Source organism: Phyllostomus hastatus, unplaced genomic scaffold (assembly GCF_019186645.2).
Source record: "Phyllostomus hastatus isolate PE091 unplaced genomic scaffold, TTU_PhHast_1.1 phas_scaffold_46, whole genome shotgun sequence".
Lineage (NCBI taxonomy): Eukaryota > Metazoa > Chordata > Mammalia > Chiroptera > Phyllostomidae > Phyllostomus > Phyllostomus hastatus.
This window is the reverse complement of record NW_025334032.1, coordinates 18,764,782-19,036,289: the sequence shown is the minus strand read 5'-3', so window position 1 is coordinate 19,036,289 and position 271,508 is coordinate 18,764,782. Positions and strand designations below refer to the sequence as shown.

Sequence of the window (271,508 nt, the reverse complement as noted above, 5' to 3'; positions counted from 1 at the left end):
CCCGAGTTCCTGTCTGAGGACACAGCTTGAGGACCAGGCGGGCCGGCCTCCTGAGACAGGAGGGGCAGGAGGGGGACAGGCCTTCAGTGCCATTGAGCAGAGGTGGTTGTCGCCCCACCCCAGGGGTGCAGAGGGAGGAGCTGGGTGCACAACAGGGGCTCTAAGGGAGAGACCCCACCTCTGAGGAGATGAATGCATCTTCTCATTTCCTTATTCCTTTCTTTTCTCCATTTGGTTTTCATTCGGTAGGTTTTTAAGTTCCAGTCTGGGTCAGCTGTTGTGAGAAGAATCAGACATTTCTGGGTTAGGGTTAGGGTTAGGGTTAGTTAGTAAAAGCACTTACTGTGGTTTGTCCCCCATGGTCTCAGATGATTGAGGGAAAACAATTGTGTGCTCAAACAGGACTATCAGGTCTTTCAAGAGGCAATGAAGGTCACATGAGGTCGTTGGTGTGACCCCCTAATGCCCTGTGGCTGCTGTCCTTATAAGAAGAGATTAGGGCACAGGCACGCACAGAGGGACGACCATGTGAGGACACTGGGGGAAGACAGCCATCTACATGCCAAAGGGAGAGGCCTCTTCGAATCTAGAAAGATGTTTAAGCCACCCAGGTGGTGGTTCTTTGTTATGACAGTGCCAGCAAACTCACACCAACTGCAGATGCCGATTTAAGTGGGTGTTTTCCTTAGTGCAGTTCAAACTGCCTGCCCCCAGGCAGAGGGTATGGAGAAAGAATGCCTTCTCACCATCGATGAGGTGCCCATGACCCCCACCGCTGCTGCCGAGTCCTGCATCCGTTTGCCCAAGTCGGGTCTGTGCCAGCTGTGTCCCCTTAGCCTGCCTGGCCCCCCTTCCTCTCTTTCTGTGGTGGATAGGCCAGTAATGGCCTGGAAGGAGGGGGGCCCAGCAAAGCCCGCTCCTCAAACCTGCAGCCTAAGTGAAGGACTGCTCTAGATGACCTCTGACCTCTGACCTTGCGGTGATGTCACAGGGGACACTTAGCAACGGAGGCCTCCTGGGCACACTCTTGGACTGCTCCCCTTGGGAGAGGTTGGAAGCCATGTTCTCTGTCTGAGGCCGTGTTGAGAGCCGGGTCCCTCTTCTTTCCCGAGACCTGAAGGGAGCAGAAGGATGGAGAAGGATGCCACCAGCATGCACAGGAGGCACCGGCCGGGCGCCGGGGCCCCTCCTTTGGGGGTGGCCAGTGGACACCTCAAGGGGACCAGCGAGGTGGCTGAGCTGCAGAGGAGCAGGAGCGTGGGCGGCTTACACCAGAAGGGGGACCCTCCGAGCCGCCTCCAGAAGCTGTGCAAGGAGCTAGGTAGGGCCTGCAGCCTGGCGCTGAGCAGCCTCCCTCCCGGCCCGCACTGCCCCTGCTGAAAACCCGAAAGGCCAAGTAGCGAGCACTGAACGTGGGTTTTCAGGCGACAGCCAGACTGGGGCTCCAGTGGGGCCAGACTGAGGGCTGAGCACCCATTGCGGGTGGCCGGCGGGAAGTTCTGAGGGGGGCAGGACGAAGGGAGTGGGGACCACTGGGACCTTGGGGAGCCCCGTGGGCCTGCAAAGCCATCAGACTCATGGAGAACACCATTGCCTAGGGTGGGCCAGCCTGGGAAGTGTCCTGGGCTTATAGTGAGACCCTGGATGACACGGTTTCTTTGAGTCCAGCCTCCATCTGATTCAGGGGACCATGGCACCTGCCAGGGCCTGGGGCCCGCTGCGAACCTGTGGGGCGTGGCACTGCCTGTCATACTTGGCGTTAATGTGGCTTTTAAATTGTAAAGCGTGTAGTTTTGTGCCTTGTGTTAGGCCATGTTTGCCACTCCAGGATATTTCTAAACATGCCGAGTGAGGCCGTGGTGTGGCTGCAGAGGGGGTGGGCCCCCACACACCCTAGTCCTTATGGGGACCCGCACCTTGAATGTTAGCTAACGTGGGCCCTCCCACCTTCAGGCATCTCGTGGCACTTCCCCCAGAGCAGCAGGGTACTGTGTTGGTTGAAGGACAGCAGTGACCAGTACAGTCATTTGCTGGGGCACTTAGCAGCCTGCTTCTCCTGGGAATTCATGCCAGCGAGTGGTCTTTTGTGAGAGTGTCAGAAGGCCACGGAAATGAAACAGTAAACGGGAGCACGGTTGCTCGTTCAAGCCCTAGTGGCACAGCCCTGGCCAGTGTGGCTCAGCTGGTTGGGACATCACCCCGTAACTGAAGGGCTGTGTGGGTTTGATTCCCGGTTGGGGCACATGCCCAGGCTGTGGGTTTAGTCCCTGGCCCAGGCACGCACGGGAGGCAACCAGTCAATCTTTTCCTCTCTCCCTTCCTCTTCCCTCTCTAAAATCATTGAAAAAAAAGTTCAAAAAGATGTCTTTGGGTGAGGATCAAAAAATAAAAGGGATAGAGGTGTAAAAATATTTGTTCTTCTGTAGTGTAATAATCCAAAAATGTGTCATTTGAGGAGGAAGAGGGCATGCCGGCCCGGCGGCAGGGCAGGGGCAGTGTGGGTGGCTCCTTCATCTCCCTCCTGTTCAGGCTGTGTGCCAGGCCATGCTCCCTGGGCTCACTCAAGAGGAACAAAATTCCCCAAAGAAGAAATCAACCTACGTTTGCCCAGGAAATACAGCAAGGAGACACAGAGGGTGTGTCTCCAATAACGACGGCCATGGGATGGGCGGCAGGAAGGCCTCCGTGTGGCGCACTGTCTGCCACTTGGCCACCAGGGCTCCCCGGCTGTGCTGCTCGGTCAAGAGCCTGAGGACGCAGAGCAGGAGGCCTCGCCAGCCACGTGCTGGGGAAGGCTTTTCCTGGGCTTGCTGCCTGCACTATGAGGGCGGGGCGGGGGGTGTGTGTGTGTGGGGAAATTGCATCGCTCTTTCCTGATGCTTCAGATACATAATAGGAAGAAGCAGGATTTGAAGACCTGCCTGGGACAGCCCTGTGTCTTAAACCAGCACAGACAGGTCAAGAGGCCAGCATAGGTGAATACAGCTCACCTCACACAACCACATCAAAATTACAACTAAGTTATAGAACAGCCATCACTCAGAACCACCAGAAATTGAGTTGAATGGAAGTCTGACAACTACAGAATTAAAGACACCACATCGATCCAGAATGGTAAGAGGGATGGAGACGTAGAACGGGCTGATCCTACACCCATGTGTGAGGGATAAAAACTTGGAAGGGATATCTCTGGAGTGAGAAGTCCCAGCCCCACACCGTGTCCTGTTCCAGTGACAGGAAGGTAAGTCCCTATAACTTCTGGTTGCAAAAACCAGTGGAGGCTCAGTGGAAGAAACTTGTGGAGTCCCAAGCAGTTCCTCTGAAAGAACCCACACACAGACTTACTCAGACTCACTCCCTCTGAGCTCTAGCACCAGGGTTGCAGCTTAAAAGATACCAGTGGCAGACAGGGAGGAACTGAACTGTCTGGCATCAAGGGGAGAGCTGGGGGACAGCTTTCTCCCACACAGAAAAGGCCATTGTCCCTTTTCTGAGCCTTCCCTCCACTGAGCCACAGAGCCAGCAGGCAGATGCCATATGTGAGACACCATCAACCTGGCTAACACTGTTTGCCTTTCCCTGGTGATCCCCTAAGACTCTGTCCCACCCAACTTATGGGGCCAGCCAAGCTGTTAACACTGGTTTTTCCATATGAATGGTTGGTCCTGCCTCATGCTTCACCACTTACTAAATCCTATCAACAAGCAACAACCAATCTCAGTGACCCCCCAGCCTCTACACTTGTTGCTAAGTGGCCCCAGGCCTGGCACTAGCAGCCACCAGCCTAGATTCACAGTTTGGTTTTGCCTGGGAATCTCCAAGCCCAGCACAAGTAGCAGCCATTTCAGATTATTTTATAGCTCAGGCAGGGCAGCCCCAGGCAAAACACATGTGGGGGCTGAACTTGGCCTGCACCACCCAGCAAACTGCAGAATGCACACCCAGTGGACAGCTACAGACCATGTCAGAGCACCACCACCCTGCCCCTGTATAGCTGACCCTCTATGGAGGTCAGAGATTGGTGGCCAGTGGTCACAGCCAGTCCTTGAAGCTGACTGGCCTGGGTACTCACTAACTGAAATAAAGAACAATTTACCAGGAAACAATGGTAGAGTGAATGAAGCCTAGAATCAAATCAATGATTTGGAACATAAGGAAGCAAAAAACAACCAATCAGAACAACAAGAAGAAAGAATTAAATACAAACAAACAGAAAAAAGTCCCTGAGGATTGTGTAAGCAGCCTTTGGGACAACTTCAAACATTCCAACATTTGTCTCATAGGAGTTCCAGAAGGAGAAGAGAAAGAGCAAGAAAATGGAAACTATTTGAAAATATAATGAAAGAAAACTTCCCTAATTTGGTGACGGAAATAGACATGCAAGTCCAGGAAGCACAGAGAGTCCCAAACAAGATGGGTGCAAAAGGTTCACTCCAAGACACATAATTAAAATGCCGAAGGTTAAAGATAAAGAGAGAATCTTAAAATCAGCAAGAGAAAAGAAGTTAGTTATCTACAGGGGAGTTCCCATAAGACTGCCAGCTGATTTCTCAAAAGAAACTTTGCAAGCTAGAAGGGGCTGGCAAGAAATACTCAAAGTCATGAAAAGCAGGGACCTCCAGCCAAGATTGCTCTACCCAGCAAAGATATTTAGAATTGGAGGGCAGATAAAGAACTTTTCCCAGACAAGAAAAAATAAAGGAGTTCATCTTCATCGAACCATTATTATAGGAAATGTTAAAGGGACTCACTTAAGAGAAAAAAGATCAAAACTATGAACAATAAAATGGCAAAAAATACATATTTATCAATAATTGAATCTAAAAAAATAAGTAAACAAGAACAGAGACAGAATCATGGATACGGAGAGGGTTTTGATGATTGGCAGACGGGAGAGGGGAGTAGGGGAATGGGTAGAGAGGTGAGGGGATTGAGAAACACAAATAGGTGGTTACAGAGCAGCCATGGGGATGCTAAGTACAGTATAGGAAACGGAGTAGCCAAAGAACCTAGACATGACCCATGGACATGAACAAGGGTGGGGGGACTGCCCAAGGGAGTGGGGAGTGTTGGGTGGAAGAGAGCGAAGGGGGAAAATTGGGACAACTGTTAAAGCATAATCAATAAAATAGAGTTAAAAATAAAACAGGCACAGACCAGCATGTGCACATGCGCACGCGTACACAGGCTAGTAGGCTCCTGAGGGTTTTCCAAAAACAGTCAGTTTTTAAATCCCTGCTTGGAAAGTTTTGATTCTGAGTCATTTTGGTCCTCTTAGCTGAGGCTGAGGCTGGAGTGCTCCTTTTCCCCCCGAGGGGTGCCTCGAGAGCCGCAGTCGGCCCCCTGCATCCTGGGAGGACATGTGCCCAGACCCCCAGAGGGTGCCTGGAACCACAGCTAGTGCTGAGCCCTGTGTATACCGTGGTGTTTCTGCATGCGTGCACCTTTGCCCTTACAGGAAACACTTCACGGCTTCTCTTTGCATGCTTGTGCTTTGGGGCTGTTGTTAAGGTAAATGTCACACACAAGCGGTGTGGTACCACGACAGTGGAACTGATAACCAGGATGGCTACCAAGTGACGAGCAGGCAGGTAGCACGCACAGTGTGGGTTATTCACGTCCTGGGCGGGACGGAGCGGGCCAGAGATTTCAGCATGCTACTCAGGATAGCACACAATGAAAAATTTATTAATTGTTTCTGGCATTTCCCATTTAATATTTTCAGACTGCATGTAAGTGGGGACTACTGTACCAAGTTTTAAAATATCCTCTGAAGACACTTGTCCCACCTGCTCCCTCACACCACCGCCCTTTGCCCTCAGGGCTTTTTGTCTCTGGTGCGGCCAGTGTCTGCCTAGGGATTAAAAATGTCCCCCGAGCCTGTGTAGGCACCATGGAAGAAGAATATGAAGAATACCTCGTCCCTATCCACAGGGAACTCGGACCAGTCAGAGACAAACACAATGCCCCAATCACACAGCCCAAGGCCACATGCACTGAGCATCAGGGAGGCCTGGCCATGATGTAAAGCTCCCCCTGAGGCGGGTTGCTGGACACTAGGCAGGGCTGCCCAGGTCCCCAGGAGGGATGGCGCTGGGAGATGGCAGGGGTTAGAGGATGTGTTCCAGGGGTGGAACAGCATGAGAGTATGTGAGGACCAGCCTGATCGGACTTCCTAGAGAAAGAACAGGAGCAGGATGCAGGGCACCTCCCGGAACCAGGCCGGCACCTCCCGGAACCAGGCCGGCACCTCCTCTGTCAGGCAGGGGCCCCAGTGCGAGGCCCGTGAGCCAAATCCACACTGAATGGAAGGCCTGGGGTAGCTGCTCTGACGACCAAGTTCTGTGAGGCAGTTCTCCAAGGTGGGGGCTGCTCAGAGGTGCCCTGGCCAGGCCTTCCATCAGAAGTATTACTTGAGCCCTGACTGGCATCACTCAGTGGGTTTGGTGTCCTCCCAGGAACTGAAAGTTTGCCGGTTCGATTCCGGGTCAGGGCACATGCCTGAGTTGTGGGCCAGGTCTCCAGGTGGGGACGTGCGAGAAGCAACCGATCAGTATTTCTCTCTCACAATGACGTTTCCCTCCTGTCTCCCCTTCCTCCCCCTCCACTCTCTCTCTCTAAAAATAAATAAATAAATCATTTTTAAAAGTTGTACTTAAAACTCTGGCATTCCCCCAGGCTGTGCTGGCATCCGGGCCCTCAGTGTGTGTGTTTGGGGCGGATGGGCCAAGCTGCTTGTGAGGAGGGGCAGCTACTGCAGGGAACCGGCATCTCAGCCATTCCAGGCTCAGATGTGACTGCACAGCAACGGAACTTTCAACGTTGGTGACCTCGGGTGCCCCCAGGGGCTGCCTCTTAGAGCCTGAAGAGGAGTTGGGGAACCCCCTCCTGCATACCTCCTGGAAGTGTCTCCTGGTTGACAGGCTCCTGGAAGTGGGAAGTCTCCGTGCTCACTGAAAATAGTTATGAGGCCCATGCTCTGATCCTGCCAAAGTCACCAGATGCACTTTTACCTCAATCATTTAATGACAGTCGCTACTTACGTGAGGCTGAGGCTGGAAGGACAGCTCGCTGGCTGCCAGGCAGGTTCCTGGGCTCCCGGGTGCACTGGCCTCTCACGCCTGGACCAGGATCCTCGCTGGCAGGACTTCAGTCAGTACTTTCCTTGGAAGCGTGGCTGCGCTGAAGCCCCCGGCAGGCCCTTCAGAGGAGGAGCCGTGAGGAGGGGAGTTTGCTGGACCATCTGTGTGTGGCTCAAGTCTCACCTCCTGGGGTGCATTGCCCTCCCCTGGGGTCAGGCCTGCCCAGTGGGTTCCCGTCCCCACCCTTTATTTCTGCTGCATCTTGTCCAGGGTGCTGGGACCAGGGCGATTTCAAGAGGTGCCCCTGGGTCTTGCACATTTATTGTAAGGGCAATGCCTCATGCTTTACCCCGAGTTCTGCCTAAAGAGGTTCTGGAGTGGCCATGTGGGGGATGGGGCCCTGTACGGAGTGGGCAGCGCCCTGGGGCAGGGAATCTGGAGACAACCTGTCAGGATGAAAACTGAAACTTTAGTTGTAAGCATTGGTCGTCAGGCTGCACCGCAGTGCGCCTGGAGCTGCAGGGAGCCCAGCACCCAGCGCCTGGGGGGTGGTCCCCTTCATCTCAGCGGGGCAGGGCTATGGGCCCGGGCCAGCAGCGGCCCAGACCACGTGATGGGAGTGTTATGACAAACTCTGCTCCTTCCTCCTCAGAGCCTGAAGATCAGGAAAAGGACCTAAAAAGCGACACCGAAGACACCGTCTGGTAGGTGGGCTGTGTCCAGCAGGGGTGGCTTTCTAGAGCCGCATGAAGGACACAGGAGACAGTGGGGGTGGGAAGTGGAGCCAGCACCAAGGTCAAGACTTGGAGGCCCTGAGGAGCCCCGGGGTGTCCTGAGAGAACCCCAGACGCTCGGATGGGAGGGTTGAGGCAGGATGAACTAAGGTAGCTCTCAGTGCTGCAAGCCCCCTCTCCTCCCCCATGCCCCCTTCCTCAGGCAGCCCCTCCAGCTGCAGCCCCGTAGGCAGGGAGGTGTCGTCATCCCAGACCGCCGGGCCTGTGGGAGGCCTCGCACTGGGGAAGGTCTGAGTGTGCAGTGGTGTGGACAGAAGCAGCCTGAGGAGCAGCACAGCCTTGTCCTCTGTACCTCTGCATGCCGCCTGCCTTGTCTGCCCGCCCAGCCCCCTGCCCTCAGGGAGGGGCCGCCCTGCACCTTCAGGCCCCCCTCTGCCTGCAGGCCAGGCCAGGCCTGCTCGCTGAGCTGCCTGATGTCCCAGAGGGAGAAAGTTGTCGTCCTGAAGCTATGACACTTACTCCAAACCCTTGTTTCTACTTCTACAGTCAGGCAAGCCTAGCGGAAGACAAGCAGAGAAAGAAACAGGACGCCCTTGGGAAGCTGGACCGTGAGAGCAGAAAGTCGGACCAGGAGGTTGAAAAGTCAGACCGTGAGAGTGAAAAGTCGGACCGTGAGAGCAGAAAGTCAGACCGTGAGAGTGAAAAGTCGGACCAGGAGAGTGAAAAGTCGGACCGGGAGGGTGGAAAGTTGGAACCAGAGACTGAGAAGAGTGACTCTGAGACCAGTGACCAGGAGCAGCATGAAGACGACGAGAGCATAGACTTACGCGCCCAGGAGGCCAAGGTCAGGCCGTGGTCCTTTAACGTCCATGCACTGCCGTGCCCTCGGGTGGGAGTCTTGCCTTTATTGACCTGTTTGGTGTCTTCTTACAGGAACAGGAGTCAGAGTCCATAAAGCTGGAAGTCCCTCTGGAAAAAAAGGCAAGAGCTTTTTAACTTGGCGACAGAAGTCGGATGGGGAGGCCTGTCGGGCATAGTCCTGCTGGGCCCCGAGCGCACTGTGGGCACATGGTCCCAAGTCGCCTTGGCAGGACCATGGTACAGAGTCTGGACCAAGTCCTACCCTGACCCCCAGAGAGCCTTCCAGGTCAAACTCTGCTCTTGGCCTCATGCTGCAGCGTCCTAACCCCAAAAAGTGCAGCTGCTAATGGCACATGGGTCCCTGACAGGAAGCACTCAGCTTGACCTTGGCCCAAGGAAACACCCCCAGTCCCAGTCCCAGACCCAGACCCAGACCCTGAAGCGCTGGCCAGAGACATGTCAGCGCTATCATGGGAATCGGCACAGGGCACTTTCTGAGGGAAGGTGGCTGTCATTCTCCTTTCCAATTCATATGGTGGGGAACGGCGGGGTAGCCGGATATGTTTTACCAGGATTTACAACAGACGGTCCTCGGTGTGGTCCCAGGGGTTCTGGGGAGTCCTTCACCCATGCCAAATACTTGTCTTGGTGTTGATTAAAGTGCTACCATTGGAAAGACATTCTAGGTTGAGCCCAGGTGCCCAATGAGAGATCTGAGCGCAGCAACACCTGAGCTGCGGGGCTTTTCACATCTCAGAGACAGTCTTTACAATCTGGCCAAGTGGGGTCCCAGGTAGATTTGTGGAGGCAAAGTTAAAAATGCTTCCCACCTGGGCAGGTCTGGGGTGGGCTTGGAGGGGCTGCCCTAGATCCTGACGTGGCCTGCCATCGGAGGCCTGGTTCTCAGAGGGCAGAGGTGAGAGAGAGCCTCTGGGATCGCAGGGACCTGATGGGAGGTGAGCAGGGACAGGTAGGAAGGCCATACTGCTCCCTGTCCTCATGTGCCAGAGCTGGCCCATAGATGCCTTGCCATCCGCACTGCCGGCAGCTCTCTGCTTAGCTCGTCAGGGGCCCCCACTGAGCATTGCCAGTGCCTGGTGGTCCCTGTGGTAACCGCTCTGACCCCGACTGCCCAGGGTCAGGAGCACATTCTACCTCCCAGGAAGTCTGCTCACCTCCGTAGCTTACCCAAGCTTGTCATCCGTGTCTCTTTGGTTTCCATTCACAGAAACCATCTATGTTTGTGGAGATTGACCTGGGAGACCATGCCGAGGAGGTAAAAAACCTTCACACAAAAAAGCCAAAGCACCCACCGGGAAATGCTTATACTCGGGGCCCACAAGGCTTTTCCAGGGAGCCAGCCCTGTGCACACGTATGCTGAGTGCTGAGGCAAAGACAGGGCCGGTGCGTAAAGAAAGCTTCAGGGTGTCAAGGATTGGCCTGAGGGGCTGGAAGACACCCTCTCCTTTTTCTCATCCTCCCTTACTCTAACCTGCACACATTTCAACAGCATCAGAGGCTCTTGGGCTGAGTCAACTCTTGGGGTGCCCCGGACCCTAAGAACTTCTTGTGGGACCATGCTGAGGTGGTAGAAGGGGCACAGGCTTAGGAATTAGGAGACTTGGCCTCCACATCCAGCTCTGCCAGTAAATGCTCAAATGCACCGTACCTCTCTGTGCCTCCGCTGTCTCATATGTAAAATGGGAGTCTTAGTAGGACCCAAACCCAAGGATTGTCTTGTAGAGCCCTCAAAGAGTGTTTGATCACCATCATCACCACCACCATCCTCATCATCACCACCATCATTATCACCATCACCATCATCACCACCTACACTAACATCACCGCCATCACCACCATCACCTTCATCACCATTGTCACCACCTACACCATTACCATCAGCACCATCATCACATCATCCCTATCATCCTCACTATCACCACCATCATCCTCACCATCAGCACCACCAGCACCACCTACACCATTACCATCAGCACCATCACCTTCATCATCATCATCACCATCATCACATCATCCCTATCATCACCATCAGCAGCAGCGTCATCACTTTTCTCCCTATTGTCACCATTGTCACATCATCATCATCATTTTCTAAAGAGAAGTGGTTGACCCAATGGCCTCTCTGATGTCTTTCTCCACTTTCCTGCTGTAGTAAGAAGTCATCTTTTAGAAGTTTTTTTGTCTTAGCAAATTTAATCTCCTGCTGGGAGTTATTTTTTCCAGATTGCACCTTTTATCTCTGCCCTCAGCACATGCTGCACAGCGAAGACAGCTGATTACTAACTCCTGACAAGGCTACATGGGGCACCACAGGTTCTAAGGACTCAAGGAGGGTTAGCCCATGGCAGAGCTGAGACTAAGGGCTCACTTCTCTGATCTATAATCCAGAGGTCATGGTGGCCATATCCGGGGCACAGTCCTTGGTCAGGGTCCCTTAATTTGAAATTTCCACTTGATGGCGCCCCGTGTTGTGGACTGATGCTTAGGGCCAGTGCAGTCTTCATGACCCCATTTGACCTTTGGGCAGGTCCAGCATGTTCAGCCTAGTGCCTGTGGTTAACTCTCTCCCCCACTCCATCCCCTAAGGGGCTTCTGCTGCTTCCCACAGGGGGTCGCATGTGCCATGAAAGAGGAGAAGCAGTCCCAGATGGACATGGGGGATTTGTCAGAAGACGAGTGAGTAATGAGTTGACACCTGGGGAGGCGGCGAGACTTCTCCTCCACCACAGTTTCTGGCGGGCCCACTGTGCCTCATGCAGAGTGGGCAGAACCAAGCCCAAGTGCCTTCCCTCTTCCTCTGGGGGCACTTGGACCTGGGCACCTACCAAGGCTGGAGGGCCTGAGAGGCTGGCAACAGGGCCTGTAGCCACCTATGGGATCTGGCACAACCTTCAATCTGAGTCCCCCCTCACTCCATAGCCAGACTCTCTCTCCCCATCCCTTCAACCAACAAAATGGCCAGGACATGGGGGATGGAAAGAAGGGAAGAAGAGGTGAGAGGAGGGTGTTGCCTTGTGGATGTACTAGCTTCTTAGTTTGGGGGTTTGGCTGCAAGGGTCACACAACTTGGTTCTACAGGCAGTGGGAGGACCCCTCGCATGTGTCCTGACTGCCTACACCCTATTGGGGTGCAGACTGTGTAGGGCCATCGAAGCCCCACCAGTTACTTCCTGAGGCCATGAAAGATGCCGGGAGAGGGCGGGGTGCTCACTTCTGCGCCAGCCAAGGGCCCAGGGGCCCGTTTTACTTTAAATAATACAGAGAAACACAAGGAAGGAAATAATAGCAATTCATTCAACTTCTCACCACTAAAAATTAATAACTACATCAATATCTTGGTTTAGTTGCTTGCATATTTTTCATTAGAAAAATTTCTCTGTTTGCTTGTAAAATGGACACCCAGTCATTTTAAATAAGTAAGGTAGAACAGCACACCAATGAGGGGAAGTTCAGAGTCACACGAGCCCCCCTCTCAGAGACAGTGACGACTGCGCAGGAGTGCGTGGTTTTGAAGCACAGACTCGGAATAAGGGCCGGCTCCGAGGACACCCAGACAGGCGCTCTGGTGACAGTGGGGTGTCTGTGGGAGCCATTTTTCTGGACCACCATCTCCGAATGCTTACGGCACTGTAGCCCTTCGCTTATTGCCCACTGTTGTTATTACCGCTTTGCCCCCAGACCTGTGTGTACTGGAGGAGAGAGTTTCTGTGAGGGAGCTTTATTCCATCTTCTCTCAGAAGACCCACCACTTTTCTGACATCAGCTTCCACAGCTGGGCACGTCAGCTTTGACGATGTGAAAGACAGCGGATAGCCTCTTCACACTCTCAAATCTGGGCTTAAAATAAGTCTTCTTTTCCTAAGCAGACCTTGATTTTTCTCTGTGTTTCTTAATGAATGTGGTGAAGGATTTGGCCACACTGGATGCAGCTCGGCGGCTTTATTTTCTGTCCCAAAGACCAGACAGTCTGGTCCCTTGGTCTCAGCCCATCACCCCTGGGACTCAGCTGCCCCAGAAAACCTGTGAGATGGTCCAGCACTCCAAAACCAAGCCTTGACTTTTGTGGTCAACACTGGATGCCTCTAGGCCAGTGGGAAGGGATCTGCCGTGGACCCACTTGGAGGGCCAGGCCTGGTCACTTGCTGGGCAAAGCCACCTGTTTGTTCTGCTGCCTTGCTCACCTGCAGTCTCAGTTTTCCTCAGAGCTAAGGCTTCTCTGTCCAGCCCTCTCCCTCGGGCCCATTCAGATGGCGGGACCAAGTACCCATGTGTAGGCAGCCCATTAGCAGTCCCTTAGGATGTATTGGCACCAAGCCATGGTGGTCCTTGCCATGTGAGGTGGCCACCACCTGCTCCCCAAGGCAGCCTAGGTCAGAAGGGGAAGCCCCAGTGACCACCCCACAGGGAGACAAGCATAGGCTGAGACTCTCTGGGAAGGTGCAGGGCCGGATGCAGGGAACCATCGCCTAGGACACCTGGCTCAGCTAGTCTTTAAGGGCTCTCATGTCAAGGGTCCTTTCTGACTCAGGCCTTCCGGGACAGAAGACAGAAGATGTGGTGGTGGGCTCGGGCCTCTGGAAGGAAGGCAAGCCTGGCTCTGTACTGGAATCTGATTTTGTGCACAGAGCCCTGTAGCTGCAGAGGCAAGCCCTGGGCTCCCCAGAACTTGAGCAGTGGGGTGCAGCAGAGGCTGGAGTAGAGACCCTGTGGCACGTACTTGGGGTTGAAGGGGCGCTGCATGGGGCCTGGGCTCCACATGCCAGGCACCTCTGACCCCATGGCCTGCCTCTCTCTCTGCCCCGCTCTCGGCCTCCAGGACCACTACCAGCTGGGTGTGCTGCATTCCATACTCCACCAGAAAGAAAGTGAAGGGCAGCGTGTAGCAGCCCTGGAGAAGGTACTTTGTGCACGGTAATGGGCTGGGGTGAGCAGGGGGGTCGTGGGGGATAGGAGGTAGAATAGAGTGGGGCTAGGTTGCCTGTCTGACTTCTCCCCAGCTTCCTCGGTCCCCCTCAAAGCCCACCCCTTATGGCCAGTAACAAAGGATCTCTACTTCTGTCTCCTGGGGTCAGCCAGAAGGCACAGAGGGACACAGACCAGCAGCATGCCACGTGGACCTGTTTCAGGGACACTGGTGACTGCACGGGAATCGCTGTCCCACTGGGTGAACCATGATGCCATCTTTCAGAAAGACACAGTAAAGAGTGAACAAAGATGCTTCCCTTCTTTGGCTGCTCTTGTCAGATCCCTGTTCCTTCCTTTTGTGCATCTCGTTCTATGAAACATAAACTGGGGAAGGGAGATGAGCTCAGAGATGATCGCAAGGTGGCTGAGCTTCCCAGGTTATGGGTATGTGACTCTGCAGGTCCTAGGAAATTCCATAAGCAAAGCCAGGCCCCCACAGGCCTGGAGTGGCCCACAGAGTTGGCCCAGATCACGTGGGGGTCCTGTCCTAACCGAGATGACTCTGGGAGCCCAGGGGCAGACCGGGCATCGTTTCCTGTGGTCCCAGGAAGCTGAGCTTTGCCAGGAGTGGAGTACCCTTGCAGGTGGGTGCGAGAGGTGTGGTGCCACATTGTTCACAGCCCCTTACTGGGAGCCCCGAGGGCCACGCAGAGCAAATCAAGGGGCAGGGAGAGGCTGCCTGCAGGGGATGGGACGGATGGGAGCAGAGGGCCACACAAAGGGAGACTTGATGGGGGCTATGCAGTCCTTTGTTCAGCCGGCTGGGTCTCAGCAGACCCATGCCACTCGGGGGAATATGTGCACTGCCCTGTGATTCAGCCTGAGACCAAGAACTGCAGGCCCAGCCTCATCCTATAAGTGGCGTCCCCCCAGGCTGCACCCAGCATGCACACTGACTCTCACAAGCAAATGTGTGTATGCACACACACTCACACACACATGCACACAGGCAACTCTCAAACACACACATGTTCATGCACATCACACAGGTGGCACATGTGTACACACGTGCATGCATCACATGCACACACAGGCACACCTCACACATGGGCACACCCACCCATACACAGTACACAAGAGTGTGCGGAAGGGCATGGGCAGGTGGCGAGCAGCATCTCTGAGAATGAGGACCATCTGGTCCCAGAGGGCAGAGGACACAGGTGAAAATCTCAAAAGCCCATCGTGGAGGTGAGATGTGTCTGCAACCTCAGTTCTCCCCCTGTCCCCATGACCACTGTCCAGATGAGACTCGGGAGGGCACAGAGACAGCCTGAAACCAGGACCTGAGACCCTGCCTCCAAAACGAGCTTTCTTGCTTGGGGTGTGAGGGCTGCAGCCAGACTGACAAAGGAGCAGATCACAGAAAGGGCCACGGTGCTGGGTGCTCATCACGCCCTAGAGGCTGGGTGCTGCAGCTCGTCCCCCTGTTCGAGGAGATGTCAAGAAAGTACCCTGCGTCACAGCCCTCACACAGAAAGGCACTGGGAAACTTCTGGAGAAACATCTTCATTGTCCCTTGGCCGGTGCAGGTGGAAGAGACCTCTGACCCCAGCCCCTTGGGCCCTCGCTGCAGAGCAGCATCGGTCTGAGCCGTTCCTCTGGTTCCTCTGCACCTGGCACTGTGCCACAGGCCAGGAAGGTGGCCGGGCCCAGGCCGCCCTTTTCTGTCTCTCTGTCGTCTATCCCTTGCCGCTGTGAGTGTCTGGCCTCATTCTGAGCCTCATGCTGTGTGTACTGGCCACAGTGGAGCCTCGGGGGCCCAGAGGCCCTACCTGTTTGCACAGTATGGCTAGTTTGGGTGTTATCTTTCACTAATTTAGCAAATAAACCCTCCAAAATAATTTTACTGTTCATTGGGCCACTGAACCTCAAGCCTTGGGGTGGTTCTGTTTGCCCATGTTGTCTGGGGGTGTCTGTGGAGAGAGCTAATCCAGGGCGACCCTGGGTGGGAGGGACCCTGGTTTGCAGGCAAGGTGGTTGTGGCTTCTGCTTGCATGCTGAGCTCTGGAGGGGTGGGCGGGGAAGCCAGGTCTCCCTGGAAGCTAAAATCCCTGGAGCGAGGAGGCGTGTGGAACAAGTTCTGAGCCTCCATCCTGGGTCCTCCTGGGCCAGCAGAGGCCCCTTCTGTCCTCGCAGAGGCTCCCACAGAGCAAGCATAGCTACTTGTGGGGTGTGTCCCCAGCCCTGCGCAGCCCACCTCTCTCGCTGCTGCCAGAGAGAGAAATGCTCCAGCCCCAGGGGTGATGAGGAGTGAGGTGAGCCCTGGAAGCAGAGAAAGAGCAAGTGACCTTGAGGAGTCTGTGACCCCCAGAGCAGTGAGGACTGTTTCCTCACTGTTGCTGCCACAATTACTTGTTTGCTTCAGCATAGGAGGGAAAGCAGGGCCTCTAGCCTGACAGCCCCTGGTGGCTCTCAGAGCTGCTTCTGCCCAGTCACAGTGGGCAGGCTCAGCCAGTGCAGGGCGGACCAGGCAGGGGCGAGGGCGGAATGGGACGCCTGCCCTGGTCAGGTCGGCCCGCAGATAGATGGCCATTTCAGTTTAGGAAGGGGTGAAGCCAAATGGTCTGGGCTGCCTGTATATCCTTCCCCCAGGCTTCCCTTTCCTTGGGCGCCCCCCCCCGCCCCACTGACTCAGCTTAAGGGGGCCGTGGATGCAGGCTCAGTCAGTGGCATTGCCTGTCTCAGACAGGCTTGCCCAGTGATCCCTGGTGGTGGCTCCCTGGAGACCCAGGCCCGATCCAGGTCCCTCCTCGATCCCTGCTGGCCCCCCACCTACTCCGACACCAGTGGGTGAGGGAGGACAACAGGATCCTCCTAGGGCGGGAAGGGCAGGCCTCAGGCAGCTCTCGGCCACTTCTGGCCACTTCCGGCCCCGACACCTCTGATGGAGCCAGCACCTGGGTGGGTGTCCCTCCCTTGGGTCCTGAACACCCTGTGGCAATACCTCGTGCCTATTCTTCCCAATATTATTCTTCTACCTTGAATCTGCATTTTCATTGTAGATAGCATGGGAAATAAAAAGTATTTAATCTGTCATTTTGTTACCTTCAGTTTATCAGAATTTTTATATAGTTCTCTGAAATTCTTTCTTTTTACATATATATGGAGAGGGCTATATATGAGGTAGATAAATACATCTTTTTACAAAATTGGTGTCATGGTACCATGTATTTTTAAATTTTTTTTGTACCATGTATTTTTAAAATAAGTTTATATTATGCCACATGAATATTCCCCAGTGTCATCCATGAATGTCTGTTAAACTCCTCCCAGTGCCAGGTCCTGCTGTAAATGCTGGGGACCCAGAGGTGATTGAAACAAATGTCTCTTGGGGCTTGCATGCCAGTGGGGGAGACGATGATGGACAGCTGGTGCATCTTCATTTACCTACTCCCAGTTCTCTACAAATAAACGACATCACTTGGAAAGCGGCCTTCAACCGCGCACCACCCCACCCCCAGGGCATCGGGCACTGCCCCTCCCGAGCAGCGCGCAGGTCAGATCCGTGATGCTGATGTTTATGGCTGGCCCAGGCAATGGAGGGGCTAGCAGAAGGAATGAGGTACGACTGCCAACAATGCCAAACACTTAGAGCAGTTCAGGTGTTTTAAGTCATGAATTCTACAACAACCTACTAAGATGAGTTCTATTATCATACCTACTTTGTAGCCCATAAAGTGCCGGGTGCCTGGCAGGTGGGCAGGTTTCGGAGCTTTGAGGGAGAAGCAACAGGGGCCGTAGCAGACGCTGATCACTAGCAGAGCACCCCCGCAGGCCGTTGCCTTCAGAGGTCGCTTTACCTAAGCGCCAGCTTAAACATGCTGTTGCTGCAACTGCTGCTTATTTCTAATGTTTCCCCGGGAAAGCGATGTAAAAGGGATGCATCTCCTGCAGCAAATCCGCCCCTTCCTAGCAAGGCCAGGCCAGGCAGCAGCGCTTGCCCAGCTGCGCCCCCTAGTGGTGAGTTGAGCTCAGCACACTCACAACCTCAGTCTGGAAGTCACCACCATCTGAAATCTTTAACCAAGAGGAGGCAGCAGGGTGATGCTTCATCACTCTCAGAGAATTTTAACTCTCATGTAGTAATTCACTAGAGGAGAGGCTAGAATGTAAATTGTTGTTGGCCGTCAGTCTGTGGGCAGAACTGGGGGATGTGGCCTGGGCCCCATGTGCACCAGGCACCTCAGCTGTACCAGTTCAAGGTTCAGAACTTACACTTGCAGCCCAGAGGTCAAGTACCCAGGAAACTGGCTCTCCCTGCACCATGACCTTGTGACCTGTGACCCCATGAATTCTGCATAACAGACAGATCTCCGTTTTTATCTAGAGAGTCCTGGGTGCCTCCCACTGCTGAATGAAGCTTAGCTTGTGTGGGAACTCACACTCCAAATAGGTCTTCTCCAGTGACTTGAGAAATTTCACTGCACAAGACAAAAAGTGAAACTCCCTCAAAGTGCTGGCATCCCAAGGCCTCTGTGTGCCCTGGTGTCACTGCTGGTCTCAGCCCCCAGTGACGCTGGGACGTGGAAGGCCTGCCCTGGAGGAGGGCGGGAGCTGAGTGACGATGGCCTGGCCAGTGCCTGAAAAGGGATTTTGTTCTGGGAATGCTGGGGCTGGTGGGCCTCCCATAGCAGCTCCGAGTCTGGGAGCCTGGGGCCAGGCCTGGTGGTAGGGAGGGCACTCTAGTGTCTCGCCTTTACTCCTCCTGCCCTATGTGCCTACCCTTCCCAGATGCAGCCTGCCTGAGAATCCCACCCACATGCCCTGGGAGAGGGGACAGGGGAGGAAGGGCAACCTAGGGGCCGGATCAGAGGGAGACCCCTGTGGTAGATTGGGGAAGCCTTCCAGGTGCTGACTTCTGCAGTATGTAACAGTCAACAGAACAGGGTGTGTGGGCTGGGTTATGGGAACTGTAGTTAGGACTGGTAGGACTCACCCAGGACCTCCCCTTGAAATGACTTGTAACAGGTTTTTTAGTGAAGTGTGGTGTACACAAAGCAGGACGTTTGCTGCCTGTCAACTCCTTTTGGGTCACACAGGATGCAGCTGGGCGCAGGACCCGGCCAGGGTGTGCTGCTGAAAGGGCAAAGTTCTCTCTGTCCTGATAAACGAAGCTGTGTAGATCAGGACCCTCCTCTGGGAGCAGGGGTGTGGCACCCCGTGGAGGGGCAGGAGGTAGGTGGATTCCATTCAGACAAAGCCTTGAGGCTTAGGCAGGAGTGGACAATCCAATTCTACTGATGAGAAAACTAAGGTGGGCAGAGGCAGAGAACACAGGTATTGAGGGTGCCTAGTCCCGGTGCTCATTCTGCCCCCAGGGGGCTGGGAGCCCTGGCCCCTGTCATAGGAACTCCCACTTAGCTGGTCCAGACCTTCCCACTGGCCTCCAGTCCCTCCTCTTTGTCAGTGGGAACCTGATCTCGGCTGGTCCTCATGACTGTCCCCATGTGCAGTCCATCAAAAACACCCTATACCCCCTTTCTGCATCTTCACTGCTCCCTCTGTTCTTTGAAGTCACCCGCAGCACATGGGCCTCTGGGAAATGAGCTGTCATTCCACAGGCTGAGTGCACTGTATGTGAGTGAAACCCAGGAGCCTGAGCACTGAAGGCCCTGCCTGCCTTCCTGCTTCATCTGGGCATGTGCAAGGCTCACCTCTGCCCCTCCTCACCAGAGCCATTCTGTCTTACAGGATGCTAGCTGCCCCTGTCCCTCACTCTCCATCTGCCAGAAACCCCATGTAAGGCAGGTCACTGTCTTGTTTACTGTGAAGCAACCTCACCGCTGTCCCTCTCTCAGGAGACAGGTCTTTATGTCCAGGAGATAGCCTTGTGGTCCTCCTGTTGCAGGATGCCTGCAGCACCCACATGTGGGGGACCTTCCACAATGATCTGTTGAAAGGAGGGAGAGAGGGGTAGGGGTGTGTGTTCTTGAAATGGGGTGCAAAGCAGGGGTTCCAGAAAATAGAGAATATTCCCCACAAACTTTGCTTGGGGGATAGGCGAAGTGAATGAAACACCACTTAAGATACTTTGCAAAACAAAAAGCTAGTTAATAGCTGTGCTACCTTCCTGGGGAAAAGGTGTTCGTGACTTTCAGAATGTACAGTGACTCGTGACATAGCCAGGGGAGGTGGCCCACTCTGGATATCCATGTATCATGGAGTACTCTTGCCCTGGCTGTAGATGGCAGCTGAAAAAAGGTAGAAGATCTGGGGGAACTGGCAAAAGTAGCACATTTTAGTATAGGCCAGATATAAGGTCGTATAGGAAGTTCCAGGTCAGCATCTAAAATAAGGGTGGACAGCCATGAAGGAGCAGCCATGCGGTTTGAGAGGGCATAGAAGGGCCATCCCACTGGCCATGCCATCAGAAGGAAGTGGCAGCCATGAGGAAGGGGCCATGAGGAAGGAGGAGAGCCATGAGGAAAGGATGTGAGGGGAGAGCTGTGTGGGGACCTGTCAAACCAAGCGTGGAGTAGTGTGGGGGCCCGGAATGCTGAACTGTGGCTGGGAATGCTGTAGACTTCCTTCTCTGAAGGACATGTAGAGACGCCACTTTCTCTTAAGAGAAGCCACTTTCTTAGGATGTGTGCTCTTCTGGACTTCACCATGATCCAGTGCAAGGTGGCCTGCATTTTCCTGGATTATTGCATGGAGGCTGAGGACAACGTGCCCCAGCTCCTGAAGGAGAGAGCTGCTGTGAGAGGATGGTGACTCTAAAACGCATGAGAGTACATTCTAGAGGGAATGTATCCTTATCTGTTCTTAAGTGCAGCTGGATAAAGAAATGGGGAACTTCAGGACATGCTTTTGGCTTATAGCCCAGTTGGGGCAAGGGAAGTGCTGGGTCTTGTGGGAGAACTGGACTCCAAGCAGGAGTGCTCCCAGCCCCCTAGAGGTCGGAATCCTGTAAATAAAAACCTGTTTCCCTCAACACTAATTGTTGGGTAGTGCATCAAGGCAACACATGCATGGGCCCTGGTTTGCTCCATTACATTCTTGCCTTGCTGTCCCTAAACACCAAACCAGTGGAGTTATGTGTTAATTTTGCCTGTGCAGCCTTGTGAAAAGGATTCCTCAGTTCACACCCCAAGAGTCTGGGGGTGGGGGCTGAGAGCAGAATTCTTCCTGAGAAGACCCCCCCACCCTGCAAATATCTGTCCTGGGGAATTGCCCAGGAAGGAACAGGCTTGCTCAGGCCAACCACACACAATGCCCAGGGGAGGAGCCATTTGGAACATCCCCAGGCCAGGCCACAAACCCCAGTGGCAAGTCAGAACACACCACGTGTGCCCGTCCGTCTGCCAAGAATGCCTGGCTCCTCTGCTCAATTTGGAGCTGCCTCCCCTGTCTGGGCCTCTGAGGACTGACCCGGGGAAATCGGCACAATGTCCTGGTGCTGTTTACTTCCCAAGGCAGTGCTGGGATTGCTGGTCCCTGAAGTCCCGGGGAAGCAGGGGAGGGAGGCCGAGGGCACATAGAGACTTCTCTGCCCACACGCAGGATCGTGACATTTCATAATACTCTGTTTTCCTCACCCCATGATCCAGTTCTGGACCACGGGACACAGGCCTCCAGCAGCGAGACCTGCCCCTTGTCACCCAATTATTCTGTTACAATCCGGCTCCAGCCTCTGTTTGGTATGGGTTTTCTAAATAAATAATTGGGAAATAAATGTGATTTCCCTGGTTTCTTAGATGCCCACATGTCTGTTTCAGCAGCTGGTTTTGTTTGTAAAATGCAAACTAACATTCAGCTCAGGGACATGTGATCGTATTGGGACGACTTAAGCTTTCTGCTGCCAAATACCTCTCTTGACCCCCTGTGAAATGCCCCAGTCAGAGGTGCCTCAGCCCCACTCCCACCCCAGGAAAGGGCTGGCTAGTGAGCAATTAGGGATGGGCATGGGGGGTTGTGGAAGTGAAGCCACAGACATGGCGGCCATCACTTGGGTGGGAGGGTGGGGGGGTGGGGATGCAGGGGGAGCAGGGTCAGCATGTGACTTGGGGATTCAGATGGATAACATCCTTACCAGGCCCAAAGTGTGTGGGCACCAGTCACCTCACTTCCAGAGCAGGAGCTGTCCTTGGGGAGAAGGCCGGGGCCCGACTCAGCGCTGTGCTCACATCTGTCCTCTCTGTGGAGGTCCGGGCTCCGGGGTCTCCAGAGGTCAGAGTGGAACATCTGCTTCCTCTGCCAAGGCCTCCTTTTCCCACACAGCCCCCATCATTCGTGTGGGAACCAAAAGAAGGCAGTTCTGACACTGCGTCTCGATGCTTCCAGCCAATCCTCGTTCCTTTAAAATTGCCGTATGGTGTTCAAGCTACAACTGTGCATTTGGGCAGGTTTTTGCGAACCTCGCGCCAGCCCTTGGGAATGATCAGAGAGGCCCCCAGGTTCCCCGGCTGGATGTTGGGAGGACGGCCTGAGCCCTGTCCCAAGGCTGCTTTGGCCCTCTGGGGCTTCCAGCATCCCAGGCAAGGCCTCCCATGGGTTCTTGGAAAGGGCAGGATGAGTGATCTGTGCTGACAGTCCAGAATTATGGAGAAGGGGGGAGCTGGGAAAGCAAAAATCATCCCGCAGACCTGGGCCCCCCAGTGTGTCTTCCAGGCATGTGGCATGATTGTAGTGCTAATGCCTGAGAGATAGTCTGCTGGGAAGGAAAAGGACCTGGGACCCCCCCCAAGGTGACACAATGGCTGACTGGAGTGGCCGTGCTTCTGGGTTTCTCATGCTCTCATTGCCTGCTCATCTGCTGGACTGTGTCCAGGGGCCAGCTCCTGTCAGCCGAAACTGTCCTCTACGGTCTCACGCAGGTGGAGGCTTGAGACTCAGACCGGGATCCCGGGGCTGCGGCTGGTGGTGGAGCAAGGGACGTCCTCTGGTCCAACGTGTGTGCGGGTGCACGGGCCAGGGAAATGCCTGGCCTTTTTAGCAAGTCCTTTTGGACTCCTGGCCCTTGGTTCCTGTACAGTACCCTTCCCTCCCCCGCCAAGTCAGCTACTTCTTGAATCTGTCTAAGCCCTTACTCGTCTGGGACTCCATTCTATTAGATGCATATATAGGCCTATCACCCACTGAGCTCCTTGTTTCCCGAGGAGCCATCTGCTGGACATTTGCTGACCACAGGAAGCAGGAATAAAATTGCCACCCCCAATTGTCCTTCATCAGATGACAGACGATGGCTGCTTCCTAGGGCAGCGGCAGCCCCTGTCGCACCTGGCTGAGTTTCTGGGACTCTCGGGGCCCCATGGGGCTGCACCACCAACTTGCCCAGGAAGGAGCCCACATTTAAGCCCTGGTGGGAGGTGGCTGCTCCAGGCTCACTGGCCCTAGCCCTACCAGCAACCCTGCCTATGCTTGCCCAGAGCTGTGGCATGAAAAACGTCCCTAATATTAAGTGACAAGGCTGACCCTCTTTCCAGTGACTAATCGAGTCTGTTGTTTACATGGGCACAAACTCACATGCACGTGTTTATTCTCGGGGCAGTATCCGGAGCCCTCACCACAGATTTTGCTGATCACAAGGTCCAGTCTGAGGCCGCTGGCAGCGCCTTTGGGCTGCGCCATGTGCCCTTCGACAAGCTCTTGGTGCTTCTAATTCATTAAATCTGGAAGCGTGTCCTGGCCTTCTGGCCCTGCAGGGTGTTCCAGGCTCACGCTGTGTTTTCCCTGCCCAGCCAAGTGCTGAATCCACCACCTCTCCAAGGACTTGGGACCCATTCAAAAGTGAAAGCTCAAAGAGGAGATCAAAATCGGAAGAGAAAATGCCGAGAGAACACTCTAAGTGGAAATTGATAAGGTGGTTAAGGCCAAGGGCAAACCCTGGGGAGCTGCTGGGAGTAGTCCAGGCCGGGGCCCCTGTGCAGCCACTCACCCACCTCGGGGAGACCTTGAGTGCACCAGGTGCCTGGGGCAGGGCCCAGGCTGAGGCCTGCAGGGAGGTGTTGGGCACTGCAGCTGCAAGGTGGGAGGAAGGAGGAGGGAGGCAAACTTCTTCATTGCAGACACCCGTGAGCCCAGCATGCAGAGGTTCTCAAGGCTGCTCTGTGAGGTGCAAGCTGGAGGAGATGGAATGGCCCCTGGCTGCTGGCTCTGCATTTTGTCTCCGTGGTAACAGCTCTGTTGGTCCTGGACTGGCTAGAGCTTCCCTCCCTCTTCTCCCCCTCCCCCCTTGCTTCTTCAGTGCCTCTGTGGGTTAACACCACCCCCCGCCCCCATCTCACACACTTCATGACCTTTTATAGTCACAACTGGAACCAGGAGGTGCTGTTGTGTGGAAAGTTGCTTTGCCTCTGAGGCTGTGGCTCCTGCTCACCCCCGGCATGGTTTTGGGAGGTATGGGCAAGACCAGCCATGGCAGGTGCATCCTGGCGGGTCTGAGCCTGCTCGACCTCCGTTGCTGTCCCCACATCCTCACTGTGTGCTTCAGATCCACGACCAGAAGACACTGACTGGTTATTGCTCCCAGCAGCATCCGCATTTCCTTCCCATTCTTCCCTGCTTGACACCTGGCTTCCTTATGACTGGGATTAATTCCTTTCACAGTAAATCACATCTAACACCTACAAGCTCTTCAGACTCTGATTCATTTGGTCCTTGTGTAAAACTTCTGGAGTAAGCATTGTCATTAGGTCTATTCTGCAGATGACAGTCTGAACCACAGAGAGGTTGCTACAGTGGCCCAGGACACACAGCACATGAAAGGTAATCCAGGTCTCCAGGCCATGCCGTCAGTGAGAACCTGACCACCGTCTCCCTGTTGAGGATGGGAATTATGTTTGTGTCTGTTTCACAGCTAAGGAAACTGAGGCAGCCTCAAGGCTTTACATCCGGGGCCTATGGAGGCATTAGACCAGCATCCCTCAGGCATGGCCTCTGAACCCTGTTCTGAAAGATCACCCCATCACCCCCATGGGCATCGCAGGGCTGGGACTCAGCCCTTCTGGGTTCAGGAAGGCTTCCCAGCTCTAACAGGGGCCGAATTTCCCAAGGGAATAGGGCTGAGTCAGGTGAAGGGTATTTAGAAGTGTGCTGGGCAGTGTGGATTTCTGAGCTAGGGCAGGAGAGCGCTTTGTGTCTCCTGAGATATCAAGTTCAAGGTGGGAAGTGCGGAAGACCAACTCATAGTGGTGGCCAGTACAATGACGGTCCTCACCCCGAGACGTTCACGTCTGAGTCCCCAGGGCCTGTGGCTATGTCACTTCACCAGAAAAAGGACTTTGCAGATGGGATTAAGGTAGGGCTGCCGAGATGAGAGGTTGTCCTGGATTATCCTGGTGGACCCACTGCAAACGCAGAGCTCTCTGTGCAGGGGAGGCAGGAGGGGGAGGTGCGGAGAGATTGGAGGGGCTGCACTACTGGATTTGAAGATGGGGCCACGAGCCAAGGGATGTGGGTGCCTCTCCGAGCTGGGAAAGGCAAGATACACGCTCTCCCCTGGGGTCTCCAGAAGGACCCATCCCTGCAGCGCCCTGATGGGAACCCAGGGAGCCCCATGCCTGACCTCTGATCTCCAGAACTGTAAGACGATGAAGCAGTGATGTCTGAAGCTGCTAAGTCTGTGGTCATTTCTTACAGCAGCCATGGGGCCCTCACACTCTCACTGCTGGAGGGAAGTCATCTCAGTCACCCCAGTGGTCCACAAGCAGAGATCGTGCCGGCCTAGGATCTGGAGCAGAGGACCTCCAGCACTGACTTGGTCACGCAGACTGGGGAACCGCAGCCTGCGCCGCAGGGCTGCCCCGCCAACACGTCCGAGACCATGTGCTGGCAGGCACTGTGGCCAGGGCGTAGCCAGGGTTCCGGCTACGACCTTGAGACATGCACAGGCACTTCCTGGGCTCACCATACCCTGCTCAAGAGTTAGTCAGCAGGGGTTCTGGCACCCAGGCCCAGTGACCCCACGCATGCACCCTGGGTGGCTCTTTCTGCTTAGAACATAGGCACGTACACCCGCACTGGTCCCTGACTGACTTGTATTTATTTATTTGGTTCTTAAATTGTGTCTTTCTCTGTTTTTTCATCCTCAGTTGAGGACATGCTTACTGATTTTAGAGAGAGGGGAAGGGTGGGGGAGAGAGGGAGAGAAATGTCAATTGGTTGCCTCATATGAGCCCTGACTGGGGACTGAACCCTTGACCTAGGCACGGACCAAACCTGCAACCTAGTCATGTGCCCCGAGTGGGAATAGAACCTGTGAACTTTTGGTTCACAGGATGACACTCCATTTAACTGAGCCACACTGGCCAGAGCTTTTGAAAAGACCTTTGAACTTGATGAAAACCTAATGTATGTGAACGGCTTTTCTGCCCAGGTCTTGGGCACCTCATGCCTGCTGGACTCCTGCATTCTTTCGCCAGCTCAGCGCTGCACAACTCTTCTGGACGTGAAGACAAGAGTCAATTTGTGCTCATTTGAAAAGGCACAAGGCTTTCTGACTGACTACAGTTGATGGCAGTGTTTGTTAGGAGCCGACCTTGGCAGAGAGCTTGGCAAGGGGGAGGCACTGAGGCTGTTCACTGTCCTCTGAAGCTCTGGGAGGCGGCCCTTATCTGTGCTGGGCACTTTGCCCGGGGCCGGTGAGCTCCGCAGGGAGAAGGAAGAAGATACAAAAATGAACACGCGTTCTCAGACTCCAGCTGCTCACAGCTCACCAGAAACTCTGGAGGGCATGGCTACGGTTTACCCCAAAACAGTGGTTGCCATGGGAACGAGAATGCTGGAGGCTGGACTGCCAGCAGCCACCAGTTTGGCTGTTGAGAGACGGATGTCAGGGGACCCAGCCTATGGGTTCCGTTCCTCATTAAAGAAGAGAAATCTTGATTTTCTGAGAGAGATTTAAGAGGACAATTTGAAATCCAACAAAAGCAAGGGCTGGGGGAGTCAGGAAGGCCGTGCAGTCCCGAAGGCCGGCCATCCCAAGGCGCTGTTTGTCCTGGCCTCGGCAGGCCCTGTTTCACAGCAGGGGGACAGCAGCCAAACTTTTATTGGTTAAATAGCACATGGGGGCCAAGTTTGCTAGGAGGAAAAACAATGGCCCGGGGCCGAAAACAGAGCTGTTTTCCCCTTTTTGTCCAAGCAGCTGAAGGTCCTTGGGGCCGAGGTGCTGCGGGAAGACTGACGCCCTGCCTGACCAGGCAGACCCCGGAGGCCAGACCCTGGGGACACAGGAGAGTCAAGAACCGGCCCCCACTCAGTGGCCAGGATCTCCCTGGCGCGGCCGAGACTGAGGCGTTTTAAGATTGCTTGTGCTGTCAGCATCATCCGCATCGAAGGAGTCAGCCTGACGGCAATGGGGAGGAATGCCAGGCTCCTCTGAGGCAGTGGGAAGGAAGAACTGAAAGCCAGCCTTGCCTCAGAGTGAGTCCCTGTGGCCCCACCGGCTTCCCAAAGGGGCATACCGTGTCCTCACTGGTGGCAGGAATAGCCCTGCCCAGGGTCACGGGAGTCTGGGTCCCACTTTCGGATGTGGGTTTTCTTCCGATTACATCTCCTTCTAGCTGGTTTCTGGAGACCTGCAGGGAGGACACCGAGCAAGTGGCCCCACATCATCAGTTACTTAGTTCTGAGTTGGCTCATGTATGAATCTGTCAGGACCCATGAGCCTGACCCGATACTCAAGGGTGGGGGGCTGTGTGGAACAGGGGAGACCCACGGCTGGGGTCTCACAGAAGGCTGGGCCCAGGCGATGTGAAGGAAGGTAGGATGCAGACCCAGGCACCACAGCCAGAGGCCCATAGGAAGGACGTGCTAGCTGTTCAGGGACCTCCCAGGGAGCAGACGGAGAGATTAGACTGAAACATCAGGTAGTGACAAGCTACCAAAGGCAGAGAATGACAGATAAGAAGGAGGAACTCCACCCAAGCCGGGAGCCTGGAAGAATTTTGGAGGAGGGCGATGCTGTGAGGAAATCTGAAGGCAGAGCCTGCTGGGCTCCAAGGACTCTGCACTGGACAGCTCCAGGAGGGACACTGGCCTTCCTGGACTGACCACAGAGAACCGGGAAAGGCTGGGAGGGTCTGACCCTGGGCTGTGTAGTCACTGTGGCGTCATGCAATAGACACGACAGGTCAATGATGGGACAGAAGAGAGATCCCAGAAACAGACCTACTCAGGTATGGCCAGTTGATTTTGGACAAGGGTGCTAAGACCATTCAATGAAAAAGAATAATCTTTCAACAAGGATCATTTGGATATTCATGTGCAATAAAACAAAACAAAGAAAAATCCTCAAAACCCTCACTTCACACCACACACCAAAATTAACTTGAAGCAAACCATAAATCTAAGTTAAGTCTAGCCCTGACTAGAGTGGCTCAGGGAGTTGGGTGTTGTCCTGCACACCAAAAGGTCGCTGGTTCTGGTCCCGGTCAGGGTGTATGCCTTGCAGGCCAGCCCCTGGCCCCTGGCTGGGGGTGTGTGAGAGGCAATCAGTGTTTCTCTTGCACATACATGTTTCTCTCCCTCTTTCTCCCTCCCTTGCCCTCTCTCTAAAAGTAAAATAAAATCTTTTAAAAAATAAATTATTAAAACTTCTAGAGGAAATATAAGATAAAACCCTAGTGACCTTTAGTTTGGGAAAGATTCATTAAATATGACACAAAAGATTAAACTATGTAAAAAAAGATCAATAAATTAAATTCCATCAATTTTAAACTTTAGCCCTTCAAAAGACACAAAAAGAAAGTGAAAAGGCAAGCAACAGAATGGGAGAAAATATTTGCAAAACGAGTATCCAACAAACGACTTTTATCTAGCATATGTAAAAAAAGTCTTACAACTCAATAAGAAGAAGACTGCCAATTTGGTTTAAAAACAGGCAAAAGATCTAAAAGGACATGTCACCAGAGAAGATATATGGACAGCAAATAAGCACACGAAAAGAAGCTGAACATCGTTAGTCATCAAGGAAATACAAATTAAAACCATAAGGAGATACCACTACAAACCCACTAGAATGGCTAAAATTAAAAAGGCTGACCAGCGTGGTATTGGCAAGGATGTGGAGCAAATGGAACTCTTGTAGACGGCTGGCGGGATTGTAAAATAATAAAACCACCTTGGAAAATAGTTTGGCAGTTTCTTAAAAGATTGAACATATGAACATATGACCCAGACATTCCATTTCTAGGTATGTCCACCAAAGACTGATACTCGAATGTTCATAACAGCTTTACTTTTTTCTTTTTCAATTGAATTTATTGGAGTGACATATGTTAATAAATTATATAGGTTTCAGGTGTACAATTCTATCTCTATATTGTATTGTATGTTCACCAACCCAAGTCAATCTCCTTCCATCGCCATTTCCCTCTGGTGACGACCATACTGTTGTCTGTGTCTATGAGTTTTTTTCTTAATTCCTTCACCTTTTTCACCAAGCCCCACAAGCCCCTCCCCTCTGACAGCTGTCAATCTGCTTTGTATCTATGAGTCTGTTTCTAATTTGCTAGTTTATTTTGTTCATTAGATTCCACATATAAGTGAAATCATATGGTAGTTGTTTTCTCTGACTTATTTCAGTGAGTATAATACTCTCCAGGTCCATCCATGATGCCACAAAAAGTAAGATCTCCTTCTTTTTAATGGCCAAGTAGTATTCCATTGTGTAAATGTATCACAACTTTTTTATCCACTCATCTTCTGATGGACACTTGGGCTGCTTTTAAATCTTGACTATTGTAAATAATGCTGCAATGAACATAGGGGTGCATATATTATTTAGAATTAGTTTTTTGAGTTTCTTCAAATATATTCCCAGAAGTGGAGTTGCTGGGTTATAAAGCAATCAGTTCCATTTTTAATTTTTTGAAGGGTCTCCATACTGCTTTCCACAGTGGCTGCACCAGTCTGCCTCCCACCTAGTGCATGAGAGTTCCCTTTCCTCCACATCCTCGCCAGCACTGGCTGTTTGTTGATGTGGTGATGATAGCCATTCTGACAGGGAGGGGGTGATGTCTCGCTGTGGTTTTAATTTGCATTTCTTTGATGGTTAGTGATGTTGAGTATCTTTTCATATGACTATTGGCCATATGAAAGAGGACTATTGTCCTCTTTGGAGAAGTGTCTATTCAGGCCCTTTGCTCATTTTTAACAGAATTGTTTGTTTGTTTTTTGGTGCTGAGTTGTATGAGGTCTTCATAAATTTTGGATATTAACCCCTTTTCAGATGTAGCATTGGTGAATATGTTCTCCCATTCAGTGTTCTTTCATTTTGTTCATGTTTTCCTTTGCTGTGCAAAAACTTTTTAGTTTGATGTAGTCTTATTTATTTTTCTTTTGTTTCCCTTACCTGAGGAGATATATCTGAAAAAATATTGCTACAAGCAATGTTTGAGATTTTGCTGCCTCTGTTTTCTTCTATGATTTTTATGGTTTTGGGTCTACCATTTAAGTTCTTAATCCATTTTGAATTTATTCTTGTGTGTGGCATAAGAAGGTGGTCTACTTTCATTTTTCTACAAATATCTGTCCAATTTTTCCAATGCCATTTATTGAATAAACTATCTTTAGCCCACTTTATGTGCTCACTTCCTCTGTCAAATATTAATTGTCTATAAAGATATGGGCTTATTTCTGGGCTCTCTATTCTGTTCCATTGAACTATGTGTCTGTTTTTATGCCAGTACCATACTGTTTTGATTACTATGGTTTTATAGTATAGTTTGATATCAGGTAGCATAACACTTCCAACTTTGTTCTTCTTAACAGCTTTACTTTTAACACCCAAAATCTGGAAGCAACCCAAAAGTCCACCAGCAGGTGAGTGGGTAAACCAATGATGACACATCCATACAATGAAATACTACTCAGCATTAAAAAAATGGATTATTAAATACATCTGAAAATAATTACACAGTGTGAACAAGGTCAGACAATAAAAGCATATATATTGTACTATTCCATTTATAAAGAATTCCAGAGCTACAAATAAATCCATAGTGACAGGTTATTGTTGCCTGGGCAAGAAAAGCAGGGCGGGGAGAGGTGGGAGCTTTGGGGATGATGGACCTATTCGTAATCATCTAGATTATGATAATGACTTAATTGTGTATCTGTCAAAACTTACTGAAATGTACATCTTAAATATATGCATTTTACTATATGCCAAATACATCTCAGTAAAGCTGAAAAAGTGGACAGAAAGCCCACAACAAATGATACCCAATTGTAATGAGAAGGACTTATGTCAGCAGGATGAAAAATTATTTAACAGAGGATGTGGGTCTTGAGGGAAAATCTCACAGGTTTAGCACAGCACTGGTTCACTGATGAAATTTAAGGACAAGGGGTGGACAGTAATTATTATGCTCGTGACCCAGAGTCATCTCAACACTGCTTCGGGGAGTGACATAAGAATAATAACAGAACAGTCACAACACCCAGCTTTGGAATGCCCTGCAGCTTAAAGGCGTGTCCACATCTACCAGCTGGGGGACCCCTAATAGCAGAGAGGGCACCCCCTCCTGAGTGGTGTTTCTCTTCATCCCAGTTGTGCCTCCCTTAATTAATCCTCGTCCTCTCTCGCCTGGACAATGCCAGGGTCTACAAACTGGAGGAGAGAGGGCCAAACTGTGTCCCACCTGCACAGTGGAATTCTACCCAGCGAGGACAGTAAGTACGAAGTGAGCCTCACAGATGTAATGTTAAAGGCAAGCAGCCAACTCCAAAAAACGCACAGTTTGACTCCATCCACATGAAGGCTCGGGACGGGTGAAAGGAGCCTTGCCCGATAAACCTGGGGTTCTGGTCTCCCCTGGGTCAGGCAAGAGGAGACCCTGGAGGTGCTGGAATGTCCTGAATCTTTATTGGCCCCACAGGTGGCCATGCAGTACCTCCCAACAGAAACGTTTGCTCAGTAAACACACAACAACCATACAAGCTGCCTCACTGGCCTCCCTCTCTAATCTACCCCCATACACTCAGATGACTTCTCAGCCTCCCCACCAGCTCTAAATCACCCCTCTGGTGTCTTTCAGTAGTGGTTACAGTTTCCAGTCTGGCCATGGAAGCTGGCTGTGACCACCCTACTCACCTCCCTCCAGGCCTGGTCAGCCTATCTGGGCATCGGCTCCTCCAGGCCACAGGCCAGTCCTCAGGGCCCATCCTGAGCATCACCTCCCTGGGATCATCTCAGGAGGGCCAGGCTGCCATGTTCATCGAGTTGGCCTTGGTGCATCTCAGGAGCGCATACCCTAGTCTGTGGCAGTTTCCAGGCCCTCCTGGTGACAAGGAGTAGAGGGGAATTTATCATAGATAAAGGCATGCAGCCACAGCACAGGGCTCTGTAGATGCCAAGAATGCTGACTGAGGAGTGGGTGGGGTCAGTGGCCCTGGATCCCAGCCCCAGGAGAACCCAGGGTCCCCAGGTCCTCTGGAACCAAAGAGACCTATCAGAGAAAAGACCATGAATAGAGGTGTGGGTGGCCTGGTGGTCACACCCAACAGGTTCATCATGGACATCAGAGAGTGACCGACTTCAGGAAAGAGATTGTGCCACCTCCATTGTATGTACCATCTGCAGTGAATGAAAGAAAAGACTATTTGTCAATAAGTATTCATCAAACAGGAGCTGTTGTTTCTTTCATGTGATGGGGCAAAGCTAAGACAGGTGCCCAGGATCATTAGGAGGAAATAAGCCAGCGCTTTCCGTGGCTCCACTCTCAGCTCCAAAGTGCAGAATTCTTCGGAGGAAGATCAGAAATCGCCTCCCGTGATGGACCCACACTGCCTGCTGGACACAGTCCCTTGAAGAATTTCCCTGCCAGCAGGGGAGGCAATGGAGGGGAAGGGGGACTTTGCTCAGGGGACCAAAGTGGCAGTATGAAGGGCGGCAGGCAGGTGGGGCAGGAGCAGAGGCTGGAACTGCTATAGTAGAAATGACAGGCCCTCTATTAAATGACAGGATTGCCTGTGTTTAATCTCCCAGGTTGCTTTGATTCAGATGCTATTATTCCCAGTTTATAGATGAGGAAACTGAGGTTCAGAGAAGGTAAGTAAGTAGCCAAGGTCAAGGTCCCAGTAGATAAATGGAGTAGCATCCAGATTCAAGCTTCTCAGGGTGGGGTTCTGAGCCAGCAGTGTCACTTGCCTCCAACCCCCGTGTTGGGGATGCAAGTTCCCAGGCCCCCTGTGGACCTGCTGAATGGGTCCCTCCAGGGATTTCAGTGCCCTGCGAAGTGTGGGAGCCCTGACTTAGAGGAGGGGGTCCCAACTGGTGCAGCACACCTGAGGCCTAGCTGGCTCTGAGTCTCCTTGCTGAGCTCTGGGTCTCAGTCTATTCCTCCACTTAATTTGATGGACTATGCATTTTTGAGCCTGTGATTTTGTTCCTTGTGTAAAGGATCTGTTGAGCCTGATGGGCAAACTGACCGATGATGGATCCATCGAAGAGCAGTGTTGTAGGCTCCAGGCCCTGTAGAGTGAGGTTCTCTCCAGGCCACTCCAGCTTTCCCAGGGAGCTTTCCTGGGAGAGAGGAGGCAGCCCAATGCTGCAGTGGCGTGGGAGGCACACAGCCCAACATGGGGCTGCTGGATGGGAAAGCTGCATAAATGAACGTGGCTGATATTCTGTCATGTGAGTCCACTGGGCTGGCACTGCCACCCTGCCTGGCAGGAAGAGCCCACCTCCATTGTGCCTGAGGTGGGACAGTCGGGCAGAACCAGCTGGCTTTCCACTGGAGGGGCACAAACTGCGTGCAGATGGCAGAGCGGTAGGTGAATGCTATGAGCCGATGACCTGCCCACTGTCAGGAGCTGTGCCAGCCTCGGGGGCATGGCAGGAAGCTGAAAGGAGGGGCAGGCACAATAACTTCTCCTGAACTGGCTGCAGACTGAGGACACACATACTCCTGGCACATTGCCTGCTGCCCTTTATCTCCTTAACTCGGTGCTGGAATCTGTGGGTCTGTGTGGGAGGAAGGGTCCAAGGGCAGAGAGTGGGCGGCGGAGAGCCAGAGGTGTGGAGGAGGAGAGGCTGCCTCTCTGAGCCTCTGTCCTGGGTCTGTGGTGTGACTTTATCTTGCATCAGGCTGTTGGAGCCCATCAATTCTGGCTGGGACGGCCAGTGCTCAGTTCCTCTGACCTTGGCCTAAACCCTAGCCTCCCTACCCGACCTCATGGACTTCTCTTGGGTGTCCCACCCTTTCCCAACCTGGACCAAAGAGTGGGGAGCATGGTGACCCAGGGAACATGACAGTCAATGTCAACATTAGAGGTTACTGAGGGAAATTCACCAAGAGCAAGGCGAGAAACAGACCTTCATGGGAAGCTGGGGCCATTAGGGCTCTTGTAGGGTGCTGCCTTCTCATTTCAGGCGAGATAACACAGATAATGAGATGTATGGACACTTTCTGTGTGCCAGGAACATGCTAAGCACATGTGCTGGTGACCATGGGTGAGGTGGGTGGGCTTCTTGTTTCCGCTTGATAGGTGAGGACACTGAGGCCGAGAGATGCTCACTAGCCTGCAGTGGCCTCTCTGCTGCTGCTGCTGCTGCAGGCACAGGGATCACCCAGTGAGTGCGGCCTCCTCGGAGCTGGCCCCCCCGGAGGCTCCTGCTGCCCTGTGTTTCCGTTTCCTTCTTCACCTCTCAGGACTCTGCTCCAGGCTGACACTTTCTCACCTCTGTCGGTCAGGCCACACAGGGTCGGTTTCCCGGGAAGCTCTGGGTCCTGCCTGGGCAAAGAGGGGAGGACTGTGCGGACAGGAGCGTGCAGGCCCGGAGCTGCTCGGCCACACCTGGCTCCACATCCCACATTCAGGCCCTGCTCCCCCTACCCACCTTCGCAGATAGACAAACGTCCCCGACCGACCGTTCACTCTATCTGCACAAACTTTCTCCTCTGCTTCAGCGCCTTTAACGAGCTCCTAAAAACAAAAATCTTCAGCCTCACATGTCAGGAATGCAATCACCTTCTCCGAGGGTTACATTCTTGGTCTCAGCTGTGGTCTCGGCCAGGAACCCCCCTGTTTCACATGTCCTGGAATCATGCTGACGGTGCTTCTGGCCGGGAAGACATGATAAATAGTCACAGCTCACAAGGATAAACACAAATTCCATTTTCCTTTTAACTGCTCTGGGCCACGCTTAGAATTATTGTTTCAAAACATCTGGAGGGACACGGAGGTTTTTCTTCCAAGAACCTCCGCAGAGTTTTTGTGGGTTACCACACAGTGTCGGGGCGCATACTTTTATCAGGAGAGTGGGTCTGACATTCACATGATTCTCGTGGACCACTCTTCCCAAGGAGTTGGGGGTCGTGTGTACATGTTTTCGGGAGACTTGCAGGAGAATTGCCCTGATATGTTGACAGAGTTGGACATGGAAAGTGGTTTGACCATCCAAGGCCGGTTGAGCCACTGCCTGCAGTGCAATAACCACCTAGAACCGGGGCGCCCACGGGGGCTGTTTGGCTGGTGTCAGTGCGTGTGAGCTGCACTTGGCCTCAGGAACTGGAAACTCTGGCAAATACAGACATGACCAAATCTTCTAACTTAGTCATCACTGCTTATTACTTTTGTTTGGTCTTACTGCAGCAAGAGCGACTGCTGGGCATGCATGCCCAGCCCTGGAGCTCTAGAGGCTCCCCACCACAGGGTGGAGGATCATCCACAGCAGGGTTGTCTGCGGGAGGTGGGGGATGGGGTGAAGGTCCTCCTCATGAACAAGCATCTCCAGGCCCTTAAGGGGCAGGAGGAGGATAGGAGGGAAAAAGGGAGAGAAGGCCCAGTCCTTGCCCTTTGAAGTTCAAGTCCTGAATTAAGAAATCCAGACCTGGAAAAAGGAAGTGGGGTTGGGGGTGGAGGATGGGGGGTCTGGAAATGGCACATGCTGGAGCAAGCCTAACTTAAGAGGCTCCCCACAGAGGACTCGTAGGTCTGGTCCAGCCACTGGAGCCGGGGAAGAGCAGCACCAGCAGCAGCATATGCCACACATAATGGTGCCCATCCCATGAGCCCTTGCCTAAGGGGTTCTGTTGGCCAGAGTTCTGCCATAGCTCCAGCCTCCACAGCAGACAGCCTGAGGCTGCATCCATGGGCTCCAGCCCAGGAACTGATGCTCTCATTGGATAAGAACCACAGGGGCAATGCTTTCCTATGTAGGTAAACGGGATGGTACTTTGACAGCAGGACCGTGCAAGCCTCAGAAAGCTGGTGGTGACTGCGGCCACAGGATCCAAGCTCTGACCTCACCCTGGGGGTTGGAGACACAGAAAAGGCAGGGTAGGAATGGTCACGTGCACTTCAGATTTCCTGCGACAGATCAGAAGGTCGTGTCTTCAACACCCCTCGGCCGCTAGGGCTGATCTGGTCCCTGAAGGCCCTGATGTGGAAGCTAAACAAGAACCAGGATGAGTGTAAAATGGTTTGCTCTATAAACAGAAGTGATCTCAATAACTTGCCATTGCAAATGTAAAGGTTCATTCATAAGCATAACTCTTTTCTTTTTTTCATATATTTTATTTAGGTAAAATTCGCACAGTAACAATTGTTAAGTATACAACTCAGTGGCATTCAGTGCACTCAGAGTGTTGTGCAACCACCACTTCTCTCTGGTTTTAAAACATTTTCAAAACACTCATCCCAGAAAAACACCCAATAATCATTAAGCAATCATTCCTTACTCCCCTCCCGCCGCCCCTGGTAACCACTGGTTTCTTTTCTGTCTCTATAGATTTGCATATCCTGGATATTTCATAAAGAAGGAAGCATACAGTATGTGAACTTCTCTAACTTCTTCTACTAAGCAGAATGTTTTTGAAGTTTGAGCAGGTTGTACCATGTATCCATACTTCATTCCTTTTAACAGATAAATAATATTCCATTGTATGGTTATAGCACAGTTGGTATATCCATTTACCTGTTGATGGACATTTGGGCTGCTTCCACCTTTTAGCTACTATGCATAATGTGGCTATGAACATTCACGTACAATTTTTGTGTGGGTATATGTCTCTGTTTCTCTTGGATATATACCTAGGAGTTGCATTGCTGGCTCCTACAATAATTCTATGTATAATTTTTTTGAGGGACCACCAAACTGTTTTCCACAGGAGCTGCACCATTTTACACTCTTACCAGTGATGTATGCCTACTCCTATTTTTCCACATTTCTACCTTTCTCAAAAAAAATTATAGCCATCCCCATGGGTGTGAACTGGTATCTCACTGTAGTTTCTGTTTACATCTCCTTAATGACCAGTGATGTTGAACATCTTTTCACGTACTTGGTGGCCATTTTATATGGCAATTTCCACTTTTTCTTTGGAGATATGTCTATTCAAGTCACTTGCCCATTTTAAAAACTGAGTTGGTTGTCTTTATGTGGTTGAGTTATAAGTTCTTCATTCATTTAAAACAAAAATTTCAAATATTTATGAAGTCCAGTGTATCTATTTTTCTTTGTTGCCTGTGCTTTTAGTGTCAAATCTAAGAATCCATTGACATCTGGGGTCATAAAAATTTACTCTTGTTTCCTTCTAATGGTTTTATACGTTTTAGCTCTTATATTTAAGTCACTAATACATTTTAATTTTTGTATATGGAGTGAGGTAGCAATGCAAATTCATTCCTTTGAAAGTGATTATCCAGTTTTTCCAGTACCATTTGTTGAAGAAAAGAAAACTTTCAGTCTTTCTGAGTATGAATTTGGTTGTAAGTTTTGTGGTTTTTTTAAATGTGCAAAAACCCTTCTCTTCGATCAACAGGCAGCAATGTTCTTGCTCAGAAGACCTGTATCATCATAGATGTCACCATGCTGTCAAAGCCCTGGGCTGAATGCGGTCCCCTGGGTTATAGAAGGGGTTGTACATCACATCTGTGTAGGAGTTGTGCAGCTTCTGGATCACACTGCGAATCTCATTGTCTCAAGCGCCATGCTGGAGGAATCCACCACCATAACAAGCTCCACCTTACTTGGTCATGTAACCACATACGTTGTAGTCCTCTGTGGGATACAGCAGGCTCAGGTAGAGCTCCCTCTGGCCCACCAGGGCCTTCCCCATTGCAGAGATCTTCTCATCCACCATGTCCAGGGATGTGTGCACTATGTAGTGGAACTTCAGATGTTCTCTGTGGGGTCACTGTGGATGTAAAGAGGGTAATTTTCCTCGGTGATCACTGCCATGCACACGGCCATCTTGAGAGGCCGGGCTGGCCACTTGGTTGTGGGTTTTTTGTAAATACCCTTTATTTTTGTAAATATGCCTTCAGTTCTTAGCCTGAGTGGTTTTATCATGGAACTTTGTCAGATGCTTTTCTATGCTGAGATGGCTGTGTTTTTCCCCTTCATGCTACTAATATTGTATATGACATTGATTGGTTTTCTTGTGTTGAAACAGTCTTGTGTTCCTGGAACGAGTTCCACCTGGTTACAAGGTATAAAATGTTTTATGTACTATTGGACCTGGTTTGCTAGTATTTTGTTGAGGATTTTTGTCTCTGTATTCATCAGGGATATTGGTCTGTAGTTTCCTTGTGGTATCTTTGTCTTTGCTGGCCTCATAGAATGTGTTGGGAAGTATTCCCTCTTCCATTTTTTTGTAAGAGTTTAAAAGAGTTGGTGTTGATTCTTTTTAAAAAATGTTTGGTAGAATTTGTCATGGAGCCACCTGGTTCTGGACTTTTCTTTGTTGGGAGGTTTTGATTACTGATCAGTCTCTTTACTTCATAAAGGTCTTCTGAGGTTCTCTATTTCTTTTTTAGTCAATTTTGGTAATTTGTGTGTTTCAAGGACTTTGTCCATTTCATCCAGATTATCAAATTTGTCGGCATACTATTGTTAATAGTAGTCTCTTTTAATCCTTTTGCTTTCTGTAAGGTTGGTAGTAATGTCTTCATTTTCATTTATGTTTTCAGTTATTTACACCTTCTCTATATTTTCTTAGTATAATTAATTTCTGATCTCCTTTTAAAGGCTTGTTAATTTTGTTGATCTTTACAAAGAACCAACTTTTAGGTTAGTTGATTCTCTTTATTATTTTGTATCCTCTATTTCATTTATCTCTGCTCTAATCTTTATTATTATTTTCTTTCTTTCTGGGTTTAGTTTGCTGTCCTTTTTCTAGTTCCTTAAGGTGTACAATTAGGTTGTTAATTTGAGATACTCAATTTTTTAACATAGGTGTTTATAAGGATCAATTTCCTTCTGAACACTGATTTTGCTGCATCCTAAAAATCTTTCTACCTTGTGTTTCCATTTTAGTCTTTTCTAAGTATTTTCTAACTTCTATAGTGATTCCTCTTTTGCTCCATTTGTTGTTTAAAAGCATATTACCAGTATTTAACTTCTACATATTTGCAAATAGTCCTGTCTTCCTTCTGTTATTGATTTTTAGTTTCATTCCATTGTGATCAGAGAAAATAGTGTGTATGATATCAATTTTTAAAAATTTACTGAAAGTTATTTTTGGCCTAATGTGTGGAGAATGTTTTATGTGCACTTGAGAAGAATGTACATTCTGCTGTTGTTGGTGAGAGTACACTTTCTATGTCAGATCTCATTGGTTTATAGTGTTATTCAAGTTTTCTATTTCCCTTCTTGATCTCTTTTGGATGTTCTGTCTATTGATGAAAGTGAGGGAATAATACTCTTTTTCATCTATCAAATATTGCTCATCAAACCAATGAATTAATTCACAAGTTACATGTATCATCAATGCAGAACACTCAGAGACCAATTATTGATTCATTTATGTAACAAGGTCTGTTGCTGCCTACAATGTATTACACATAAATAGTTCATACAAATGAATGACCTATTGCACAGGCTAGTAGGGCAGAGAAGTCCTGTCCACTAGTATCCATACAACAGAAATAGGATCCTAAGAGGTATAAGAGAGGTGCAGATAACTGATGTTGCAAATTTAAAGAAATTTCAGGTAAAGAAATTTTCTGGGCTTCATTGAAAATTTGACCTTAAACTCCAAGCTGAAGGAATAGAAACCAAGGCCAGAAGCCCAATAAGTGACACTTGACTGGAGCTCACCACGTGCTGTCCGGTGCTGCAGCAGCAGCAGCATGGAGAGGGCGGAGTGAGAGTCCTGATGTCCAGCTTGTGGGAGGCAGAGAACGGAGAGCTTTGATGGCTGGACTATGTGGTTTATTCCGAGAGTGGAGGCCCTGGGATGTGTTTTGCAGAGAAGGGCCGTGGTGAGAGTATGGCTTATCAAGAGAACATTGGTTTATTTGTAATCACTCGAGAAAGCAGGGAGGAATTAAGCCAGTGATGAGGCAGTTGCCATCTTCCAAGTCTTATGAATTTGTCAAAGTGGATGGGACTGTCATGGGGGCTCTCTTCACTAGGGTGTGGGAGGAAGAAGAGTGAGAGTGAGGAGACTTCAGGGTGGCAGGAGGAGGGCAGGGCAGAGCAGGTGAACGAGGGGATGAAACATTTCAAATGGAACAGGGGCGTCCTTTATTCAGGAGGGAATGGTATCAGGCTGAGAAATGCCCCATGTGGAGGATGATAAGCTCTGTACTCACTTCTGAGGACGGTTTATACACTGGTGTGAGGAGACCAGCATGTGAGATGTGAAGTGGACACCTTTCTGGATAATCTTTCAGTTGAAGGAATGTAGGAATGAGGACAGAAAACTTGGCCAAAGCCCTTCGCTGCTCCCATTTGCCCTTGGCTAATTAGTCAACACACAACACATTAGGTCTTTCCTAAAGCAAGAGAAAAAGAAAACCCCAGAAACATTTTAAGATGACAGTGCTGCTGGCTTCCTGGTGACAGCAGTGTCTCCTGTGGCAGAGCCACCTGCTGCAGACTCAGGGCAACGAGGGGACACTAATAGGGAGCTGGGACTGCTGTACTCAGTGTCCTCTGTGTGCGCGAGTGAAACTGGCACTGGTCTCACCTGATAAATGCTCAATAATTCTTAGTCCATTTCTGACATCCCTTGGGTACACCATCTACTCTCTTCTTCCTTTGCTCCCCAGGTCTCCTTGTTTCAGAGCTGGGTCAACGCAGTGGCACCAACTGCCTTGGTGAGCTCTTCAACGGCCCCCCAGGTGTGGGAAGGGCAGCAAGTCACATGTCCCCAGGCCCTGACCCCAGGCATGTCTCACAGTTAGAGAGTACCTATGTAGTATGAACGGCAATGTGCTCTTTGACAAAGGGAGGTTCTGACCCCAGAGGTACTTAGAAGCAGGAGTGGGTAAATCATTGCCAGCAGGATAGAACCCCCTCAACAAAGGGCTCAGTGTTTGTGAAAGAATGAGGTGAGTTAATCCTGGCAGCATCCACTTAGAAAAGCAGTCCTTTCACTGCTGAGGGAGTGGGCACCATGAAATAATTCATTTGTTTTCAAAAGATTAATAATTTGCCTTTTGGAGACCCAGTAACCCAGTTACTGATCATCAGAGCAAGTTTGATAACATGTTCTGAACTTAACTGGAGAATGTAGGCTGAAATTGTGTACTTCCTTTGTAAAGAGCCTCCAGAAAAATCTCTAAGCCCGTTGGAAGATTTTGGCTGCTAAGAGGAAATATACTGGACTTAGAGTCTCTACACAAAGGCCAGACAAGCATGGGCTGCTTCCGCGCAGGGCCTGGGGGCTGCAGAGCTTGGGTACAAACCTCACAAGTGCGGGGATTTATGTCTGTTCTTCTCATTGATTTGTGCCCAGGCCCAGGACTGTGCGGGCCCACAGTATGTGGGCAATGAATGCTTGTATGAAGGGAAGACAGGGGTCTTGGGGTGAAACCCCCACTCAGATCAGCTGTGAGTTAAGGTCCTAGTACCTTAACTAGGAGTGAATAAAAAAAACACAACCACCATTTTGGAAAGCTTGCTACTATGGACTGAATAGTGACCCTCTCCCCAATTTATGTATTGAAGCCCTAACCCACGATATGCGGGTATTAGGATGTGGGGCCTTTGGGACATAACTAGGTGAGGTCATGAGGGTGAAGCCCTGTGATAGGATTAGTGTCCTTACAAGAAAAAGACACTTAAGCTCACTCTCTCTTTACCACAGGAGGCCACAGGAAGAATGTGGCCATCTGTGAGCCAGCAAGAAGGCCCTGACCAGGGAACTAAATATGCCAGCACATGAAGCTGGGACTTCCCAGGCTCCAGAACTGTGAGAAATACATTCCTGTTGCCTAAGCTGCCCAGTGCACAGTGTTGTGTTATGACATCCAGAGCTGGCTGCGACCCTGCTGACCCGAGAGGCAGTATTCGTGGTGTCACTGCTCTGAGAGGATTGTGGTAATTTCCTTTTGCAGCACAAAAGGAATCAGATTAAGCCAAGTGCACTGAGAGACCCAGGTTGGGACCCATGCTTCAAGAACTCTGGGTGAAGGGTGCTTGGTAAAACGATCCATCATACACATTTTGCAGCCAAAATTCACTTGTAGCTTTCCAAAAATGCCAAAGAGCAAGCAAACAATTGACAGACAACCACCATTTCACAAATTTACAGCGTCATAAGAGTAAGCAATTTGTTAAGAAGGAGGAGAAGAAAGCTACTCTTGTTGTGACTCTAAGGCTACTTTCCACAGAATTTCCTACAAGATACTTGCTGATGACAATAATAATGGTGGAATTGCTTCCTCAGCCAGAAAGTACATCAAGTGAAAAAGAACCTTGGGTTTCCTTTTAAATTGTATTTTTTCCATTATCATTTTGTCCCCTTACACTTCCCATCCCCCTCACAATTACCACCCTGTTGTCCATGCCCATAAGTCCTTTTTCTTCAATCCTTCCACCCCCTAACCCTGCCCCCCTTAGCTGTCATCCTGCTCCCCATCTATGAGTCTGTCTCTGATTTGCTTGTTAGTTCAGTTTGTTCATTAGATTCCACATATGAGTGAGATCATATGGTACTTGTCTTTCTCTGACTGGCTTATTTCATTTAGCACAATGTTCTACAGGTCCATCCATACTGTTGTAAGGAGTAAAATTTTCTTTTTTACCTCTGAGTAGTATTCCATTGTATAAATGTCTCATAGTTGTTTCATCCACTCATCTACTGACGGACACTTGGACTGCTTCCAGATCTTAGCAATTGTAAATAACACTGCAATGAACATAGGGGTGCTTGTGTTCTTTTGAATTAGTGTTTTGGTGCCTTCAGATATATTCTCAGAAGTGGGGGCACTGGGTCAAAAGGCAGATCCATTTTTAATATTTTAAGGTGTCTCCATACTGCTTTCCACAGTGGCTGCACCAGTCTGCACTCCCACCAATAGTGCAAAGGGTCCCCCTTTCTCCACATCCTCACCAGCACTTGTTTGTTGATTTATTGAGGATAGCCATTCTCACAGGTTTGAGATGATATCTCATTGTGGTTTTAATTTGCCTTTCTCTGATATTAGTGATGTTGAGCATCTTTTCAAATGCCTATTGGCTATCTGTATGTCCTCTTTGGAGAACTGTCTATTTAGGTCCTTTGTCCATTTTTTAATTGTTTTTTTTTTATTTTTTGGTATTAAGTTTTGTAAGTTCTTTGTAAATTTTGAATATTAACCCTTTAGCAAATGTATCAGCAAATACGTTCTCACATTCTGTGGGTTATCTTTTTATTTTGTTGATGTTTTCCTTTGCTGTGTAAAAATATTTTAGTTTGATGTAGCCCTATTTGTTTATTTTGTTTGTTTGTTTGTTTCTCTTGCCTGGTGAGGTATATATGAAAAAATATTGCTACAAGCAATGTCTGAGATTTTGCTGCCTGTGTTTTCTTCTATGATTTTTATGGTTTTGGGACTAACATTTAAGTCTTTGAGCCATTTTGAATTTATTCTTGTGCGCGGTGTAAGAAGGTGGTCTAGTTTCATTTTTCTGCATGTATCTGTCCAATTTTCCCAGCACCATTTATTGAATAAACTATCTTTAGTCCATTGTGTGTGCTTGCTTCCTGTCAAATATTAATCGATTATAAAGGTGTGGGCTTGTTTCTGGGCTCTGTGTTCTGTTCCATTGACCTATGTGTCTGTTTTTATGCCATATGGTGTTGTTTTGATTAGTATGTTCTGAAAGTATAATTTCATATTAGGTATCATGATTCCTCCAACTTTGTTCTCCTTTCTCAGGATCAGTGTTGCTATGCAGGGTATTTTGTGGTTCCATATAAATTTTTGAAATATATGTTCTAGTTCTGTGAAATGCATCATTGGAATCTTGATAGCCATTGTGTTGAATCTATAGATTGTTTTGGGTAGTATGGACATTTTAATGATATTAATTCTTTCTATCCATGAACACAGTATATGCTTCCACTTGTTTGTGTCTTCTTCAATATCTTCCTTCAGTGTCTTATAATTTTCTGAGTACAGGTCTTTTATGTCCTTGGTTAGGTTTATTCCTAGGTATTTTATTCTTCATGAAACAATTGTGAATGTGATTGTTTTCTTAATTTCCCTTTCTGTTAGTTCATTATTAGTATATAAAAATACAACTGATTTCTGGATATTGATTTTTCTCTCCTACTATTTTGCTGAATTCATTTATTAGTTCTAGTAGTTTCTTGCTGGAATATTTGGGATTCTCTATAGATAGTATCATGTAATCTGCAAACAAAGACAGTTGTACTTCTTCCTTTCCAATTTAGATGCCTTCTATTTCTTCTTCTGGTCTGATTGCTGTGGCTAGGACTTCCAGGATTATGTTGAATGAGAGAGGTGAAATCAGACATCCCTGTCTTGTTCTTGATCTTAAGGGGAATGCTTGTAGTTTTTGTGAATTTAGTATGATGCTGGCAGTGGGTTTGTCATATATGGCCTTTATTATGTTTAGGTATGTTCCCTTTACTCCCACTTTGCTGAGAGATTTTATTATAAATGGGTATTGGATTTTATCAAGCGTTTTTCCTGCATCTAAGATATGACCATGTGGTTTTTATCCTTCATTTTTTTTAATATGTTGAATCCCATTTATTGATTTGTGAATGTTGTACCAACCTCACATTCCTGGAATAAATCCCACTTGTTCATGGTGTATGATCTTTTTGATGTAATGCTGTACTCAGTTTGCTAATGTTTTGTTGAAGATTCTAGCATATATGTTCATGAGGGATATTAGGCTGTAATTTTCTTTCTTTGTAGTGTCTTTATCTGGTTTCAGAATTATAATAATAATGGCCTTGTAAAGTGAGCTTGGGAGCTTTTCCTCCTCTTGAATTTTTTTAAATAGTTTGAGAAGGAGAGGTTGTTAGTTTTTCTTAGAATGTTTGGTAAACTTCACCTGTGATGCCATCCAGACCAAGGCTTTTGTTTGTTGGGAGTTTTTGATTATTGCTTCAATTTCACTAGTACAATCTGACTATTTAGATTCTCTGATTCTTCCTGATATAGTTTTGGTATATTACATGTTTTTGGGAATTTATCCATTTTGTCCAGGTTGTCCCATTTTTAAAAATATATGTTATTGATTATGCTATTACAGTTGTCCCATTTCCCCCCTTCATTCCCCTCCACCCTGCACACCCCCTCCCACCCACATTCCCCTCTTTAGTTCATGTCCATGTGTCGTAAGTTCTTTAGCTTCTACATTTCCCATACTATTCTTGCCCTCCCCCTACCTATTTTCTACCTACCATCTATGCTACTTATCCGCTGTACCTTTCTCCCCTCTATCCTCCTCCCACTTCCCTGTTGCTAACCCTCCATGTGATCTCCATTTCTGTGGTTCTGTTTCTGTTCTAGTTGATTGCTTAGTTTGTTTTTATTTTTGTTTTAGGTGTGGCTGTTAATAATTGTGAATTTGCTGTCATTTTATTGTACATGTTTTTTATCTTCTTTTTCTTAGACAAGTCCTTTAACATTTCATATAATAAGGGCTTGGTGATGATGAACTCCTTTAACTTGACCTTATCTGAGAAGCACTTCATCTGCCCTTCCATTCTAAATGATAGCTTTGCTGGATAGAGCAGTCTTGGATGTAGGTCCTTGCCTTTCATGACTTGGAATATTTCTTTCCAGCCCCTTCTTGCCTGCAAGGTCTCTTTTGAGAAATCAGCTGACAGTCTGATGGGAACTCCTTTGTAGGTAACTGTTTCCTTTTCTCTTGCTGTTTCTAGGATTCTCTCCTTCATTTTAATCTTGGATAATGTAATTATGATGTGCCTTGGTGTGTTCCTCTTTGGGTCCAACTTCTTTGGGACTCTCTGAGCTCCCTGGACTTCCTGAAAGTTGATTTCTTTTGCCACATTGGGGAAGTTATCCTTTATTATTTGCTCAAATAACTTTTCCACTTGTTGCCCTTTCCCTTCTCCTTCTGGTACTCCTATAATTAGGATGTTGAAGTGTTTAAAGATGTCCTGGAGGTTCCTAAGCCTCTCCTCATTTTTTTGAATTCTTGTTTCTTCATTCTTTTCTGTTTGGTTGTTTCTTTCTTTCTTCTGGTCCACACTGTTGATTTGAGACCCAGTTTCCTTTCCATCATTATTAGTTCTCTGTGCATTTTCTTTCACTTCTCTTATCATAGCCTTCATTTTTTTCATCTAATTTGAGACCAAATTCAACCAATTCTGTGAGCATCCTGATCACCATTGCTTTGAACTGTGCATCTGATAAGTTGGCTATCTCTTTGTCACTTAGTTGCATTTTTCTTCTGGGGCTTTGATCTACTCTTTTGTTTGGGCCATTTTTTTTTGTCTTGACTTGCCTTTTATGTAGTAAGGGGCGGAGCCTTAGGTGTTGCCTGAGCGAGTCAACCCAGTTGCTGGGTTGTGACGCTGTATGTTGGGGAGGGGCCTGGGAGGGAACAGTGGTGCTTGCTCTGCTCTCTGCCAGATTTCAGTCACTTCTGCCACCTCCCCCAAGCAAACTGGGCCCTTCTGGTGCTGATTCCCAGGTTGGTGGGTTTGTGTATGTTCTAGGACCCTGTGGGTCTCTCCAGTGAACTCTCCTGTGAGGCTGGGAGTTTCTTCCGGCACCTCAACCCCTACAGGTGTTTTCAATCAGTGTTTTGAGGCTTTATTTCCTGGCGCTGGGACCCTGAGTTGTACGGTCTGTCTCGCTCCCAGTTTGGCCTGGTTTATCTGCGTGGCTGTGTGGGACCACCTGGTCTGCCAGCCACCTTTTAAGCCAGTGCCCCTCCACAATCCACTGCCTTGCTGGGTCTGCCCACTGCTGCCTTGCATGCCTGGGGTCCGCCAGTCACCACTTTTTTTTGTCACATCCTCTCTCCACCTGGCACCCAATTCTGCCCCTCCTACCAGTCTGGATGAATGTGTCTATTTTAACTCCTTGGTTGTTAGACTTCCATACAGTTCAATTTTTGGTCAGTACTGGTTGTTTTTTTTTGTTTCTAAATTTTAGTTGTCCTTATTTTGGTTGTGCAAGGAGGCACAATGTGTCTACTTACACCTTCATCTTGGCCAAAAGTCTCTCCTTCAATTTTAAATGATAGCCTTGCTGGGTAAACTAGTTTTGGTTGTAGGTCCTTGCTTTTTGTTACCTTGACTATTTCACACCATTCCCTTCTAGTCTGAAATGTTTCTATTGAGAAATCAGATGACAGTCTAATTGGTGCTCCCTTGCTGGTAACTACTTGCTTTTCTCTTATAATTTTTAGGATTCTCTCTTGGTCTTTAATCCTTGCCATTTTAATTACGTCTTGGTGTAGGCATCTTTGGGTCCAACTTATTTGGGACTCTTTGAGCTTCCCAGACTTGTGTATCTTTTTCCTTTACCAGGTTAGGGAAGTTTTTGGTCATTATATCTTCAAATAGGTTCTAGACACCTTGCACACACTCTTCTCCTTCTGATATTCCCATGATGTGGATGTTGTTACACTGCACGTTGTCCCAAAAGTTTCTTAAGCTCTCCTCATTTTTTAAAATTCTTTTTTCTTTCTGTTGTTCTGCTTGGGTGTTTTTTTCTGCCTAGTCTTCCAAATTACTGTTTTGATCCTCTGCTTTCTCTAACCTCCTGTGTTATTCTTCCAGTGCATTATTTATTTCAGATATTACATTCTTTATTTCTGATTGGTTCTTTTTATGGTTTCTATGTCTTTTTTTCATGCTGTTGAGTATCCTCATGATCATTAATATAAATTCTCTATCTGATGAATTGCTTACCTTCATTACATCTAGTTCTGTAGAATTCTCTTGTTCTTTCATTTGGGGTCTGTTTTTGTTTTTTGTTTTTCTTTTGCCTTACCATTTTGGCTGCTTCTTTGTATTTGTTTCTATGTACTAGTTAGATCTCCAAAAACTCTGGTGCAAACCTATGTCAAACCTTGCCTATGACTGGCCCTGGGTAACCTATTTGGAGCTATCAGTGATCCACAGCTTGCGGCTCCCTCTGCTGAGCCTGGGTATGTGCAGAAAGAACTAGGTTGTGCACCAAGGCCAGCTTTTACCAGCACCAGGCCCATAGCAGGGAGGGTCAGCTAAAGTCTCAGAGCTCCTATATATCTGACTTAGTTGTTAAACTTAATCATTGATATAACCTCAAGCTATACTCCTCAGCAGCAGGGCTTAAACACCACAGGGTGGGACAAGAGTGATTACTGTGGGTGGGGCTATTATTTCCCCTCACGCTGATACCACTTGAAGAGGGGTGCCTCACTTGAAAAAGGTGGCTTCTGCCGAACAAGGAATGACTTAGCACAGGGATCCTGGTGGCTATTTCTTCTGTCGTCTCCGCAGAGCCACCAGCCCCAGACTCTCCTCACACATCTTTAGTTCACTCTGCCCTCCCTCTGCTGGAACCCAGGATAAGTAGCTGCAAATGGGGTTTTGTGCACTGGCCCTTTAGAGGCTCTCTGTATCTCCAGCTGTCTCTCCCTGGTGGGCAGAAACCCCATTGCCTTTCACAGCCATATGCTATTTGGGTTCGTTTCCCCATTCTGGTGCTCTAGGCTGGTGAGGTTTAGGCCAGCTTGAGGTTTAGACCCCACACTTCGCAGGGGAACCCTCACCCCCGGCTGCTGAAATATCCATCTGGAACTTCAGCTGCCACCCATGAGAGCCCAGCCAACCCTCTTGCACCTCCTCCCCACTCCCTACCAGCCTCATTGTGGTAATGTGGCTTCTTCCATCTGTACGTGGTTATAAGGCTTCTCTCTAGCTAGTGTTCAGTTAGTTATTCAGGATGATTTTTTTCTGTAATTTGTTTGTAATTCCAGTTTGGTCCCGGGAAAAGGTTAATATAGCTTTCACCTACTCCTGCACCATGTTGGATCTCTTGGAACCTTGCTTTTTGAATCAGAGAAATTGGATTCAATTTCTAGCTTCTGAAAAATTGCTTTCAACTTTGAAATTGGTTCCAGAAAAATTATGAAGATAAAGATATTTTCTGATGTTCAATATATCAGAATATTTACCTCCCCCACATTTTTTTTAGAAAGTTACCTGAGTATATTGTTTAGCCAAATGAAGGAGAAAATTTAAAAAGAAGAATATCTGGGGTCCATAAAGTAGTATGGATTCCCTTACCTCCTCCAGGAAACCCAGCCCACCCTTCTTGGATCCAACTCAGAAGAACTGTGATGGCAAGTCCTGAAATTATGCATCAGGTCTAGAGAGCAAATAGTGGATTGGAGCAGAATGATAGTTGGAGCAGAATGATAGTTGGCTCCAAGAGGGGCTTGTCCTGTGGCAGAGGGGGCAGGGCTGGAAAGGACTAGTGGGCTACCTGACCTAATGGTAAAAGAGAGTAAAAACTATATTAAGGGAATATAAAGAAATATGAAAATATTTTAAAAAGTTAAAACTATCAGAGTGGATAAAGCAGGGGAACAGTGTTTACAGAAGGAAAAATTATCATAGTGCTTTCTTGGCTCAGCAGTAAATAATATTTTCATAGTCATGAAATGTAAATACTATTTATAGACTTAACTAAAATAGTGATATAATTATAGCTGGAATATGGAAATGGGGAAGATGGAGCTCAAATATCTATCACAGCAGAAAATAAGTAGATAATGTCTAAAACTGATCAATCAAGCAATAAAAGGAGAAGCATGTGATTTAGTGATATAAAAGTAAGGACCAGAAGAAACAGCTATAAGTTAAATGTATTTGGTACTGCAAAAAGGGAATTAAGACAGGAGGGAGACATGTAATTTTCAATTCCAGGTAAGCTCTTTCATCCTATTTTATTTTATAGTGTGATTGTCTTATACCCATACAATTATTTTAATTAAAATGTACTAAGATAAGATAAACTCTAAAAATGAAATAAAAACCTTCTGGTTCTACCACCAGCAGTTTAGCTTCTTTGGGCACTAGAATCCTCAACTACACAGGGAATCCCATTCTCACCTGGCAAGAAGAGCTCCCTGAAGATGAGGGAGATGCTGAAATGCTAGTGAGCACCAGCATCGAAGACTCTTGATTAAGGCAATCCTTGTGCCATAAAGCAAGCATGACTATGTTCTCATGCCAGGAAAATCCATGTTAAATACAATATATTGTAATATGACTTGCTCATCCCCTTTCTGCCCCTATTAGCTTCAAGTAGGTAGTAATATGCTCTAGGCTATAGGCTTGCATCTTTGTTAATTGTGAAACTCAACCCTCTTGGCAGGGCCCTATCCCTGCTTCATCAGAATTCCTAATTTTCCAGGGAATTCCTTGCATCACTGCCTGCCCCTGAGCTCCAACATGGCAAAGTTACCCAGCAAGGCAGCTTAGGAAAAGGCAATGTCCGCCTAAACTTTAAAATGCAGACATGGGAGATTTCCTCTTGTAGTTTTTCTTCATTTTAAAAAAAACACTCATCATTTTCCAAAGGGAATGTGTTCCCCTCTCCTCTCACCTCCTCCAGGAAGCCAGCCAGCAACTTCCAGGGCCAACTTATAGGAAACCCCAACACATCGAGTCATGTAAAAATCACAAAGCAACTCAAAAACCAGCAGAGTAGGGGAAATATTTGCAATAGATATAACACAAAAGATTCTTATATTACAGATTTTGCATCTACTGACATACTTGTGTGCAAAATCACTGTGTAAGGAAGGAGTTTGGAACACAAAGAAATACACACCCAAACTGGGACTAACTGAGTAGGGAAGGATGAGATCCTACAAATGCATCACGTAGGAATAAATAAAGACAAATGGAAGATTTTCACTAATAACTGAGGAAATGCAAATTAAAACAGATACTGCTCAATTTCCATTCAATGTCTTAAAATGTGAACTCGGGGCCAGGAGGCTGAGGCAAATGTGTGAGCAGGAGATGACAGAAAAGTGAATAACCTCTGGGGAAGCAGTTGATAAAATGTATAGGAGAATACGAAAAAGTCATGCATGCCTTTTGACCCACTAAGCCCATAGGGAACTAATTCAGTGGATGAATGACAGTGTTATCTACATGCAGGCAAATGTAAAATAGGACTAAGGGAGACTCCTTGTTAAGACCGTGGCGCGAGTAAACACGGCTCAACTCTTGGTACAACCACATCAAAATTACAACTAAAATATAGAACAACCATCACTTAGAACCATCAGAAACTGAGTCGAATGGAAGTCTGACAACCATGGAATTAAAGAAACCACATGCATTCATACCGGTAGGAGGGGCGCAAATGCAGAATGGGGCAGGTCCCTCGCCCATGTCTGATGGATGAAAATTTAGGAGGGATATCTCAGGAGCGAGGAGTACCAGCCCAACAACAGGATCCCCCGGTCCAGTGTTCCAGTGCCAGGAAGAGAAGCCCCCACAATTTCTAGCTGCAAAACCCAGCAGGGAATAAGTTGGTGGAAGACACTGCCGAAGCCCCAACAATTCCCCTTAAAGAACTCACATCCTGACTCACCTTCACAGACTCACTTCCTCTGGGCTTCCGCTACAGGGTGGCGACTTGAGGGGCACCGGTGGCATAAAGACAGGAACTGAAGTGTCTGGCATCAAGGGGAGCATAGGCCATTATCCCTTTTTTAAACCCTCTCCCACAGAGCCAGCAAGTTGGTGCCATATCTGAGATTCCATTAACCTGGCTGACACTGTTTGACCTGCCTTGGAGATCCCCACAGACCCCATCCCACCCAACTTATGGGCTCACCCAAGCTGTTTTTCCATATGAATGGCTGGTCTTGGCCTCTAAGTTCTATCAAACAAGCCACAGCTGGCTTGAGTGAGCCCTCAGCCTGTGTACCTCTTGCTTAGTGATCTAGGCCTAGCATTAGTAGCAGGCAGCCTAGATTCACAGCTGGGCTTCACCTGGGAATCTCCAAGCCCAGCACAAGTAGCAGCCACCTCAGATTGCCTTATAGCTCAGGCAGGTGGCCCTGGGTGAAACACAGGTGTGGCTGACTGTGTCCTGCACCACCCAGGAAACTGCAGAGTGGCAGCAGAATTGCCTGAGGGAGTGGGGGCTTCTTGGTGGGGGGGGTCAAAGGGAGGAAAATCAGGACAACTGTGATAGCATTATCAATAAAATATAGTTTAAAGAGAAATAATAACCTAAAAAATAGGAATAAAGGAATTCAGTAAATCAAAATATTTTTGTTTGGTTATTATCATTGACAAATGGAATATGTAAATGTGTAAATAAAACAATATCTGAAAAAATCAGGACACTAAATAATGCATGGGCAATATTGAAATTGCATCAATGTATGTATATGTATGGTTAAACATTACAGGAAAAAGCAGGACTCAAATTACGTAAGGCAGATAAAAAAGGAACAACATTTGTGTCTTCAGTATTTTAATAATAAATGAAATGATCCTGTTTATTGAATTATACGATGTGGCAGCTGACATATGAGTTAGTTAATAGCCCCATTTTTAGAGGAGGAAACTTGTGGCTCAGACCACAAGGGAACACGCTAGAGGAAAAATTCAAAGTCGTAGCTCAGCGCCTGCCCAACTCACCAAGCGCATACACACACAGACATCTTCAGACTCCTCAGATGAGACCCAGTCTGCCCCTGGAGCTTTATGTCTCTGTTCATTAGAGCCTCACCCACCCCTAATGAGTGTCATGAATTGTCACCTGTGCAGCAAAGACTGACCTTCTAACTGCACCATCATCCGGGGGGAGAGGAGGAGAGAACAAGAAACAGAGCAGTGGCGGGGCAGGGGGCATGCTCTGCCTGTTCTGCACCTGGAGGCTCTTGCCTAACCCCTGGTGCCCGCCCCCCTGCCCTCTCTCTGCAGTGGGGTCGCACCCTGAGAACAGGGGGGTAGACAGGAGACAGACAGGGTATGGATGGGGAAGCCACCTCCAGCGTCTTTCCCTGCTCCTTCCTCTGTCTCACCAGGCCCTGCCACCTGCATTGCCCATGTCTCCCTTGCAGTAGAAATAAACCCAGCTCCTTCCTATGATCTAGTAGTCAGTTTGCAAATATCTGTTGTGTTAAATCCTACACCCACCCAAGAATAAAGACAACAACAAAATTTCAGGTAGATTTTCAACCCAAACTGGTCTTCTTTTGGTAAGCTCCATCGGCAGACCAACCAACCACTGGCCTGAGCAGTGATTGTTACACAGAGTTGGCCAAATAGAGACCTTAACACTGGTCCCTAAGTGGCCGGCTGCCCAGAGTGGGGCTGCAGAGGATGCAGGCTGATGGTGCTGCAGGAGGGGCTGGCTGGCTTCCTGGAGGAAGTGAGAGGAGAGGGGCACACATTCCCTTTGGAAAATGATGTGAGTGTGTGTTTTAAAAAGAAGAAAAACTATAGGAGGAAACCTCCCATGTCCTCATTTTAAAGTTTAGGCAGATACCGCCTTTTCCCAAGCTGTCTTGCTGAGTAACCTCCCTTTTGGAGCTCAGGAGCTTAGGGGCAGGCAGCCATGCAGGGAAATCCCTGAAGAATTGAGAATTCTGATGAAGCAGAGGGAGTCCGGGGGTTAGGAGCCCCCCAGAAGGGTCAACTTTCACAATGAACAAGAACGCAAACTTCCAACCAGCCTCCACCCAGGAGCCATAACTATCTACTTGAAGCTAATGACGGGGGTGGGCAGGGGTGCAAAAAAGAAGTAAGGCATATTGCAACATACTGTATTTAAAGTGGATTTTCCTGGCATAAGAACATAGTCATGCTTGCTTTTTGGCACAAGGAATGCCTTAATCAAAACTCTTGGATGCCGATGCTCACTAGTGGCCTCCGTCTAGAATGTAACCCACCGACTTTGGGCTGCCGGCTTCTGGGGCCCTCTGAGTTAACCCTGCGGCTGGTGGGGGCTCCTGGCCAGGCCCTGGTAGCTCTTGCCAGAAGATCCTGAAACCTCCACCTATTACTGGATGGAGAATCGATTCACACTTTGTCTTGCAGGAAAACCCTCAGTGGGTCAGCTCCTAGGACTGAGTTTAAAACCAAGGGGGATTTATTGGAGATGCTCTAAGATGAACCAGCTACATCTAAGATGAACCAGCTGCATTTTGAAATGCTTAGTCTCAACAGAGATGGAAATATTTGGGATAATCTTAGAAATTTATTGAGCAGTTGCTATATGCCAGGAATGAACTAAGCATTTTCCACGTGTTCACTGCCTTAGACCCCCTTGTTACCTGCTGAGCTGCCATTGTAATGTTCTGGAAGTCAGTTGACATGCCCAGCCCATCCAGATCACGAGAAGATGAGCTAAGAACCTAACAGCCTCTCCCTGGGGCCCCAGCCTGTAAACCACTGCCAGGCTGCTGCGTGGCGGGGCTGGAGCAGAGAGCAGTGCTGGTGGCATGCATGGGCCATGACACCTGGGAGAAATGAGGATGCTGACCAAGGTGGCCTTCTGGCTATCATGTCTTAACGTTCTTAAGTTACCCAGCAGGGCAAGAGAAGATCAGCTCAGACACAGGGATGGACATGGGGATACTCAGGTACTGGCTCCTGCGAGGAGCTCTCAAGGTTTAAGTGAGGACACTCTACTGCATAAAACCAGTGACCATCAACAGGAGCCTTGGGCACCCGGTGCCCAGGTACACACTTTGGAGAAGGTGCCTGTGCAGTTGCCCGATGGCGAGACCCAGTGCCACACCTGGGGCCTGCCACTTGTTGAGATTCCAGAGGGCATCTGCTACTTAGAATCCACACTTGTTCCACCCCCTCTGCCAAGAACCGGGCATCTGTGCATTTTTGCCAGGGTGGATTTCCACAGAGCTCCTGTCAAGCAGGACAGTTCTGTTAATCCCTGTTCTCATGAACTAGTTTGAATACCACGAGTTCTTGTTACTGTAGCTACTGAGCCTGCTTGCCTTCCCTGAAGCTGGGCCTGAAGAGTGGATCCGTTTCTCTCCACAGAGAAGCTGAGGCTGAAATAGCTGCAGCTAGAAGCCACTGTTGGGGTCCTCTGTGACCATTCCCAGGACACTGTCCCCTATGCCTCCTGCTATACCATAGTTTCATCATGTAGCTGTGTGTGTGTGCGTCTGTGGGCATGGGCATGAACTGTGCTGCAGTATCTTTACCTCACAGGCCATGCTCAATGCCAGTAAATAGATTCTACCTTCCAAGTCTTCTTGGAAATGCTAATTCACAACTGTTTCCCAGTATTGAGGTAAGATGGAGCCTAGCATGTTGCCTGGTTAGGTTCTATGTGTCATGAAAATGAATGGATGGTGGAAGATATGCATTATGCCCACAGGTAGATTAAGTGTTTCAGCAGTGCTACTTCATATGGTGTTAGTCAGGACTTTTGGGGTGGAACTGATGGAGACCCAGCCCAAGAAACCTTGAACAACACCCAGAAAAGTAATGTATTTGTGGTATAAAGTGTTACAATAGTGGATCATATTCTCTTCAGTCATGACTGCATCAAAGAAGTCTTTTTGACTACCTCTTATTCTCTCTGCTTATCTCTGGTCTCTGCCCTGTTCTGCATTGGTTTCATTCTCAGGAAAACTTCTCATGTGGTGGGAACATGGCTTAGAGCACCCTTAAACCAAGCAATGTTGATTGAAGCAGAGAGCTTCTTGCTCAGTACTCCAGCAGAAGTCCCAGAGTAGGCTCTGATAGGCCCAGCTCACTCACATGCACACTTTTCAATCAATCACTGCGGGCAGATGAGTGGGGCTCTCTGATTGGCCAGCTCTGGGTCATGTGTCCACTTCTATGGCAAAAGAGGAAAGGAGGGATGAATTTCACTTGAACCATAAACAAGGGCTTCACCTGAAAAGGACTTCTGAAACCAGAAAAAAGAGAGAAATAAACGTAGAATGCTTCACAAAAATGCCCCAAACATGAAGTCTTTCAAAGAGCATGTCTCCAGAGCCTGGGGACCCTCCACAACTGCAAAGGGATGGTATCCTGGGGCTGTTCAGCACAGCACCCCCGGGGTCTCTCCAAGGTATAGTCATGGCGCTTGGAATCAGAGAACTGGTGTGCGTCCCATCTCCGTTACTGAGAACTTTGCAGCCCAGTCTCCTAGGCACACCTTCCTTTCTGTCACATTTCCTGCCACACAGAAGGCAGCTCTGGAGCTGGGCACACCTGGATTTTAACCCTGGCTTCAGACTCATTCAGTTTAAGCTAAGGTATGCTCAACACCCAACAACCCCAACACCCTATGGGCCTCTGACACCAGACAAGTGTTTCTGCTCATGCTCCATGCATGTGGAGGGGCAGCTGGGGCTCTGCTTCACGTCTGCTGCATCCTGGGAAACGAGACCTCTGGGAAATGGAAATCCCCTGGCCAAGAAGAAGGGGATGTGGTGGGGCCACGCCATGATCCGCAAAGCATCTGCTCGCACATAACTCACATTTCATTGACTAAAGCAAGTCACGGAGCCAAACCTGACACCAGTGGGGCCGAGAAGAGGCAGCGAGTCCTTTGAACAACCAACCACCAGCCTACTGTTTGTGCGACCTGGTTCAGGAGCACTTTCAAGCTGGTGCCTCAGCTGAGATGGGCTCACCTCATGGAACTCTCGAGGTGTCCATGAGACAGCGTTTGCTGAAGGGCCCTCCTGGATGCCGGCTGCCACTGCAGGGTCTCTCACAGCGTTTCCTCCCAGTCGGACAGCACATCCCAGTGGCGCTCTCTACAGACATAAGGTCTGTTATCACCGTGACCTCGGGACCCTTCTGCTTTCACAGAGCCCACTTTGTGCTTGAGCCCCACACAGTACGCTCTGTCAAAAGGGCCTGTACTCCAACCCCCGTCCTGGCCTCAGGATGTTAAATTCCGAGTGCTTTTGAGGCGGGTCTGCAGAGAACTCTGGCAGCTGCCGCCGTGGGTCACGGTGTTTCCTCCCCAACACACCCTCCTTTGGATAGTGCTCACCCTCTGTCCAGGTGGCAGCGTGACCCCCAACCAAGCCCGGTGCCCTGGCTCCCGACTGGGTCCCTCTTGTTGCTAGTCTCCACGGTGCCTGCTTCTCTTTCCTTTTCTTCTTCATTCACACACTTCTGGTGGACTTCAGTGGCAGCAAATTAAGGATTTTTCTCCCTTTCCCTAAAGTTAAAGGATGGTAGCCTTTTTTGGTATTCCCTGTCAGAAACGACAGGTTCCTCAGGCCACTATGTAAATATGAAATGCTAGTTGAGATGGTTTTCGACTACTGGATCCAGAAAGGAGAGGAAAATGAAGACTGAATATGGGGACTCCTTTGTCTCATTCCTACCAAGCGCGGTTGACCCCAGCCGGCGTAACTGTCCTTAAGCCCTCTATTGGGTAATTGAATCCTGCTGTCAGCATGGCCTTTGCTCACTAGACACTTTTCTGAGTATTACCAAGACTTTTGTAAGCTCTACTGTGAAGTTTCCAGATTTTACAAGCACTTTCTCCGTATGGTAAATAAGATGTTGAAAGAATTGGCATTCTCCGAAGCCTTGCTGTTATTGCAGCGGCTCCAGTGAATGCGTGTCAGTGAGTTTGGCTTCACGGCATTGGCGCAGACGTGGAGGTGTGTGGCGCACCTCCTAGGCGGTGGCAGTCCACCTCGCATCAGCCCACTGACCGCCGTCCTGCTCTCCCACTGCCCCAGCGTTTATTTCCTAGGAAACAACTCTGCACTGTTTGGAACCACAAATGCAAAGAGGAAAGTCACAGAAATACAGGAGGATTATCGAACCGGCTTGCCAAGGACATGCTGCTCTCCTCAAATCCTCTGGTAGTTTTCTACGACCAAAGCAAGAGCCAAAAACTCTTCCCCCATCCAGACAGTCTGGGAAAGACAAAAAGGGTAAGGACTTCACTAATTGCCACTTTGAGCTTAGAAACTGTCACTTGCGATGCTTGGAAGAGGCACCTTGACTGAAAGTGTGACTGGGCCCCGTGTGACCCTCTGCGGGCTGAAGACAGTCTGCACTGCGCTTTCAAGGGAGCGGGGACTCCGACCAAGGAGAAAAACTGCGGCAGCTCTTTAAATGCAACCGCAATAAGGAACTGATTTATAGCCAGCCAAGAAGTAAATGCCCTCGATGCTTCTGTGTAACACAGACCAGATGCTGCTGGCACTGCCGAGTGCCAGAACCGCGGGTCTGTCCTCGGTCTCCGCTGGTGGTGCCGCTCCTCGTCCGCTCCGTCCGCCCGACCCTCCCAGTGCTCACTCTGCATTCTTATGCCGCCACAAGAGAGAACATTCTTTCCAACTTAAGGACTTGTTTGAACCAAGCAGGAGTTCTTCCATTAAACACAATTAGCACTTAAAACCTGTGTAGAAACATGGTAGAGGGATTAAGAAAATATGCTGTGTTTACTCTGTGGATCCAAAGGCAGACACCATTAACTCTTTGATGTGCCAAGAGTCCGAATAGTTGGCTGGAAGAAAAGGATAAGCCAGCTGCATCGCTCGCCAGTGGCTGGGAGAAACTGCGGGTGGAAGCCTTCCTCACAGATTGGCTTAGCCAACCTGCTGAGACGGGTGTCCTGTGCCATTCCTGCACCCGAGAGTCCTCCAGGCATTCACTGACTGGTCAGTACAGAGCACAGGGCTGCAGATCTGAGCCCAGATCCTGCACCAGCCTCTTGCCAGGACGTCACCTCAGACGAAGCACCCAGCTTCAAGGATGTGCCCAAGGACGAGTGTCCTTATCCACACAAGAGGGTGCCACTGTGTGTGTTATGACCATTCAAGGAAGATCCTTGGTCCAAAACATGGCAGAAGATATAGGGAAATGGTTACTGTGACCCTATGAAATATTTGTCACCAGTCAGAGAGCCTAACAGCAAAATGCAATGCTGGGCGGGGTGACCGGTACGCATTTGGGAAGTGGCCCAAATGGAGGAGGTGGTGAGGGACTGGAGGACTCCTCGGGCATGTCTGAAGTTTGTGTGAAAAGTCACAGCCACCATTGTTAACCAAGGGCCAGACAAAGAAAAGGCATCTGGAACCTTTCTCAAGTTCAAATTTCTCCAGTTTTATCTGAATGTGTACTTGGTTCTGGTGGTGAAGGTGGTCTGACCAGACTTTGGCCTACAGTGAGCTAGGCTGCCATCCAGTCCTGCCTTCCTGACGCCTGACTGTGCTCCCCAGTTCCTGTGACCTGTTTTGGCTGTACAAGTCCATCTCAAGGGGCTCCAGGTCTTGTCCGGACAGGTGACACCCAGAAGGCTGTGCAGACCAGCCAGGCGGGTGGCCCTCCCGGTGAGACTGGCTCAAGAGAAAAATGGAGAGCACAGAGTAAAGAATCAGCAAACTAAAAGCTAAAACGATAATAATCACCCAATATGAACAACAAAGAAAAAATTACAGACTATGAATAAGTGGGGTCTATTCCAGGAATGCAGGGCTAGGCTAATATTTGAACATCATTCACTGTAATGCACCATATTAATATACCAAAGAGGGAAAAAACCCACAATCCTATCAACTGAGCAGGAAAAAAAGACAAAAATCAACACCTATTGTGCATAAGATAACTATCAGAAGTAATACATGAATTTGATAGTGTTGCAAGATTTAAGAGTAATGTAAAAAAAATCAGTTGTATCTTTACATGTCAATAAAAATACACCTAATATGTACAGGGGTAGGCAAAAATAGGTTTACAGTTCCAAGTATGGAAAAACAGGTTTTATTTTTGTATAACGATTTATTAAGCATTGTATTATTTTCCATACAAACAATTGTAAAGCTACCTTTGCTCATCCCCGTATATGGTCATTTTCAACAAAGGTGCCAAAATAACCCAATGAAGAAAGGAATGTTTGTTCCACAAATGGAGCTAATCAGCATTGACTCTTAACCCTCACCACACACACACACACACACACACACACACACACACACACTAACTTCAAAATGGACCAGAGACCTAAATGTAAAATAAAAAATTATGGAACTTCTAGGAGAAACACTTTTGCAATTTTGGGATAGGCAAAGATTTCTTAGATAGAACACACAAGGCATGAACCATAAGAGAAAAATTTGATAAAGTAGGCTTTATAAAAATTCAAATCTTTGGTTTGGGAAAGACACCATTAAGGAAACAAAAAAGAAACAGATCAAAGAAGAAAATTTCTTTATTTTTTTTCTACCTACGCTGATAAGACATTGACATGATTTTGCAGCCTTACCTGATAAAAAACGTTGATAACTAGAAACAAAAGGAAACATCCTGAATGTGCTTTTGCCTTTTAACTTGAGGGAAACTCTCTTGAGCGTGTTCCACACGCTGGCTTTTGTTCTCCTCTCCTGGCTGTACATCTGAAGTCATAAATCCTCTCCACGAAGACAAGCCTGCCTCTACCTGGAAGCTACCCAGATGTTTTGGTCCAACACATGTCAACATCTCTTCAGATTTAGAGATAAGCAAGAAAAAAAATGGAGGAAGAGGAGGTAACTCCTACTGCATTATTGGGCCAATTGCCTGCATTGAATCCTCCTGCCGGGAAAATCCGCCCTCGGACACAGAGCACCAGCAGGGGCCACTTGCAGCTATTGAACCCCACGGGGTTCTGGGCCCTGAGCCCAGCTGGTCCTAGAGACCACCTTGGACTTCTGCCAAGCACGGTTACTGTGAGGCGTTAAACACTGAACATCCAGTACACGCGACATGGAAAGGCTCTCCGACTCTCTCCCAGTACTGTTCCTGGGCTGTGTCATTCATCGAAGCAGCTCAGGCTCTCCAAACCTGGGACAGGAGCAGCTGTGAGCTTTCTACTTAGAGGAACTCTAACAAGGAGCATGAGCCAGAGGCGGGCAAAGGCACCCTTGATGCTGGGCAGTTAGCTTCCCTGGTATTGTCAGGGCCACAGCACAAACACCCTGTGTCTCCATTGTTACTCAACATTCCACAAGTTGCAGTAAGTTCCAAAAAAGAAAGGAAGAAGCGATACAACATCAAAAAAAGAAAAGGAACTATTGCTATTTGCATGTGACATGTCTAAGAATATCTGTGTCTAAGAATACCTATAGCATATTTTTAACACCTTATCTCATTCCACTGCCACACCACCAGTGAGGTGGGTCTTTCCAAGCACAGTTTTCAGAAGAGGAGCCTGAGGCCTTCAGAAGATAATGACTGGAGTCGGGAAAACTGAGTATGCACGTGCTAAAGAATGAAATTGGACCCTCCCCATCTTACAGCACTCACAAAAATTAACTCGAGATGAATGGAAGACTTAAATGTAAAACCTGAAACCATAAGATTCCTAGAGGAAAACATAGGGAAAAATTTTCCTGACATGGGTCTTGACAATGATTCTTTGGAGATAATACCAAATGCATAAGTAACAAGAACAAAATAAACAAGTGTGGCTACATCAAACTAAAAAGCTCCTCTAAAAATCAAAAGAAACCATCAACAAAGTGAAAAGGCAGAAAATGGAACAGAATGGAAGAAAATATTTGTATACCACTTATTTGATAAGGGATTAATATGCAAAATATATAAGGAATTCATACAACTTAATAGCAAAACAGATAATCCAATTAAAAACAGAGGTGAGAGATCTAAAAAGACATTTTTCCAAAGAAGACATGTAAATGGCCAACAGGAACATGAAAAGGTGCTCAACATCACTAATCATCAGGGAAATACAAATCAAAACCACGAGGAGATGTCACTTCACACCTGTTGCAATAGCTGTCATCAACAAGACAAGAGATATGTGTCAAGGTGTGGAGAAGAGGGAACCTAGTGCACTGTCGGTGGAAATGTAAATTAGTACAACCATTATGGAAAGCAGTATTGCAGGTCCTCAAAAAATCTAAAAACAGAACTGCCACCTAATCCAGCAATCCCACTTCTGAGTATTTAGCTGAAGGAACCGAAATCGGGATCTTAAAGAGACATCCGCATTCTCATGTTCACCGCAGCGTCATTCACAATCGTCAAGACATGGAAGTAACTGAAGTGTCCTTCAGTGGGTGATTGTCACATTTAGGTACATATGTCACATTGTCTCTCTTTATTTCTCTGTAATTATATATACATGTACAATTGTTCAGCCATAAAAAAGGAATTCTGCTATTTGCAACAACATGGATGAATCTGAAAAATATTATGTTAAGCGGAAAAAAGTCAGACAGAGAAAGATAAATATTGCATGACCTCATTTACACGTGGAATCTTAAAAAGTCCAACTCATATAAACAGAGAGTAGATTGGTGTAAACTTCCACATATAAGACAAATTAATTCTGGGGATCAAATGTACAGCATGGTGACTTTGGCTGATTGTATTGCACACTTGAAATTTGCTAAGAAAGAAGATCTTAAATGTTCTTACCACACACACACACACACACACACACACAGAGTAACTATGTGTGGTAGTAGGTGTGTTAACTAACCTGAATATAGTCATCATTTCACAAAATATACTTGTATCAAATCATAAAGTTGTTCATCTTAAACTTACACAATGTCACTTTTCAATTATGTCTCAATAAAGCTCGGGAAAAGAGAGTATAATGACTTGCCTAAGAGCTAGACCTAGCAAACGGTGTATCTAGAATGCAAACACAGGTCTGGTTGATTCCAGAATCAGAGCTTTGAGCCGCAAAACTTCCTCCAACACTTAAAAGAATGGACTTAAAGTTAGTCAGGCTAAGAGAGGAAATGACAATGATGGATCATAACATTAATACACAAATCCAATAGCATTTCCAGATGCTGGCAATAACCAATGGGCAAACAATGGTGAGGATGGAGGACCCATTGAAAATAGTAACCCAATCTGTTAAAGATCTAGAATTGTTTAGATCAAGAAATGGGTGGAGATTACGTAAGGGACTACGGGAGAAACTTGACTAAATTGAGAGATGTGAGCATAAAATCAAGAGTAGAAACCAAGGATGGGGGGACTGGTAGGTCTGAGTGCATAAAAAATGTATGATGAATGGAAATATGAAAGTCTGCCTTGCAGACATTCGGAAAGCAGACGAGAACATGCACCTGCAGGGAGGGGAATGGAAAGGGTGTGACTAAATGGACAGACACACTGCGCTCTTAGGAGTTCTTGTATTTGTTGAAATATTTGGTCAGATAAGAGAAAAAAGTGGGGTAAAATGTTAATATATCACAAACTTTTAAAATGATTTTTTAGAGAGAGAGAGAGAGAGACAGGAAGGGAGGGAGAAAGAATGGGAGAACAACACTGATGTGAGAGTGCAACATCAATGGGTTGCCTCTCACTTCTTGCCTCTCATACATGCCCCAACTGGGGACCGAACCTGCAACCTGGGCATGTGCCCTGACCCGGAGTCCAATCTGCAGTCTTTCACTGTGTGGGACGACTGAGCCAACTGAGCCAGGGCTCAGGGCTCAAATGTTTCATTTGAGCTGAATGTCCACTAGAGCTTACGTGTAAGGGTGCCTGTGCTTCCTTGTTATGGAAAAGCATGAGCAGGTCCAAAAGCTCCACAGAACGCTACTCGCCCAATAAATTATGATAATTTCCAAGTATGGGATACCACGGGGATTTTAAAATGCTACTTCAGAAGACTTTTTAGTAAACTTGAAAAATGTTAGTAATATTGGTAAGAAAAAAAAGCATGTTACAGAAGCATATATACAGCAGGAACAAATTTTTGTGAAAATATTGTATACCTACATTGACATATTTATACATTTACCTATAAATATATCAAGAAAATGTGCAAAAACCTTAACAATGCTTATCTCTGGATAAATTTTACTTCCTTATTTGTGTGTTCTTGTATTTTTCAAATGGTCTGAAATATACATGGATTCTTTTTATAACTAGGACAAATTATTGTAAAAAATATTGTTTGAATTTTGGAGAGTCATCTTAGTAACTATTCAAATATTTATACTAGCGTTACATTTTTCAATCTTAATGCAAACTATGGTGCCACCTTTCCGTAGATAAATTAGGTCTGTTCTGTAAGAGGGGTCTTGCAGTAATAAGAATTTACTTGGGATAGAAATTCACCCTAGACTTTAAGTGGGATATATATATGTATATACACACACACACACACACACACACACACATACATATATATATACACACACACACACACATACATATGTGTGTGTGTGTAATTTCCTTAATAAAATGAGTAGCACAACATGACAATTTGGTCATACATCAAGTGCCTTTCAGTGGTGGGGGAGAGTAGAAAGCTGTGCTCTTCTCTCTATTCTGACCGCCCTTACCCATGTCTTTATATGATTTATTAATTGAGCTGTGTTTTCAGGGGGGAGGATGGCAGTAACTATCCATTTCCTTAAGTCCCCAAATGTGGAGGGGTTTTCCAAAAGTTTCAGGTGGCGCCTGGATGGATACGTTTTTATTTTAAAAGTTGATCATTTGTTTCAGTGTGTTGTAGGAAAAGACACAGCCATACAACAAATCTTTGATTTTACAGATATGGTTTCATGTGGCCCTAAATCCATTTGAATTTTAGTAATGAGTTTATTACAGATGCTTAAGTAAATGATACTAGTTCAGGTTATACAGATATGACACAACTTTAAAATTAGTTTGCAGAGGGCTGAAGTTTGGGAAACATTGCCTTATGAAATAATGCTGGAGCTTCATGTTATACGTAGAGTACGTTGTACCTGTGTTTTCATTGCTTTTACATACCTTTGCCAATGCTTTCTATATATGCACTATTTCTGTTTTATTTAAAATGCTAGTCTCAAGTTCCCTCTGCTTAGGTATCTTTATAACTTTCCTTTTCTTAGTTGATCTTGATGTTATTGCAATATGATCTACTGAAGTTTTGTAAAATTTATTAAATTCATCTTTACTTCCTAGATTCAGTTATAATCACCTTATTCTGATTATTACAATTTCAAAATAAAATCAAATCCCACTTCAAGAATTTAAGAGGGGTCCAAAAACATCCAAATGGGTAGATTGTGGAATTACATGACCACCAGGTCACATGACCAGGGCAAACCTGGATAATCCTCAGGCCACGCCTGACCAGACCCTCCCGAAATCTGATGCCACCTGCTGGAGATGGCTTCATATCAATGGGGATGACCCTTGTGGTTGACTTGGACTTCCAGGACATCAGTGACAATTCCAGAAATTCCTGATGGGTTGGTACCCATTTCATCGCCTGATTCAGAGAGATTGGACCAGAGGAAACTGGGCGCCTGCGTCTCCTCCCTTATAGGAAGACTGGAGAGGGCGAGGTAGAAACCCGGACACCGGAGTCCTGCTGAGCAGAAACCAGGGGTGGTGCAGGTGCGGGGGCGGGGGGTGTGGGCAGGGAGGGGAAGAGGCAGTGAATCCAGAGTGATGTCTTAGATGTGCTACCTTTGAAGCAGCTGCTGGGGTGTGTAGCAGAGAGGCGACACACTGAAACTCTGCTTCACGTTATCTCCAAAGCACTCTCCTTCCAAAAGTCTAAGGAATATATTCCCAAATATTCAGCTTCTACCTCTCATTTCTTCAGGGTTGTTTACATGATCCTTTCTCCCTTTTCTCAATCTAAAAACTGGGCAAGTAGGTGCCTGGAGTTGGAGATGGGGGTGGACCTTTGCTTTCAAAATTGTTTTTGGGCAACTTTTGCTGCCTGTAATATCAGTGCCAAGACCTACTTTCAGTCAGGAAAAGTTTCTGGAATTAATTTTTGAATTATTCACTTCCAAATTGTGGGTAAAAACATGAAAGTTATATCTGGGTTGCAACGTGGCCCTGCCTGCTGATTGATTATGTGATCTCAGCTTCTTCATTTGTACACTTTACACGGGAATGCCTGCCCTGCGGGGTTGCTGCGAGGTCAGAGGAGACAACCAACGCGTGCATCACGAGCTCGATAGACAAGCGGGCTGTCGTTCTCATGGCGTTTTCACTGTTACTACAGCCACCTCCACAACCGTCCCTAGCATTTGCCAGTGAAACTTTGCAAATTTTTTTCGTCATTTTCCCCCTCATTCTATCAGTTCCTTTATATTATCATCTTTATGGACTTGGGCAGTGCTTTTGGAGTATTATCAACATTGCAACTGGGCTTGATCTTTTAAAACACCTATCAGGACTGCAAGTTTAGCGTTTGAGTACCACTACCTCGTTTACAGATATGTACATTTTTCACTCTCTTTTTAAAATAGTCAGTGTGCGTTCAGGTGTGCGTGGGTAACAGCTTTTAAAGCGTGCTCACACCTCAGCACGGTGGGCCTGTCCCTGCCATTCTTTCTCACCTCCTTCCCCCTCACCCCATGGAGAAGCTATTTGTAACTGGGCCAGGGATGGCTTTTTTCTCTAAATTTCCTCATTATTTTTGGAGAGTTCCTTGCTGAACTTTTGTTAGTTTTTTTATTTTGGGTATTACTCTCACTTTGTTTGAGTATTTAGCCCAAAGAAAGCTATCCTTCTGACCATCTTCGTGGAAGTCTATTTCCTCCCTAATTGTGACAGCAGCGGCGGGCTTCAGTGAGACCCCGGGCGTTGAAGCCACTGGCAGGCCCTCTGTCTCTGACGGCGTGTGAATTTGGGAGACAGTGAGTCCAAAGCTGCAACGTCTCTCCTCCTGCCAGAGACACAGACAACTGGGGACTATTGTTTGGAAATTTATGAGGACTTTGCTATAGCATGTAAATTCCTTGGCCCCCAAGGCAACCTCATAAGAAAAGCATGCACTGAAACAATGGAGGTGTTTGGAAATGATTCATGTTGTTTCCCGGAATGACATTAATAGACCTAAACGATTAATTCCCCCAGCGCAGGGGTGGTGTGCAGTGATGATCCTGCTCTCGCAGTGCTCTGCACTTCGGTGGGTTGAGATCCTTCCCTGTGTGTTCCTCATCTGCACAATGGGGAGAACACGCAGGGAAGTCACGCATCCTGCTCTGAAGACGTGAAAGGGACGGTGCCATTGCATGCAGGGCCCTGCCCAGCACGGTGGACTCCCGGTCCCCAGGTGTCTTCCGTTTGCCCGAGGAATTTACGGTGTGGTGGAGAAGGCAGTACACCTAGGGAGTGGCACCCCAGCAATGGAGATCAGCTTCTGCTCAAGTGGAAAACGCATACAAATTGAGGCCCATGTCTTATTGGGAGTTTTCCATTATAGAATGCTCATTAAAGGATATTTGGAAAATAAAAAAAGAAGAAATCACCTAACGTTTCATAGCCCAGAGAAAACCATGGTGAACATTTTTGCCATACTTTCTTTGAGAAATTTTATATTGTAGTTCAATAAAAGAAAAGCTGTTCTCATATAGCGTATGTATAATCCTATTTCCTTTGGAACAGAATTACTACACAGAACATTTTACCATTACTCGTGGATGTATGAATAAATGTTATTAACTTTTGATAAGTGTTAATTTTTGTTGCTTTATTATTTTTCATTAAGAAAATTTACCATAGTTCACTTAATAATCTCCCCATTGGACATTTGGGTTGTTATAAATAATACTATCGTATAATGAATATTTTTGGCCATAAAGATTTTTTTCCATATTTTTGAGCTATTTTCTTTGGATAAATTCCCAGAAGTAGAATATTGGAACACGGGATATGTTTTTAAGACTCTATACATATTACTTGGCTGAACTTCCACCAAGCCAGTGCTGTTAAATAAAATATATTCCAATACAGAAACATTTGTATTTTGTTGGAGAGGTCTGGGAAGGACTTTGTTCTTCTATTTTGAAGAGCTGTGTAAAAAAATAAAAAAATAAAAAAGCTAAATAGTGCATAGCTTGGTGTTTAAGAGGAGTCTACTACAAGGTTAAAATTTTTTCTTGTATTTATGCAGCACCTACTATTTGCACCCAAAGTTCTGGGTGCTGGAAAAGATGTAAAGAGAGGATCTGAGTCCTCAGTGAGCAAAGAGTCCCCTCTCGGAAGTTCTGGGGCTGAGAGGGAAGGGGAGGCAGGCATTCCAATCTGGAAGAGCCCCTTGGAGTGACGGAGGCACCTGCCTGGTCAGACAGAACTCAGTGTGGTGAGGAGGAGGGATGGACATGCAAACTGGAAGTCCCATGCAGGAACAGCTCCAAGCAAGTCTACCCCCAGTGGAAGGGGACAATAGAGAAAACTCTAAATACCTTCTGGAGTTCACGCTCTGCCCCGGAGAACAAAGGACCTGTGGGAGGCATGAGAGTGTTCTGCATCTTTTTCCTGGAAGCTTTGACTGTAAATTTTGGTTATTCATTGCTTTTAGGTTGGACAGATTAACACATATTATTTCCTGTAACAATTCCTGTTTCCATGGAGCAGGAGAAAGGGGAGGCGAGTTGGTGAAGTTGCGGATGACAATAGGAGGGTGTGACGGGGTGGAGGTGACCTTGCACAGAGCTGATGAGAGGACGGTCTGCTCCCATCAAATCTGTGATCCTGTGATCTTCAGGGCGGGCCTCCAGCTGGCGGGAGCCCCTGGTCTGGAAGCGAGGTGCAGCTCTGCCTGTGGTCCCTCAAGTTAGAGGCACGGCTTTCATCTTCCTCCAGCCTGTGGGTGGTTGTGATAAAGCTTATTTTTGCCTTGTTGGAGCCCAGGGTCTAATTAGTGATGATGTATTCTTATTCCGTGCCCTTTCATGTTTGAAATAAGAACCCCAGGCCCCCCATGAGCCTACAACCTTTGGTTTGTTGACATTTCAGAGCATCTAAATTCCTGCTTTGTTGTAAGGAAAAACAAAACCTCAGACAGAAGAATCGAGATCTAGACTGTGCTCGGGAACCCTGAACATTCTGCTGTTTGATTTTGGAGCTTCCTCACATGGTTTCCACCACCATCAGCCTTTCATCTGGGGGGTCAGCCTTCTTGTTGAGATGAGTCTCACAGAATCTGACCCCTTTATTGCCTCCAGCTGCTGGCAGACCTCGTGAGCACTGATGGCCCCGAGAAGCTTCAAATGTCAGGTTCCTATATTTCATTCATTCTCCACTTATCATTTATTGTAAACCAACCTGTGGGAGGTTTTTGTGCAGGCGCTTGCTAGGGTTGTGGACACAGTTACTGGTGGTCTAAAAAGTGGTCACGCAATTGGGGCCCCTCACGCCCAGCATGAGCCTCCCCATCCCCAGGATGTTGGGGATTCACCTGCACGTGACCGAACAGCTACTGTGCAGCGCCCCTTTCCAGATGCGCTGTAATGGGAGGAAGTGATATGGGATTCTGGTGACACCACACTTCCTCCTAAGTACCAGAACGACTGGCAGAAAACATGGATACATCTCGCAGATATTACACTGAGGGGAAGCAGACACAAGGAATGCAAGCTGCGTGCAGCCATCTCTAAGAAGTTCAAAACCGGACCCAACTTACCTGTGATGGAACCATCAGGAGACTGGGGGCTTCTGGGGGGTGGTGGAGAGGAGGGAAGTGAGGACATATTCTGTATCTTATCAGGGTTGAGGGTTATGTAGGACTATCAATTTATCAAATTGTACAATTCGTTATGTGTAACTCTTTCCTCCAAAATTCCCCACGTTGGCCAGGACAGACAGTCCAGGAGTGGGGACCGTGACTGGGCTTGCCCGGACTGCCCAGGCCCGGCCCTCGCTGTGAATCCTCGAGGATTCTTTTCTCTTAGTTGGCTTTTCTCATCCAACACTAAATTCTACTGAAAGCTCTAAATTGTCGGAATTATTCTTTGGAAACAATCTCCCTTCACACAGCTTTCTTCCTTAACTCCTTCCCTTTACTTGGGCCCCAGCTTTTAACGATTGAAATAAATGTATAACCGCCCAAATAAATTTCAAAGTGAATAAATCTATAAATTTTCAATCATTCTCTTTTTGGTTGTTTGAAACAAACAGCCTCTCAGTGGCAAGCGCTCAGCAGGGGTGAGCTGGAGGGAAGCGTTCATGTCCCGTGGTGACTCGTTTTGTTGTGGAGCCGCGGCTGCTGCCATCCTTGCCGTCGGTCACAGGTGCAGAGGCTGCGGCTGCAGACCTCTCCGTCCTCAGCTCCGCTCTGCAGAACCAGAGGCTCACCTTCCAAACCATGGCAAAACACTCTTGTTATCTTTGTTGGTTCTTGCTAATTGGATGGAGATTTAGTTTGCATAAAAAATCTGCTATTTCCAAATAGTTTGGGGTGCTCTTCCAAACACTGCTCTTCCCCTCTGGCAGCGGGGGAGACACAAGTGGGCGACACTCAAAGTTTGTCCACCTCTACCTACATGCCTCCTTCCTGGGACAAGGTTTTCTTTGGGGAGCCCACCTGGTCTGAGAGGTCTGAACGGGGGTCCAGAGGTCGCCAGGCGTCTGGGACTCTCTGGGACTGAGGCTGCCCTTCCCATGCCTTGGCACTCCTGTCTGACTGCCCAGTAGGGCCCATCTGAGAGTGGAGCTGACTGTGAGGACCCACAGAAAGGCAAAGTGGTGGGGGCCAGGGGCCAGGCATCAGCCCACTCTGCTCCTGGGCCTTGAGGTACACAAGGCAACACATGAACTCACTTTTCCTTTAAGCCACCTCGGCTTAGTTTTCTGTACCTGCCACCTGATGAAGTCATACAAAATTAACTGCCACCCCTGAGTGGTCACCACCTAACTGCTGGCCACCATGGACATTTCTCCATCTGTACAATTTTGTTACCTTAAGAATGTTAGGCAGATGGGATCTTGGATATGTGCATCTTGACACCAGCTTTCTCCCTCAGCACCGTGTTCTTGAGATCCACCCAAGGCTGGCAAGACGGGGTTGCATGTTGATGGCTCCTCCCCTTCCATTGTTGCAAATGTCCATGGCTTGCTTGTCCATTCAGGATTGCAGGACACCTGAGTTATTTCTAATCTTTGGCTATTATAAGTAAAGCTACTACAAACTTTTGTGTGAACATAAGTCTTTGTTTTTCTGGAGTAAATCCAAAGAAGTGTGATTGCTGAGTGACACAGTAAGTGTATGTTCAAGTTCAACTTTATAAGAAACTGCTCAAATATCCCCAAGGTGGCTGAGAGTCAGTGAGAGGTTGTTTCTCAGCATCCTCACCAGCATTTGTCTTGTCACTGTTTTTATTTTAGCCATTCTGATGGGCATGGAGTGACATCTCATTGTGGTTTTAATCGGCATTTCCCTCACGGCCAATGATACGGTGAATTGCCTGTTCAATCTCTTGTCCATTTTCTAATTGGATTGTTTGTTTTCCTGCAGCTGAATTTAGAGCAATTGTATATGTTTTAGATGCACATCTTTTGTTAGGCATGTAATTTGCAGAAATCTTCTCTCAGCCTGTAGCATTCTTTCATTCTCATAACGGGAGTCTCTGCAGAGGAGAACTTCGAATACTTACCTATTTCGATGACCTCTCCCAGTCACCCCTGCCTAAACCCTGGTCTGTGTTGACTCCCCACTCCCCATTTTTCACATTCACTCCGTCCTTCCAAACATTCAGGCTCCTTTGCTGAGCACCCACAACGCCAGGGGTATGCCTACAGAAATGTAGCCTGCTGAAGTCTACATGAAAAATGTAGTCACAGCCCAAGGACAAGGCACACAGGAGGGACCCATGGGTCAGTGGCAGGTCCAGGTTCAGGAGAGGGTCCCAGTGAGTGAGTCCTGTGCGGAGGTCAGCACGATGGAACGGAGTGGGGACAGACAGGGCCGAGGGGGGTCTCCAGGCCAAGGCAAGCATATGCCTGAAGAACCTGCACCTCGGGTGTGAGGCACATTGGGTAACAGTGAGTCATCCAGCTGCTCAGGAATGAGGCGCACAGGGGAAGAGGTGGAGAGAGGTGAGACTGGAGGGAAGAACAGGGAACACACCTGCAAGTGTCACTGAGACGCTGGGCCTTATCGTTCTGTGTCAGCGAGTCTCGTTCATCTTCTCTCCCTTTTCTCAGTTCTCCTTACATTTCTCAGGTCACCATCACAAGTGGGACGGTTGTTAGTCTTGGGATAGCTTTTTTCAACGATCTCTCAGATGCCCCCCAACTGCCGCCTGTCCTAACCCATCCTGCCCTGGGGTGCGTAGCTTTATCCTTCACTCCCTGGCTCCCTCTGCTGCTGGAAACTAGGCTGGGCCGGATGCTGACTTTAAGGCCCTTAAAAGGCCCATAAATTCCAGTGACTGCTTTGCTGCGTCCTTGTCATTTTTGGTCTCCATCATTAATCCCACACTGCGTTCTACTCGTGCTCCTACCATTAATCCTACTGACTGTAGACTCCTGAGTTTGAGGGCCCATTGAACAGAGTCACAGCCTCTGGCACGGAGTGGGTATTCACATGTGTGGACTGCTGTAAGGAGCAGTGTGGAGGGGGGCCAGGGTGCCCAGGGATCCTGCATGGTAACAGCCGCACTTTCCCATTTAGCTACACGTGCTTTTTGCATGGGTCAGGAACCACAGACTTGCTCAGCTGCTCAGAGAAGTGGACATGATGTCATGTCTTCCTGCTGATTTACCTCTGTGGAATGTGATGGGTAATGAGAGGAGCGGGCCCTTCCCTCGTGGGCCTCAGTGGGGAAGAATCACTCCTTTTGCTCCTTCTCACCTCTTAGCAAAGCACAATTTTTCCCACCACAGAAGTGTGGGGTAAGAGGAAAAAATGTACCAGCTATCCACCAACTCTAGCTCTCCTTTCTCTGAAGCAGAAATCTTCCTATTTCTTCCAACTTTTCCCATGGGAATCTAATCGCTGCACCCTAAATAGCAGTAACTGACTCTGAAATTAACAACAGAACCTTGTTAATGCCATATGAAGCTAACTTTGGTGTGGGTGGAGATGTCTTGGATTATCCAAGGGAGTTTAGCTGTCTTAGTGCTGTGCATTCCTATAAAAACAATGTCTGCTCCCAGGCAGCTCTCGAGCCCCATCTCAGAGGGGGCTAATGAGCTGTCATCCACAGACGAGGGCTGCTGGCTGTCCACACAGCTGACAGCCCCAGTTTTCTGGGAACTGTGCTCAGAGTGAGGTGGTGGCAGCCTCATTGGTGATCCTGAGCCCCCAAGTCCCCCCTTCCACCCCACTTCAGAGGCATGGGAAGATTCTCAGGCTCAGAACTTTGGGACTAGAGCAGAGAGCTGCTTCCGGCTGGTGCAACCCTGAGCAGAGACAGACCACAGACAACAGAGCAGTCCCCGGCATCCAATGTTTGTGTTTCAAAAAGCCACTTCCTCCTTAAACAAGTAGGTGTTGTAGGGTCAAACCTTTTATAATCAATGACATGTAATGGTTTATCTGAACTTTATTTTGAAATGTATATTACAACACTAAAATAGAATTCCAATGAACTGTCTGAAGAAAGACTGTGGCTAGAAGTGCCCGGACCTACCTCCACCTTGGGACCTTGTCTCTGATTCGCATTACACAAACTTTTACGTACTTGGTGTGGTCACAGCATGATGCCCCCCTAAGACATTCACATCCAAATTTCCAGAACTGGTGAATACGTTACCCTGCCCACAAAAGGGACTTCTCAGGTGAGATTAAGTTGAGGGTTTTGAGATGGGAGATGATTCTCATGATTGCGATGAGCCGATGGAATCTCAAGGGTCCTCATGAGAGACAGAGGGAGGCAGAGGGCCAGAGTCAGCGAGGGCGGGGCTGTGCTGCGGGTCTGAAGGAAGGAAAGGGGCCACAGCTGTAGGGCACAGGGGCCTCTGGAAGCTGGAAAAGTGGAAGGCGGATTCTCCCTGGAGCCCTTGAAGGATGCCGCCCTGGGACGCCTTTATTTCAGATTCCTCATCTCCAGAGTGGTAAGATAGTAAATTTGTGTTGTTTTAAGCCCCCACTCCGAATTTTTTTCATTCAGTAAATACTTACTGGATGTCAATGATGTTCCAGACCAGTGCTAGGGACCGAGCTGGGGACCAAGGAGGTGAGGTCCCTGCATGCCAGCATGTAGATTATAGTCACGTGAAGGCATAACTTGCTGTCTGTCTCCTTTCTGTCCAGACAAGACATTCCATCATGGGATTCAGTTCCTGGGCTAGCCCAAGGTCAAACAGAGGGCAAGCTCAGTCCTGGGGCAGGGTGGGTGGAGTCAGAAGACTGGGCAGTGGTACCACACTGATGGGTGGGGCATATCGGGGTTCACAAAGCCAGGAGCATGCAGACCCTCAGGAAGAAATGTTTCCGTGTTGCAAATTTCCTGTCAAGGAATGCTTCCCCAGCCCTGTGGTCTCCAACAAAGTCCAAATTCTAGCAGGGCTTTCAAGACCCCAGTGAGGGGTCCTAGCCACCCTTCAGCCTCCATGTCCTCCGCTCAGCCCTATGAGCCCTTTTAGACTCGGGCACACACCACCATCTCCACTTCTCCGTGCCTGGATCCCTCCAGGTGGGATGCATTTTCTTTCTCAAATGCTGCCTCACTTGGAGGGTGACCACATGCCCTACGGGTCTGTGTCTGCCCACAGCACAGCCCTGTTCACAGACACACCTCCCAGAGGACAGCCCCGCCCCTGGGCCACGGCTGGACCCTCCTCCCCGAGGATCCCTCGCTGTGTCCGGCCCAGCACCCAGCCCGGGGATGAAAAGATTAAAAAAGACAAGATCCTAATGGGAAGGGAATCCCAGCCACTTAAAAATATTGGGGAACACCCAGGGAAATATGAACACTGATATCTGATGATTTTAAGGAATGGTTGCCAATTGTTTTTAGTTGTAAACATGGAATTGTGGCTGTGTGGGATTTTTCAAGCTCTTATCTTTTAGAAATACTTTCTGATATGTTTATAGATAAAATAATAAGGCGTCTGGGACTAGTTTAAAATAACCCAGGGAGGAAGCGGGTGTGGTGCAGACTAAACAGGGAGGCACTGGGCTGGCCGCACCGCCACAGGGCCCGGTACTGGCCCAGAGGGCCCCGAACACCGGTCTCCCTGCTTCGTGCGTGCTCTACAGTTTGAATCACAAACACCACAAACATGTGAATTCCAAATTGCTTTGTGAATGCATTTTCCCCGTGCTATCTTTTACCAGCAAATTGACTGAGCCAAGAGGTGGGACATCTCTGACCCCAGCTCCTATGGAGGTGACTTCGAACCAGTGCACTTGGTACATATTCTTCATGGTAAAGAGGGAAGAGGAGATCATAGAGGAGATGTCACTTTTGGAGCTGCTGTCTGTCTAAACCTTAGGCCTTAGCAGGATCCTATTTTTAAGGATCTCCTCCATTTCCATCTGTGTGTTTGCTTTCATTTTCCTCTTCTGTAAAATAAAAGCCATGAACGCCCTTCAGGCACACCTTCTGTGTTTTAGAAGAGTTTAGGAGCAAACAAACGAAGCACATGGCGCTTCAAAAGACCTTGAGTGCACAATGCAACGAGCTGTCAGAAACGGAAGTCCCAGTAATCTGTTCACCTGCATCACCTCCGTCTTCACAGTCCAAACCCTGAACCATGCATGCCAGCACCGCCCCCCCCCCCCACCAAGAACAGAGAGGGTCACCTGGCACCTACGACCTACCAAAGACAAGGGAAGGCAACACCTAGTGTTTTGCTAAACCCGGCACCCACCATGTTTAGCAACACTCCTGCCTCGTTCAACAGAGGAAACGACTTGTTTTGATAAGACAGAGCTACATGCTGGTAACATCAGATAAATGGGGTTGGACTAAAACATTTCCTTGGCCAGCATTCCACGCTTGTTGCTTGGCCCAAGAGCCTGGTCTCATTTTGGAAAGGCTAAGAGAGCCCAGGGCAACCTTCTCGGTGTTGTCAGGGTGCCGTACAGGACTGCGCTCCGCGACTCAGTGGATGGCATTCTTCACTGGCACCCTCAGAGAAGACACAGCTGTGGCTGGAGGCCGGCCCCTCTCTGGCTGTAAAGGCCAAGCCCACCAGGTCAAACAAGCTGTAAAATCTTTACAGCCCTTGTTCTCACTTTACACACCATTGCAGTGCTTCCTCTCCCGCCTCCAGGGTGTTGGCAAAGGTCAAGTGTCCCTTTATTTACTCTCACTCAGTTGCATTGTATCCATCTCTCAGAAACAGAAAACAGAAGCGAGACTTGGTTCTGGATATGACCCTGATTTCTGCAGCCCCAGGGGACAGGCGTGACCTGAAATAAACTCTCCCACAGCAACTTCCCAGATAGAGCCTCTGGATTGTGATGTCAGCACAGGGTCCAGGCTGGCAGGAGGCCCAGGGCCCAGGGGAGTGGAGGGCCCCAGGAGCTGAACTAGGGGCCCACAAAGGAGCCACGGTTACTGAGACGTGGCAGACAGGCACTGGGACTGTGGGCATGGACAGAGGCCACGTGAGAAGCCTAGGTACAGTTTGGTGGTGCCCACAGCCCAGAGCATATGCTGGGGAAATACCTGAATATTGAAAGCAATTGCCATGTCAAAGATTCGTGAACTCACATACCACCCCACCACTGTGCAGGCTGGGGTCAAGGCTAAGCTGCTCTGGCAAAGAGGCCCAAACTCACGGTGACGGTCAAGGAACTAGGAAATCTATTTCTTGCCCACACGGTAGTCCAAAGTTGTTGAGGTAATGTCCTGATGAAGCAGCTCATGGGCCCGGGCTCCTCCACTCTTGCTGCTCTGTAATTTCCTGGCCACGTGACTATGTTCTCAGAGCCGCTGAGGTTGGAGGGTGCCCTCTGCACACCTTTGGCCTGGGTCTGGTTCTGCTGCACGGTAGATGCAGAGCCCTCTGAAGACGGGCCAAGGCTGTGTGGAGGGCGCACCCCATCCTCAGATGCTCTGAGACATAGTCACATGGCCAGAAAGAGCATTGCAGGTGGAGCATCTCCAACTGAGGAGGGAGGGGTGAAGGCATTGAAAACCGGCCATCACCGCTGTTCCCACCTCTTGTATGATCAGCTTGAAGCCATGTGGGACCAGAGGGCACTGTGTTCATTTTGATTTTGTTACAGATAAGTGAGTAGTAAAGTTTTCTAAAGACTTTCTTATTGATTTTTTACATAGGATTGAGAAAGTATTCCCTTTCCTTGGGCATTATTGTTATTATTATTATTACTCCTACTTTCTCTTGCATAGGGTTGCACGAACAGTCTGAGCTTCCTCCAGCCACCCCTGGAATGAGCCAGTGACCAGGGTTGGCTGAGCCATAGGAGTGCCTGGGACAAAAGCAAAAATATGACCCCCATAGACATGCATTTGTATGTGTTCTTCTAAGACATTATTTTAAAAGATATTCAAAAATTAAAAAGCAGGTATATTAAAGTAATATTTTAAGTTTAAACATTTTATTTATATTAAAACATTATCTGTTATAGTTTAATTTTATTAGACATAATGGAATGGACATAAACGCATCAATAATGTTTTCAGAGTGCACTTACGGAAAACAAGTAACTATAGATTGGAAAAAGACATAAGAACATGTAGAAGGGAATACATGGAAACACAAGAAAATAAACACACACATCAGGGTGCAAAGTAGCATTATTTACAACAGCCAAAGAATGGTGACAATTTGATTGCCTACCTGCTGATGATGAATAAACAAAATGTGTCCATCCACGCACTGCAGGACTGTTCAGTCGCAGAGCAGTGGAGTCTGACACACACTGCAATGCAGGCGGACCTTGGAACACCGTGCTGAGTGTAAGGACACAAGACCCATAACGTAAGATCCTGTTACAAGAAATGTCCAGAAGAGGCAAATCCATAGAGACAGAACTCAGTTTGGTGGTTGCCAGGAGCTGGGGGGAGGAGGAATGGGTACAGGGTTTTACTGTAGTGATGGAGTGTTCTGGAATTAGATAGAGGTGGTAATAATGGTAACAGCACAACCTTATGAATTCACTAAATGCTACTCACTTGTTCACATGACATAGTTTATTGTCTGTGACTGTTACCTCAATGAGTTATTTTTAAAAGTGTCACACACACATAGAAAGAAAAGATCAAGTTAGTATTGATGGGATGGCAGGCACTGATGACACGGACCAGTCAGCAGTAGGACGTCTCCTAGCAGTGTCATGTAGACTTTTCCATGTAAAACATGACAGCACCTCACAGTCACCCAATGGGTTGCAGGAGGGACTGGGGCTATTGTGAGAGGACTGTAGAGACACTAGACCCCACGGAACTGGCCAAACGGAGTTCAACCACTTCTGCCTTGGACATCAGGCAAGATACTTACCTGTTCTCAGCCTCACACTCCTCGTCTGTATAATGTTAACAAAGCAAAATAATTTAATTAAAGTGCTCAAAAATGTAGTAGACCCTCAAGAGGTAGCTGTGCACCAGCACCTCCCCCAGCCAACACCTTGTGACTCTCAGACGCCTGCAGGCCTTGTGCCCCAGCACCTAGCATGATGTTAGGCACTTGGTGAGCCCTCAAAGACTTTCTTCTGTGGAATAACTTTTTTCCCCCTGAACCTACACACACAGCAACACATTGAGACTGGAATCATACATGTAAATGACAATGACCGCAACATACACTAGGCAATGTCTTCAACATGAGCTTCATAAAAATTAAAGCCATTGACCCAGGAGTTCTATTTGACAAAGACACGCAAGGAGTGTGTACCATCAGAGCCTCCCTTCTGCATTTCAAACATGACTCGATTCCCATGCAGAGTCCAGAAGCCTGTCTGTGCACGAAATCAAGTTGACTTATAAATGCCTTTGTAATTCTCGGGTCCTCAAAAAACATGCAGTAAACAGGGTGTCAGCCCCTGAAGTGAAGCCTTGCAGGCTGTGGGAGGGGAGGCTGGACTCCACCGCAGCCCAGAGAAGAGAAAGCAGGCATTCCTGTCTCCTTGGCTCCAGCCTCAGCATCCTCCCACCAAAATGTAGCAGCTTCCAGGGCTGCCTGCATCACACTTGGCAAATCATGACTATAGTGGGTATAACTTCAACAAGTCGTTTATTTTGTTAAATCCCTGGACATCATTAGCTCATTCTCGGCACCAGAATATACTGCTCGCCTTGCCTTTGGGGCCAATGAAATGTGCTCTCCTAAGCCCTGCTCTGTGATCATATAGGATTTGGCAACTCTGAGCAACCATAACTAATTGGTTGTGTTCCTCTTGCTTCTTGCCATAAAAAGCCAGTAAAAGAAAATCCACTTTTGTGTGATGTATAAATCACGCCCGTCCCAAACCCTGAAAACCTGGGGTGGGAGGAAAGCCCCAGCCTTCTGGAGCATGCCTCCTCACACGCCCTTCCTCAGGATGAGGGCACCCTTTCAGCATGTACACGCACAGATCGTCGCAACGTTCTGCTCGCCCTGGGCAGGTTAACTGGGTGCTGGTTGTTTAAAGGCTGGGAACTCAATACTGCTTGCAGCAAATTCAGTGTCCTGGCCAGGTTTGCTCTCTCTGCAATTACTGGGAAATCTGCTGTGTCGTGCAAATAGGCGATTATAACCTTGGACTTTGTCAGTTGCAGGGGACTGAAGGGTGACTAAATATGAGAGCATCTGTGACAAGGAAAGTGCCATGGATGAGAGGATGGACATTTTTTTTCTCAGGAGAACACACGCTAGCCTGTGCTATAAAGCTGGTTCCAATTTTAAGCCCCAAGACTCCAGCAGGGAAATAGATCTTGAGGGAGCATGTGCTTTAATTTCTGCCTTTTGACAGGTCACATAGCGTGATAGCCAGACTCAAGGGGTTTGCCCCCATGGGAGCTAGGGGGAAGAGGACCTGCGTCCACACCCCTGCCTCTGTTTACCTGAGTCAGGGATGCCTCATCGCAGTGAGGGTTGCCCTGTGTCTGGCATGTGGGCACATTCCACCAGCACATTGTAGCGGACAGTGTAACAGAGGTGGGTTGATTTGCACTGTAAATTCTAAGAACTTGACCAAATATATTGGTTGTATCTGGAATTTGTTTTATAGATGCCATAGTGCCTATTCTGGACTCCCATAAAGAAATTTCAACAAGAATTCCCTTCTCCGTTAAGCGCCAAATAAGAATTGCCCAGCAAACCAAACTTTTGTGAAAATGGGTGGTCCTGAGGGAGGCATCTCCGAGCTTACATTGCCTGAATCCACCAAGTGGTCTAGCAACTAAGTGCTGACATTTGTAAAGTTGGAATTCCTTTGTAAAGGAATTTGGTCTAAGCTCAGCCTTTCTTATTCCTTAGGATCTTGGATTCAACCACTCGTGAAGATCAGATTAAGGGCTAATGGATAACACCCTACAGGGTAAAATTTCTCCCCAATATTTTCTGGTGCAGACAGTGACCTTGTCGCAGACAGAGGTATAGCATTCTCTCTGTTGAGGACTATCTCCAGCCTTGGAGCATGTGGCCGCGTCTGTGCACTGTCCTACTGGACATCCGGGCCCGTGCCCCGGCAGGCCGTCTCAGCATCTCGGCAAAGCGCCTGGTCTCGTGGTGCTGTTTACTATGAATTATACATTTAGACTCTGTAAGTTAAATGTTAACTCATAGGCCTTTTCTGGTAAAGAAGCAAATAATTTCTGCCCACAATAAAATTCAAAAGATATACATTTATATCCTTTATATAAAGTATTTATTTATACAAGCCAGTTGGTGTCTGACCCAGCCTGCTTGCTCTCACAGTCCCCCTTTAACTCCTGTGAGCACCCTGTTCTTATGATGCTCTTTGAACAAGCTTGACCAGCTTCCTGGCTCCCTCAGTAATGGTCAGTAAATCTTTGCTACTTGTTTATTCTGTATCTGGGTGAGAGTCAGGTTTTGCAACTGAAGACGACTATGCCACATCCATAAGGCAGGAGAACCAACCATCACCTGAGAGAAGCTCGGGCGGGTGCGTCTAGAGGATGGGCCCACGTGCCTCTGCTGTTGGGGGCAACAGGCAGCCACGGTCTCACCTTGAAGCACGGAGAGGGTGGACATGTCTTGGCGAGGCCTCTCCCGGCATTCCTGTCCTATCACCCAACATTTTGGGTTGAGAGTATCACCCTAAAGTCATCTTAAAGTCCTGACCCCACGGTATTTCAGAATGTGACTTTATTTGGAAATAGGGTCATTGCAGATGTAACGAGTTAAGACGAGGCCCTAATCCAACATGACCGTTGTCTTTATAAGAAGAGAAGAGACACAAAGAGAACATTGTGCAGAGACAGAGAGATTGAAGTTACCTGTCCACAAGCCAAGGTCTGCTGGCAAACTCCAGCAGCTGGAAGGGGAAGGAGAGCCGGGGTCTGGCCAGCTGCTCTGAGAAGGGCGCGGCGCATCTACTGCGCAGCCTCGAGCGTCAGCCCTGCACTGGCCTGTCCTTGAAGGTTAAAACTGACTCTTCGTTTGTTAAGATAGCTGAGTCAGTTCCAAAGGCTCGGGAGGCTGCTATAAATATTCTGGACACTCTCCAAACTAACGTTTCTAGACCTCTTCAAGCTCCGTGTCAAACCAGTTCTTCTTTTTTCATTAATGAAAGCAGAGCTCTTCAGTGCGTTTGAAACTTGGAGGGCTCAGCAAACTTCAGCCCTGACGAGACGTGTGCCACAGTTTACTCAATTTCCTTTTAATAACTCTGTTTACGTGTCCCCAGCCTTCGCGATCCAGGGCTCAGTGTCTGTCGGCACTGGTGGGTGTTTCCCCGCTGAGCTCACAGCATGACTCCTCTCGTCCCAAGTCCTCCTTCCATCCTGGTTTCCTCAGCTCTAAGCTCGTCTGAGGGACACACTCCACCGCCGTCCTCGCTGCTGCCCACACCAAACTGCACTCCAATCCTTCCCCGCAGAAGGACCCATCTGTGATACCCATTAGAGGAAAAGGTGCAGGACTGACACGCAGGAGGAAGGCCCAGTCCTGGTTTTATCTGATCACGCAACCATACTTCTGTCCCAGACTTGAAGGGTAGAGTCAGGTTCTAATCCCTTTCTACCCATTTGCTTAGTTTTCCTAAAACTTTTTCCCCCATCCCTCATCAAAGAGGGGAGGCTTTTGAAACTCTTAAGGACTTCCTAAATCTCTTGTTTTCACAATTACCCCTGATTTCTTTTAGGCAGATGTTAAGTGACAAAGCAGACGCCCTGGGCTGGTCTGTGTGCTGACTCTTCCACGATGCTCCCCAGTTTCAAGCCATCAGGCTCTCTGTCTTCTGGTCCCACAAAATGTGAGCCACACTCTCCCTGGGAGACCCACAAAGGTGACAACACCCCCGTGCCACCACCTGCTCCCTCACGCTCCCTGACGCTGCTGGGTTTGGGCTGAGAAGTGCCATTCAGGGCTTCCTTCAGAAAAATCCATGTCACTTCCTCCTTTCTTTTGTGAGAACTAAGTGAGCCAACTTGGTCTTCAGAGACCATTTGTCAGGGGAGATGGTTATCAGCATAATTTTCTAAATAAATAAACTAAGTTATATGACTTTTCAAAGATCCTGATGACTCTTACAGATAAGTTAATGGTCAGATGCATAATCAGATAATTCCCCCGAACAAACAAAGCAATCCTAATGACCTTGTAATTAGGTCTTTTTAACCTTAGCTGCCTGAGCATGCCACACGCAGGCAGGCGCGTGCTTACAGCTGTCCCTGGGATGGCATAGAGAAAGCCAGGGAAGACGCTTTCATCTGAGCGTGCGTGATACTGCTCTGGGTGGAGCATCCCTGGTCTCACTTGCTGCCGTGCCTTCTGTCATTTACTTAGACCCTCCAAGTTTCCATGTAAGTTCCTCTTCACGCAACAGAGAATGCTCACCCTCAGAGGGATCACGTGATATTGTAAATGATATTTGTTTTAGTAATACATGCTCATTGTAAAAAAATCAATAGGTGCAGAAATATTGTATAAGAATAAAGAGGGAACTTCCCCTCTCCTTTCCCAAGAAGTTGCGGTCAGCGGCGTGTCCCCAGGCTGTCTACGGCCACTAACGGTCATGGAGATGGTGTTTTCCACAGACAGCATCCCTCGGACAGTCTGGGTTCCTCCCTCCTTCTGACAGCTTTGACCCAGAACATTCTGAGGCCATGATTAAACTCCTCTGAAAAAAAATGTGCTCACAGCTTTTCATCAGAAGGGCCCTCCCTAGAATACAGCGTCTCTCTCTTAGGTTCTGTGAACGCTGCTGATTATCCTAGAAACCAGGGTTCTTAGGCAGTTCCCTCAAGGGTCTAAGCATCTCCCTGTTCTGGGTCAGCATCTAGGTGAAACTTCACGTCATCCATTGCCCTGCACAAGCCTTTATTTCCAGAATTTCCCAGAGTCTGGGCCTCCCAGCAGGTGGTCAGCCTCCTTATTTCAGGTACCTCAAAGAAGCCTGACTTATAACTTTCTTCTGGTGGGACCCGAGTGATGCCAGAGGCCCATCGCCCAACAGCTGTCTTTCGCATGCAAGCAGAGAGGAAAAGCCCAAAGGCCCCTCTTGGGCTTGGGGCACTCGGTCCTGGTCAAACTGGGGCTGAAAGGATGGTGCCATTCAGACAGAGACAGTCCACATGAAGCTTTAGTTCCCCCAAACCCTCAATGGCTCCCATGTATCATCCAAAGAAGGGCCAATGCCTTGTCTGGGAACACAAACCCCTCTACTTTCCTTCTCTGCTTTTTTCCCTGTTCAAGAATGTATCAACAGAGGCTCATGTGCCACTTCGTGTGGAACAATTTGTGTGTGACATTGTCTAAATGAGGCCAGTGTTCAGCACCCCTGGCTCTGTCCTCTAATTGCCGGTGATGCTCCCCAATCGCTGTGACAATGGAAATGACTTCCACACAGTCCCCAGCTGCCAAGGGTCATCATGGTCCATGAGCATGGTCCATGAGTCTGTGTATGAACGTGAGTGAAGCCAGTCAGCATGGACAATGCAGGGCCTTCCACACACCCGTTTCTTCAGCTCTTCTCCCCCACTGCCCCCTCCAACCCCTGGAGCACCAGGAGAAAACCATCAATGAAATGCTAAAGGGCTTCTGATGAGGGAGAGGCCAGGTCCAGACTGAGGTCCCAGAGTCAGAAAAGCAGGGGAAGGAGGAGGCATCACAGGTTGTGAGCAAAGGGGCCAGCAAAACCCCAGCTCAGAGTAAACCCAGGTCTGTGCCAAATGCACACGCCTCACAGTGTGTGTGTGTGTGTGTGTGTGTGTGTGTGTGTTTCTCTGCCTCGGCCCAGTCTGGAAAGATCTGGGTCAGAGGCCATGAGTCACTGCTTCGACAGTTGAGCTGCCTTAATGGGAAGATGTGAATCCAGACTTCGAAGGCATATGCTGCACCCCTCGGGGAGCAGGGACACCAGCTGCGCACTGCATGCCAGCCGATACGGTGATGAGATTTTCTTCTGGGAGACCCTGAAGGCTCCTTTCCCAGAGGCAGACGTGTGTGGTCCTCAGAACAAGAAGCTCTCAGTGTTGTCCTCCATCTACAATGACCAGTTTTGTGTCTCATGGGGACCTGTTTGGTCCTCTTCCCTTACATCTCAAATGAGAAGGATCACAGCAAAGACGTCCCGTGGGTGGAGGCGGAGGGTGCTCTGAGGTTCCTCGTTTGTTTTCCTGCTGCCCATCTGTGAACACAAGCTGAGAGTCTTAATAAAAGGAAGTGACAGTGGCACTGAGTGTGGCGGGGGCAGTGTGGGGCTTCCTGTCCTTGACAGCAGCGCCTGCTTTCCTGAGGTCACAAGACTGCATGTCAGGGTGCTGTGGGCCAGCCTGCAGAGTATCCAGGCCCAGCCTCGGGAATCTACCTGCTCTCAGTGAGGATCTGGCTGATTTCTCTCCCGGAAGAGGGAGTGCAGAGGCAGCTCAACTCCAGTCTGCAGCCCTGGGCATCCTGCTCTTGGCTGAAGGGCCTTTGCTGAGATTCCCCCTTCCTCTAATTAAGCCGAGTACCATGAGAGCAGGTCCCCGGCTGCACTGGCTTTGTCCCATCTCTGGGGTGGGACAGAGGCCTCATTTGGCCACCGAGTTTTGCTGGCATCGAAGACCCTCCAGCTGCTTCGACCAACCAGCAAACCCGCAAGCTCCATGTTCATCCCTCCTGGGCCTTCCCAGAGCCAGACGGGTAAGGAGCCTGTGGCAAAGGGGACGCTTCCAACAGTTAGTTCATGATTACTTCGCTTCAGTTTGAAATCCATGTGAAGTGTGTTCAGAGTTGCGTAGCTAACCAATTTATTTGGGATGCTAACTGGATACCAAAAGAACATTTTCTAGTTGGCATTGCAAAATCCATATTTTTGTCACAATAATAAAATTAAAAGTCCATCTGTAGTTATACGGTGCCACGAATGGGGGAAATCTGACATCACCCCCTCCAGGGGGACGTCAGCTGGTGGCAGTCTAGTACCCGACAAAGAAGATTCCTGGGAACTGGGATTCCATTAGGTGGCTGCGGTCATGGTGAGTAGATCAAACCCTGCAAAATAATGTCAGCGTTGCAGATCTTTAAATATATTTCTAAGCTGAATCACGAGCTTTTCTAACAAATATTTTTATCAGCCAGAAGGGAAAAAAAACTATTCTGAAGAAAGTTATTGTCCTGGAAGCTCTAAAAATGTAAACTTTCACATCATGGCACATTTATCTACACCCCCAATGCAAAAAGTTATTCTTCTAGATAAGGGGCATCTGTTGCATTTTGTTGGCCCAGCAACTTCTGTTTGGAGCTCTGCCCTGCCACGAAGGGCTGCTGATCCCATGGCCTACTTCCAGTTAGAGCCACGTATGCACGTCCCACAGATCATGAGTGGGAGGCAGCCCATGCAAAGCCAACCAACTCATCCCTGGAATTCTGGTGGGAGCTCTGTGAGACCATGGGGGTTTCCTCTGGATGTGAGGATATTGCAAGCGAGAGCAGCTGTGCCAACCCTGCCACTCCCAAAGGAAGCATAACTTCTGGAGAAATCCCAGGGTGTAAAAAGCAGAGTCCTGGCACTGCCAGATCCCTGAGGTCAGCGCAGGCCTGGACTTCTCAGTCGCCCAAACCAATGCATTCCCATTTGCAGTGTAAGCACTTTCACATTGGATTTCTGCACATGCAGCCAAACTGGCCCTAAATAACACATTACTGAAATCTGCAAGTCTTACTGTAGTTATCCCTGGGCAATGGCATCATAGGTCATGGGCTTTGTCCAAATACAGACACATCAGGATGGCTGCGGCAACACATTTATGCTCTACAATGCTACCTTGGTCACCCCTGCTCCCCCCAGGCCTGTAAGTTACGGAGCTGGCTGGAGGCCCAGGGGACCCCATTTGGCATCACCATCCATCCAGCTGCACCCTTCCCACGATTCTCAGCTCCCACACGGTTCCTCTATTGGGGTGATTCATTATAGCAGTTCTCTTGTGCTATATCTGAGTATGGGGATGTTTTTTGGATTGAACTAATACCTGGTTAGTGGTAGCCCCTCTATAATAGACACACTCAACAGTGAGATTGTCACCCTGTTCTCTCTTTTAAGACCAGCAGGAAGTCAACAGTGGGAGCCGTGTGGCTACAGCAGGACTGGAGAGCCACACGCACGGCTTGCACTGGGACAGGCCGAAGAGTTCCCACTCACTGTCTCATGTAATCGCTGCACTGTGTCCCAACAGTTAGGGAGTATCATGCTATTTTGCAGATAAGGAAATTTGGGGTGGAGAATAAAAGTGACTTGCAACAGGTCAGATTAAGTGGAAGAGGTGAAGTGTATCTATCCAGTTTAAAGGTCCCTCTCTTCCCACCATGCACTTCCTCCCTGCGCCATCTTCTCCCCTCCCTTGCTGGCTCTCTCCATCTGCTCTGAGACTCACCAGGATGAGAACCAGGACCCAGGCAAGGGTGAGGCTCTATGTTTCAGACTAAGGAGGAGTTAACCAGGCTACGGGGGGCAGCCTTGCCTGCAAATGGTTGTTTCTATAGGAAGATCCCTACTGTATTCCACAAAGCCACTTATATTTGGCACGAAACCCCACTGTAAGTAACAGGTTGCAGAGGGGGCCCCCGGTGTGCAGAGTAGGGGGAGCAACAGCCTTCATATGCTGCAAGCTGATGGTCCTGGGAACCAAGACGTCTGATGTTAAAACTGAGAAAGGTGGTTGCCCTCACGAAGGGCCCTGGAGGACTTTTGCACAAAGGGGTTTCCACCTTAAGGAGGTCTGACCACCTTCTTTCACTATGGTCAGCAGTGTCTTTCAAACTTGTTGACAACCACCCGTAGTAATAAGTACATTTTACATCATGACCCAGTGCCCACTCAGAAAACAGAACACTGGAAATGAAGAACTTGCATCTGATGAACTGACATCCTCTATCTATTCTGTATCATTAGAAAACTGCTGGTTAACAAAAAACTGCATTGATTTCAAGACCTACCAGCGGATTGCAAAACACGAAAGGAACACTTGCCGACTGATGCTATGAGGCCGACATTTCTTGGATACCTCAACAAGGAAAGATAACACAAGAAGAGGAAATACCTTCATACACATGGATGCAAAGATTCTTAACAAAATTTTTGCAAGGTGAATGCAACAACAATTTATAAAAGAATAATACATCATGACCAAGTAGAATTTATTCCAGGGATGCAAAGTTCATTTAACATTTGAAAATCAATCAAGGCAAATTACCTGTTAATAAACGGACGAAAGAAAAACATAGGATTATCTTAATAGATGCAGAAAAGTCATTGGAAAAATCTAATATCTCTCCCTAATTTTATTATTTTTAAATATTTTATTTATTTTTAATTTATTTTTATATTTTTAAATGTTTTATTTATTTATTTTATATGTAAAAATTGTATTTATTTATTTTTAAAGAGGGAAAGGGAGGGTAGAGAGGGAGAGAAACATCAATGTGTGGTTGCTTCTCTGGCGCCCCCTACTGGGGACCTGGCCTGCAACCCAGGCATGTGCCCTGACTGGGAATCAAACCAGCGACCCTTTGGTTCAATCACATGCTCAGTCCACTGAGCCATACCAGCCAGGGCTTATTTCTTTATTTTTTTAGAAAGTGGGGAAAGGGAGGAAGAAAGAGAGGGAGAAACATGGATGTGAGAGAGAAACATTAATCTGCTGCCTCCTGCCCCCAACAAGGTACCTGACTCAGACATGTGTCCTGACTGGGAATCAAACCGGCAACATTTCAGTTTGCAGAATGCTGCCCAGCCCACTGGGCCACACCTGTCAGGGCTCCATTCCTAACTTTAAAAATTCACATGAAATTAGAAATAGAAGGGAACTTCTATTACTCATACTGATAAAGTACCTATGAAAATTCTATAGCTAACACTGTACTTAATGGTGAATTAATTCTCTAGGATCAGGACCAAGCCATAAATACCTGCTATTACCGCTTCCAGTCAACAGTGCAGTGCAGGTTGCCAAGCCGTCATTAGAAAGAAAAGAAGTAAAAAACACCCAGATTTGAAAGGAAGAAATAAAGTGTCTGTATTTACAAACATGATCATTTATGTAAAACATTCTATAGAATCTACCAAAAAAGCAATGAAACAAAATTTAGGTACACAAAGTTGTCGGATAGAAAATAAACATACAAAAATTGACTGCTTAAATAATTAGAAATTAAAATGAAAAACATTTACAAAAGTCACAGATTGGAAGTATTTACAAATAACACATATGATAAAGGACTTGTATCCAGAATATTTAAAGAACCCTTAACACACAACAAATAACTCACTAATTAGAAAAGCAAACATTGCAAGTAAAAGAAAAAAGATAAAATTTAAAGACACTTCATCAAAAAACACATCTGGATGGCAACAAGCACATTAAACAGCATCATTAGTTATTAACATCATTGATTATTAGGAAAGTGCATATTCAAGCCACTAGACACCACTATGCGCCTACTAGAATGGCCAAAATTTAAAAGACTAACCATCTCAAGTGTCGGTGGGAATGGGGAGCAACTGGAACACTTATACACTGCTGGTGGGAAAGTAAAATGAAAACAGTTTGAAAAACAGTTTGTCAGTCTCTTAAAAAGTTAAACAAATACCTAGTATATAGTCCAGCATTTTTGCTCCTAGGTATGTCCCCAAGTGAAACGAAAGTTTAGTGCATGCAAAAAACCTGTCTGCAGACGTTCAGAGCCACTTTATTGGTAATAGCCAACAATGGGAAACAAACCAAATGTCCGTCAACGGGTGAATGATGAACACATTTCAGCACACTCGTACAAGAAAACACTACTGAGCAATGAAAAGGAATGAACTGTCGATACATGTGACAATGTCGATGAATCTTAAAATAAACACACTGAGTGAAAGCAGACAAAAAGTCTACATACTGTATGATTCTTTTTATGTAAAATTCAAAACACGCAAACTATTCTACAGTGATGGAAGGCTGGCCAGTGGTTTTGCTTAGTGATGGGGATGAGGGTTTATGTCGAGGAGGGAGGACTCACCGCAGGGCATGAGGAGATGTTTCTGAGTGGTGGGCATTCTCCCAGCTCGGGTATGGTGGTGGTTTCATGGGACTTTACATACATCAAAACTCACGTGTGCACTGTGCTGCATTACCACTACCCCTCAATAAAGCTGGTAAAAAAAAGTCAAACAAATAAAAACCAAACGTGACTGGCCTGGTCAGCTCCCAGCCCAGGGTCTTTTAAGACAGCTGACCCTTGAACAACATGGTCTGAACTGTGTAGAGGGGTCCACTTAAAGACAGATGTTTTAAAATAAATATACAGTCAGCCCTCTATATTGCTGGGTTTCATACTCACAGATTCAACCAACCACAGATAGAAAACGGTATTTTAGATCCAGGGCTGGACATGTGTGGATGTAGGGAGCCAACTGTATGCATCGTTCTATGCTACTTTATATAAGGGACTTCACATTCACGGATTTTGGTATCTCTGGGTGGGGGGCATGGAACCAACCCCCCTCGAATACTTAGGGATGGCTATAGCTAAGGTTTTGGGGAGTCAAAAGTTATACATGGATTTCTGACTGCGTTGGGGGAGGATCAGCACCGTGAATCCCATCCCATCCCCAAGCCATTCAAGAGTCAGCTGTACTCAACTCACATTTATTGAGTGGACGCCTAAATGAACGGTGTTACTGACTTGAAATCAGCACCCGCAGATGTGATGACAGGAGAATGCAGAACTTTCATTTCCCTACAAATCCCTCATTTCCTACCCCACCTTCTACCCCACCCCCACCCCTTCACCCCAGTTTATCCTCAGAAAGAGCTGCCGCATTCCACCTCCTGACCACAGGCTGGCTGTCCACACAAAGCCTCCATTGTCCTGGGTCTCATCTGTCCCTTGTGGAGGTGAGCTGTGTACTTCATCATTGCAATTTTGGGGTATAAATACAGTGCTTGGTAACTCTTTCCAATTTTGAACCACATGATCCAATGCGTCTATTTTCCATCTCTTCCTTATAGCAAATTCCCTGCATTGATAATTAGGTTGAAAATGTGGGACTTAGTTTGGGTCAGACATCCTCCACTGCTCCCCATATGTGTTTTCTGTATTCCGCAGTTATCACAATCAAAATGAGCAAGTGCATGTGAATGCATTTCCTTAAACAAAGTTTCTACATGATGGGAGGTATCCTGATTACTGGGGTACCAACTCAGTAGAAGGGGTGAGTGGGGAATGTGGGGACAGGGAGTAAGATCCAGGCCCAGGCGTCAGGGGGCCTGAAAGGCTCCATCCCATGGGGCCATATGATGCCTGGTTACCTAAAGCCTTGAGCCCACACCCATGCAGGCGCTCCCAGAGGGGCAGAACAGAGGCCGGAGAGCTCACTCTTACTTGGACTCTGAAAATTACATGCACTCTATGAACTCTCTTCTTCAAACACACACAAATGATGCGGAGAATAACTGCAAACAATTTCTAGTTAATACACTTTCTGAAATCCATCCATGGGCTGCTGGTCTGGAATCCCTAAGAAATAGAAAGAAGTGCCTGAATGCAATAGTCTTTCTGATCTCTGCGGTGTCTGCGGGGAACTTGCATCACCAGGCTGCCTTTGAGAGGCGAGCTGACAAGGGAGTGCCGCATAACGCTAGTTCAGACACAGGTGCAGGTGACTAATCTATTGAATTGTTAATTCTATTTTAAGATGATCCTCATGAACATTCATTTCCCCCAATTTAATATATTAGTGTTCATCAATTCACTTTTAAATGGATGACCTCAGAGCATTCTATCAGCAATGACGCTTCATTCTCCTGCTAAACAGGTCAGGACCCCAGGTGTTGAACCCACCAAGCAAAATGACCGACCACGTGGGGCGGAGGTGACTTGCTGTCCCTTTCCCATCTTCTGAGGTGTGGGGGAAACGGGGACTAGGACTCTGCAGAGCCCAGGCTGTGCCCAGGAGCCCTCCCCTGCATGCGGGACTCACACTGCCTGCTTCAGTCCCCTTTGAGTGGTCTGCTGCGTTTTCGTTCTGTTTGTGTGTTTTTTGCCTGTGACTTTGCAAAATATTCTGGAAGGAGAGACAGCAAGTCTTGGTCTCTGCGAACAAGTACAATGCTGCTTTCAGCTAAAATACCCACTGGGAAACCTCAAGGTTTTCAATGTCATCATTATGGAAAACACATATTACAAAAGGAAATAATTTAATGTCACTCCTTGGCCCCCATCGGGACTCATCTTGACCTCAGTTTATCTTTTCTTGGGTGAGTTTTAAGTCTTGAGAAAATCTGCCCAAGAAGAAAGAATCCAAAAAGGATATGGGATATTTGGGTTGGGGGTGGTGGGGTGGGAAAGAGGTTGAAATCTGGTAAATGGTCAGATTGGAGTACCTGGACAGGTGGTACCTGGGTGTTAGTTCTTTCCTTTTACTCCACTCGCATTAATACACTCCATCGCCGATTTAATGGAAACTCCTTCTCCAGGACGCGGTAGTCTAAGCAGCCGGCGTGTGAAGTAGCCACGCCCCGTTGACCTGTTTCCCCTTCAATCTTTGATCTTTCCAGCGAAAACCAGCTGGGGCGCCAGGCAGCTGGTGGGAGCTAGCGGCCCCGCCCGCCCGGCGCGGCCCGGAGGCCAGTCCTGCCCCCGGCCGCGCGCCCCGCCCCGGCCACCCCCGGCCCCGCCGCCGCCTACGCCCAGACCGGCTGCAAGCCCGAGGTGCCGCCGCTGCCGCCGCCGCCGCCACCGCCGCCGGGATGTGACCTTCAGAGCCGCCTGCACAGGATGACCGGAGCCACCGCCCCGCGGCGCCCGCGGCTTGCCACGGCCTCCCCGGCACTCTGACCGCACGCGCTCCCGGCTGTCCGCCCGGCTCCGGACCCCGGTCCCGGTCCCCGTCCCCTGTCCCAGGCCCCCCGGCCTCGCCATGCCGCCGCCGCCCGGGCCCGCCGCCGCCCTGGGCACCACACTGCTGTTACTCCTGCTGGCCTCGGAGTCCGCGCCCAGTGAGTACCGCGCGGGGGCCGTGGCGCGGGCTGGATCGAGAGACCCTCTCAAAAAAGACCCTGCCACCTCTGGGGCCAAGGGCAACGCCAGTGCCCGCACCCCACCCCGGCCCCGTGCGCCCCTGCTCTGTGCGCTCCCGCCCCGCTGCCGCATCCCCGAGCCCGCAGCGGGGAGGACGGTGCGTGCGGAGCCCGGGTTGACAGCGTGTCCCCGCTCTCTCTCTTATCTCTCCCCGCTCCTCCGCGCTCCCCCTGGCTCTGTCCTCCTGCTCGCGTCCCAGCAGCCGTGATGCTGCGGCCGCGCGAGGCGGCGCAGTTCCTGCGGCCCAGGCAGCGCCGCGCATACCAGGTCTTCGAGGAGGCCAAGCAGGGCCACCTGGAGAGGGAATGCATCGAAGAGCTGTGCAGCAAGGAGGAGGCCCGGGAGGTGTTCGAGAACGACGCCGAGACGGTAAGCGCGGGCGCCGTGCAGGGGAGGTGAAGAAGTGGGATGTGTCTTTGGGGCGCCGAAGGATTCTGTGGCTGGGCGGGATTGCGGTGCGGATCTTTAGATAAGCCAGACCACCTCGAGCGCCGTCCCTGTGGCACCGCATTTCTGGGAAGATCCATCCGTGTGCGCCCTTGCAGGGAGCCCCGGGGTTGCTGCAGCCCCTTAGACTTCCCTTTCCAGTGTGCGGTGAGCCCTTCCTGTGGGGGAACCTTGCTGCAAGTCACACCCAGAACTCTTAAATAGGGAGACATTGCGTTTAGAAGTGGTGAAGGGGCAGGGCTTAGGGTATCCGGACCCCAGCGCACCCTCTGGCCTCCTTCACACCTTTTGAGCCCCAATTGTTTAGGTGACTCCCAGGTGCTCCTGTTACCCGGAGGCAGAAGCAGATCTTTGAGCGGGGTCCTGTTGACACCCTGCAGTTCTCTTCAGCAGACCTCTGAAGGGAGCCACCTTAAAGGGAATATGCAATACAGTATATGATACTGCTACCAGAATGGCAAAGAGGCCGTTTTTAAAATGTGAAAGAAATCCCATGGCTAAAAAACCCAAACAGCTTCCCTACCTCCCCTCTCCCTTAGCTGGGTTGGAGGTGAGGGTTGGGGCTTCTCGCCGCTGCTTCATCCTAGTGAAGAAGGAAAGAGGGTTTGCCTGAAAGAGGAATTAAAAGATGTGAGGGCTGGAACTGCTTGCAGCGGTAGGTCCCACAATATGACTACAGGAATATGCTAGAGCACATATGAGGGGGAGGGCCCAGAGGGGGCCAGTCGTCGGGGGACCGCAGGGTGGGAGGTAGGAAAGGGCCTCAGCGTGCACACACACACACACACACACACACACACACACTCATCAGGCCCTTTCAGCAAGGTGCTCTTTTAGGAGTTGGTGATTTTTGGAGTCTGATGGCACTGGCTCAGAACATATTTCTAATAATAATGTCCTTGGAGACTGTGGGGCTGTGGCCAGCCAAGTGCAGGCAGGGAGCGGCCCAGGTGTGGACTTGGCGTCTGTGCAGGAGCTGTGCAAGCTGAAGGGAGAGGGGATGTGTAGGAACATTTGTGGGGGTTGTGACCCCTGGGGCCTGGCGAAAGCCCTAGCTGTGTACCTGTTCCAGGGCAAACGACTGTGGAAAGCAGTAGGGCTAGAAATGGGGTGGACGTACATGACATCACTGTACACTGTGAGGGCGGTTTCACAGCTGTTTTTGGTTCTACCAGAGTTTTTCTTTTAAAGACTTCTCTGGAATGAAATAACTGTCACATGCAATAAACGAATGGCTCTGTGTGACAGATGTAGTCTTCTTTTGGACTTATATTTCTGATCGGTTGACTTGACGATCCCTTTAGGTCCCCTTTCTGAAAACAAGCTCTGAGATGATTGATGGCCACGTGCGGTTCTCTCTGGCACAGTTAGCTAGCTGCTGCAGCCGAGCTGTGATGGGCGATTTGCTCCAGTGTTACTGCCCTCCGTGTCAGTAGCAGTGCAATTTCAGTCTGGTCGTGTGAGCAGTTCTGCAGGTCTTTTCTGGCCTCGCTGGTTTCCCGTGTCTTTGATGATGAATCCTGGTAGCCAATGACTCACGCCTCTGCAGAGGGTTTCTGAAGGTCCTAGCGGCAGGGCTGTGTGCCTGGCCACCGGAGATCACTGCCCAGCTGTGGGATTGTGTGCCAGGTCCAGTGTTCTCCACCCACAAGCCTAACCTGGAACATTCGCTGGTGCAGAAAGTGTGCGTAAGGGGCTTGCAGGTGACAAGAACTGAGAGCAGCTGGGCTGCCCCCTGTGCACCCCTGCCCCAGCCCCTGCCTGCATGGAGAGAAGAGCCCTGGCCTGGCTTTCCCTTCTGTCGGGACATCCTACCCTTTACCATGGTGCCACTCTTCCCAGAATGTGAATCCCCTCTCTCATTTTAATTGCTTTTGTGTTGTAATTTTAAATTTATTTGCAAATGTATGGAGTGAAGATATGAAGAGAAACATGGTCAGGATCCCACTAACTTTAATGCGACTCTGCTGTTTCTCGCCCTGCGTCTGCACTGGGACTTGGACTTGCCTGTGTGGTCTCGGCCCCCTCCCCTTTGAGGCACCACCGAGTTGCTTTAATGCTGGGTGTTGGGGGGCGGCGGAGTGACTTCTCTTATACTCCAGCCCCATCAGAAGTTTGTAAACTCTTTTTTACAGCAAAGCCTTCTATAATTTCCTAGAATTTTGTCCTCCTTCCCAAACCCCATCCCCCAATAGTATTACATTTTTTCCATTGTTGTCAGCTTCCCAAATTGGACCAGTTACTTTTGTGTCACCCATCCCAGATAGCTGGATTACAGGCGCTTCGTTTTAACCAGCACCTTGTGTCCTGTGTAGACTGGTGTGTGGACCATGTGCTCTGTTGTCTGGGTTTGGCCCTTAGCTTGTTTTCCTTTCTCTTGAGAGGCAGTGCGGAATGCTGGAAGGAGCTGGATTAGGGGTCAGGGGCCAGGGTTAGGGATTGTGGGCCAACTCCAGGCCTGGCTGCTCTGGTAGACCAGTTGTCCACGTGGATGTGTCCAGGTTCCCCATTCCATCTCCTTACTCCAAGGAGACCCATGTTCCCTGGCAGTGGTGAGATCCTCCAGATACTCACTGTTCACTGCTAATGTGTTTTAGTAAATACAGCACTTTCGAAAAAGGCAATGCAATGAAATAACCAATAAGTTCCTGCTCCAAAAAGTTTGGGACTCCCACTAGGAAATATTTATTCCTGGCCTTCAAATATAGCTCGTTTTGCATTTTTTGATTGAGGCTGATGGAGTGACCCAGGATGACCCAGCACTGACCTTATTTAGTTCAAGAAGTCCCCGAGACCTGGCCATGTGACGGTCATAGGACGCCAGCATCCTGAAGGTGAAAGGCTGCACCAAAATTGGCATTTCTTGGGTTTTAATCACTTGACCCTCTATGGGGGTGCTTGGAGGAAATGCCAGTCCTCACAGGCCAGGGTCACCTTTGTGGCTGATTCTACCTGCCCCACCTTGTTGTCCACTGGGTTAGGATGCTAGAAGCAGCCACCTGCCCTCAGTGTGTCTGGCCCAGTTGTGGTCACACACCTGTCCGGCTTTGGCTCTGCCTTTGGTGGTGGAGTTAATAACACTGCTCTTCGCTGCTGGCAGAGGAGGCAGTACTACCTGTCCCATGCCCATTCCTGGGCCTCTGGGGGCACCCTGGGAGAGGAATCCCTAGGGATGGGGACAGGGGGACTTGGGCACCTGGAGCTATTCCCACACCATACAGGGGACTGGCCCTGAGGGAGTCTGCCCAGGGCCAGCTATAGTGTGTGGGTTCTGGACTTCGTGTAAGAAAGACTTCACAACACAGTCCAGGTGGCTATGAGGACCCATTTATTAAAGCTGGGGACAGTGAAATGAGGAAGGGCTCAGCATAGAGGAAGCAGTAGGAGAGCCTGGGCTGGGCTGCCCGAGCTCACTGGGAAGCCAGAGAAAAGGGGGCTTTGGGGACGGGTTCAGGGGATCAGCCTGGGACAAGCTGCCAGCCGGCTGCCCATCGCCTTAGAGTTGAGGGGACGCGTGCCTGCGGGGAAATGTGTGGGGGAAGAAGGAGGGGAAGGGAATGGCCTGGGCTGCTCCGCAGAGGGAGAGTGGGAATGCTGGGTCCTTTATCTTGAGGTTTTTATGTTTCTTAGGAATCTTAGGGGAGGTCTCAGGGGAGGGTTTCAATAGAATAGTCATCCTTCTCCAGGGTCCTGGTCTCCACTGATTGGTCAGTGACAGGGCGGGGGTGGGGGGGGAGTCTTCAGTCACTGCAGTTGGTTCTGGCATCGCCCACCTGGTTTTGCTGCTTTTCTGGGCCTGGAGCTGAAGCACAACTGAGGCCTGGATGTTCTCTCCGGGGAGGGAAGGCCAGGGGAGGGGAGCTGACCCTGGGGGCGGGGTCTTTGCGTTCCCAGTTTAGCTCCCTGGTGACCATGTGCACCTGGCTGTAAATTGCTCGGCCACTGTGTTCAGCTATCTGCCTCAGTTTCCCCATTCCACTTGCCAAGGATTTTTCCTAGCTCCTCACTATCCTGTCTCAGAGCCAGCTCCCTGGACGGCAAACCTTCTTCCTGGAATTTGGAGGTTCGTGTATGTGGAGCGTGTGGTATATGCTGAGCGTGCTCTTGCTCTTCCTTTCTGATCTGAACCGTCCAGACTGAGCTGTCTTCCTCTTTTGGGTGAGGGAGGTGCCTGACCCTCAAAGATCTCCTGTCAGCAGGCCGCTGTCAGTGCCATGGCCCTTCCCGGTTCCTGGGGTCGTCACACGCCGTGCTAGAACAGAAGGGGTCCTGGGGGTGCCGTCCTGACTCCCTGGCCATCCGCTTCCCTCCTGGGGACGGATGGCCTCCCACCCACATTCCTTCTGTCCCCAGGAGAGTATCCCAGGCCACCTGTTTTTGCCACTGCCCATGCCTGTTCCTTCTCTGCAGAGCCCGAGGGCGGATTACAGCCCCTCCTGTCTTGCTCCGGTCCTGTTGTTTGTCCCTGTTCTTGATGTTTCCCTCTCCCTTGCTTTTCCTGAGCCCTGGCAGTCCAGCCCTCGGCTCTCTCTGTGCAGGCTCTCCCCAGTTTCTCTGCAGGGTCACTTAGGCCAGCCCAGCAGGTCACCTTTCTACTTGAGTCCTTTAAGGCAGGTGGGTTCCAGGCGCCTTAAAGATACCATCTCAGCAATCGCCCTTGGCTTTCAGAAAGGATTCTGTACAAAAGGCTTATCCCGGCCCGACCTGTCTCCCGGGTACATGTCACCACCTGGCAGCAGTGCTTGGTGCCTGCCCTTCGGCGGACCCACAGCTTGTTGGCAGCAAAAAAGTTCTGGGCTGCAGTTCTTTTATCCCACCACCTGGCTTAATGTGAGGTACAAACAATAACATTTACACCCTTTGCAACTGGCTACTGGTGCGCCCTGAAGACTTCGCAACAGGCGAGACCACTGGCCTGTTCTGCAGTGCGCTCGTGTTCAGCCCCCCACCCCCACGTCTCTGTCTGTCTCTCTGTCTTTGGCCCTTTGTTCGTCTCTCTCTCTGTTTCTCTCTCTGTCTCTTTCAGTGTCCGTCTTCATCTTGGTCTCTGTCTCCCTGTCTCTGCCTCTCTCTCTCCGTCTCTGTCTCTGACTGCCTCTCACTCTTTCTGTCTCCCTCTCTCATCGCTTCCCCCTACTCCCACTCCCCCCAGCTCTTGCAGACATTGGGGAACCCAGTGGTGGTGATAGGTTCTCTACCGCAGGGAGTTCAGGGGTGCTGTCAGTTTCAGAGCTCCGAGTGCTGCTGGCCTGGTCTGGAACTGCATCTGCACTCCCAGGACCCCTGTCTTTCTGAGATCTCACCTTTTTGAGGACAGCTTGAGGAGGGGCACCCCCCTACAGAGGTGAGAAAATCCTTCCCTTAGTTCCTCCTTTTGGGGGTGGCCTGAGGAGTCTCAAGGGGGCAGAAGTGGGGTCCAAGCAGGAGTGTGGGGAGGGAGGAGGAAGGGGACTTTGTCAGTCCCAGCGACTTGTCTCTGCAATGCGAGTCCCCTGGCAACCATGGTGACACCTTGGCTGTCACAGCCAGGACAGCTGCGGCCCCCCTGCGCCTTTCTGCCTCCCTACCTGCCCTCCACACCCCACTCTGCCTCCCCAACACACACACACTCAGACACACAGACAGATGTGCACTCAGACACACACACCCATGCTCAGACACACACAGGGACACAGGCACAGACAGTGCACACATGCACACGTGCTGACACACAGCCACACAATGCTTGGAGTCTTCTCTCTGCAACTGTGGGTCCATTGAGAAGTGAGCCCAGGTCCCTCGCCCTGTGGAGACCCAGCCCCCACTCCTCTCTGCAGGCTCTGCTGCTGGGGGAGCCTCCCGACCCCAGGGCAGACGGCTGCTCCCACTGCCCACTCTGGGCCCAGGCCTCCCTGCCTGGGACTTGTCCTGCTTGGGCTTTTGCCACCAGAGGCCTGAGGATGCCTGTCACAGGGGCTGGGTTGTTGAATTGTTGTTCGACCGGTTATGCCTTCTCTGGACTTGGCTCTGGCAGACGGCTGGTTAGGTCAGAGCTGGCATCCACAGGTCCCCAGCACCCAGGCTGCCTTGAGCGGGACACAAACCCTGGCTGGCTTCCCCCACCCAGTCGCCTTCTGTCGCCCCCATGCTTACCTGCATGCTTGTTTTAATCCGAGGAGTGTGCAGGGGCCCAGAATCAGGCTCTCCAGAGTAATAACAGGCCAGGCCCCACAAATTACACCTCACCCCCGTCAGTGGGCTCCGCATCTGTGGAGACCAATTAAAGACATTTCAGAAAACACTGAACGTCTGCCTTTGTTATTTAGAAACAAAACACCCTTTTAAGAAGCTGGTGCTTAAGGCCTGTTTCTTGAGATTCTGAGTAGCCGGGGCCAGGACAGTCAGACACCCCCTGGTTCATGGGCCCCAGCACCGCGGGTGCAGGTCCGGGTGTCTGTGAGCTTCGCTTTCCACGTGTTCGCAGGTCGGAGTTGGGAGCTGGTTCTGTGAGGCACAGAGCAGTGGTGGGTGTTTGATGTTGGACATTCTCTCTGCCTCTTGAGCGGTTATTACATGGTGCACATGCCATGTCGATTTGGACCCTGACAGGTAGTTCATTAAAAGCTTTAAATTAATCTTTAAAGCAGAGGTGGCAGTGGAAGAAGTTGAAAAGGACATCGGTTCTTTATGTCCCTCTGACGGAGGCACAGACCTGCTCCAACTGATTGCACGGGCTGAAAATGTCATACTCATGAGAGACAGTAACATGTTACTGTCATACTTGTTACTGTTATACTGTTTTTTCGGACTTGTGTTTCCAAATTGCAGTGAAATCATTTCTTTCTGATGTTGTTGCTTGGGATAATAAAATACCTTTTTTTCACATCAGCCCTTAAAACCTGCCTTCTAGACCCAGTTTTTCCAGGACCTCTTCTTGGAATGTTTCACTCTGTAAAGCACATAGCTGGGCTCAGCCAGCTCTCAGGGACAGGGGTGCACCGGTCTCGGTCATGGCTGTGGCCACACACCCAGCTGCACAGGGGCCTCCCTGAGGCCAGGCTGGGGCCATCTGCCCAGGATGGCTATGTGACTGGCGGCTGCAGGTGCAGCCTCCCTGGAACCCTCTGCTGTGAGCACACATTTCTTTAGCACGATGCCATCAGAAAAAAAGGGAAGAACGTGCTTAGTAGGTTCCCGCTGGCAGTTGTCAGGGGCCAAGACAGGCATGTGGGTTTGTGCCTCATTGGATAGCAAACTCCTCAACTTCAAAGGCAAACCCCCCATTCGTGATGTAGGAATCCATTGCCTGGGTCTGCACTGCGTGCTGGCTGCAGCCATAACCGTCAGACACGTTCCCCGAGTTACTCCTTGTCCACACCATGCGTGTCCTGTGCTGGATGCCCACTAACCACATGCACGCTGTGATTTAGCATGCATCCAGAGAGGCACCAAAATGCACTTGCACTTCCCTTTCATAAGCCAGGAACAAACAAGGATTTTGCAATAACGTTTGTGGTTAGTGAGAGTCTTAGGCGTCATCTCGTTGTAGGCACTCACGTGGAACTTAGGCCCAAGAATCTATTTAGAGACTTATCCAAGTTAGCTCATTAGTGGGAGGATTCAGATGGAAACTTAGGTTGCCAAACTCAGAGTTAAACATGCAGACCTTCAGAAGGTGAGCGTGGGCCCAAAGCAAAGCATCTACACAGACTGCTAGAGTGATTTCCAGAGAAGAATACCTTTGCCCCAAAGATCCTCTTGGGCCCAGGCCGTCTTAGCTGCTAAACTGTTAATCCTGTACTCCGTTGAGCATTTTATATTGTTCTCTTACATGATGGGAAAGTACATCATTTTGTTTTTCCCAAAGAAACATAAAAAGAGAAGTACAACTTTGCATTTGTGGTGTGAGTGTGTCTTCCCTGGTACCTGCTTGGTTTCCCTAAAGTGGTGCAACCTGGGCCTCCCACCACCCCAGGGACGAAGGAGGAGAGCAGGCCATCCGGGCACCCTCCTCTCACCACCACTAAGCCTGTAGGTGGGCACCAGCCGTGCTTCCCACCACACTCTCCTCCTCCTCTCCGTTTCTCATCTCTTTCCCTCCCTCAGACTGGCTTCCTTCCTGCATCCCCATTTCGGTCAGTGCTGCTGCCCAGCCTCTCAGACTGTGGGTGAAAGTTTGATGTCCTGTCTGCTCCTCCTTCCCCTCCCACCACTGCCTGCCACCCACAGCCACCTCCTAAGGTGTCCCCTGTGGCATCTCTCCTAGTTATCGCTCCCATGACTGCCCGTGGCCACCCCTGTACAGGCTGACATTCCATCGCATCTGTAAGGCTCCCCAACTGGCCTGTCTGTCCCCCTTCACACTGTCAGACAACCGAGCACAGTGTCCCCCCTGAAGGCTCTGGGATGAAGCCCCAACCTCTCAGCCGGGCAGGTCTAGGCAGTGTGCCCTCCCCCAGCACCTGAGGTCCCGCAGGCCCCTTCCCTCCCCAGAACAGGCTGGATTTCCCTCTCTGTGCCTTTGCTCCAGCCAAGTTCATGGCTGGATGCATTCTACCTGCAGGCACCCTACGTGGGGCTCTCAGGGGTGTGGACTTTGATCCTGGCAGATGGACAGCATTCGAATCTCAGCCTGGTGGTCGTGCAGCCAGGGCAACTGCTGGAGCTCTCCAAGTTCCAGCGGCCACTGTTACTGGAGACAGGAGCATCTGCCTCATGTGACTGGGAGGATGACACAAGCAAAGGGAGTGCAATTGTTTCCTCACTGCCGCTGTGACAGATCAGCATCAGCTCGCAGTTCTGAGGGGGGAAGTCTGAAACGGGCCTCCTGGGGCTGAAACCCAGGCGTCCGGCTGGCTGCTTCCTTCTGGAGGTTCCAGGGGAGGGTCCATTCTTACCTCTTCGGAGTCCTGAGGTGCCACAGTCCCTGCTGGCAGCCCCGCCTCCACCTTCACAGCCAGCCAGCTCGGCCTTTCTTTCCAAGCTGCCATTTCTGGTTCTCTCTCTGTCTTGCTCTTCCTCATGTAAGCATAGTACAGACATAGTTTGAATAAAGCCCTGATGGTTCACTCACGTCAATCTCACTTCCCCAGCAAGACCGTGGCAGGCTCAGCAGGCAGGGCCCACCACCAAGCCCAGCCTCCCGAGGGCCTAGTTGCTTGCTGCTCCTTCCTGTCACCACGTCTTCCTCACTCGGTGAGTGACATCGCTGCCTGGAGCCTGGAGAACCAAGGGGTTTGCTGAGCAAAGCTGTTGATGATCAGCCAGCGCTGTGAGAGGGAGAGGGGCCTCGGCCGGGAGAGCACATGAGCACAGGAAGAGGCCCCTGCAAGTGACTCCACTTAAAGCACATCACATTACGCAGTAAGTGTGGAGATTAGTCCTGGGAAGCAACGCCGTGAATTAGAAACACAAATTCAGTCCATCTCATACCTCATGAAATTTGGAGCGTACATGCAACCAGGCACTACATTTTTAGAACTAAGAAAGATTGAAGTAAGAATTTGGGGAGGGGGCAGGACACAATTTTTCTGAAAACTATAATGATTTTTAGAGCCTTTCTTAACCCTTAGATAATCAGGTTGTTCTCTTTTGAAGCAGCCAACCTGTGACGCTGGCAGACTTTTCCTCCTGTTATTGTTAATCAGCCTGAGCCCTCGCTGGTCGAGGCCTCTGCGCTGGGTGTTTCCCAGACCGTCCTCAGGGGTTCGTGAAATCTTGACTCTGGGTAGATTTATAATTTTACTTCGCAGGCAATTACATTTGTGTTTGCATTAATTTGTCGAATTCAGCTAGCCTGGGATTTTTTGGCTGCATAATTTGCAAGATGCAAAACTGGAGATAGAAGTTTTTTTCTTTCTCGTGAGAAGGGTGAGAGGCAGGTTGGCTGGTGCTACTTGGGGGTGCCTGGGACTCACGGGACCTGTTTGTCTCCGCTGTGCTGGTGAGGGGTCTCCAAGGCCTCCTCACACACCTGCCAGACGCTGGAGCACCAACTGTCACATCTGCACTCTAGCAGGGAAGGTGGAGAAGCAAAGCTCCCTGCCCCCAACTCTCTACTGGTTTTATATTGTGCTTGTGTCTTATTGGCTAGACTTTAGTCACATGGTCACCCCTGGTTGGGAGGGAGGCTGGGAATGCAGGGTAGCTAGCTGAGTACATTGCAGCTCTAAAATAAACCCGAAGTTCTATTTCTAAGGATGAAGGGAACACTGGGGATCTCTGCCATGGGGAAGAGGTATTTGGGAGCAGATCTCTTTTATGAAGTTAACTCCTGTGAATATTTTCACACCTGGTGACAGACACTAGAATTAGCCATGTCAGAGAGTTTTTGCGGAACGCACCTCTCACACAGGTCTGTCAGCGGCGTTCACGCAATCCCTGCCTTTCCATGCACTACTTGGTGGAGGGACCGGTCCTCCCCTCCCCTTCCCTGGTGCCCTCTGCTTGGCTTGTGCAGTCACTTGTCAACCTGCAGCTGGCAGTGAGGGGAGGGCTGTGGCCCTCATCTTTGCAAGCCCAGCCGTGGCTGGGGAAGAGCCCGAGGACTCCACTCAGGGCCCCTGTGGTTGCCGGGGACCCAGCGCTCGTGAGAAGCATACACACAGCGTGCAGCTGGGCGGTGCTGTGGACGGGTACAGACTACGGAGAATGTGGTCTCTGGGGTTTAGGGAGGGGCCAGTGTCTTCACACCTCCCAGTGCACTGTCACCCGTACCGGAGCCCTGAGCTTCCAGAAGAGTGTGTATCAACTCACATTGGTTACAAGTATTTTGTCCTAAAACTGGTAAGGAAAAAGACCTGGAGGACTTAGCTTTCCAGTGGGCTCTAGCCACCAATGAGCCCCCTGCTGGCTCAGGCCCCATCCCTGTCACACCACGTGGGTTGGGTGTGAGGGGACGACCATGGAGGAGGAGGGGTGCGTGGAGCTCTGGACTTCGTACTACACAACGCTACAGCCCACCCCTGGGGTCAGTGACGGGGCTGCTCCCAGCTTTTGTCCCTGTGACTGAGGAATGACAGCCAGAGCTCAGTAGGAGCTCTGACCACAGACTTGCACTTCAGTGCTGGGGAGGCCCCTGTCCTGGGAAGTCACCCGGTGCAGACAGAGGTGTCCGTGTTTCCTTTGGGCATGTGGAGTGCTTAAGCAGGTGCCTGGTTTAGAGAGTCATAGAAAATGAATTTGGGAGGAAGGAAAGAAGGATTTTGTATGTTAGAAGAACTTGCCCATATCTGAGTAATGCCTGCCTCAGGGATGAAGAACCCTTCAGGAGTCCGAGAGCAGGGCCGCGTTTGTCTTTAATGCCTCTGAGTGCCGCTGTGAATACAGTGAGACTGGGGTGGTGAGCTCATCGAACTCTGAGAAGCAAAAAACCTCAATAGTGGCCATTCAAACTGACGTGACTTTGGCAAGCTTTCCTCTTAGAAGTCAAGGGTGCTAGCAAGACAGAGATACGGGGTCTACTCCTGCCAAGATGGAGACATAGGTAGACGCACTGTGCCTCCCCCCACAACCAAAAAAAGGACAACAACAAATTTAGAAACAAAAAATAACCAGAACTGATAGCCAATTGAACTATATGGAAGTCTGACAACCAAGGAGTTAAAGAAGAAACACTCATGCAGACTGGTAGGAGGGGCAGAGACAGGTAGCCGAGCAGAGAGGACTCAGGGCAAGGTGGCAGCTGGTGGAGTGGGTGGTCCCACATTTGCATGCAGGCAAACTGGGAGGAACAACTGGGGAGCGAGACAGACCACACAACCCAGGATCCCAGTGCAGGGAAATAAAGCCTCAAACCTCTGACTGAAAATACCTGTGGGGGTTGAGGTGCCGGGAGAAACTCCCAGCCTCAGGAGAGTCTGTTGGAGAGACCCACAGGGTCCTAGAATGTACACAAACCCACCCACCTGGGAATCAGCACCAGAAGGACCCAACTTGCTTGTGGGAAGTGGGGGAAATGACTGAAATCCGGCAGAGAGCGGAGCAAGTGGCATTGTTCCCTCTCAGACCCTTCCCCACATTTAGTGTCGAAACACAGTGACATGGGTTGCCCTGCCCTGGTGAACACCTAAGGATCTGGCCCTTACTATGTAACAGGTGTGCGGAGACAAAAGAAAAAAAAAGAGCCCAAATGAAAGAACAGATCAAAACTCTTGTAAAAATACAACCAAGCGACAAAGAGATAACCAGCCTATCGGATGCACAGTTCAAAACACTGGTTATCAGAATGCTCCAGGAACTTACTGGGTACTTCAACAGCATAAAAAAGATACAGGCAGCAATGAAGGTCACAATATGTGAAATAAAGAAAAATCTACAGGGAACCAACAGTGATGGGAAGGAAACCAGGACTCCCACGGAGTCCTCTTCTCAAATCAAGGGTTTGGATCAGAAGGAAGAAATAAACATTCAATCAGAATAGGATGAAGAAACAAGAATCCAAAAAAATGAGAAGAGGCTTAGGAACCTCCAGGACAACTTTAAACGTTCCAACATCCGAATCATAGGGGTGCCAGAAGGAGAAGAGGAAGAGCAAAAAATTGAAAACTTATTTGAACAAATAATGAAGGAGAACTTTCTCAATCTGACAAAGGAAATAGACTTCCAAGAAGTCCGGGAAGGTCAGAGAGTCCCAAAGAAGTTGGACCCAAGGAGGAACACACCAAGGCACATCATAATTACATTACCCGAGATTAAAATGAAGGAGAGAATCCTAGAAGCAGCAGGAGAAAAGGAGACAGTTACCTACAAAGGAGTTCCCATCAGACTGTCAACTGATTTCTCAAAAGAGACCTTGCAGGCAAGAAGGGGCTGGAAAGAAGTATTCCAAGTTATGAAAGGCAAGGACCTACATCCAAGATGACTCTATCCAGCAAAGCTATCATTTAGAATGGAAGGGCAGATAAAGTGCTTCCCAGATAAGGTCAAGTTAAAGGAGTTTATCATCACCAAACCTTATTATATGAAATGTTGAAGGGACTTATCTAAGAAAAGGGAGATAAAAACTATGAATGGTAAAATGACAACAGGCTCACAGCCATTAGTTACTGAACCTAAAAAAAAAACCCCAAAACTGAAAAGCTAAGCAAACAACTAGAACAGGAACAGAACCACAGAAATGGAGATCACATGGAGGGTTTTCAGCAGGGGAGTGGGTGGAAGAGGGAGCGAGAAAAGGTACAGAGAATAAGTAGCATAGATGGTAGGTAGAAAATAGACAGGGGGAGGTTAAGAATAGTATAGGGAACATAGAAGCCAAAGAACTTATATGTACAATGCATGGGCATGAATTAAAGGGGGAGAATGCGGGTGGGAGGGAGTGTGCAGGGAGGAGAGGAATAAAGGGGGAGAAATGGGACAACTATAATAGCATAATCAATAAAATATATATATATTTTTAAAAAGTGTTATGGTCAAAAGATTAGTCAAGTCTCTTGACTGTAGAAAGCACCTTATCTGCAGGGGAAGGCAAAAGTAGGTTTACAGTTGTGAGTATGCAGAAGTTATTGTTATATTGTTATTTATTTATTATTGTACTATTGATTCATATTAAACTACAAACCCACTCTTGCCCTCCCTGTATGTATCCTGTCAATATGCAACATTGCTGTTACCGAGTCTCAGCCTACTTTGTCAAATAGCATAAAGAGTTTTGGAAACAAAATTTTGGCCACTTATTTGCTAAAAGAAGTAATACATTCTTCGTTTACCATTTGAAAAATGAGCGCAACGTGTTATATTGTGATGTGTGACCCCTGCTGCAATATATTGTGTAAATCTAGACTAAGGTCCTAGATGGCCCACGCCCTAAAGGTTTATGCCCAAATGGTCTGATGTGTCTGCAAAGCAGTTTCCACATCGATTAACACAGCGGGGGTCCCACAGCGGTGCTGGGAGTGAGTGTCCGTGAACTCGTGTATGCCTTGGAAGGCAGGAATTAAGGCGGCTACATAAAGGTGAGTGGCAATGTCAAGGTGGAATCGGTCTTTAATTCCACTGGCTACCCTATCCCTGCAGGGACATTGCTAGCCCTTAGGAGCTGAAAAAGTTAAAGTAGATTTGTATCTGAAGATGTTTAGTGGCCCTAAGTTCTAGAACCTTCCCAGCTGCACATGGTCCTTGTACATAAGTTACATGAGGGTGACTGTCATCAGTTCCACAGAGCCTCAACCCAGGTCATGTTTCCGTCTTGATAATGTACATTTGGACAGCCTTGGCTGTGTGACTTTTGACAGTTTTTGGAATCTGCTCTTAGCATCGAGTCTGATAGTGAGACCTCCAGACTCTCCCCCAGCCACAGAGGAGGCTGGGCAAAGGGCCCGCAGGAGGGCTGGTGGCTGGGGCTCTGGAGCTGCGGGCCAGGCAGCCTGCCCGCGAGGAGGCTTGCCCAGGGTCCCTACGTGCTTCTGAGGTTGGGTTCCCGAACCCACCGCCCTGCCAGTGTGGAGGTTGGGCGGCTCCCTGCTGCTCTTGACCTTTGCCATGTCCGGGGCTATGTGGGCACAGACCTAGCCAGGCAGACGGGTCCTGATGGTCAGCACAGGGTGGAGGCTGGTGAGAAATTGTCAACAGACAGGAATTCCCAAGGATTTCACCAACCTTGTTCTCCTTTCGGGCTTTCCCCGTATTAGTGAGGGGACCATTTGGGTGACAGAATAATTAGGGAGCAAAGGCAGAATGGGTGTTTTTTTTTTTCATGGAAACACTCTTTTGTAGTTTCCAAACGAAATGGCAGGCCTCACTTTCAAGTGGATCAAGTAGACCACGTCTTTCCTGGGACCCAGCTCCTCGAAGGTGCTTGGGGTACAGGCTTCCCGTGTTTACAAGGCCACAGGGGACAGGAGCTCAGGAGCATGGCATCTAGGGAGGAGGCTGGAGTTACCGGTGATGCGCAGCTCCCTTTACAGAGATGTGTTCCTAGCAGGCGGGCTCCCAGCCCAGACCTGTGCCCGGGCCTCCTGGAGCCAGGGCTGCCCCAACTGAGGGGCGTGCCTGGTGCACGGGGGCTGCTTCCCTTGTGGGCAGTCCCTGTTGGTCATGGTCACGGCTTAACTGTCCAATCTTATGTGCGCTCTGTCTAACTGCCAGCAGGAAGGGTACGGCCCTTGGAGTGACCAGCGGAAGGAAAGTTAAAGGTAAATGTCAATTAAGAGTGAGGATCCAAGTTTTATAAATACATTGAGGAACCATAATTAGCTTCCATATTTTGAAGGGGATGCACTGAGACCATTGATTTAGCTATTTCTCCCAGGGTGCTTATCGGTGTTAGAATTAACAGTCCAGTCTAGTTCAGTGAAAATTGTCCGACTCTGTGTTTGCCTGAACATTCATGCACACATTCCTTCATCCGTGTCTTCATTCACTCATTCTTCCATCTGTTCACTCCAGGTATCCGCACATCCACCCTTCCATCTTCTGCCCACATGTTTAGCAGCAGCTCCCGAGGGCTTCCGGGGCTGGACCGCTCCAGGCTGTGTCCTGGCAGAACGATGTGCCCTTCCTCTCTTGGGGCTCCAGCTCATAGTCTAGTGGTCTGCAGTTTTGCCCACTTTTTTCTGTCTTTAGCTGTTTAAGCAAAGTAGAAGCAAATCCCTGGGGTGGGGGACAGTTGCCAGAAGACAAATGGCTTCATTTCCAGCCTGAGTGATCCCAGCCTCATGCTGGCCCGTCCATTCCCTGCTCTGGCCCTCACCCAACCTCAGAACCCAGGCCTTGCTTTTCGTGGAGTCGAGAAGACAGAGGGTAAAGTACACAGGTAACTGCTCCCTGCTTCTGAGTCTGGCCATCTGAGCTGCGGCCTCTGTCTGTGCATCCCCAGGGGTGCTGCTGCCTGTGGAGCCCATGCAGCTCCTGGGCCTTGGGCCGAGCTTACGCCCTGACCCACTTGTGATGTGGGGGAGGGCGGCTCTGTGTCTTGTCTGGTGCCTGCATTCACCGTGACTCTCGCGGGCCCTCCTCTCCTGTCAGAACTTTGAAGTTGGAAACGTCTCTTTCTCTTGGGAGAGTGTGTGGCATTTTTAAGTGTATTCACCTTAGCTGTGCTTTTATTCCAGGTTAACCATCTCTCTCCTAGATTACAGGGCAAATGAGCACACTCTTTCCACCCTTCCCCCACCCTAAATAAATCCAGCACACACTTCAGGATGAATTGTCACCAGGTTATGACCCTGTGGTTTCAGTGACCACAGGGTCACTGGTGTGGTTAACTGAGGAGAGATGAGCATGGCTTTTCTATTAATAATGTTTTCTCACAAGAGTAGAATCATTATTGAACATGCTCCACAAAACTGTAAACTGGCCACGGTTTGGGAAAATGTGATACACCTTTCTGGAGAGCTGTGCTAATGTGAATGCTCCTGTGTGATTAATTAGACACTTGACTCAGAGTCTTTCACTGCTTTCAGTTCTTACTTACTCTCTCTCAGTTTCCTGAACCTGCGTGCACACTTTCGGCATTTGCTCTAAATCTTTTCTCTCAGAGCCGACACCTTTCCTTCTGTGACAAGGCCCCGTGGCCTTTGTTCTCTCTCTCAACCCAGACAGATGTCACTCCCCGCTTGCGCCATCGTCCAGCCTCTGGTGCACGAGGTTTCCGCAGGGCGCACCTGGCCTTGCCCGCCTTTCCGGTGCTCAGAGTTTGGCCAATCCGTGACCGAAAGCGAGAGAAAGAAGTGCGAGAAGTGAAACCGGGCCTGCGGTGGCCTCTGAGTGCTGGCGAGGAGGGACAGTGCCCGCCCTGACTTTGTGGCTCTGACTTCCAAAGCCGGCCTCTCCGTCATGCCTGCGCCGAATGCTGTCTTTGCAGCTGTCACACAAGCTGTAGTGTCAAACCTGCTCTGACCCTTTCTTTTCCTTTAGAGGGCTTGAGAGTTTTGTTTTTTAAAATCACATCCAATCTGAGTGTATCTTAGCAAAGTGTCCCCAGTGCCACCCCAGTCTAAGAACTCTCATGGCCCTCAAGTGGCACCACCCACTTTGCCGCTTTCACAAACAGCAGAGAAGGGGGGCGCTGGCCAAACATGTGTGTTGGGGTGACACACGAGGTTTGTCATTTGCCAGGACCAGCGTAGAAAGCTACGGCATCCTGTGTGGGTGGCCCTGGGGGCGCCTCTGCCTGTCACTCTGTAAATGGAACCTGCCAGCTCGCAGCCACGCTCTTTTGGGGTGCAGTGTGCTGCTGGGAGCCCTTTGCAGCTTCGTGACCTCAGTCCAACTCTGCTACCCATGTTCAGCCTCAATTTCCTCATCTGTGGTAATGAAAGAGGCCTGCCTTGGAGGTGGTTGTGAAAATCAAACAAACAGTGTCAAAATATGGAATGTCACCAGCAAACAGTTGACACCCAACATGTAGTGGCTGCCATTGCTTGGTCAGTGACTTGGTTCCATTAAAGGAGGTAATTAGGGCCAAACTGCTCCATGATTGGCCCTAAGGGGCAGACCAAAGTGGACGTGGTGGGGCTATTTTAAGCAGCCTGTTGCCTGGGGTCTATGTCTGGGGCAAAAGGATCCTGAGGGGCTTCCCATCAGGTGCCTGCTGCTCGCAGAGATAGGCCAGGCAGTTCCTGTGTTCGACAGTCCCCGTACAGTGCAGGTCTCTAATCTGCATTCTCGGGCAAGAGATTGTTGGCCTGGACCCCCCTAACTCCCCCAGCACCGCTTTGTTTTGCAAACAGAGTGAATGCAAATGAGTACCCACATGCCAAGAGTCCCACAGAAGGCCTCACGTTTCTGTGAGGACTCCTACCTCCACGAGTGTCTAAGACTTGCAGTGTTTCCCATGCTTCTACACGACACTTGGAGTGGCGCCTTCGAAGTCGCTATAAATGGCATCGCTGTTGCTGGTTACAGATGGTCGAACCACGCGGACGACCTGGCACACACTCTGCAGAAGTACTTCCCTCGTGCCAGGCTTCCAAGCAGGAAGTGGCTTTCTGGGTGGTTCCTGCCCTGCTGGTCCTGGAAATGAGCAGCTGTGGAGAAACTCTCCACTGTCCCCAAACCCCTGCCTCCCCGAGAGTATCTGTTCTGTGTGCTGAGGAAGAAAGGCGAGGTTCGATTGACTAGCTGATTGTGTGGTGTGGGAAGCCTCGTACTGTGCCAGTAAACTGTCGCCTTTTTTCTTTTTCTGCAGGAATATTTTTATCCGAAATACTTAGGTAAGTTGAACTCACTGCTTCCTTTAATTGTCATAAAGGCATAGTTGGGGAATATGTGTTACAAGTGGGAGAAACAATTGGTCAAAACCTCATTACCAAGTTATTCCCGGATGGAAGGTTGCTTAATTCCATAGTGAGTGTGAAACTACCCAGAGCACGCAGGTCGAAACACTTGTGTCTTTGTACCGTAATGCTCCATGTTAACTTCAGTCCAAAGCCATTATTTGCAAATCTTTTTTCTGCTCTGAGACCAGGATTAGCTTATTATTTGGAAATATGATTATCTTAGTAATTCTCAGGCTTTCTGATCTCAGGACTCTGTGTATCTGATATTACTGAGGATGCCAAAGAGCTTTCATTCATGCAGACTGTATTTGTGGGTATTTACCATGCTGTTAATTAAAACTGAGATAATTAAAAACTGCTTTTTATTTAATTTGAACAACAGGAATGTGCCAGCAGACACCCTCTTGGCTGCTGAGTGGTGATGTAGTTGTGTGTAGGGTGGCCTCCGGAAGCTCTGCCGTGCCCTGGGGCGGGAACGAGAGGAAAGGGGCGAATGGCAGCTGAGTCTTCCCAGGACAGTGGCAGTGACCTCCCACCAGTCCGAAAGGGGCCTGGGTTCCCCTGAGAGCTGGCCCTTTAATCAGTGCCGTTTTAAGATGTTTTTGGAAGCATACCACTTGTAATGAGAGAAATGTACTCCAGGGTCTTCCTTTTTAATTTTTTAAGTGCAGGCTGGTAAATTTTCCCTTGGCCTTATATCCTCTTGCTAGGGGCGGGCACCTTCGCTGGGCCCATATCCGGCAATGAGCAAAGTGGACTTGGGGCTGGCCCTAAAAAGCCGGTGCCCGTTGCTCCTGGGCTCTCTGTTGGTCTCCCTGGCTCTCTGGGGTTTGTTTCCTGAGGCAAAGGGTGACCAGTTATCCCATGAGCCTCCCCTTTAGGGACCATCTGTTGCCTGTGCCACTGTCCTCGTAGGTGTGGAGAAGCACCAGGGACCCGTGGGAGGACCAGATAAAGTGGCCCAACCCCCGTTCTGCACACCCTCATGTTTCACATCAGGCCAGGATGCGTGTGCTCAAAATGCCAAGCCTCGCATCCCTGCCCCCGTGCTCGTGTGGGGATGCCACTGCCCATCGGTGTCCAGCACGTCCAGAATCTGCTTTGGAATTTCCAAAGCAGGTTGACTTTCAAATTAAGGGCAGTGTTTCCAAACAGGGGTCAACTTGAACTCTCTGACTACGCTCAGATCAGAAAACTTGCTGAATGCTATTAGTGATTCTTCTGTGCAAGAGCAGAGGGGCCCGCCGCAGCAGCCGCGGACGGTGCGTGGTAACGCTCTTGGGTGCAGGGCCTGCCGTCGCGGTGGAGGCGCTTTGCTGCCGGTCAGTGTGACAGCATTTTGTTGAGGTGTCTTCACAAAAGCTGAACTGTGTTATGGCAGGAAGCCTGTAGCATCCCAGGAAAGGTGGATGATCTACTTTTCCAGAGGTGTCTAAGAGACGGCAGTACCGTTTCTGAGTCCGTTTCATCTCCCGAGGCTGAAGAGTGACACACCGTTTCTTTCTTGCAGCTTGCATCAATAAATATGGATCTCCGTACACGAAACACCCAGATTTTGTTAAATGTGCTCAAAGTAAGTCTGTCTCCTTCCTGTCTTCCTCAAAGCCATGTGAGTTTAGGTAACTTGAAGCTTTGTTGTGGTTTTGGGGGGTCTTAACTATTTCCATTATCTTAAGGGGCTAGAACACCTTCCCAAAGTCTGCTCCCTTGTCAATAAACTGTCTTGTTTAAGCAAGTATGTTTTGGTCTTGAATCAGCAAGAAATGCTCACAGTATGAAACTTAAACCTTCCACAAGAGTGTAAAGAGAATGCCCTTCCCCGGGACTGCATCCTGGTCAACCATAAGTTCTCTTTCCCAGAGGCCCCCACGGTTGCCAGTTCTGAGAATATATAATGTGAACGGTGTCCATGATCTGACCCCACTCTGCCACCAGATGCCATGGGTGCCTTCCATGTCGGTGCACACAGAGCTGCAGGAGCACATTCCTGTCAGCACTGGCGGGGTGAGGAGTGTCATTTGACCAACGTGTATTGGTGGACTCCTAGGCTATTTCCAGATTTTTATTATTGCAGACAAGCCAGAGTGATAGCCTCGTCCATTTGTCACCTCTCGCACATCTAAGTATATCTGCAGAATAAATTCCTAGGGATGGAACTGCAGACCCAAAGCTGTGTTCCCTTTTCACTGTGACGTCCCCCCACCCCCTGCCAGCGGCTGAGCAGGAGCACCCACCTCTTCCACAGACTAGTGTATTTTTCAAAACTTTCTGATCTCTTCCAGTATAAATGGTGAAAGATGACATTTGATTTGGTTTGATCCAGTCATTTCAGTTGATGTTTTTCTTACTAATGGGTGAAGCTGAGCTTGTGTGTTTATTGTGTGAATGATTTGTTCATATTCTTTACCTATTTTTCTCCATTTGTAGGAGCTCTTGATTCGGTTTTGCATATTTGCCATTTGTAGTAAAGGTAACAATTTTCCCCCTCAGGTCATCTTTTTATTATTATTGGTGTAATTTTAAGTTAGCATACAGGAAAACTGGCGTTCCTGTTGCGTGAACTTTAACCCACCCGTGGAACCGTGTGGCCACTGCTGCCGGGCCTGACTCAGGCCTTCCCTGGTCCGAGGGGCCTTGGAGTACAGCTGATCCACAGGCACCGAGCCCGTGGAGTTGGTGTTTTCACCGCACCTGTTCTGCGGGTGAGGAGACCTGAGGTGCCAGTCGACACGCTGCAGGACTGTCTCTGCGCTGGGCGTCAGGCCAGCCTCTTCAGGGACAGCCTGGAGAGCTGACCAGGCCCAGGACAGCTCTTGGCCCCTGGCTTGCCTGGGCTCTGTCCCTGTGCTGGCCCCTGCTTCCTGTGACTCGCTCCCATCACAGGCCCCAGCCACGACCAGAGGAGCAGAGGAAATGATCTATTTAACTCGGAAAGGGAGAGGAGTTGCTGCTGTGTGGCCCCGCTCCCTGCTCCCTCCTGGGCAGAGGCGTCTGTTAGCTCAAGGAGCCAAAACCCATGCCGTGCCTGGAGGGAGACCTGGAGCCAGCCCCTCCCCTCAGGGTCAGGCCGTGACCTCCGCCTCCCCAGGGGTCATCCAGGATCTCCCTGGGGCCTCAGGCAGACAGGGGAGCAGTTCAGCTTCAGGTCATTTTGGCTTTTGTTTTTAGTTAGCATTTTTTGTTCTTGTTGTCCATTTGCCAAACTAATTTCTTATTTTATGATAATGTATTCAAATTCATCAGGAGGTTTTAGTTCCTGAGTTTCAAATGGTTTTCTGAGATTATAAAAAAGTTATCTAATGTTTTATGTAACTGTATGACTGCCTGGGAACTCTCCGGACGAGGACGGACCTGGGTGTGTTCATGTTTCTCCGGGGGCAGCCGCCTTGTTCCAAAAGGCGCCGATTTAAAATCTCCAGGGCTCTCCTCAGACTGCCGCAGTCCTGGCCCGTGTGGTTGGTGTATGAGAGCTTTTGGGGCATTGAAATGACTTGAGTTGTTTGAATAGCAAAGACCATTTCTTAGTCAGTTGAGACTGTTCCTCCTGGGTGGCAGAAGTCTGGGAAATGAGGAAGGAGGGAGAATCCCAGAGATGTTTCCTGAGCTGCTGTTTAGAGGGAAAATCTCCTACAGCTGCTACTGGTGCCAGATGTGCTAAATGCAGTTTCTGGCGGTCTGGGAGCTGCCTCCCACGCCTGCTCCCTCCGTCCCGCCCAGGACCCACGGTGACCCTGAGCAAGCCTCTCTCCCCTTCCCGCCCTGGTCCAAGCGCATCCTCCTCAGGCACCTGACCAGGGCCCTGTGCTCTTCCGGTGAGTCCTGGGCGTGACAGAAGTCCCTGAAGCCTGAGATACTGTGCAAATACCCTTATTGTCCTCGAAGAGGAACCCTGTAAAGACTGCCCGGGAGTTGGGCTGTCACTCTGGGAAGGACTCGCACCCCATCCCACTGTCCTCCAAGATGTGCCTTTGGGCCTGAGTGCACTGGGATCAATTCGAGCAACTTGGCCCGTTTTCCTCCATTCCTTCCTGAAAACAGTCGCCTCTGGTGATCCCGGGCAGTGTGTAGCTGAGTCCTTGGGTTATCCAGTATTGTTAAAATCAAAGCAATAGCCTCAAAGAGATCCCCTGTTAGTGTTCAGCCCAGCCCAGCTGGAGGCTGGGGACAGATGCTTCCACGCAGGGCCAGTCTTCCCTGTTCACAGATTCCCTCTCGTGCTGGCGGGGTTCCCATGGGGGAGTGGGGGGGGGGGCACAGTGGTGGGGGGGCCTGCCTGTAGTTGCTTTCTGAAGCTTGGGCTCCGCTGCCTTGCACAGGGTGGGTTTCAGGAGCCCCAGGCCCAGTTCTCCTTGGGAGGGAGGGTCTCTTTGTACTTTCTCTTCAGTCGGAACAGTGGGCCCCACATTGGAGCGTGCTGTCCAGGTTATAACTTGTCATCACCTTCACATTTTGGGAAGGGGGAGTAAAGAGCACCTGAGAGAGCCATCCTGGTGGCTGTCAGCAGATGTTTCACATTCCAGGCCACAGTCGCAAACAAGTTCCTTCCTCCCTTTCCTTCAACACAAGCCATCTCAAGGCCAAGATATGCCCCTTATCTCCTGAGCAGCTCCTTCCATTCCCACGCCCGACCTCAGCGCACAGGTCGTCCCTCAGCCTGGGAACCCTCTGCAGGCTTGCTGGGGATGGGGGAGGGGCGAAGTGGGCGCCCTTGGGCCTGCAAAAGTTTGTCTTAACCGCGAAGAAGTTTTCTTTTTACGGAATGTATTGGGGTGACATTGGGTGATAAAATCATGCAGGTTTCAGGTGTACAATTCTAGGACACATCACCTGTGTACCGTGTGATCACCACCCCAGTTGTGTCTCCTTCGGTCGCCATTCACCCCCCCTTCCCCCTCCACCCTTCCCCCACCCTCCTTTCCTCTGGTGATCATCCTACTGCTGCCTCCCTCTCTGAGGTCGGGTTTTATGTTTGTTTTTGGCTTAATCCCTTCACCTTTCCACCCAGCCCTGATCTTTATTATTTCCTTCCTTTGCTGCAGGGCTGTTCTTGGCAGGGAGCTATAAATGCCTTTTACTGGTAAGCAAGTGGGAACTGGGTCCAGTGATCAGAGGAATTTGGTCCTGGAGTCGTGGGTCACCCGCAGCCGCCTCAAGCCTGCCCGAGGTCAGCCCCGCAGTCCCCACATGCTGCTCCAGCCCCCTTTCCAGTTCCACGCCGCCACCCGCTGTAACGCTGTAACAGGGCTGTCCTCCTCCAGGGGCAAAGCAGATGGGGAGGAAGAGGCCCAGCCCGGCCCTAGGACTGGAGAGACAGGGGCAGACCTGCTTCCTCACTTCGTTCTGGCATGGTCAGGGGAGGGGCTCTGAGGGGTTTTCTACGGGGATGGGTGTCATGCAGAAATCTCTTAGAAAATCTCACCTCAGTAGAAACTGGTATTGGCCCCTCAGCTCCGGAGACCCTGAACTTTTTTTAAGGGGGGTTAGGCATTCTAGGCAAGTTCTAGATGCAGTTAACAGCCCTCCACACCAAAGGTACATGTGTGTCCTTCTGAAATAACTTTCAGTCTTTAACCACCATGTGAGATGGAGACTCACACCACCTGCCTGACTCCGCACCCCTGGGGGCCCATCTAGGCCTTGTGTCGAGTGTCTTGGAGGTATAAGGCGAACCGACTGTTCCACCCCAGCTCGGGTGCCGGCCGGGCCCAGCAAACGTCACCCACGGCTGGTTTCTGCAGCCCACCTGCCCTCAGAGCCCCTTCCTGCCAAGACGAAGTCCAGAAACAGGCCTGTCCCTTTACCTCTCCAACCCTGGGTCTGGGGTAGCCTCGCTGCCCTGTCCCTCCTGCCCCCCACCATGACCCTCGTTACAACAAGCATGGGAAGGCAGCCGGAGGAGCCTGTGCGTGATGCACCGTTCCATGACCAAATTCCTCTGATCGCTGGACCCAGTTCCTACTTGCTCATGGGTAGAAGGTATTTACGGCTCCCTGCCAACAACAACTGTGGCATCTCAGCAGTACTGGGAGGCGTTGTGTTCGGTCTGTGTGTCCGCAACTGTTTTGTTGGCTGTGATCATGCAAAGCAAGCCCACGCTGAGGTGCGCCACGGAAAGCCCACAAGAAAAACTCGACGACTCATGGGTTCGTTTTTCAAACATGATTATGCAGATTCCCCGAGGACTGACCGGGGTGCTCGGGCTGTGGGGACAGCTGAGGGCACACAGAACACCCTGGGGTGTGGAGTCTGTGCTGGCGACGAAGGCTGACTCCACCTCACGTGAGCTGGAGGGGCACAGAGACCAGCTGCCTCCCGAGCTGGGGGCCGGGGAACAGACCTGCCAGGAACCCACCGTGGTGCAGGAGCAAGCCCTGCGGTGGAAATGCCGTCCCCAAATTTGGAGTAGGGCTGGAAATGCCAATCACTTTAGGAAAGAAGACTCTGGCCTGGTGCTTTCAGTGGCTGCAGGACCTGTTGGCCTGAGCCTGGTCCCCGTGACCAGGCAGTGGGATGAGTGGTGACTTTGGGTCGGGATGGGGTGGGGGTGGAGAGGAAAAGCTGGAGAACTGCTGGGTCCTAGTTCCTCCAGGGTCCAATGAGCAGCTACCCTCCTGCCACATTACCTAAGATGACAACTCACTTCTAAATGTAAAAAGTAGCTGCACCTGATTCAGGTGCAGTAGATGGGTGTATGGCCCTTGGAAACAGTACTAGTGGAAGGTGTGAATGATAGCGGGTGCCGTGTGTTAGAGTGTACCTGGTCTTAGCCAGGCCCGGGGGCATGCCCCTGGTGTCACCTGCCCCTCTGCTACCTGATCTGCCACCTGCCTGGGCTTGGGGACTTTTGACAGCCAGTTGGTCTGGGTGACCACAATCTCCGGGCTGCTGGGGAGACGTTCCTAGCTGCCCTTGACCAGAACTAAAACAAAGAGAAGCCTGTTTTGCTGCGATTGTCAGTGCAGCTGAAACCCACTCACCACAGACACTGACGAGTTTACTGAGGGCGGTTGGAGTGTCTTCCCTCTCCCCACCCCCCACCGTGAACGAGCCAGCCCAGCCCTCAGCTTGGACCTCAGCAGTGGACCATGTGCTGTTCGGGGGCTGGATAAGGCATGTGCCCCCTGGGCCGGAGGAGAAGACAAATAGGGAAACAGCAGTCACCGGGAGACGTTTAATGCCTGTAGGCCCATGAGAGAAAGACAGTCGAAAGCTTCTTTGAGGAGCAAAGGCAAAGGCGGCTTTAGGTGGGGGAAGAGAGCGGGCTGTTCAGGAGCCGACGACCACGTGGCGCTCCCCATGGGAACTGGAGGAGACGCACTGAGGGAGGTCGGCATGGGCCCTGTGCCTGGAGCGGCTGAGTCAGCTGCAGCACACTGGGTGAGAGGCTTTGGAAAGCTCCACAGGTGAGCAGCAGTGCGGCAGCGCCTGCTGTTCCCGAGACCCGCCTGTGTTCCTCTGCCGTCCGAACCTGGCCAGCTCGGGGTTTCCCAGCCCCCAGAACATGGCTCAGCCGTTGAGTGTGTCTGTGGGCACGAGTCTTTCCCAGGCCAGTGGAGTGCGGCTTCTTCACAGTGTTCTGAGAACCCAGACTGTGTGGCCGATCGGGCGGCGGTGGCAGAGCTGTGGACAGGAAGGCCTGCCCCTGCCTGCCCCTTGTGGAAGGGCTCCTGGAGCCCTGGGCCCAACCACACCTCCCCCAAGTCCCCTGCTCTCAGCTGCTTGAAGCCTGGGAGCAGGCGATCCCCACACGGACGGGGTGAGCACCCCACCAGCCACGTGTCGTGGAAGCTTCAGCTGTGTTTGTGAGAAGCTCCCTGTCGCATGGAGAGCCCTTGGGAGACACACCACAGGGACAGTCTCTTAACCATACTGCCTAAAACAAGTGGAAATTATGCTGGCGATTGACATGCTTATCCCAGGCAGATGTTTCCCCAAGGGAGCGGGTCAGAGCACACCTGGCCAGGGCCCTGCCACTCTGGGACTCGGTGGGAGGGTGTGGGAGCAACAGTGCGGCCAGGGTCTGGGGCTGTGCTCCGTCCTGCGCAGGCAGGTTTCTGGGTGAAAGGGGGCAGTGCTCCCATGGAGGCCCAGCCCAGTGGTGAGAATGCTGGTGAAGGTCCATTCACTCAGGATTTGAGTGGGCGGGGGCTGGCCTGAGAGGGCGGAGATGTCCACCAAGGGTGGGGCAATGGTCCTCGTCTGCCTCGAAGGCCCTTGGGTCAGCCAGGGCTCTGCAGACCTGCTCTCTGGGAGGTCTGAGCTCCTGGGGCTGAGCCAGGCCCACCCCTCGCCTCCCTCGCTCCCTAGGGGGCCAAGACCTCCAACGCCCTGGCCCTACCGATGGGTGGCCCCTCCTTCCTGGAACCAGCTGGGGGCCTGGGCAGCCTGGTCTGCGTCCCCCCTCCTACCCTGAGGTAGCCAGCCTGGGTCAGTAGAGAGCACCCCCGTGACCCGGGCCTACCTGAGAGTGCCCCTGCCAGGGGCCCGTGTTCCCAGGGGCCCGACAAAAGGCTGTGCTGCCGCTGGGCATGACCGGCTCCTCCCAGCTGGTTGGGAGCAGCTCAACACAGTGATCTCCCTTCCTCCCTCCCAGACCTGCCTGACCAGTGCTATCCAAAGCCCTGCAACAAGGAGGGGACCCAAGTCTGCCAAGACCTCATGGGCAACTTCTACTGCCAGTGCAAAGCCGGCTGGGGGGACCGGCTCTGTGACAAAGGTAAGGCCACCGCAACCACGGGACAAGGCTTGAGGGTGTGAGTGCTGGGACCTCCCTGCAGGGCTACCCAAGAGGCCCCAAGCTGGAGAAGCTGTCCTCTCCCTGCCTCAACTGCCTTTGCACCCCAGTTGGGGACACAGCCGTGCTGGCCTGTTCTGGCCGAGACGGGAATGGGGAGGCGTGGAGGAGCCCACAGGGTGTCCTAGGAGATAGCCCCACACTGGCCAGCCTCTACTCGGCCCCTGGGGTAGGAGAGAGAAGATGGGCCAGCAGGGCATCCTTGGCCCCTCGTCAGAGTCACCCCGAGAGTGAGAATGTTTAAATAGGGCTGGAGGCCCTGCTTTTGCCTCTTGGGGCAGGGGTACTGTCCCGCTTGAGAAGCACTCCGTGAGCTCCTGGGGAGAACTGGGGAGGAGCAGAGTGAGTCCTCTCTGAGAGCAGGCCTGGAGCAAAGGAAAGGCCCGCTGTGAAGCAGGGAGATTCCGTCTCCAACCTCCCTTGAGTCTGCACTTGTGCAGTGTCAACAAAAAGCTGCAAGAAAAATCCCCCAGTGCCTGGTTAGGACCCTCAGGCGAGCCCTTCCTTGTGGCCGAGAGCCCTGTCCCCCTTCAGGGCCTCTTGGGGCTCTTTCCCAGGGCAGCTGAGCTGAACTGGGGGCCCCGCCCACTGGCGGCCTGTGAGGGCTCCGCTCAGCCCGTGTGGGGCCTGGCCAGACTGAGCTGGGGCCTCGTGGCTGCCCAGCCATGACCATCGTGGGCACTTTCTGACTCCTGCCCTCCTCTCATGCACACTTGGACAGCTGCAGAGCTGGCACAGTGTACGGTCAGCACCCACCGCAGAGGCGGTGGCCTCCCTGTGCCCTCCTGTCTGAGGGTGGATGCAGTGGAGATGGACTGCCAGATGCTGCCACAGGCTCGAGGCGGGTTGCATGTCGCCTCTGGGCTCTCCCCAGTCCCTCTGTGTCCTGTGTGTGCCCAGATATCAACGAATGCAACCAGAAGAACGGGGGATGCACCCAAATATGCTACAACAAGCCAGGCAGCTTCCACTGCTCCTGCTACAGCGGCTACGCGCTTTCCCAGGACAGCAGGACCTGCCAAGGTAAGGCCCTGGGTCCGCCTGCAGGCTCTCCCCAGCCCCTCTCCTCCCCTCCCCGGCTCTCTCCCCTCTGCTCCTTCCCTGTTATTTCGGCAATTGCCAATTGCTGAAGTTGTCCGTCACATTGGCTCTCTGCAAGAGGCTGCTGGTGGTGGCTGCTTCATTTGCTCCTGGAGAGGAGGGAGGAGGTTGTCCTGAGGAACCAGCACATGCCCAGGCATGTCAGCAGCCAGAGGGAGCTGCCCAGCACCACCTCACGCAGGATGAGTCACTGTGTCTGTGGACCAGGCCGGCCCAGCAGAGGCGGAGCTCAGCACCCCTGCACGGGTGCGGCTGCTGGGCCTCCTTCCAGTGCCACATCCCCGCAGGTTTCTCTGTGCAGCTCGGAGCTCAGGACATCTCCGGGTGTCTGTCCCAGGTCTCACCTCTCGACACACACCCTGCTCACCTCCCCAAGGCCCTGCCCTGCCCAGCTGCCGGCCTGCCTCCGGGAAAGCCCCACTCCCTGAGCAAAGCAGGAGGCAGCGCAACAACCCATCCCTCTTCTGTGTGCAGTCTGGTCCCGGCTCCCCAGGGCCTAGCCCCCTGTGCCCTCCCGGGAAGGACGCTGCAAACTATGGCCTCGTCCTCTCTGCTCCTGTGCAGCTGTGGTGTTGCCTGGTCAAAGCCACCGGGGGCTACCCAGGAGTGGCACCCCACGTTTCAGGGGGCTGCTTCCTCCTCTCTCCCTGCCCTCCTATCTGGGTGTGCTAACGTCTGTCTGGCCTTGGTGCCTCGGAGAGTCTGGGCGCGTTTCTCAGTGCTGCCAGCAGCGTGCCCAGAAAATGGGACAGACAGAGTTTGGGGAGAGCAGCATCGGGCACAACGGGGTGGATCTCGGAGTCAGGACAAGGGCGACTTCCCCCTCTTGGAAAACAGCTTCCACTTTGGTCCACATCGGTGGCCCCCATTGTTGACCCCTGTCGATGATGACCAGGAGGCATTCTTACATCCGGGACAGTGTTTCTCTGAGTGCACAGAGTCACCCATCCCCTCCACCTCCTGCCTCGACCTGAGACGAGGGCTGCGGGCCAGGAGCCTCGTCCAGACCCGGCTCTGTGATGCCCTGAGGAAAGTCTCGCACTCTGCAGGCATGTCCTCATCTTAAGAGCAACCGAGGACACTGCCATTGTTGGGCAGAAGTGTTTTACACGGCACCCAGGGTCTCACTGTTACCTGAAGACCCACCTGCAGAGCAGAAGCTCCTAAACTCAGGGTTTGTGTCTGGTGCACCTGCAGCCACCAGGGAGTTCGAGGCTGCCCAGACTCAGTCGGATTCCGAGGTGGAGCCCTCTCCTGGGCTCTCCAGACACCCCACCCCCAGTGATGCCACCATGCACTGAAGAAGGAAGCCCTGCTTTAACCTTCTGGGAAGACCCCAAGTGACCAAATTACTAGTCTACTTTCAACCTCCCACCAAGTCTGTGAAGCTTGAGGGGGACACGGTGGTCTGAGAGAAGCCCTCACCCTGTGGCCTTTCCCCCAGAACAGTGGGCAGGACGGCAGGGCGGGCTCTGCACCTGCCTGAGTCAGGGGGCCCGGAAGGTGCTCTCATTAGCACGGCTGGTTAGTAACTAGTGCAACACGGGAGCCCCACCCTCGTGCCGGTTTCAGGGCGTGCCTTCTGGTACTGGCCTCACACAGCTCCCTTCTCTTGGCCATCCCCGTGTCTTTTTGGGCCTTGGGACATCAGAGCGAGGCCCAGGATGCTTTGGGGAATGAGGACTGTGGAAGAGACTGGATATTCCGTCACATCCTCCTTGGATGCTGGGAGGGAGGAGACAGGGGCCCCTGAGCCCCTGCTTCAAGCACTGTCCCTGGGAAGCATGAGAAAAGGGGGTGCTGGGCTAGTGGGTTCAGGGCTCAGGACTCTCCACTGTCTCCCCTTGGCTGCCCCTGGAAGGAACTGGGCAGTCTCAGGCTGTGTGGCCCGGCAGGTGAGCTGGGCTGGGCGCTCTCCTAAGAGGAGAAGCAGAGGAGGACCCCATGGGGGGAGGGGCGCTGGCACCTGTGTCAGGGCTGGTGGGCCCCTTGACCACAGCGCATCTAGTGGGGTGGGGTCTGGGCTTTCTGTGCCCAGTGCCAACACCACCCACCTGCCTGCTCATGTTCAGCTTTCTCGGGTCATCACGCTCCGTGATTAACAGTTGGACGGTGACCTCCTCAATGGGCAAAGTGTCAGGAGGGCTGAGGAAGAAGAAGGAAGGAGTGGAGACAGCTAAGGCCGTGGAGGCACCAAGGAAGGGTGTCAGGGCACGGTCTGGGCTCCCAGCCCCACGAGCCCCATTGCAGGAGGTTCTGCAGCAACACAGCTGCTCTGGGAAAAGAAAGTGGGGTGACTAAGGTCATGATAGGCACAGTGGAATTCGGGGTTCTAGCCACTGTTTCTTATGGGGAAGAGATGGCCCAGTGCTGGGTCTGCTGGGGTGTGGCAAGGACAGACTCTGGCTGAGAGAGAAGGCCCCAGCCCCTCGCCCTTCCCTGGTGCTGCTGTGACAGCCCTGCGACCTGTGAGAAAGGCAGTCTCTCGGGTCCTGCCTGCCAGCTGAGTCAGAGAGTTTGAGGGGGGCTGTCCAGACCTGGCAGGGCCTTCAGGGACTCTTGGGCAGCTAGGGCTTAAGGAACCTTGTCCAGGTTGTCCTGGAGTGGCCTGTGGGGACAGGTCACTAGGCGCTGTCTTGGTTGCTGACTCAGGAACATCTGGCGACTGATCATCTTTCCAGATCAGAAGCTTTTGTGGAGTCGGTGAAGGCAGGTGAAGCCTGCAGAGCGGCCCTGAGATTGTGGCAGGTTACTGTCTGCTGTGGTCAGTTTGCCCTGATAAGCTACCCTTCCTGCTGGGTGGCTGCTCAGACACAGCCCCAGGCCCTGCAGCCCCAAGGGGGTGAGCGTGATGCTCATGGCGGGGGGTGAGGGTCTCCTCCCTGCTCCCTGGGGCTCTGCCTGGGGTCCCTGGTGCAGCCGGTGCCAGGCTGAACCCACCACCGCACTTGCTGAGGGAAGCTGGGTTTCTAAGGGCCCGGGCGTGGAGTTGGCCAGCCTGGCTCCTGAAATGAAACGCACATTCAGAAGCTCCGCCACAGATCAATACTGATACAGGAAAGCCCGGCGGTTGGACACACTTCCCTTGGGGAACGCATGCTGTTGGGGTTGGCTCATGCTTACGTCTGCGAGCAAGGTCTTACGGTTTTCGTGTTTGAAAGCCTGTGTTTGTCGGTAAACTACCCCTGTGAAGAAATGAGGAGTAGTTGCGAAGCTTTGCTATGGGGTGTTATGTTGCCATCTGAGGAATCACATGTTATTTAAAGTAACAATCACACTTTCTAGAAGTAACCATTGCACTTTCTAGATATTCCTTCTGTTGCTGAAGGAAATGGGTTTTTAACTGCAGGGTTTTTCTACTTACTGGTTGCCAAAATGGCAGAGTGGATGGAAACGTCTGGACAGAGCCATGAGGATGTGTCAGTGCTGGGGTGTTTGGTTTCCAGTGGACAGAGCCCAGTGTGCGCAGGGAGATGCGTCCCGGTGCCCGAGGGGAGCAAGGGGCTGCGGGGCGCTAGGCGGGACTGAAGCTCCAAGGCACCGGGGGTGACTTTTTCACCTTCCCATACTGCAGTTCTTTAAAGTACAATGCTGTGCACACCTCTGGCCAAGCAGTGCTCTGTCCAGTGCCTGAAATTGACCTTTTCAGTCGATACCCTGATCAGAAATTCCCTCCATCCTCGATCCCTCAGGTTGTCGTGGGCCTAGAGCTGTCACGTCCAGTGGGTGGGAGGAGGGGGCAGGCAGCAGAGGGCTGGAGGGGAGGAGGGCAGGGTCAGGACCGGGGGGCCCGGCACCAAGGATGCCTCACAGCCGCCTGTTCTCCACCTGCCAGCCAGGGCCGTGGTAAATTTCTGGCTCACTCCCGGCGGGCCTGGGACGGCTGCATCCGCCCTGTCAGTCTGGGCTGCAGCCTGGGGTCCTCTGGGGTTTTTTGCAGACATAGACGAATGTGCAGACCCAGACGCCTGTGGGGAGGCACGCTGCAAGAACCAGCTGGGCTCCTACTCCTGCCTGTGTGACGAGGGCTACGAATTCAGCTCCCAGGACAAGACCTGCCGAGGTACCCGACTGCCGCCACTGTAGCCACCGCACACGTACACACACCTGCACCGCATGTATGCAGACATGTACATTGTCATGTACACACATGCATGCCCACACACATGTGCACACACCACACCTGTGTGTACACCAAACACACATATGCACACACGTGCTTCTTGATGCAGCCGGGCACCTTCTCCTACATCTCTGTGTCTCTCTAGGCAGACACAGAGGTAAGATTCCACAAGATGATGCCCCTGTGGACTATGGCAGATTCAGGCTTTTCTCCAGCCCCAGCTCACTTGCCTACTGTATTTGGGGACAGGCCAATGAGATCTTCCCTCCCCAGTTAGTCCCAGCCACGTCCTCAGGGAGTGCAGAGAAATGTTTTCTCACCAGCCTCTTGCCTGATGCCCTGGCAGCTGCCCCAAACTTGAGGGAGATGGTAGGGTGGTCCCAGCCCAGCCCCCTCCTCCATCTCCCCTCCAGGCCCATCCCTCGAGCCCCTCACACACTCAGGGACTCCTGTCCATGGCACAAACCTGCCCCAAACCTTCAGACCAAGCTTCGAACACACGTGCTTTGTTCGCTGACCTGGTAGCATGCCAGCGGGCTTCGCGTGTCCTAACACCCTCCTTCACCTCCCACAGTAGCTGCTCCCTTCAGGAAGGGGCGGAGGAGGCACAGGCTGCCGAGGCCGGCCGGGCCTGGGTGCCGAGTGGGACTCTGGAGTCCAGGGTGGGAGTTCTGGGAGTGGGGGCTCAGGAGTTAGGGCCCCCTGAGCCACCTAGTTTAGAATTCATTTTCGCAGTGAACACGCCGTGTGTGTGATCAGACAGAAGGTGTGTGTGTGTGGTTGCACACAGTGAGGTCGGGGACACTTCCCTTGTGGTTGGCAGATGTGGACGAGTGTGCAGAGGGACGCTGTGAGCAGGCCTGTGTCAACTCCCCCGGGACCTACGCCTGCCACTGCAACGGACGCGGGGGCCTCAAGCTGTCCCAGGACATGAACACCTGCGAGGTAGCGCCCCTCCCCCACCCTGCTGTGGCCAGGCCGCTCTGGCCTTGCCCTATGTTTTGCTGGGCTGCCCAAGCCAGCTCCTCTTTGGGCCCTTTAGCAGCTGGTGGGAAGGTTTGCTGGGAGAAATGCTCTTGCTGAGAGGCCTGGTGTACGTGGGGCCACATGGAGAGTGGTGGGGTGGGAGGCGTGTTCCGCCCCAGGGGCTTGGTTGTATTTGCGAGACTGCTGCGGCAGCCGCCTGCTCCAGGGCGGACCGGGAGTGAGGGACTGCGGTGCAACTCACTCGCTCGGAAGCGCGTGTTTCCTTGCTCCCTCACATCTGCCCAGGTTCGAGCCGGGTGTGCAGTCCGTGTGCGTCCCCCGCCCACTCTGTGGGCCCCTGGCCACCCCACCGGGGCTCCCGCTGGTCTCTCTGGGCAGTGGAGAAGCCCGCTGTAGAGCAGCTTCCAGGAACCAGAAAAAAAAGGAAATACAAAAGCACACCCGACTCACGCAGCTTGGTAAAGACAAACTTCACGAGTTCATGTCTTCAGATGCTGCTTCACTGATAAATTTTTTACTGTGTCCTTATCCATGACGAATTATTTCCAAAAGGTTTTTATGTATTTACTTTTAGAGAGAGTGAGCAGGAGGGAGAAAGAGAAAGGAGAGAAACATTAATGTAGGAGGGACACATCAGTCAGGGGCCTCGCCCCCGATGGGGGACCCAGCCTGCAGCCCAGGCGTGTGCCCCGGCCGGGAGCCGAACCCATGACTTTTCTGTGCACAGGCCGGGGCTCAGTCCGTGGAGCCTCACCAGCCAGGGCCGTGAAGAATTTTTTTAAAAAAATGAAATGCGTGCCAAGACAAGGAACACAAAACCTAGAAAAATGGTCCAATTAATCAACTAAAGTATACAAACAAGTTCTAGCAATCAGAACACTAACACATCCACAGGGGCCCCTAGGACATCGGGAAAAAATGTGGGAGCTGTAAGCGCCCAGGCCCGAGGCTTCCGGAGAGGCCGGACCAGCCTCAACGGGCAAGCCCCCACACGGTGGGTGGGCTGTCACGGAACTGCGGGGTTTCTGCCAGAATGCAGCCCTGACGCCCCAGCTCTGCCTGTGCATGTGCCAGGGGCCCACACTGCGCAGGGTGTCGGGGGAGGCCGAGGGCTGCTCCGGCGTCCTGACAGGCCCTTTGTGACTGGAAGCAGGGCGGAACCAGGGCCTGGCCCTGCCTGACGCTCCTTCCTCCTGTTCCAACAGGACATTTTGCCCTGTGTGCCTTTCAATGTGGCCAAAAGCATGAAGTCCTTGTACCTGGGCCGCATGTTCAGCGGGACGCCGGTGATCAGACTGCGCTTCAAGAGGTTGCAGCCCACGAGGTGAGAGGCGTCTCCTACGAGGCAAGCAAACCCAGCAGAGCCCCAGGGGAGTGGCCGACCGATGGCTCTGCTCCCGTGTCCCAGGGCCAACATGCAGACAACTGGTCCTGGCTGCCCTGGCCATCAGCTCAGTCTTGGCACAGACGCAGCCACAGTACAGTTTCAGCGCTGGGCTCTGGGTCCGAACCAGCTGGACGCCACCCCCAGGAGCTTCGCTGTGGGTGCTGCGGGGGGCTCAGCCCAGGGCTGCAGTGACCCTGGTCTGCACACCTGCTTCTCTTCCCAAGGCCAGTTGGAGCTCTGCCAGGGGAGGCGGCCGGGCCCGCCGACCTGTGTGTAACCAGCTTGTTTCTCGGTGCTGGCCCTCAGGTTGGTGGCCGAGTTCGACTTCAGGACCTTTGACCCCGAAGGCATCCTCTTGTTTGCCGGAGGCCATCAAGGCAACAACTGGATCGTCCTGGGCCTGCGGGCCGGCCGGCTGGAGCTGCAGCTCCACTACCACGGCGTCTCCCGGGTCACCAGCAGCGGGCCCATCATCAGCCACGGCATGTGGCAGACGGTAAGTGTGGCCTCCCCTGCCCCTCCTGGGCCGGCCCGGGGTCTGCTGGGATGCAGGCTCCAGCAGTTGCTTGTGCACACACATGCCCAGCAGTTAGTGGGTGCTGCACGTGCCTGGCAGGACAGGCCCTCTGCCCTCCAGGAAGCTTACACTCTGATGGGGCATCAGCTCCTCATGTCATCGGCAGGGGCGATTCCAGCAGGGGACCCCTGGCTGTGTCTGGAGACACATTTTGGGGGTGGGGGGCCCGGCACTGGGTTGAGGCCAGGGGTTGCTGCTAGATACTCTGCAGGGCACAGGGTGCCTCCTGCAGAGACACCTTCGTTCAGACTGTGAATAGTGCTGAGAAACCCTGATCAAGGTCCAGGCACCTGCCCCTGTGTCCATGTGGCCTGTCCCGGCTCCAGGAGCTCACCTGTCAGCGGAAGGCAGGGTCAGGTGGGATACATGGGCACCGTCTTGGGCTTCGGCTTCTGGAGTCCGCTCTGTTCCTGCTGAAATCTGGGCATACTCACCCTCGGGTGCTTCTCTGTGGAGAATGGCCTGGTCAGACCTGACCTGGAGGCAGCTGTCCCGCCAGATGCTGGCCTGGGAGCTTGCTGCCTCGTTCTGCATCCCAGTGCCTGGGGCAAAGTGGCCTGTGCTGCAGCAGGCTCCCCCAGCAATCCAGAGGCTCCGTGCTTGGAAACGGGCTTGCAAAAGCAAACACTTGAAAGGGAAACGAGAAAAGCATTCTCTTTTCCTTCAGAAGTGAAGATAAAATGGAAAATTTCACCTGGCCTCTGGGAGTAAAAACGCTGTAGATGTTTGCAAATATTTCCATCCTGTCAGTACTATTTAGTTCCCTCTTTCCTGACCTCTTAAAGTGCAAGTATCTCCAAAGCAGCAAAGCTGCAGATAAAACAATAAATCTGGAAAGAGGCAGCCTCAGGGGTTGAAGCAGGTGTCCCACCCCGAGGTTGTGGGGCACGAGGGGTCCTGGGTGGGGCTGGGGACGGTGCCCTGCGGTGGGAAAGCTGGAGGAAGCCTGACTGGTCAGTGGGCAGCGCTGCCATCCCTCCCTGACTCGGGAATTGGGTATCGAGGGTTTCTTTCCTCCCCCGTTTCTAACCGGTCCCTGCCCCAGCAGCACCCACATAAGACACTGCATTCTCCGGCCACACTCAGACCCAAGAACCTAAACGTGTTTCTCCACGTTTGACAAAGAGGAAATCGACAGATTTCTGGAAAATCAGGAAGACACACAGTGCACAGAGCAATAGGTTTAAAAATGTTTCTACATGGAAAGTAGGAAAGAACGGAAAGTTTCAGAATGGACTCCTGTTCATTCAGCATTCAGTGTGTGCCAGGGACTGAGTGAAGTGTTGGAAGCTGAGACATAAAACATGTTTTTCTGCCTTCAGCTGTGCACAGCTAAGGATGAGAAGGACCAAAATGGGGAGCAGTGCCGTCAGGGCTGACCCAGTTGGGTGGTGACATCAGGGCTGGGCTGACCCAGTGGGGTGGTGACATCAGGGCTGGGCTGACCCAGTGGGGTGGTGACATCAGGGCATGGCTGACCCAGTGGGGTGGTGACATCAGGGCATGGCTGACCCAGTGGGGTGGTGACATCAGGGCTGGGCTGACCCAGTGTGGTGGTGACATCAGGGCTGGGCTGACCCAGTGTGGTGGTGACATCAGGGCATGGCTGACCCAGTGGGGTGGTGACATCAGGGCATGGCTGACCCAGTGTGGTGGTGACGTCTGGGCATACCTGACCCAGTGGGGTGGTGACATCAGGGTTGGACTGACCCAGTGTGGTGGTGACATCAGGGAATGGCTGACCCGGTGGGGCAGCAACGTCAGACATAATTCCCACTCCCTGGCTGAGGTTTAGGGAAGGGGCTCTAAGGCACGAGATGAGAGAAGTGGCCCCACGCGGGTTCCCTCGTAGGGAGAGCAGTGATGGGGGCAGCAGTGTGGGGGGAGCCGGTCAGAGCCTGAGCCACAGCGCCAGCCGCACAGAGGCTGTGTGGGCACTCGGAGGAGGTGTAGGGGATGAGCGTTGTCACCCTGAGGCTGGGTGTCTCTGGGTCCCAGGTGGTGACGAACGCAGTCGCCCCGAGATGGTGGCCCTCAGAAAGTGCACTCCTGCCTCTCACAGCGCTGGTCTTCCGCAGATATCTGTTGAGGAGCTGGAGCAGAGTCTGGTCATCAAGGTGAACAAGGAGTCTGTTATGAAGATCGTGGTGGCGGGGGATCTGTTCCAGCCGGACAGGGGCCTGTACCACCTGAACCTGACCGTGGGAGGCATTCCCTTCAAGGAGAAAGACCTCATCCAGCCTGTAAGTGCCGCCGTTGGTCTCTGGGGTCAGAACCTGGGACCGGTCTGAAGACGAGGTTTAGCGAGAGCTGCCACGTGTTTGGCGCTAACCAGGTTTGGCGCAGGACGCGGAGGAAGGTAATACTCCCCGGAAGCTCCTTTAACCAGCAGCAGGGCAGCCTGTGTCCTGCCTCTCACCACCTCCTTCTCTGAGACACAGTTGGCTTTTCACCTGAATTGATAATGAAAATGTCTATTTTTGCAGTGGAGATAAAACACAATGAAATTATTCTTTAACAAAAAGAGCAATCAACTTTTTTGGACAATTCCCAAGAACATTTGGGTTGTTAACCCTGCCGGGATTTCCGTAGGGGAAAAAGACCCAGTGGGGAGGTCAGTACTGGTCATTTTCAAAGTCCTGCCCTTTCTCCCCTCCCCGTACCACACGCCTGTGCCCCCATCTGTGTTTCTCCATCTCCCAGCATGCTGCTGTCCGTGGCCAGAATCTTTGGCATTGTGAGGATGATGTCCCCACCCAGTAGGAGAATGAGTCAGGAGTACCTCGGTGTTCCCAACAGTGGGTGGTGTTAGCACCACCTTCCCCCCAGGGGGTAGAGACGGGGGGCGGGGCGTCCTACCCAGGACCTCCAGTATCTGACCCCCATTCCACGGCTTCTGTCCTGCGGTTCCCATTGAAACCCCTCACCCCCCTCATTTCTCAGATAAAAGCTGTGGTGCCCTGATTTGCTCAAAACCATATAGAAAGTGGATGGCCGGGCTTGAATCAGTATTTCTGGCCCCTGGACCTACCTCCACGGGCGCTTTCTGGGTGCCAGGTGAGGATACCAGGCACCGCTGCTGTTCGTGCTGCCTCATCCCGTATCCCTTCAGCATGCGGTCAGTGTTCTCACTCTGTTTTGTGAGTGGGGACACCCAGTGCAGACAGAGAAAGGGGGGTCCCTACTTGATACGTGGTCTCCTTATCCTGCACGGAAAGGACTGGCCGAGGATGCTGCACTCTGAGGCACCCTGCAGTGAGTCATCTGGCAAGCACAGTGCCCTTTGTGAGATAAATAACCTCCTCCAGGAGCATTTGTCCATTCTGCAGTAGCTTTCCACATGCCCAAGCCCGGATGGTAGCCCGCTTATCTGATGAGGCTGGCACCAGCCGCGCCTGCCATGGGGTCTCTCATCATGGTATCTGGGAGCCTGTGTGGCCCCAGGGAAGCCACTGAGGTCTCTCTGTCTCTCCAGATAAACCCCCGCCTGGATGGCTGCATGAGGAGCTGGAACTTGATGAACGGTGAAGACAGCACCATCCAAGAAACAGTGAAACTGAACACGAAAATGCAGTGCTTCTCTGTGACGGAGAAAGGGTCCTTCTACCCCGGGAGTGGCTTTGCTTTCTACAGCCTCAATTACGGTAAGTCTCGGTGTAAATCCTAGGTGGGCATGGCTGTGGCCCTATTTTAAGCCAGTGTATGCTAAACAATAGGAAAACCGAGAAGCGGCTCCTTACCTAGGATGACAATGCCAGGGAGAAGCTAGGCCCACCGTGGGCTGTGGGGCACAGGCGGCTCACAGGGGTGAGTTAGCCAGTGAGGAAGGAATGACGGACGGAGAGAGGACAGCCCCCCTGCCGGTGCTGTGGTGGCTGACGTGGGGAGGCTGGGTAGGATGGGAAGGCTGGAAGAGGGCACTTTGCAGAAGTTTCTGAGACAAGACGAGCTTAGGTGTGTCCAGGTGGGTGGAGAAGCTCCCAAAACTGTACTCGACGTGGCAGTCACCACTGACTCATGAGGAGTAAAACAGGGGCAGTACCTAAAAACCGCAGTGTGACTGCTTCGAGGACCCAGTGCCCTCCAGTTTTCAAAGAAAGCGAAGAACCCAAGAAGGAGAGGGGCCCCCTAGGGGGAGTAGAAGCCGGCGGCCCAGCCCGGAACACTGCCAGGAAGGCTGATATTCTCAGGAGAATTGAGGCTTGCCTAGCCAGTGTTGAAAGCCACAAAGGAGCTTTTCATTTATACCTGGAGGGAAAAAAAACAGCGAAAGGAACAAGAAGCTGGTGTGCGATAGATACCTACACCCAGCGGGAGGAAGGCCGGAGAAGGGCGGACTAGAGGGCAGGCAGGTGTGGCGGGCTGCGGCCCTGAACGCTGTTTGCGCCCAGAGAGAGCGTGTGTAGGAACGTTGAGGGGTTGGACCTGAGGTGGGCGGGGAAGGCCTCGTCCAGCAGCAGCGTTGCCTGGGAAGTGGGCGTGGCTGCAGAGGTGGGCCCAGAGGCCCTCCAGGCTTCTGTAAAGCAGGGCCCTTGATTTCTTACAACAGAACACAACACGTTTGTCTCTTTCCTTTTATTATCAAATTGGTGACAATTCACAGTTAAAACAATCCTAACATACTCACGCATGAGCATTCATATGTAAACTTTACATGAAATGAATTAACATTCCAAATTGTATGATTGATTGCCCGATGATATTGGATTGGCCAAAAATTCCGTATATGGTTTTCCCATAAATGAGACACATTTTTCATTTTCAACAATAGTGTTATTGATTTGTACATTTTGAGTATGTCGGTTATCTCCTGCTATTATTGGCTTCTAGTGGGCAGAGGCCAGGGGTACTGCTAAACATCTTCCAATGCATGAGACAGCCCCACAGCAGAGAATTATTTGGCCAAAATGTCAGTAGTCCCAAGAGACTTGACAAACCATTTCTGATACATTCAGTCAGTCACAGCAGCGTCTCCACACACTGCCCAGATCTTATTTTGTGTTTCAGTTGCATTTTTACCTTTCTTGAAATAACAAAGCATAATATGTCAAAAATGTTGCTTGTCTTCTTCCACCTTCAATATTAAAATGACTGCATACAAATCCACCAATTTTGATGTTTTTTAAAATGCACGCTGATATGACAGCTGTCACAGTACCATCTAACAAAATTGTTCCAAATGAAGTTAAAGACAACTAAGCACTAGTAGAGCCATTATACAGAAAAAACTAAATGAACTTTTTGGTCAACCCAATAGAGACACTGTTCTGAGGACATTGGTATAAAAGATTGGATGGGTGGTGGATGGCTAAGAAATTCGTTTGATTCTGGACTCACAAGAGTTTCCCTAATCTTCTCCTTAAGTTAACCTTTGCTTCTGGAGCACACACTAGCTGGAGCCCTCACTCGGTGCTCTGCCTGGGTTCATAGACCTGAGTGGCTTTGAGCCAAGCAGGTGAGGAGAGCCACACGTCCTGGCCCAGGGAAGCGTGTGCATTTTGGCAGGTCCACAGGCCCCTAGAGCGCACCCATGGAATGCACGTCCAGAGCCTTCTCTGTCTGGTAGCTCTGCCGGGTGCTTGAGCCCCTGTGGATCCTAGCCTGCGCCCCGGCCTGCACGCTGGCCCAGCAGGTGCTCTGGGATTCCTCCTGCTCCCTTTCCCGTGGCCCCAGCTGCCCAGGATCCCAGCGGTGCTGCAATGGCCACCTCTCCTGGGGCCACTTCTGGCTTTGCCGGGCCTCTCTCCTCATTCCCACCCGGCAGATGTCCTACCGGGGTGTCCCCAGCCCCTGTTCCTAAACTCCTCTCGTGGTTAAACACCCACACTCAGTCTCGCCCCTGCTCATCAGCCCAGGTGGGCAGCGTGCTCCCTCCTCAGACCTCGCCTGCACACGTCACCTCCAGCACCCAGTGGGACCTCCAAGTTCAAGGAGGGCCCATCCAGCCGGAGGAGGTGAGACCTGCTCCTCCCTCCTTAGCAAGGCAGGCCATCCTCTCAGGACGTCCTATCACCATCCCCCTTCCCCTTCATACCTTCACTGCAATTGCCAGAGAAGCACCATGTCGGCGCAGGTATTTTTGGGAAAAGAACCGTTCACTCCTAATCATACCTCCTGATACAATACACGCATTATTCCTCTAGTCTTCGTCTTTATGCATACAAAGCTAGGGCATCATTATGGTGTTTAATATCAAATCATGCAATGTAAAACATTTCATTCTTTCTTCACTTAATGTTATAAGTGTTTTTCACGGTGTAACAAAGACATCACAGATATGATCTCCGATGACTAGACATTCCCATTACTGTACACAGCACAGTCTGCTTACCATTGTTGCTGTGTGCTTTTGGTCTGTACATTTTATGATAGCAAAGTTCAACTGGTGTTTAGAACTCTATGCGTTTTTAGTGAGTCTTGACCTATGCCATTCATGCCCACTCTGGCACAGCGAAGACTCACTGGGAGATCACAGGTCCTGTGCTCTTGCGCTCTGTGGTAGTTCCAGCTCGGTTTGGGCGCACTAGGCCTCGAAGTCTGTGAAGCCCAGGGTGGGATGGGGTGCGTGGCAGAGCCCATCCTGTGCCCGAGAAGATGCCCTAGGAGAGCTTAGGCACCGGTGCCTTCAGAATGCTCCAGCATGCAGCCAGGCGCTGAACCCCATCGAGGGGAACCTTACATGCCAGGGAACAAACGCTCTTCTCTCTTCCTTCACAAGCAAAGGGGAAACTTGGCGACAGAGGAGGAGTGTGTGTGTGTGTATGCGTGTAGTTATTTTTCTAATTCCCTGCATTCAGTTCAATGAACAATCACTGAGGACTGACCGTAGAGACCCCACTTAGGGAGGGGGCCACAGACCATTCGAGGAGCTCACAGTCCAGTGGGGAGGAGACAGAAGCCAGCGTCACCCCCCCGCCCCGCCGACTCTAACCCCGTCCTGAGCTGGAACACGTGTGGACATTGCTTCAGTGTTGTCCGACCCGAACGCCGCTCCTTCATCAGGACGTTGAAATTCTGCTGAAACAGAAGCACTTAAAAACCAGGAGGGCAGAGGCTTTCTTCTGGCGTCTTCATCAGCAGGCGATTCGGACGGGAGGAGGGAACTTGGGGTGGTCTTTGCCCTCCAAGAACTGGGATACAGCCCTTTCTACCCAAAAGTGGTTTTGGGGGCTGTTTGTGTAAGATATAGGTAGACATTATATACATATTTCACTTAGATACATTATATACGATATATCATATCACTCATATATGAGTATACATATAAAAAAATCACTCCAGCAAGGCATTAGAGTAGTAAAATAATCACAACTCAGAATATAAAATTGTATATGGTCTGCTGTACGATGCTAGTGGCAGCTTCTGTTCGCACTGCTTTTAACTACTGATTCAAAGTACTTCCAACCCTGGAGAACTGCCTGGAAGCCGCAGGCGAGATGCAGTGCGGTGGAGGGCTACAAAGCTCCAGCATGTTCTGCAGAAAGATCTTCGTCCTGCGAGAGAGGAAGGGAGGGGGCCCAGGCGAGGGGGATGCCCGCAGCCCACGTGGCATGCCTGCACCCGCTGTCCCAGCGGGTCTGAGTGTCTGGTCCGCTGGTCGCTCACAGGGGTGCTGGGGAGCTCAGGGCGCTGGCATGGTCAGGAAGGAGCAGCCGTCCTCGGGCGGCCCCAGTTTCTTTCGACTGTGGGTGGAGCCTGAACAAGGGCCCAGGCTGTCCTGTCACTTCCCGTGGAGGCACCATGGGCTCAGACGGCGAAGGCTTCTTAAAAGCTCGACATCGAGTGATTGTCCGGCTTCCCACCTGCATCTGCAGCCAGGCCAGCATTTCTGCCGCCGGGGCAGGGCCGGGAGCTGTTGCTGGGGCGTTCCACTCACTCCCATCTCTCCCTCGTTTGTATGGCCTCCTTATGTGCCGCCTTCTTCGCAGCTCGGACATCCCCAGACGTCGGGACCGAAACTACCTGGGAAATAGAGGTTGTGGCTCGGATCCGCCCCGCCACCGATACTGGGGTGCTGTTCGCACTGGTGGGCGATAACCACACCGTCGCCCTCTCCGTGGCCCTGGTCGACTACCACTCCACCAAGAAGCTCAAAAAACAGGTACCACGTGCTGTCCTTCCCGAGGGTGGAGGGGCTGCCCCAGCACCCAGCAATCTGCCCCTGGGGCCGTGCACCCACAGGGCCCCAGCAGCCCTTCCTGGGGTCAGCTCACTCAGCGCCCACCTCAGGGAGTTCTGTCCTGTCCCCCCACATCTCTGAGCAGCGTCTAACCAGCCAAGCTAGGCATGGGGACACGGTTGACACAGATCACCTGACACAATTGTACGTGTCCACCACTGTAGGCTGGGGAGGCCAGGAGCCACAAGCCAGTTGTGCGGGAGGTGACCTTCCCGCCTACACAGTTGGTCAGCTCAGCAGTTTAGAAGCATTTGAATTAGTTGTTCACCTTTAAGTCAGATGATTTCACTCCCAAATTCTGGTTCCCATTTTCTCTTGAAAAGTGAGTTGCGCAGCCCACACCCCCTGAGAACATTGCTCCCTGGATGACAGAGGCAGAGCCCTGAGTACGGCCGGACACCTAGACACGGCCTGCCCTGTCCGCTTTACCGCAGTCCCCACCTCTCCCACTGTGCCCTGACTCTGAGTCGACGGTCTCTGGTCTTTGGGCTGACTGTTTTCTTAGAGGACAGCTGAGAGGCACTGGAAATAGGTTTTATTCTCTCGCCTTTGTCCAAAGTGGGAAAACGTGGCTGACCCAGAAGGGTACGCGTTTGCCAAGCCAACCTGTCCTCCAGGCCCTCAGGCTCTTCTGCTGACCAGGACTAGGCACTACCCAGCTTGGTTTACAGCCAGACTCACTCACCACCCCCAAGGCACGGGCCCCTTTTGCACTAGCCCCCGGCATTTGGAATAAGCAGCTGGGGTGACTGCCCGACTCAGAGAGTGAGGGAGAGGAGAAGGGAGGGCAGCGCTGCCGGTGCTGTCGAGAGTTTCTGCTCTGGGTTGTCAGTGTGCGATTATGGCCTCTGCTTGTCACACTGTCTCCGCCCTGTTGTCAGCGTGTGTTTCTGGCCCGTGGTGTTGGAGGCGTGCGTGTGCTGCCCAGCATGAGCACCCCAGGCTGCAGGGCCCGGCTGCAGGGCTCGGCTGCCCGCTGGGGTGTGTGCAGTTGCTGCCTGCACTTGCTGCTCAGTGTCGGTGGCTTCCCGTGATGCCCCCTGGCCTGCAGGAGACCCCAACCCCCAAAGAGAGCTTGGGGCATGGGAGAGGCCATTAGGCCTCCAGCCCAGGACAGGGCACACAGAGGGGTAAGTTGAGGGGCTGCACCGCCCTCACCGCTACGTGCTCAGGTGTACTTCTCCCCTGCAGCTGGTCGTCTTGGCTGTGGAGAATGTCACTCTGGCCCTGATGGAGATCAAGGTCTGTGACAGCCAAGAGCACGTGGTGACCATCTCCATGAAGCAGGGAGGAGCCACCCTGGCGGTTGACGGCACCAAAGGCCAGAGTGAAGTGGGCCCTGCAGAGCTGCAGGAGAGGCTGGCCGTCCTCGGGAGGCACCTGCAGGGCTCTGTGCTCACCTTCATCGGGGGTCTGCCAGGTAGGGCTCCCGTGGGCTGCAAGCCTGGAGGTGGGGGCACCGGCTGTCCTGACCATCCCCAAGTCACTTACCCTGAACCAAATCTGGGACCCTCTATACTGGGGTGGGTTCTTGTTTTACAGCAGAGAGAGCACCGGTGGGTTTGTGGTCTGGCACTGTGCTGCCTTCCAGTTTGTCAGCACCAGCTTAGCAGCTTAGCAGTGGAGGTTGAGAACGTGCTCCCTGGGAACAAGCATTGGCCTGAACCCGCCCCCCCCCCCCGCCCCTCCACGTCCTCCAGGAGCACCCAGCTGAGCATGCGCCAGGCAGTGGCTCTGGCCCAGATCCACGGGGAGGCCCAGCTGCTGGTGCCAGGCTGGAATCAGGCTCTCCAGGGCCCTGGGCCTGCCTTCCTTCCTGAGCCCTGGTGCCCAACTGCAGTAGCAGTGAACAGAGTAACCACCAGCTCCCCCGAGTCCCAGGAGGGCCAGCGTGCAGCTGCCTCCTACAGACAGGCGAGACGTGTTTCTCATCAGAGGGAGGGTGTCCTTGCCTGTGTTGCCTGTCCTGAGCCAAGGGATCAGGGCAACGTGGTGAAAAGGCAGGTGAAGGCCGGCCAGGTGTGGTTGCATAAGCCAGCCTCCGTCTGCGCCCCTGGCGTGGCGCAGGTTTTCACTCGCTTCAGATAGCAGGATCTCTGCCTTGGCTACCAGACACAAACCCCATTCAGTCTCAATAAACAAAGCTTTGAAGAGGGTGAGAGGGCCGGGGAGCCCTGCAGCATGGGTGATTCAGCTGGGCTGAGAAGAAGATAATATTTATTTAACTGGCTTGACTATCTGTGTACTTCCTTTGGGGGTGGGGGGTTGTTTCTTGCCAAAGCCTGACTGGCAGATGTTTAGTGCTTGCCTTCGGGGGTGTAGCCAGGCTGGGAATGCTGTGTTCTGGAAGCAATGGAAATAGTGCCCTTGAGGAGAAAGGCCAGGGACTGAGAGGGACCCACGGTGCCAGCGAGCATGGCGGCAGGGGACGCCAGGGTGGGGAGCCCAGCCTCCTAAAGACGGTGTTTGCTCTTCCCCCCCTCCGTCCCAGATGTGCCGGTGACCTCGGTGCCAGTCACGGCTTTCTACCGCGGCTGCATGACGCTGGAGGTCAACCAGAAGGCGCTGGACCTGGACGAGGCCGCCTACAAACACAGTGACATCACGTCACACTCCTGTCCCCCGGTCAAGCAGGCCACCCCCTAGACTGACCACTGCTGCAGAACAAGAGGCCACACAGCGCTCCTCACACTTTCTCTCCAAAACGGGCAAGGAAGGGGAGGTGTCAGGCACCCCAGCCCGCCCTGCGTGAGCGGCTCCTGAAACACTGAATCCTTGCAAGCTGAGTTCTTTTGAGACCTTTCTTTACTTTGTAATATATGTGTAAATAGTTGAGAAGACTAATGTTAATGACCCAGAAACACCCCGCGCCCGAGGCGTCCCTCCCGCGGGAGGCTGGGCTCCGGGAGCCCGCCCGAGGGTGGGGGCCGGAGGTCTGCGCGCACCACAGGGGACCCAGGAACATAATTCTCTGTTATTTTTATTACCAAATGCTTCTTTCTGACCTAGAAATATGGGAAAATAAAATATTTACAGAAACCTTTTTAATTCTGTGTCAGCAGTCTCTGCTCCTTGCATCTGTAGTGCTCCGTTGCTCAGGGCGGGGAGAGAGGAGGGACGACACTCACTCACGCCGTGGGGCTGGGCCGAGGCCGAGGGAGGCCTGTGCCCGGACACCACTTCTGCCCGCTCCCCGGCATCTCCCCGGTGCCGACCTGTGCCTCCAGCCCCCTGGAGCTGCCCCGCTGAGAGAGCCAAGCCCACTCTGCTCGGGAGGAAGCAGGCTGGCCCCTGGTGCCCCCCCTCAGTGGGGCAACGGCAGGCGAATGAAGGCACAGGCTGGCCCTGCTCACTCGCCAGGGCGTGCCCTTGTCCCCCAGCCTCAAGTTTCCTCCGAGAAGCTGTTAGCAGAGCTGAAATGACACCTGGTCTGGCGTCAGATGTGCCGGACTTGGGCGACTGGTCCCGCTGAGGCTTCCTCAGGCCTCAGCTCCTGGGCTGCAAGTGAGGGGTGGCACAGGCGGCCCTGGCACTCTGACCCCAGGAGGGTGGGGGGCAGTGGCAACACTGGCCGCATGAAAACGCATCCGGGCCGGAAGCCACCAGACACAGCGGAGGTCTCAGAGGCCCTCTGTCCTGACGGGGAGACCCAGACCCAAGGTCGGAGGCACAGTGGGCAACATGACCATCAGGGAGGGGGCACATGCCCCATAGCCCTGGGGCCACTGTGGCTGGCGTTCAAGCAGAGGGTCCCAGGGGAGTTTTCGGCATCGGGTGGGGGCTGTGCTTGACACCTGAACGGTTCTTCTAAGGTAGAGATTTTTTTTTAAATTTTTAAATACCAAAGCCCAGCGTGTATGGTTGGAGGCAGTCTGGCAGGTTGGGCTGTGTCTGCCTTCAGGTTGTGTTCCTCAGGTGGCAGCACACTGTCCCACAGCTGCGTCGTTTCACCGTCACGGGTGAATCCCTGACTCACCAATGGACTGCAGCAACGGGCTGTCGAGGTTTCTTTGTCTTTGCGTCCTCCTGGCTGCTGAACGTGTTTCTAAGTCACAGCTGGACTCAGAGATATGCAGGTTCATAAGGGAGGAGAGAAGCCTGAAGAATCCACCCGCAGCTAAATAATGAGTGCGTGAAAGCAATGTGGGCACGGCCCCACTGAAGGAGGAGAAAGTCCCCTAGATGTCTGAAAAGAGGGGAATGGCCCCAAAGACTGTGTCAGAGGCCCCTGCCTGGCTGGACCGGCAAGGTGGAATGACCCCAAATGCGCCCCTGTGTGGGGGGAAGCTACCCTCCCTTTTCACCAGATGGTCGGCAGGCCCTCACAGGTGCAGGGGCCCCCACGACTCTGGGAAGAACTGGCAATCACAAACACCCATCAAGAGGGCCCTCCTGGGCCAAGCTCACCTCAAAGGTGACCACACTGAGGCATGGAAGGTGCAAAGTGTGTTGTTGGGGCTCCTGCTGGCTCGGGCCCACTTTTCCGCTCCCCCGCCATCCTACAACCGCACGTGCATGTCCAGGCACCCCACCCACTGCCAGACATGCAGGGCAGCTCGCTCAGGCTGTGCAGGCTGTGTCCTTTCTCCTGTTGTTCCCCCAAACTTCAAGCAGCATCTGGGCAGAAGTTTTGTTGGCTCCTGACTTCAGAAAACCAGTCTAAGAGGTTCTTCGGGTAATTTTCCACACCGATGCATGAAAATAAAGAGATGCAGGAAAAGTTTTGGTGCCACGTAGAGTGTGTCAGGCAGCCCCTGAGCTGCCGCCACCAGTGTCCTTGTCCAGTGTCCATCACCAGCCAAGGTCCTGTGTGGGAGGGTGGTCCTCACCCAGCCTCTCCTCAAGGCTCTGTAGATCTCCCCACTCTCGGTCTGTGACCAAGGGAAATGTATGTGCCAGCCACACTATAAGTGGACCCCAAACCCAGGCCTCTTGTGCTGGCTCTGGGATGGGCAGATCACCTGGTTGGGCCGAGCTGGTCAGACCAGGGCTTGGAGCTGTAGGACGTAGCCTCAGGCTGTCCATGGGGCCCAGTTCCTGGAGACTCTGGTGTTGACCAAGAAGATCCAGGCAGGAATGTCCTCTGTTCAATAAGCAGGAGGTCTCCCCCGAATCCCGAAGGCCCCCCAGAGCCAGCTGAGCACAGCTCTACCCCTGCTGCCCACCATTGGGCCTCATACAGCTGTAGCAGCCCAGGGCCGCTCTGGTCTGTTTATCAACACTGTCACTGCAGCATTCCCCACGGTGCTCTCTGGTTTTTGTTCACTGTGGAGGCGGCTCTGGAATGTTCTTGAGGAATGCTCCCCTGGCTGGCTAGGAGTTTCCTCCCATCAGCCCTAATTCCCCAAGAAGGCCAGGACGGCCAAGAACAGGAAGGACACACACTGAGCTCTGGGAATGGACACTCTGGAAGCCCCACGGAGACACATGCACAACAGGGACCAGCATCTTAGATGCTTTCTGATGCCTTGGGTTCACCTCCTGTCCAGGGAGAGTTAGGCACACGTCTATTTCCCAGTTTGGTTTTCTTAGACTTCCATTGGGTGCCAGAGGTTATTCTAACTACGGTCAAGAAAAAGCTTACAGCAAGTACAGAGCCAAATGCTACAATACATCCCCGAGCAATGCCAGCCAGGTTGGCATACTTGCCACTGTCCAGTCTGGGCAGGGCCAGGCTGCAGAGAAGGCTGTGATAGAGAGCTCCATGTCTTCTGAGTGTGGGGTATGGAGGAGGACCTGGGAGGATCCTGAGTGTGGGGTGTGGGGAAGGAGCTGGGAGGACTCTGAGTGTGGGGTGTGGGGGAGGAGCTGCGAGGATCCTGAGTGTGGGGTGTCGGGGAGAGGCTGGGAGGACTCTGAGTGTGGACCGTGGAAGAGGAGAGTAGATGACTTGGTGTATGAGACAGAGTGAGAAATGGATTATGCTGTTGGCACATTTATTGTCTGTGTTTATTTCAGGGTTTTTTTAAAAGAGAAGAACAGTAATAATTTTGCTTGTTTTTGTTCTTTGTGTTCCTTTATAGGATACTATTGACTGAGAATGCCTTTTTGTGGGGAGGGTTGTTGCATGCATTTGGGTCATTTAGTAGCACCCTGGTCAGCTGCACACTGGATATCATCAACAGGACATCCCCGCTCAACACACACACACTCATGACGATCAAAAACGTCTTCAGACACCGTCAGATGTCTCCTGGGTACAGAATCATCCCTATTGAAAACCACTGCATTAAAGAAAAGGACATTTGACCGCTACGTCATGTGACACAGAAAGTTAATTCCAGGTAGAGTATATATGTCATCTAAAGTAATGTGTAAAGCATTTAGAAGATAATGTATAACTATAGCCTGTGGGCCCAATGAGACCATCTCTTGTTTTTGTTAGTAAAACTTTATTGGCACACAGTCACACCAATTAATTTACTATCTACAGCTTATGTACTAAGATGGCAGAGTTAAGTAGTTGCTACACACCTACTACCCTCAAAACCTAAAATACTGTCTGGCCCTTTATAGAAAAACTATACAGACCCTTATGATAGAAGAATATTTTCTTGATCTAGGGTAGAGAAATATTTCTTTTTTTTTTTTTTAGATTTTATTTATTTATTTTTTAGAGAGGGAAGGGAGGGGGAGAGGGAGAGAGAGAGAGAGAGAGAGAGAGAGAGAAACATCAATGTGCGGTTGCTGGGGGTTCTGGCCTGCAACCCAGGAATGTACCCTGGCTGGGAATCGAACCTGGGACACTTTGGTTCCCAGCCCGCGCTCAATCCACTGAGCTACGCCAGCCAGGTGCGAGAAATATTTCTTAAATAAAACACAGAATGCTCTAACGGTAAAGGAAAAGATTTTAACATTGAGCATGGTAAAAGCAACAACTTCAGGAAGCACGAAGTTGGAGGACGGATGCTACCTGCCGTCAAGACTTACTCCAAAGCTTCGGCAGTCAGTGCGGCCTGGCACTGCCAAAAGAAGACACAAATAGACCCGTGGGACAGAATAGAAAGCCCAGAAATAGACACGCATAAATGCAGTCAACTGACCTTTGCCAAAGGCACAAAGGCAATACAGTGGAGCAAAAACAGTCTTTTCAACAAACGGAGCTAGAGCAACTGGATGTCCATCCATAAGCCAGAAAAGGAATCTAGACACAGATCTCACACTCTCGACAAAATTAACTCAAAATGGATCATAGACCTAAATGTAAACAAACAAACAAACAAAAACAACCCATCAAACTCCTAGAAGATAACACAGAAGAAAATCCAGATGACCCTGGATGTGGCAATGGCTTTTTAGATACATCACAGGCATAAGCCACGAAAGAAAGAACTGATGAGCTGGACTTCATTAAAGTTAAAACTTCTGCTCTGCAAAAGGCACTGTCAAGGGAACACTGCACCCATCAGCAGCCTTCCTGTCACTCCCCACCCCACCAGACTCCAGCCCAGGCACCCTGAGCACCCACCACCATCTGCAAACAGGAACGAGGCAGGGTAAACTCAGCAGAAGACCCACCCCCGGGTGGTGCCCATCGGAGCTTAGGGTCCACATCCGATGGAATATCAAGACTCAGGCAGAGTCAGGTCAGGCTCCATGGCGGCGAGGCAAAGGCTTTCGCAGAGATGGTCCCCTCCTACACTGGGAAATGGCACCTGGACCACACTGCAGGCTGGGTGTGGCCAGTGCCATGTGCCAGGGTTGGAGAAGCTATCCCTGGGGACTGGGGGACCAAGTGTGAGTGCATGCAGGGGGTGGGGGAGGTGGCCCGGGGACGGGGAAACAGGTAGGGCCACAGGCAGCGTGCAGGGGATGGGGGAGGTGGCCTGGGAGCCACCCCCAGACTGGAAGTTGAATTGTTCACATTCTTTGTGGCTGGGGCATGGGATAAAGACATTTTTGTGGGCAAGAGCAAAATTGTTGGCCTTGGAGCTTAAAATTTTTTTATCAGTCTTGGCTCTAGGCTAGATTAAAAGATTTTTCAGGACAGACAGAAGTGGGTTTGGGTGACGCGGGTGCGAACAGTCTGGGGAAACACTGACGCCGCCGCACGTCTCTGACCCTGGGTCATGTGTGGAGGATGAAGGCTGTCCTGTGTTCTCTGGCACCCGGCTGTCCTCCGGGGTTGGCGGCCCAGGCCCAGTTGGCACAGGCTCTGCGCCAGCTCTGCAACTCAGCTTCTCTGCTGCTAGCACCCAGGTTGGCGTGGGCCCTGATGACGCCTGAGTCCCACCCACAGGGGGTGGCCCTCCCCCCGCTGCAGACCCAGCAGGTGCTCTTTACACGCTCAGGGTTCCTGCAGCTCAGGAAAGGATTCTGTCCTGCAGGGGAGAATCCTTTCTCTCCCACTAGTGCTCGTGGAATAGGAAACCCCCAAAATGGGTTCAGCGTCTTAGGCTGCAAAGACCTCCTGGCTCAGTTGAACAGTTTGATTCTTCAGCTCCAGGCAGAAGAGTGTTGCTCTTTGAGGTAGTTGCTGTGTGACCCCTGATGCATCAGCCACAGGGGAGGCGGGGTGGCTCTGCCATCTTATTATCCTCACTGGCATTCAGCCGGGCGCATCGGACTCTGGGTCAGATGCCTGCGCCCGAGCTCCAACGCTGCATGGGGCTGACTCTGAGGCCACACCCCCTACTCTCCACAGTCTCAACTAACAAAAAAAAATTTTCTTCTTCACAACAAAGTGCCATCTTTCCCGTTTAGAGACCCAGAGGGTGGGCACCCGCTGTCTGACAGGAAGTAGGGGACCCCACCCCGGCCCTGCAGAGGCCAGAGCTATGTGGAGCCACTGTCAGTTGAGGGTCTCCTGGAAAACGCTAGGGTGCATGAGTCTGAATGTAACAGAATGGTTAACTAAGGACGGCTCATGGGCCCAGGGGCCAGGCCTTTCGCTTCCTGGTCTGTAATCAATGGCCTGTCCAAGGTCAGGTAGCCAGACTCCTGGTCCTGGCTCACCCCGTGTTTGCTGTGTTCTAGGTGTGTCACTTCTTTATTTGAACATGTGTGTTTACCTTCTTAAGAGGAAACTTTCTGCATGCTCAGAAAATTAAATGTGAGACATTTCTATACAGGCTGAGAATATTCTCTGTGTTAGAGAGAATGGCGTTCTCAGCCAGCAGCGGGGGAGCAGGAGACCATGTCTTCTTAAAATGCTCCCTTCCCCCCCTCACCTTCCTCCTCTCCCCTCTCTCCCTCCCTTATTTCTTTTGCCCAGTGGTCCAGGACTGTCATTTAGGGACTCTGGCCTATCATTCCACCAGGATTTCCGATCATTCCCAAGGCTGTGCCTGCCTGCTGCCTCTGCATGTCTGGCAGCAGGCGGGCACACACTGGGCCCTTGGTCTGTAGTAGGCAGAGCTGCACCCCAGGCTCTGGCTGAAGGGCCTCAGAAGCCACCCCCTCGAGTGGGGTAAACGTGCAGGGTGCCCTGTAGAGCAGACCAGTGGCCTCCGGCATACTCCACAGATGACAGTGGAAGCCTAGAAGCCTTAAATGGGAAACACGCAGACTCAGGTCACAACACCCTCCCAAGGTGTGATGACAGATCCGTAAAAGACAACACACACACAGACCACGGTCAACGTGTGGGCCTTAGAAACAACACTCTGTATTTGAGCCAGAGCGCCTTTCCGTTCAAGCAAGTAAATGCCAGGAGAACACAGCACTGCAGTGGAGACCCTGCCCCTTCTTGGGGGCCCACAGAGATATGTAAACATTCAACACATTTCCTTTAAAAACAATGGATATCCCAGGTCATATCCCCTTTACAAAATAATAATAATAACTACAACTAACTAATAGGAGGAAATAAAAATTTGCAGGGAAATAAAACTTGGTTTTATGTAGGTGGCAACAGCTAGAAATTTTAGCTGCTTGGTGTCTGGTTTAGGCGGTGGGCAAGGCGACCAAGCAGAGGTGGCCCTGGGCCCGGGTCGCCTGGGGCTGCGTCCTCACCACTAGTCCTGGCCTCTCCTTGCCTGGATGTGCCCTGGAGGGGCCGGAGGGCATGGACTTCAGAAACCTCCTCCTGATGTCTCTAGGAGGCTGGCCACAGAAGCGGGCTTTGCAGAGGCTGCTTTGGTTTTTAACAAATCAGAAAAGAAGTTACTTTTCAATCTGCCCCATCTGTGTCATGGTGTGTAGGGGGGAGGCTTCTCCCCAGGGAGGAAAGGGGCCGGAGCATAGAGAGGCGGGGCGTTGGGCGGGAGCCCGAAGCTGGAGCTGGACTGGGACGGAGGCTGCGTGTCCTCGGACAGAGAGAGGTCAGTGGAGGGCGAGGCTGGGAAGCTGCTGGATGGCTGCAATTGAACAGAAAAGGCTTCCTCAGTCAGTGGAGAGGGCCGGCTACACATGCAGTCCACACAGAGTACCCCTCAAAGAGCCCACCTGGGCTCAGGCTCCCCCCTGACCCAGGGTCACCTGCCTAACCGAGGCCCTTCTTGTGGGGACGCTCTGTGACCAGAGTGTGCTCTCAGGGAGGCCAGAGGGAGGGCCCGAGGCTGCCCAGCTGGGGCCTCCTCTGCACAAGCCCTGCTCCTGAAGCCGCCTGGGAAACACCCAGCTGTGGAATCCTCAGCGTTCCCAGGCCTCCTGCCTGCTCTGTGTGAGTCTTGACTTCCCAGGGGGTGACCTTGTACCGGACTGACACCAGGACACGAGGAAGTGCAGACACGTCCGAGAAGAAGGCTGCCGGGCTCATTTGGGGACTGCAGGTTCACCCAGCACTTCATGCTTTAAGGAAAAACCAAGAGCTCAGAATTTTTCTCCCAGTGTGACGGTTAATTTTCTGTGTCATCTTGGCCAGCCTCAGTGCCCAGATGTTTCTGGTCCGACACCAGCCTGCACGCTGCTGTGGAGGTGTTTTGTAGATGGGATTAACACTGAAATTGGTAGACTTCCAGTAAAGCAGATCACTCTCCACAGTGTCCGTGAGCCTCATCCAAGCAGTGTTGAAGTCCTTAGGAGGACCAGACTGAGGTTTCTGGGGAAGAGGGGCTGTTCCCAGCAGACTGACCTTGGACTCAAAACTGCAAGGTCCATTCTTCCCCGGGTCTCCCGTCCTGCAGGTCTTGGACACCTTTGCTCTATCCCTGTCTCTCCCTTTCCGTACGAGTCTGACCTGGGTCTGTGTCTGCGTCGCTATACGTGCTGCACCCACCCTGCTGGTTCTATTTCTCTCCAGAACCCCAACACAGACTCAAGTAAAAGTGATTCTGAGAAGGAAAATGTTTTTTCCAGGCTTTCTCCACCTGCTGACAAACCTCTTTTAGTTCTAAGAGCTGAAAACACCTACTTAAAATCAATATTTAAATAAACAAAGCAAACAATCCCTTCTGTGGTACACACAGGGTGAGGGTGTGAGGGCTCCCGTCCTCCGGCAGTGCGGGGCAGCCTCCGCTCCATGCCCGCCTGGCCTCCTGTCCCCAGGAGACCAGCCTGTCTGCCTTGCCGCTTCCTGGAGCCCCGCCCACTGAGGGGGCCCAGCAGCCCCAGCACCTGGGGATTCTCAAACAAGGCTTCCCTTACAAGCTATACCTGAAGCCAAGAATGTCATCTTTCTCAAGGTCAACAGCCTGGGCTTTCCGGATCTGACAGCCCAAGGCCCCCCGCCCAGCTTTTTTTCTTTCTGTCGTTCTTTCTCTCCAATTCACACCTCCTTTGACCCCAGGGACAAAGCAAACCTGTAAAGAACATTCTCTCAGGTCTTCTGGAAGCTTCCAGATTCTACCATGCAAGTGTCCACTCAGTTCTTCATTAGAAGTGAGCACCTGAGTGAACCACAGCATAAACCACCCCAGACCACAGAATCACCCACCAAGAACCAGGGAGGAAAGCAGAAGGAACCATGAAGGAAACCGCCCCAAATCACAGAGTAAACTGCCAGGAGCCACGGAGTAAACCACCACAAACCACAGACTAAACCACCACGAACCAGGGAGTAAAACACCAGAAACTATAAACTACCCCGGCAGACAGGGCCGTCCAAGGGACAGGCTCTGCCTACACAGGAGCCCCCACCAGGGGAGTGGGCAAGAATTCCCTTAATTACAGGGTGTGAGCTGAATCTCTGCTTGTGTCCTTGCTCACGGAAACTCAGTGTCGCCAGCCCCTCCCCTGACTTTCCTGACCGGGCAACTGCTAAGGGCAAAGGAGGTGGGCTCTCCTCAAAAATCTCTTTGTTTCAGCCAGCTGCTCAAAACAGTCCCCTGACAGCTGTCTCACTTCCTGCGACCGTGTGACTCTGCTGGTTTGCTGCTAATGACTCCAACAGGACACTTAAGTATTCCCCTCCCTCCTCGGTTGGTCAGCGAGAACAAAAACATCGTTTCTGTTGTTTTTCTCCCAATGAAACACAGGAACCTCATCGATTTGTCCTCTCCTCAAAATTTGATTATCGTTGTAGATGCAATTATACCCCTGCATGTGCTGGCGATAATAGCTGGTTAGGCCATCGGGAGGGGAGCCAAGGCCTCCCCCGGGAGGAGGAACGAGAGGGCATCTGTTGCTCGTGAAGAGGCAGAGGTCCCCGGAGGATGGAATATGACGCTGGAACGAAGTAGATCCGGTCACCGGCAGTGCGCCGCGGCGATGGAAGACCATCCGCCTGCATCCTGCACTCTTACCAGGAGTGCGTCTCCTGAGGGCGCGCGTCCTACCTGTGAGAGCAGGGCGCCCGCGCAGCGCCCCACAGTCAGGCTTCAGACTGACCGAGAGGCCCTGCTGCGGCCTGCCTACCAGGACCGTTCACCGAGGCCTGGCCCCCTCTGTCCACAGGTGGAGATGTACATGTGGCTTCACAACGAATGATCAGGGTCTGAGCCCCCAGCCCGTTTACCCAGAGCGCCCCTCCCGTCCGAGCACAGAAACACAATGCCTCCCGCGTGTGAATATTGTGAACTTCCTGGAGCTTGGTGGTGGTGGGTCTTTTAATAATAATATACGCAAGAGGAGGTGTGCTAAGTCCATCTGGTTGCCCCACCCCGAAACGGAAGCTGAACTGAGTTGTGGTTCTCATCTTCACACCCTGAGGACCCTGGGCGACATCTGGATACGGTTTTGGTTGTCTCAACAGGGGCTGTAGTAGAGGCTGTGGACGCTGCTCAACACCCGCCAGCGCCCAGGGCAGCCCCACCCCTCAGAGCTATCTGGCCCCGAGGTCAATAGGACCAGGGTCAGGGTCCCTGCTCTGGAGTCCATAAGGTGACAGATTATCAGGGTCTATTTCAACCAGATACTTCCTAGAGTATAAAGGAATATAAAGAAGGAAAAACCAAAACCACAAATGGAAGGATAAAGCAAACACCTCTCTACAAATAAGGTTTCGGCCCCACCAGGCGTTCCTCTTCCCACAATGCCAAGGCCAACAGCGTCATTTCAGGGTGACTATATGAAATCACTACTTTTGTGGGAACAGTGTGGTTAGATATTAGCAAATTCACGTGGCTCCACATGAGTGACTTTTCTATGTTGCCGGGACCCAGGCACATGGTGTTTGTTATGTCCCCAGTCGCTCTGGCGGGGAAACTGCAGTGAAACTTTGTGGGACCAGGTTGTGGATTAGAAAAGGTCTGAGTCCCGAAAGATACCAATGCGTGGGTCACGAGGGCCACATGCAGCAAAGGGTGCCCAAACTGCCAAACGGGGCTGTGGAACGTCTGTGTGCGGGCACTGTGTGTGGATTTCCCGCCACGTCACCCTTCAGGTCGTCCCCCTTTCCAGCCCATGCACGCTCCATCACCGCATTACCTACACTGGGACAGGCGAAGCCCTATGTCTTCCCTCAACCCAAGCCCCCTCCAAGTCCCATCTGACCAGCACTGTCCTACATGGCTGCTGCCCATGGTATGAGCACAGCGGCTTCAGGCAGGTGACGCCGGGCCTACCTGGAGAGGCAGGGGGTAGGACGAGCAGGTGGGGAGGGTCGCGGGTGTCGGGCAGAAGCCCGAGTAAGCCAGGATCTGCTGGGCAGGGTTGTAGAGGATCTGCGGAGGAGCGGACGGTCTGTAGGCCAGCTGGGACAGAGGGACCTGCCACAGAGAGTGGAGATGTGTCAGCCAGCCCTCTCAGAGCCTGGGTACCTTAAGCCTCAAGTGGCCCTCCAGGGAGCCCCATCCTCAAGTCAACAAGAAGGTGAGGGCCTATCAAATCAGCCAGGGGGAGATGCCATGAGTTCTTGGATCAACAGCTCTTGAATCAGAGCTAAACACCAAAAAAGCAGGGCTTATTGTTGCTTTTTATTTTTTATTTATTTGTCCCAGGAACCCACCAAAATTCCAGGTTAGGCCCGGGCTCTCTTTGGTGCTCTTTTGGAAAAGCAGGAAAGCTGCTGACCCCTCCTCTCCAGGTGCAGGCAGTGTCGCAGGCACCCCTCAGCACAGCTGTGCTCCAGAGAGCAGACTGACTTCCCGGACACCTGCAGGCACGTCGCACTGGGATTGCTTCCCATAGGTGCGGCCCCAGGTGACCACAGCCCAGGGATTTCAGCAGAGATGCAAATATTCCCGAGGCGTCCCAAATTCCTCAGCGCTCATGCTTTGTTAACTCGCTGGGACACTGTAGTTCTCAGAAGGAGAACAGGACAAGGGCCCTGATTCTTAGCTGTCCACTTGCACTTCAGAGAAGACGGCCATAGGAAAGACCCCTCCGCAGAAGAAAGCCAGTCACTCACGTGGGGTGTTCCAAGGGTTCACAGACCAGATGTGTGTCCCTCCCTAAGAGGACAGAACCTGGATCCCCTCTGACACCCGTGGGGCAGGCACTGCCATGTCGGAGAGGGGCCAGGACACCAGAATTACCTTGTCTGAAAACTCATCACCACCCCCTGAAGGTCCTGAGGAGTGGGGGTGGGGGAACCAGGGAAGGATGGATCTTGGAACCAGGCCCCAGAACTTCAGGGCACTACTAACCAGACAGGAAGGATGTGGGCCAAGAGGAGACAGCCGTGGGAGACGAGAGCTCACCCAGAGCTGCCTGTTCCCAGCTCCCCACTGGGAGCCGAGGGGGGACCTTGGGGTCAGGGCAGGGGCAGTCACTCTGCTAACTCACCTCTCGCCTCCTGCCCTCCCGACCCAGGGCCGCCTTCTGCACATCCTGTGCCCAAACCTCCCCTCCGCCAGCCCCCAGGAATGCAGGCGCCCCCCTAGAAGGAGAATGAATTACACAATAACACTGATTCTTTTCCCTGCTAGGCCCAGCACTGGGGCCCCACCAGCAGGAGCTCAGCACAACAAAGGTACTGCACACCATTGTATTTCATTGAGGTGAAAGTTGGGTAACTCTGAGGAGTGAACAGGGCAACTCGAAAACAGGGAGAGAGAAAGAACGGAAAACTCGGGGCAAAGCCTGCATGCCTGGCCACCTTGATGCCATATTCATGAACAGACAGTGCTGAGTGCCAACTGTATGCACTAGGCTGAGCTAAGAGCTGTCCTGGCACAGCAAGAGCTGGGCCTCACGGAGGGCTGGGTGATGGCGGGCATCCTGGCCAGAGGGAACGGCTGCTGCCGGAGGCCTGGGGACTTGGGCTGAGCAGGGGTGATGGAGGTTGAAGGTCAGGGTTCACAAATGACCTCATGGGCCAAAGAGGAACCCACCTGGACTTGCTCAGCATTTGTGCCATTTGGGGTTTAGTAAAGGGTGGGTGGGGTGGTGCAGGGGGGTCTCCCATGAGAGAGCTAAACATTTTGGCATGGGCAGAGAAGTGACAGAGAAGTGACAGAATGACAGCCACTCTGTCTGCAGGGGGCACTGGAAGGCCCGACCTCACTTTGGTCCTGGCTCCCTGCATCTGCCTGGTCTTGCCCTGACCGCTCACCTGTCTTTCTGACCCCTGAGTCCCACTGTGCGGGTGACCTGGAGGCCCCAGCGGGGTCAACAGGACCGTCTGCCTGCATTTCTCAATGCACCTGAGACCCAGTGCAGACTCCTCCTCCCCAGACTGGATTTAAATGACTGTGTACGTAGGTGCTGCCATGTCTCCAAGGCACCAGCCTCAGGGGACCCTCTGCAGACACTGGTGACTCCTCACGCTGGACAGAGGAGATGACTCTGGCCCCCTGCTTGTGACAGGCACTTGGTGACCTGCATATGAAGCCCTCATAGGCCGAAAGGGCATACACAGCTGCGGGCTGGTGAACGAAGGGCCTTTGACCCTTAAAAGATTTTAAAATTACAAAATCCATTAAACTTCTAAGAGTATCTACTCAGTAGGTGTAACATGTTAAGGAATCACCCTTTTTGCTTTGGGTTTGAGAAAGAAAATTGTCCAGAGCAGAGTTCAGACACAACGCTGTGGTCTCCTGAGACCAGCGGCCCTCCTGGCATCGCTATATTTCCAATAGAACACCCCAGCAACTGCATTATAGACCCTAATGAACACAGGGTCCCTCCCAGGAAAGCCGCCGGGCTGACCGCTGTCCCAGCAAACCTCACCCAGGCTTGCGGGGATGAGGAACTCTAACCAGACACGCTGGGTACCCAATTCCCAATCTAACCTTGCTCTTCTAAAAAACCTACCAGGAGAGAAACCTCTGAACTAGCTGCAGTTGAAAAGCCCCTACATGGAGGGTTTTCACAGAAGGCGCCTGTGGAGCCCTCTGCAGGACCCGGGTGCCCTGGGAGAGCTGCAACACCCGCTGGAGACTTTCCTGAAGGTATGGCAACCAGCTACTTTCCTCCTTGGAGGACAGTTGTCTTTGGTGAGTTTAAAGACATCTGGTGACCCAGTCAGAGCTTGGAGGGGCCGTCCACACCCTCCAGGGTGGCAGCCAGGAGAAAGGCTTGGTTCTGGGGGACAGCGGGATTTCCCATGCCATCTCAGGTTTTATCTCGGGAAACAGATCCTTCAGGGAAGTCGCAGATCTTGGGAGGGCTCCAGGCTACGCTACTAAAAATGGTCAATGACCAAAGTCTCCAGAACAGCCAAGTAGCAAGAGATCACTCAGGAAGAGCTTTAGCTGTGGAAGCAGGTTTGGGTTTGGCCTATGGGGACTTGTCTGCATGCACGCTTGCACTGGCCTTAGAGTTAAAATCAAGTGATGGGTGGGTGACTCCTCGTCCCTGAGCTGTTCTGTGCACCCCGTGGTGTTCACAACTGGTGACCCTGGAGGGCTGTCCCTCTGCCCATGACACCTCTACAGATGAAGGCCGAGTTCTGGTGGTGCTGCTACCTGTGCACCATGGGTGAATTTCTAGCTTGAAATACAAAAGTTTCCCCTGGGAGAAGACTAAAGGAGGGATACTGTGCTGGCCCAGCTCCAGGTGTGAGCTGTTTTGCTGCAAAGAGATAACCGTGTTGAGGGCGCTGCCCTGAGGGAGGGGCTCAGCTAGAGCCGCCTTCGCCATGAGGTCCCTGCAGTCACTGCCCTCCCTGGAGCACTGACACGTGAGGCCCAAACTTGAAAGCACCCATTCTGCAGAGGTCTTGCATCAGAATCACCCAGGAGTTTTGGAGAATGCAGTCCCCAGCATCCCTAACCCCCAGAGCTATTCAGTCAGAGGCTCCAGTGATTTCATGTGCAGATGGGATGAGAAGGGGTGGAGACAGACACATCAAAGCATCAAGTTCAGGTTCTCCCTCTCTGGAGCTGAACTTCCATTTCCTAAGTGGGATCCTGTAGCACAAACCTCAGAGAGTGGAGGAGAGTGCTGGAATAGACTCTGCTCCCAGAAATGGCTGTGGAGTCTTGCTGTCACTAAAATGTATAGCAGGTGGTTTCCATGAGCCTCTGTTTCCCCATTTGTGAGGGAGGCTGACCAGGTCACCTTGCATGCCTCCAAGGACATGGGCCTGAAGCCCTGGTTCGTCTGGAGTGCTGTTGCCGCCCAGCCCCGGGCGGCACTACTCACCATGTCCTTGAAGGCCCCCAGGACGGCTGCTGTGACGATGCCCAGGAACAGGCCCAGGACGTTGAGCACGGTGGAGGCCCAGAGCAGCCGGTAGAGGTGGAGCACGTCCTGACAGCCGCGCACGCCCACGAACTCATAGTAGGTGGGAGAGTACTCGGTGCTGCACACAGGGAGAAGACACCGTGTCACCCACACCCGTGATCAGGAAGGACCTCGCCACGTTACTGAGCAGGGCTGGGAGGAAGCAGTGCTAGGGCCAGGAAGCCCGACAAGACAAGCTGTGGGTCTTTGTTCTCAAAGGCCCTGAGGGCCCTGTTGGTCACACCAGGAGAGGTGTCACCTGGCTGTACCCTGAGGCCGAGGCAGCAAGGCTGTCCCCAAGGAATCTGGGCATCCATCTGGGGAAGGAGCCCAGGGCTCTCAGCAGAGAGGGTGGTGCCAGTACTGGGCACATGCCCCAAACACTGGCCCTGCACAGGGTCCCTGGGCCCTGACTAGGTCGGCCTTCAGCAGGCAGGGGGCAGAGCCTGGCAGCTGCAGCCCCCTCACCCGGCCATGCTGGCAGAGGGGCCTGTCCCGACCCTCACAGCAGGGGCCTGCGATGGCCTGTCCGGGGAGGGCTCTGGACCACAGCCTCATGGCTGTGGGCCAGCAGGCTGGCTGGGAAGCCTCTTTCGGGGAAACAGGGTGCAGCTTAACCCCCTGGAATTTTCAACAGTTCAGGGAAGAGGTCCCCCAGGAGCAAACATTAAACTTCCCACCGGCTTTAAGGTGGGCATTCAGGCTATTAACACAAACGTAAAAGACAATGGAGGAGGGTTTCGGGTCCGGCTTGGACCACACACTCGGTCCTAACAAGTAAAAAGCCAATTCAGACTGAAAAATCAATGACTCTTACTGGATCACAAGAGGGGAGGATGCAGGACAAACTGCTGCTCCCCAGACTGGAGGGACAGACGGGTGGGTACAGGGAGCCCGGCTTCTGGCAGCACAGACTCAGCAGCGGAAACACTGGGGCACCCAGGAGCGGGCAGAGAACGGACCTGTAGTGGGTGACCCGCTGCGAGCAAGTCTGAGCGTTAAAAGTTAAAACCTGCCCCGTGACTGGGTCCCCCAAAGGATTGTGAGATTCACCTGCTGGAGCTCATACAGGTTCCCACGGTCAACATCAGAGAAAAAATGCCCTCGGACTTCCAGCAGAGGGAGGGCAAGGACTCCAGAGTATTTGTTCTCAATGAGACCTGTCCTCAGAAGCAGGCTAACCAGAACCTAACTGGCTGGAGTATGATCAAGGGAAACACCCAGTTCCAACCTCGCTCAAGTGGCTGTCCCAGCTAAGGGGGGAGAAAAACTGACAGCTGCTGGGGAAGCTCACAGCCAGAGGCACGGGCTCACCGACAGAGACATAACCACGGGGCTTACAGAGCGCCTCCCCACCCCCTACCTCACTGCAGCACCGAGCCCGGTTCTAGCATCCACCCCTCACCTGAGTGCCTGAACACTGAGGAGAGGGTGCAGGTGGGTGCAGTGTCCCAGGACAGGGGAGAGCAGAGGAGGGGGAGGAGGCAGGGATGGGATGAGGGGCCGCCAGCGGCGTGGGGGTGCTGTCCCTGGCCCCACTTCCTGTTGGACTTACCTATGGCAGTTGTAGAGGTCACAGCAATAGCAGGTGTTGCTCCTCACCTTCAGCTGGCACTTGCTGTTCAAGGAGTGACAGGTGACCTGCAAGCAGAGAGAGCTTGTCAGGTACCAGGGACCTGTCGCCCATGTGCCTGCTCCTTCCATCCACCCCACGGTGGGCAGGGCTGAGCCTGGTCCGTTGGGCCGTTCTCCCTCCTGAGCCCACCTTTCCTGACCTTCCCCGCCCTCCCCCTGTTCTGCGGGGTGCTGTGGGTTGGGGAGCAGTGGAACCCTGCCCTGTGGGAGGAGTTAGAGGACCAGGCTCAGTCCTTCCAGGGTGTCCAAATGGGCAACAGCTGACGGTCAAGGAGAGGGAGAGGATCCGGAGCACTGCGCCTGCAGGCGGAGGCTCCTACAGATAAGGACCCCTCCAGGCAGGGGTTTCTGCAAGCAGGGACACCAGTGTGGGGGAACCTTCCCCAGGTGGGACCCCTCTGGCCAGGACCCTTCCCGACAACACAGAGAACAGCTGTCAGCAGCCTGACTTAACCGAGCCAGCCCCTGCGGAGCCTCCAACCCAGGCAGAGGCCATCCTCCAGGCTACAAATGTTTGGAAGACATTTGATGTTTTAAAAAAAAGCAAGATTAGGGCCAAAACACATGCCTTCCTCCTCCCCCCACCCCATGCTGTTCGATGTGGAGGCTGTGCTACCCACATCTAGGAGGTAAGCAAGGCAGAGACCACCCTAACTTCAGAAAAAAGGCAGTGACGTCCGGGAGAAGGAGCGTGCGAGGGAGGAGTGCACACTGAGTGGCGGGCGGAGGATCCAGCAGGCTCTCCGAGGCCTCTCCACAGGAGCTGAGGGCGGCTCTGAGAGCAGACCCGGGCCCACCCTGCCCCAGAGATACTCAGAGCCTGCCTGGGGACCCAGACAGTTGGGAGGCTCTCACAACCCATCGGGCACATGACCTTTCTTTCAAAGTTCTGTGTCTCATTTCTGCAAATCACCCAAACCGGCAACGGGGCCCTCTGGAGCACTGGACATGGTATGGGAAATAGTCCAGACGGGGTGGAGACCAGAGGCCGGCCGGGGAGCCAGGAAGGTAGCCCCAGTGTGCCTCAGACCCAGAGTGAGACACTGGGGCCGGGAGGTGTAACAGGTGAAACTGCAGGACTGGCACGACAGGAGTCATGGGCAGGTACTCGGAGCAAGGGCAAGGCATGGCTCTGAGCCCAGCAACCAGCTCTCAGGAAGGTCAGAGCCTCAGGATGGGGAGCTGGGGCTCCACAGGCCTGACCCTAACCTAGGGTGTCTCCTGCTGGGAGGCGTCACGCTCCTAGGAAGAGCGACAGCACAGGACACCAGCTTAGAGGAGGGTCAGCCACTAGGGGCCTGGAGCGAAGCCCGGTCCACTGTCTGTTCTGCAGGTGACGCTCTGCACAGCCATACTCATCTGTGTATGCGTCACCCCTGGCTGCTCTGGCATTGCGGAGACGGAGGTGAGTGGCTGGGACAGAGAACGTCTGGCTTGTAAATGCTAAAGTATTACTGACTCCTTACGGAGAAGGTTGCTGGCCCCTGGTTTGAACTGTGTGGGTAGCTTCTTCCCTGTTATCCCTGGGGAGATTTTATATACCTAGGTCCCCTAAAACCCTCTCCCTAGGATGGGACCCAGCATCAGGATCTGCTCAGGCTCCTGGGCTGATTCCTATGGGCAGTGGTTTTGAGAACCCCAGCTGCAGGGATGAGGTGGGGCAGCCCCGCAGGTGGGCTTTTCGTCAGAAGGTGAAAACCTGGGTCAGGGCGGGGACCTTGCTTGTCTATGATCCCAGGAGCAGAGTAAAAGTTGACCTTGACCTGGACTGAACACATCAAGGTGAGTAGGAAGGAAGGAAAGGGCAGCACGAGGGTCTTTGGAGTGGTGGTGGTACATGTGGAGGGCCCGGAGAGGGTAACCCTCTGAGCAGGACAGGTCCCCAAGGCTCCCTCTGGCCAGGAGAAAGGATGCAGGTACCAGGACCGGCCTTGGGAGAAGAAACACGCCTCCTGCCTTGAGAGAAGCAACAGGGAGCCCCAGGCGCGCAGCAGAGCCCTGGCCTCAAACCCACTCAGTGCCTTGTGCCACAGCGAGCAGGACGCCCCTTCTCCTCCCGTGGTTAACGGGGCATCCCAACCACCAGGCAGGACATGAACCACGGCATTTGCTCTCCCATGTTCTCTTGTCTACTGCTGGCCACTCTGTCCTCCCCTTGTCTGACATTTGTACTCAGTTTGAGGGGCTGTGTGTAGTTAAACCTGCACGTCTACACAGAGCTGGAGCAGAATAGCCAGACGAAAGGAGCTCCACGCCCACCTGCGATGGTCTGAGGGAGGAGGGCATGCCGCGGTGCACTTTGTTACTCTTGGCGCTTCACGCAGCTAGAAATAGAAATGAAATCACCCTGCTGACGTCCTTGGCCTGGGGGCAGTCAGGGAGTTTCTTGGCCAATGTCAGTGTGGTATATTAGCTTTTTATTGCAGTGATCAAATCAATTAAAAAATGCTCATCAGAGCATTCAACCACAACAAACTGGACAAGTGAATTCCAGGACTGTCATGTGTCAAAGAAGACAAGTCAGCAGCTGTGATTCTAAAATAAATACAACACATTGAGGTGTTAAAGCTAACTCAAAACAAAGCGTGAGCCACAAATGCCTCACCACGGCACAGTGGGGAGACATGGCAGGAAGAACTGTAAGAATCCGAACACTCGGGTTGTGACCAGGGATGCAGACAATGGTGTGGGAGCCACGGATGAGCAGAGTGAAGCTGGAAACATCCACCTGTGCCCTCGCTTACCTCCGTCTGGTAGACATCGTGCAAGTATCCCACCCCACTGGAGTAAAACTGGCATCTTCCCGTGGTGAGGGGTCTTGTTTCCTAGACACAAACACACATGGAATGGTACAGTTTCACCTCTAAATCAGGAGTGGCCAGAGGAGATGTCAAATCTGTCTGCCAAAGTCAGACCTCTCTAAAGGAGAGACGCCAAAGCCAACCACAGCCTGCCAGATGGAGAGCCTGAAGCAGGAAATACCACAGCTCATTCCAGAGCAGCCCGGCTCCTGCATCCAGGAGGCAGATGAGTGAAGTGCCCAGGGGAGCAGGCACCTGATACTGCTGGCTGGACTGACACTCCTTTTCTCACGGGCCAACACAAGGTGGCTGAAGGGAGGTGGGTACCTAATTTTTTGAGGTGTGCTCCTACAACTTTCAACACTCCGTGGCTCCATCTCTTTCCCTGAAACCAAAATATATATTTCCACTGGGAAGGGAGCAAGATACATTTCAGACTAATTCACTCATCCAGCCAATCACCCATTCATCCACCCAACCCTCTATCTAATTAATCAATCATTCAATTATCTATGCAGGCATCCCTCCATCCATCCATCCATCCACCCATCCATCTATCTCTCCACTCCCTCCCTCCTTCCTTCCTTCTCTCCATCTATTCATCCTCCACCTATGCATCTACCCATCCTTTTATCCCTCCATCTACCCATTCCCGTACCCACCCATCCAATCATCCCAATCCATTCATACGCCCCCTGTGCATCCATCCACCTACCAACCACCCAAGTGTGCATCTATGGCCCTATGCAACTACTCATCCACGAGTCCCTCCTCAACCTTCATGGAGCAGATACAGAGTCAAACTGTGAGGGTAGAGTCCTTGCCTGTAAGGCATTAGTGAAGGAGACGGACCAAAAAACTGACAATCACAAAGTGCTTATAATTTCTATAGTAGAGAACAGCTAGGGCTACACAGAAGCTATAACATGCCATAAAACTATATAATCTGTAAGTTATGAGTTAGAATCCCAATGACCATATTTAGTTTTATTACTTGTTATGTTAGTCCTACTTCTGGCCTAAGAAAGGAGTATGAAAAACTACCACAGGCAACAGATAAGGACAGTTACGCAGGTGTCCCTCCATGCAGCAGCTATGATGGACTGGTTTTACTGCTATGTGCCAGGCCCACTCTGGACGACACAGCAGATGGGGGGCAGGGGGCTGGAGCTGAGTCTCTGTCCTCACTGAGTCTACCTCCCTGCAGGGCAACAGACACCAGAGCGCGGAAGTGCCTGGGGAACACGGAAGATGGTGGGAAGTGAGACGGATGGGAGACTGAGTGGGGCTGGGGCACAGGGCGAGTCTGTGGATGAGAGTCCGTTCCGGCCCTTGGAGACCCTCTGCTGGCCGCCCCCTGCCCGATTCCATGCTTCCCTTCCCCTCCTGGGAGTCATCCCAACAAGGCTCTTTTACCAGCAGCTCTGGCCCAGTGTCTGCTCCCCACCGAGGCAGGCCAGCGCCAGCACAACCCACGCAACTGCGTCAGTGTGCAGGCGACAAGCGTCCGGCTCTGATGGACTGACCCTGTGAACAATCGCTCTTCTCCATGCCTATGATCATGTGGAAATGTCCTTCCAGACTGAACACCGGTGCCTTGCTGAAAAAGTCCAGATTCACGAGTCACTCGGAAATCACCCTCACGCCTCCCTGGTCTGCAAGCCCAGCCCAGCTCACGGGCTGACTGCGCAGGTGTGAGAGGGCACATTTTACCATCAGCTCTGTCTCAGTCCGCTCAGGCCGCCATGACAGATACCACAGATGGGATGGTTTAAACTATAGATGTTCATCCTTCACAGTTCCAGAGGCTGGAAGTCAGGGTGCCGGTGCACGTAAGTCCTGGTGAGCACCTTCTCCCGGCATGTAAGTGGCTGCCTTCTTGCTGTGTCCACACACGGTGAAGAAAAAGCTGAGGTCTCTTTTTATACAGGCACCGATCTCATCATGGGCCCACCCTCCTGATCTCACCTAATGCTAATCCCCTTCCAAAGCCTGAACTCCAACTCCATCACACAGGGCCCAAGGCTTCAACACACAGTTTTTGCAGGGGAAACAAACATAAATATTTAGTCCAGAACAGCTCCAGAACATAATCAGCTCCCGGCTAAGTGTCACAGTAAATCAGTGACGAAAACTTGGTTTCAAACTTGGACTTTTTAGGGAATTCTTTTCCTAACGCAGAAGCACCAGTGGTTCTGTCTAATCATTACTATTCAATCAGGATGAAATAATCCTTATTCGTTTGAGTTAAATAAAACTGTAACCTATTTTAGTCCCAGCCAAATCACACAAACTTCGTTTTCAAATTTATGATGAAATTGAAAATTGTGTTTTGGGGCGAGACCGGGGCCTGGAGAAAGCCCAGAGTTGGCGTCATGGTGGCTTAGGAAAGTGGACATTGGGTGCTCAGGAAGACCACCGAATACAGTTTTATTTCTTAGCCATCACACAGAAATTAATTCTAAGACCACACACTAATCATCAGACTGTAAGTCGTTAAAGCTCAGTGAAAATCCCATGTGTTCCCTGAAGGGGTTGGCCAACCACCTGATTTTGTAAATAAAGTTTTATTGCACACAGCCACCGTCATTTGTCCACATGTTGTCTGTGGCTGCTGCTGTGCTCAGACAGCAGGCCTGAGTAGCCAGGGACAGAGACTGCGTGGCCACAGCCCTCATGTGCTAACTCCCTGGCCCTCTCCAGAGGAGCCAGCTGCCGCTGGTCCATTGCACGCCTGGCACAGAGACGGGACCTCAGTAGGTGGCTGTGAGAGGAATAAAAGAATGAGGAACCCACGAGGAGGCAAGAGGACACTGCGTCCCCAACGGTGGTGCTGTGCCCTTGGTCACTGAAGAGGCCCCAAAGTAGCCACTAAAACACTCTGGGGTGACCACACAGTGGCTCTGCTAGAGGCGAGTTCACCCTGAGCTGGGACAGAGGGTCCAGCCGAGCATCACAAGCTCCTGTATTTCCCATTCCTCCTGCAATGAACTGTGACCCCAGCGCCTAACTGGGCGGGAATAGGTAAGCGGGCTAATAACTCCTGACAGATCTTCTGCCAGCGACAGCCTTCTGATTCCCAGGGTTCACGTTCCTCTTCATGAGGTACCTGGCCCGTTTGGAACAAGGGAGCCTGGAATTACGTCTAGCAGTATTTATACTCGTCTGCAATGATGAATTGCTTCGGAGAATCCTGTCCATCCATGAAACGAGGTCGGGCCAAGGTGGCAGCGTGCCCCCCTTTCACTCCTGCAGGGCTGGAAGGAGGAGAGCCCTCCACCTGGGAAACCATTGGTTTTGAAGGAAATTCCTCAGATGTGAGCTGAGGTGGAGGTGAGGCCTGGGAGAAGCTGACTCACACAGCAGCAGGACCGGGATCCCACCTCCAGCGGATGGGGCCCCTGTGAGCTGCACTCCCACCACCATCAGGAAGAAGCGTCTCTCTCGGGAAGGCAAGGTTGGTTTTTCCTTTAAAACCAGGGTTTCCGAAACTGCCTGCCAGACCCATGCCTTCAGTTTGGTTGGGAGAATAAACACATTAATGACAATCTCATTTTTAAAATACTCATAAGAAATTCTATCAGCCCACAGTTCTCCACTTCCACTGAGAGAAAGGGGTGGGTCGGTGTGGCGTCCACAAACTCAGGATCAGAGTTGTCACCAGCACTGTCGTCACTAACTGGTCCCGCATGGCCCCACTGGGGCTTCAGGTGGCTGCCTCGTGCAGCCCCTCAGGGTCCCTGTGACGAGAGGAAACCTCCCGAGCAGGGAAGCCGATTGACTCGGGGTCGGGCAGCATCACTCGTGCGCCCCTGTCTGCAGATCTCCAGGTCTGCCCGCTGACTGTGCACCCGCACAGGCCTGTCTCCAAGGCACTACATCCACAACGGCGTTCTGAGGGCAGACATGGGATTTCCTCCTTGGAAGACCTTGGGATTACCAACCTCTAGCTGGCATGACGTGGCAGCCAGGGTGCTTGCTCTTTGAGGAAAGGGCCAGTGCACATCCAACTTTGCATCCCTAGCTTGGGTGAGGCCCTCAATCAATATTTGCTGATGGAGTGACATTTGAGAAAATGCAGGTATGACAGCCCAACACCAAAGCAACATGCCCTCTTCAGTAATTTAGGCATAAGGTGGGAAATCATATTTGGATTAAAGGATATACTTTCTGGTCCTGGTTGGTGTGGCTCAGTGGGTTGAGCTCCAGCCTGCAAACCAAAGGGTCACTGGTTCGATTCCCAATCGGGGCACCTGCCTGAGTTGTGGGCCAGGATCCCAGTGTGGGGTGCATGAGAGGCAACTACACATTGATGTTTCTCTCCCTCTTTCTCCCTCCCTTACCCTCTGTCTAAAAATAAATAAATAAAATCATTTTTTTTAAAAAAGAATATGCTTTTTACTCTAACCAAACAGAGTGCCAGAAGTATGACAACAAATATTGGCTGGAGACTCACAGTTCAATTATCTTTCCAAAAATGAAAAACAAGAAACAATAGTCTGGGACAAAGGATACGCACTTTCCTAAAAAGTGCTATAAATATAAATATGTGTTCAATGAACAATGAATAACCTAGAAGGACAACCATGGCGCAAGTTCTGGCCTTGGCTGGACATGTTAGGCCTCCACCTCTCCCAAGTGGCCCTCTCACCCCCGGCCTGGGGCCTCTCCAGGATCCCTGCAGGGACCCGGCCATAGCATCAGGGCCACCCTGGAAGGCTCTGCTGCATTTGTCTCACTCGTACAACTGGCAGCACAGGGGGCTTGATTACACCAGCATCAGCACAAACATGTGAGTAGTTCGTTGCACTGTGGCCCTGCAATGGCTACAGAGTCACCAGGTGATAGGAGTTTTTCAGTTCCCTCATGAGACCATCATCACATGTGCAAATCGGCCATAGGCCGAAACATCATTGGGTGGCACGTGCCTGTGACTGTTTATAGAATCTTCCACCTCAGGCATCTCCACCATTAGAGGAACCCAAAGGGTTTCGCAAGCTATAGTATCAAGCTAGAAAATTCTGTCATAATCTTTTAAGAGAAACAGATTTGAATTATAAAATTTGGGACATCATGAGTCAGTGAATTTCAGGATGTGTTTCATCTTGTTAAATTCAAAGAGAGACCTGAGGAAGGTTACTTGGGAAACTGAAGAATTTGATTTTATCTGATGCGATGATGATGATGATGACGATGTGCGTGTGTGTGTGTGTGTGTGTGTGTTCAAGAAGTGAAGAAAAGCGAGAAGGAAAGACATCAATTGACAAACACAGATGAAAACAGAAACAGTGATGGCACTCTGGGAAACTATTTTTGCATGTTGGTCTCTTAAACCCAGGAGAGTGATTGAGCACGAAATTCAAAAGACGGAACTCACTATGTGCCGAGCAGCAAACACACCGTCCACGATGGCACAGCAGAAGGCGGCCACCACACCGAAGCTGATGAACACAATGGCTGCCACCAGCTGGAAGCAGAAAGCAAAAGCAGGGTGTGGGTATCCATGGTTAAACAGAAGCCTTTTTTCAAATACACACCAGTTCAAGTTCTACGCTGACATTAGCCGGGCCTTTCACAGAGTCCTCACTTCTTCACCCCTACCTTCTGTGTTCAGTGACTTTGAGCCCCAAACAGACCCTAGGCCCAACTTCGCCCCATATAAGATGCATTCTTGATGATCTTATTTCACACAATAAATAGGCTGCTTTGTGGCTGGGAGAGGATTTCCAGCCTCCCACCTCTCTGCATGATTCTCACAAATAATCAGGGATTATTTAACCAGTGTCTACAATGGGCATTGAAACGGTTCACGATTTTTTGCTATTCCACACTCTGCTACAGAGACCCTGAATTTGCTTTCTATATAGTCTGGGCTTATGCATGAGTAGGATAGATTCCTGGAACATTTAAGAACCCGTGCTTTTGGATAGGACGCGTTCAGGGTCTCTGCACTTCAGAACCCAAGCAAGAGGCTATGCTGTCCCGTAAAGGGGCTTTGCCAGCCTGACTCCCTCCCTCCGACTGCCCGACACCATCCCCTTCCATCCCAAACCACACTTCATATTATTAATCTTTTGTTTCACCAATATGACGGGGGGAAAAAAGAGGCTCATTGTTATTTCCATTTGCATTTCTCTGTTATTAGTGAGGTTGAGGATCGATCTTATCTTAAATTTGTTGGCCACTTCTTGAAATTTTTTCTTGTGAAATAATTTCAAATTTATCAAAACAAAGAGCAAAAATAGTGTAAAGAATTCCTGTATGTCTTTCCCTCAATTTCAACACTTTCAAAAACCACGTCAGTGACCTTCCTCATCAGAACTCCTCTCTCCGGCAGTGAGAACCCCGCTCTTGTGATCACAATGTATGTACTAACCCAGATAGTAAGAAAAGCAAGCCACTAATTAGAGTATAGTATCTGCATTCTTTTTGTCCTTGGCCTCCGTCAAAACCTGTTTTCCACATGACTTAGGTAGGTTCTTCCCCTGTGGTTGGGTTACTCATTAATGATGCAGTCAGGCTCACTGGTCACTGTGCTCCATATGGCCTCTCCCTCCCCATCCTTGTTAATGTTCACTATCTATTTGTTCAATGAAACGTGGGGAGTAGGCAAGAAACGTTGCCTGGTTTGACATCCCAGAACTCTGCGTTCGGTTTTGGTGTGAAACTCGCTGAGGCAGCTCCAGGGGAAAGATGGAGAGCCCCGAGGCACCGTCCACGCTGCCGTTCCACGGTCAGACACAGCGGGCTGGCTCGCGGGCTGGCTCCCGGGCTTGCCTGGGAGGCAGCCCCGCCCCTCGCACCTCCACTCCAGCCCCCACGTGTGGCTTCCGAATGAAAACCGCTGCCCGACATTGCAAATCAGAGCTGTTGCCTGAGTCCTTTCAGGGGATCTCTGAACTGGTTGCCTTTTTGACCCTCAGTTTCCGCGCCTGGAAGAAGAGGTGCTGGTTATGACTTATCAAGGAATTGAATAAATGCCTCTGAGTACCTGAGCCAGTCTAGGTGCTCTGGGTGCAGAGGTGACGAAACCGACAGATGTCCTTGGCCTTTCCTCACAGAAGATGACATTTTATGATGAATTCACTAAAAGAGAACTTGAGGACTCCCTGAGGGGACCTGTGCCTGTATAAGCCTTGATCTGAACAACAAAAAAGGGTTTCCTATCGGATTTCCTACAGTGTGGTGGCCACGTTGACACCAGCGATCCCGCACCACTGCTGTGGGTCAGTTGACTCAGTTATGATTCGGTAGCTGTTCCGGGTGATGGAGAGAAGCAGAGCGGGGTGGGGTCCCCACCATGAAGAACCAACGCCCCAGGGTGACAACCACTGAAAAAGGTGTAAACCAAGAGCTCCCGATGTGCACGGAAAGGGAGGACCGGCCGTACCCGAGGATGAGGCAAGGCCTTGAGCTATCCCTGGAGATATAAGCCGAATTTCCTCCAGAAGCTGCGCCCCAGCCAGGAGCTGTTCTTCCTAGCACTAACATTTGAAGTTCACCTGCTAGGGAAATACGACCAAAGGCAAAAATGCTTCCTTCACCTCAGTGAGGAAAGGAAAGTCCATATGGCTTCTTCCCCTATGAAATTATTGCATATAAATAAATGATTAAGATGAAAAGAGTTTTGTAAAAATCACTTGAGGAATCATACCTAACCTCACTTTCCTACATTTGTATTGCTATTATTAAAAAAAATACATTGCAACATATACAAAAGATTCAGAAGCAGGGAGTGGGGGGAGCCTGTATGTAATGTGGCTGCTGTGCCTTCCCAGCCTCCGCTTGGACCTTCCTGCCATTCCCAGATGGATGTTCTTTGTCCTCACTCTGCTCACACCCGTCAAAGATGAAATAGTAAGCCCCACGGTTCATGCTTTTCTCTCATACTGGCCTTGATTCCCAAGGCCATGCCAGCTCATTTTAGCATTGGCTGGGACCAAAGGATGCTTCTGTGATTAATTGTAAGGCCCCTCAACCCAACATAGCTACATAGGAGGGACACGACACTCTGTTCCACAAGGTTACCCCCTGATTCTTGCTGGACAGAATTAGCAGCCAAGAGGGCAAATGAGGAGAGACTCAAAGATGAACAAAATCACTCTGGAGTTTCCCAATTCCTTTAGCACGGGGTGCACCTGCCACACTTCAGAAGTGGCACCCATGGACGCCCGGTTAGTTCTCCCGCACCAGTGGGCCACCAGAGTCGTGCCGGGAGCCGCTGCCCGGTGAGCTTATGTCATGATGGGCCAACTCGACGACTTCTTGGAGAACTCCACACTCCACACCCTGCCCAGGCAGCCAGCTCTGGCCCAGCTGTGCCTGGTCAGAGCCAGGACAGCCAAGAGACCCTCACATTATACCTGTACCCGATTTCATCCAGAATTTCATAGAAAACACAAAATCTCCAAAGTATCCTTTAACATGGCAGGACTCCCCTTCACTGTCTAGATTTATAAACACGTCTGATTTGGTCTTGCACAAACTGGCCCCACCATTTCAACGGCCCCATCGACTGGCAGCTCGTTCTGCCCAGTTACCCTCCCCTCTATGACCCCTGCAAAAATAAAATTTCACGTGAGCAAGACCCCTCCCAGGGTGAATTCCCAATTATACTTGTGATGAATTCAGTGTTAACAAGATCACACGCACAATAAATTCAGTGCTGGCATGATCACATGTGTGATATTGCTCAAGAATTTCTTGGCTATGTAAACCCCATGGGCCAGGTGACAGTGTTGGGAATGGTGTTGGAAATTTTCTCCTCCAACTCTCTGGGCTGGAAACGGAAAACTTGCCAGAATCAGCCGACAGGAGGGCTGCCCCTTAGGAAAGACCCGAGCTGGGTTTCGTGCCACAGCCACTCCCCTCCTTCCCAGGTATTACTAACTCTCCTTCAAGCTAGGGGTGAGCTTGACTATACAAAGCCAGAAGAATGCACACAGCAGAAACCCGATCGGTGCTCCAAAGATGCAAACCAAATCACTTTCCGTAGCATGTGAAGGCTGCCAGAACCTATAGCTTTTGCAAATAGAAGCTATTCCTCTAGAGCTCCAAAAGGCTCTCTATTGAGGTTGAAAATACATTTTATTGTACTGTGTGGGGGTCTCCTCTCTTGGGAGAAGGGCAACCAGGTTATTCAGTAGGAGGTCACCTTCCAATCTCTGCTGGCCTCACAGATTTGCATTTCAACAGGGAAGGCAGATTAAAAAAACAAACATCAAATAGATAGATAAGGTTGTGGTGATAAGAGAAGATGGAAAGAAAACAGGGTAGGAAGAGAGCCAGTCGCTGGGAAGGTTGCCACTTGGGGTGGTCAGAACTCTGTGTGTCCCTCATCCCATGATCCTCTTCTTCTCTTTTCTGAACCAACCTCCTGAAACTTCCTGCTGTGCCCTCTGGTGTGGTCACTGGTGAAACCCCATAAACCCTCAGCCTCTCTGTAACATCTCCCCTGGCTGTGACTGGTGCCCTTCAGCTCCACACTGGGTCCCCAGGCCTTGGGGCAGACCTGGCTCTGCCTGGGCGCATCGCTGCCCAGACCCTCTCTCTTCTCCCCCCACACCCCAGACTTTTCAGTCCATGTCCCTGACTCAGCCTCCTGGAGGCTGTCATTCACCGACCTCCAGATCATTCCCTCTTTCCTGGCTCACGGTCACCATCACCAGTGTGACTGCAGCCATGATTCTTGCTGACTCTGAGGTCCAGAACGACCTTCCCACTGCCCTGGCTCTCAGTCCCCGGCCCATGTCACCATCTTTCTCAGCTTGCAGCCCCTCAGTGCTGGCCGCAGGGCCTGCGTCATGTTACTGCCCACTCAGCGCTGCCACGCAGGCACCGGCCCTCCTTTCCCACTCCGGCCCTTCGCCCTGGTCCCGCCACCCGGTTACCGTCTTTCAGCTGTGTGTGCAGTCCCAGCCTACAGACCCTGGTCAGTCATTACCCTGTGAATATCCACAACCCCTTGGCCCTCTCTCAAGTTCTTATATTCACCTGCCAAAACCCAAACTGAATTAAATACAGTTCTCCAACTTCTCCAGACCTGAGTAGGTGAGCATGGAAACCTGTTCTCCCTCAATTAAGGACCACACCCACACCTACCTGCTCCTTTCACCAGCCCTGCACATCCTTCCTCCCAACAGTAGGTGATTCTATGTGCTCAGTTCCCTGGGGGGGGGGGGGGCGGGGGGCGGGCGCAAAAGCCATCAGAAGAGAATTTGTACAAGATGCAACCATACCCTTCAGCCCTGTTTGGGCCCCCACACTCTGTGCCCCATTAGCAGGGACAAAGGGCTGCACGCCTGCCCAGACCAGCAGCTCCTCACCTCTCAGCCTCCCCAAGCACTGCACCCCCCACCCCCGTGCTGCTGGCTCTCCCACAGCCTCCTGGCCTCACCCTCTGCTAGACCTTCCTTCCCCACAGACATGCCAGGATCCTTCCTTTCTTAAACCACAAAGCCATTTTCCTGATGTCCACTTCCCCTGCAGCTCCTCTTCTTCCACCTTTCTTCTTCCATTAAACTCCTCCAGATGGTTGTTGGTATTGCTGTCTGCACACTCGCCTTCTGCCGCTACCTTGTCAAGGTTAGCAATTACCTGCACAGTGTCAATCTGCGGCCCAGCCTCAGGCCTCACCTGACATAATCTATCAGCAGCATTTCACTGTGCTGAACTCCTGTGCAAACACTTTCTTCACCGTTTCCAGGATAACAACTGTATTTATTTAACAAATGGTATGTGGTCACTATTCTGCAACTTTACAAATATTAGCTCATTACCATTTCTCTCTCCTGCTTTCCGCCTACCCGGTCTTTACTCCATCTGATGTGGAGCTACCCCAACCAAGCAACTCAGGAGTGTCTCAGAGCTCATCTCACACCATCTTCACCCCTGCACTCCATCTCTTACATCTACACCCCTGCACTCCATCTCCCCATCTTTACCCCTGCACTCTGTCTCCTCCATCTACACTCCTGCATTTCATCTCCTCCATCTTCACCCCTGTACTCTGTCTCCTACATCTTCACCCCTGCATTCCATCTCCTCCATCTTCACCCCTGCACTCTGTCTCCCCAATCTTCACCCCTGCATTTCATCTTCTCCACCTACACCCTGCACTCCATCTCCCCATCTTCACCCCTGCACTCTGTCTCCTCCATCTACACCCCACATTTTATCTCCTCCATCTACACTCCTGCACTCCGTCTCCCTCATCTTCACCCCTGCATTCTGTCTCCTACATCTACACCCCTACCCTTTGTACCTTCATCTTTGTTGCTTCTTTTTTTCCTCTCAGCCACAGTGAACAAAGCTAGAAATCAATAACAGATGGGAAAATGGAGAATCCACAAATATTTGAAAGTTAAACACACACCAATATGTCAAAGAAGAAGTCACAAGGGATATTTAAAAAGAGTTTGAGAGGAATAAAAATGAAAACAAAAACAGCCAAACTCATGGGATGTGGCAAACACAGCGCTCATTTAAAAAGAATCTCAAATTAACAACCTAATACCTTAAGAACTAGAAAAATAACAGCAAACTAAACACAAAGCCAGCAAGAGAAAGGAAATAATAAAGGTTAAAGCAGATATAAAAGAAATAGAGAATAGAAAAACAATAAAGGGAATCAGTGCAACTGAAAGTTGGTTCTTTGAGATCAACAATATTGACAAGTCTTTGGCTAGAGTGACTAAGAAAATGAGAGAAAAAGCAAATGACTGAAATCAGAAATGAAAGGGGGAATGTTACTACCAACTTTACAGAAATTAAAAGGATTATAAGAAAATACTATGATCTGTTACACACCAACAAATTTGATGATCTACATGAGATGGACAAATTACTGGAAAGCACACAAATAACCAAAATTCACTTTAGAAATGATAGAAAATTTCAACAAACCTCTAAGTAAAGAGATTAAATCAATAACCAAAAACTTCCCGACAAAGAAAAACCTAGGACCAGAGGGCTTCACTGGTAAATTCTACCAAACATTTGAAGAATTACATCAACCCTACTCCAACTCTCCCAAAACATAAAGAGGAGGGAACACCTCCTGACACCGGATGAGGGCAGCACTACCCCGACACCTAAGTCAGACAAAGCTATGGAGAGAAAGGGCCAACAGCAGACTGGATCCCTTCTGAACATGAAAGTGAAAATCCTGAATAAAATACTAGCAAATCAAATTTCACACCACATTTGAAGGATCATACCCCATGACCAGGAGTGCAAGAGTAGTTCAACACAAGAAACTCGATTAATGTAATATGCTCCATTACTAGAATGAAGAAGAAACAATCTCAACTGTCATCTTAATTAGTGAAGAAAAAGTATGTAACAAAATCCAAATCCTCTCCAATATAAACACTCAGCAAACTAGAAATATAAGAGAAGTTCCTTAACATGATAAAGGGTATTTACCAAAACCTCCAGCTATCATCATACTCGATGGTAAAAGACTGTAAGCTTTCCCCTGACACAGGGAAAGGACAAGGATGCTTCCTCTTCAACATTGTCCTGGCAGTCCTTGCCAGAGTGATTAGGTGGGGAAAAAATAAGGCACTCACACTGGAAAGGAAGAAGTAAAACTATCTTTATGTACACGACTCCGTATATACAAAACACCAAAAATAACAAATAATCCACAAAAACTACTACAGATAATAAATGAATTCAGCAAAGTTACAAGGTACAAGATCAATACACAAAAATGAGTGGTTTTTCTATACACCATCAGTGAACATCTTGAAAAGGAAATTAAGGAAAAAATTCCATTTATAACATCTAAAAAATCTCAAATACTTAGAAACAAATTTAACTGAGGAGATGAAAGACTTGTACTGAAAGCTACAAAACATTACTGAGAGAAATTTTAAAAGATCTAATTAAATAGAAAAACTCCCATGTTCATGGATTGGGTGACTTAACATTGTTAAGACGGAAATATTCCCCAGAGCGATCTGGAGCTCCAGGGCACCCCCTAGCAGAATGGCAATGGCCTTTTTGCAGAAATGGAAAAGCCATACGTAGTGCAAGGGGCCCTGAATAGACAAAACAGCCCTTGAGAAGAAAAACATCGTCAGAGGATTCACACTTTCCAATTAACAAAAAATTACTAGAAATCTACAGTAATCAAAACAGTGTGGTGTTGGCAGAAGGCTAGACATACAGATTGATGTCTACTTGTCATTGAGCCTGGGAGTCCAGATATAAACCCAAACACTGTGTCCAGTTGGCTTACAACGAGAGAGCCAAAACCATTGAATGGGGTGAAGGAACAGTCTCCTGAGCAAATGGTGCTGGAACAAGTGGATACCCACATGCAAGAGAATGAAGCTGAACCCTTACCTTCTACCATATACAAAAATTAACTAAAAATTGATCAATGCGCTAAAACAACTCAAAGAAAACAAGGATAAATCTTCATGACCTCGGTTTAGCGACGAATCCTCAGACTTCACAACAAAAGCATGAGTAGTAAGAGGAAAATAGAGAAAATGGATTGCATCAGCATTTAAAACTTCAGGCCAGAGACTGTGTCCCTTGTGGTACCCTGTAAGCTCTTGATAACTGTCGAAATGAGATGCATCTTTTCAGGCACACAGGTGGTATAATCCATTGCCTGAAATTGGACTTCCCAATTCAAGGAAGAGAGATCTCTGCAGGAAATCTTGCTGGCTTTCCATCCAGCATCCACTCCCTCCTTTCTTTCCTGTGAACCGTGGTTGATTTTGTTCAGGTCCCTCACTTCCTCATTATCCTATCCCTCTGTGGAGATGAACCCACCCAGCTACTAAGTGAGCCTTTTATTGGTGAGATAGTCCCATGACAGGGGTGGGTTTCGAAATGAGCTTAGACCTGGCCAATGAAATAGGAGGGAAAGTCTGTTATGGCCTCTGGGAAGGTGGTCTCCTTTCTAAGAAAGAATCAAAGGAAGGCATCATTTGTTTCCCTGTCTGGATGCTGCTATCTCTGGAGGGTGACAACCGGAAGGAGGACAGAACGGAAAGAGAGGCAGTGGGGCCTCAGGACACACTGAGCCACTGAGTCAGCCAACCATGAAACCTCCCCCTCTGGACGTCTTGAAGGGGTACAAATCCTCTCAGTCTCTGCCAGTCAAGGCAGAGTTTTATGTTATTTGCAGCCAAAAGCACTGCAACCACTTCCACCTAAATTTCATGTCTTCCAGAGATTTATTCATTCATTAAACAGAGGTGTATGGGTGCCCATTGGGTAGTGAGAAAACTGGATTCACACCTCAGGGAACACATCACTATAAACAGGTGAGTGCTAGTAAGGCTACTTGTTCTAAAGGTAGGAATCCAGGAGGCTGGGGGAGCTTTCCTAAGGGCATGACATTTTGCTGAGATCTGAAGGAGGAACTGGAGTTCACTAAAACAGAAGAAGGTGGGGTGAGGGATAGAGCATTCCAGAGAGGCAGAGATAGATAGAGAGGAGAAAGGCACAGAGACAGAGAGGGAGAGAGATCAGCTGGCAGGAACTTGGCAAGGAGTAGCACCCATTAAGTGTTTTACCTTTACCTCGGCACCCAGAGGAGAGGAGAGTCTGCAATGCACCCTGACCTCTCCAGGCTCTCCCAGTAGGTGGCGATGCTGGCCTGAACCTCTAGGTGGAAATGAATAAAGCAAAGGCTCCACTCAAGGTGAAAGGGAGCTGGAAGTGGCTCTTTTCTTGTCTCCCCTACCCTCCCCGTCCTCAGGGCAGACCACACATGTCAGAAATAGAACCTGTCTTGTTCTATTAAGATAGAGGATTTTCATTACCTGAGAGAAGACCAAGCAAACACTTCTATATGCTCCTGAGAATAATTTGTCATGAGAATCTGTTCTTATCAAATCTACTACGTATTCTTATAGGACACAGAAATGGCATCTCTGTGATGATCAGTTGCCTGCAGCAGGACCTTGCTTATCATCACAGAGAGAAACAGGTGAAGGGAGACAGGAAATAGAGCCAAGAAGGATTTCAGTTGACATCTGAAGTAATAATGAGAGTCAAGGTCAAAGAGGAGGAGATGATACGTAGGGAAAGACACCAGCAGGGTCATGGGTTATCCAGTGAAACCCTCATGGGATTGGGGAGGGACCCTCTCCACCGTGTTTTGAGGAAGGGCACCCATGGCGCATCGCCCACCCAATGAAAGGGTTTGAGAGATGCATTCAGACACAGAGTTAACTCCACATTGACCTTCTGACAGGGCCATGGCGCCATTGGTTCTCTTGGTCTATTTCAGCCTTTATCCTCCAGGAGCTCCACCTTCTCCCAGCCTTGGACTGGATCCTTCTTGGCCCCTTCAGCCTCACCTGCCTCTTCTCTGCCCTCCCTCACCCCTCTTCCATGGTGACCTCTGGTGCCCTGTGCACAAGTCTGAGCTCTGTGAGGTCAGAACCTCCCCAGCAGGGCCCAACATGACTCCTTGCACGTGGAGTGTGCTTGGGAGATGTTGGCTGAAGAAAGAAATGGATGGACAACAATCTGTGTGTGAGAACTGCTTGAGAGGTGACAAGAGTCATTAAGCAATTTTGATGGCTATTTTTTTGACCTCTACATTTTACTTTATTTTGTACATAACAAAAACAACCAATTGACTAAACAGTTCCAGAACTGTTAGCGTTCGTTAATCAAGAAGTAAACAAAGTCAGAAGGCAAACTTTTCAGCTCCTCCCAAATCTTTTGCAAATACAACAGAAACCCCGAACACAGGCTAGTTTTGACACAGAGGGGGAGCCTAAGCAAGAAGAGTGAGTATGGAACATCCACACGGGTTAGACCAGGAGCCACGCTCCAGGAAGCTGGACCATACCCGGCCAGTCATTCATGCTGCCCTTGTGTACATCTGCCCTGTGAAGTTCACTGTCACTTGTCAGACTGAAATCCAAGCAGCTCTTTCCTTCATTTCTAGGCTCGTCACCTCCTCTTATTCCAAGGTGGGTAATCCATATGCAGAAATCCAGACAGCTGAAATATACTCGCCCAGCTGCATTTCACACAGCATCTCCACAAGCCAGGCTCCAGCTGAAATTCTGTACAGGAAGCTCCCATTGTCATCAAAGAACTCTCACCTCCACTGCACTACTTTGCTGCTGAAGTTCTGGTCACCAGTTCTGCTGCCTTCAACTCCTCCAGCTTGTTCACACTGGGCAATCCACCACTCCCAGTTCCTCTGGGGCCCTGACAATCAGTAAGTGGGATACTTCTGCAGCTCTCTCCGATGACCATGGCCTGCAGCCACAGGCACAAAGCTCTCCTTCTCCAGACTCTGGATTCCCTTATTCCCTCCCTCTGGCTACTCGGTGGATTTGTACTGGGAGTATTTCGTTCTACCACCTTCAAAGCTGGCTGTGACCCTGGCCTTGGGATGGGGCTTCACCTCCTGACACAGAGCGGCCTGCAGAAAGCAGGTTCCAGGTATTCCCAGGGCCTGGAAGCTGGTGGAGCGAGTGGCCAAGTCCAGCTTTCTGAAGGACTTTATGATCCTGCTTCACTTTTTGCTCCAATGTGGGAACAAACTTGCTTTTTAAAATCCTGCTCTCACACCGCGCTAATATCAAAGTCTTCCGCCAAGCTGGGAACTGACCAGGACTCTGCAAATTTCTTATGCAAATACCTGATCTGCATATGGCTTCCCTCCTCAGAGTCCTGGGCGGGGCAGCCAGTGCCCCCACGTGCCTCCGTATTTTTTGGAAACGGACGGATGTTTCTGTTGTGTCTAGACGCTGGAGAAGAGAACCACAGCAGAAGCCATGCCTGGAAGCATGGTGGGTGGTTGAAGAGTCTCCGGCTAAATCACGGAGAGCGCCCAGCCGTCTTCTCTGGGTTCACCGCCCCAGAAGTCTAAAGTGCAGAACGACAGTCCTGGAGCACGCCGAGTTCTCTAAACAAGCGATGAAGGTCGCTGGTGAAGAGACCCGAGGTCCCAAAGGAGCTGAACACCTGCCCTTGCCCCTCTGATAAGGGTAAGGACAAGGGCTGCTGGGAATGCAGAGCTGGTCGCCCAGTGTGGAGGGGGCGTGGCCTAGACCACAGGGGTGGGAGGCCCTGCTTCAGGCTGAGGACCCCAGAAGGAGCAGGTACCTCTCCATTTCCCGAAGCTTGTGCTCCTCTCTTTCCCAGCCAATAGAGTCCAGGCTTGGTGCCCTTCGGGCACAAAACCTCAGCAAACTCCGGTAGCAGGGACACTCCCGCCAAGCGATGGGGGCAGAGCACCCGCCATGTTGATAGAACTGTCTTTCTTGATGGTTATTGAAGGTTATTGATGATTATTTTGGGGGGCTGGTTAATAGCTTTGGGGTGGAACCAGTACTTTCATTTTCCCTCGACAAATGCTCATGCGCACACCTGCATCTTCTAACACACACGAGGCTCTAGTTGCAAGTTTTTCTCGGCGGAGTGGCAGCAAAAACAGACCTGGTTGCAGCTTTTCATCAGCAGATTCCCAGGATTCCCTTTCTAAACAGGCAAATACTTGGATCCATCCAGAAAATTGAGTATTTTTCCAAACAGGCCTCTCGTGGACAGGGCTTGCGCAGCAGAGAGAATAAAAGCTCCCGGGTTTGTTTCAGATGGAGCGCGTCTGTGAGCACGTGGCTGCACGTGCTGCAGGAGGCCCAGCGCCCCGGCCCTACATCAGCTTGCCCCCTGTGTGTGCGGCAGACGGAGCCAGTGGATCATGAGATGTTCGCTCCCAGGACTCTCACTCCCACTTGCCCCCCAACATGGCTTTGGAGTTGGACAATCCAACAACATCACTTCAAGGGGGCTGGTGGGCAAAGGGGAGAAACCACTGGAAGGACGGGTTGCTAGCGAGAAGCTGGCCAGAGAGCCACATCCTGGCGCACACTCACAGCCGCCGTGTGGGAAGCTCTAGGTTAGTGCAGCGAAACACATTCTGAGTTGTGCAGCCAGCCCTGCAAACTTAGAAAGACTGGCCCACAGCCCCTGCGGCCGGATGCTTCTAACAAGAAACAACAGAAGGACCAGGGTCTAGATGCCAAGGCCGTGTGGGTGGAATGGAGGCCAGTCCTCAGAGGTCACAGAGCCCATTCAACTCACACACCAGCAAGGGGCCGGGCAGAGGCCCACCTGCGCCTCTCCTGGCGGTCCCTGGTAGAGCTACAAGTAGCAGGGGCCACCCAAAGGTACAGTCCATATGTAACCGGAGTCCTGAGTCAGCCTCCTAAGTAGTGGGTACACATTCTTGAAAGCCTCAACACTTAGGAGCTTATCTACTGGAGCTTGCTTGACCTGTTTTCTTATAACCAGAGCTAGTGTCTGTCACACACCCCAGCTGACCACATGGCAGGGACAGTGGGCAATTCCAGTGGCTTCTCCATTCACCCCCTCACCCCAACCCCCACACTTCTCCCAAAATGAACCAAACTTCTGGAAGGTGTAGGTGGCAGCATCTTCAGGGAAAGGTGTCCCTCGGGACCTCTTGTCCTTCAGCCCGTCCCCTATAGGTCAAAAGCTGATGACACTGGGCAGAGGAGTGGCGGGGAAGACAAGCAGGAGACCGCTCTCAGAAACACTCAGAGGAGTAGGAAAAAATGCATCTCTAGACCGGACAGACAAAGACTGAGGCTTTAACCCTTCACAGGAAGTGTTTTTAATCTATAAGTTACTTATTAGTCCTTATTGGTTCTTCTAGGTCAGTGGCATTCAAAGTATATTTGGGGGAGATTTTTCTCTGTGTGCACACACACACATAGTGGGGGGAAATCAGCAGCTAACGAAGTTTTTAGGCCTTTAACTTCTCCATCTCTGGCCTTCAGGACCACAAGAGGGCTATTGTGAAATCAATGATTCATAGGTCTGTTTCTGTGACTGGAAAGTAATGTCATTCATCAATGGAAAAACATCAAAAGCTGACTCAATTTGGAATAGTCTTTAGATATCATTGGAGACTAACATAATAATGGACAGAGATAATGGTGAAGCCACTTCTAATGATTAGATTGAACGGAGTGAAATGGTACCAGGTAATGATACCATTACAGATGAAATGATACCCTGTCTGGAATTAGTTTCGAAATAATATGAGAAGGAAAGAGATGGGTGGGGGATGAAGCAAGACTGGCCCCGAGTCAGCAGTGAGGAAGATGGGGGACGGGGGCTGAGGGGTTCATTACACTAGTCTATCTGCTCTGCGATCTGCTTAAAATTTTCTTTAGTAAGTAATTAAAATAAAAGGAAATCAAGAAAAAAGAAGGCATTCTTTATATCTAGAAGCATTTGAAATACACATACAAGCATCTTCTCTTCAGATGGCATTTCCTCAGCCTGCTATTGTCTTCTTTTGAAACAACTTCAACATTCTGACTAACCTATGTGCTTAAACACAGTATTCAATGGTGGCTCCTATTCTCTGAACACCGGTTTGGGCCAGTGTGTGCTAGATATCTGCAGATGCATTAACTCACATGCTCGCAGTAACCCTGAAGATGAAGAAACTGAGGTTCAAATCTGTCAAGTGAGTTTCCCGAGATCACACCACTGTGAATGATGGACACAGGTTTTGGTCTTCATAAACATTACATTAAACGTTTAGATAGTAAAATGTACGTTTATCACACAAAGGTAGCCTGGGAAGAATGCTTTCCCTGAAAAGGCAGAAGGGACATTGTGTAGGTGTTGCCAACAATGCTGGTCAGAAGCCTCAGCTCTGAGGAACGTGGGTGGCCCCAGCTTGACCGGTGTACAAGGGGGCTAACTGGGGAGCTGGGCCCTATGCTGCTTTGGCAGCTTTTGTCAACTCTGTATTTCCATCCTTCCATTCTAAGGCCTACATTTCTTTTACTAAAGCCATAGAAATGGACTTCCAGGATCCAGGTTGGAAAAAAGGAAGCAGGAAGAAAAACTATCTCTGTTTGCAGGTGACCTAGTGTTATAGATGGAAAACCCTAAGGAATCCACTAAAGAGAGAGAGAGAAAGAGAGGGGCCTAATAAATGAATTCAACAAGGTTGCAAGATACAAGACTAAATAGAAAAACCAATTGTATTTTTATACACTTGCATTAAACAGCCCCCAAAAGAGAAGTTATGAAAACAATTCCATATTACTCAGTCATAAAAAATAAAAGATGAAGTATTGTCATTTGAAAGTAACGATGGACTTTCTTACCATTTGCCTCCGATTCTCCACTAGGTTGATGCCAATAATTCCTAAGAAAGATCCGAAGCCCAGCTGAGAGCAAAGGAAAAACAAGGAGAAAGTACCTGGTTAGCATGCCTGGTGGCGTGATGTTGACTTTTAACAGTAAGTAGTGTCAAAGGAGATTGCTGCCCTTAAAACACTTTATCAAAGGGCCAAGGCCGGCCACTCCCACCTCTCAAAGTTCCCGCCACTAAGTGGCAGACAGGTCCATGCACCTTTGGGTGGGCTTCTCAGGCCCAGTGGAAGCAGGTGATCAGAACAGAAAGTGCTAAGACATGAATCCATCTTATCTTCTGGGATCCAGCATTTTAAGTCTTGGGTCAGTTTACCTCTCAGTTTCAGGGAAAGAGAGCATTGTGTGGCCCCTTTGCCCTTACAGAGGACGACCTCTTCATCGTAGCCCAGACCACTCACAGCTCATCTCTGCATCTGGTCGCCAGGTGAGAGGCCCACCTGATGTCTCGCCTGGACCTGTCTCAAGTCCCACAGTCTGAAGGAACTCCTCAGGTAAGATATTAGGAAGCTAGAGCCATGGTAGTTCAGAAGAACAGTTACCAGGCTCCATGGACATGCTGACACCACTTGGAAGTGAGCTTTTGGCTCAGGTGAGCAGGCAGACAAGTAAGCTTCGGGAACAAGAGGAGAGGGAGAAGGGAGGGTGCCTAGGGGCTCCTAAGGATCAGTCCCCTTGTTCCTCGAGAAAGCCTGAGCTCTTGGGCCCCTCGGGGGAAGGGATGTTGGGATGTTGGAGAGACACACACATGGCTACTCTCATCTCAAAATGAAGAACCGAGGGCTGGGGATTAGGATCCCTGTGCCTGAGATTGTCCAGGAGACAAAGGTGTGCCTCATCCTCCATGCCCACCTGCTGAAAGAATTTCTTAATTTCCTCTCAGTGTAAGACTTGGAGTGTCAGCAGTGCCCACAAAGGACACTGCTCGGGGCAGCTGGTGACGAGCCTCTCACAAACAACGTGGGGGTGCTGCCCTGGGACCCTGCGTTAGAGCCACACGCACGCAGCGGGTGAGCCCTGCACATGGGGCTTCTGAGTGACCTGCGGGGCCAGGCTGGGGACAGCTAACCCACTGACCAGCACAAGTGTGGGGTCTCTAAGGCCTCACTGTCAAATTGAATGCGCTAAAAATTGGACCTATTTATGTCTACAGATATCTTTATCTGTAATTAAGTCTATGGAGATGGACAGGTATGAGCAGATGTCGTTTTCACCAATAACTTGAGAATTCTCAAGGAGTAAGGAGAGAGGAATGTCTTCCTCACATGGGCCTTCAAAATACCACCACCTAACTCCTCAGTTCAAAAATATCAACATTCCATTCCAACATAAATGTATTAAAATATATCTATTAAGTTTCACTAAGTTCCATTTTTTTGGATTGAAAAAATCCTCTTTCCAAAATGCTGAAGTATTTCCGCCATCCAGCCCCAGCTTCTTTCTGAGATCCACTCTGCTCCAAGTCTCTGAGTTGATGAGGACATCCACGGAAGTGACTTTCATCCACATTTTCTTTCAGTGAGTTTCACCCGTCCTCTCCATTAGTTTGCATTCAGAACTGTCCAGGCTGAAGCCTGTTTCACTCTGGACATGCCCAGGAATCAGGTCCTTTACAGAGCAAGCTCTGACAACGTCCAGGCTGTTCTTATAGGTGGGAAATCCAGCCTAAGAGAAGCTTAGCAAGCAAGCAAACAAACAACCCTCTACTACTCAAAACTGATCTTGAAACTTTGCAAATAATTTGAAAGGATGCATCGTCACAGCCATCAGCCCCCCGAATTCCAGGCTCGCCTTCTCATCCAGAACACGTGGCAGAAACGCAGGGTCTCCCACCTGAATCAGCTTCATGAGATTTCACCGAAAAAGCTCTTTCTGTGCAGACACTGTTTGGATGTGTTTGCTCACAATTTACATACAGGTAATGACAGTTTATGAAGCATACACAAAAATAAAAATAAATGATAATATAAAGATGATTTAAATGATACGGATAAAACTTTTTAAATATTAAGAGTGCCAAAAATTTTATCAATATTATTACTAATCCTGATAATACCTTTAGTGAGAATAATGTAGCTAATGAGCTACATTAAAAAAAACCTTGGTTTAGCACTTTATGATACAGAGCAGCTGAAGGTTCTGGTGCATTTTAAGGATGTCATAGCTGATGAAGGGCAATTTCATAGACACTTTCTGTGCACAATTCAGACACTTGGAGCAAATTTTATTGCCAATAAAAAATATTGCCAATAACAATGGATGTGAATTCAGTCAGAAAATATTCCTGATAATTCTGAGTTTAGGTGACTGCTTCGTGCCAGATCTGATTAGCAGTCATGTTCCTGTTGCTCCCCTGTGATTACACTATTAATGCAATCACCAGTCAGGGCTCCTTGGCTGGTGTCTTCTAAAGCTACATTTTTCTGAGGACTGGTTTGGTCACCTTGGTCTGGCGGGGCTAAAATCCAGGTGTCACAGGGCTGGTTCCCCTTAGAAGCACTGGGGAGACTCGGGGCCAGGTCTCCCCCATGTCTAGAGCTGTCTCATTCCTTGGCCTGGTGGCCCTTCATCCATCATCAACATCTTTTCCCATCACACGACTGAGGAGGGCTCTCCTGTGCTCTCCTCCACTTTTAAGGACTTAGTGCTAAGACTGGGCTACTCGGAAGATGCAGGGTCATTGTCCACACCCTTGACCCCCCATTGCTGTGTGGCCCCCAGATTCACAGATCCCAGGGAGTAGGACACAGATGCCTTGGGGGTCATTATTCTGCCGACCACAACCACCAAAACAAGTCCCCACACCCTAACCCTCCAACTCCATGGAGCTGGAACAAAGTGCGTCATCACCACGCAGAAATCTGAGGCACCCCATGCATCCCCCTCTAACCCCAGGACCCCGTCACTCACAATGATCCCTGGGTAGTAGCCCCCCACAGTCACGTTCTCCGTCCTGGTGGTGGCAGCGAGGCCGATGGTCAGGATGAGGACAGACACCACCAGCAGAGACCCCACAAACCACAGGGAGGTCTTCTTTCTTCTCGTAAACCCTTCTGGGAGGAGGATAAACGAGGAAGCTGTTAGTAGGGGGCAGGGCTCAGAGGGAGGTCCTAGCAAACATGAGTGCACTCCTTGTCCGAGTGGCTCTTCTCTCTGCGCCCTGTAGGCTCTGGAAGGCCTGCCTGTCCTCCTGGAGCCAGGACACACGCCCGCTGCTCTCTCTCCCATCAGTGCCCACCTCAGAGGGCAAAGCTTAGCCATCTTGGTCCCTGTGACTCCAAAACAAAATAGGGGATGAAGGAAAAACATGATCTTCCTTCTTGTGCCAAAGTTGTCTACACCACCCATGTGCATGTGCATGCACATGGTGCTGATGGGGGAAACAGCTTCATATCTGATTGCAACTGCTGGCTCAGATGACCACGTGAATTGCAGGCATGCAGACATTTTTATACACCAGAAGATTTGCCTCCAAAGATGTACACTTCTGTAGTCTATCAGCAAAGCTTAATATCAAGTCAAGGTTGCAACACCTAAGGACAGGATTGTTACATACTCAGAAATAAATTGCACAAAATTATAAATCCATGTGCAAACTTAGAAAAACTTGGCTCAGCTGAGCACACTGACCTAACAAGGGTATATGCCTCAGGAAGGACTCTTCATTCTGGGAGCTGAAGGGAGGCCCACGTGAGACCCACACTCCCTTCGCAGCACCCCTCTCAGACTTGACACAGCCCTCAGCACAGAACCTTCTCTCCAGCTCCTTGGGTAGGCACTTCTCCCAAGAATCTTATCCTAAAGCACGTATTACCTTCACCCCGAAGGGGACAAGATCTCTTCATTCACAGAGATAATAAACCACCAGCTCCCCATCAGCTGAAGTTCTGGGCCCAGGTGCTGCCTGCAGCTCCCAGGACCTTGGCGTGGCAGGGTGAAGGCAGGAGGGGCACCCCTCTGCACAGGTGGCCCTGTCCCTGATACCACCTGCACGGCTCTGCTCTGCAAGCCCTGGCCCAGCCTCTCCAGATTCCGATGTGGATATTTGGGATTTAAATCCCAGCCACCTGGCTCCAGAGTTCCTTCTGTTATTCACTCTTCTCTCTGGCTCCCTAAAAATGCAAGTTTATCTCCTGCAACCACAGGGACAGACTCTTGTATCTGCCCCTGGCTATACCCTGAGAGAGCCAGGCTGTGGCAGAGTTTTGAGCCAAGGAGGGAGGGAGGTACTGTAGTTTCCTTTTTTGTTTTTCTGGTTCCTGCAGCACTGTGGTTGCTGTGTGGAGAGTAAACTACAGAGGAACAAGGATGGACTGTGTACAGCCTTCTGTGGAGGCTCATGCTTATGAGGATGCACCAGCCAGGCACACCATAAAGGGCAGAGCCTTCCCTGGGGGGGAGCTCCTGACAATGGTGCAGAGCACCCCTCAATGAGAACACGGGCACAGCAAGTCTTCTAGACCCTATCACGGCCCTCACTTCAAAAGGCTACCACACTGCAACAACAAATCTGCCGTGATTGTAGCACCCAGGGGCGAGCCACCAGTCACATCTCTCCTTTAAACCTCTCGGAAGTGCCTTGGCTGTGTGCTCCCAGGCCCGGCAAAGCCACTTCTGCAGAGTTTTGCTGAGTGAGCTCAGAGGGATTGGAATGCATGGACCCCAAGTGAACGCCAGAGCGGGTGTACGAGTGGCCCCATGAGTGGATGCATGAGCAGACAGCACAGGAGCACGGAGACGATGCTGACTGCCTGTGACCACGCCCCCAGCCCATTCGCTCGGACACAGGTTCCGCAGTATCTCCCAGTGTGCCTAAACTCAGCACTATTCAGGAATGGCATTCCGTACCTTTTATCTATCACACTCTCCACCCCCAATTCCCCCATCTCTCCCAAGGTGCTCAGCCCTGAGGGCACTGGCCAAATGCTAGCCCACGTGGTCTGAGGCCCAGGCCACTGTGTCACTGTTATCAAGAGGACAGGCCCTGCTTGCTATGTGAGCAGAAACAAGTCACTTCCTGTACCTGCTGCGGTTTTGTAGATGGGTATCAGAGAGGTGCTTTGATTGATTAATTATGTCTGCCCTGAGCATGGGATAAAGGAGCAGCGTCACGCTGGCCAGCCGGGAAGAGGCAATCCTACCGCCCCTCCGGCTCCAGCAATGTCAGAGTTTTCTCAGTTTCACGCCTCCTCTCCTCTTTCTCACATCTAACTTTCTCAGTGGCCTCAGAAGTTTCTCTTCCCCACACCTCTCGTCATATCTGCGAACTAAAAACCAAGCCTCACTGGGGCTGGAAGACAGAACCAAGGTGATAGTGACATTTTTACAAGGAAAAGAAAGACTGTTAGTTTTCTATTAAAAATGTATGGCTTTTGTTCTGCTCATAAAAGCAATATGTATTGTAGAACAGTTATAGAGTACAGGAAAATATAAAAGAGAAACTAAAATTCACAGCAACCTCTCACCCAAAATTGGCGAGTGGGCATGCAGGCCTTGGTCTTTCTTAAAATGGAACTAAAGTGTTTTAGAAATCTGGTTTTTCCCATGATCAACCATAAGAATTTGTCTGACTTTTGAAATACTTGTCCAAAGGGCATTCTTATTTATAATTGTGTATGCCACAAGATGGGTGTGTCGATGAACTGTTGTGTATGGGTTTGTCTCTACTGTTGTGTATTTGAGTTGTTTCTATATTCTTAAAATTAAAACCCAGTGTGGGGAGATGCGTGGCTGGAGCGCAGGAGATTTTGAGATCAGTAATGGCAGACACATGTCGTCATGTATTTGTCCCAACCCAAAGAACATGGGACACCCAGAGTGGCCCCGGATGCACACCATGGACTCCAGGGCACAAGGGTGTGACGGCTATTTCACTGTTTGTAACACACGCCCCACTCTCGCAGGGACACTGGTAGAGGGGGAGGCTGTGCACATGGAGGCAGGGGTGTGCATGGGAATTCTATGTATCTTTTCCTCAGCTTTGCTGTGAACCTAAAGCTACTCCAAAAAGTAATCTATCTTTTTAAAAAAACACAATATGATAAACATGTTTGTATATAAATCTATCACTTCTCATCACTTTTTTTTAGGATAAACTTCTACAAGGGAAATTTCAGGGAAAGATATCAAAACATTTTTAAGGAAAAAGTAAAAGTTTTGAAGTAAAATTCAAACTTACAAAACAGAAGATAAGCCTATAGTCCTTGTACAAGCTTTGGAAAGAGTTCTCTGAAGCCCCCCAGAATTCTTTATCTACGAGCAAGAGTAGTTGACGTGGCTTATCTGATTGTGTCAAGTTGTTCTTTTCATTGTTGTTTTCTAATTTTTACTACCAGTATAGAAGAGTTGTTGAGGGAGAAGCATTGGTAAGCACGTGTCACAGGAAAACACAGCCCCCAGTGCAGGCAGACTCCCCACACTCTTCGGGATGCAGCGTGGGCACCTGCTCTGGGAGCTCCTTGCAGCGGACTCCCCCTTGTTTCCTGTTTACAGCATCTTACTTGCAAACAAGCGTTCATGCAGATAGCAATGGCTTTTTCCTTGCATTTGCTTAAAGCCTGAAGCCAAGGGTATATGTTCAAGGCAGTGTGCCTGGGAGTCAGGTATGTTCCGGGAATGATGGCCGCAGACGGCGGGGTGTCCGTGGGGAAACAGAGGACTGAAATGGCAAAGCCCCTCAGAGAACAGGTGAGCGAGAGGGAGAAAAACAAAAGAAAGAAGCCTCCCCATGGGTGAAATTCTGCTCTGGTTAATTGATTTTGGGAAGGTAGGTAAAGTGAAAAAAAAAGACACAAAAGTTAAAAACATATCTTCTACATTTTGGAAGCTAATGTAACTGTTCTCGAGGAAGTTCTTAAAATAATCATATTGATGATAACTACACGACCTAGAAACTAGGTAGCAACTTCAGCTTTCGTCTGAGCCGTCTGACTCTGTCTCACCCAATCAGGGTCAGAGGATTCATCTCCCACTTTCTCCAGTCCTCTTCCCAGCCTCCAAATATCTGTGAATGGAGCCAAATACCAATTGCTTTCAATTAGTGCAACTTCCTCATCAGCTCTTCCTCCTCGACTATTTCCCCCTTAGTTCCCCGTTTTAATGTTTTGATTGTTGACATGTGGTTTAAGAGCCATAGGACCCCTAAACTAAAGTTCATGGAACTAAGTATTTGAGAAAATTATCAGGCAAATGCCCTCCTCCTCAAAGGATTCTGTTTTGCTATTTTTCTTAATTAACTGCACTGCATATGTATTATGTCCAAAATAATTAACTAGATGCCTGAGCATCTCCTTCCAGCCACAGTTATAACCTTCCGTGGGCCTCATCTCTTACTTCCCTTTGGGATCCGTCTGCAGAAGATACATCCCTCGACTATATCCTGGTCCTTCAAGCTTGTGAATCTTGATCTGACCAGATCCACTAAGCTAGTAGTATCTGGTCAGCCCTTGTCAAATTTGTTAGTGACATTCTGACATGCTAACCACTCAGTAAAAATTTGAACACCTCTTTAATCTACGAGCAAGAGTAGTTGACGTGGCTTATCTGATTGTGTCAAGTTGTTCTTTTCATTGTTGTTTTCTAATTTTTACTACCAGCATAGAAGAGTTGTTGAGGGAGAAGCATTGGTAAGCACGTTTCACAGGAAAACACAGCCCATGAGCTCATGAAAATCTTCGTATGAACCATTTTCAATATAAATATACCATTTCACCACTTTTTCCCAAGTCTGATTTTTTTCCTCTGAAACTGCATGATGAAAAGCAGAAGGTATAAGCTATCCCTTTTGTCAATATTTCTATCAATGGCTCCAAGGTTAATAGAAGGCCAGGAAAGAGAGCCAGCATAACTCATATGGGGCACTGGGAAGGAATGGTCCTGAACAATCTCAGTTCTAATGACACGTATTGTCATATTTTGACTCCAGGTTCACCAGAGATAACAAAAAGAAAAATCCTGACCTTATTCTTTACAAATATAGGATATTGCAAAAAATACATACATACATACATACATAAATTATTTTAAGAAAGGTAAGGATGGATAATATATTCTTATAATGACCATAAGACATGCATTTTTAGATCAGGTTAGAGAGAACTGGGATTTTGACTTAGAGGAAGACAGCTAGAATTACCTGAATCCTTCCCTAGATTCTCCTATCCCATTAGCAAGAATATCATCATGTGCATTGTTACAATTAAAGTGCCCTTAACATAGTGCCTGTTAACTAAAATATCTACTGTTAGGTATATAACTGTGCTGGCAGCTTACGTGAACTGTACCCAAACTGTTCTGGACCTGCTCCGACCAGCCAGGTGACCCTAGGCAGCCTTTCATCCCCTCTGGGCCTGGCAGAAAGGGAACTCGGTGAGGGCAGGGACCACGTCTGTCTTCTTCCTCACTGGATCTCAGGGCCGAGCTCGGGCAGGGCTATAGCTTCTGTTCTTGTGTTGAATGAATGAATACATGTCAGTTTCCTGATCTGTGAAGCGGAGATAATAACAACCACCTGCTTTACCCACCTCTTGAGACTGTTACAAGGATCCAGTGACAGAACATACGCATGTTCCCCATGTTCTTTACCTGTTTTTATGAATGTAATGAATATATTTAGGCATTAATAAACATGTTAATCATGGTGGTGTTAATGTTACGATGGTATAGCAGTCATTCTTAACGGGTGTTTCTCCAACAGGGAGTTGAGGGGAACAGTTCTGACGTGTGAAGCTGAGCAGGTCAACAGCTACATCCCTCCCATCTCACTCACTGTTTTCCCAAACTCCAGTCTATCTCCCAGTGCATTCTATCTAGAATATCTCAGAATGTCACCTTGTCACGCCCCATGAGCCCCTCCATCCCCCTGCCCCTGCCTGTCCCTACTCCCAGCCTTGGCCAGAGTTGCCAAACCACAGCTTCTGTGAGAAGCTGGTCATGTCTGAAAGAACTGCAGGGGGTGGGGGGTGGCGGCAGATTCTGTCTCTGTCACTCAGCGCTTCCTCCACTTAGGAAAGCCAGGAAGGGAAGGGGGATCTCACAAAGACTGGAGGTATTCAAAGTCATGGCCTCCCGGGTAGCAGGGCCTGGGCCTCCCAGGAAGAATGAGCTCTTTTAACTGTGTGAGGACACCCAGGTAAAGTGACAGTCCCCGGGAAAGTAGACCGAGGCATAATGATGTACCCCTCAGCCATCATTTTCCCTTTTTTAAAAAAATTTAATATAACATGTGCCCAAGGTGGTGAACACAAAGGTAAGGTAGAGAATACCCAATCCCACCAGCTACACTAATGTTTAGTGTTTTTACATAAAACACCAACTTCTAGTGTTTTTAAATGTATAATTCCTCCTCAGAAGAAAAAACAAAGTCAAATGTTATGTTTAAACAATCAAGTCATTTTAGGATAATAATAGAGTAACAACTAGTTAATAATAGAAAGTTATTATTATTAAACATTAATAAACAAGTCATTTCCTGAAGGAGGAAAATGCATGTAAATAAGTTTTGCCAACAGTGAACAGTGAAAAAAATAAGTTTTGCCACAAAATTTTGCTTTAGAGAGTTGGGAGGACATAGAATTATCTCGTTGAGGAACAAGCCAGAGTCCTTGATTATTATTTAAAAATCAATGTTTCTAACCCGACTTCTAGAAAGAGGCTTTCCACAGATACTGCAAACAGCGTAATGGGCTTAAAACCCGAAGTTTTCAATGGGGTTGTTTCTGAAGCAAGGGGCAGATCCGGGGAGATCCCCTGATCCCTCCCCCAGCTGTCCGGCGTCCCTTACCCTGGGCCTATTTGTTCTTATCTTTCCAACACCCGCTCTGCCCTCTCCCTGTCAGGAAGACACGCCCAGCATTATTCCCCTCTCGGCCACTGCCCGGTGGAGAACCCAGGCCAGCTCCCCGACCTGTGAACACGCAACAGGTTTCCTGTTTTCCCACCCGTTGCCTGACTTCGAGGCTGCATCGGTCTTGCTTCCGGAAATCAAAGAATTACAGATTCTGGGAATTTGTGGGGGAGAAGTCTGTGGAAGGGTGCGCTGAACAGGAGCGGCGCGCGCATACACACACACACACACACACACACACACACACACACACACACACAGGCTGTACGCCCCTTTGTCGCTGTCAAGCAAGAGGAAGCCGCCTGGCTTGTTGAAAGGAACTTCTGGCGGATATCTGAGGTTGAAATAGGGCAGAGATGAAAAGCAGGGCAGTTTGGGTTGTCCCATTCATACAAATCCCAATGAAAGGCAGTGGGCAAGAGACGGGGAGAGACGCACAAACTCAGGGACAGACAGAAACAAGAGGAAAGGAAGGGGGCGCGACAATATGAATGACGAAGGGCCTATGCCCTGCACGGGGCCCAAGTGTCCCCCAGATAAAGCTCCAGGGAGGCGGGAAGGACTGGACTTGCGCTCCGGGGCCAGCGGGGGCCCGCGGGGAGCCTGCGAGGATGCTCCGGCCGCCCTCACCTATCGTGTCCAGCAGGGCCAGGGGCCCCGGCACCGGCAGCGCGGGCGGCTGCATCCCTGGGCTGCTCCTGGCGACGGCGCGCGAGGTCGGCTCTCCCGGTGTGACGGCAACAGCGACAGGCGGGCTGCGCGGTGGCCGAAGGATCAGCCGCTCGCGAGCGCCGCCCCTTCTCTCCTTCACCCCCGCCCCGTCTGGCTGCTTCCTTCCCACCTGCTCGACCTTTCCTCCCTCCATCCTACCCCTCAGTCCCCTTTCTCCTCCTGGTCCCTCCTCTCTCGCCTCCTCTCCTGCCCGATTCTTCCCCCTCCCGCCACCCCCCATTCTTCCCCTTCTTCCACCGGTCTCCCCAAGCCCCTGCTCCTCTCTGCTCCCCCATCTCCAGCCCCCAGGCGCCTCCAGCTTTCTGGGAAATCAAACCGTCCAACCGCGGCACCGGCGCGGGAGACAGACCCAGGGCGGAGTGTACTTCTGGATGTCTGGTCTGTGTCCACGACCAGGGGCAGTGCAGAATAAATTCCGGAGTGAGTGGTTGTTACGGGGGTATGCCCACCTGTCTGAACTGAAAAATAATTCATAACATTTGCTGATGAAGAAACTGAGTCTCACTGGGGTAAAATAAGCAGCCCGGAGCCACACAGCTAGTAAGTGGCAGAGCTCTGGAGGCAATGCAGGTGGGCTGGCCCAGCTCACGCCCACCACCTGTGCGACAGCATGTTCCAGAAGCTGGATGGGCTTGACCTGTGGTTCTGCAGGTTTGCTGAAAATACTTGTATATTTTTAAAGTGTGTGTGCATGTTGCCAGAAGTGATAGCCTTTCCAACTAATAAATTTGTCACAGAAAATTTTAGATGCAAACTTGAAATGGGAAAGATTTTGAAAATGCTTTCTGAGCTACCTGAGCAAAGAAACTTGAAAAGGGCTCTAAAGGGGCACGGCAGGTGTGGGTATGCCCCAAGGGCACGGCAGGTGTGGGTATGCCCCAAGGGCAAGGCAGGTGTGAGTTTGTCCCAGGGCCATGGCCGGTGTAAGTACAGTGGTACCTCGGTACTTGTCTGTTTGTTCTGTAACTTGCAACGAGTGCTAAAACCAATGAGTACCAAGCAAGCAACAAGTGACGCATTTTTTCCTTGTCAAAATGCAGTGAGTACAGGGTTTGATGAGTTCTGAAGCTGACGAGTACTGATATGTGACTGTATATCTCAGGAGTTAAGTGGGTCCGCCTGGCATACCTCACAATATCCTTCAACAACCTCAGAATCATTCCCCTTTCACAGATAGAAAACTGAGGGCCCAGGAGGTTAACTGATGTGACCAAGAGCGATCCAGAATTCCTGCAAAGCCCACGTGCCTAGCTGTAGGGAAGGACACTGGTTAGAATTTATTCCTTTGAACCCCTCCTTGCCCCAGGATCGTAAACAATGCCCTCGCCAAGTGCGTGGGGTGCCTTGCTGCCAATTACACCAACTGACAACTGGTATACCACGCTGCCTCAGACGACACAGGAGGCCTGTAGCAAACTGAACTCAGCAGGGAGCAACAGTCTGGGGTCAGGTTATTTTTAAAATGTAATGTAATTTAGCTCTTCCAAAGGCAATTATGAGAAGATGAGGACATCTGTATTATACCAGTCTGAGGATAATCAGAGGGACTGAACAAATTACTATTGATATTAAGAAGATACCATTAGAACAGTTGTGAGGAATGCATACTGTCCTCCCTAACACTAAATTCCTCCTGCTTAGATTAAATGTTTCAAATATCCTAGAGGCCCCCACCTGGACTTCTCTTACATGAACACAGGTCCCCACAGGCTGCAGAAACAACTGAGTCTCCTCAGAGGCTCTCGCCCAGAGGTGCCAATCCAGCAGGACTCGCTGAATGAAGGAAGGACCGCCCGAGCCTATCCCTGAGCACTTACAAGCCTCCCACCGCGGTTGCCGCTGTTCACAGGCTGCCTTATGTAATCCATACAATATTATGCCTATTCCACAGATGAAGAAACTGAGGTACAGAGAATTCAAATAATTTTTTCAAAGTCAATTAGTTGTTTGATGGCAGAAACAAGATATAAAACAGGTCAGTACAATTTTAAAGCATAATTTCATCTTCCAAATGGAAAAACATGTCTTTACCTTACTATAGACATTTAATTTAATCTTTTATTTATGCAGTCAACAGATATCTGTTTCATTTTCTCTATGTGCAAGATACTAAGAGAGCTGCAAAGATAAGTCATATGGACATGCTCTTTAAGAACTTTAGTTAAAAGTGAGAAATAGGGGGAAATACTATGGGTTGGCCCAAAACTTTGGTTTTCTCTGTAGGATGGCTCCAGTAGTGCTTAGTTTTCTTTAACTTCATTCAAAACAATTTTGTAAATTGTACTGTGACAGCTGTCATATCAGCGTGCATTTTTAAAAAATCTTATCAAAATTGGTGAATTTTTGTGTAACCATTAAATACTGAAGATGGAAGAAAATAAGCAACATTTTCTGCATATTATGCTTTATTATTTCAAGAAAGGTAAAATATGGCTGAAACACACAAAAAAAGATGTGTTCAGTGTATGGAGAAGGTGCTGTGACTGATCAAACGTGTCAAATGTGGGTTGCGAAGTTTCATGCTGGAGATTTCTCGCAGGATGGTGCTCCAAGGTCAGGTAGGCCAGTTGACGTTAATAGCAATCAAATCGAGACATTAATTGGCAACAATCAACATTATACCATTTGGAAGAGAGCCAACATACTCAAAATATCCAAATCAATAAAGTTACTGGTAAAAATGAAAAATATGTCTTTTACATCAGGGAGCAATAGTCTGGGACCAGGTTATCTTTAAAATGTAATATAATTTAGCTCCTTACAGTACTGGCCAACCCAATACTATAAAGCAGATGGTGATAATAGCACTGATGAGTGCAATTACCTTATGAGAAAATTACCAGGATCCCCATGGGCATGGCCCTGCACATGCAGAGAGCAAGGCCCCTCTGAGGACCAGCACAGTGATTCTCAAACTTACCTCCCACTGGAACCCCCTGTTGCTCAGGACACTTCAGTCAGAGCCTCTGGAGGCAGGAGAACATTTGGGGTTCCCAAGTGGGTCCCTGAGCAGCTAGAACTGGGAACCACTGCTTTCAGGACAGATAGGACACCGAGGGAGAGAAGGGGAGGACACATGGTTCCAGGAAGAGGTGGTGCGTGTGTCAGGCCTGAGGGGCAGAGCTGGGTGGGGCGGAGTTCCAGAGACGTGGGGGGCAGTCAGAGGCCTGGAAAATCACTATTAAGTCGCACCATTCTGGGCCATGGTGACACCTCCCGCCGGTCTCCCTGCATATTGCTCATGCCTGGTGGCAGGCTTTCCCAGCATGCCAGCCAGCCTGAACCCCTGAAGGGGGTCCCTGGAGACGCATCCAGCATAAAACAGCTGACCTGAGAGGCTGGCCCCACCGCCAAATTTTGGAAGGGAGACTAATCTTCCCCTGTCCTGGGTCAGCCTGTTGTCTTCGTGGGCTCCACACAATCATGTCAGAACACACATGCACGCACACACGCACGCACACATGCACACACACAGACCAGGTTAGCCCCAAGTTTCAGTCTAGTGTTACGTCTCAGTGTCAGATGCGGGTAGGCTGGGAAGGAGGTCCACCTGGCCATTTGTCCTTACCAACTGCCTGCTTGTCTGCCACTGAGCCCAAGTGGCTATGGCCAGCATGCCTCTGCGTCCTCCCTGCCAAGCGAGAGGGTGAGGTCTGGGTGACCATGGGCCCACCACCCAGTCCCACTGTGGAAAGGCTGGCCTGGGAAGGGATGCTGACCGACCCCTCCCCGCAGGGATTTTGCCCATCCACTCTGCCGCAGGCCTCTCGCCCTGAAGCCACGAGCGTCACAGGCCCCGGCCTGCAGAAGAGAGGAAGTACAAGAGAGTGTAGGATTTAGTATCTGCAGTTACGATCAGGATGATTTGAAAATTCAGGACCAGGCTGCCCAAGAAGGGGGTGCACGCACACCCCCTTTCGTTGTCCCTGGCCATTGCAGGGGCAGGAACTAGCCCAAGCAGCTGACAGAGGGAGTCCGGCAAGGGCCTCACCAAGGACTCTATAAGCCAAAATTTTTGTCCCTTTCGAATAAAAGCAGGTATGTGGGGTGGGGGTGGGGAGAGGAGCGAGCAGGGGTGGCCGCTGTACTGATTCAGGTCTATTATGGAAATAAATTCGCTGAGGACAAGGGCTTCTCCCCTTCCTTCCCCTGCTTAAAACCGTGCCTGGCTCATGGCAGGCACTCAGTAAAAACACACCGAGGGAAGACTGGATAAACGCAACTCCCAAACACCACTTCGCACCTGCTCCCTGCTGGGGCAGGCACATGCTGGGCAGCGTCCCTCTGCTGCCGCAGCCTCACCTCCTCGGCCCTGCCGGCTGGGGAACCTGTTGGAAGACCCATCCCTTCAGCCTGGCTGATGGGAAAGCCAGTCAATATGAGCCAATCGGGTCAACAGGCTCCGACAGCAAGGACGTGGGCTCTACCAACTCTGACAAGAGAGGAATTGAAAGAACCACAGAGCCACCTCTGCCGGCCACAGGCATAGTTCGGTTTCTCCAGTTTGTCCTAGAACCAAGGGCCACGTGGCCCCTGAGCAGGTGAAAATCATCCCCAGAGCATATGTATACACAGCCTGGCTCTCGGCTCTCGGCTCTCAAGGGTTAGCGGAGTGCAGACAGCAAAACACGACTCCTTCCTGTAACCAAATAGCCCTGAGATGACGCTCGGGGAATGAATAATGTAGACGAACAACCAGGGAAATGACAGGTGGCCCCTGCCTGTCTGTCCACACGGATGAGGTGGGTGAGGCTTCAGAAACGAGACAGGAGAGTTCTCAGAGACATGAATTTTTTAAATTAAAGCACTCTCAGGGTTTCGCTAGAAGGCCTGGTAACCATGATCTCCCAGATCCGCATTGCTCTAAGGAGCCCAAGCAGAAAGTTTCGACTGCCCCAGGCATCTCACGTTTCAAGGTTCTTTTGCTCCCATACCTCCCATGATTCCTCGGAGCAGGAGTGCCTTACTGGCCTTGGATTTGCAACCACGGGCTTGTCCAGCGTCTCCTGTTTTAGCCAAACAACCTGCAAAGTGCACGTCTCAGCAGCCCTGCTGAAGGGAGAGAACCACACCCCTTGCAGACCTGTCCCCCTGGCCTATGGCACATATTAAATATTGACCTGCCTGGGAAAGGCAGCCACCTCCAAGCTCCCTGGAAGCAAAGGGACAGGACTAGGCACCAGGGCCATGGGCACTCACCCAGCCTGGGCGAGTTGAAAGCCAGCCCGTGGCGGTCCACACGCATTTCCATGAAACACCACATAATGCATTAGTCCTTGGCGACCTTTATCCTTCAACCCGTTTGTCTTACAAGTAAGAAAGCTGAACTCGAAGAACACTTTTCTACTATAACTGGGGGACTGAAATTTGATTTTTATAAAAATCATTGATTTTATCTTCATTTTAAAGTGAATATTACCTGAGTGTCTATCTTATCCATTTTTTAATTTGATGTGTCCAAATTGAGGTTTGTCTTTCAGACTTGTTCTTCTATCAGCTGGCCCAGTGCCTGCGCTGTTTTCAGTCGAGACCCACTGTGTCTGAGCCCTCACTGGAGGGGGTGGACCCCGTTATGAAGTAAAAGGAGGTGTGCTCAGCCTTTCTGAGGCTCATTCCGGCTGAGTTCATGTGAGGTAATTATATAGTTAGCAAATCTACAAAGACAAGGGGAAAATCAGCAGGCTATGAGAGTATAACGAATAACCCAATGAAGGAGCAAATGAGGAGTTTTGAGTGTGTAACCCGTGTTCAGGTGATAAGACCGGACCCTGAATGTCCAGTGAGCGGTCCCTCTGGTCACCCTAGTGGGACCATTGGGAGCACAGGGCCCCATGTGGGTTTTCCCCACGGTCTCCCTGAGGACTGGCCAAGAAGGGGACAGTGCAGATTTGGGGGAGAGCTGCATGCGTCTCCTGTGTGTGTTGCCCATGCCACCCAGGCAGCCACGGACTAGCCCCCCACCCCCAACTCAAACCCTGCCTGTTTCTTTCTTGAGATTTTTCATTTTTATCTGCTCCAGTCTTATTGTATTTTCTTGCTCAAGCATTTTTATAATGGCCGCTTTCAAACCCTGGTCAGAGAACCCCAGCCCCTGCATCATTCAGCATCGGCCCTGCCGACTGTGTCTTCTCGCTCCTGTGGGGCTTTTCCTGGCTCTCGGCACGAGGACTGACTGTCCGTCACGTCCTGGACCTTTGGGGTGTCATGTCACAGACTCTGGGTCCCGTTGGAGTTGCCTACGTCAGCCACCCTCCTCAGATACATTGCCACGTGGACAAACAGGTCGGTGGGGGAGAACAGAAAAGAGATGTAACCTAATTTACAACAGACGCCAAGTCATCCAAGGTTTTAAAGGAAGCATCTGCTCCTCAGGTGGGCAGGCGGTGAGTGAGCACCCAGCACAGCTGTGGGCACAGCAGGTGTGAGAGAAGCCCAGGGCCGGTCTCTCGCCTGGAGGAGCTTACAGTCCACCCGAGGAGACCACCAGAGAAACAGGCGACAGTGAGACACGGCCCACCTGTGTTTCTCCATAGTCTCTCCTGTGACGCTTGGCCCCCAAAGACTGCCAGTTATGTGCATTAATTACAACCTCTCCTGGTTTTTTGTTAGCTACTGTGCTGGTCCGATGTCACCCCATATTGCACTAGAGTCACCCCAATAAACTCTCTGGGCCTGCCTCATGGGTGGGATGGCCTCTTTCTAAGGTGGCTCTGCCTCTCACAGGCCACGTCTCCATTCTGATGTGCAGGATCTCAAACAAGTGCATGACTCGGGTTTGGACAAAGGGGATTTATGAGTACAAACAGCAGGGACTGACTACCTACTGTGAATAGCAGAACAATGCAACACAATCCTTACCCTGACAAGGAACAAAGCAGGAGTTTGCAAATGCAGATGCACTGGAATTCAAGGTCTGATGAGCAGGGCCTTTGAGGGCAATTTTAAAAATCTGGTAGCCATAGAGAGATGAGAATGAAGGCAGTGTGAATGTGTGTGTGCATGTATCATCATGCGTGTGCACGGGAGTATATGTGATTTCAAAGGAGAGAATGCAGCTAGTATTCATATCACAATCTAGAGAGTCCATCTCTCTTTTTCAAACTCTCATTGTTACATTGTGTACCCTTTTCCACTTGAATAGAAATTGTGTTTTTTGGTTTTATAAACAAAATCTCCCTGAAACCATTTGGATCAAAGCATCTCCAGGGCCCCTCTGCACCCTGACCATCCTTCCGGGGATTCGGTTGCTAAGGAAATGCCGTGGTGACGTTCCTACCACAGTTGTGTGTCTAGACACCCCCCCACCCCCAGGATGGTAAAAGTGGGACACTTCTCATCAGGCTTGCAGCCTGGGCATGTCGACAACCGAGATCAGGGGCCCAGGTGCCTAAGACCAGCCACCCTGGAGGGATTTTGCACCTGGTTTCTGAGGATCCATGGCCAGATCACAGCTTGGGGCATAAAAGGGATCAGAGACGAAGGCTTCTCTGCAGAGGCCCCCACCTCGGGCCTTCCAGGGCCCCTGATGTGTGTCATGGGTGAGCGCAAAGCCCAGACAGTCCAGCAGCACTGGAGTGGAACGGGGCAAGCGGATGCTGTGTCGGGGGCAGCAGGCTGCCCCGTAGCCCAAACAGGACAGCAGGCCCCCAGGCCCCCAGTGAGCAGAGGGAGGTAGCCGGAGTGAGGACCGCCACACACTGCTGGGTGGCAAGTCTCCCTGGAGTATGCCTGGTCAGGGGACTGCACCTGAGAGATGCCCACGGGGAAGGTCCCCAAAGACACATCAAGAAGCCCCATAACGAAGGGTGGCCATGAGCACCTGCCTGGCAGCTCAGAGCTGCCTTGTCCGTCTTGCTCCCTCCCCAGCCTCACCCCCAGAAGCCAGAAGCTGAGGGTGACCGGGAGGGCAGGAGAGCTCAGCAGGGGGAGTGGGGATGTCCCCCAATGCCCAGCTGGGGAAGAAGTCTGAAGTGACTAGAGTCCCAATTGTCACATGGGTGGATGGGCATCTAAGTTCATGCCTTGAGAGCACTGTTACCTAGAGGGGCCGCAGGCAGATGCCTGGTCACCTCTGGGCAGGGGAGCAGCTGGGAGTGGACACGGGGCTGGTGGGCTGCCAGCAGGGGTGTCCCCAGGTGTCACAGTGTGGTCAGTGACTGAGCGCCCACAATTCATTTTCTCTCTGTGAAATGTTATGTTTTAACAAAGTGACTACAGGACTTTCAGCTGCCGAGGTGTGAATACGTGCGGCCAACTTGCGTTCGGGTGTGGGGAGCAGGAAAGACCGGGCCTGCGCGGACTCCCAGAGACAGCTGGAGCCACAGGTAAGTTGTGTTTGGGGTTATATTCCAACAAACCTGTGAGTTCAATAAATATTTGTTTATAGGTCAAGTCACTGGCATGCCAAATTTAGCCAAAAACAAAACCCCAAAACCCCACAACCAAAAAACAACCACCAATGGACAATAATTTTAGTGTTTGTCTTAGGCAATATTTGAGACATACACTAAAAAACTTATTTGGTGTTTATCTGAAGTTCAAATGTAACTGGCTATCCTGTGTTTTATCTGGGCATCTAACCATAAGATAAAGGCAGGAAGGACCTCACTGGTGAATCTGGCACCACAAAAGAAAAGCCTCCACCATCAGGCCCCATGGGCCCTGGGCAGGCACGGGGTGATGGTGTCCAGAGGAGGCAAGGGCCAGGCCTCCACCCACATAGCTGTGGCTGCTTGAATGACCCTGGAGGGCCATGGGGACCTTGTGAAGAATAAATGGCTGTAGAAAGATCGGAAATGGATCTTTCTTGCACCAGGATGCAGTGAAGTGAAATTTATAGCCACCACTGAAGCTACGTGTACCATTCTAGAAAACAAAACCGGACTTAAGGAAGGCTGCAGCAACCTGTCCTGCCAATAGTTCAGCGTCCCTCAGCCCCCGATCCCTCGTCTTGGGCCTGCCCAGAGAGATGTACAAGCTGGTAGTTTCAGATCACAGACCAGAAAGCACTAGGTCCCTCTCTCAGGCCCTTCCCAAGCATCCTGTGCCTTCACAATCCCACACACAGTCAGAAGAGAAGGGCCATTCGGGGTCAGGTTTACTTCACCAGTCCAGGGGTGCTTTAAAGGTCAAGACTCCTTGTGCGCAGGTAACTACAGAACACACTAGAGACGTCTTCACAAAACTAGGGAGTCTATGCCCAGCAGTCGTCTGTGCCTTGCACGATGCTCAGGGGACACGTCTTCTTTTCTATGTAGGCTCTAGAGCAAGCAAGAGGTAGTTGGGTCCACATGTTTGGCCAGCAACCCTCTGAAGCCATTGATTGTCAAGATCCACTTTTCTCCCGAGGGTGCAGGGGAGCTGATGGCACGTCCCCGGGGTCCTGGCAGCGACCAGGTGACAGGAAGAACAGGAACTGTGTGTGAAGGGGGACCAGGCCAAGGTCCACAATGAGGCCTCTCCCACAGTGCCTGGGAGACCGAGGACCGTGGTGTGCCAACCCCTGGACCAACCAAGAGAAGGCTTCTGCCTTAGATGGGGCACTTGGGAGTCACAGTTAAGGTGCCAGGAAACCCAAACCGAGCATCCTCTTATCTGAGCAGCTGTCTTGCCCAGCTGCCCAACACCACTGCCAACTTGCATGTCCACACAAGAGCCTGGACAGGCAGGAATTGTTGGTGTACTCTGTCTGGGAGCCATTGCCGTGTTTCTTTGAGTGACATGGGACAAAAGAAGTGGACTATTTACAAGCTGGAGCTCCTGACCCCCGGGGCTGAGAAGCATGGTGGCTCCGGGCCTCCCTTCTCCTAACTGAGCTGTGAGCGGCTCAGCAACACCAGCAGCCTGGCCCGGGAGCTGCCTGTCACCATGGTGGGCTCCCCGACACACGAAGCCCTGTTCATCCGTGCCAGCTGCGGGAGACGCCCCTTCCTCCACATCTAGGAAAGCAGACACATCCCTGACTTGGAGGAGGGGGCAGCGTCCTCCACAGTGCTCCCTGTCATGTCGTCGGGCATCTGCCCGTCGGCTCGCCACACGTTCAGCTCCCCAAAGGTGCCCGTCTCGATCATCTCCTCCTGCCAGGGAATGGAGCAGTTGCCGGTGGCAAATTCCTGGAAGAACTCTGTATCTGCTTTGTCAAAGACCACACCCTTGACTGTGGAAAAGGCCCCTACATCCTGGATGTTCTTTGCATAGACAGTTCTGGAGTCTGGGATGAAGGGGGGTATCAGCATTCCTGACGGAGGACAGAAAACACAGATGTGAAACAACGCATAACGTTAGGAAACCGCCATCTGCCAAGGAATCCTCCCCGCTGGGCGAGCGGGGCCGTGGCCTTGCCGCCGCCCTTCCTGGATGGCTGTCAGGGCTGCTAACAGGGAAATCAGCACACCTGGGGGGTCCTAGGCATCTCCCACGGCCCCAGCGTGGAGGACGGCGTGTTCTCACCTCACACCGCCACAGCTACCAGCAGTGCGACCCTAGACACATGCCCTCGTGCCAGCCTCCCCCAGGAACCGCCGTCTGCCAATCAGACACCCGACACCCGACTCGCTCAGAGCTGAACTCCTCATCGTCTCTCCAGAGCAGCTCTTCTCTCTGACCTGCTCAGCGGTCATGGATTCTCCAGTTGCCAGACACAGATCTTCGGTCACCCAGGACCCCCACCTAGACGGACCCTGCCTTCCTCTCACCCCTCACCCCATCCCTCCTCCCAGCTCACGGTCTCCGGCTGGCCAGACTGTTGCAGTGACCTAAGGGCTGACTTCCTGGCTGCAGCTTCTCCCGGTTCTGACTTCTCAGGGCTGTGTGACCTCTCCCCACCCCAGGCCCGCCTGGACAGCTCTCCTAGAGGATGGAGCCCATCCTCAGGTCATCCCGGAGCCGCCTCTGCTCTGACCCTTCCCTGCACAAGTGACTTCCCTTACTGAGGCATCTGCTACTCACTGCCCTGTCAGCCCAGGGCTCCTGCCATCTAGTCACGTGTTTACGCACCCCGGCTATAAGCTCGGGACGTGTGGCTGTGTCCCACCCTTCTCTCCCACAGACACGTGCACGTGAGTGCACACATATGATCTCGCACATGACGCTTGATAACAAATGCTGGTTGGGTGAATGAATGAATGAATGTCTCCCAAGCAGGCGGCTTCGATCAGTCCTGCCCTGATGGGGATCCTGGGCTCCAGGAAAGAACAGGGTGTGGAAATGCAGAACAGCAGATCTGGGTCAAAAGGAAGCCAGCATATTCCCTGCCTATCTTATCCAACCTTTTCTGACCTCTGGCAGATTTCCCAAAAAGCCTAATCCATCAACACCCAGTCCGGGGGTGGGAATGAACAGAATGCTAGAGGACGGAGGCTTTACCAGGGGGCAAGAGGGCAGCTACCCGAGGAGTAGCAACCAGGTGTCCCTGCTCTGCTGACACTGATCTAAGCCTGGACAATACCAACAGCGCAGGTGGGTCAAGCAAGAGCCACCCAACAGACCCACGCCCTGTGGGCCCCAGACCCAAAGGTGTGCCGTGCTGACAGTACCAGCATCGAGCTGTCTCCAGTTAATGTCTTTAAAGAGGGGGTTGACGCGGAGCCCATCGCAAGTCCCATCTCTGAACCCCAGACGCTTCTCTGGGTCCTTCTCCAGCAGCGCCTCACAGAAGTCCTTGCTGGCCTGGCTGAACTTGTCTGTGTACTTGACCGCCTCCGAGAGGATCCTGTGCTTGAGCTCCTTGTTCTCCACCTGCACAGTGGGATGCACGTCATGTGAAACACTTGCCAAACCCACCAATGTCACCAGAGGTGGCACCTGGGGCTCTAGGAGATGGGGCAGCCCCTGTTGGTGTCCAGGCTGGGCCAGGGCTCTTCCCAGAAAGAAGCCGGCCCCTCATTCACACGGAGGCAGAGGTCATGGGAACCTGAGCGTGCTCCCCTCCCCAGCATGGTGGCAATTAAAGGGTTTAATAGCTCAGGCGGGAGGAGAGGAACCCTAAAGGTGCTGGCCAAAGTTGGGGTGCAGAGTAGCTCAGGGAACCCTGGTTGATACCCTGGCACCTTATATATAACCGCTCCTTAGCTAGCTGAGGGAAAAAAGAACAACAAAAATAATAAGTCAACTTTGGACACCAGGGCTGGCAGAGAGGTCTTCTAACTGGACAGAACCCGGGGATGCATCTGTTCCTCCTCGCTGTGAGTCAGCTTCACAGAACACAGCTGACCCGCCACAAAGCTCCACCTTCAGCAACCCCAGCGGAGGGTTGTGATCAGTCTGCAGAGGCCCCCCGCCACTCCCCCAGAGTCCCCCTGCCCTCTGCGGCCCGCCTCCGCCTCAGGCAAACACTGACCTGCCTCTCACGATAGAAAGCTTTCCTAAAATTTCCTGCAGTGAAATCATCCAGAGTTACCCTTCCATCTGGCTTCTCTCATTGACTAGCAATTCTGAGGCCTGTTTATGTTGTGGGTGTATCGACACTCCCTCCTTCCTGTCGTTGTGGAGTCAGGCTCCATGGTACTGACGGACCGTGGTTGGTTCACTGTGGGCATCGCACAGAAGCTTACATACATCTGGCCATGCGTACATGCACGCAGAAAACCGGGCCCTGGCTGGGGCCGCGGGGCCAGAGAGGGCTCTGAGGTGGGAGCGGGGAGCTCCTACCGTGGCCCTCGCTGTTTCGTCTCATTTTGCTCTTCTGAGCTGCTGGAAGTCAGGAGAGGGAACTGGTTCCTAGAGTTCAAGCTGCCATCGCAAAGACACAGTGACCTGATGTGTCAGTCACGTGAGGACTCTTTGCTCTTAGGAGACTAGAGACTTAGTTTGTTCCTGCAACTGATATAGGGGGATGGGATTGGGGCCAGAGCAGAACACACCAGGATGTCCAGACAGGAAGAAGTGACAGGCATGGCACCCGTCAGCCTGAGGTGGGTGGGTCAGGTGCTGTGTCTGAAGACTGCAGTTCACCCCTGGCCCCTGGAGGCGCCTCCTTTCTCCCCGCGCCCCCCCCCCCGCCCCGCCTCCTCACTCCCAGGCTATGGAGATGCCCCGGGCAGACAGCACGGGAAAGGAACTCGGAGGGTGGGAGGCCAGGGACATTCCATAGAGCTGCTGTGCTGTGCGGTGCCTGGCATGGGGCCAGCAGCATCTTAGCATCAGGGGAGAGCATTCTTAGTATTCTTCTGCTGTGAAGAGCTCAAAGGCCATCAAAGGGACCCGGGTGGCTCAGTGAGGCAGGGGGAGGGGTGCTAGGTGCCACTCATGGGGGTGTGTTTGAGAAAGCTTGGGCACCTTTCGTCCCATCTCTCGGGCAACACTCCTCAGTGTCAGGAGCTACATGACATGAAATCACTGTGCCCCCTCTCTCCTGCTCATGAAGGACCTGCCATGAGAAGCCTAGTGTTCAAGATTTAAGCTGCAGTGACACCTGCTCCTATGATACCCCAACCAACGGGGAGAGTCACCTTGGGACAGCTGCAGGGTCACCGACTAGCCCACCTGGTCCTACCTTCTCTCCCCGGGCTCGGAAGGGTCCTCTGGCTGCGATCATCTCATACAGCGTGACGCCCAGAGCAAAGTAATCCACGGAAAAGTCATACTCCTCACCCCGCAAGAGCTCGGGGGCCATGAAACCTGCCAGACAGGAGCACAGTGAGGACTCAGAGGGGCAGCTGCATGGTGGTGAGCACAGAACTGATGTTTCCAGGTGTGCATGGTGCGGGGGTCTTGCATGTGACACTTGGGGCAGAAAATCCTATGATGGGGCTGCTGCATCCCTGGCCTCCACCCACCAGTTAGTGCCTGCCCCTCCAAGTTGTGACAACCAGAATGTTTCCAGACATCGCCGAGTGTCTCCTAGCAGCAAATTGCCCCTTGGTGGAGAAGCACCTCCCTGTCCATATGGTGTGAAGCCTGGTGTCCCCTCGGGCACACCGTGACAGACAGAGCAGTGGTTCTTGCCGGCCTTCCAGGTATGCATGTGACCTGTGTGGTCAGGAGGGTTGCAGAGACAGGCACTACAAGATGCTTACCTTAAGGGCATAGATTTAAGCCTCCAAAGATGGATGGGGAGGGGGTTGTCCCAAGAACCACACTGGAGGCTGAAGCTGAGGGGTGCCAGCCAAGGCCGGGCTGTCGCACTCAGTGAGGCCTTGCTCTCAACTGCTGTGAATTCAGGTATCGGCGCCCGTTAGTGGCATTTATTCTAGCTGACGCCCATTGCATGCTTGCTGTATGGCAGGGGAAGGTGCACAGTGAGCTCATTTAATCCTGCTGACACCCAGGGGAGCCATCACTTTTCCCTGTTATTTGGAAACTAACTCGTTCATGATGACGTGGATAGTAGGAAACAGAGACTATCCGATCCGGCCCAGGCATCTAAGCTTTGAACCGCTACATTGTCCTTGGTATGGTAGCTAAACCCACTATTACTCCACCTAATGGTCCTTCTGCAACTTGGCTTTCATTTGCAGCAAAATTATTCAGGCACATAAAGGATTAGCTAGTTCCACAGGACCTGTTTCTAAAAATAACAGTGCCCTGACCCTCCTCCTCCACCTCATCCCCATCTCAGGCTCCTTCTAGCTGGTTATTTTGGAATTAGTATCCACACGTCTAAGTAACATGCTTATGTCGCTGGTTTTGCAGTTCCCACAAGGGCCTCCCCAACTGACTCCTCGCCCGGGAAGCTGAGGGGTCTATTCCTCTCTCCTCTGCCACCCTGCCCATCCTTCTCCCTCGTCCCTCTCCTGATAGTCGTCTGGCTGGTCGGCTCTCGGCGCTCCCTATTCCCCACTGAACCAAAAACTCAGCCCCAGTTATGTCTCCTTTCTGACATGTTTTTATAGGTTTTCCCAGATTATCTTATCTTTTCTTTCCTTTGCTTCATTCTCTGTGTTCTTACTATCAATTTGATCCTAAATTCCCTGACTACTCTCTAATACTTGTCACGTTTGATATATTAAATATTTTATCAACTTCATCCTCATTGGGCAGTCTTGTGGAACCTTCTGACCTGCTCTAATATGGATTCTGGTGTGCAGCCTGCGGCCTAGAATCTCCCTGCCATCGTGAAACCCTTTGTCTGCCTCTGTGTCCTCTTTCCTGGACACTCTGCCTGTCGGTTGAGTCCCTTATTTTGGCCAAGTAGCTTCCTGAGGAAGGGTGCTGAAGTAAGCTTTTGAAAACATTTGTACCTGAAACTACCTTTATTTTGCCATAATACTTAACTGATGGTTTGATTTGGGTATAAAATTCCAGGTGGGAAATCATTTTCTCTCTTATTTTTCAGACATTTTCCCATTGTCCTCTCATTTACAGTACTGCCCATGTGTGATAATTACAGCCCTTTTATGGGGGAGGAAGTGTGAGCCCCTTCCCCAAGGTCACAGAAATAGACGGTCTTGGAGCCTGGTGCCCCCTGTGCAGCCCAGTGTTGGGTCCATGTGCCTAAATGCCATGCAGTCCGACTCATATGCTCCTAATCACGAGCTTTATGCCTCTGCTTTGGGTAGAGGGTGCCATGTTCAGCAAAGCAAATAAGAACTTGTCAGATGTCTGTGTCTAGCTGGTCCCAGCCTCCAGGAGCTGGTCAGATGCCCACCCTTACCTCATCTGTTCCCACACTAGGTCTGTGCCATAGGTAAGGTACTGGGGCCAGGTGCTGAGCTCCACATGTTGAAGGTCAACAAGATTTAGGCCTCCATTCCCTAACTGCCCCCGTGTAGAGGCCAGATCAGCCTGTGGGAAGGCCAGTCTCTAGGGCCACTCCCTGGGGGCAGGGCAGGTGTTATAAGCTGGGCACCGGCTTCTGTGCTTGGATGACTTTAGACATTCTGAGGTAGGCAAAGCTGGTCATGCCCATTTTGGTTCTGATTCTTCCTTGTCCTCAGTGTACCCGTGCTCACAGTGAGTGTCTGAAAGGGAGATGTGCTCCACAGCACTAGCCACACTGATGTGACTGCAAATCACTTCTCCCCCAAGGGGTAACAGGAGTCAAACTCCAAAGAACCTCCTGGCCCTGAATGCACCTTTGTAAGTTCTGCTTTTCAGGGAACTACATTGTTGTCCAGGCTGTTCAGACTCCTTGAAAGAGGTGTGTTCAATGAACCACAATATCTAAGTTAAAATGGGGCCTGAGAGACAGGCCAGTCAGACCACAGGGGTACAATCACCTCCTGTGACAAGTAACTCGGTGGCACCTCTAGTCTGTCCCAACCAGCTCATTCCCAAATGATGCATCTTTCTGTATCCGTGCACCTGGGGCAAAGCAAGAGCCAACAAGTATTTGTTGTTTGAATGAATGAATGAAATGAATGCATGCTACCTCAGTTTAGTTACTAATTCTTCCATATGTTGAGTCATCTTCCCCTCCTGTCCAGAAACTCACCGGGGACAAAGAGCATGCCTTCTGTCTTAGGCGTATCCCACTGGGCTGCGAAGCACTAGCCAAGGTGAGTTCCCTGTTTACGGCTGACTGCAGAGGCTCAGAGGCCCTGGTTCTAGGTCGAGCCTAGGGCTGACATGGTGCAGAAGGACTAAAGAAGAAGGATCCAGAGGCAGCCCCCTGTGGCTCTGCTAAGTACCCCAGCCTTCTAAGTTATTCTGACTTCAGCCTCTGCTGCAGCTGTTTGAGGGTCACACCCTGCACCCGAACCCAGATGCTCAGAGCCACGCCTGCACGCGCCCCTCGAGAGAACCACCCACCTGGAAAGCTTTGTCCCTCTGTTCAAAGTACAGCTGCAGGTTGGCTCCGTGGCCACAGCAAGGTCTATGGGGCCCTCTGGTGGCCAACAGGGCCCTTGCGCATGGCACAAGCAAGGTCAGGCGACATCCTTGAGGGTCAAACTACTTCACATCCTGGCTTTGGAGTTTTCTGGGGCTTTCCCCTAATGATCTGAATCACCCTAAAATACGTGAGTGGTGTTTCCACTCACAGACTCATGCCAGGAGTAGAACTTCACAGACTTTGGCTGAGGATCTAGAAAATTCAAGATTGGACCTTTCCCTAAATAAAGCCACAGATGAGGGTGGTGCACACTTTGGTGACAGGTACACCCTCCTCGCCCCCAAAAGCTCAGAGCCCAAAGATTGAGAGGATTCTGCAACACAAAACAAGAAAACCACTGAAAACCTTCATCACAGAAGGTGCTGCATGTTAAAACCGACAGCGACTTTTCAGGGGGAGAGGTCACACCTGCAGCAGGGGCAGGCTCCTGACGCAGCTGTGCTAGGCCACCAGCCAGTCCTTCCCCCCAGCCCTCACCATGCCACCTGCCCCGGGCCATGGGGACCCTGCAGAAGCCCTGAGGATTCACTCCTCCCCCTGAGAAAGGCGACTCCCATCCTTGCTCTCAGGACCTTACCTGGGGTCCCTGCGTAGCCCTTTGTCTTGGTCTGCCCTTCCTTCAGCTCCACAGCCAGCCCAAGGTCAGAGATTCGGACATTGCCTGAAAAGAAAACATGGGGGACAGTCACACACGGCTCCAGGAACAAAGGTGTCTGGTGTTTCTGGGGCTCATGGGAGCCAAGAGCCAGCCTCTGCACACATGCACACACACATGTATGCACACATGTTCACGAGTGCTCCCAAGTATACACACTCATGCGCATGTGCTGGCACACACACATGTGCATATTCACACACTCACATGCACACTCCAGGGGCCGGGGGATGAGGCCTCAGCACCCAGATTCCCTGCTCCCCAGACAGACCACAAGGGACTGAGGGGTCCCACAGCACCTGAAACCTGAATTTGGAGCATAACCCACCCAGGTTCAGTTTTCCCCTCTGCTCTCTCTTCCCCAAACTCTGCAACAATCTTTGGTGATGCCCATTCGTGTGTGCAACTTGGTGGCAGAAAGGGAGGAAAATCTAAAGGGACGTAAGGGAAACCTAAATCTCTGCTTATTTTCCAGTAAGAATCCCAACTTGACTTCACAGAGGGGGCAGAAAGAAGAGTGACTGAGGGAGAATTTGGCCATAAAATATTAACTGTTTGCAAATAGTTTCAGACACTATAGACATCCTGGATTAACTCCTTGTAACTCTAGGTGCCTCTTTACCTCACCAAATTTCATCAAATCTGGCCAAAAATCTACATTTGGAGATAATGCCATTCTATTGCAAAATGGCTAAGGGAGTGATACACAAATTTCAAAAGTGTCCTGGTGCCACTCAAAGCATTGACAAGCACTTGCCAAAACCAGCCCACCCCCCTACAGATGACCTGTGGGGCCACCATGTCCAGCTGGGCAAGGGGAGGGGGAGGGGAGGCCGGGGATGGAGGGTGGCCGCCTCACCTTCGTCGTCCAGGAGCACGTTCTCGGGCTTGAGGTCCCGGTAGACGATGGCCCTCTGGTGCAGGTGCTCCAGACCACTGATGATCTGGGCCGTGTAGAAGACGGCGCGTGGCTCCTGGAAGCCAGGGTTGTCCTCGTCCACATTGTAGATGTGGTACCTGGAGGCAGACTATGCAGAGGCCTGTGCTGTTCTGGCCCAACCACCACAGCGTGACCGCGGCATGGATGGCAGTGCCATCTCGGGAAAGCAGGGGGTGCCTCGCGATCCCCAGTTGGGTCAGTGAGGTGTCTGGTCATCTGGGGCCTCAGTGTTTTCAGCCTGGAGGACCTGCTGGGCCCCAGAGACCCCCTTCCCAAGCTGGGCTGCACGAGCCCTCCCGTCCCAGCTCCCGGGCGGAAGAGGGGAGGGACCCGTTCACCTTAAGTCGCCGCCGTTCATGATGGTCATCACCAGACAGAGGTCAGTTTTGGTTTCAAACGCATAGGCCAGAGAGACTATAAACCTGCTGTGTACTTTCGCTAGAATCTTCTTCTCTACCATAGCACCCTGAAAAGCAAGACGTCGAAAAGGTACCCAGGCTTAGGCAGGGACGTGACATTGCCATAAAAAAAACGAGTTTTGCAAACCAGAAAACATTCTGATAAACTAGAAACAGAATCACAAATACGTTTTAAGAGTAGTTTGCGCTCAGGCTGGTGTGGCTCTGTGACTTGGGTGTCGTCCCGCAAAGCAAAAGGTCGCCAGTTCGATTCCGGGTCAGGGCACATGCCTGGGTTGTGGGTTCAGTCCCCTGGTGGGGCACCTACAAGAGGCAGCCAATTGATGTTTCTCTCTCACATCAATGTTTCTCTCCCTCTCTTTCTCCACCCCCCCACCCCCACTTACCCTCTCTCTAAAAATAAATAAATAAAATCTTTTTAAAAGTGGTCTGCACAAAGCAATGGCAAATAACTTAAACGCACATACAAATTAGCCATGTACAGAGGACTTAGGGTCTCCCGCAGCCTCCAGCAAGGGGCCTCCAGCCGGCTGGCCTTACAAACATTGGGTGAGGGAGCCAGCCCGGGTGCCTGTCCGCTGCGGCTTCCCTCCCCATCCTTCCTTACGTCTAACCCATCCTCCTGCCGAGACCTCAGCCCTGTTCCTCCCGGCCAGGCCTCTGAACAGAGGACAGCTGAGGTCCCGAGCCACCCTGCATCTCTGTTCATTTTCTATCTTTGTTTTAAAAAACTCATGATACCCATATAACATGTTTTTAAAAGTGTGCTTGGAAAAGAAAAGTAGTATCCCTTTCTAAAGGAGGAATTCTTGATGTGGGAAGAGGCCTCTTTCTAGCCAACTGCATGAGGAGATTTTGGGTTGGTTTTACTTTGTATTAAGTTCAACGAGGGTCCTGAACTTGGGAGAGAAGAGACTGCTGGGCTCTCATTGTTGGACTAAAGTCATAGGCTGACAGCTGAGAGGGAGGAACGACTGCTTCCCCCCGAAGTCCCAGAGGGGGAGCACCATCCAGGAGCCCGGGGGCGGGGGGGGGGCGCAAACCGTGGCAGCTGATGATTGCCCCGAAAAGCTGCGTTTGCCCCCAACGCAATCTGCACCTGGGCAGCGGGAAGGCACAAAGAGCATGCAGGACCGAGTGTGCAGCTGGGAGACGAGCTCCTAAGACAGTAAGCAGCTTTGGCTGATCCTGCCTAGAGGGGTCTGATGCCAGTTAAAGAGCAGCCCCCACAACGACCTGTCTGTGCCTCCATTCACCCCCCGTCCCCGGAAAATGGTTGCGCTCAGATAACAGCCTGCACCCAGCATCACGGACAGGCTTGGCCTCTCGGAAAAGGCAGGCACCAGCCCTGGCTAGGTTCCCTGTGCACTCTCCATCACAGCAAAGCTAGGGCCTGGGAAAGTTCCAGGAGTTCAGAGTAAAGAGAGCACAATCCCTCAACACTGCTACTGAGTTTTGTGGTGTTAGTGGAAACCAAGGATGACAGAATGTGGGGTGTCATCCACACCAACAATTACAAAGGCCACTTTCCAAGGACGGACTCAGCACATCTGTTTGTGTGCAGAACGTGAGGCTGATTGTTAAGAGCAGCTGGACAAACTGTGCCACAGTCTGGGAGGACCACAGAGGCCACACACCGTGTCCTTTGCCACGGCACTCCAGCCAGGCACACGGCTGCTGTGCACAGACGGGACTAACGCAGGTCAAGGGGACTCAGATGGACCAGAACCAGCCAATGGCTGCACAGCAGGAGGGGCTCTGTGTCCAGATGGTAAGGCGAGCCAGCCAGCCAGGCGAGGGGCACCGTGCTGGGCTGGAAGGAGCACCTGAGGGCCGTCCCAGCCCACTGAACCCACCCGCCCACCTGCCAGATCTAAGAGCATGCCCTCCACTGTGCACAACCGTGCTGCCCACCTGGTACCCCTTCCTTTTCTTCAGCCTCTTCTTGTTCAGCTTTTTGCACGCGTACATCTTGCCAGTCGCCTTCATCTGGCAGGCCGACACCTCGCCAAAGCCACCTTTGCCCAGCACCCTGAAGTCCAGGAACCAGTCCTCCCCCATGGGCTGGGCTTCCAGCCACTTCCACTGCAGGAACCTCTGGAAGTGCAGGCTGCCCAGGTACTCTTGGAACGGGGCCTGGCTCAGGTAGGCCAGGGTGGCCTGCAGGAGGGGCTGGAAGAGCCCATCCCCACTGGCCACGGGCCCCTCCCGGAGCTTCACCACAGTCCCTTCGTCCAAGAAGCCGCAGAAAAGCTTGGCCTGGGGGTCCAGGTACTCGGCCAGGATGGCCTGGACCTTCTGTGGCCGGAGGTCGTCATCTGCCATATCGTAATCCTCGATGTCCTTCCAGAGCTCCAGGGCTGGCACGTGCCTCTCGTCGGCCTTCAGGAACTGCTGGAAAAGCCGCTTGCCGATGGGCTGCTCCAGGCACAGATCCTGGAACTCCAGGTCCAGGCCGTCCCGCAGGGCCTCGCACTTGGAGAGCGGCGGCAGCTTGAGCTTGGCCCGGTACTTCTTGTCCCGGGGGGACGGGGCGCTGCTCCCATCGAAGCTGCCCCGGGCGGCGATGAAGGCGGAGTTGGCCACCACCGTCTCCAAGGACCCGAAATCCATCCCAGTGCCCCCCTCCCACCGCTCAGGGCCCAGGGGCCATGGGCTAGCCTTCCAAGCCTGTGTCCAGAGTGGGCCTGACCCGCTGACCTTGGCCTGTGCCCGGTCCTGGCTCTAGGGACAGGAGGCGTCCAGTCCGGTACAAGGATGACTGGGGGCCACCCCCGGAGTCCCCGGGAGCCCAGCTGACACAGCTCAGGCTAAATCCCAGCCCGGGGTTACAAAGGGACGCACTAGGAGTCGGGCGCGGCAAACAGGTGCCAGAAAAAGAAATCCCCTAAGCCGCTCCCAGAAGGATTAGATGGTCTGCCTGTGGCAATCCTTCCTCTGAAACCACCTCTGTCTTGACAAACCCCAGGACCCCCCAGGAGCACCTCACCAAAGTCCCAGGGGCTCAGAGTCCCTCTGAGCTGCCCTGTCCAGCCCCCTGGCCCCCTGGGCAGCCGGGCGGACTGCCCAGTTGTTTCCTTGAAGGGACATGAGGCTGAACTGAAGGGAGAGGGGGCCCCAAGGGAAAGGTTCATTTATAAGGATGCCTGGTTCCTTTCCTCAGTATATTTCATTTTTATCTTTAAAAAATAGGAAGTGAGAAGAAAGCCTGCTGTAACAGGAATTTAGAGAGAGAAATGCAGGGCACAGCTTCCAGGGTATCTGCCAATGAGACCACTGGCTCTGTGGCCCAACCCATAGGTGAGGGCTGACGCTTGTGCCCACCTGACACTGAGAGCAGCCATGCTCCTTGTCCCGAGGCTGGCTCTGAGGACCTAGAGTGACCCTGACACCTGCTGAGAGGTCAGCTCTGCACCAGTTCCTTCCCCTCACCTGGGGTTTGCATGCAAATCCAAAATGCCAAGAGAAGCATTCAGGTGAGATTAGGATAGGGAAGCAGGAGACCCACAAGCTATGCTCAGTGCTGAAGCCCCACGTGGGAGTGAAAGGGGGATGAAGAGGCCTGGGACATACCTGGAGCACACCTGAAACACACCTGAGGGATACCTAGGACACACCCAGGACTCACTTGGGGTATAACTGGTGTACACCTGTGGCACAACTGAGAAACACCTGAGGCACACCAGGAATATACCTGGGGCACACCTGGGACACATTGGGGTATGCCTACAGATGCCAGGACCAACTGAAATGTCAGCTTCATGACATCACAGCCTGGCCTGTTTATTCTAGCATACAGCAGGTGCTCAGCAAATGTATGGGAAAGAACACCAAGGAAGTGAGTAGGAGGTCGGTGTGTCAGAAACAAAGCATGCCTGAGCCAGAAGAGGCCAGGGGACCTCCCAGAGCGTCTGTCTGCTCCGAGGTGGGAGGAGAGGAGTGTCTCAGAAAGCGGTGAGATTCTGCCAGTGGATGCTGGACAGGTGGTATCCTCTGTAGCACCTGGGGAGATGGAAATGAGAACTTGCTGGCTGTGTGGCACTGCCTCCCACCTCCCAACTGAGTGGGTGGGTGGGTCCAGCCCATCCACTTAATAGCAGGTAACCTTGTGCCAATCTCTTTAACCTCGTTCTATGAGCTGACCAGATTTCAAATGGGGCCGTGGTGCTCGTGGTGTGTGGTAGAATGGAGCACCTCCCCCGCCGTTCCCCATCGTGTGTCCTGGGTCAGTGCTTCCCCACCGTAGCACAGACAAACTGCCTGGATTCTTGCTGAAATAAAGATTCTACTTCCAAAGCCTGGGGGAAGGTCTCTTACAGGCTCCCAGCTGGTTTAACACTGCCTGTCGGGACCCGCTGTGAGAAGCCGGGTCTGAGGAAGACAGCTCCCACCGAGTCAGCAGCGAGCTACATTCCGGGAAGCAGAAGTGTTCGGTTAGACAGAGCTGAATGTGTTTCCTGTCGCAGGACTTAGTTAGAGACTTTAGAATGAACTTGACTCTCAAAGAGGAGTAAAGTATGGCGATTCCCAAACTCGTATGGTTATTTCAGTGTAAACATAACCACATTAAAAGCTATTAGAATTAAACTTTCTATTTGGAAATAATTGTAGATTCGCATGGAGTTATCAGAAATGATCCAGAGAGATTCCTAATGACAACATTTCCCCAAACTACAACAGAGCATCCCAGGCGGGATGCTGACCCCGACCCAGTCCACACCCGAAACAGTCCATGCACCCAAGGACCCCATGCACAGACACGCCCACCTCCTCCCCACCCCCCACCCCCTCTGCACCCCTGGTTGCCACTGATCTGCTCTCCGTTTTTATAATTTTGTCATTGTGACATTCTATGAGTGGAATCAAATAGTACCTAACCATCTGGGATTGACCGTTTACACTCAGTTTACACTCAGCGTAACTCTCTGGCGATCCATCCAGGTTGTCGTGTGTGCCAACAGTTCCATGGCAAAGTGGTATTTATTCCACGGTGTGGAGGGGTCACCACTGGTTTAACCAGCCTTTGCTGAAGGACGTCTGGGTTGTTTCCAGTCTGGGGCTGTCGTGGTGAAGCGGCTAAACATTCATGTACAAATATTTGTGTAAATATAACTTTTCATTTCTCTGAGATTAGTGCCCAGGAGTGGTGTAATTGCTGACTTGTAACTAACTGCATGTTTAGTTTTTAAAAAACTGGCCAACCGTTTTCCAGAATGGCTGTGCCATATTACCTCCCTGCCAACAACAGGCGGTGAGCCCATCTCTCAGCATCCTCACCGGCATCTGGTGGTGTCGCTGTTTTTTATTTGACTACTCTGATAGGTGTGAGGTGGTATCTCCCTGCGGTTTTAACTTGAGTTTCCCTAATGTCAAGTGACACTGACAACTTTCCATGTGTTTATTTGCCATCTGAAATGTCTCTTTGTGGCTTTCAACCATGTTCTAACTAGATTGTTTGCTTTTTTGTAGTTGAGTTTTGAGTGCTGTTTATCTATCTTAGATACTAATCCTTTGCTGGACTTGTGGTTTCCAAAATACTTCCAGCTGGAGCTTGTCTTTCATCCACTTTGCATGAGCTTTCATGAAACAAAGGCTTTTTTATTTGGTTGAGGTCCCACTGGTCAACTTTTCCTTTTATGAATTGTGCTTTTGATGTCAAGTCTAAGAACTCTGCTTAGCCCTAGATCTTGAAGGTTTCTTCCCATGGTTTTTCAAAAAGTTTTATACTTTTACATTTAAATAAATGATCCATTTTAAGTTAAAAATTTTTTTACAACATGTGAGACTTAGGTCAAAGGGTTTTTTTGTTTTTGTTTTTTTGCCAATAGATGTTCAATTGTTCCAGCAAGGCTCTATCTTTGCTTCATTAGTTGCTTTGTACCTTTATAAAAAATCAGTTGGGCACATTAGCGTGGGCCTGTTTCCAGGCTTTCTAGTCTGTTCCATTGGTCTCGGTGTCTGTCCCTCCACCAAGGCCACACTGTCTTGATTTCTGTAGCTATTTCTCTCTATATCTGTGAGAAATATTGGTCTATAGTTTTCTTTTTTTGTGTTTTTTATCTGATTTTGGTATAAGGGTAATACTAGTCTTATAAAATCAGTTGGAAAATGTTTCTTCTTATCTATTTTCTAGAAGATATAGTATATAATTTATAATTCTTCATTAAATGTTTGGTAGAATTCTCCAGTGAAATCATATAGGACTGGTGGTTTCTCTGTTGAGAGATTTTTAATTATGAAATCAATTTCCTAAATAGCTATACAGCTACTCAGATTATCTATTTCAAATTGGGTGAGTCATGTTTTTTGAGGAAATGGTCCATTTCATCTAACTTGTCAAGTTTATACCGAGTTGTACATCACACCCCCTCATAGTTTTTTGAGGTCTGCAGGTCTGTGGTGACCACTTGTTTCATTTCTGATATTGGTTACCTGTGTCTTTTCTCTTGCAATAGGTTTGCGAATGTTATTGGTCTTTTCAAAAAACCAGTACTTTCTTGTTTTACTGATTTTCCCTTGTGTTAATTTCACTGGCTTCTGCTCTCACCTTTTATTTCTTCCTTCTGTTTGCCTTTCCCCTTCTTCTTTTTCTGGATTTTGAAGTGAAAACTTGGATTATTGACTTGAGACTTTTCCTTTTTCCTAGCACATTACTTTAGTGCTATAAGTTTTCTTGTTAATACTGCTTTAGCTCTGTCCTACAACTTTTGATATATTTTTGTCTTCATTCAGTTCCATGTACTTTTTAAAAATTTTCTCTTGAGACTTCCTTTTTGACTCATACATTATTTAGGAAATGTATTGTTTAATTTTCACACATTTGGAAATATTCCTGTTATCTTTCTGTTATTAATTACTAGATTGATTCCACTGTAGTTGTAGAGCACATTCTGTATGACTTTGATTTTTTTCAAATTCATTGAGCTTTATTTTATGGCTCAGGATATGGTCTATGTTAATAAACGTTCCATGAACACTTAAAAAGAAAGTGAGTTCTTCTTGGATGGGTGGGGTATAAGGCCAATGTCAACCACATTCTGTTGGTTGATGATGTGGTTGAGTTCTGTGTCCGTGCTGATTTTCTCTTTCGTTGTTCTATCAGTTGCTGAGAGGGGAATGTTGAAGTCTCTAACTAAAATTGTGGATTTGTCTATTTCTCCTTTCTGTTCTATCAGTTTGCTTTACATATCTTTTTAGCTCTCTTATTTGGTGCACACACATTTAGGATTGCTCTATCTTCTTGGTGGATTGACCATTTATTATTATACAATGGCTATCTCTGGAAATTTTCTCTGCCCCGTCTCCATTATATGATAGTAACATAGCCACTCTTACTTTATATGATTAGTATCTGAATTATATATCCTGTTCCATCCTCTCCCATTCAACTTGCCTATATCATTGTATTTGAGGCGAGTTTTTTTTAGATAGCACATGACTGAGTCATTTTTTAATCCACTCTTTTAATTGGCGTGCTTAGCCCATTTACACTTAATGTAATTATTGCTATGTTAGGGCTCCAGTCTGCCATTTTTTTGTGTCTTTCTCTTCTTCTGTTTTTTCATTTGTTTTCTTTTCCCTCCCTTTCTACAGGTTACTTCAACATTTTTTAGACTTCAACTTTCATTTATCTATAGTATTTTTAGTATATCTTTTTGTATAGTTTTTTATTGGTTACCATAGACATTGCGTTATATATGCATAACCTTTCACAATTTATATTGTTGTTTTATCAATTTGAGTGAAGTAAAGAATTCAACTTCTTTCATCCTCTTCTGTTTATAATTGTCTTAATTATTCCATCTACATACATTTAAACTAATATTAGGCAATATTATAATTTTTGCTTCAACCCTCAAACATAATTGGGAAAACTCAAGAAGGAAAGGAAAGCCCAGCCATGACCGGAATGGCTCAGCTGGTTGGGCATCACCCTGCGAAGAGAAAGGCCGCTGGCTCATCTCCCGGTCAGGGTGCCCACTGTGCCGCGGGCCTGGTCCCTGGTTGGGGTGTGTGCAAGAGGCAACAGATCAGTGTTTCTCTCACACATCAGTATTTCTCCACCTCCCTACTCCCTCCCTTCCTGTCTCTCTAAAAATAAATACATGAAATCTTAAAAAAAAAGAAGAGAAAAGGAAAAGGAAGCCTATAGTATTTACTTAGATTCTGCTTACTATTATTTTTTTTCTTTTCTGGTACTACAATATTCCTTTTAACATTGTCTTTCTGTTCTGAGAGTTCCCTTTAGCCATCCTTGAGGGTTAGTCTACCGGTGAAAAATTAGCTTCCTTTTTTCTTTATTTGAGAATGTCTTTATTCCCCCTTCATTCTTGAAGGATGTTTTCACTAGATTTGTGATTCTCCATTGACAGGACTTTTCTTTCAGCACTTGAAAAATACTGCACAACTTCCTTCTGGCCTCTGGTTTCTGATGAGAAATCAGCTGTCATTCAAATGGTTTTTCTCTGGCCGCTGCCTAGATTTGGTGTGCACCTTTAATTTGAGAAGTTTAATTATGATTCACCTTGGGGGGCCTAGTTATCCTGTTTGGGGTTCCGTCTGCTTACCTTTGAGTAGTTTCCCCCCTTGGCCTCTCGTCTCTCTCCTTCCAGGACTCCGGTGACACAGATGTCAGATTTTTAGGGCGGTCCCCGGGGTCCCTGAGGCTCTGAGACTGTTTTTCCGAGTTTGCTTTCTCTCCATTGCTCAGATTGGGTCGTTCCTCTTGTTTTTTTCTTCCATGTCAGTGGTTCTCTCCTCTGCCCCCTCCCTTCTGCTGTGGAATCTGTTCTTTCAGCTTTTTCTTTTGGTTATTGTATTTTTTAATCTAAAATTTCCATCTGGTTCTTCTTTAGATATTCTGTTTCCTCCCTTAAATGTTCTATTTCTTTGCTGAGGCTTTCCCTCTTTTCATTCGTTGCAAGCATGTTCATAACGGCTCCCTGAAGCAATTTTATTCTGGCTGCTTTAAAATCTGTCAGGTAACTCCAGCATTTCTATCACCTTGATGCTGGCATTCATTGGTTTTCTTGTTTTAATTCAATTTGAAATCTTCCTGGTTCTTGGTATTGTGAGTGATTATCAACTGATATGTAACGTATTCCTATTATATAATCCTTCAGTTTTAGGGGGCTGTCTCTGACTCCACTCCAGCAATGGAAGGGAGTTGGGCTCCACCTCATCACTGCCGGGTGGGGGTAGAAGTCTAGGCTTCCCAGTGGGGAACCTGGGGGTGCTCCCCACTTGGTTTGGAGCCCACTCTTTACGGTGCATCTGTCCCGTGTGTTCAGAGCACGACATGAGGAAGCAGCCCTCGGCCGGCGTCCCCCTCCCTGCCTCTCCTCCCTACAGGCATGTGTCTGGAAAGGTCATTTTGATCACGTGTGTGCAGTTCAGCACACGCTTTCGTGCTTTGGGAGTTCAGGGGCTGAGTGGGGAAGATTTGGTTCGAAGACGTCCAAAGAAGAGTTCATGTTTCGCTCCTTTCAAGAGTGTCTCTGTGCTTCATGGACAAGGGCGGCATTTCTTCCACAGTCAGCAGTTGCTGCACTGATCCTAAGGCCCCGGCACTCGGAGCCCCAGACCCCATAGGTGGGGACAACTAGACTGCCACCTAACACCACGCTCTGTTGCTATTGCCCTCAAGTTCCAAAGTTGTCAATGGGAACAGTGTTAAGGAAAATACATAGTCTTAGTCTGTTAAAAAATCAGGAGTCCTAGCTAAAATAGTGCAATTCCATCTGAATTTTAGGGTGCTCATTCTGCTGATAAACTCTAAATCATCATAAAGGGAATAGGTAGAATCATGGCTAAAAGGTTTTTGTTTTTCCTTTTATTTGCCTACATGGGAAAACCTAGATGTGACCATAAATAGAATTTCAGATTTTTGTGTGCAATACCCATTATTTTCATTGGACTTTGAAGAAAATATTTGGAGAAAGGTCTCAGTGGCACATTACATTTGCCCGGCTTCGCCCTTCCAACTGCAGAGATGATGCCCCAGTGGGCAGGTGCCATGGCCCCAGCTCTGTCTCCAACCACCAGGGCCTCTAAGCCAGTGGCTCTGGTCACACATCAAGATTAATTTGGAGAGGGATGGGGGGTGGCTCAGAGCTCTCTGGAAGCTCACGCCACCTGGGCTCTTGGCTCACTCACTAACTCAGGGTGAAACAAGTGTCAGGAGTTTTCAAGGTGCTCCAGGTGACTCCGACGGTCCTCCAGGCCAAGCGTCCCCCACCTGGACATTGCCGGTGTTCTGCAGCACAAGCCCGGCCCACTGGGAACTCCCAAGCCCAGTGAGTCCCCCTGAGTCAGAATCTGCATTTCAATTAGATGCCTGGGGTGTGGTGCGCACTCAATTTTGAAAATAACTAGACTGTATAGCTGTGAATTCCCCCATAAATGCAAAAAAGTCTAAAGGGCCCGGCCCTCACCCCGACAACAGATCGCAGGGCACATCATCCTTGTCACTGACACTGAGCATCAGGTGTGATGGGAGGTGAAGGGACCCAGGAATCCTCTGAACCCTTTTCTCTGGAACGGAACTTCTGGCCCCTTTCACACTCTGGCCCTGCTCTCACGCTGTCAGATGCAGTCTCTCTGGTGACAGCACCTGGAGCACTCGTGAGCCCCAGCAACTACAATACCATTGCATTGGTCGCTTGCCCCCAACATCTCAGACCCGGACACGTCTGAGCAGCAGGCGAGTGGCCGGGTCCAGGCCTGTCTTTGTGCTGACCTGCCCTCTTTGCTCCTGGAGGAAGTGAGAGAATGGGGCAGAGCTGAACAAGTGGCTGTTCACGCAAAGGAAGTATTTCTCCTTAGTCATTACCCTAACAAAGTTACGGACCAAGGGCATCCCGAAAGGAGGGGGTGGTAAAAAGAGGTGACCCGGCCCTGGTTTGCCCAGGGGAGGCATGAAGGGCACCTGATAGCAGGAGAACCTGCAGAGCTCATGGAGCCGCCGACACCGGTGTTTGGAGAGCAGGGGTCTGATAACGCCGCTGGGGTGCTTTCCCCGGAACTCGCCCCACGGCGCCTCTGACCTCTGAAGGAGACTATAAAACCCTAAGGAGGACTTTCCCCTCTCAGTCTGGGCGTGGGGAGCACCCGGTTCTGCAGGCGGGGGACCTCCAGGAGCAGGGACGATGGCCGCGCTGCAGGAGAAGAAGTCATGCAGCCAGCGGATGGAGGAGTTCCAGCGTTACTGCTGGAACCCGGACACGGGGCAGTTGTTGGGCCGGACCCTGTCCCGGTGGGGTATGTCCCTGGCGAGGAAGGGAAAGAGGGGTGGCTCTGAGAGAAGAGGCAGAGGACTAGCCACCAGCAGACTCCCAGACCCAGGCCCTGTCCCGGCTCCGAGCCAGGGCCTATCTCCCTCACCGGGCACCCACAAAGGCCCGTTTCAGCCCTAACACCCCTCAGCACCAGGCACCCGCAGGGTGGGAACATCTGAGGACTGGCCCCGAAGTTTCAGGCTTAGATTTAGGAATAGCAGTTTATCTCTATGTTCCTAAAATATGTAATTTTTGAAAAGACTTTAGCCAAGAGGCCTGGGTTTCTCTAGAGTGATGAGAATGTTCTGGAACTAGATAGAGGGAGTGATTCGCAGCCTCATGCGTGAATGTACTAAACACTGAGTTCTCGCTTTGAGGCAGCTGCAGCCGTGGCCTCTGCCCTTCCCGCCACAGCGCAGGGCAGGGCATGGCGACTGCGCCTGACCGGCCTCTCCCCGCAGTGTGGATCAGCCTCTACTACGTGGCCTTCTACGTGGTGATGACTGGACTCTTCGCCCTGTGCATCTACTCCCTGATGTGCACGCTCGACCCGTACACACCTGACTACCAGGACCAGCTGAAGTCACCAGGTAATGGGGGCGACACTTGAGCCTAGAGCCCAGGGCCCCGCATGGGTCAAGGCAACACTCAGCCCCTGAGTGGCCCAGTCAGGGCATGGACCCCCGAGGGGCACCCAGCAGGCCCTGAGGGGCCTCTCTGTCCCCGCCACCAGTGGCCGCAGGGCTGCGAGGGGCACACCAGATGTGGATGGCCCCTCGCCTTCTCCTCATAGGGAAAAGGACCCCTGATTATAAAGTCTAACTCTGGTTTTAGTTGTAATTATTAACACAAGAGTTCTGTGTGATGGAGTCTTTCTATCACTGGTTTTGTATGCGTGCATACGCACAGAGGACATTTCTGGGGGACATACAAAAAACTGCTCCTAGCGAGATCAGGAATGAAGGGTCTGGGGCGGGAAAGAGCTCCTGTTTATACCCCTCCGTGGCCGTCAGCAGCGAGGCGTCGCCTCCACAGGGGCCAGTTCAGGTCAGAGCACCCGGGCCCCTCTAAGCACAGGTCGTCTCCTGACCTGCGGGGTGGGGGGCTGGGGTGCGGGCGGAGCCTCGGTTCTCCTCTCCTGCGTTGGCACCGTGTGTGTGAGCCGTTCGGGACCAGACTCTGGGGCCCGACACAGTGAGGTGTCACCTCCACAGTCCCGGTGAAGGTGATCAGAACCAACACATCCACACCCAGCCCATTAACCAGAGATAGCTGTGAAACACACACACACACACACACACACACACACACACCCATGGCAGGGAGGGAGGGGAAGAAACGGAGGAAGAAAAGGCATTTCCAGTGCACATTTCCACAGAGCGTTTACCACTCACGCATCCTTAACACTTTCTGAGGAAGATAATAACCCCAGAAACATCCAGCAGCAGTACAAAAGAAAGAAAACTCAAATGTTTTTAAGAGAAGCTGCCTCAGGTGTTCTCCGGCAGGTGAGCTTGCGGGTCCAGCCATTCCGCTGGGATCTTCAGTGAATCCATTTATACATAACACCAAAGTGCTGTATTTATTGGGTGTCAAGTTTTAGACTCAACCAACAGGCAAAACATGGAGCATTTCACTGTCATTTCAGAACAGAGTGTAATATATCACAAACTTGAGAACACAGCCGTAATGAAATGTGCCCAAACCCCGCGGACGGAAGGCAGGGAGAGGTGTGTTCCCCGGGTCCCGGGCTGCAGGCAGGGGGCAGGCGACAGGCGCCCCCTGAAGCTGATGAACAAGTTACATGGGAACCCGAGGACACGCAGAGGGGGAGGCACTGAGAGGAGGGCGTGGGGGGCCTTCCTTTCCTTTCCTTTCCTTTCTTTCTTCGTTTAGACCTTTCTGGAGGTTTTCATTTTATACCATGTACAGCTAGTACTTTCATGACACCCATAAAACAACAAAAACCCGACCTTACTGACTTAAAGAGTCACCTGCATCCATCAGGGGACTGGCTAGATAGGTCGTTAAACATTCACACAGCAAAACACGACGCGGTGTTCGTGGAAGGAAAGAGGTGAGTTGCTACGAAATGCCAGGGAAAGGCGGTGACAGCTGGTGTCGGGACATGAAAACAGGCGAGTGGGATATGGAAAGGACCCCCCTTGTGTGAAGAAAGCCCCGACATACACGACACGCCTTTGCATCCACAGAAATGAGGCGGTTTCCCGAGCGCTGCACTCGAGATCAGGAAAACGGGACTGTTGCATCCACTTCCTGCTCCTGTGCATTTTTTGCAACACGTTGTTAGCATGCACTTGCTCTTAACCAAAGCCAGTGCAGTTTCCAAATATGCATTCAAATACAACTTCACTTGGAAACCCAGTGGGTCCTGGATGAGTTGTCACCTGCAACGAGAGTGGCCACTGGGGTGGCACTGGCTCAGGCGTCAGGTGCAGGAAGCGCCCACCTGGCCTTCCGCTGAGCACTGCACCCTGAGCCCAGAGAGGCCTCATTCCGATGGCACAGCTCCCAGGCTGGAGGACAGGGTCCTCATTGGGCTGCAGACTCCTCACCAGGTGGCCCTTGAAGACATGGGCCCAGGTGGTACCACAGCGTCCCACACTCGGCCTCCCCCAGCTCAGGACCACTCTGCATGCAACCCAGCAAACAGCCTGGACATGATGAACACTTGGGGAAAACTAACAAATGTCAGGCTCTCTTTCCAGGGGTGACCTTGAGGCCAGATGTCTATGGGGAGAAAGGTCTGGACATTTCCTACAATGTCTCCGATAACAGGACCTGGACGGACCTCGTGCACACCCTCCACGACTTCCTGGCAGGTAAGGTTAAAATGCCTCCACAGCCTTTATTTTTCCTAAGAATATTTCACTGAGGGGCATGGGCTGTGAGGCCCTCTAACGGCCCTGGGCGGCTGCAGCTGGGGGAAGGGCCCACGGGGTGTCTGTGCCGGCAGGCTACTCGCCAGAGGCCCAGCAGGACAACATAAACTGCACCTCGGAGAAGGTCTTCATCCAGGAGAGCTTCAGCGCCCCTAACCACACCAAGTTCTCCTGCAAGTTCACCACAGACATGCTGCACAACTGCTCGGGCCTGGTGGACCCCAGCTTCGGCTTCGAGGAAGGAAAACCGTGTTTTATTATTAAAATGAACAGGGTGAGTATGAAAGGGTTAGAGGTCAGAGATCCAGTATGAGGCCCCTTTGGAGATTCCTGTGGGGTGAGGGTCAGGGCGTTTAGACCTCCTATGGCCACACAAACCCTCCTGTCCAGGGTCCCAGAAGTGGTGGGTCAGACAAGCACCAGCTGCTCCCTCCTCGCTCTGCACCCATTGCATTGGCTCATATGCTGACTACGTCTCTCAAACACAAATGAAAGCCTTCCATTCAGACACAGCATCTACGGGATGCTCTGTAGTCCCTGGACACTGAAAAGCAGAGCACAGGGCAATTCCGTGGCTAGGGCAGCCATGTGTGCACGATGCCTAGAAAGAAGCCATGTACGGATGCGGGGAGGACACCTGGAGACCGTCTGGAGCAGAGGTTTCCAACCTGAGCCAGGGATCCACCTGCAGACCCCGGGCCAGGCACTGAGGGAGGCAGACCGAGTACACAGTCAACGCAAGCAAATACAGCCAGCAGCTGAGGCCTGGGAGTGGGAGCTCTAAGCCTACAGGGACTGCCCTCTGGGCACTGTACAAGTGCCCCAGGTCCTGGCTGGGGTCTCGTCAGAGCTGCCTGGCAGGCGTGATGGCAGCTCATGCTCACGCAGCACAGGACTCTGTACACCAGGGCAGGTATAGGGAGGGGAAGGCAGGTTCTATACCAGGCCCTGGCACCGGTGGGCACACACAAGGCCAGGACTTCAGGGAGCTGAGAAGGGCATGGATGGGGAGAAGCACAGGAGGGCTGACGATGGCATGGAGAGCTGCCGCACAGCAGGCAGGCGCTGTGCCCCAGCTCAGCGCAGCGTGCAGGGCCCCAAGCGGCAGCCACAGCTCAGGCCCTCCTGTTCGGTCTGCCCTCGGCCTGTAGCCAAGACCACAGCCCTGGTCTGGCTTTGAAGAGGTTGGTAATACACATCGGGTGTTATTGGAATAGGAACCACTCCCACCCCCACCCCCAGACCCTCTTCAGTGCCCTGCGGAAACCCCCACTCGGGCAGATCCCTCCATGCTCACAGACGAGCAGCAGGAGGGGCCCCACAGATGCCTTTCCCTTCCAGATCGTCAGGTTTCTCCCCAGCAACAAAACGGCCCCCAGGGTGGACTGCGCCTTCCTGGTGAGTGTGACCGCCCGCGCCATCTCGCTATTGCTAGGAAACCCGTGGGAACAACTTTGCTGGTTTCCTCTAAGAACATCTCACGTGTCAGCCCAATAAACCAGACAAATCACATGAGCTGCTGCTTAAAACAGTTTTATTACAGGGGATAAAAACCTAATAAGAAAAAAATTGTTATTGTTTTGCTTCAAAAAGCATCTGGGACAGTAAACTACTAACACACTCCAAAATATTTGCTGGCAGTTTGGAGAAACCCAGGCACCTCTCTGACTGTTTCGTCCTTTCTATTCTGATTTACAAAAAGACGCCAGATTACCCACAGCTATTGTTCAGTAGTGTATGCATGTGGGCTGCTAACGGCATTAGTGTAGTGCGGTTTTCCTCCAAACTAGTTTTTCAAGCACGACGTGAGAAAATCCAAGTTTGCTTCCAATGAGTATTTCCCGAAGCTGTTCTACACCACTGCGCCTTCGAGCGAAGGCCCCATGCTATGGGCTGTGGGTGCCCCGCCCAGAGCTCCGCAGGAATGGCACACTCAGCACCTGTAGCCACTGCCTGGTGTGGGGTGGGGGCGGGCGGCTCGTTTTGCTTTTACTTTTTTATTGATCTCAGCTGCACCCATGTGGCTGTCGTGAGGTTTTACAGACACCAGAGTGGCCTCCGCCTGCGCTGTGGGAAGCTCACACTACCCATCGGTCAGTTCGCTGACTCCGAAAGTGGATCCTGGCCCCAGGAAGCCACGCAAACACGGGGCAAACCAGCCCACGTGGCCTGCTCGCCTCCATTCTGCGTGCAGCTAAACAAGCGTTGTTCGCTCTATGCACCTTTATTATCCTACAAGAACTAAGTGGCAAAAACACAAGTTTGATAAGTCACCAGGGTTTCTACAACCTACACACTATACCCCTAATGGGACTGCAGTAGTGATTATAAAGATTAGATCTAGTTTATGCTAGTCACGCAGTAAAGTGTATATGCGCCACCTACACAGTGCACACATGTACACACATGACATGCATGTCACACACATGCAGGCACATGCACAGGTGCGTGAAGAACATGCACCGGCCGAGGTGTACACATGCCACACACACACACATGCACACATGCACTCAGAGACACGCAGGCACACAGGGCAACCGCCTGCCCAGATGCGGCCTCACTCAGGCAGTGGCCTCTGCTCCCCAGGACCAGGACCAGGGCCGGGACCAGCGCCACACGGACCTCCCGCCTCTGCAGGTGGAGTACTACCCGCCCAATGGCACCTTCAGTCTACACTACTTCCCTTACTACGGGAAGAAGGCGCAGGTTGGTGTCACTTCTCCCCTGTTCGGTGTGCTCCCCTCATCCCCTGGCAGGTGTGATGGCAGCCACCGGATCATCCCGAATTCAGCAACAATGCCTGGCTAAAAGAAAGCCATAAATACTTGACCTATAAAAACGAAGCAAGGTGTTCCTTAACCCATTCTGACCATTTCAATGCTCAGCTGTTTCCCAAACCCACCTTCTCCTAAATATCTGAAAACACATTGTTTTCACACAAAATACAAATATTAAATCTAATTGTTTTAGTTTTCAGCGGCCCCCCAAACCCTGTTAAACAGCTGCATGTTCATTTGAAAGCATTTCCTCTAAGCCTCTTGTGTTTTCCTGTTGCATTTTGATCTTTCATCAAATGTACTTTGATGTGGATTGCCTGCTGTCTGTCCCCCCAGACCGGTCCTCACTTCCGAGCAGGCAGACACCGGTGAGCCCCGGGACACGCGGCAGGGCCTGCGTGCGCTGTTACAGACCGAGGCCGCTCTCACCGGGGCAGAGAGCACGAGGTTTCTGACGCACCCCCTCTTTCCGCACTCGGTTTCAGCCCCACTACAGCAACCCTTTGGTGGCCGCAAAGCTTCTCAACGTCCCCAAGAACACGGAAGTGGACATCGTGTGCAAGATCCTGGCTGAACATGTGACCTTTGACAACCCCCACGATCCCTTTGAAGGGAAAGTGGAATTCAAGCTTAAAATTCAGAAGTAAAGGACCGAGGAAGTGCTTGTAGCCTGCGTGGGAGCCTGCAGTCCACCGCCCTCCCAGGGTGCCGCCCCCCGGCTCCGCGGCACACCGACTCCCAAACGCTCAGTGCCTCCACACAGGCGCCTGTGCGCCAAGCACTTCGTGTTGGAAGCAACTATTTCTTAATAAGTCTTTACTATTTTTTAGATAGAATTTGTAGCTATGATAAAAATGTTGGGTTAACATGGTAACCCTCAGGCAGAAGCTATCCAACTAACAAGACCCTAAAATGATTCACCTCTTTGTACACAGACATCACTTTTCTTCCTATAACTTATTCTCTAAACGTCAACGAACTACGGCCCATGGTAGTATAAACACTACTGATGCCTTGAAACGGCACTTGACTATGACAATGTACACTTCGAATGCCTGCTTCAAAGAATGCAATTCCCATTGCAAAAATATATTAAAGCCACTCTTATTGTACACAAAACAGTCATGCCTTTCCTGAAATGGGGGGGGGGGTGGTTGTGGATCAACTAAAAACCAAAAACAAACAGCTCTTTCTTTAAAAATCTTCCTTTTAAAGCTTCCACTGCAAGTCAGGGAAATGACAGAAGGATACTGGCGAGGGGCTGCCGCCTGAGAGCAGGTGCGGTTCCAGGACGAAAGCAGGTAAGACACAAGGGAGCCGCCAACAGACAGAGTCTATGAACCAGAGGTAACTGCACACGGCAGTTCATCTTCATTCCCTGAGCACGAGTCCCTCCTCCAGCGCCCAGGACTCACGTGAAGTCTGCAACTCGAGGCCTTTTGAGAAGATCTCGACGAGCCTGTGTGACCCAACCTGCTCTCACCGAGTGGCGCCCACTTTTCACCCAAACCGTAGCTCGGGGCCTGGTGCCCTCCTCCCACCCGAGTGCCAGACACAGCGTCGCCACCAGTGGAGCGGCCCAGAAAGCTCCACGCAGCTGCTGGACAGGAGAACCTGCCCACGTGAAACCCAATCACAGACACAGTGTGAGGAGAGAATCAAAGCCCTGGCCAGGTGCTCAGGGGGCTGGGTGTCATCCCACAAACCGGAATGCTGCCTGCACGATTCCCGATTCCCAGTCGGGGCACCTGCCTGGGCTGCAGGTTCAGTCCCCGGTCAGGGCGCATGTGAGAGGTAACTGATGGAAGTTTCTCTCCCTTTCTCCCACCCTCCCCGCTCTCTAAAATAAATAAATTCTTTAAAGAAAAAATGCATATTCTATCTTAGCCTAAGTTGCAGGTTTGATTCCCAGTCGAGGTGGGGAAGCGGAGGTAACCTATCAATGTTTCTCTCACTTCTCTCTCTCCCTTCCTCTCTAAACATATCCCAGGGTGAGGATTGAAAAAACACCCGTAAATACTGTAAGGCCAACTGAAACCTGTATTTATTAAGCATCTCTACCATGTACGACACTAGCAAGTGTTCTTCACTGCTGATACGAACAGTAAAAACTTTGGGAGCCACCTCAGAAATGTCACGTCAGAGGTCAGGTCACCTCAGATGTGTCACGATAACAAAACGTTGGAGGTCAGAGGTAAGGTCTCCTTTCTTACCTTATGGTCTTCTTTTTCTGAAAATCGAATCCATAAAATCGGCCTCAACTTTGAGGACTCAAGAGAAAGGCAAGAAACAAACCCTCTCCCCACCACCGGCCACAGGAAAAAAGGGATCACTTTGGTCTGTGTCCACTGTGACATCCTTCTTTGGCCCCCAGCCCACCCCTCCTGGGCCTGGCTACCGCTCCTCACTCCAGCGAAAAGCTGGACTAGCAGGATAAAATGACTTCTAGACAGTAACCCTGAAGTAGAGGAACACAGAGCTTGTTTAAAATGCCCATGCGCGTTTTATTAATAAAAACTAACAGTGCCAGTTAAACAAGTCCAACAATTAAAGTCTCTTTAGATTCCATAAAATATTACAGAAAAGTTTATTTGTGTTTCAATAAAAAGACTATTGTTTTAGAACAGGCAGCTAATAGCAACTGTGCAGTTAATGGTTCTCTGTGAATAAATTTTAAAAGAAGCTACTGCCTGTCCTCAAATTCCTTTTTCTTTTTATAAAAAAAGAACTATTAAAAATGATTGACAAATTTCGAGTTAAAAAACTGTTAAAACATTCTCTATATTTAATTTCAACTTTATAATAGATTACAGGAAGATGCTTACGAAACAAATACAACATTTGTTTCAGTACATGTCTTTAAATGATAGACTTATAAGTATGTAAACACTATATAATAAAAAGTTTCCAAACGCTGCCTGTAAGAAATCAGGCAAATTTTACCATAAGCAATAAACCATTCCAAGCCTTCCAGACAGTTTTCAGAGCTGCACCAGCACGGCAGTGAACTTACCAAACAAAACACACACACACACACACACACACACACACACACACACACACAGAAAAGAACTTTGCAATATGTTTGCTGCAACATAGACCTAAAATTTAAAAAAAGGGGGGAAGAAAGGAAAAGTATACACTTGATGGAACCACGCAGTCAATATAATTTAAGGGAAAATAAAGTTATAAGATTTATGGTGCTTAATGTGGAAAAGCAGAGCTTTGCCATTTGCTTGGTTCTGTGGATGCCATAGAACAAATCGGAACTCGTCCTGGAGCCTCACACTCTGTCAGCAGGGGGTGCCATCCATAACACGCGGCCAGTGAAAGGCATTCCGGTGGCCTGGACAGGATGACGATGTGTTTTCATTGATGTAGATGGAGTACAACTTCCTCAGCAAACTCAGCAAAAAGTGTTAAGGGACAAAAAGTAACTCTGAATTAAAAAAATAAAGATAAAAATAAAAACACACAATCTAAAAAGTAAATAAAAGCCCTGCGTCAGCACGCTGGAATCAGCACACGCCGCAGACCATCTTCAAAGACCCTACAGGGAACCACCCGCACTTGCTTATCCGAGGTGCAGGTCAAGTTCGACAGCTTACAGTATCTTCTTGGGAAGAGGCCAAAAAGAAACAGAAAAGCCCACATTAAAAAGTCTGTCTTCCCTAAACGTGTTTTCCTGAAGCTGAACTGGAGGGGAGGCGGGGCCGTGGGCGACGAGCACATCAGTCTTCCTCGTCGTTGTCGTACTCCTCTTCCTCGTCCTCGTCCTCCCCGACGTACGACACCGGGGTCTCCACCCGGGACCCGCTGTACTGGGACCCGCTGGAGCTCGTGGCCAGCATCCCGTCTGCACCATTGGTCAGGTCACTGCAAGGACAGGAAGTGACACCGGGGTCAGTGCCGTGTCGCCAGGGCCCGCACCAAAGATGGCTGTGTTTCAGGGAGGCGGGGCGGGGGGGGGGTTTCAATGACACAAGCAGAACAGAAGGTCTCGCCCATCTGCAGCAGAGTGCCGACGCTGTGACTGGTTCCACCTGTCTCACACCCTCTCCCAGCTCTGTCCTCTCGGACACAACCAGTAAAACGGGGGTGTGTGTGTGGGGGGGGGAATTGGCAAGTCCATGATATTTAGTCTTTCTCCACTTATTACATCAAAAACAAAGTCCCCAAGTACAGCAACTAAAAAACCATCACATCCTTCTTCCTAGACCTTTTACTTATGAAGTCCCTGATCTTGAGAAAGGAGACAGAAAACAATTAGGAAAAAGGGGCCCTAGGATGACATGGGGCCCTCCAAAGCAAGGCTCCTGGGACAGCAGTGTGAGAGGGTACCCAGCAAGTTCTGTGTATGTGTGTATGCACACACACGTATATGCACACGTGTGCATGTATGTGTGCACATGTGTGGGTATCCACGCTCAGTGCAAGTGTTATTGTGTTGAATGTGTGCCTGTGCAATGGTGTGTGCATGCATTTGTGTGTACAGGCACGTGTGTGTGCCCTAGGACCCACCTTCATCTCCTCTGGTGTCTGCAGAGAGCCCAGGAAACTGAGCTGTGACGGGTGATTCTCATGCAGACACTCCCTCTGCAACCTGCACTTCCAGGAAGGCTCCAAGGACTCGACAGCCTTCCACGGTTTTGTGACACGGCATCTGCCAAAGGTCAGCGGGGATGACCCTGGGCACGGCCCAAAGGGGCAGAGTGGAGCTGCAGGGCTGGGCTGCCCAGCACTACACACTGGTCCTGGGGTGGACATCTACATTACGCTCCTGGGAACCTCAACCAGGAACATGAGAAAATCTTTGGTTGTCACAGTTGAGTGGGTGGGTACTGGCATCTGAGGCTGAAGGTGCTATGAACAGCCCACAAGGCACAGGACAGTGCCCACAACAGTTGTCTGGCCCACAATGCAAAGAGTATCACAGGCAAGACCCTGGCCTCAAATGGTGAGAGGTTTTAAGAGCTGGGACCCCGGTGAGAGACACTGGGTTCAGCCACCACCCAGAGTCCCAGTGCAAAGCGAACCAGACACAAAGGGTTAACTGTAGTCCCAGGGCGTCAGCGGGTGGAGGCCCACACCAGCCTCTGGCCTTGAGGAGCAGGGACAAGGGCACATTTCCACTGTGAGTTATAACTTGCTCGAGTTATGGTCGAAAGTAACTTCAATTTCTTAGCGTTTGAGTTAAGCAGCAAGAAAAGGCAGTCTGAGACATCAAGTATTGAAGGGATGCCAACCTAGAATTTAAAATCTGTTAGAGATCAGCCAGATGCTGGACTCCGAGAACGCCTCCCGTAACACACGGAGGCTTGGCGTCACCCCCAGCGGGAGCCTCACATGCTGAGTTTGTTCAGAGATGAGGGACCCGAAAGGGTCAGAACTGCACTGGCGATGTGGCCACTGAACACCGGCAAAGGAGGGGCTCAGGGGGCACCGCACGAGTGCGTGACGTGTGCTGCCTTACTCGGACGAGGTGGGTCCAGACCCCGAGAGGTTTCCAGCAGCGCGGGAACCTGCCCCAGGCCAGGCCAGAGCGGCAATGTGCTCCAACGCCGAGGAGCAGTCTGATGGGCATAAAGCCGTATGCACGTTATTTTACTACCTCTCACTGACACTTATTAACACTGTACAAGGAAAACTATTAAATATTGCACTCTTCGACAAAGTAATTCCGCATCTGGAAAATCCAGCCTAACAAAACAAGTCAGGAAGGATGAAGAATTTCACCATAAAGCTGCTCACTGCAGCTTTTCTTATAACTGGGAGCCGCCCACACGTCCGACCACGGAGGGCAGCTCAGTGGTTGCCGCGCCTCCCTGAAATACCGCCTCCTGCCACCAGGAGCGCCGGCTTTTCTTCTGAAACGGCCGTGGCTTCACTTCCTTCATCATATAAACTAACACAAGTCTCGGAAAATTTAATCAGTAAGATGAAATTTCCTAAAGATGAAATTCAGGTAACACCCCACTTCCACCTCTTGGGGTGGTGGAATGTCAGCATAACTGACATTCAGTGTTCTACAGAGACAGAGTTAAAGATCAAACTGACCTCTGTCTCAACCTGACTGCGTGCTGGAAACCCTGCAAGGACCGCGCTGCTTCCCGAGGCCTCTCGGCACACCCACGGCTCACCCACGGCTCACCCGTCACCAGCCCTGCCCCACGGGAGCGGCCAGGCCGCGGGGCCCAGAGCCTCGCACCCTCACTGCCCACGCCCGGCGTCCTCAGGGCCACAGCAGGGCCTGGTCTGGGTCGAAGGTGTGCGCACGCTGCACTCCGTGAGATCGGTCCCACCGTGCTGGACCTCCGGGCTGCTAACTTGTCATGTATTTCAAGAAATTAAATATTGACTAATCCTTAGGATGAATAAACTAATATGTACAATGCAGAACATAAAAGTTAATCAAACCATTGCTCTGTCAATACTTAATGCTAGCATCATCTTCACCTATCTTTAAAAAACTAAGGGGAATACTTAAGGATGACATAATCCTCAGTGGGACTGCCAGTCAAAGGTGAAATACACACTGATTTAAATAATAAAGCTTTAGTAACAGAAAAAATACACACAATGGCAAGTGAAAAAAGCAGGGGACAAAATTATGTATGTACATTGTGACCTCAGGTGTGTTAAAGAAATAGAAAAAGCCCTGGCTGGTGTTGCTCAGTGGATTGAGCACCGGCCTGCGAACCAGAGGGTCACTGGTTTGATTCCCAGTCGAGGCACATGCCTGGGTTGTGAGCTATGTCCCCAGTAGGGGGTACGTGAGAGGCCACCAATCCATGTTTCTCTCCCTCTCTCCTTTCTCTAAAAGTGTATAAATAAAATGTTTTTTTTTAAAGAAATAGAAAAAAATGACAGAAATACTGTCACTTGGGCTGCTAGCAGTGGGGTTCGGGTGGTTTTCACTCCCATTTTTCATGGCATGTAACTTTTAAAAAAATAAAAACCACATGTTACTTTCAATTTTTAGAGTGAAGAAACCAGTAAGATAACTTCTTTCTACACAGGGGACAAACTCAGTGTGTGAAGTGTCCTCAGGTCAGGGAGAGGCTGACGCTGCTTCCAGGGAGGGTCCCACTGTCTTAACAGCTGACGGATGGAGGCTGTTTGTATGAAAGCTGGGGGGCTTCCCACTGCCATGGGACAGGAACAGGAGGCCCCCTGCCCGCCCACCCCAGCGCAGAACTGCAGTCACCTGGCAGAAAGCCTTGTGCCGTTAGAGGTCGAAACCGATGACGTGACGAACACACTGTTGAGTGAACCATGAGCCATTTCTGAAAAGAGAAAGAAGATAAAGCAAGTGTCACAAAGCCCAGACCACAAGACACAAGCGTCATGCTGCAACAGGAGGCCTGGGGCCCAGTTGCCTCTGACCTGCCCTATGTGTTCTGCGCCCGGCCCCTGCCAGAAGGCAGCCCTGCTCGTCCGGAGCCCGGCCACGGGCCGGTCCTCTGCACGAAGGCACGGAAGCCTTTAATTTACGTGTAGTCATCGCCGACAGCAAAGCCGCACCACTGAAACCAGTGTCGTTGTGAAGCAGAGAGCAGGGGCTGAGAGGGAGGAAAGACCAGCACCAGCCCGTCCTGGGGGCAGCGGTCCACAGCAAGCACAGTGTGAAAGGCAGGGGACTTCAGTGACACGTCAGCTTAGGTGTCCTGGCAGGCTGGCTGCTGGAGTCCAGAGGGCAGGACAGAGCCAGCCTTGAGGACGGCCCACGGTCCACGGTCCAACGCCCACGTGCTCTGGAAGGCTCGGCAGCCTGGGGTCCGATCCAGGGGTATGGCTCTCGGGGAGCAAAGCCGCACCGCAAAGGGGGCAGTGATGGCAGCTCTTCTCCCCACAGAGCCCCCACCATCCGGGGCCAGGGTCTTTCTCCGCAAAGAAGTCACCAGAACGAGAGCCAGAGCTCACCAAGTGGAGGCTCCCACGCTCTGGCCGTCAGTGACTGGCGCAGAACATCAATACTCCTGGTTACTTTGCTGCAGTGACCAATCAACTACCTCAGGAGAAATGTCCACGCCTATCAGATGCCTCAAAGAATTTCAAAAGCCACAGGATGCCACTTGTGAACTCCACTGACCACATGTCCCTGCGGGCGAGGGCCCCGCCAGGCGGCTGTCCTGCCAACGGCGCCCGTTCCTGTGGTCCCCAAAGCCACCTCGCTCCCCGCCTGTCCTTGCTCTTGGAGCCGCACACCTGAGTCGGCCTCAGCAGCAGAGGGCCAGGTGCCCAGAGGCTGGGAAACTGTTCTCACTCTGGCCGCTGGGCCACCAGTCACTGGGACCCACTGACCTGTCACATAGGGTTCCAGTGCTTTCGGCACCAGGCTTCTTGCCATCTTCAGGTCTTCGGCGGAGCAGCTGCCGGACTCCAGGCCATAGGCCATCCCCATGCGCTTCAGCACTTCGATGTCGTCGTGGATCTCAAACGTGTTGTCGAAATTGAACAGGTACTCGAATCTGGGGGAGAAAGTCCCCGTTAAAAAATGCCACCTTCGAGACGGAGACAGCCCTGCTTGGTCCACGGTTCCAGCCCCTTCCTCAGGTGCCCCCTCAGCGGGTGTTGTTACAAAGTCCATCAGCTCAGAGGCAGCGCCTCGGGAGGCGCAGGCGGCATCACTGGTCAGCGTCTGCGCTCCATGGGCACGTCCCCAGCATGGAGGCCGGCCTGCCTGCGGCTCCGGCCGCCCGCCCCACGGGCCACCCGTGCACCACCAGCTGGCTGGGCTGCGGCGTCTGAGCAGCCGTCCCAGTGATAACCCTCACAGTGCGATTTACTCTCCTTTTAAAAGAGATGCGTAATCGGGGAAAGAAGAGCAAATTTCTAAACAAATTACGCCAAAAGACTGTATTTAATGATTACAGATACTTCTATAGTAAGTTCACCAGCACTGACTACGGCATTTTTCGCTGCTGACTTAAGACTCACTGCTGAGACCATGGGGCTCCTGGACAACCTGCTACCTACTTGTCGTTAGAAATGCTGCAGTCGATGACGGTCTTCTTGCTGGTGTTCACGATGATGAAAGGCAAGTGGATGACAGAGTTGGGTGGCGGGGGCCGGTTGGCCTGCTGCTCTGCCTGGCGGTTTCTCTGCACCAGATTCTTGAAGGCAATTTGCTAAAAGAGATGAGCAACCAACACAGCACTCACACCAGCTGCCACTGAACCTAACGCCTCCTCCCCAGGCATCCTCAACAACCTTCCCCGAACCCCACAAGACAGCAAGAGGGCGTGGGCCCTCCTTTGCAAAGCAAACAGCTGCCCCAGTGAGCCACCAGCAAAGAGAACGCATCCTGAACACCAAAGTCCCCGGAGAACCGACACTGCAGAGATGCAGGCACTCACACCCCTCAGACAGAAACAGCCCTGCACAGGAGGGTGCAGAGAAACGCATCGATCCTGGAGGTCACGGTCCTCTTCCCCTCCCCGGGGAGGGGTCCGAGGGTGCCTGCGCCTGTCCCATCCACGCATCACAGCCTTGGAAGGCAGACGTTCAGCTGCGGACCTGCGGCTTTCCGGGAAGGCAAAAACGCTCCACAGGAGGGGTGTCTCCTCTGGGGACACAGGTCCTCAGCCTAAAGCCAGAGAGCCAGGGCCTTGGGCCCTGAAATGACATCTACCTTCAAGATAATTTTCTTGCCGTTAATGTAAAGGCAGAAAGATTCCTGCCTCCCCAGCCAGCTTTGTGCCAGGCTGCCCAGTGCTGGGACTCAGGGGCCCAAGGCTTAGTGAGAGGCAGCAACTCGGTTTGTTTTATTTTAAGTAGGCATAATGTACTATGAATGCAGAAAAGGAGAACAATTTCTTCTAAAGGGGGCATCTGAGCTGAAGAACTTGGCGACTGGGAGAGGCCGCAGCCAGAAGCAACCTCCCCTTCCAGCAAGAGCTGTGGCCATTACTTGCTCTTCCATTTCCCAAGTCCCTTCTGCCCACCTTGGCTCTGTGACCACTTCGTCCCTTGCCAAAGCACCCCCTCAGCTGGTCCCCTAGGGAGAGGGTCCAAGATGCCTCTCCTAAGGGCAATGGAGTAACAGAGGCTAGGATAAGACACCCCCACGCTGAGCGTGCCTGGCCTGGGCGAGACCCGTGCCCTCTGCGGTGGTCCCTGCTCTGCTGGATGCTGGGGCAAATGTTGCAAGCCCCACAGTGCCCCCTCGTGGCCTTTTCCCATGCTCTGAAATCTCCTAACCTCAGCAGCTAGGCTTGCCCCCCACAGACCCCCAGTGCTTCCTCCCAAGGGTCATACTTGCTGCCACAGCTTCTCACACCCCCAACCCTCTGGTTTTTGGACACATGCCTCCAGGTTCCCAGCAGCCTCCAACCTGACCACATGGCCCATGGCCTTGCCACCCTGGGGGTCCACAAACATCTCAATAAATTGCTGTTATGCCCTCCTTCCCTTTACTGACCAGCCACCACTTCTGCTGGCAGCTGGCCCCCATGCCCCAGGCAGCGACCTCAGCTCAGAGCTGCCTCTGTCCAGGAACTGGCCACTCCCCCTCCCCCCCAAGATCTTCACACATGTGTTTGAGTATTTGCCTCTAACCCAGGACATGCACCCCCGGATCCCTAAGGGAATGAGACTGGTGCTCAAGGGCGTTTCTGCAGGCCCTGGGGATGGCAGCACAGCTCACTGTGCACGTGTGTCTGAGAGGACAGGGAACGGGCACTCGGACACACATTCTCTGACCACGTGTGCCGAGCGCTGGCCAGGCGCGCCAGGGACTCACCTAGGGCTCACTCTGCACCTCGCCCCCAGTCTGGGGTCCGGTACTCGGATTACACTTCATTCGTACCCCAGAGAACTTTCCCACGCTCCTTCCTAAGGGGCGTCCCCACTGCCCTTTAAACACTGTGACAAGCGATGCACACACATGGTCACACTCACACACGCACGCTCACACAGGTGCTCTCACACTCTCCCTCTCTGGCCACAAGGCCCACGCCCATGAGAGTACATGCCAACAACACAGGCGCAGTGAGTGTTCACGAAGTTCGCATTCAGAATCTCCAAGGAAAGACTCCATTTACCACATGGGAATAGAATGGACTGCGGGAGACTGCCGTGGAGAAAAACTAAATTAGGAGATGTTAAAACTACTTTGCCTCCAAATATAAGGAATTCGTTACCTGTAGAATGAGTTCTTGAAGTTGAGACTGTTTCTGTTTTATTCTTTCAAGTCTTCTTTGTCTCTCTACCTTCAAAAATAAACCATGAATTCCAGAAGTCAACGCAACTGATTTAACATAGCAAAGTTCAAAACCCACATCAACACAATGCCACCTAAGCAGGCTCTTGCAGGAAATACTTCTCCTGGATCTAACAGTGGAAGAACTTCTGCAAAAAGTTCTTCTTTAATCCCAAATCCACGTACACTGCTGCTTTCGCTCATTTTCTGCATCTGGCTATGTGTTTTAAAAACAGTGTGAGGCGGCTGCACTAGAGCTCACGCCCATGACTGCCCGACCTCCACCCCACCCACAGAGAGGGTCTGCAGAGCCCACACAGGCCGGACAGCCCACCCACCACTGTCAGGTGGGAAAGGACGCGCCCGATCAGAGACTGGGACTCGGACAGCCTGGTCCATGTGGCCCGGACTTGACACAGACGCACAAGAACCCGAGCAGGTCCCGGCACTGCCAACAGAAATGGCCGCTCTGGGGTGAGTCTGCACGGACACACGGAACACAAAAGGTTAGCAGCGTACCTCCAGGTTCTGACATTCCTGAGCTGAGTTGGTGGGCAGACCGATCCATTTGATCTCCTTCTTCTCCTTGGAGATGATGTTCATGGCCATCAGCACATTTAAGGCATCATAGACTCGCCGTCTGATGTTCTTCTGGTCGTACGCCTGGGGAAGGTGAAGCGGGAGCTTTCCGCACGGTCCAGGACGGCTCTCGGGTCAGTGCGAAGCGCCAGGCCCTGACCACGCTCAAGGAAGCACACCGTCAACCTGCCTCGTGCGGCACAAACCTGCCACGGCAGCTGCTGGCACGGCTCCGAGCACAGCTCCACTGAACCGACCGGTGCTGACCAGCAGCTGTGCCAGGCCAGGGGCAGTTCTGCAGGAGAGGTCGCCCGGCCGGTAGAGCCAGAGCACATGCACAGAAATATTTAGGGGTGGCAGGGCGCCACATGCACAAATGTATACGGAAAAATTCCTCTGTACTGTTCTCGGAACTTCTCTGTGTCTGAAGTTGTTATGAACAAAAGCAGAGTGGGCTGGGCAGTGCCGGTGCGTCCAGCTGCTCCCGGCCTCCCCCCACGTGCCGCATGCACTTACGGACTCGTTGGGTAAGATGTGGTTGTCAGCAGCGCTGAACTCTGCGACCAGCTCGTCGGCCACCTCGTTGTAGGACGTGGTTCCCTTCCGCTGCACCTTCTCACAGACCTTCATGGAGAAGTGCCTCAGGCCCTTACCGTTCTTCTCTCCTTTCCTGTTGCGTTTCCTTCAAAAACACAAAGGAAAAGTAGCAGCCTTGGCATTCTGACAGGTGGCCTGGAGTTAAGACGCACATCTACCTCAAGGGCTAACGAGCTACACGAGGGCCCCGAGACCCGGGGGCTGGAGCGCAGGCGCACGGGCCGCGCCCCCGCAGCGCACACTCAGCACCACCGGCGGGGGCCAGCGCCGCCCTTCTGTCAGTGAAGGCCAGACCTCACGTCTGCTGTGCCTGCACCTCTCAGGGAGAAGCAGGGCAGACACCCCAGGGACAGGGCCCAGCGCGTATTCGGTGGGTGTTGGTACACTGTACCCTGCTTCTTAGAAAGACGGCCCGACACCAGGAGTTATGAAAATTTTCCTGCAAACCTAGGACTTTCCAGGCCAAATCTGAGTGGCTGACAGACAAGGGGCGGCCGAGACCTGGGTGGTCAGGCGGCAGCGAGGGCCAAGTGCTGGAGCCACGGGGTGCGTGCGTCAGGTCGGGAGTGACGCCAGACGCCGGAACTTTCTAAGTCACCACGTCCAGGACAGGGTTGCTCTCAGTTTCTGACGGGATGAATTTTGGGGACTGCTGACTTTTGCTTGAGAACCAATATAGACACGATGTTATAGCTTTGTTTTTGTTAGTTTTAAGGAAAGTCCCACAGCTGACCTTCGCGTAAAATCATTTTCAAATCGGGTTGCTTTAGTGGAAGAAAGGATCAAAGGAACTGCGGTGGGGCCACCCGGTGGGGACGCGGCCGTGAAATGGCCCAGTTACACGTGGCTGCAGTGGGTGAAGCTGCTGTGGGATCCACCCCATTTACATGGCATTTCCGAAAGCTGCTTTCCAGTCCAGGCAATGGACAAGGTTACCACTGGGCTGAAAAGCCGGCTCCCTCCTCATCTCCCGCTGAGAGCTGACCACACCTCGTAGTGCAGCGTATCCATCATCCCAACTACAGGGGGCAGCTCTCCCGCCCTTCACGGTAAGGCCGCCACCGCCCAGAACTGCAAGGGGGCAGCTCTCCAGTGTAACCATCGCTCCAGAACTACGGGGGGGGGGCGGCTCTCCCACAGCCTGACCTCCTTTACGAGGAAAAGCATGACGTGACTACGCGTCTCTTACAGGCACGCGTTGGGCATCTGCCATCGACGAGCCCCTACGACCCTGTGACCGCAGAGAGCTGGGGGTTACAATTCTAGGCGTGTGCTCACCCGGCAGACCAAGGTGAGGGGTCTGAAGGCTGGTTCTGTGAGACAAAGTGCGTGTTAGGGGTGTGTGGGCTTCCTACCACGATAGTGTTGGGCGCTGCAGGTCTCTGAGGCGTACCAATTACCTACAGTCGAAAAAGACAATTCAGAACACAATCAGAAATCTCCCACATATGACGCTGCCATTTTATCATTTCTCATTATCTACAGCCACTGTTGCATTTTATTAACCACAGACATCAGAGAGGACAAGGACAATGTGAGTAACCCAGCAGCTGGCCCTCTGGACTGCAGGCCACAGGGCCACGCCTGGTCTGAACGTGTCTTCGTCTTCCTTCGTCAACCTCAGGCATCTTCCCGGGCACACGAAAGCAGCGGGGACACCAGACGGCGCGCACGAGCCCCACAGAAACAGGCGCCCCTCCCACCTCCGGGCGCACGGGAGCCCCGGCGAGGCTGTGTTGAGCGGTGGGGCATGAGAATCACACGTCCCAGGCAGAAGTCTGCGGGGGGCTGAGCGAGATTCTGGCTTTCCTCCTGCCCACTGTACTTCCCTTTTAATGACACAGACCAGAGAAGGATAAAAATCTACCCTTCAGTGCCAGCGTCGCCCAAAATGAGGCCAATAAGCAAACAGAAAGCAGCTCTCAGAACGAAAGGAACGCAGAGTGAGGCTCCGGTGCCTCCATCAGCTTGACTATGTGCGGGAAGCCCACCCCACGGCGGCTTCAAGGGGGACACCCAGGTACCCCAGAAAGCGCAGAGCAGGGGAAGGGAGGAGATTAGCGCTGGGAGCAAGGGCAAGGGCCCCACTGCCCACAGGACGGCCAGGGGCCAGCAGAACAGCTCTCGGGAAACGGGGCAGCCATGCCCCTCGTCGCTGGCTGAGCACCCATCCCTTCGCCAAGGGAAGGGAAACCCTACTTTGCCTCTCAACAGCAAGCACTCAGATCTTTGGTCCCATCGATTAATACTCAAACATTAACATGGGGGCACAAAGACGTTGCCTTGTACAGCCAGATAAAGTCCCAGCTTCCCTGGCAAATGCTGTGTGATCTCACTTACATGTGGAATCTGAAAGGGCAAATGAATAAGCCAGAAATAAAACAAAACACCCCAAGCACAGAGGCAGAGGGTGAGCCAAATGGGTGAAGGGGGTCACAAGGTGCCACTCCCAGCTCTGAAATGACTAAGCCACGGGGAAGAAACGTACAGCACAGAGACCATCGTTAGCAATACTGTACTGCGTATCTGAAAGCTGCTAACAGAGTAAATCGTAAAAGTTCCCATCATAAGAAAAAATTTTCTAACCATATATGGTGATGGATGTTAACTAGACTCATTCTAGTGATCACAGTGTACAAATATCGCGTCACAAGTACACTTGAAAGTAATATAACATATGTCATTTATAGCTCTATAAAAGTAAAATAAAATTTCAGTTTCTCAAAGGTCTTGCTGTGTGACTCTACCTACTCTGCTTAAACTGACCCGGGAAGTTGTTCAGAAACACTGTTTTTCAGTTACCACCCAGCACAGTGCCTGGGAGACCCGAGGCCACCGGACGTGTTAACATCAGGCACTCAGGCACCAGGGCCGCCCCACCCGAGGGCAGAGGGCGAACTGCGGCTTCAGGGACTTGCTGTGGCCACTGCTGGGCTATTTTAAGCTGGACACTCCCTCTGGTCCCCTTCTTAGTGGGATAAGTGTGTTACCTGCCATGGCCCTGGGACAGCTGACCCGGCACTTTGCAAATTACCCCTAAGCCTGGGTCACCTGTCAAAGTTAATGATCCACAAACCACAGAAAGAAAAATAGCTCAACTGAATTTCATTCTTTTAATTCACATTTCCAATGGCAAGAGCTTCCTCACAGCATTTTGCAAATGGTAGATCACCCTCATTCGAAAGCCATGAAATCAGATCAGTGAGTTTTCTGAAAAATGAAACAGGACAGAAAAGGGAACAAATCCCCCAGCAGGGAGGAATGCCTTGTGAAACTTCTGTTTCTGTTGAATATGTGCCTGCGTCCCCCACTTACGGGGCCGCGGGTCGTGGCGGAGAATGCACACACCCTCTGAGGCTCGAGGTCCAGTCTGGGAAACACGGACACCTGTCACTCACGGCACTTGCCCAGCACGTGTTCCTGGACCCAGCTGGCTACACTCTCGGGAGCAGACTCGGGGTGCCAGCACGCCCCACGTGAGTGGGCAGTGAGATGACCGCCCCCACATGCTGCAGCTCTGTTCAGGCCAGCGCCCTAGTGGACACTCGGTCTGGGCCCTGAGACAAGTGCCCTTTCTCTGGCCCCTCCCTAAGCTGCACCTCTTCCTTAGTTCAATCGTTCTGCACCGAGCACAGAATGCCAGAGGGCCAGACACGCGGCACGTGCTCAGGAACTGCTCACTGTGAGGACAGCCTTCCTCGCTGACAGGACGGGGGAGCGAGGAGGGTGCCTTGCACCCGCTGGCCACCACCCACGCCCTCGTGGAGGAGTGGAGGCCACAGATATCTGTGGGTTTTCTCTCTTTGCTTTTTTATTTTCACTATTTTACATGGAAATTTTGCCCTGCAAGCAACGCCTCCACCTGAGCTGTGAGCTGCACACCCAGACCGCCGATCAGGTGGAGGAGGGAAGGCCTAACAGGACCCAGGTTCGATTTTCACTCACACGAAGATGAAGCCTCATCTCTCGTGTCAGAATCAGCCAGTCCTCTGTCTTCTAATCCTTTGGTATATAAAGTTTTAAGAGATATACGCTTTAATTCACAGTGCCGGGATTTTGCAAAGAATGAACTTCTTTTACTAAGTCCACCCAAAACAGCTTGATTCAAATGAGTGATTTAACTTTCAGACTGACAAAGTGAAGGTGCACCAGCAGAAAAATCTCCCCATAATTTTCCTCCCATCTATTTATACTTGAAATAAAAATAGAACTGTTCCTATAATTAATGAAGTATTCCCAAGCCATTTTCTGCTACAATACACAGTAACTATAAAATATGAATTATAAGTTAAAACATAAAATGGAATATGTAACATATCAAAAAGATATTCACTGAAAAACGATTGTGTAACAAATATGGCTCCCATACTATTGCTCTGGGAAAAACCACAGGCATTCTGCTGAGCAAGCGTGGCCACATCCTACTGACAAGGGCTAGGTGGTGAGGAGCAATCATATACCTGCTGAGGGCAGTCACCTGAAAACAAGGCCTGGGACGTGAACAAGCTTGGGTAGGTGGAAACACCTTCCTCTCCTCACGGGGCACATGGCCCAGGGTAGGGATGACTTTGGCCTAACCAGAGTCACGATGGAAGAGGTCTGCTAAACATGGGGTGGCGGGGGCACAAGGTCTGGGAGCACGGACCCACCTCTGGCCCCCTCCTGCAGAACTGGTAAGGCCAAGGGCACACCTGCCATGCAGGACCCCGACAGCCCACAGAACCCTAACCCGACGTGGCCTGCACTCGAACACCACCCTCATCTCCCCGGTGGCTAACGCTGCCCTGAGCGGTATCCAAGCCAGCGTGCAGCAGCCCCCACACAACTCCATGCTGCTCTAGCAGAACCCTCCACGCCGCACCTATGAAACCCGTTGGGGCAGAACGCAGAAGCACTGGGGCACTACCTGCGCGCTAACCACAATGCTCCTGAAATCCCTGCAGAAGGCGGCTGTCCCCACACGGCAAGCATTCAACAGGACACTGCAAAAGCAAGCCTCACACTCCAAACTGCAAGCTGGAACCTAAGGCGCACTGTCCCGAAATCACAAGCCCACCCCGCCCGGGGCCCCTTACCACTTGCTGTGCAATGTTGACATTGGACTGTCCGAACGTTTTTGGCAAGAGCTGCTTCCCAAGCGTGCTCACTGTGGAGGGGTGGACAGCCACTAAGGACACAACACCTGCGACACAAGGAAGCAAGAGGTTAGTTCCTTGCTGAACTAAGGCGCACAGTGAGTTTCAGGTCAATGAAGCTTCCACTTAGAAGGTCTTACTTGCCCCACTTTTACCATTTTAGATCTATGGGTCAATGACACACACCTCCACTAAGCTTAATTCTTAACTTAAGGGGGCGGATGGCCATGACTGCTGGCTCTCCCACACAATGAGCCCCTCTCTGGGGTCGGGGACTCGGGAGCCCCCAGGCGTTGTCGCCAACCTGCCCCAAACCCGTCTGTCCCTCCACAGAGTGTTCTGACGGGACCACAGGCCCTGCAGACCACTCTTAAAAGGCCACACAGAGATACCTCGGTACTGTCGTTAATGCAACCTGACACTCATGATGAGTGCCGAAACCAGCCAGTACCGAGCAACCTTTTCAGGGAAAAAGTGGTGACGTCCTTGTGGGGCAGCGTCACAGCTCGTACAATTCTCAGCAAGTGCCACAAGTCCCAGCAAGTGCGACGATGAGTCCCGAGCGAGTGCCGACTGCGGAAATGTTTTTTTCTTGTCGACACACACGACAAGCACAGGGTTTGACGAGTCCTGAAACCGATGAGCGCCGAGGTATGGATGTAATTCTGTGACGATCACAGAACGGAACACCCTCAGGCGAGAACTATGCTGACTTCTGGGCCACTGCCTCACGAGGAAAGGCGAAACCCGCCTGGTCCTGCCTCTCTAAACCCTCCAGGTTTCCCCAGAGCAGACCAGCCACGGGTGACCCGGGAGCCAGGCCCATCCTCTTGGGGTTTGGAGGTGGTAGTTCCAAGGCCAGGGCCTCCAGCGGGGCTAATGCCAGGCTGCCGTCTTCCTTCACTTCCACCCGGGTCGGAGTCGCGATGACCTCCAAACAACCAGTGAGGCATTGCCACCTCCCACTGAGCCTGGTCTGCGTTTTCATTCCTTTACACCCATGCACTTGAAAGAACTTTACAGAACAGACTTCTTCAAAATTCAACCGCCAATGAGTTTTGCTGCTACATACAAACACCATAATTTCTCTTTAATAACCTAAATTGACTGAGACAGATATTCATCCTTCAAGTGGCTAAATGTGAATATTTAAGCCACAATAACAAATTTAAATTATTTTCTGTAAAAAAGTTTATCTGCTTTAATAATTTACTTTCCTCTGAAAAACAGAGGTCTGCAGGGTGAGGTAAAAGTGGGTTTACAGTTTTAAGTATGCGAAACAGAGTTTATTCTTGTATTATTATTATTTACTAATTATTGTATTATTTTCCATATGAACAATTGTAACCCTACTTTTGCACCTCCTTTTGTGTATCTTAACAAAAGCAAATACTTTGAAAGTTGTTTTAGGTATGTTAAAGTTATTTCAAAAGACAAAAATAAAGTTATTTTATTTTGTGCTAAGATTTAAAATACAATTAACCCTATTACTTTCCAGATTCAAATAGACATTAGTATAATAAGTTTCCAGCAATACTGAATTGATTCATTAAAAAAGGTAACTTTTTTTTAATTTGCAAGTGATCCTCTGATTTTCAATGAGGTGGAAGAAAGAAAACAGACCTTCTTTGAGTCAGCGCTCACGGCCTCGGCCAACATCAGCAGGCCGGGCAGTTCCTGTGACACTCCATCTCACAGCCTCCTCTGTGCATCAGATCTGTGGGGGCCAACACACCCAGAGACAGGACCAGGAGGGCACTTCCCACGGCCAGGCCTGCAGGTCCAGCCACAACAGCTGCCCACTCCACAGGAAAACACACGTCACCCCGACCACGACTATCGTCTTTCTATAAAAACCACGCTCAGAGCCCCGATCGGGGGCTCCCCACGTCACCCCCCAGCTGGGGAAAGGAGGAGCTCTCTGGGGGTTCCGGGGCGACGGCGGAGCTGGGAGGCAGAAGTGGACCGGGGCCTGGGGGCCCTTTCTTCCCTCGGCTCTCGGACACCATCTGTCATTCCCACCGAGGTTTCGCCCTTGCATTTTTCTTGAGAGAAACTCTTCGAATGTAAAGAACTGTACCCCAGAACACCTAGAACTACCTACCATGGTCATTTTACCGTATTTGTAGAGAGCCGAGAGCAGTAGAGCTCACCTTGTAGCCCAGCCCAGCCCCGCCTGCAACAGTTACTGCCTGCCGGACGCAGCCGGCCTGTGTTCCTACTGCCCACACAAGAGTCCACCAGCCGTGTCAGTGCTGTCGCCATCGGCATGGGTCATCACAGTTTAGATAGTGATTCACGCATTGACCGAATTCTGCAACGTTGTTTACACTGGGTTTGAGACTTAGCCATAGAGAAATCCACTTAATTTTCTTCAACGCTGTAGTGCTATTCCACTATAACGTTAGAACAGAGGTGTTACACGAAAACACTCTCAGCATGCTACTTCTAAAACGCTGCAGCTGTGCTGGGGGCCGCCTGCTGCTGAGCATGGGTTCCTCCCCGGCGTTTTCTCTCCTGCAGAGGTGCCAGAGGGGGTCTGGGCGCCAGATGACCCTCTGCCCTGGGATTCCCTGCAGTACCTCCACACGGCTGTTCTGTGTGCACACACATGCCCCACAAATACGTGCACACAGACACACCCACCACACGCACACACACCCAAGCTGCTGACTCAGTAAGACTTGGCAGTTTTTGTCAATCTCAAGAATGAAATGGTATTTCATTTTTTTGTTTAAACTAGCCATAGAAATTAGAATGCTTCGCCCATTTTTCTGATAAAGACTGCCACGTGCAACCCATGTATTGGGGGAGGGAGACTAACATTCCAGTTACTAGATGGGTTAAATTATAACACAGCCCAGGAAACCTAGTCACTGGAAATACAGTGGTTTCAACTGTAAAATGCACCACGCAACCTTTTTAAAAAGAACTCTGCAACAAAGTATTTTCAAACATAACATTATAAAATGGAGAATTCCTTTCTTGGCAAAAAAATGAGTTAAGAATATACATGGTCTGAATTGCTATAAGTACTAAAAAAAGGAATTCTAAAAACGTTATATGAGCATATTTTTATAATTAGTAATCACATTCTATTTATATATCGGTTTTAAGATATCTTAAATTATGAGAGCATAAGGTTTAGTGTTTTCTTGAAAATAATTTTAACCAATTTAAAGTTTTCAGAACCTAATGTTTTAAGAGTTACTACTTTGCCCACTGAGCCGCAAACATTTTCCTTGTTAACAGGGCCCAAAGGGTCACTAGAAGGTGGCCGCCTGCACGCTGCGCCTTGCCGGTTCTGGCACGAGTGAGAGCCGGTGCTGCCCACAGGGGGCGCCAGAGCAGCCAGAAGGGCACCCTTCCCCGTCCTCAGGCATGGAGAAGGAGCTTCCTCCCTGGGCCACCCCAGCAGCCACACCAGACCCACGCACACATGCTACTTGTCAGCCAGCCACGCACACTGGGAGCAGCGGGCTCTGCGGGGAGCTCCTCCGTGGGTCCAGGTTGAGGTGTGCCACGGCCCCAGGCTGCCCTCTGGCAGTGTGAGCGGGGGCAGCCCAGGCGACCTCCACACCGCTGCTCCTCTGCATAGCAGGCTGCTCCTTGGCCAGCATTTCATCGAAGAACAGTCATCCCCTCATGCCCGGGAGCAAGGTTCCCGGGGCGGGAGGTCACTGCCATGCTGCAAACGATCTTTGGGTTAAAACAGAGGACAGGAGGCCAGAACAAGCTGATGCCTCTCCTCCACATCTCCCAGGAGGACAGCCATCGCAGGCGGCTAACCAACGACCTGCCACTCCCTCCCACAGCTGGTATCCCCTCCTGGCCACTGCAGAAAGACCAGTTCAAATTTACCTGCGGTGTGTGCATGTGTGTACACATGCGTGTGCATTTAGGAGGCTTCAGTGACCAAATCTCAAGGATTAGAAAGTAACACTCAGCCCTCAGCCACACGTCACTGCCAAATGTTCACCTTCCTACCTCAGAGCCCTGAAGCGGAAAGACAATATGGAAGCAGAGGGAAAAGCATGTGCGTCGCAGGAGAGCGCCCTTTTAGCAGTTGGACAAAGACAGATGCAGGAAGCAACGATCCGGGCTGAAGCAAGAGCACGTGGAGGTGGGCCCGGCCTCCCGGGAGCTGAAGACGGGACACCTACACACACCTAGCACATGGGGCCTCGGAGCGATCCAGGAAGAAGACAGGTTTGTGTCAGTAGTCAGTGACCAGGTATTACAGCTCTCCATCAAAACGGTGCCAGACAACAAAAACTGGCACCGGAAACTGACAGGAATGGCCCGGCTACGAAACACAGAAGTTCCACAGTGGCGTGGAGAGGGTCACCTCATGTCTCAGAGCAGTTCAGGCCTGGACACAGCGGCGTGGAGAGGGTCACCTCATGTCTCAGAGCAGTTCAGGCCTAGACACGGGGTGCAGCAACGTCTTCCCCGAAGGGCACACACACACTGAAACAGGTATGGTCGGGGGCGGGTGGGAGTGAGCACATGTTATTGTATGACGAATAAGAACTGCTCCGTTAGAAAAGACAGGAAGCATGATGAAGTGCAGGCAGAGACTCAGAGCACAGGAGGAAGGGCACATGGAAGGAGCTGCGGTCCAAGGTCAGGTCTATGCAGGGGACAGGCAGGGAGCAGGCTGTTACAAAGGGTTGTGAGGGCGCCTAGGTTGAGGGGAAAGGCTGCCTGAGCCCCATCACTGCTTCCCATCACTTCTTGGCTGGAAGAAAGACCCAAGTAAGAACCGGGAGAAGAAAGGGTGAGAAAATGGGCCAGGCAGGAGCTCGTCCAGGCTGAGGAGCAGGGGAGGGGAAGGGCCTTCTGGGATGGGCCCAGCCCTCTGGACAGACTCCCTCCAACAGCGTGAGGCCACGGGAAAGTAGGGAGTAAGAGGAAAGACGGATTAGGACCCGTGCAGCTGAAAACACTGACGACACCAGACACCGGTGAGGACATGGAGCGAATGGAGGCAAAACGATGCAGCCATGCACATTCGCCCTGTGACCTAGTTTCTACCCCGAAGCATCTGTGCAAAGCACCCAAACAAGTGTGCGTGCAAAGGCTCACACAGTGTCCTAGCCAGGAGCAAACAATTGGAAGCAGCTCAGATGCTGTCACAACTAAAACTGCACAGAATTTACTGTCTAAAACTCTGCATTGGAGCTCTTGTCTTTGGGACCTGCAAATGCAAAGGCTGTGAGTTCAGTGCATTTTTCAGTGTATGTTTTTGAAATAGAGCTTTCTGAGTCTTGAAGGCTGTGATGGTCAACTTTATGTGTCAGTGTGCTGAAGGACTTACTAGCGCCCAGTTATCCAATCTCACACCAGCTCAGGGGCTGCTCTGGAAGCTCTTCGTGGATGTGATGAGCATTGACAACCATAGACATTAAGTGAAATAGAACACCATCTTCTGTACAAACCATCTAACCAGCTGAAGGCCCTGAGAGCAAAACCTAAGGTTTCCCTGAGAAGAAATTCTGCCTCAAGACTGCAACCCCAGCTCCTCTGTTTCCAGCCCCTGCAAATTTCAGACCTGCCAGTCCCATATCATGCAGGCCAACTCCTTGAAAGAAATCTCTTCCATGTGTGTTACATGCTTTCCACCAGCTCTGCCTCTCTGCAGAACTCGGGCTGATACAGGGGTCTGGAAACACAGCAGAAGAAAAGGAGTGATATAAGTGGCCAGGAGGAGGGTGGTGCTAGGAGGCAGGGACTGGGAACGGAGTTAGGACAAGAACCCCAGTGTGCAAGACTGGCGGGACCTGCAGCAGGCGTGCGGCAGGACCCAGCTGCAAGGAAGTGAGTCAAAGCCAGACTCTGGGAGGCGTAGATGAGGAGGGAGCTGGATGCTGGGTCTGGCCTCATTTCAGGATGTTGCAGGTTTTCAGCTGAGAGCAGCAAGGTTCCCAAGAAGTGGCAATACTCAGGCACTGGCCTACTGCTCCTGAACTCCCGGTGGGTGGGCCCGGGAGCCACAGTGAACTAGCCCCACGGGTACACGGTGCGGGGAAGAATGCGAGGCCAGTCCCCACCACTGATGCCCTAGCCTCCATCTTGGCCTGGACCACGGTCTCCTCTCAGGACCATCCCATACTTACTACACAGTGAGAACCAGCTGCTGATCTTGTCACTCCAGAGAGACTGACTCTCCAGGACATGCTGCTGACCGCTCCCCTGGGCTCCCAGGGGAGCGTGTGGGAGGGCCTGGGCCTTACTCACTGTGACCCCAAGCCTTTGCCAACTGCCCCTAAGGATGTTGGAAGTGCTCACAGCGACCACTGAATCAAATGACACCCCAGTGTGTTGCTCATGGGGCTCCTCAATCTAATAAAATACTAATAAATAACCCAAAGTGACAGCTCGAGTTAGGGCACCACTTACAACTACCCTAAAGCGCAGGAACCAGAAGCATAAGGGAGCTGCTGCTGAAACCCGTCTGTCAGGGCACAAGGGCGGGGCCAGACCCTGCTCTCTCCAAGTCCTAGCCCCTGGCAGCCAGACCAGCACGGAGCGGCAGAGGGCGCCACTTGCTGCACGCTGGTTCTCTGACAGGAGTGGGAGAAATGTGGCGGCACTCGCCTTGTGGGCATGGGGAGAGCTCAGTGGGTAGTGGAGAGGTCGTCCTGTGCCTTCTCACAACAAAAACACGGCTCTGAGGTGGAGGGACAGGGCCTCAGGAGAAGGAAAGAAGGCCAGAGGGCCGAGGAGGCCACAGCAGTCCCAGCGGAGCTGCTGCAGCGTTGGGAGAAGCCTGAGGAGCCACGAAGGGGCGGCTCTGGAGTCCACCATGCACAAGGCAATGGGAATAGGCCTGGCAAGAGGACCAGCGAGGTCTGGGCATGCAGTCCAGGGGGCAGAGCTCTGGGGAGCAGCATGGCAAAGGCGAGCGGGATGAGGAGGGCTGGAAAATGAGCAGCAGACACTCCTCTGAGGGAGATGAAGGGGCTGCTGAGAAGCCAGACCACACCCAAAGGGGATGCAAAGTATTTCACACGGTACAGGCAGCTAGCACCAAAATATTTCAGTAGAGTCAAGAAACTATTATTTTCTGATCCTTCCAATTCAATTCCTTGGCTCGCAAGCTCAGATGGAGAGGAAAAAGAGATAGCCAGTGTGTGGTCATAAGTAAGCTTACTTGGAGAGAAATTCGAAGTGAACACCAGAATGAAAGACTTCCATCATTTTCAGGGAAGCAGTTTGTGGATTTTTTTCATTGCTATTTCTGCTTCATCACTTGAATAGAAAATGTCATGCCTTGGCTAGGGGACTTGGTTGGTTGGAGTGTCGCCCCAAACACCAAAATGTTGCAGGTTCAATCCCTAGCCGGGGTGCCTACAGGAGGCAAATGATCAATGTTTCTCTCTCCCTCTCTCTCAGAATCAACAAGCATATCCTTGGGTGAAGATTAAAAAGAAATAAAAGAAAACGTCATGCCTCCAATTTCTGAAACTTCTACATGTCCAATTACTTACACTGAATTTTTCACTCAAGCAATCTGTGAATGCCAAAAATTAGCATTCACAACATATCAAGATTTAAAAAGTGTGCAAACACGGAATCCCTCATTGGGCTCTCCATCCCTGGACGGAGGGGAAAGAAGGCCTGCAGGGAAAAGCAGGGCCGCACCATGACCTGCCAGGACCAGCAACACCAGGGAGCAGGCGTGGGCCTGAGGCCTGGAATTAGACGGGGAAAGGATTAGCCGCGCCCGGACTGGGGTGGGCCAAGGGCACGGGCAGCCAGCACGCGGCCGTGTGCACAGGACTCTGCGGAGCAGAGAGGGCCTTGGTGGGCATCTGAAGGTAAGTCCCAAAGCCACAGAGGGGACGCAGTGTGAGCCCACCAGCTCATGACATGACACGACACACCAGACTCACTCAGGTGCATGGAGCGTGGTTTCCTGGGGGAGGGACATGGACAGGGAAGGAGCTGGCTGGGCCCCTGCCCAGTGCTCACAGTGACAGATGAACTGCCGTGAAAGGGCTGGGACACAGCAGGGAGGCCAAGTGAGGGCCCCAAACAGCTTCAAATTCCCGCAAGGTTATACAGCAGGCATCAGGAGATCCCTTATTAGGGACTCACTGTTACAGTAAAAAGCTAAAAGTAAAAGTAAAAGTAAAAGTAAAGTAAAGGCTAAAGTAAAAAAAAGTAAAGTAAAAAGCTGTCCCTGTTGGCTTTTATATACAACAATCATTAGAAAAAACAGATATAAGTAATCCTTAAGCAGAGCCTAAGCCCTAACACTGTACAAAGTCTCTTGGCCGCCAGCCGGGCTGATGCAGATTAGGTGCACGTGACAGCTGGAACCACGCACAAGGACTTCATCCATCCCCACAAGCAAAATCGCCTTGAGACAAACCAGGCCTTCCTGCAGGTCTTCCCTAAGCAACATTATAACAAGCTGCACCAAAATGGGCTTGCTCCAACTTGACATATCAAAGGTCCACATCAACGCAGCTTTACCATCAGCCAAGCATCACACGTCAACACTTTAAAGGTACATATCTGTTTGATCCAGCAACTCCACCTCAACCACTGTACCAGAAGAAGTAGCCAGCATGCTCATGTACACATTCCCACAGGTTCATCACGTGTCACTTTTAGGATGGACACTACAAGCTGTGGGACCCCTGGGAAGAAGTGGCTTTAACTGATCCTCCCTGAACTCTAGTGATGCAGAAAAATGTTGATCCCCAAAGAACTACTAAAGATCCACACACAGACGTGGAGACTCTCGCTCACACTGAGGCATGCACCGCACCATGAGCTCTTAGATCAGGGTTGTTTCCGTCTGTTTCAGGGTGGCTGGCCACAGGGCAAACGTCCACAGAGCACGTGGCCCCCAGCCCCTGGCCATGAGGTGGGCGGGACTACGAGAGCAATACACAGGCACACTGCAGATGGACCTGTGTTTCTTCTTTTACACTTGTCCACAGTTTCTCTCAAGTTTTACAAACAGTGTGAGCCTTGTAAGTCAAAATAAACTCAGCCACTGATGTGCATGCACAGGTGGTGTGTCTGAGTTTTGAACGCCACTTCTCCCCAGCCCATCCAGGAGGCCCCCAGACAGGAGAGCTCTTCACGTGGGGTTTCCACCGTTAACAAGGGGCTTTCATTATCAGAGACACCCATAAATACACCAGGCTGAACACATTTAGTGCATTTCCAAACTAGACGCCCTTACCTTTTCCAGGACTAAGGTTCTGGTCTATGAAGACCTTTAGTTCCCCGTTGGCTTCAATTAGACCGGCCTGCGGAAAAGAACAACAGCCATAATAAATACAACGGCCAGTAGAACGAGAAGGCGACAGTTGAGAGCACACCGTCCTTCTCAGAGGGCGGTGTAGAAGAACACGTTAAAGAGACAAAACAGTCCCTGCTATGCAGATAACCACGGAAAGCCATGCAGGGAAGTGCTCAGGTCCTCTGCATGGGGTGGCCTTAGCCCACAGACTATTTGGTCAGCATAGATCATTTAAAATTTTAGCCTTTAAAGCTTAGCCCTTGCGATATTCATGAAATACTGTTTTTATTTATTAAATGGGCACACATATTGTGAATGGGGATGCCTGAGGCTGGCAAAGGCATACCACAGATGGACGAACAAATTCATTCGACTGTCTTGAAAGCAAAATGGTAGTTTGGCCTGAGAACAGAGTAAGGATCTTCGGGTGACTCAGAAAAAAAAAGAAAAAAAAAAAAGCACTTATTTTCATTAACGGTAGTCACTGAATGTATTTTTGAAGGTTTGTTCAAAGTTTTTGATGTAATATGACTGACTGCAAACTGTCAAAGATAAATGGTCATAATCACAATAATTTATCTAGGCTGCCTGATCTTAGATAGCCCGAGTTTTACAAGTCCCTTCCAGACAGAACGAGAACCTGAGGCACATACGAACTTCGTGTCATTTGCTCAGCCGGGCAGCAGGTTCGTTTTCAACAGCTGAGCAGGCAATGATCTGACAGCAGAAGATACCGGAGCAGGGCAGGCCACCTAGCTTCCACATGCAACTAATCTAAACCAGTTTTTTTTTTTAAATTTTATTTATTTGCTTTTAGAGAGAGGGAAAAGAAGAAGAAAGAGGGGGGGAGAAACATCAACGTTCAATGTGTGAGAGATACAGATTGGTTGCTTCTTGCATGCCCCCAACTGAGGACCTGGCCCACAACCCAGGCATGTGCCCTTACCGGGGACTGAGCCAGTGACCTTCTGGTTTGTAGGATGGCTCTCAATCTACTGAGCCACATCAGCCAGAGCTAAACCAGTTTTGATACTGGTTCATCCTACTCTTAAATGCCCAGAGAGATACAGTACAACAGATTTTCCCAAGTAAAACCTGAATCCAAGCCTCCCCCTGCCCTCCCAGCCACCGATGCATTCCTTCTCATTCTGCTCTCCGTAAAGGTGACAGGAATCGTTTGTGGCTTGAAGACCAAGCCAGACTCGACACACACTCTGCCTGCTCCAGGCTGTGTGGGGACAGAGGGCCGGCCCCTCACACACTTTTTGTCTCCACCCCAACCGAAGGTGCACAGCGCCCCCTGGGGCCACTCCACTGTCCAACAGTGGTTGGTGCAGGGGCGACCTCACAGCAATAGCATCACTGGGCAAAGCCCCCCCTCGGCCCTTTAAGAACACTCCACTGGAACCACTAATGACAATGTGGAATTCAGGAGAATAGCCGGTCTGTCTTAAACCAATGCAAACTAATCCGGGTGCCCCTGGGAAGGCTATCAGCATCCTCATCCACGACCCACCCTGCAGAATCACAGCATCAACCTTCTCAAAAGGGTGCTTTTCTAAAACACCACCTGCTTCACGAAGTATAAGCCCCAAAGGAAAACTGAAGAATCTAATAAATACCCCACTCACTGACACTGGTGAAGTGTGGCAAGAATCAACTAAGTATAATAGGAAATTACTGTCATCTTTTTTGGGAAAAAAAAATCTCGCTATTAATTTGATTCATGTGTGGTCAACTGTAAGACACCCCACTCAGTCCTGACACCTGGCCTGTCACCTGGAGAGGACTGCTTACTCCCCTCCTCTTCCCTGCTTCATTCCCAGGGCCCCTCCCACTGGGTCTCCTGCCTGGGCGAGTCTGAAGTCCTGGCCTCCATCGCCCCCTACCTGCAGGGCAGGGCACGCAGGGGCAGCAGCACCAGCCCCACCTCCCTCACAGCCTCTACAAGAATTACAGCAGGACATGCAAACCTCTACAAAGCCACACATGGCGACCAAGCCTCCTGGTTGCCCAGGCCTACAGGAGTTCTGAGGGCTCCTGGGGCATGGGGCTGCCAGGAAGCAGGAAGGTCCCGAGCCAGCAGCAGAACGGTCTCTGTGAGTAGTTTAGTGACACCTCCAAAAATGTGTCCACTGGTGCCAAGGTAAACAAGATTTATGAGTGGTGCACACCAGGCTACCTCCACCCGTGCCCCATGTCCTGCAGCAAACCCATCCTGGCTTCTGAGTTGCCTGTCTCCTTAGCCTGTGGCCAGCACACCTGGATAGCACTCCGGCCTGCTCAGCCTCCCTTCTCAGAGCCCCAGCGCACCAGGGCATTGGGGCCTCGCGGCAAACGAGGTCTCTGACCTATCTCTTCTCCACCGGCTCTTCAGACTGTAGGGCAGTCCAAGGCCAAGCGGCAGAGCACACCTCCGAGAACCCAATTAGCAGTGCGAGGGCGCACTGAAACAAGCCCCAGGGCAGCCCTCCTTGGGGTTCCCCAGCGTGAAGTCACTCCAAGGGGCGTGCGGCACAGAACTTCAGTCACACAGCCACAAACACTGAAGTCAAGAAAGCATTACGGGGCGTTGCACCGCGGGTTTCTCCCCCACATCTTGTCGCCCAGAGGCTGTGACCTGCAGCTACTTCCTTGGTAACAAGTGTCAAAACACAGGTTGTTTTTTATTTTTTAAAAGGCATTTTACTGAAACTGCAATTAATTTTAAGGTGAGTGCACTGGACTTATTTTCTACAAAATCTTTATACTTAAGATGCAAACCTAGTTTCCTGTAAGGAAACGCCAAACTGCTAAATAAATATATTAGCAAAGGCACTCATTTCCCGTAATTAACCTTAACTTCCTTAGAAAAACTACTCAGCCTTTTATGCTGATATTTAGTGAAAATAAAAGCTGATTATTCTTATACTAGCTAAAAGTATCCTGTTAGTAGTAACAGTAACCAGCCCTGGCTGGTGTGGCTCAGTAGATTGAGTGCTGGCCTGAGAACCAAAGGGTCGCCAGTTCGATTCCCAGTCAGGGCACATACCTGGGTTGCAGGCCAGGTCCCCAGTAGGGTGTACCTAAGAGGCAACCGCACATTGATGTTTCTCTCCCTCTCTTTCTCTCTCCCTTCCCCTCTCTCTAAAAATAAATAAATAAATAATTTTTAAAAGTAGCAATGACAGTAAAACATGTTCCCAAAACATATGATGCTGCTAGAACAAGTTGAACCAATTAAAAATGAAAACTAAAAAATGGAATACGATTACTTTACTTAATTTAGAACAAAGCTTCCTTGTGCTTACCGTGTTCCAAGCTTTAGAAATGCAAACCGGTTTAATCCGTGACAGCCCTGAGAAGGGTGCCTTGACCACAAGGCTTTACGAGAGGCCGGACTGGCCAGCCCCCAGTGCATCTCCCCCAGGCTCTGAATCACCACCCTGGTCTCCTCCTTCCCAACCTGTCCTTCCTGTTTCTAAAACACTCTGGACCACGACTGCCTCTCATCAACGCAGGATTTAGTGCGAATTCCTCAACATGACAGAGACCTGGAGACCAGGTGCCGTCCACAGGCCCACACCCCTTTAGAAGGCTGCCAAAACGATAAAGCCTCAATCCCAGAGAGCAGGGCACAGCCCTGGGTGAGGAGGTGAAGGAAGGTGGTCTGCGCTGGTTGTCTACACAGGAAGGGTCCCAGTGAGAAGGGTAGGGCTGACCCAGTGGTCAGCTGCTGGTGGGAGACCAGCAGGGCTGGACATAACCCAGCAGAGCCAAATGCCCCCTCTCAGCAACCCCAGTCCTCACCACCACCTCCAGGTGTATCCCTATGCTTCCTGCCACCGCCTGGTTCTAGTCCTCCCTGTGCACTTCCCACTTTCCTACACGGGCCACTCATTCATTTCCCATCGCCCCTGTCATTCCACTAGACACTAAGCAAGACCTGTAAGAGCAGGACGTTTGCATGGAGAGGAAACCCCTGCAGCAAGGACCCGAAGCCCCGACGGAAGACGCCCCTCGTCCCGGAGGAGAGGCCGGCTTCTTCAGAGGTCTCACAGTAAGCGTGTTAGGTGTGAGGGCCATCAGGTGACTGAATGAAGCTGCAAAGGTCCGGTTAGGTCTCAAGAGACCGAGGCTTCTGTCTTGCTGGCTTCCCTCTCTCCCTGTCACTCTCTCTCTCTGTCCCTCCCTCTCCCTGGCTCACTCGCTCTGATAACATGAATGGGGCCCCAGAGGGCCCATGTGCCTAGGAACGGTGGGTGACCTCCAGCCGGCAACCTTCAGGTGACGGAATCCTGGCTCGGATGCAGTTCCTCTCTCCAGGACCTCAGGGTACAACTCCTTTGGGTGCTGAGCTGGGGGACCAGCTGCAGCCAGACTCCAGATCCACAGAAATCATGGAGCAAGAGTGTTGTAGTTCCAGGTCAGTACATTTTGGGCAACTGTTACGGAACTGACACAGGAGAGCAGTCCAGAGGCTAGAGGCCACGCAGCTCGCTCTCTCAAACTGTTCACGCGCGAGCCTATTTCCACACCTGCCGCCTGCCGTGGGCTTGTCTCTGCCACGGAAAGAGCACCATAGTGATATTACGAAACAGTGCAATGGAGCACTCTTCAAAAAAAAATCTGAGTTACAGCTAAGGTTCATTCCAGGAAATATACATTTCAAGTAGATGAAAGAACAGAGTGGAAAAAACAAGCTAGGAATGCTGGATCTGACAACAACTAAACAGGAGCTTTAGGTCAAGGCTGCTGCTGAAAACAATACAAGATAAACTAATACAAATATCTGTATTTAAACCCGTGTAATGAGACCAGAGCACTCTGGGACAGGGAAAGGAGGCGCAGGGAACCGAAAATCAGCACCTCCGAGCCAGCAGCACGGCCCAGAATGTGCCGTCAGGACAGCCCACGCCACACGTGGGTCTACCCCAGTCCTGCTCACCACAAAGGCAAGCACCCGGAACAACCTGAATGTGAATGCCATCAGTGGGACCACATACGCGCGGGCACATCGAAATGAAACACCACGTTAGACCTGCATGCAAACACAACTCACCGACTCTTGAGACAAATGGGGAAATTCCAACACCTATTGTCTGGTGATACTAATGAATTCTTGTTTGTTGTTTTGGGTGTGTGTAAAGAATTCTTATCTCCAAATGATACATATGAGAATGTTTGACGAGGCGGCATCATGCTTGCAGTCGGCTTCACAGCCACCCGGCTGGGGGAGACGCGTGGACCAGCAAGACGGCCGCGAGCTGAGGTGGTGACAGGGATGCAGGGGGTCGCCGTCACGTTCTCTCTACTCCTGTGTGTTTGAAATGTTCCACACAAGTGTTTTTTTTTAATTATCTACGTACATATTTATCAACATGAAAAAGTCTAGGACAGACTGTGGAGTAAAGCAGCAGGGACGGGATGTACCCATTCACTTACGTAAAGCTGTACAGTGCACGTGTGCCTTCAAACACACACTCGTCTAGGGCACTGGCCCCTAAAATAATCATCAAAATGAAACAACAGCAGTCACCCTGGACCATGACTGACACCATGTGAACTGTTAAGTAAGCTCTAGGCAGCGGGCCCTGGAACGATGATCCCTCGCCCATGGTGCTCTGTTGTAACACCGGAGCCACGCCACAGGAGCTCAACTCCCGTGTGTGTCCATCGGCCTCCGGCAAAAACGGCTTCCTTACATGCCATTTCACGTCAAGCTGCAGACCCTATCGCCAACGTTCAGGGAGGATGTATGTATTTTTGTGATTAAATAAACTGTAAGACTATTGTCACTTTCTAACAGAGGACACAGTCACAAGGACAACAAGCTCTAAGGATGATGTGGGGGAGATGAGGGTGGAGGCTGAAAGCCATCCATCGGAGCTCAGGACCCCTCGGGCACCCACGGAAAGCCGGTGGGACAGGGCCCAGGGGCAGAGGGGCAGAGGGGCAGAGGGGAGCAGAAGGGCTTGACGGCCAAAAAGAAACCCGGGTGATGGCAAGAGCCGAGGGACCAGAGAGGGCCGAGACCACAGAGAGCAGACCAGGAAGGACCACAGAGAGCGGACGCACGGGCAAGGCGGAATCCGCCGGGGAGCAGAAAAGCAACAGTGGGGAGAAGAAACAACAAATGCCAGTCCTTGCCCCACAAGAAATCCACGTCCTCAGGAGAAACTCTCAAGCCCATCAGTGAGGGGAAGCAGGAGAGGGAGCAGTTAAATTTACAAACTCCCGCAGACTCAGGAAAGGAAGGGGAACGGGTGTGGCAGGCTGTGAGGGGAGGGGAAGACAGGGATTTGCTTTTGGTGCCAACAGGGGGATGAGACGCCAGGATTTCGGAAGTTCAGGTGAGCCTGAGCTCTCTGCCAGGGGCTAAGACATGGCAATTAACACACAAGTTACAGCTGTTCTTCTCCGTGACAAGCACAGCGGGGACTCTAATGAACATCCCAGGCTAGCATCCCTTTTTTTCCTCGGCTGGATTGGGAGGTCTCATCTCCTCTGGCTCTGAAAACCTAGGACTCTTTGTTTCCTCTGCAGTAGCACCCCCTTTGGCCTCGTACGTCTGCCATCAGAGCCCACCTCTGCTGCGGAGTGAAGTATCAATTAGCATTTCCACCCAACTCCTGCCGGCTCAGCTGGACCTGAAGGTCAGCCGAACGCTGCATCACTTACACTACTCTCCTCTGCCCACTCCGAAAGGAAACTCGCAGTGTAGGCACTGCCGCCTGCTCACGCCAAAACGGGAGGTTCCCTGTCTCGCTGGGCTCAGTATCACTCGCTCCCCAACTGCGAGCCTTCCTAGAAAGAAGCAGACTGAGCCACGGCATCTGCTCCTCCAATCCATGGTTTGTCCTCTGGCCATCATCTTAACTCTCCCTTTTCTGCCAGAAAAACACTCAGTTTATTCCAGAACAGGCACAAATGTAAAACTGCCTGGGAGAAAAACACAGCATGGTTCCAAAACCACTTTTAACCATTTGCATATGTCTCACTTTCTGGCGTTTCCGTGGCAGATCTGCACTGGGCTAGCTCAGAACAGCACGTGCCGCACCCTCTCACCTGCGCACGGCAGACTGTTCCCCAGGACCGTAAGGGGGCACGTAGGCAGGCCAGGATCTGATTTATATGGAAATCGCTCCTCAGTGGAACATTATTTCTTGTTCTTTACGACAAAGGCAGAACCAATGAGATGACTGCACCAAGTGTTTCTCTCTAAACCATGCCCATGCTGTGTTTAATTGTCCCACGTCCACCCTCCTGACCGTCGTGCCACGGCCCCTGAAGGGGGAGCCCGGGGTGTCAGAGGTGTTGTCCACGGGAGCCCATCCCAGCAGGCCCCACCCCAGGGCAAGCCCTGGCTGCACATCACCCATGGGGTTTCTCCACCTCCCTGCTGGGTGAGCTGGAGATGGGATGGGCAGAGGCCTGTCTGCAGACAGACGGCAGCAGAAGTCCACACAGGGTCCATACAGGCCACGGGGTCCCGAGTACTCAGAGGTGAAGCAGCATCCCCTTCACGGCCTGTGCCTCCCCGAACCCCGTCTCTGGAGGCCTGCCCACTTCACTCCTCAGTTCAGGCCCTAGCAAGGAGCCAGCCCCTTTGATCGTATTAGGAGTGGGGTCTATCCCCAGAGCGCTGATCGGACCAACTGCTCATGGCCAAGAAATGTACTTCAGAGGCCCGGCCTGTGACGAACTGTCCACATTTCTTTAGAGCCTTTTGTTTCCACCCTTTAGAGCTCGTCCAAGAGTTGCCAGGGCCTGGCCGAGCACGTGATGCCTTTGGTCCTTTAATCTTTGCTTCCCTGAGAGACAAGTACGCTCGTTATCTCACTTTATAGATGAGTCGCCAAGCCCTGGCGAAGATCCTGCCTGCGGTCGCACCACCAGGAAGTGGCAGCGCTGGGACGCAGAACCAGGCAGTAGAGGTCCACTGGGAATGACCACCTTTGTCCTGCAGCAGAGTCGCCGGACATCCATGGCGCTGGGGCACCGCACGCACTCGGGCACGCTCCACCACTCCACGGAGTGGGGAGGGGTCCGGGCCTGTGGTTCCCCCGAGTAACACGACCGGAGGCAGAGACCTTTTCTGCTTGTCCAGTACACTTATTTTATTAATTTTGAAAATAACAATACACTAAGCTGACTTCTCTACTGGAAAAGTTATTGCAGTATAATTTTTCCCCTTTTACAAAGAATCTAACTCCCTTCTAAACAAAAACCAAGTCAGCCAAGGCCTCGAGGTTAAACAAGGATCACGGCTCCCCCAAGCCCTCAGGGAAGACTCCCAAAGCCCACGGGGCCTGGGTCTGTCTGCGGGCTGCACAGAGTGTAGGTGGGCCCGCGGCAGGCGACAAACAGCTGTAACAAGAGCTGTAACAAGATCATCACATCCTGCCACCATTGGCCCTTTCCCTTCCCAGGGGAAGGAGCACTCAAAAATACAGGCTAGCCCTGGCCCGTGTGGCTCAGTGGACTGCACGCTAGCCTGGGGACCAAAAGGTTACTGGTTCGATTCCCAGTCAGGGCACAAGCCTGGGTTGCAGGCCAGGTTCTTGGCTAGGGTGCATGTGAGAAGCAATGGACTGACGTTTCTCTTGTTTCTCTCCCTCTCTTTCTCCTTCCTTTCCCCTCTCTCTAAAAATAAGTAAATAAAATAAGATTAGGCAGGGTTTCTAGGACCATGGTCAACACCTGCCAATACTGCACTCCAACAAAGGCCTATGAGATGGGACAGGTGAAGCCCCCATCACTGCATGAGAGGGCGGGGCCTGCAGTTGCCAAAGAAACCCGCCTCCACACTGACTGACTCCTTAGCCTTTCTAGCCCAAAGGAAGGTTTGGTTGTACAGCTCCCATAGAAGCCACTTTACAGTTTGTTGAGAAAAGAAGGGGTTACATCCATGGGAGAAAGGCATCTCTGCTAGTCTCCACTTCCGGCCTGGAAGTGCTCTGCAACACCTAAGTCTACAGATAGGATTTCAAAGCTCTCCGGAGTTACAAAACCCCATGTGATTGTTTAATTTTCTGACTTCCCTCCTGCCGGAGATGCATGTGCGGGCTGGGGGAGGGGCGCACCAGGAGGATGAAGCAGGTTCTCCACAGCGTTCTCAGCTCGGGTGCTGCTTACTTGGATGGCATTAAGTCAGGGGTCTTTTATGCTGCACATCATTTCAAACAAGGTACCTAAATTTCAAAAAAGATGGATTTTCAAAATAACTAATGTCCTCCAAGAATAAATAACTTTTTTATGTGGATTAATCTAGAAGCATGCCAGATGAAAGATAAGTGTGGCTTTATAACTGATTCCCAAGCCCAGCCACGAGACAAAGTCAGAAGTTGAACTCTCACATGAACAGCTGCCTCTTCACCCCTCTTCCCTGCAAAACAAGATTTAGGTTCTAGCAATGGAGGTGGCATAAACCATTTTCACTCAAACCCTGATGCTTCTGAAAAGCAAATCAAACGACAGAAAAATAAGACCCATCCAAGGCACTGCAAGTCGTTAATCCTTTCACACGAGGAAGTGAGACATTGTGCAACAGCTGAAGAGACCGGCCGGGCCGCGCTGACGCCGCGCTGCAGCCGTTGGGCTGAGGAGCTACAAGGACACAGGCGACTGCAGTGAACACGGGCCTCAGAAAGTCTTCATGATCACACCGAATAAAGGTGAACAACTAAAAATACACTAATTGTTCAGGTGAAGGACAAACATTTAAACTACTGTATTTAAAGACTACCTGTGGTCGGCGTTAAAATCCAAGGTGTTCTCTGTGGGTTTACATTGAAGCGGCTCTACAGTTACAACTCTTGCTGTATGACAAAAGCAAACTAATGTTAACACTTTGCTGTGAAATGATGAACGAAGGTTTAACATCCTTCATTTATAAAGAGTGGATGCAAATCAACATCACAGGGGAATCTTCAACCATTCAGTGTTTTAAAAGGAAAGGAAAGCATTCAACTTCTAAACCCAAAATGCAAACTAGCCGTGGCCGGTGTGGCTCAGTGGGTTGGGCACCGTACTGGAAACCAGAAGGTCACAGTTCGATACCCAGCCAGGGCACATGACTAGGCTGCGAGTTAGATCCCTGGTCAAGGCACATGGGAGAGGCAACCAATCCATGATTCTCTCTCACATCAATGTTTCTCTCCTCTTTCTGTCTCCCTTCCCTGCCTCTTTTTTTTAAAAAAAGCAAACTAAAACAAAATACCATTTAAAATATCACCTATTGAATGGAGCAAGTTTGTGGGTTTTTAAATGGTTATCTTCAAGCGCAGTGTTGAAAAGGGAGCTCAATGGTGAAAAGGGAATGTACCATCCGATGGAGATAAGGAAAAACTAGCACAATCATCTCGGAAAGCGGTCTAACTCTCTCAAAAATACAGTGCACACATGTGCTGCATCACACTTGTGCTCACACACCCACAGATATCCTGGCACGCTCATGCACATCCAGACATGTTCACACACATCCACACAGAATTACACTTTCAAGAATTTATCCTATGACATCATCATGGATCTGTGCAAACTGGAGAAGATTTAACTGAAAACCACTGGCATCCCCAGTGCTGGGGCCTGGGGCCTGGGGCCTTAAGGCACAACCAGTGTGGAAGAGGGGTTGTCAAATTAACTGACATTCTTTTCCGCTCTCTTGAAGATGCTGACGGCTCTCAGGACTCTCTCAGATAACCTGCACACCTGTGCTCCAGAAAGTTCGGCAGCATACCATCCAACACATGGCTGTGTTCGTCTCTAAAGGTTCATTTATGCCAGTTATCTTTGTAATTAAAAGCCTGGAAAAAACTGCAAACAATGTAGAAGGTTGCATCGTTGTCTTTAAATGTCTTTTATGTTCTCCATCCATTCTACAGAAATCAAAGCTGGATATTATGAGTGCGATTTATGCAAGAGACTCAGTAAGTGGACCCATTCACCAAGAAAGGGCTTTCGCACTACTGCCACAGGATTGGGGACTGGAAATACACTTGTTTGAATTTAAAATGATGTGTTAAGGTATGCATCACCTTTATTATTTTCTATTTTAACTCACTTTTCCAATAACTGACCATCTACAATTTCCCAAGATGTCAAATAAACATACAGCTGCTAAAAAAATGTGGTTAATAAAATGGCTGATTATGGAAATACTGACACTGTATTAAAGAGAAAAAGAAGATTAAAAATAGAACATACAGTACATTTACATCTTTGTAAAACATACCTTTATTATATACAACTAAATAAAAACCCAACAGGAATATACTGCAAAATCCCAACAAGTCATCTCAGATACTGGCTGATGATATTTTTTTCTTTTTTTCACTTTCCTGGAACTCTCTGACTCTTACACAATCAACATTACTTTTATAAACAGAAGAAGTATTACTTGAACTTTTTCAGTGCTTCAGACTTTTCACTCGTGAAAATCCTGCTACAGGGATACTGCAAGGATTGTGACAGAAAAGCTGGTTGGTTGATAGGACTGTCATTCATTCAAGACAAGACCCACGGTCTCTGGTGAGGACAGACTGTGGTCCCACAGAACCACCTGGGAACGACGAATGCCCCTGCCTGAGGGAGGAGCCACGAAGGAGGGCGGCACGCCTGCCCCACGTTACCTGGGCAGGGCAGAGCTGAGCTGGGGGGCGGGAGTGGCAGTGGGGGTTGGGGGAAGCTGTGGAAAAGTCAGGCTCTGGAACTGTCTGGTTTTCTGACTGACAGGCCCAATTGCCTTCTCGGTCACTTCCTAGCAGAGATGTTCGCTCTGTGTCCTTTCCTCAGGCCCTCAGTGATGGGACATTATAAAAGGCGACACCCAAGTGCACAGTTCAAGCACGTGTGTTAGGAGGGGTTGAATTTCAGCACCCTGAGGATGCACAGTGGTTTCATTCCACCAAACGAGCCTTCCCTTTCAAACTGGGTCACGTTAAAACAGGACTTTGGTGAACAGGGTCCTAAGTTTAAACACCAGACTCGGAGAGGAAGAGGTAAACACAACCCCTCTCTCTGGAGCCTCCAAATCGGCTGCAGTAGATCTGAACAGCACCCATGAGCTGTGCAACAACCGAAAAGCCACAGTCAGCCTAAAAATGCAAGTCCTCATGCAGTGTCGGGGCTGCAGGAGTGGTGGCCAGGCAGCAAACATGCTGACAGCCAGCTCCTTCCAGGCCTGCTGACGTGCAGACGCAGCATCCGTATTACTTACGGCCGATAACCTGATAATGATAATCATCTGAATTAGAAGGTGCCTGGGGATGAGTCCCACTCTAGTTCAGCCAACACTGACACCCCACATCCCAGATAACATGCACCCCAGAGGTCTCGTGCCCTCAGTGAGGACCACAGGGCCGTGATACGTGCAGGACGTGTAATGTGGCCGCCTGCCATTTCCGACCCATCCTTGCTCGCTCTCCCTGGAAATCCAGTTCCTTCTAGAACAGTATGAAATGGGCAGGCATGAGACACCAGGTATCAATTACAAATGAGAATTTTCTAGTTGCCCTACATTGAAAAATAATATTATTTATTAAATACGAAGAAAGAAGAGCTCTTTGAACAGTTGATTATGTGAGGAAAATGTCATCTAGAAGTCACACTGCAGGTCAGGCTGAGCATCAACAGCACAGGCCAATTTTCCTATTCGCAGCCAACTCAGAGGGTCACGATTTTACACACCAAAAGCACACAGCTGAAGCACTGATAATATGAGGGGGAAAGATCCTTTTTCTTTTGATTTTTATACCAAGTGTTTATATAATACTTCTTTTCAATCAAGATGTTTCAGGGCAACACTTAATTAAGCTGTAACTTTATGCCCCAGCTGGTGTGTCTCAGCAGTTGAGTACCAGCCTGCAAACCAAAGGGTTGCTGGTTTGATTCCCAGTCAGGACACATGCCTGGGTTGCAGGCCAGATCCCCGGTAGGGGGCGCATGAAAGGCAACCGCACTTTCATGTTTCTCTCCCTCTCCAGAACTAAATAAATAATAAGTAAATTTATTTTTTTTAAAAAAAGCTTTTTCTGCTTTTCAATGCCATCCCAGAGTTCTCCATTTTCATTCCACGTAGAAAAAAAATTAATTCTGAAACATGAAAAGCCTGGTACCTAAACAAGCACACCATCATCTATTTCTCCTTTATTTAAACCTAAGTGATATGGGCTACATTTACTACCCTCTTAATCTCCAATGTGAAGTTTCTCTGTGAGGGCAGGCAAAAGAAAAGGCTGCACTTAATGTACAAATCCGTGTGTGTTCCCAGAACTCGCTTCATCAAAGACTGGAGGAAACAGCAGGTTATTGCCATACCAGGGTTGTTTCTTCAGCCCTGAATTTCATCATTGAGGTCTAGGTCTGTAAAACGATACTCAGGACGAGTATTTTTAGATAAGCTCATTAGTCTCCTATTGGTATTAAACCAGGCCTCATTACAGCATCCCTCAAAAGCTTAGATGGGATGCATTTTTCTTTGGTCTCCAGCTCTCAAGAATACATTGTAGGAATTTTTCCAGAACACAAGTGGACTCACAGGGCAGCTTTCAAAACTGAGGCCCAGGAGCTCCAAATAAAAGCTTGCACAGCTACCCTCTCTGCCAGGAGCTGTCCCAGCACTATCCCCACCCCAAGATCACATTGGGATTTGAGGTTATCTTCCTCCCCCAGGACACCTTCGGGCCAAGTGCACAGGGTGGGTGGCCCCAGGTCTGGGTCAGGGCTCACTGGCCGCACCAGGCTGTCCCTCTGCTCTCACACCTGAAGTCTGGAGGGGCGGGGCCCAGGAATACCCACCACAGTCTGAACCTGCCATTCCACACCTCTGGAAAGAGCACCCCTGTAATTTTAGAAATCAACTATCTAGCTCCCTGTTCTTTACAAACCTCCACAGTGCTGGACAAGGACAAGAACACGACCTTCCCAGCGGGGATGGAGGCAACGCTGTGCTCCCCCATCTGCTTCCCTGGGCCATGAGGAACTTCTGAGGCTGGGAGCTGGAGACACACAGGCTTTGCCTGTGACGCTGAGAAAGTACCTGAACCTCTTGGGGCCACACTCCCCCACCCACCACTCCATTCCAGCTCCAGTTCTGAAAGAACTACGGCTGCCATGCAGGTCCTGTATCCTATACCCGTAGTTTTCCAAACGCTAACAGCACCAAACTGTTCATAGAGAGCTACAGATTAAGAAAAGGTGGTGGGAAAGGGGGCAGCCAGGCAAGCACACGGGTACGTGCACATGCAAACACACGGGTGTGTACATGTGAACACTGTCATGTCAGATGCCTTCCACTTTCTACTTCACACAATTATGGCCTTTAATAAGATCTAATGATTATAATGTTTATATTTCCCTTAAAGTTTACTTTTCCCTTAGAAGCCCTCCTCAGTGCTAAAATGTGATTGCATTCTCAACAAGGCAAACCTTCCCAAACATGACCTGTGTCCACGGGATGTGTGGTTGGCACAAAATACAATTTACAGATACCTAGTTTTATCAGTCAGTAAACAAAAAACGACTTCACCGAGGAGGGTGCCAAGACCGCCTGACGGAGGGGGCAGACCCACAGCTGCAGGAACAGCGATGTGGGCAGTGCCCTTTGACCTCCCTACAGTCTCTCTACAAGACCTGTAGGAAAACATTCCAAGAAGCACATCTAAGGGTAGCCCCTGAGCTTCAGGTGTAAGACCACCTGCATGGGGACAGCCTATACTCGGCCAGTGAATCCACACACAGCCGCACACATGCGAGGGCCCCCAGACCCCATGAGGGCAATGACAGAAGGGCCTGGGAAGTTAAATGACCGAATCGGTAGCTCTCTTCCAGGCAGCACCGACCCCCACCAGGGCGTGGGCAAATACAAGGAGGAATGGCCATGCAGGCGTCCTGGGCCTGGGGGAAAGACCACTGTCACTATGCAGGCCAGTCCCCTCGGCAAGGGAATTCTTGCCCCCAATACCAATAGCAGCCATTAATTCTCTTATATTAAATTTCTGGAACTAACCCCCAAAACTGTTGGTAGTGGTCACTTTGAGAGTAACCAGGCTGGGGGCCTTTATAACTCCCACTCTGTGCTTCTGTGCCTTCTCTGCTTCCACCTCCTCCACGCCAGGTACAAACAGTGAATTTGAAGTTTTACCATTTGTGCTCTTCGCCTCAAGCATACACCGACTTAATTAAAATAAATCAATGTTGAAGGCAAAAGCGAAGGCTCCGATGGCCTACGGCTCACTCCCATCTTTGCCGCCTAGGCCCAGCCAGCCGGCTTCCCGAGGACAGGCGGCAGTGGGCATCTGAGTCCGGGAGCAGCCCAGGTGCCACCTTCTCTCCACACCTGCCCAGGTGCTGTCTCCCTTCTCCATCTGACAGAGAGAAACCAGACAAGCAGGAGGACAGACAGGGAGTCACCCTGAGGATGCCTCAGGCAGCCCACTCACTCCTGCCATTTTGTACACACATTCTAGCACAACTCCAGCTGAAGAGACATGCTTTTGAAATGAAATGTTAACTACTAATCACCAAGGAATCAGGCTTACTTTCATATATTGCTAGAAAATGTGGGGCTTTTCTAAATGAAGGCATTAGTGATTTGTCTAGGTATCTTTTAAAAAAAATACAGAGACATTTAATTTGTGTTCTAGAAGGAGAAGCCGGGAGGTCACAGGTGGTGCTGGAGCACGCGCACAGGAGCCCCAGTCCTGCGCTCCTCCCCGTCCCCACACACCGCCGCGGCTCCCTTCCTCGCCCTCTGATTGTGGTGACAAGGGCACTGCTTCCTCGAAGCCCGCTCCTCGTGGGCTGTACCCTGGGAACTGCAAGTGTCACGAGAAGCTCACTGCTGGGCACAGGCACCCCACAAAGAGCAACCAGGGTTGCGTGAACATGGGAGTTGGGTTATTATTACTTCAGGCATTCTCGCCTGCAACCCACACCCCAAGAACTGAGGCGGATGAAAGGCACACAGGAACCAGCGGGCCTGGCTCGTGCAGAATTCCAGTCTGAGATGCTTCCACAGCAGGACAGGTGAAAAGCCCCACGTCTTTCCAGAAGACGGATGATATCAGCCCCTTAGACCAAAGACACTGCAGCGGGTTAGCCTGCGGCAGGGGTCTGTGCCCAGCTGCCCTAGTGCAGTCCAGTCCACCTGCCAGGAGGAGAATCATTGCTGCCCCCTGACCTGCTGCCCCACCCAGGACGTCCAGCCCAGCCCACCTCCCCTCTCCCTCAACAGTGGCTCCTGCCCTTTAAAACCCACCCGTACCTGCCGCCCCTTCACCCCTAGCCAATGGTTTTGCCCCCGTCCAGTCATTTCCCTGGCTACACCCTTGAAACCTGCTGGTCACTCTGGACCTTCACTAGAGGTAAGAAGCTGCCACACCACTCCCCTCATCCTCCTCACCAAAACCTGCCAGACTGATACCTCATTGGTCCCCTAAGTTTGTCTTCCACTGTGACTCCCAAGACCTTGCTCCAGCCCCCTCCAGTGTCCCTGGGCTCCAACAGCCTCCCACAAAGCCTCCAAAGTGCTGCAAAGTTGGGATCCCGGCCCATCCCCTTCGACCCGGGTGGCTCGGCTCCCACCTGTGCTCATGAGCTTTGATCTCACACCTAAGAAAACCTGAAGCACCGCTACTTACATTAACGACTCCTACTTTCCCCTCCAGCACTGGCTGCCAAGGTCATCTTTCTGAACTCAAGTGCCATTCCCCTACTTAAAAAAATAAGGTAACTAGAGAAAAGGCCAAGTAAAGTGAATGCCCTACCTTGGCCACAATCTCCATTTCCAGCCTGGCCCACCAGCCCCAGGGAATCCTGGCTCCAGCCACTCCCGACACCAGCCAGCTCTCAGGACAGGGAAGGCCACTTCGCCTCTGTTTCCCCTCACGCGGTTTCTCAGCCTGAACTCCCAACCCCCACAGCGCCCACGAACCAACACTGGCTCCCAGGGAACCACCCCACCACCCAGCCACCAGGTGGCCCTCAGCTGCCCTGCGCTTCACAGGGGGGCTTCTCCAAAAGGGAACATCAGAGAAAGTTGTTTCTGTGTCCATCTCCTCGCAACCAGACAGCAGGGACCGTGCCTGTCTCTTTCCATCCCCCAGAGGCCAACCAGGAATCAGAGAGAGCCTCTCCAACAAGGAGTGTCCCCATCTCCTCTAATCAGTTAATAAAAAGAGCAAATAAACTGGGTCCTGAAACACACGACTGCACTCTAACAGAGGCGCTGGGGTCCAGCAGTAGCCTCTTAAAGATACCTAATTAATCTGTTACCAAGCACATACTATCCTATCTTGCCTCTTGGGGGAATTCACTGACAAATGCAATTAGAGATGATAAAAATCAACCTAACGTGATATACAGATTACGACTTGAACTTAAAACGCACCACACAGGATGCAACCGTGTGTTCATACACACTCTCCACCCAACCAAGCCCAGCACTGGAGGACAGGAGCCAAACGTGAGTGTGTGCCCGACGGTCGGTGAGAGTGTGGGACGCTCTGGGTCCAACTTCTCAGAGACTATTGAAACCTTTGAAATGATGAAAATGCCTATGATTAAAATGCATAATGCCTATTATTTGGTTCCCTAGACATGGGCACATTTTTACTCCCTCCAGTTGTTTCACGTAGATGCTGTTTATCTGGGCAGGACCTCAACTGTGTATGGTAAGTTAGTAAATACACAGCCTCTTCTCATTAACGTGTAAAGAACAGTAGTGCATTCTGAGAAACACTAATGGATGGAACTGGGGTTTCAGAGACTTTCCCTGACATTACAAAGTGCAGTAAGAACTACATAACCAATAAAATCAACTATGTTAGAACTAAAGCCTACTTCTTGGAACAAGTTAGAAAAATCATTCACTATATTCTATTGTTTCATGACAAATACAAAGCAAGCTAAAGTAGGATTTTTTATGACATTTCATTAATCACCAAGTTTCATTTTTCTGAGAAAAAAGTGGCCAAAACAAGTGCTGAGCACTTGGTTGATCAAAGCTGAGTTAACTTCCAACAGCCTCCACCAAACAGGTGCTCGGAATCATTCTGCACACGACCAGCCTCCCCCAGGCCCGGCCCTCCATCTCACTGCACTCAGGGGGCCTTCAACAAAGATATTCTACTTGTAAGTTAACGCAGTCTGAGGAGATGAAGACAAAGTCACTGCTGTCATTTAAGCTTCATGCAACACCTGCCACCGGTGGTCAAGTGTGCAAGAACCAGGTGTATCAGCAAATCACACACGTCTCCCTAAAAGCTATTAGATTTCTTTCATCTTTCTCACCTTTATACTGTGTCGTTGGCTTTAAAAGTCTGGTAGTAAACAGTGCTATAGTTTGTGTTGTCATTCTGAAATAAAGTGGTGCAACAACCAAGAATGTAGGATAGGCAAACATCTGTCTGTAAAACCAAGCAAATATACTTACATCTTTTGCCATGTTACCAGATCCGTGAAATCAATGCTATAAATGTTCACCCTCCAGAGAAGAAAAATGATTTTTTTCTGGTAAGAGGGAAGGAAAAACAAGAAATAAGTAAGAATGAAAAAAGAAGTTAATGAAACATCAACATTTCCCCCAGTATCATCACCATCCTGACTGCCCCTCCAGGTAGCAGGCACTTTTCTTTCTAAACCCACACTCCATCCTCAAAGCGCAGCTGGCAAATAAAACCCCACACCAGGAATTTTAAAAGTCATGTCAAAGAATGGAAATGCATCCACCACCAGGATGCCCAGATCGCTCAGTGCATACCGCCATCCTCCCCGACGCCCACACAAAGGCTCGGCACCCGATCGGGCCTGGCACCCAGCCTGCGCCCGCGCACCCAGGGCGCAGCTGGGGACCCCTGGCCATCGCCTGGACGAAGCCCCGCTGTCCCTGCGCAAAAGCGCACCCCAAAGAGTGTCCGGGTCCCGCTGGCTCGCTCTGTTCGCCCACTCAGCCAGCCGGTAACTCTGACAGGTGGGCTTCCGGGGTCCGGCCTCCAGCCTGTCACTAGGCCGCGGCCGCCTCGCCGCGAGCGCCTCCCGCGCGCCGGAACCGGCAGTCAGGCAGGCCAAGTCGGGATCAGCGCCGCCCCCATGCACCCCGGACCCCTGGACCCCGTGCGCTCGGGCCGACACCGATCGCCGCCGGTGCAGACCACGGCGCTGCTGCTCCACTGAAAGGCCACCTGCAGGCCCCTCCAGGGACCCGGGACCCCCGACCCCAAGGCCGGGTCACCTGGGAACCTCCGACGGCGGTACCCAGGACCGGGAGCGGGAGGCACAGATACAGGAGAGGAGCGCACACGCGGCGGGTAAGGGGGACTGGGGACGGCTGGGTGCCCCGCGTGTCCGCGCCCCACCCGGGACCCTGGCCCTCGCCGGCCCCCTGCCCGCCGCACCTGGCTGGCAGTCACGCGCAGACACGCGGGGATGGACACGCGGGCGCGGACACGGACACGCGGGCTCGGACACGAGGGCGCGGACACGCGGGCGGTCCGGGCGCGCACTCCGGCCCGGGGTCCTGCCCTGCAAGGCGCCGGGCGCGGGGCTCACCCTGCCGAGCGGGCGTCGGGCGGCGTGACGTGCGCGGCGCGGTGACGTGGGCGGACCCGGCTCCCGCAGCGCGCCTGCGCGCGTTTTCGCGCCTTCGGCTCCGTCCTCCTCCTCCCGCCGAGCTGCCCGCGCTTGGCTCCAAAGGGGAGCTTGGGCTGCGCGTGCGCGCGCGCCCTGCGGGGGATGGAGACCCAGGGACTGGCGTCGGCCTGCAAAGTTGCGTGCGCGCGCGGGGAAGAGAAGCCATTGGAGGTGGTGTGCACATGCGCGCACACGGAGAACCTGAGCATGCGGTGTGTGCCCACGTGCGCACACGGAGGACAGGGGCCCAGGGTGTGTGTGCATTTGTGCGCACCGGGCCGGTGTGCGTGTACACTTATGCGCACATGGGAAATGGGTCAGAGTGTGTGTGCACAAGTAAGAGAGGAG

The 271,508-nt window shown here is 51.0% G+C and overlaps 6 protein-coding genes, 1 long non-coding RNA gene and 1 pseudogene across 13 annotated transcripts; 4 read left to right on the top strand and 4 right to left on the bottom strand.

Annotated features, from left to right (window-relative positions):
- Positions 1 to 1,079: 1,079 nt before the first annotated feature.
- On the top strand, positions 1,080 to 13,913 carry CUNH13orf46 (chromosome unknown C13orf46 homolog). Its single transcript, XM_045821790.1, has 8 exons — positions 1,080 to 1,360; positions 7,735 to 7,786; positions 8,363 to 8,660; positions 8,750 to 8,797; positions 9,906 to 9,953; positions 11,308 to 11,375; positions 13,516 to 13,596; positions 13,776 to 13,913. The coding sequence occupies exons 1-7, from the start codon at positions 1,132 to 1,134 to the stop codon at positions 13,580 to 13,582; spliced, it is 810 nt and encodes a 269-aa protein (XP_045677746.1). The 5' UTR covers positions 1,080 to 1,131; the 3' UTR covers positions 13,583 to 13,596; positions 13,776 to 13,913.
- On the top strand, positions 7,717 to 8,797 carry LOC123807697. The gene is made up of 3 exons (XR_006783686.1): positions 7,717 to 7,786; positions 8,363 to 8,660; positions 8,750 to 8,797. It is a non-coding gene; the product is annotated as an uncharacterized LOC123807697 (long non-coding RNA).
- Positions 13,914 to 37,391: 23,478 nt separating the features above from the next.
- On the bottom strand, positions 37,392 to 37,806 carry LOC123807746 (annotated as a pseudogene).
- A 53,889-nt stretch (positions 37,807 to 91,695) lies between these two features.
- Positions 91,696 to 138,944, top strand: GAS6 (growth arrest specific 6). 2 transcript variants are annotated; one of them, XM_045821702.1, is made up of 15 exons: positions 91,696 to 92,019; positions 92,301 to 92,470; positions 110,658 to 110,682; positions 112,259 to 112,321; positions 119,342 to 119,464; positions 120,443 to 120,565; positions 124,584 to 124,706; positions 125,590 to 125,711; positions 126,959 to 127,077; positions 127,447 to 127,636; positions 129,796 to 129,960; positions 131,193 to 131,361; positions 135,646 to 135,818; positions 137,088 to 137,316; positions 138,388 to 138,944. In XM_045821702.1, the coding sequence occupies exons 1-15, from the start codon at positions 91,941 to 91,943 to the stop codon at positions 138,540 to 138,542; spliced, it is 2,028 nt and encodes a 675-aa protein (XP_045677658.1). In that variant the 5' UTR covers positions 91,696 to 91,940; the 3' UTR covers positions 138,543 to 138,944. The 2 variants fall into 2 exon arrangements, with proteins under 2 accessions (XP_045677658.1, XP_045677659.1); XM_045821703.1 differs by having other exon boundaries at positions 91,697 to 92,019; positions 92,304 to 92,470.
- Positions 138,945 to 145,372: 6,428 nt separating this feature from the next.
- Positions 145,373 to 189,053, bottom strand: TMEM255B (transmembrane protein 255B). The gene is made up of 9 exons (XM_045821553.1): positions 188,928 to 189,053; positions 181,364 to 181,506; positions 178,408 to 178,470; positions 163,638 to 163,727; positions 158,204 to 158,284; positions 155,380 to 155,465; positions 153,744 to 153,903; positions 149,780 to 149,923; positions 145,373 to 146,194 (listed from the first exon to the last, which is right to left on the bottom strand). The coding sequence occupies exons 1-9, from the start codon at positions 188,980 to 188,982 to the stop codon at positions 146,027 to 146,029; spliced, it is 990 nt and encodes a 329-aa protein (XP_045677509.1). The 5' UTR covers positions 188,983 to 189,053; the 3' UTR covers positions 145,373 to 146,026.
- Positions 189,054 to 197,490: 8,437 nt separating this feature from the next.
- On the bottom strand, positions 197,491 to 210,811 carry GRK1 (G protein-coupled receptor kinase 1). The gene is made up of 7 exons (XM_045821828.1): positions 209,729 to 210,811; positions 207,734 to 207,861; positions 207,315 to 207,472; positions 206,378 to 206,461; positions 202,522 to 202,646; positions 200,564 to 200,765; positions 197,491 to 199,266 (listed from the first exon to the last, which is right to left on the bottom strand). The coding sequence occupies exons 1-7, from the start codon at positions 210,425 to 210,427 to the stop codon at positions 198,968 to 198,970; spliced, it is 1,695 nt and encodes a 564-aa protein (XP_045677784.1). The 5' UTR covers positions 210,428 to 210,811; the 3' UTR covers positions 197,491 to 198,967.
- An 8,072-nt stretch (positions 210,812 to 218,883) lies between these two features.
- ATP4B (ATPase H+/K+ transporting subunit beta) lies at positions 218,884 to 226,618 on the top strand. 4 transcript variants are annotated; one of them, XM_045821371.1, is made up of 8 exons: positions 218,884 to 219,073; positions 219,552 to 219,680; positions 221,820 to 221,933; positions 222,068 to 222,267; positions 223,335 to 223,391; positions 224,580 to 224,699; positions 225,986 to 226,071; positions 226,172 to 226,618. In XM_045821371.1, exons 1-7 carry the CDS (start codon positions 218,962 to 218,964, stop codon positions 226,040 to 226,042), a joined length of 789 nt encoding a protein of 262 aa, XP_045677327.1. In that variant the 5' UTR covers positions 218,884 to 218,961; the 3' UTR covers positions 226,043 to 226,071; positions 226,172 to 226,618. The 4 variants fall into 4 exon arrangements, with proteins under 4 accessions (XP_045677327.1, XP_045677326.1, XP_045677325.1 ...); XM_045821370.1 differs by having other exon boundaries at positions 225,986 to 226,618; XM_045821369.1 differs by lacking the exons at positions 225,986 to 226,071; positions 226,172 to 226,618 and adding an exon at positions 225,256 to 225,891.
- Positions 226,619 to 227,253: 635 nt separating this feature from the next.
- Positions 227,254 to 271,132, bottom strand: TFDP1 (transcription factor Dp-1). Of its 3 annotated transcripts, none has more exons than XM_045821368.1 (12): positions 271,080 to 271,132; positions 269,965 to 270,041; positions 251,490 to 251,556; positions 242,225 to 242,331; positions 238,428 to 238,549; positions 237,069 to 237,234; positions 236,493 to 236,636; positions 235,915 to 235,983; positions 233,750 to 233,901; positions 233,075 to 233,241; positions 231,978 to 232,056; positions 227,254 to 228,646 (listed from the first exon to the last, which is right to left on the bottom strand). In XM_045821368.1, the coding sequence occupies exons 2-12, from the start codon at positions 269,974 to 269,976 to the stop codon at positions 228,502 to 228,504; spliced, it is 1,230 nt and encodes a 409-aa protein (XP_045677324.1). In that variant the 5' UTR covers positions 269,977 to 270,041; positions 271,080 to 271,132; the 3' UTR covers positions 227,254 to 228,501. The 3 variants fall into 3 exon arrangements, with proteins under 3 accessions (XP_045677324.1, XP_045677322.1, XP_045677323.1); XM_045821366.1 differs by having other exon boundaries at positions 270,926 to 271,119; XM_045821367.1 differs by lacking the exon at positions 271,080 to 271,132 and adding an exon at positions 270,434 to 270,870.
- Between the last annotated feature and the right edge of the window lie 376 nt (positions 271,133 to 271,508).

What these genes read in the sequence shown, in the direction of transcription:
- GAS6 (XM_045821702.1), top strand. Translation starts at nt 91,941, where the DNA reads ATGCCGCCGCCGCCCGGGCCCGCCGCCGCCCTGGGCACCACACTGCTG. An exon ending in GGACAGCAGGACCTGCCAAG is followed by an intron (nt 120,566 to 124,583) that starts GTAAGGCCCTGG and finishes GGTTTTTTGCAG; the next exon opens with ACATAGACGAATGTGCAGAC. An exon ending in AGAAAGACCTCATCCAGCCT is followed by an intron (nt 129,961 to 131,192) that starts GTAAGTGCCGCC and finishes CTGTCTCTCCAG; the next exon opens with ATAAACCCCCGCCTGGATGG.
- TFDP1 (XM_045821368.1), bottom strand. An exon ending in CCCTCACCTTGGTCTGCCGG is followed by an intron (nt 237,235 to 238,427) that starts GTGAGCACACGC and finishes GTGTTTTTGAAG; the next exon opens with GAAACGCAACAGGAAAGGAG. An exon ending in GGCACAAGGCTTTCTGCCAG is followed by an intron (nt 228,647 to 231,977) that starts GTGACTGCAGTT and finishes CTGTCCTTGCAG; the next exon opens with TGACCTGACCAATGGTGCAG.
- TMEM255B (XM_045821553.1), bottom strand. Translation starts at nt 188,982, where the DNA reads ATGCAGCCGCCCGCGCTGCCGGTGCCGGGGCCCCTGGCCCTGCTGGAC. An exon ending in GGCCCTGCTGGACACGATAG is followed by an intron (nt 181,507 to 188,927) that starts GTGAGGGCGGCC and finishes TCCTCCTCCCAG; the next exon opens with AAGGGTTTACGAGAAGAAAG. An exon ending in GCTACTACCCAGGGATCATT is followed by an intron (nt 178,471 to 181,363) that starts GTGAGTGACGGG and finishes CTTTGCTCTCAG; the next exon opens with CTGGGCTTCGGATCTTTCTT.
- CUNH13orf46 (XM_045821790.1), top strand. Translation starts at nt 1,132, where the DNA reads ATGGAGAAGGATGCCACCAGCATGCACAGGAGGCACCGGCCGGGCGCC. An exon ending in AAGTCCCTCTGGAAAAAAAG is followed by an intron (nt 8,798 to 9,905) that starts GCAAGAGCTTTT and finishes TTCCATTCACAG; the next exon opens with AAACCATCTATGTTTGTGGA. An exon ending in TGGGAGACCATGCCGAGGAG is followed by an intron (nt 9,954 to 11,307) that starts GTAAAAAACCTT and finishes TGCTTCCCACAG; the next exon opens with GGGGTCGCATGTGCCATGAA.
- ATP4B (XM_045821369.1), top strand. Translation starts at nt 218,962, where the DNA reads ATGGCCGCGCTGCAGGAGAAGAAGTCATGCAGCCAGCGGATGGAGGAG. An exon ending in GGACCAGCTGAAGTCACCAG is followed by an intron (nt 219,681 to 221,819) that starts GTAATGGGGGCG and finishes CTCTCTTTCCAG; the next exon opens with GGGTGACCTTGAGGCCAGAT. An exon ending in ACTACGGGAAGAAGGCGCAG is followed by an intron (nt 224,700 to 225,255) that starts GTTGGTGTCACT and finishes ACTCGGTTTCAG; the next exon opens with CCCCACTACAGCAACCCTTT.
- GRK1 (XM_045821828.1), bottom strand. Translation starts at nt 210,427, where the DNA reads ATGGATTTCGGGTCCTTGGAGACGGTGGTGGCCAACTCCGCCTTCATC. An exon ending in ATGAACGGCGGCGACTTAAG is followed by an intron (nt 207,473 to 207,733) that starts GTGAACGGGTCC and finishes GTCTGCCTCCAG; the next exon opens with GTACCACATCTACAATGTGG. An exon ending in CGTGCTCCTGGACGACGAAG is followed by an intron (nt 206,462 to 207,314) that starts GTGAGGCGGCCA and finishes TTTTCTTTTCAG; the next exon opens with GCAATGTCCGAATCTCTGAC.